At 51.7% G+C, this 214,479-nt stretch overlaps 9 protein-coding genes, 3 long non-coding RNA genes and 1 other non-coding gene across 44 annotated transcripts; 10 read left to right on the top strand and 3 right to left on the bottom strand.

The window, feature by feature from the left end:
* The first annotated feature begins 7,865 nt into the window (after nucleotides 1-7,865).
* Nucleotides 7,866-16,892, top strand: UQCRC1 (ubiquinol-cytochrome c reductase core protein 1). 2 transcript variants are annotated; one of them, XM_001498943.5, is made up of 13 exons: nucleotides 7,866-8,029; nucleotides 8,284-8,424; nucleotides 10,492-10,578; nucleotides 11,669-11,798; nucleotides 12,013-12,211; nucleotides 12,789-12,868; nucleotides 14,432-14,547; nucleotides 14,764-14,907; nucleotides 15,044-15,204; nucleotides 15,312-15,397; nucleotides 15,740-15,828; nucleotides 16,186-16,261; nucleotides 16,706-16,892. In XM_001498943.5, the coding sequence occupies exons 1-13, from the start codon at nucleotides 7,961-7,963 to the stop codon at nucleotides 16,768-16,770; spliced, it is 1,443 nt and encodes a 480-aa protein (XP_001498993.3). In that variant the 5' UTR covers nucleotides 7,866-7,960; the 3' UTR covers nucleotides 16,771-16,892. The 2 variants fall into 2 exon arrangements, with proteins under 2 accessions (XP_001498993.3, XP_005600748.2); XM_005600691.4 differs by having other exon boundaries at nucleotides 7,870-8,029; nucleotides 8,281-8,424.
* Nucleotides 16,893-20,738: 3,846 nt separating this feature from the next.
* On the top strand, nucleotides 20,739-54,823 carry COL7A1 (collagen type VII alpha 1 chain). Of its 2 annotated transcripts, none has more exons than XM_070237713.1 (119): nucleotides 20,739-20,809; nucleotides 20,916-21,001; nucleotides 21,475-21,655; nucleotides 22,313-22,472; nucleotides 22,560-22,653; nucleotides 22,745-22,906; nucleotides 23,154-23,317; nucleotides 23,395-23,524; nucleotides 23,626-23,742; nucleotides 23,846-23,992; nucleotides 24,081-24,197; nucleotides 24,268-24,417; nucleotides 24,499-24,627; nucleotides 25,305-25,448; nucleotides 25,537-25,662; nucleotides 25,765-25,908; nucleotides 26,471-26,590; nucleotides 26,748-26,891; nucleotides 27,236-27,361; nucleotides 27,462-27,608; nucleotides 27,866-27,988; nucleotides 28,357-28,512; nucleotides 28,741-28,875; nucleotides 28,961-29,107; nucleotides 29,189-29,325; nucleotides 29,617-29,743; nucleotides 29,830-29,976; nucleotides 30,063-30,235; nucleotides 30,334-30,369; nucleotides 30,453-30,479; nucleotides 30,573-30,617; nucleotides 30,691-30,753; nucleotides 31,195-31,266; nucleotides 31,353-31,388; nucleotides 31,544-31,579; nucleotides 31,758-31,829; nucleotides 31,936-32,013; nucleotides 32,257-32,283; nucleotides 32,366-32,419; nucleotides 32,564-32,626; nucleotides 32,731-32,790; nucleotides 32,908-32,943; nucleotides 33,144-33,188; nucleotides 33,268-33,303; nucleotides 33,665-33,709; nucleotides 33,794-33,829; nucleotides 33,951-33,986; nucleotides 34,342-34,374; nucleotides 34,547-34,600; nucleotides 34,678-34,737; nucleotides 34,834-34,869; nucleotides 34,968-35,048; nucleotides 35,150-35,185; nucleotides 35,384-35,428; nucleotides 35,676-35,747; nucleotides 35,984-36,028; nucleotides 36,279-36,305; nucleotides 36,517-36,546; nucleotides 36,677-36,757; nucleotides 36,834-36,869; nucleotides 36,944-36,979; nucleotides 37,069-37,149; nucleotides 37,402-37,437; nucleotides 37,846-37,908; nucleotides 37,994-38,038; nucleotides 39,055-39,090; nucleotides 39,164-39,199; nucleotides 39,311-39,406; nucleotides 39,525-39,560; nucleotides 39,649-39,684; nucleotides 39,790-39,837; nucleotides 40,179-40,214; nucleotides 40,347-40,469; nucleotides 40,552-40,752; nucleotides 40,834-40,869; nucleotides 40,953-41,006; nucleotides 41,188-41,256; nucleotides 41,333-41,377; nucleotides 41,490-41,552; nucleotides 41,702-41,746; nucleotides 42,092-42,127; nucleotides 42,256-42,291; nucleotides 42,434-42,478; nucleotides 42,697-42,729; nucleotides 42,809-42,871; nucleotides 42,976-43,011; nucleotides 43,090-43,170; nucleotides 43,311-43,379; nucleotides 43,516-43,551; nucleotides 43,634-43,675; nucleotides 43,833-43,877; nucleotides 43,967-44,011; nucleotides 44,720-44,755; nucleotides 44,839-44,898; nucleotides 45,038-45,145; nucleotides 45,326-45,397; nucleotides 45,554-45,589; nucleotides 45,746-45,805; nucleotides 45,928-45,972; nucleotides 46,199-46,234; nucleotides 46,346-46,381; nucleotides 46,462-46,518; nucleotides 46,658-46,729; nucleotides 47,262-47,333; nucleotides 47,579-47,614; nucleotides 47,934-48,014; nucleotides 48,243-48,296; nucleotides 48,379-48,432; nucleotides 48,507-48,569; nucleotides 49,037-49,099; nucleotides 49,204-49,320; nucleotides 49,507-49,584; nucleotides 49,682-49,735; nucleotides 49,902-49,950; nucleotides 50,667-50,699; nucleotides 50,836-50,922; nucleotides 51,158-51,247; nucleotides 51,383-51,586; nucleotides 53,471-54,823. In XM_070237713.1, the coding sequence occupies exons 2-119, from the start codon at nucleotides 20,917-20,919 to the stop codon at nucleotides 53,473-53,475; spliced, it is 8,817 nt and encodes a 2,938-aa protein (XP_070093814.1). In that variant the 5' UTR covers nucleotides 20,739-20,809; nucleotide 20,916; the 3' UTR covers nucleotides 53,476-54,823. The 2 variants fall into 2 exon arrangements, with proteins under 2 accessions (XP_070093814.1, XP_070093813.1); XM_070237712.1 differs by lacking the exon at nucleotides 53,471-54,823 and adding an exon at nucleotides 51,910-52,255.
* Nucleotides 37,383-37,443, top strand: MIR711 (microRNA mir-711). The gene has a single exon (NR_032955.1). It is a non-coding gene; the product is annotated as a microRNA mir-711 (primary transcript).
* Nucleotides 53,483-54,823, top strand: UCN2 (urocortin 2). The gene has a single exon (XM_070237720.1). The coding sequence runs from the start codon at nucleotides 53,483-53,485 to the stop codon at nucleotides 53,819-53,821; it is 339 nt and encodes a 112-aa protein (XP_070093821.1). The 3' UTR covers nucleotides 53,822-54,823.
* Nucleotides 54,824-55,173: 350 nt separating this feature from the next.
* On the top strand, nucleotides 55,174-96,786 carry PFKFB4 (6-phosphofructo-2-kinase/fructose-2,6-biphosphatase 4). 16 transcript variants are annotated; one of them, XM_070237715.1, is made up of 14 exons: nucleotides 55,174-55,196; nucleotides 65,167-65,283; nucleotides 65,444-65,540; nucleotides 68,986-69,052; nucleotides 71,359-71,433; nucleotides 71,812-71,868; nucleotides 72,615-72,736; nucleotides 74,701-74,908; nucleotides 75,518-75,694; nucleotides 90,366-90,470; nucleotides 92,571-92,700; nucleotides 92,798-92,860; nucleotides 93,779-93,843; nucleotides 95,758-96,786. In XM_070237715.1, exons 2-14 carry the CDS (start codon nucleotides 65,172-65,174, stop codon nucleotides 95,815-95,817), a joined length of 1,338 nt encoding a protein of 445 aa, XP_070093816.1. In that variant the 5' UTR covers nucleotides 55,174-55,196; nucleotides 65,167-65,171; the 3' UTR covers nucleotides 95,818-96,786. The 16 variants fall into 16 exon arrangements, 13 of the variants coding, with proteins under 13 accessions (XP_070093816.1, XP_005600751.1, XP_014587188.1 ...); XM_005600694.4 differs by lacking the exon at nucleotides 55,174-55,196 and adding an exon at nucleotides 55,241-55,402; XM_014731702.3 differs by lacking the exon at nucleotides 55,174-55,196 and adding an exon at nucleotides 55,241-55,402 and having other exon boundaries at nucleotides 75,518-75,664.
* A 13,417-nt stretch (nucleotides 96,787-110,203) lies between these two features.
* Nucleotides 110,204-130,485, top strand: SHISA5 (shisa family member 5). Of its 3 annotated transcripts, XM_001494858.5 has the most exons (6): nucleotides 110,204-110,666; nucleotides 113,011-113,167; nucleotides 122,078-122,161; nucleotides 128,675-128,790; nucleotides 128,944-129,156; nucleotides 129,269-130,485. In XM_001494858.5, exons 1-6 carry the CDS (start codon nucleotides 110,597-110,599, stop codon nucleotides 129,346-129,348), a joined length of 720 nt encoding a protein of 239 aa, XP_001494908.1. In that variant the 5' UTR covers nucleotides 110,204-110,596; the 3' UTR covers nucleotides 129,349-130,485. The 3 variants fall into 3 exon arrangements, with proteins under 3 accessions (XP_001494908.1, XP_023476275.1, XP_005600761.1); XM_023620507.2 differs by lacking the exon at nucleotides 122,078-122,161 and having other exon boundaries at nucleotides 110,479-110,666; XM_005600704.4 differs by lacking the exons at nucleotides 110,204-110,666; nucleotides 113,011-113,167; nucleotides 122,078-122,161 and adding an exon at nucleotides 127,407-127,531.
* Nucleotides 122,083-160,519, top strand: CCDC51 (coiled-coil domain containing 51). Of its 6 annotated transcripts, none has more exons than XM_070237724.1 (4): nucleotides 122,083-122,161; nucleotides 157,432-157,751; nucleotides 158,794-158,958; nucleotides 159,522-160,519. In XM_070237724.1, the coding sequence occupies exons 2-4, from the start codon at nucleotides 157,440-157,442 to the stop codon at nucleotides 160,275-160,277; spliced, it is 1,233 nt and encodes a 410-aa protein (XP_070093825.1). In that variant the 5' UTR covers nucleotides 122,083-122,161; nucleotides 157,432-157,439; the 3' UTR covers nucleotides 160,278-160,519. The 6 variants fall into 6 exon arrangements, with proteins under 6 accessions (XP_070093825.1, XP_023476274.1, XP_001494988.1 ...); XM_023620506.2 differs by lacking the exon at nucleotides 122,083-122,161 and adding an exon at nucleotides 147,587-147,673; XM_001494938.6 differs by lacking the exon at nucleotides 122,083-122,161 and adding an exon at nucleotides 152,303-152,443.
* Nucleotides 130,725-132,840, bottom strand: TREX1 (three prime repair exonuclease 1). 2 transcript variants are annotated; one of them, XM_070237726.1, is made up of 2 exons: nucleotides 132,766-132,840; nucleotides 130,725-131,730 (listed from the first exon to the last, which is right to left on the bottom strand). In XM_070237726.1, the coding sequence occupies exon 2, from the start codon at nucleotides 131,707-131,709 to the stop codon at nucleotides 130,765-130,767; it is 945 nt and encodes a 314-aa protein (XP_070093827.1). In that variant the 5' UTR covers nucleotides 131,710-131,730; nucleotides 132,766-132,840; the 3' UTR covers nucleotides 130,725-130,764. The 2 variants fall into 2 exon arrangements, with proteins under 2 accessions (XP_070093827.1, XP_005600757.2); XM_005600700.4 differs by lacking the exon at nucleotides 132,766-132,840 and adding an exon at nucleotides 131,998-132,695.
* On the bottom strand, nucleotides 132,675-147,915 carry ATRIP (ATR interacting protein). 3 transcript variants are annotated; one of them, XM_070237722.1, is made up of 14 exons: nucleotides 147,180-147,912; nucleotides 145,166-145,296; nucleotides 144,300-144,470; nucleotides 142,127-142,245; nucleotides 140,820-140,977; nucleotides 139,450-139,545; nucleotides 138,970-139,099; nucleotides 138,085-138,774; nucleotides 134,517-134,653; nucleotides 134,264-134,355; nucleotides 133,704-133,784; nucleotides 133,248-133,500; nucleotides 132,938-132,974; nucleotides 132,675-132,838 (listed from the first exon to the last, which is right to left on the bottom strand). In XM_070237722.1, coding segments are annotated over exons 1-14 (2,514 nt in total). In that variant the 5' UTR covers nucleotides 147,598-147,912; the 3' UTR covers nucleotides 132,675-132,837. The 3 variants fall into 3 exon arrangements, with proteins under 3 accessions (XP_070093823.1, XP_023476270.2, XP_070093822.1); XM_023620502.2 differs by lacking the exon at nucleotides 132,938-132,974 and having other exon boundaries at nucleotides 139,450-139,551; nucleotides 147,180-147,915; XM_070237721.1 differs by lacking the exon at nucleotides 132,938-132,974.
* LOC100063824 (uncharacterized) lies at nucleotides 150,157-152,371 on the bottom strand. Its single transcript, XR_288541.3, has 4 exons — nucleotides 152,271-152,371; nucleotides 152,131-152,186; nucleotides 151,961-152,048; nucleotides 150,157-150,510 (listed from the first exon to the last, which is right to left on the bottom strand). It is a non-coding gene; the product is annotated as an uncharacterized lncRNA (long non-coding RNA).
* PLXNB1 (plexin B1) lies at nucleotides 159,581-189,171 on the top strand. Of its 5 annotated transcripts, XR_002800602.2 has the most exons (39): nucleotides 163,514-163,623; nucleotides 167,444-167,496; nucleotides 168,180-169,292; nucleotides 170,112-170,294; nucleotides 170,622-170,750; nucleotides 170,874-170,974; nucleotides 171,298-171,430; nucleotides 171,698-171,854; nucleotides 172,155-172,263; nucleotides 172,340-172,448; nucleotides 172,846-173,532; nucleotides 173,675-173,797; nucleotides 173,948-174,070; nucleotides 174,487-174,580; nucleotides 174,655-174,827; nucleotides 174,991-175,142; nucleotides 176,591-176,696; nucleotides 176,876-177,012; nucleotides 177,309-177,485; nucleotides 177,712-177,883; nucleotides 178,067-178,309; nucleotides 179,049-179,225; nucleotides 179,311-179,459; nucleotides 179,951-180,051; nucleotides 180,152-180,369; nucleotides 180,482-180,660; nucleotides 180,816-180,882; nucleotides 181,118-181,264; nucleotides 182,146-182,314; nucleotides 182,622-182,725; nucleotides 182,801-182,885; nucleotides 183,108-183,280; nucleotides 183,478-183,638; nucleotides 183,735-183,882; nucleotides 185,863-185,927; nucleotides 186,070-186,145; nucleotides 186,225-186,377; nucleotides 187,072-187,146; nucleotides 188,425-189,171. XR_002800602.2 is itself a non-coding variant. In XM_023620499.2 (38 exons), exons 3-38 carry the CDS (start codon nucleotides 168,186-168,188, stop codon nucleotides 188,527-188,529), a joined length of 6,414 nt encoding a protein of 2,137 aa, XP_023476267.2. In that variant the 5' UTR covers nucleotides 159,581-159,664; nucleotides 167,444-167,496; nucleotides 168,180-168,185; the 3' UTR covers nucleotides 188,530-189,171. The 5 variants fall into 5 exon arrangements, 4 of the variants coding, with proteins under 4 accessions (XP_023476267.2, XP_014587191.3, XP_023476266.2 ...); XM_023620499.2 differs by lacking the exons at nucleotides 163,514-163,623; nucleotides 186,225-186,377 and adding an exon at nucleotides 159,581-159,664; XM_014731705.3 differs by lacking the exons at nucleotides 163,514-163,623; nucleotides 186,225-186,377 and adding an exon at nucleotides 162,543-162,607.
* A 2,298-nt stretch (nucleotides 189,172-191,469) lies between these two features.
* LOC138918042 (uncharacterized) lies at nucleotides 191,470-195,031 on the top strand. Its single transcript, XR_011426918.1, has 2 exons — nucleotides 191,470-191,856; nucleotides 194,093-195,031. It is a non-coding gene; the product is annotated as an uncharacterized lncRNA (long non-coding RNA).
* Nucleotides 195,032-195,303: 272 nt separating this feature from the next.
* LOC111768338 (uncharacterized) lies at nucleotides 195,304-200,487 on the top strand. Its single transcript, XR_002800603.2, has 2 exons — nucleotides 195,304-195,550; nucleotides 199,075-200,487. It is a non-coding gene; the product is annotated as an uncharacterized lncRNA (long non-coding RNA).
* Nucleotides 200,488-214,479: the final 13,992 nt, after the last annotated feature.

The following is a 214,479-nucleotide window of genomic DNA, read 5'->3' on the forward strand; positions in this document are numbered from 1 at the left end:
GAGAATAGGAAGGCAATTCAGTCTCCCTTCTTACATGGTTGATTGAAATTTGTGTTTTAATTAGTGATAGTTTAGAAAATTTATTTCTCTCGTAACCTGTTATTGATGGTGTCACATAAGTGGTCTGGATTGTTTTCAAATTTAGGAAACTCATCAACTTTCTTTCATATAGTACGCATATGATTTGGAAGAATTTTCCACAGCTAAGCTTCTGGCTCCACACATTTCAAATCTTGTTTTCTCTCCATGGCCCACAATTTTTCCAGCACTGGGCAAGAGGACCTTGCACTTCTATCCTGACCGGAGGTTTCTGGAAGCCATTCCTACACCAGGACAGAAACGATAAGCTAACCATACAGAGGAGTGGAGCAAGCCACATAAATAAGGCCCTCTACACCCAAACCAAGTGTGTCCCTGGGGTACACTTGGAGATATGCTGCCTGGGTTCCCCTTCAAGGAAGGCCTGCTGCTGCCAGCCACCAAGAAGGCAGCCAGCAGATGGGTCTACCTCAGCAGTAAAGAGCCCCGTCACAGCTAGTTTTCTCCCTCAGCCCAACCCTTTCCCTCCCTACCTCAGATGCTGAGCTTAAAAGATTCCCTGGTAAAGATCCTGATCTCCGTCTTGGATTCTGCTTCCCAGAGAAACCAACCTGGGACAGTCCCCAACCTACCTTCCTCTTGGCTGGACCTCAAAAATGTCACAGCTTCTCTGATGTCCCCTGCCTGAGGGGAGGTGGGATGGAGGGGAGTCTGAGTGGGAAAGGACAGAGGTACTCACTGAATACAGTTAGAGTATCTTAGTTTTGCAAGTTTTCCAAAAATACTTGATCCTATGAATACACTTCTGGGGCTCCTCCCAAGGCCTAGAAATGAAGGGTGTTGAAGTTTGAGCTTCATCAGCCCCTTGTTAGGCCTACTTCTACAATCTACAAGTTTCAGTGAACACCTACTGTTTGCTAACCTATTGTTGATGCCAGGATCAGCTGATGTACAGAACAGAACTGGCTCCTCCCTCACCCACTCACAAATAGGAGAGGGTGGTGGTGGTGAAATAGACTCAAAAAGGCCATTGCTCTGCAGAGAGGTGAGCTGACTCGTCCGGGTGGGGCAGGGGTGGGCTGACTGCTGGGACCTGAAGGATGAGTGGGGTGACTACAGAAGGGGGAGAGTGCTCCAGTCAGAAGGACAAGGGTGCGTACATGGGTCTGGTGGGGGGACAGACCTTTACCTGTTCTAGGAACTATAATGTGGTCAGGATTCCAGGGGAAAGAAGGCACTCTGGAGAGCAAGAGGGAGCAGGCTGGTAGGGGCAGGAGTTGGTGCCTCCTAGGGAGGGTGTGGTGGGGAGAATAATGGCCTCTCAAGATGTCCGTGGAATCTGTGAATATGGTACAGTACATGGCAAAAATAACTTTGCAGATAGGATTAAGGTTAAAGAATTTAAGATTATTATGGATTATTTTGGTGGGCCCAATGTAATCGCATGAACTCTTAAAAGTGGATGAGGAGGGCAGAAGAGTTGGTCAGATTCAAAGTGTGAAAGTCACTTGATTCTCTGCTGCTGGCTTTGAAGATGGTGGAAGGGATCTTCCACCATCCAAGGATCCAAGGCATTTTGTTTGCCTCTAGAAGCTAGGAATGACCCTCAGGTGATAGCCAGTGAGAAAACAGGAAACTCACTCCTGCGGCCACTAGGATCTACATTCTGTCAACAGCTGGAATGACCAAGGACATAAATTCTCCCTGAGAGCCTCCAGAAAGGAATACAGCCCTACTGATGTCTTGATTTTAGCTCAGTGAGATCTATGTTGAACCTCGGGCCCAAAGAACTGTGAGAGAATAAATTTATGTTGTTCTAAAATGTTAAGTTTGTGGTGATTTATGATAGCAGCAATGGAAAACTAATACAAATGTTGGTACCAAGAGTGAGGTACTGCTGTAACAAATTCTAAAAGTGTAGAAATGGCTTTGGAATTGGGCAGTGAGCAAAGGCTGGAATAATAAAAAATAATAAATAAAACAGCATAATAGAGAAAGCCAAGATTGCCTTCAACTGTTAGCAGAAAACTGGACTTTAAGAATGCTGCCAGTGAGGGCTCAGAAGAAAATATGGAACATGTTATTGGAAACTGGGAGGAAAAAGAATCCTTGTTAAATAGTTGCAGGAAGATTAGTGGAATTGCATCCCACAGTTGGGTGGAAAGAAGAACTTAGTAAACGATGAACTTGGATATTTAGCAGAAGAGGTTTCTAAGCAAAGTGTTGAAAGTGCAGCCTGGTTTATTGTTGCTACTTATGGCAAAATGCAAGAGGAGGGAGATAGATTGAGAGAAAAACTATTAAACAAAATAGAACCAAGACTTGATATCAGAAATTCTCAGCCAACTGCCCAGAAAAACTTTCCTCCAAAATTATCAGAATTGATACAATTCTAATCAAATTAGGTTTTTCTTTTAGATTGACAAAATATTATTTCACAAATAATGTAAAAAAGAGTGTGACATAACAGAAAATGGCAGGATCAGAAGCTCTAGGATCCCATCACTCCACCAAAACAACTATTGAGCCAGCAGAAACCGTCTATAGCAACTTTTTTGGAACTCTGAAGTCTAGTTGAACACTTGCAGCATCCAGGGGGGAGCTTGATGAAGAATCTGGTGAATTTAAGTAAATTTCTGCTGTTTCAACCCCCACAGACTGAAGCAGCTTCCCAGCTGCAGAGGATTTAAACAGACGATACTCCCCCACCCCTACCCCCACCTCCTTTTTTGGGGGAGAAATCTTTGCCAGGCCACTAGCTGACCATAGAGACAATTGAACAGTAACTCCAGTGACCACACACAACAAGGAATACACACTTTGCAAAGATAGAATGGAAAAGTCATAAATAAATGGCCCCACCCCTCAACAAGCAGAAATCAGCAATCCCTGAAGAGTGGGAGAATTAGGTTTCCAGAATTACTACATGTGATACTCAGAATGTCCAATTCTCAACAAAAAATTATAAAACACACAAAGAAATAGGAAACTATGGCCCACTCACAGAAGAAAAAAAAAAAGAATTTGACAGAAATTGTCCATGAGTAAGCCCAAGCATTGGAATTATTAGTCAAAGGAAACCATAGACAAAGAACTCAAGTAAATCAGGAAAACAATGTCTGAATAAAATTTGGAATTTTTTTAAAGATGGGCCCTGAGCTAACATCTGTTGCCAATCTTTTTTTTCTTTTTCTTCTCCCCAAAGACCCCCCAGTACATAGCTATATATTCTAGTTGTAGATCCTTCTAGTTCTGTTATGTGGGACACCATCTCAGCATGGCATGATAGGCAGTGCTAGGTCTGCACCCAGGATCCAAACTAGCAAAACCCTGGGCCACCAAAGTGGAGCATAAGAACTTAACCACTCGGCTGTGGGGCTGGCCCCTAAAATTAGAATATTAATAAAGAGATAGAAAATTTTAAATGGATCCAAAAATAAATTCTGGAGCTGAAGAGTCTAATACCTGAAATGAAAAACTCAGTAGAAGGGTTCAAAAGCAGATTGGAGCAGGAAGAAGAAAGGATCAGTGAATTGAAGGTAAGACAATTGAAATTATCCAGTCTGAGGAGCAGAAAGAAAAAGAATGAAGAAAATCCTGAGGAATGTATGGAATACTATAAAACAGAACAATATAGGCATTATGGGAGTTCCAAAAAGAGAAGAAAGAGAAAGGAGCAGAAAAAAATATTCAAATAAATAATGACCAAAATCTCCCCAAATCGGTTGAAAGATGTGAATATACACATCTAAGAATCTCAATGAACTCCAAGCAGGATAAACTCAGAGATCCACACAGAAACACATTATCATCAAATTGTCAAAACTAAAAGAGAAGTGACCCCTCATATAAAGGGATCATAAATAAGATTAACATATGATTTCTACTCAGAAGCCATGGAAGCCAGAAGGCAGTGGGATGACATATTTAAAGTCCTGAATTTAAAAAAACCCTGTCAAACAAGAATTCTATATCCAGCAAAACTATCCTTCAAGAATGAAGGAGAAATTAAGACAGTTCCAGGTAAACAAAAGCTCAGAGAGTTCATTATTGGTAGACCTATCCTACAAGAAATGCCCAAGGGAATCCTTCAGACTGAAATAAAAGGACACTAGACAATAACTCAAAGCCATATTAAAAACCAAGAAGACTAGTAAAGGTAGCTTCACAGGTAACTATAAAAACCAGTATTAGTTCACTTTAAGTTTAGTTTTTAACTTCTCTCTTTTTCCAACATGATTTAAAAGGAAAAGCATAAAACAATAATTATAAATCAATGTTAATATTTAAAGAAGAATTAACACCAATTCTTCTCAAACTCTTCCAAAAAATTAAAGAGGAGGGAACATTTCCTAATTTATTCTATGAGGCCAGCATTGTTCTGATACCAAAGCCAGAAAAAGACATTACAAGAAAAGAAAACTACAGATCAATATCTCCTATTAATATCTATGCAAATATCTTCAACAAAATACCAGAAAATCAAATTTAGCAGCATATTAAGAGAGATCCAGTTCAGCCCCAGTGGCCTAGTGGTTAAGTTCAGCGCATTCCACTTCAGTGGCCTCAAACAGATGCATGTATGCCAGTGTTCATTGCAGCATTATTTACAATATACAAAATGTGGAAACAACCCAAGTGTTCATCAACAGATGAATGGACAAATGACATTATGCTAAGTGAAATAATCCAAACATAAAAGGACAGTGTTAAAAGATAAACTAAGGCATATTAAAATTTTTGAGTTTACTTGAGCAAAAATTGATTCAAATTGGGCAGCATCCAATCTAGCAGATAGAAGGGAGCTCCAAGGAACTGCACGAAATGAAAGACTTATAGGCAGAAGGGAGCAGGAACAAAGAAGTTATACTAGCCAAAAAAGTGGTTTGGTTATTGCAAAATTACTTTCCTGGAGGGGACAGCATGGGTCTATGAGGCAGATGGCCTAACTAGTGCTGATCAGGTGGTTCCTGATTAACTGGTTTAAGATTCCATTTCTTAATTAAATCTTGGTCTGATAACCTGGGGCTTAGCATAGCAACACTATTTTGGGCCTGTTGTCTTTTTAACAACAAATATTGTATGATCTCACTTATATGAAGTATCTAGAATAGGCAAGTTCATAAAGACAGAAAGTAGAAGCCAGGTTACCAGGGGAAGGAGGAAGGGGGAAAAATGATGAGTCATTGCTTAACCACACAGAGTTTCTGTTTGGGGTGATGAAAAAGTTTTGGAAATAGTGGCAATGGCTGCACAACATTTTGAATCTAATTAATGCCACTGAATTGTATAGTTAGTAAGAGTTACAGGTTTGCAAATCTCAGGGGGTAAGAAAGGGAGTCTCAGAGATGGATAGAGAAAGGAGGCCTGGTCAAGAGATGCTGTCCCAAAATTCAGTTTGCAATTTAGGGGGGGAAAGGATATTTTGATCCCACCTGACTCTATATGCCAAGTAAATTCCAGAAGATCAATGAGTCACCGAAGACTCTTGCCAAATCATTGCAATGGCCACTGCTTGTACTTGACCTTTTAGTAAGATTTCCTTTTTTGACCAATGTCTTGAAACACATCCTTCCCTGGGCATCTACAGCATCACTCTTCCTTGTCATCTCACTGTCCTTCCCTTCTCATTCCAGGGTAGTAGTGGGGGTGAAGAAGGGGGATAGGTCACTGGACTGAGAAATTATTTGGAACAGAATTTGCTAAAGGATTGGGTGTGGATTTTGAAAGTGAAGAGTCAAGCATGGCTCTTAGACATTTAGCCTGAGCAACTGGGTTAATGGAGGTGTCATTTACTGACATGAAGATAATTATGGGAGGAACAAGTTTGGGACGGAAAGTGAAGAGTTCAGCCTGAATGTTTAACTCAGATGTCTGTTGGTCCTCCAGGGGAGATGATGAGCAAATGATGGGAATATAGGCGTCATTGTATGTATAGACAGCAATGAAGCCTTAAGTCTAGATGAGATGACCAGGCAGTAAGGAAAGGAAGAGGTGTCAGGACTGAGCCCTGGCTATGCAAAAGTCAGAAGGTGAGGAGGAACCAGCAGAATTGCTCAGAAGGAGTGTCCAGAACAAAGAATGGAAGAGCATGGGAACCTGGAGGCAGAGAAAGGATGAGGCTCTAGGAAGGAAGATGTGGCCAATCATCTTAAACGATGATTTCCATTGGCCATTGGATTTAGCAACATGGAGCTCAATGATTACCTTGTCAGGTGTTGTTTTGGAGGAGTGAAGTGGGGCTGGAATGGAGTGGGTTTGGGAGAGAATGGGAGGAGAGGAATTGCAGGCAGTGAGATCTTTGGGGGAGCTCTGCTTGAAGGAAGGTACAGAATGCAGTGGTCACTGTAAGAGGTTCTGTCACAGGCCAGAGGAGCCTAGGGAGACATGACAATGAAATGCAATGTGGTGTGCTGGATGGGATCCTAGAACAGAAAAAGGACATTAGGTAAAAACTAAGGGGATCTCAACAAACTATGGACTTTAATTAAAAATAGTGTACCAATATTGGTTCATTAATTGTAACAAATGTACCATAATAATGTAAGATAATAATAGGGGAAGCTGTGCATGTGTGTATGGGGGAGTATATAAGGGAAACTCTGTATTACTGCTCAACTATTTTGTAAATATAAAACTTCTAAAAACTGAAGTTTAAAAAAGGTGAAAGACAAAGTAATTAGATTCTTGTTTTGTTTGTTTGTTTTGTTTTTAAAGACACCATCTTTCTTTCTTTTCTTTCTTTCTTCTTTTTTTTTGTGAGGAAGATTAGCCCTGAACTAACATCTGCTGCCAATCCTCCTATTTTTGCTGAGGAAGACTGGCCCTGAGCTAACATCCGTGCCCATCTTCCTCTACTTTATATGTGGGATGCCTGCCACAGCATGGCTTGCCAAGCAGTGCCAGTCCGCACCCGGGATCCAAACCCGCGAACCCTGGGCCACCAAAGCGGACTGTGTGCACTTAACTGCTGCGCCACCAGGCTGGCCCTAGAAGATTCTTATTTCATTTCTAAATCATAACATAATTTTAGCTGGCAAAATATTAACACACACTTAAGCACCTTTTGTCTGATTTATACAAAAGGAAATTTTAACTGAGTGACTTTTTGCAAGATCACAAAAATAGAAGCACAATAAATCACGTATACCAGTAAAAGGAAGTAGAGTTCAGAGGCACGCTATTTCAAAAGTCACACTCATTTTTTGTAAAAATTTAAAATGCTGTATTAAAATAGTACAGGAATATAAAAATGGTAGCTTCCTCTCCCTTCCCTTGAATCCATTTTCCGGAAGTCACCTGGCTGAAAGTTTAGAGTGAGTTCCTCCGGATTTTTTTATATGTAGTATATTGGAAGAGGTACGTCGTTTTGTTTTGTGTGTGTGTTTGTGTGTGTGTTTTGTTTTCCCAACAAGGAATCCTTTTCACAAATTGGTCTCTAAGCAATTCCATTTTTCTCAGCAATATATTGTTAAATTCCTTCCATGTCAACCGTCTGAATTTACTTCTTTTTTTAAGAGAAAATTGTGACTTTCAGCAGCTGCCTCGCAGGCTCAGGATTCCACGCAGGTGCTTTTGCCCCAGGGCTGTGATCCGCGGGCACGAGGCCACCTCGAGCACGCGGTGGATTAGGGGCGCCTGCAGTTCGTGAGAAACATGGCGAACTCTGCCTCCCAAGGGTGAAACGGGAAGACGGACCACGGACGGACTCGCGTAGGACGATGAATAGCCAGGTGGACAGATGAGCGTAGGTAAGGGCGGACGCGCTGACAGAACCAGTAAGCAGCCGCGAGTGAATATCCTCGATCCCCGCCAGGGGGCGGGCGAGAGCCAAGTCTGCGGTACTGCGCCTGCGCCTCGGGCGCCACCGCGTCTACTCTACGCATGCGTGGCGCTGCCCAGCGCCGACTGGAGCTTGAAGATGGCGGCTTCCGCGGTTTGCTGGGCGGCCTGCTGCGGGACGCGAGTGCTGCTGCACACCTGCCGCTCGGTGAGATGGCAGCGAGAGGGCAGGGCTACGGAGCGCGGGGCTTCGGGACGCGGACAGGGAGCGAGCTGTTAGCCGCAGCTGGTCGAGATTGAAGAGGTCGGGGGGGTCAGGGCCGTGGGAAGGTCATGGCTCAGGGCGGGCATGGGAGTCTCGCGGCTGGCCGGGGGTCGGGAACGGGGGTCCTGCTGCGGGCTTTGGAGTTGAGGGACGATCCCCCAACCCAGTCCTCAGTTCCGGCTGCCGCTTTCTAGCAGCCCGCCCTGCTGAGGTCGCCTGCCTTGCGGGGCACCGCCACCTTCGCCCAGGCCCTCCAGAGCGTGCCAGAGACGCAGGTCAGCCTGCTGGACAACGGATTGCGAGTGGCTTCGGAGCAGTCCTCCCAGCCTACCTGTACGGTGAGTGGGGGCCGCTGTGGGGAGGGCGCCTCCATATTGGGCCAGGCGTCTTTTCTCAGGTCGAGGTGTGACCTTGGGCTCGAGTCCTCTGGTTTAAGTCAGACTCCTGCTCACTCACCGCTGGATTGACCGTCCTACCCCAGTTCCGACCCTAGCTACGCCCTGATTTCTTGGGGGCAGTCCTTACCGTAGCCAACACTAGTTTAGCATATGATGCCTCTAAGGCAGGAGGCCAAGTTCTTTGCCAGTTTTTTCTTAAGCGGCCCATATGAGAGAAGTGATCCTGTCTTCGTTTTACAATGAGGAAAATGGGGTTGAGAGACATTAGGTGACTGCTGGCCTCACAGCTCAAAGTTATAATCTGCTAGCTAGACCAGGAATGCATTGGGCAAGAAATAGACTTGAAGATTCCAGTGAAATAGATGAGCTTGCAAAAATAAAAAAAAAAATCCTAGAAATTGCCTCAAGGTTGGAAATCTTGGCTAGATATATGAATAGGTGAGAAGATTCTCAAGAAGTAATTCTCCTCCTTCTTCGCATCCCAAACTCCATGGCTAAGTGGTTTTATTGGTAAAGGCTTTCAGTTTTCCAGGAACAAATAACATCTTGTGAGGTGATGGGCAACTTTGTTTTTACACGGCACCTGTATAAACTGACCCAGAGCCTATTAAGAAGGCTTGGTAGAGATTGCTGTATTTCATGGACACTTAAGATGCTCTAGATTGTAAGGAGCATCACTGTGGGCCAGTGCCAGAGAAAGAATGCTGTCAGTTAGAATCAAAGGATACCATGGAGGGGCCGGCCCCATGGCCGAGTGGTTAAGTTCATGGGCTCCACTTGAGCAGCCCAGGGTTTCACCGGTTTGGACCCTGGGCGCAGACATGACACCGCTGATCAAGCCACACTGAGGCAGCGTCCCACATGCCACAACTAGAAGGACCCACAACTAAAATATACAACTGTGTACTGGGGGGCTTTGGAGAGAAAGAAAAAAAAGGATACCATGGATTATAAAATGCATATGGCTTTCCAAGATGTTAGATGTCAAATAGATGTTTATGTAAGAATTTATGACATATGGTATGTATATCAACATCTCTTAGGAAAGTAGATGTGAAAATTTTAAGTCAGCTGTGAACAAATAGTGAATTAAAAGACTAGATCCATGTGACTATGTCAAGTGAGTGGTGTGCTGTGTGTTTCACGGCACACCGGAAGGGTATTAAGAATATTACAAGATTTTCTCATTGTGTGCCAGGGAGACACTTGGCAGTGTTGGGTGTCCAGGTCTGATTAAAAACTTTTTTGGGGGTCTGGCCTGGTGGCTTAGCAGTTAAGTTCCCACCTTCTGCTTCAGCAGCCTGGGGTCCACCAATTCAGATCCCGGGTGTGGACCTATGTACTGCTTGGCAAGCCATGCTGTGGCAGGCATCCCACATATAAAGTAGGGGAAGTTGGGCATGGATGTTAGTTCAGGTCAGTCTTCCTCAGCAAAAAGAGGAGGATTGGTGGTGGTTGTTAGTTCAGGGCTAATCTTCCTCAAAAAAAAAAAAAAAAATTAAAAAAACCCTTTTTTTTAAGTGTGAATGAAGGCTACTACCTTAATAGGATAAAATGGTCAGTATCTAAACCAATAGCCTGCTTCCTTCATGATGGGAGGTTAAAATCACCAGAACAAAAGCAGGGTATAATTTTTACAAAGGAGGAATTCTTCCTAAGTTGTTTGCAAATGATCTGTTGCTTGCCTAGAAAAAAACAAAAAATCAACTGAAAAGCGAGACTCAATTTAAGAACTTCCTATGGTGATGGGACCAGGTGAACATGTACAGTTAGAAACTTCCCAGGGAGTCCTTGATAACCAGTCAGGAAATAGAGCAGGAAGGAGAGGTGATGCAGCCCGGGGCACCGGCTGCACTTCCAAGCACAGGGGCCCTGCCAAGACAGCTCTCCCCAACCCTGGGACCACGAGCCCCCGTGCGTGAGGCTTGTGCTGAGGCACCCAGGGTGGAGTGTGAGTGGAGGCTGGGGTGGTTTGTTTGTTACCTTTGTCGGTGGCTTCTTGTCCAGGTAGGGGTGTGGATTGACGTTGGCAGCCGTTACGAGACTGAGAAGAACAACGGGGCAGGCTACTTTGTGGAGCATCTGGCTTTCAAGGTGAGACTCCTGAAGTCCTGCATCTCCCCTGGGCTTAGAGCTGCCTGTTGTCCCTCCTAAAGATGCAGATCAGAAAAGTCAGCCTCCTCAATTATAGGCTTCAGCTGGGCATGATCGTGGCTGACTTTTCTGGAAGGAGCCACGTGGGCTTAGCCTCTCCTGAGTGAGTACCTATCTGGTGAGACCCTGCACAAGGCCCCCAGAGCCAAAAAACCTGGGGAGCCACAGGAGCTCCAGTATTCACTAGAGAGGGCAGGCCTGTGTTGTGTGTGTGTGTCGATGTGAAATTGTGGAATACACATAGATATACACGTGCATTGTAAGAAACCAACAGACTTGGGTGGGCATACATTCTTGTGAAACACTCTGCTCTGGTGGAATACCTGGGCGTCTCTTATTTGTAGAAGTGACTACTGAGATTTCTTGAGGGTAGGGGCAGTCATCACCACTGTAGGCCGTCACCCAGCACATATTGGTATGGAGTAGAGACTTGAGTTTTTTAAGTGAATGAAAGAAATGGAGGAGGAGATATGGGATGGGTTGGGGTGTGGAACAGGAACAGGCAGCCTAGCCAGCTGCAGCATCACATGTGTATAGATCTTGACATGCATGTATATGTGCCAGTGGACAGCGTCACTGCCACCCACACACACACAGGAATAGGGCTGAGTCCCGCAGAAGTCAGTAGGACACACATAGAGTTGTGTGAATGGTGTGTGGGGAAAGTGGGTAGTTGTAGCATCACCGGAACACAGGTGTGAGCTTACCTGACTTCAGATACGGTGAGGGGGGAATGCTGGTAAGATCTGGCTGTTGTAGGAGCTCTGGATTTCAGGTAATACTTGCTTTGGCCATGCCCTTCTTTCCTGGCCCTTGGCTGTCTCCATTCTATTGGTTAATGATGCTGTGGCCTCTATCAGTTCATGGTCTGCGTAGCTCTTGGTGAGCATAGACTCTGGGCCCTATATCCCCAGAGTCTTTGCTGAGGGAGGTACTTATGAACCAGTCTTACTGGGACTTTAGCCTGTGAGGATGGGGGTCCTGGGCTCCCATGTAGCTCCTGATTGGTCCTGTTGATGTCTGGTTTCAGGGAACAAAGAATCGGCCTGGTAATGCCTTGGAGAAGGAGGTGGAGAGCATGGGGGCCCATCTTAATGCCTATAGCACCCGGGAGCACACGGCTTACTACATCAAGGCGCTATCTAAGGACCTGCCAAAGGGTAATGCCTGGAGGAGGGGCAGGGGCAGAGGGATAGGACTCCAGGGATGCAGAGAACAGGCACCCACGAGCCCCTGGCCTGGCCAAAGAATGGGGTTACCCTTAGAATATGGCCTTGCAGCAGGGCAACCAGGGCTGCCAGGCCTGTGGCTTTTGTGCTGTTATTGGTCTCCTCTGGCCCACCTGGTGCCCAGACCTGTCCTTCTTGTATCCAGCTGTGGAGCTCCTGGCCGACATTGTGCAGAACTGCAGCCTGGAAGACTCACAGATTGAGAAGGAGCGTGATGTGATCCTGCAGGAGCTGCAGGAGAATGATGCGTCCATGCGAGACGTGGTCTTTGACTACCTGCATGCCACGGCATTCCAGGGCACACCTCTAGCCCAGGCTGTGGAGGGGCCCAGTGAGAATGTCAGGTGAGAGTTGGCTGGGCCTGTGGTAGAATTTGTTCCCCCGTTCTGGGCTGGCCGGGCCACATCCACACACATTTGTTTATAGTTGGCTGAATATCTGTACTATTTTCCTAATTCACAGAACTGGAGATGTTTTCTCTGTTGCTGTGTTGTCCCTGTGAGTCTTTAAATGCCTCTCTGGTCTTCACTCAAATTTCAGGCTACATTTCCATGCATGTCATGATACCCTAAGGGAGGAAGCGTCTAGGTATCCCATCAGTGTGGCTTCTTGTCCTCTGGTGGGACCAGCTCTGATGCTGCCCCTGGAGAGCCCCAGAGTGTCAGTTTGCACTCTCCTCAGAGAGGACTATGAGCCTGTCCTGAGGTCAGATGTGAGGTGGGGCCAGGTGAGGACTGCCTTCTGGGCCCCGGAGGAGTGGGTGGCACAGATGGGGAAGAGACTGAGTGGTGTGCTAGGGCTTGCTTTTCAGGGAAGCCATGTTTCTTCTGTCTCTCCTGTCTGTCTCCTCAGCCCTGTTTTGTGTGACCCAAATTACTGGTTTGGGAGAGGTATTGACCCATTGGCCATGTGTCTTGACAGGAAGCTGTCTCGTGCAGACCTGACTGAGTACCTCAGCCGGCATTACAAGGCCCCTCGCATGGTACTGGCAGCAGCCGGAGGTGAGTGATGGGCTCACTGAGGCCCTGTGGTAATGGGTAGGTGGGCACCAGCCTTGGTTATTAGGGTCCAGATCTCCTGGGTCTGACCATAGGGGATCTTACACTTCTGGAGACGTGTTCCCACCCTGTCCTTGAGGAGAGTGACCACTCTCCTCTCTGAGGTGGGGTAGATTCTACCCTGCTGCTACCACTGTGACTGGCCACGCGGGCTGCTACTCCTCCTCTTTAGTATAGGCCTCAGTTGGGCTGCTGGCCCCTCCAGGCCTCAGGGCTTTTTCAGCCCCACCTGTTCCTAGGAGACCCAGTTTGCAGGCTGGTGGAACCTGCAAGCCCCTAAGCTTGTTCCTTGTGGCTTTGCCAGTGGGCAAACCAGACATTGGATGTGTGACGATGTACATTTGATGACAGACTAGGCAGTGTCTTGAAAGGAAGCCACACTGTGGTAGGGGGATTTTAATGGGGGACTCGGTTGGAGGTTAGGGGGATGCTTTTGAAGCACATGTTGTTTGAACAGAGGCCTAAAGAATTGTGAGAATTAGTTAGGGGGATAGTGGGGGATCTGAGTAGAGGGGAAGGGCAGTGTCATGGCCTGATGTGTCTTTTAAGGCTTGCTCTGCTGCCATGCGGGGACCAGAACAGAGGCAGGCAGACCAGGGCAGGGCTGTGGCAAGTACCTGGTGGGACATGGCAGGAGGAGGAGAGAGAAGTGGATGTACTCAACATGGTTTTATAGATGGGAACTTGACGGAGGTCTGGACATGATGGGTAGGGGACGGGAGCAGGGTCAAGGATGCTTCCCCGGCTTATGGTCTTGGCACCTGGGTGAGTTAACTGGACTGATAGGAAGAGCATGATAGGTGGCTTTGAGGCCATTGAACCTGGGGAAGAAGAGCAGTTTGAGCTACTGACACGTTAGACTTGGGTGAGTTCAAGAGAGTCTGAGCTCATGGAAGGAAAGAATAAAAGACTGAAGCACCTGGCAGGCTGACACTCTGGGAAAGGCTGCCCATTGTCACAGCACCCACCAGTCTAGGTGCTAAGGCAGTAGAGGCTTCCTCTCGGAGAGGCCAGGAGGTGAAGTCTAACAGGTCCTGAGGGCATGAATTCATATTACTTGTAAATGTCCCCAGCTCTCAGGGGATCCCAGAACTAGTCACAGCTCTGCACTAGGACCTCTTTATGCCCTCTCACTTGCCACCCCCACAGGAGCAACATCCAGGATCTGCTTGAGGAAGGGCTAGAGGGACAAGGCAGGGCAGGTGGCCTTGTGCCCATCCTTGATGCAGGTGAGACTGCATCACATGGGAACCCATTTTTGGATTCAGCATGCTGCTGCTTTCCTGTGGGTGAGGCGCTGGGAGCTGTTCCACCCTGAGGTGCCTGCCCTGTCCATGAGGCAGAGTCTTCACTGAGGATCCTCTTCCCTCACCCTGTCCTGATGTCATGTCTTCTTTCTGCCATCTCCCACTGAGATAGGACGTGGGTTCCCTGGCTGTGTGTGATTCCCTCTACCCTGTGCCTGGGACCCTGGCTGGCCAGTGACACTGCTGTCTGTCTCGGCAGGGGTGGAGCACCGGCAATTGCTAGACCTCGCCCAGAAGCACTTCAGCAGCATCTCTGGGACATACACAGAGGACGCTGTGCCCACTCTCGCTCCTTGCCGCTTTACTGGCAGCGAGGTAGGCCACCTGGTGGGCAGGGCTACTACTCTCAGCCAGGGCCTCTGGGAGGACCCTTGCATGCGTGGTTATCCTCATGGCTCCAGAGATGCCTCAGGAGGTGGGAAGGGGGCCTCACAAGCACACATGCATGCACACACTCCACCCACACCTGGCACCTTTTCTGGTCACCTGGGCAGTCTATCTGTCCCTCAGCCTCACCATGTACTTTTTCAGATCCGCCATCGTGATGATGCCTTGCCTTTGGCTCATGTGGCTATTGCGGTGGAGGGGCCTGGCTGGGCCAACCCGGACAATGTGGCCCTCCAAGTGGCCAATGCCATCATTGGCCACTATGACTGCACTTATGGTGGTGGCACGGTGAGTACCAGGGCCAGGCATGGAACTTTGGCTTCAAGGAAGAGAGGGTGCTGGGGCTGTGGTCTCCTGTACTGTGGTGTTCAGAGTGTGGGCCATAGACAGGAGGGTGGGTGCTGACGACCCTTGCCTCTGGCAGCACCTGTCTAGCCCACTGGCTTCAGTCGCAGTGGCTAACAAGCTGTGCCAGAGTTTCCAGACCTTCAGCATCTGTTACGCAGAGACTGGGTTGCTGGGTGCACACTTTGTCTGCGACCGCATGAGCATTGATGACATGATGTTCTTCCTGCAAGGCCAGTGGTGAGTGCCAGCCCAGTACTACCAGGGGCGTGGGAGCCTTTGAGCAGGATAGTGGGAGGCTAAGAGACAGCACTCTCTCTCAGAATGAATACCACCCCCTGCTTTAGGATGCGCCTGTGCACCAGTGCTACGGAGAGTGAGGTGGTCCGGGGCAAAAACATCCTCAGAAATGCCCTGGTATCTCATCTGGATGGTGAGTCCTGCAGCCCTGTGGGGAAGGGTGGAGTGCATCCTGGCAGTGACAGTCCCATTGTGGACACCGTTCCTAACTGAGATTGGAAAGGAAAACTTTGAAGGTCATGCCATACCCCACCACCCCACCTGCAGGGGCTTGGAGTTTGGAGTTTCACATACAGGTATGGGTGGGCCAGGTCAACAGCCCATTGCTACAGCAATAGGTTTAGAAGTGAGGGTTGTGATCTGGGGTCAGACCAAGGTCCAGGCGTCAGCCTGAAGCTGGAAGTTGGAGGTTTGGTGTGTACCTGTGGTCCAGGACTAGACTGGATGAATCTGTAAGCTTCCCCTACCCTTGCAGGCACCACTCCTGTGTGTGAGGACATTGGACGTAGTCTCCTGACCTATGGCCGCCGCATCCCCCTGGCTGAGTGGGAAAGCCGGATTGCGGTAACACGGGCCCTGGGAGACGTTCTGGAGTCTTGATATGGCAGGCTCCTAGAGGATGGAGAGTTGAGGCCTGATGGAGCGCAGACAGCTCCTAGAGGCATCCCTGGTGTCCTAGGCAACGAACGTCACCAGCAGAGGTGGCATAATTGGAGGGCAGGGCACAGGGACTCATGGCTGTGGGGATGGGTGGGGCCCATGGAAGTCTGTAGCAGGGAGAGCCCTGCTGCCTTTCCCCTTTTGGGGGAAGGGGCAGCTTCATGGTACATGTGGAAGATTTTGGTTGGCTGGATCATGTTGACTGGCTGAAGTGGTCCCCAGGTGCCTGTGAGTCAATGTGCCTTCTGCTTCACCCTGCAGGAAGTGGATGCCAGTGTGGTACGTGAGGTCTGCTCCAAGTACTTATATGACCAGTGTCCAGCAGTGGCTGGATTTGGTGAGTGGCCTAGAAGGCCTGCTTTTTGTCCTCCTTAGGCCATTCCGTTGGCCTCCCCTTCTGCCTTTGCTCCCCTATCCCCCTCCCTACACTGGGAGCAGCAAGTTGAGGCCCCCAAGAGGCTCTGCCCAATAGCCTGGCTGCCAGGGAGTTGTTGCTCAGAAAACCTGTCCTAGCAGCTCCCTGACTCCCTGCCAAGGTGCCTCCATCAATACCCTACACCCGACAGGTAACGGACACCTCCGCGTGTGGGGTGGGGCTCCAAAGGCCAGAACATGAAGGGACAGGCTCAGCACCCCTGAGGGAATGTTCTCTCCCCTCTTTCCACTCAAAGCCTGTCTTGTGCTGCTCTGGGCAGCTCTGAATCAGGTGTGGCGCACAGCCAGGTGTCCCTGTACAGGCCAAGTACCCCACCCTGACGCCCCGCCCTATCTATCCCCCCAGGCCCCATTGAGCAGCTCCCAGACTACAACCGGATCCGTAGTGGCATGTTCTGGCTGCGCTTCTAGGCAGGAAGCCTATGCAGGCAAGAGGGCCGGGCCAGGGTTCCTGGTCCCCCACCGCAAACACATCACCTCAGTTCTTCAAACCTGTGCTGCAGATTACCACCAATAAAGTCCTGTGTTGAGAACTGTGTTGTCCCTCTCTTGGCATTGGCATGAAGTACGCTGGGCAGTGGGTTGGGGAACAGGGACTTCACCCCCCAGTTCTGCATCCCCTGGATCCTTCCGCCTTCCCACAGGCTGATGTGTCCTCAGCCAGGGGCAAACGTGGGGGCTGCAGCACGGAGGCCGGAAGTCTTTGATGCCTGCAGGGAGCTGAGGCCAGATGTTTCCACTTAGCCACATGGGGGATGCTTCTAGCCAGTCTGTCCCAAGAGCTGGGTGTGGGAGTCCATGAGAACTGCAGACCCAGCCTTTGCCCTGGTAGAGGCCCCAGTCTGGGAACTCGGGGCTCAAGTGGGAAGCCCCTCGCTGTGGGTCCTATGCAATCACCCTCTGGCAGTCCCTGGTCCTTTGGAAGGACTGGGGGGCCCAAGGACTGTCGTTGAGAAGCTTCCTTCATATGTTTACTCTGGATTCTGGGAGGAGGACAGCCTGGGGGCATAGTGTTCCCATTTGGTTTCTAACTGCTGCCTGGACAGGCAGGGCAAGAATCCTTTGCCTCCATTTGCCGCTGACTCAGGCTCCAAGAATATCCCTGAGCTCAGTGGGGCCTGAGCCCCCTCCCTCGACTAGGTCTGTCCCAGGCATGTCCTGAGCTGCTGGCCCAGTGATCCCCTCCCCATCTCCCTGAGGCAGCCAGGACATGGTGGAGCTCTCAGCTGTCTAGTCCTTCCACCTTTGGGCTCTCGTCCCCAAGGCAGGTAGGCCTCTCTTCCTGCACCCCCCCCCCCCTTCCACAGTCAGGTTCCCTGGGAACCTAGGGGGAGTAGAAGTGAGGGGCTTGAGTGTCCTGTGAGGAAGGTGCTGCTTGCAATCATAAGCGGGGTTCTTGGACAAGGGTTGTTGAGAAGAGGACTATTCAAACCCCCTCCAGCATCCCAGCCTTGCGGTAGCCAAAAGAACCCTTGAATCGCTCAAGCCCTGACCCATTGCTTTTCCTTCACCCCTGTTTGTTGCCAGAAGTTGTTAATTAGGAAATAACTGTTAAGTGCCTTCTAGAAGCCAGGGCTGGGGGACTCAGGTCATCCTCCAACTTTGTGACCGGTTGGAGAGAAGCTGCTGGACAGGTGCAGAACCCTGACAGGCCCACCCTTGGGTGCTTACAGATGCAGCACACCAGACTGGGGGAACAGCAAGTGCCAAGTCTCTTGCCCTAAGTTTGAGCTCCTGGAGGATGGGGCTTTATTTCTCTTCTAAACCCAGGCCTGACCCTCAAAGGCTTAAGGGATGCTGGACACATGAGAGCTCGAGCTCCTGGGAATGATCTGGACCTAATGGACTTTGCGGACCAAGCCAGGAGTTTGATCTTCACTCTGGAGGCATGTTAGGGGAGGTGCGTTGGAGGTTACTGGGAGAAAAGTGGCTTGGTCAACCTGAGCTTTAGCATGGGGACTCTCGCTGGATTTCTGTGGCGAGCTAGTGAGCCACACGCAGAGCAGAGGTCACCGACGTAGAAAGAGCTGGAGCGAGCTGTGGGGACACGAGCAGGGCAGCATCCCCAGCAGGGCTTGGGTACCACAGGGGAGAGGTCGGTTGGAGGAGGATGACCTGCATAGTTTTGGCCACAGTTCTGGTGAGAAATTTGGAGGTATCCAGGGCAATGGGATATGTAGGGCTGGAATGCTCAAAAAAGGCCCTAGTTGGAGACAGATATGGTACCACCTGGCAGAGATGGAGACTGAAGCCAGAGCAGGAAATGTCTGAGGGAGTGTGAGAGGGAGAAGGACAGAACTCAGGCCCCACTGCCCTGATGGAAGGAGCTGGCCTCTGGGGCTGTGCCGTAGGCTGTGTGCCTGCCAGGAGGCTTGATCCAGGGGCCTCAGAGGGCCACACACCTGCTCATGAGCCTCCTAGGAGTTCCAGACATGCACTCATCCCCAACCTTGCTTCTACCTCCCCAAGAGCCTCTACCAGAAAACTTTGAGTGACCCCCTCACAGCAGGCAGCCCTTCCTTTTTTGGGGGGACCCCTCATGGTTCTGATGAGGTTTGCCTGAACACCCTCTCAGCTGGGCCTCCAGTCTCCCCTAAAGGCTGGACCCACATGTGTGTGTGTCCATACTGTATGTGCCAGCTCTGCCCTGCTCTCACCCACCCTTGCTATACGAGAGGTGAGGGTCTTGGAGGCAGGGGCTGCCTCTGTAACAAGAGCATGACTGATTCTCTGCTGCCCTCCCTGTAGGACAGCTTCAGGGGATGGGAGGTCCTGGGACATGGCTGAGGAGACCTTGATCTTGGAAAAAGTATCTGGACCCCATGGGTCACAGCACTGTATCCCATGATAATTAGGGGGAGGGTTCAGCAATAAAAGGGGTTGTTCTGTAGCTCCAGCCTTCTGGGCAATTGGAAAACAGGCAGCATGAATGGTCCTCAGTGCCCCTAGCTCTGGCCATCCCAGAGACCTCAGGCCCTGGAGGAGTCTGGGAGAGACAAGTTTATCAGAAATGCCATCCCCATCTCTCCCCACTTAGCCTGGGGATCCCCTGGGGAGGCTGTGGGCATGTTGGAAGGGGCCCAGTGGCAGTGATGAGTATAAATGTACTTTCTGGGCTTTGCAGTTATCCAGGACTGGCAGGGGAAAAAAAACAACGGGCCTGTTCTTCTTGGGAGTGTCTCTCTGCTTTGGTGTCACCCTCTTATCATGAACAGATATGCATATACAAAGACTCACCTCCTCAGGACAGTGTCCCTGACCTAGGGGTATGTTGGGACCGTCCACAGTCACACAAGTCAGTTGAGGGAGACAGGGTTGAGGGAGACAGGGAGATGGCCGGGAAGTCAAGCTGGTTAAGGGGAGAGGAGTGGGGCAAGGGTAATTATGAAGGTGGAAGCTACAGGTGGACCATGAGGACAGTAAGGAAAGGAGGGAAGGGCCCAGGGTGACCTCTGGGCCTGGTGGGGATGATGGGTGGAAGGGGGTCTTCAAGAAGAGTAGATCGAAGGAGGGGACTCTGGCAGGCCAGAATGAGGATGTGTGGTTAGGGGTACCTGGCTTGGGGAAGACAGGCTCACCAGTGGGGAAATAGGCAGGAGGGGGTGGATTCCTGAGAGATGAGCTGTCACTGTGGGTGGTCCCACCCTCCATGTATGGATAGACCCCCCCTGCAGGCACAGCTGGCTGGCATCTGTCTGGGAATGGTTCAGGGCATAGTTGGGGGTGCGTGACACTGGGATGGACACTTAAACATAAGCATGACACAGATTCTCTCCTTCTGGCTTCCCCCTCCAAAGCGGGGGCAGGCATTACTTGGATGCAGCCCAGTGGTGCCTTGCTTTCCTTGGGATGAGCCCAGAACCTCTCATTTGCTGGGGGCTGCTTTGCCTGTCAAGGGGTTTGGGGTGGGGCACAGGAGACCCAACAGACAGGGATGGCTGAATCACAGGAGTGGCCGTCGGGACTCATGGCCTGAGGGCTTGTCTGGGCACCCCCATAGGGTGCAGGGTGAGTCATCTCCAGCTGCAGCCTTCCCCACCCCCCACCATCCTCCTGCCTCTTCGGGCCCCCAGGAACCTATCTGAATTCCAGCCTCCAGCAGTCACTTTACTAATCACTCTGTGCTTGACCTAAAGCAGCCAAGACCTCTGACCCTAGATGGGGTTGGAGGGGACCTTCCTCAGCATCTGTCTGTAGAGAACCTTCTGGGGGATTCCTAGAAGCCACAGGAGGTGGGGGGTTTTACACTTAAGTGGAGACAGATTATCCGTTCGGGGGAGGGGAAGCGGGGGCGGCGACCTCTGGGACGGTGGGTGGGGGCGGGCCTCCTGGGTCCCCGCCCGCCGCTCCGCCCCCCCCGCCCCCCCCCCCCCCCCCAATCAGGGACTTTTCTCTGCTGTGGCTGCGGGACTGCGGCGGCGGCTGGCGGCGGGAGCCGACGGACGGGCAGGCAAGACTGGGACCGGGGGTAGGGGAGCGCTGGGCTCGGACCTGCCAAGGCCGCGGGGGCCGAGGGACAGAGGCGGTGGTCCTGGCTGACCGTTTCCCCCACCCAGGATGAGGCTGCGGCTCCTGGTGGCCGCGCTCTGCGCCGGGATCCTGGCAGGAGCGCTCCGAGTCCGGGCCCAGCACAGGGAGAGAGGTGGGCATGGCAGGGAAGGACCCTGTCCAGGGCGCTGTACCCTGTCACCCGCGGCTCCACCGGGCCTTCATCCTGGATCCCGCTCCCCACGACCCCACGCGCGTTCCTCCTGACTCTCCCCGGACTCCCCAAACCCTCCGCCACCCGCGCTGTGTCCTCCAAACCGCATCCTATCCTATTCGAATCCAAATTCTGGCTCCCTAGATGAGCGCTGGGTCCCCTACCCTATGTCACTCTGCACTGGCCCCCTCAGTCCCAGATCTGCATCTGTGCAGGCGACTCTCCCTCCCCACCTCCTCACCAATCCTCCGGGGAGGAGGCTGCTCCAGGCCCCACCGCGGCTCACTCCAAGGTTTCCAGGCCCAAGACAAGGCCTACTCCCCGTCCCCAGCCCCCAGTTCCAAGGGACCGCAGTGCCCCGAGAGGGGTGGGTGGGTTCCAAGAAGAGGTTGTGATCACTCCTCCCGATTCAGTGACCTGCACGCGCCTTTACGCCGCTGACATCGTGTTCCTGCTCGACGGCTCCTCATCCATTGGCCGCAGCAACTTCCGCGAAGTGCGAGGTTTCCTTGAGGGGCTGGTGCTGCCCTTTTCTGGAGCAGCCAGTGCGCAGGGTGTGCGCTTTGCTGCTGTGCAGTACAGTGACGACCCACGGTGAGTGGTGGCCCCCAGAGCTGGGGACTCAGAGCTCCTACCAGGACCCCACTCCCAGACAGGAGCAGAGAGCCGGAAAACTCCTAGACCAGGCTTTGGGGAACCCAGAGACTCCCCCAGCCACGACCTCCTCTGGAGACAGAAACCGGGATCTGCTAGGTAGAGCCCTTGCACCTGAGACACCTCCAGACCAGTGCCCCGCCAAAGACAGGGGCTGTATTTTCTGATCTGGAGATGGAGAGCCCAGGGGGGCGGCCTGGGGAGCTCAGATGCCCTGTGCCTGTTGGATTCTCCATGTTCTAGCCTCCTGACTCCTTCAGCCTCTCCACTCACCAGAGGGCCTCCCTGTCTGGCTAACGTCCACCTCCCTACAACTGAGCCCTTCCTCCTACAATTATTTAATTAACTAGACCTCCAGTCTCCCTGAGGCTGGGAGCCCCAAGGGCTCCAGGCCTGCCCAGGCCCAGCCACAGGCAGGACATAAAGGGGTACCTGAGAAGTTTGTTAACTTGGGGGCTTCAGAGGTGGACGGCAGGAATCACAGAACCAAGAGGACTATCAAGGGGGCCTGATACAACCCTCACCCAGTGAACTCCTGGAGGCCAGGGCCACAAAAGGTCCTGGCCCCTAGCCTGTTCCTAATCCCCTTCCCCATAGGACGGAGTTTGGCCTGGATGCGCTTGGCTCAGGGGGTGATGTGATCCATGCCATTCGTGAGCTCAGCTACAAGGGGGGCAACACACGCACAGGGGCTGCAATTCTCCATGTGGCTGACCATGTCTTCCTGCCCCAGCTGGCCCGACCTGGTGTCCCCAAGGTGATCTCTCACCCTACCGTGCCTCCCAAAGTGACCGCAAGCTAAGTGTCTGAGGTAGTCCTGACTTGACCCCTGCACCTGCCCCAGGTCTGCATCCTTATCACAGATGGGAAGTCCCAGGACCTGGTGGACACAGCTGCCCAGAGGCTGAAGGGGCAGGGAGTCAAGCTGTTTGCTGTGGGTGAGTACCAAGCTGCGGTGACAGTTAAGTTGGGGCAGGGACCAGTCAGAAGGCATGTTGGCAGCTGAGCCCTGATTGGGTATCACCTCAGGGATCAAGAATGCTGACCATGAGGAGCTGAAGCGAGTGGCCTCACAGCCAACCAGTGATTTCTTCTTCTTCGTCAACGACTTCAGCATCTTAAGGACGCTTCTGCCTCTTGTTTCCCGGAGAGTGTGCACGACTGCTGGTGGTGTGCCTGTGATCCTGCCCCGTGAGTTCCTGCCCACACTGTGTGCCTTGACCTGGAGCTCTGACCCTGACCCTGACCCCGACCCCAACCTGGGAGTGCTGATTCCATCCCATGTGCTCCTGACACCAAGGTGGGGGTGATGTCCTCTGAGCCTGCCCTGGAGGTGCTGACCCTACCCCATGTGCTCCTCACCCTCGACCCCAACACTGCTCCATAAGTGCTGACCCCTGATCCTCCTGCCTGATGGCCTGATTTTCCCCTTTCCCAGCTGATGGTTCGACCTCTGGTCCACGAGACCTGGTGCTGTCTGAGCCAGGGAGTCAATCCTTGAGAGTACAGTGGACGGCGGCCAGTGGCCCTGTGACTGGCTACAAGGTCCAGTACACTCCTCTGACAGGGCTGGGACAGCCCCTGCCAAGCGAGCGGCGGGAGGTAAGGATGTCAGGAGTGGTAGGTGGAGGGCTGGGAACTTGGCTGGGCAAGATGAAGTGACCTCTGACCCTGGGCAGGTGAGCATCCCAGCTGGTGAAACCAGCATACAGCTGCAGGGTCTCCGGCCACTGACTGAGTACCAAGTGACTGTGGTTGCTCTCTACGCCAACAGCATTGGGGAGGCCGTGAGCGCGACAGCTCGGACCAGTGAGCACTTCTGCTAACCTCTGACCCACTTACCTAGCCACCCACCCCCGTAACCCCTTCCACTCCTGACTCCACTAATCCCTGGTGGGATCTTCCCCAAGCTGCCCTGGAGGGGCCAGAGCTGACCATCCAGAACACCACAGCCCGCAGCCTCCTGGTGGCTTGGCAGAGTGTACCAGGTGCCACTGGTTACCGTGTGACGTGGGGAGTCCTCAGTGGTGAGTGAGAGGTGTGGGCTGAGGGGGGGTCCCTGCACCTCAGACAGCATTGCAGAGTCCTGAATCTGCAAGGCCCATTCACTCCTCTGTGCCCCCTGTGTAGGTGGGGCCTTGCAGCAGCAGGAGCTGGGCCCTGGGCGGGGGTCGGTTTTGCTGCATGACTTGGAGCCTGGCACAGACTATGAGGTGACCGTGAGTGCTCTGCTTGGCCATAGTGTGGGATCTGCCACCTCCCTGACTGCCCGAACTGGTGAGAAGACTGGCTGCTTTTTCGGGCTGGGTGGGCAGGCAGGCAGGCAGGGCACAGAGGCCGCTGATGTCCCATGTGCCCTGGGCAGATACTTCTGTTGAGCAGACCCTGCGCCCAGTCATCCTGGGTCCCACATCCATCCTCCTTTCCTGGAACTTGGTGCCTGAGGCCCGTGGCTACCGGCTGGAGTGGCGACGTGAGAGTGGTCAGTGCAGGGGGGAGGAGTGAGCAGGTAGGGGTTTGGCTTCAGCTGGCCTGACCCTGTCATCTTGCAGGCTTGGAGGTGCCAGAGAAGGTGGTACTGCCCTCTGATGTGACCCGCTACCAGTTGGATGGGCTGCAGCCAGGCACTGAGTATCGCCTCACGCTCTACACTCTGCTGGAGGGCCGCGAGGTGGCCACGCCCGCCACTGTGGTCCCCACTGGTGAGGGCTCTGTGGCCCTGGCCAAGTAAAGGGGAAGGTACAGGGGCCCTAGGCTGCCTCTCATGCTATGCTCTCCAACAGGTCCAGAAATGCCTGTGGGCCCTGTGACGGACCTACAGGCAACCGAGCTGCCTGGGCAGCGGGTACGAGTGTCCTGGAGCCCAGTTCCCAGTGCCACTGAGTACCGCATCACCGTGCGCAGCACCCAGGGTGAGGTGGACACAGCCAGCACCTAGACGCACACAAAAGTTCCAGCCCTCGGGGTCTGATTGCATCCTCATCCCATCTCCTTCCACTCTTGGGTCTCTACAGCCTCCTCCTGTCTCCTTGTCCATCCATCTCCCAAGATGGCACTGAGCCCAGACCCATCGCAGGGCCTGTCTGCCCCCTGCTCTGCCCCAGCCTATATCCTCACCTGGGTCTCTCTCCACTCTCTGCCCTGCATCCCTGTTCATGGCTTTCACTCTTCTCCACAACCACAAGCTCAATGACCTGCCCTTCTGTTACCCTAGCTGTGACGACTGTCCCCACTGACCTCTCTCATCCAATGTCCCCGTCCAATACTGACCCCTGTCACCCCACATCCCTGCCTATCAATGACCTGTCGACTCAAATCACTGTCTACTGACTTCTGTCATCCTATATCCCATGTCCCTGTCCACTAACCCTTATCATCCTGTGTCCCATTCCTTACTGGCCTCTGTTATCCCATGTCACTGTCCATCACTCACTCCTTTTTTCCCATGTCCTCATCTCTCACCTTTTTCATCCCATGTCCCATCCCTCACTGACTGTTTTCATCCGTATCCCTGTCTGTCACTGACTGCCATCTCCCACATCCCTGTCTCTCACTGACCCCTGCCCACCTACTCTGCCTTCTCCCTTAGGGGTTGAGCGGACCCTGGTGCTTCCTGGGAGTCAGACAGCCTTTGACTTGGATGACGTCCGGGCTGGGCTGAGCTACACTGTGCGGGTGTCTGCTCGAGTGGGTACCCATGAGGGTAGTGCCAGCATCCTCACTGTCCGCCGGGGTGAGCACTGAAGGAGGGTTGTGAGGGACAGCTGCCTGACTCACCCCAATCCTGATCTTGACCCCTGACCTCTGTCTTTAACCCTCAGAGCCAGAAACTCCACTTGCTATCCAGGGGCTGCGGGTCATGGCGTCAGATGCAACGTGGGTGAGGGTGGCCTGGGGACCTGTTCCTGGAGCCAGTGGATTTCGGATTAGCTGGAGGACAGAGGATGGTCAGTGTGGGGTGTGTGGGAGGGTTGTTGAGGGGAACCATCAAGATATGGGAGACTAAGGGGACAGGCAGGAGCCATGCCAACACTTCCCTCCAACCCTAGGTCCAGAGTCCAGCCGGACATTGCCCCCAGGATCTACTGCCACGGATATCATGGGGCTGCGGCCTGGAACCTCCTACCAGGTGGCTGTGTCGGCACTGCGAGGGAGAGAGGAGGGCCCCCCTGTGGTCATCGTGGCTCGAACTGGTCAGGGCCTGACGCAGCCCCTTGGCTGTCTACCTCCAGAGCCCCTTCTGACCCCCATGCCTCCCATCTCGGACCCTTGCTTCTCCCCAAAACTCCAGTCTCCCCCTTCAGACTCCCACTGCCTCCTGCCTTGGAACCCCTGCTCCCGCTTCAGTCTCCCTTGCCTCCTCTTAAGCCCGCCTTCTTCAGGTTCCTCTGCCTCTCCCCTAAGACCCCGCTGTCTCTGCCCTCGGATTTCTACCATCTCATCTCTCAGACCCCCACTGCCTTTTCTCCTGGACCCGATTCTCCTCTTCAACTTATACTTTCTCCTTTATCAGCCCCCCTCAATGCCTCCTAACACCTCTATCAGAACCCCACTACCTTCTCTGTCAGACCCTCTTGTCTCTCGGATTCCTCTCACCTGCCACCTCAGATCCCCATCTCCTCTCCTTCCCCCATCTGCTCCATTCACTACCTCCCCTGTGAGATCTCTGCCTCCTGTTAGATTCCCATAGCCTTCCCCTATTAGATGGCCCCCCAATGCCTCCCTCACCAGACTCTCCACTGCCTCTCCCCCCAGACCCACTGGGCCCTGTGAGGACAGTCCATGTGACTCAGACCAGCAGCTCATCTGTCACCATTGCCTGGAACAGAGTTCCTGGTGCCACAGGATACAGGATCTCCTGGCACTCAGGCCACGGTGGGGACCTGGGGTTTTGGAAGGGACCAGAGGTTTTGGAGGGTTGTGGGGGGTAGGTCTGTGTGGAATGGAAGCTGGGAGTTTCTTAGGGGTCTAGGTGGGGCATTGGAGGGCAGAATCTGGCTAGTCCCAGAACTGCCTCCATCCTCACTCCCAGGCCCAGAGAAATCCCAGTTGGTTTCCGGGGAGGCCATGGTGGCTGAGCTGGATGGGCTGGAGCCAGATACTGAGTACACAGTGCACGTGTGGCCCCATGTGGCTGGTCTGGAGGGGACCCCCGCCTCTGTGGTTGTGAGGACCAGTGAGTAGACCCTGGCCAGCTGCCAACCACATCCCATTGGCTATCCCACCCTGCTCTGTATTCGTGACTGCTCCAGCTGCCCACTCCATCACTGCTCAATGACTTCTCTTCCCACACTGACCTACCCGACATTGACTAAGTGTCCACCCACAGTGACCTCCTGTCTGCTGTGCACTGCCCACTCCAAGGCACTGACCTCTTCCCTCTCAGGGGTTGCCTACATTGACCTGTCCACACTAACCTCACACTAATCTTCAGACTTGCCTCCATAGACCATACCTGAACTGCCACCCTGTTCTCTGCCAGTCAGTGGCCCCTGACCCTTAACCTGCCTCTGTCCCCAGACCCTGAGCCCGTGGGCAGTGTGTCGAAGCTACAGATCCTCAATGCTTCCAGTGATGTTCTACGGGTCACCTGGGTGGGGGTCACTGGAGCCACAGCCTACAGACTGGCCTGGGGCCGGAGCGAGGGTATGATTCCCTGACATTGCCCTTGTCCCTCCTGACGGGGATTGCCCTCTCTGATCAGCCACTCCCACCCCTGACCGTTGTCCTATGCTCGCCTGGCCAGGTGGCCCCACCAGACAGCAGATACTTCCAGGAAACACGGACTCCGCAGAAATACGCGGCCTCGAAGGAGGCGTCAGCTACTCGGTGCGAGTGACTGCTCTTGTAGGGGACCGTGAGGGCGCGCCTGTCTCCATTGTCGTCACCACGCGTAGGCGGGGCTTGGGTTGGGGCGAGCCTTGGATTGGTGGCCTGGACGGTTTGGGGGCGGGGTTTGTGCTCGGTATTGGAAAAGGGACCAGGATTGGTGGTGAGCCTGGAGGGGCGGGGTCTGAGGGGGGAAGAGGGATGAAGCCTGGGGTAGTCAGAGGGACCAACTGGGGGCGGGGCATGTTCCAGGATTGGTCTGGAATTGGCGCAGGGCCCAGTAGGGGCGGAGCCTCCCTGATTGCCCTGCTTTCTCTCAAGCGCCGGAGGCTCCGCCAGCCCTGGAGACCCTTCATGTAGTGCAGAGAGGGGAGCACTCGCTGAGCCTGCGCTGGCAGCCGGTGCCCGGAGCACAAGGTTTCCGTCTGCGTTGGCGACCCGAGGGTGAGAGGTGCCCCGGTTGGGGGTTAGGGACCAATGGGGGCGGGGCTGTGGGCGGGGTCGGCGAGGTGGGCGAGGTTAGTGGGAGTGGGTAGAGTCTGTCAGTGGGGGTCTGCAGGATCTCCGTAGGGGAGATGAATCGGGTCTGGTGGGTGGGATCAATGAGGGTCAGTCGGGCACGGGCAGTAAAACGGGCAGGATCAGCGAGAACGGGAAAGATCAATCAGAAGGGTCGACTCCGTCAGCAGGGTCAGTCAGTGAGGCTGGCGGGGTCATCGTCAGTAACGTAGGTGGGGGTCAGTAAGGTGGGTGGGTCCATTAATGCTGGTCTGTGGCATCTTCCCATGTGCCTCTTGCCCTCACCCTCCCAGCTGTCCCAGGTGGCCAGGAACAGTCTCGGGTCCTGGGACCGGAGCTCGGTAGCTACGAACTGGACGGGTTGGAGCCAGCGACCCTGTACCGCGTGTGGCTGAGTGTCTTGGGGCCCGCTGGAGAAGGGCCCCCGGTGGAAGTGACTGCATACACTGGTGTGCTCTTCTTCCCGCTGATGACCTACCCTGATTTCCTGCATCCCATGACCCTGAATGACTCCTCCTGTAGCTCCCCTACCACTTCTGACCTTGGGATGATCCCAACTTGACTTCCCATGACACTTTCTTCACTAAGATGAATCTGCCCCAGGATCTCCTTAGATCTCTCCCCTCTGGGTTCTCAGAACACAGACTCTGATCCTTGGTCTTTGGTTCCTCCTTCAGAGTCACCTCGTGTCCCAAGCACTGAACTGCGTGTGGTAGACACCTCAATTGACTCAGTGACTCTGGCCTGGACCCCAGTGCCTGGGGTGTCCAGCTACAGCCTGTCCTGGCGGCCACTCAGAGGCCCTGACCAAGGTGAAGGGGAGGCCAGGGTTGGGGTGGGCTGGCAGTTGAGGCTCCACGGAGGGCCTCTTGTTTAACTGAGTTCTGTCCTCTGCAGAAATGCTTGGGGCCTCACAGACACTTCCAGGGATATCGAGCTCCCAGCGGGTGACAGGACTAGAGCCCGGCATCTCCTATATTTTCTCCCTAACACCCGTCCGGGAGGGTATACAGGGGCCTGAGGCTTCTATCACACAGAGCCCAGGTATGGTGGGCACAGTGGGAGGGGCATAAGGGGGTAGCTAGATGGGCTGACCGCTTCAGTAACTCAGCCCCCTTCCTGCAGTGTGTCCCCATGGCCTGATGGACGTGGTGTTCCTGCTCCATGCCACTCGGGACAATGCTCATCGTGCAGAGGCTGTGAAGCGAGCCCTGGAGCGTCTGGTGTCTGCGCTTGGGCCTCTTGGGCCACAGGCAGTCCAGGTTTGGCCCCAGAGGCAGCCAGAGCCTTACCTGTTCCTGCCCTTCCCCACCCTAGGCTCCACACCAGCTACCATTTCCCTGCCCCACCACCGGTCTCAGCTTTCTCCCAGCCCTTCCCCAGACTCCAGATCTGCTCACCTGCTGGTTGGCTCCCTATCCTACCATCACTGCTGACCACCTAATAGTTCAGGTTTAGTCATACACCCCAGGCTCTGTGTCTTCCCCCAGGCTCTCTGTCCCCCATCCCTGCTCTGTCATCCTCCACAGGCTCTGTGTCCCCCCCTACTCTAGATTGGCCTCCTGTCCTACAGTCACCGGCCCTCTCCACTGTTCCCGCTGAACAGCTCCCATGACCCTGGTGTCATCCTGCAGAAGATCCGCAGCATCCCCTACATGGACCCAAGTGGGAACAACCTGGGTAGGATCTGCAGGGAACATGGACTCTTGGGCCTGACCCCATTGGGAGCTTGGTGCCCCTGGATTCTGACATGTCCTTTCTCCCAGGCATAGCCGTGGTCACAGCTCACAGACACCTGATGGCACCAGATGCTCCTGGACGCCGCCAGCATGTGCCAGGGGTGATGGTTCTGCTAGTAGATGAGCCCTTGAGAGGTGACATCTTCAACCCTGTCCGCGAGGCCCAGGCTGCTGGTGAGGAGCAGGGCTGATGAGGATAAGCCTGGGAATAGGGCTTGCCCCAGCAAGATGGTCATGCAGGCTGCTGGACCCCTCCTTAGGGCTCAAAGTGATGATGCTGGGCTTGGTGGGAGCTGATCCAGAACAGCTGCGTCGCTTGGTGCCAAGCACGGACCCTGTCCAGAACTTCTTCGCAGTGAATGATGGTTCAAGCTTGGACCAAGCAGTCAGTAGTCTGGCAACAGCCCTGTGTCAGACAGCTTTGGCCACCCAGGTTTGAAAGGGGCCTCTGGGGGGCTAAGTGGTATAGAAAAGGGGATTTGGGGATTCTTGATAGAACTGCCTGGCCTCAAGGAGACCTTGTGTCCACAGCCACAGCCAGGGCCTTGCTCGGTGCATTGTCCACAGGTAAGTGTCCAGGGTTGAGAGGGTGGGCGAGGGCACCCCTGGAGCTAGCCACTCTGACCCTCATTTGACATGCCTTTCCCCAGGGCCAGAAAGGGGAGCCTGGAGAGATGGTGAGCGGCCTTAGTGGGGGGTAAAGAATGGGTTGGAAGTCAGTGGGGCAGGGGGAGGTTGGCAACACAGGGCTCACTGATCACCTTTCCTAGGGCCTGAAAGGACAAGCTGGGCCTCCTGGCCCCCCTGGCCTGCCGGTGAGTGCCTCCCCACGCCTGTCCTCTGCGCCCTGACTGACATACAGCCTCCTCACCTGCTCTCTCCTCTCAGGGCAGGATTGGTGCTCCTGGCCCCCAGGGACCCCCTGGAAGTACTATTGCAAAGGGCGAGCGGGTGAGTGTGAAGACCATTGAGGTTCCCCTAAGACACTCCTCGAAGTTTCCTCAGGGTTTTTAGAAGTGAGAAGGAAAAAGCAGAGTTAGAACCACAGGATATTCCTAGAAGCCTAAGTGGACATTATAAACCACACTAGGCTTTGGGGAAGGGTCTGAAGTAGAGGGGCCAGTGGGGTTTTGAGATCCCCTGGAGAGCCTGGATGGAAATTCTAAGTCCTAGAGTCAGGGAGGGCCCTCCGCCTCATCACTGCCCTTGTGCCTGGAGTCAGGCTCCATTCAGCTTGAAGAGGCCACTTCTCTGCCCCACTGCTTCACCCCCAACAACACTCGGGGGCTTATGGTGGTGAGGAGTCCAGATGAAGAATAGTCTGGGCTACTCCAGCAAACCAGGGGCACTGAGGGAAGGTCCCTTCCTGCCCTGACCTCTTTGCCTCCTTAGGGCTTCCCTGGGGCAGATGGGCCTCCAGGCAACCCTGGCCGCCCTGGGATTCCTGGAACCCCTGGCCCAAAGGTGAGCAAGCTTTGCCCTTGCAGGTCATGTGGTGGGGCACTTTGCTTGAGTGGTTGGGGTGGTCTGACTCTGGCTTCCATTTACAGGGCTCCCCAGGGTGGCCCGGCCCTCGTGGAGAACCGGTAAGTTGCTCTTCCTTCTTTACTCTCTCAGCATTTTCCCAAAGTTCTTTCTGCAGGATGGGGACCTGGGATGGTAGGGCAGTGTTGGCCCATGGGGGCCCACCCTGAGATGCGCCTGAGACCAAGCATCACACTTTGCTATGTTTTGTCCTCAGGGAGAACGAGGGCCTCGAGGCCCGAAGGGGGAGCCGGTAGGTGAAGGGGGAAGGGAGGGAGCCAGGATGTCCCAGGGAGGAACAGGGTTATCCCAGGCAAGACACTGTGTAGGGGCTAAGGCGTGATAAGGACTAGCTGGGGCACCTCTAGGGGCTTCTCCCACTTCAAGGCTCCCATACCCTGCATCCTGTCCACTCCTCTCTGTCCCTGCAGGGAGAGCCTGGGCAAGTCAGAGGAGGCGATGGCCCAGGGCTTCCTGGGCAGAAAGGGGACCCTGGACCTCCGGTAAGTTCTGGGGTCTGTGGGGGGCAAGTGATGTGTGATGGGGGAACCAATGTGGGGGGAGTAAGGGTCTATGAGGTTGTACTTTATACTTTGTCTCCTCCACCAGGGCACCCCTGGATCTCGTGGCCCACTGGGGGACCCAGGACCCCGTGGCCCCCCAGGACTTCCTGGAACAGCAGTGAAGGTAATGGCATGACCACCATATGGTCTCATCATCTCCATGTGAACCAGTGACCTGGGGACCCCATTTGAACCCATATAACCCCTATTGGTCACTCTGAGCCTATGTGACCCCTTGACCCTCCATAATTCCTCAGTTCCTCCATGACCTTTGTAATCCAATTTGACCCCATGACCCTCATTCCTCCTGGTATCTTGGGGAGTGGAAGTGTCGTCCAGGGTCATAGGGTCATGATCTGTCTTCTAGGGTGACAAAGGTGATCGTGGGGAACGGGTAAGTGAGGAGCAAGGTATGCTGGGGGTGGCTTGGGATCTGGATCCCACTAGCCATCCCCTGACCTGCTGTTCTCTCCCAGGGTCCCCCTGGACCAGGTGATGGCAGCACTGCTCCAGGGGAGCCCGGGCTGCCGGTGAGGGGGACTTGAGGCTTTGCTGGGGACCCTGGGGGCCATGCTCAGGGGTATAGATGGAGGGGCTGAAGGCTCTGCTGGGGCAGTAGGTGCATGCTAGACCTCACAGTTTGGGGCTCACATTTTTTACTCACTTCCTCCTAGGGTCTTCCTGGAAGCCCTGGACCCCAAGGCCCAGTTGGCCCCTCTGGAGAGAAAGGAGAAAAGGTAGGAGACATGACTTCTTGGTGTCCCAGTTCTGGGGCAGAAGGCTCTGAGTGCTGGGGGGCACGGCCTCCCCTGGGTCTTCCACCCGTCTGTTTCTCCTTCAGGGTGACTGTGAGGATGGAGCCCCAGGTCTCCCAGGACAACCTGGGACCCCCGGTGAGCGGGTGAGTGCAGGGGTCAGGGGTTCTGAATGTAGTGGGCATAGCTCCTGCCCTGACCCTCAGCCGTCAACCCTCTACTCCATTCTTATGCCCAAACTGAAATCTCTGAACCTCTTCCAGGGCCTACAGGGACCTCCTGGAAATGTTGGCCCCAAAGTAAGTGCCATTTTGGAAGGGGTCTGGTATGAGGGGTGGCACATTGTGACCCTTATAGGATTAGGGGAGGTGGGAGAACCAGGAGATAAGGATTCTCTCCAGGTCAGAGGTTGTGGTTTCAGAGGTGGGAGGGCTGGAGTTTGAAGCACCTTGTCTGGGGTTTGACAGTCAAGGCCCCTCTCCTATCTCTCTCCCCTCAGGGTGACCGAGGACTAACAGGGAGTGTGGGTGAGACTGGAGAGAAGGTAAGTGCAGCCCGGGGTGCCCTCAGGGCCTTGGAGGATCTGGGGCCAGACTCAGCACCAACCCATGCTGTTCCATCAGGGTGAACGTGGATCCCCTGGCCCGGTTGGACCCCAGGTGAGCCCACTGACCCCAATGCTAGTGCCAGCTGACCTGGACTCTGTGACCCCTCCTGGTTCTGTCTTCTCACCTTTGACCTCGACTGCCCTGCCCCTCCAACCCTCCTCACATGACTCCTGATCTCTGCTGATGTGGGCTATAACCCTCAACCCCAGGGACTCACTTTTAGCTTTCTGACCTTGCTGAACTGACCTTCACTTCCACACCTGGTCTCTATTCTGCCGAGTTTGACCCCTGCTGACCTAAATCCTGGTCTTCTGTGACCCCTCTCCAGCCCCTACCCCCAACCTCTAGCCCTTGTTTGCCATAACCCCCTGCCCCCACCCACCTGGACCAACATTTCTGCTCCTCTTTCCAGGGGCTGCCTGGAGTTGCTGGACGTCCTGGAGCTGAGGGTCCTGAAGTAAGTCTGTGACTGTGGTGGGACCAGGAGTGGGGCTTTCATGTGTTCTTCCCCGTCCTGGGCTCATGCTTTCTCCACATGCAGGGGCCACCAGGACCCGCTGGCCGCCGAGGAGAGAAGGTGGGTCATGGGCTGGGGGCCAGTCCCCTCTGCTTCCAGGGATGCTGGCAGGTGGGAGACCGAAACCTTGGGTTTCTAGGTGGGTCTCTGACCCATCCCTGTCTCTGTCCTTTCTCTACAGGGGGAGCCTGGTCTCCCTGGGGTGCCTGCTGTAGTGGTGAGTAAAGGGAGAATGGGGTTCTGAGCACTGTGCAGCTCCTTGAACAGTGACCCAGCTGTAAACTGGTGTTCCACGCTGTGACCCCATAACCTTGGGACCCTGGGTAGCCTCAGAGTTCTGTGACTCTCCTTATGCTATAATGCACCTCCTGACTCCTGGCGTGATCCTGTGACCCCATGACCACCATACAGCTCATGAGCTCTGTGTAACCCCTGCCCTGCTTCCAGCGGTGACCCTGTGACCTCTGGACAGACTGAGCTCTGTGACTTCCAGTTTTATATAATCTCAACTCCAATCAAGGCTATATGATCCCCAGGCAAGGCCAAGCTATGTCTGTCCTGTTTGTTTTCAGGGACCTGCTGGTGCTGGACCCAAAGGAGAGAAGGTAAGTCTGTAAGTCTTGCGAGAGTGAAGAGAGGGTGAACAGGGTTGAGGTCAAGACCATAGGGCTTGCCTCTGGGCATGCCTAGAGGCCTCTGGAAGTCATGAGGGTTGTGGCATGATTGCTGGGGGTCATGGAGCCTGGGGCTGGCGCTAATGGTCTTTGTCACCTCCAGGGAGATGTGGGGCCCACCGGGCCCAGAGGAGCCCCCGGAGTCAAAGGGGAGCGGGTGAGTGAAAGGAAAGTGTTTAGGGGGAATACTGGTAAAGGTTGTGCCCCTCTGACTTCTGATCTTTCCACCCACAGGGCCCACCTGGCTTGGTTTTTCCTGGAGACCCTGGCCCCAAAGGAGACCCTGGAGACAGGGTAAATAAATATGGAGATGGGGAGTGTGACAGAAGGAGATGAGATGGTACCTGGGACCCCCAGCTAAGTCCTGTTCCCCTTTCCCATGCCCTGCAGGGTCCCATTGGCCTCACTGGCAGAGCAGGACCCCCAGTAAGTACCTGTGACCTTGGGTAATGTCAAGATTTCTGGGGTTACCTCCCCTCAAGAGCTGGCTGCTATGTGCAGCCTTACTCTTGCCTGCTCCACAGGGTGACTCAGGGCCTCTTGGAGAAAAGGGAGACCCTGGGCGGCCTGGCCCCCCAGGACCTGTTGGCCCCCGAGGACGAGACGTAAGAGGGCTGGATTCCAGGAGTCCCAGGGGTTAGGGGAGTAGGGTGTGGCTGGCATCACTGGACGTCTTGGGACCAGGGCTGATTCTCATGTCTCACAGGGTGAAGTTGGAGAGAAAGGTGACGAGGGCCCCCCGGTGAGTCTCCTTCCCACTGTGGTTTCGATCCTTTACCCTTGAAGTATGATCCCGGTGGGCTGGGGGCTCTACTAGATCCTTCAGTCCATCTCCCTACTTCCTGTCCAGTTGGTGCCCAGGCCCTTTTCTGCCCCCACTCCCTCAGTTACTTTGAGCCTAACTCACCCGCTCAATGTGTGGCTTTCTCTCCATCACAAGGGTGACCCAGGTTTGCCTGGAAAAGCTGGAGAGCGTGGCCTTCGGGTGAGCCTTGGCTGGGAGAAGTAAGGGGTGATGGGAGAATCTATAGGAGGTGGGCATGAAGGTGATAGGAGATTCTGGGGGGGAGAAAGTGTGATAGGAAAGTCTGGAGGGAGGTGATGGGAGATCCTGCAGGGAGGCTTGCAGTGATGGGAAACTCTGGCCTGGTTTTAAGGGTAATGGGGAACCTGGGGCAGTATGAGGCATCTTGGGGGAACCTGCAAAATCTCAGACCACCTGCTCTTCCCAGGGGGCACCTGGAGCTCGGGGGCCTGTGGGTGAGAAGGGAGACCAGGGAGATCCTGGAGAAGATGGACGAAATGTGAGTCCTAACCTCTGACCCCTGACCCTTAACCTCAACCCCCAACATCCAATTCCCACCCCCAATCCTGCCACCCCAACATTGCAATACCAAACCCTCACTATCCTCATTTCCTCTAACCCCTTCATCACAACCCCCAAAGGCCACCAGGGTCCCCATGAGTCCTTAAGGTACTTCTAAAGCTCCCTGAAACTGCCCGCTATCCTCAGTGACCCTGACTCTCTGACTTTCTCCAGGGCAGCCCTGGACCATCTGGATCCAAGGGTGACCGTGGGGAGCCGGTGAGTAGTGCTGGTGTTCCGGGTTTGGGAGGGATGGAGATTTCCACAGCTCGATCTGATTGATGTCCACCTGAGGGGCCTGGACGTCGAGGTGGGGAGCACTGATGGCCACCTCCAGGCCTGTCCTGCCTTCTAGGGATTGGCATTGGGGTGCTGCAGGGAATCTGGGAGCAGAGTTGAGCCCGGGGCAAACCTGTGCCATGCCCTGCGACCAAGGGCTCCTGTTGACTACAATTCTTTTCTTTCCCAGGGTCCCCCAGGACCCCCTGGACAGCTGGTAAGGGTTGAGTTGGGTCTGGTGCTCTTCTCCCTTACCTACTCCTGTTGGCTCCACACTGTGTCCCCTCATCCCTTCCACTGACTCCCACATCCCCCACTGCCCCCTAATATTTCCACTGATCCCATAGCTCCCATTGGCCCCATCTCCCCTCACCAACTCCATTTCCTCTCGTTGGATCATTCTTCTCATTGGTCATTCCCTCCCACAGGTGGACACGGGACTTGGAGCCAGAGAGAAGGTATCAGGGCCTGTGGGTGGAGTGAAGCTGTGAGCATAGGAAGGCATCCCTGTGCCCCCAGCACAGGTTCTGCCTGGGGTGTGCCTGTGGCCCTAGTGCTGTTCCCTCAACAAGCTTGTCTCTGCTACAGGGAGAACCTGGGGACCGTGGACAGGAGGGTCCTCGAGGACCCAAGGGTGACCCCGGTCCCCCTGGAGCCTCTGGGGAGAGGGTGAGTGTGGTTGGTCCCATGGGGATGTGTGGGCCTGGGAAAGCCTGCTCTGATTTCTTCCTCCCTCTCTCCTCAGGGCATTGCTGGACTTCGGGGGCCCCCAGGCCCACAGGTAAGCGATGCACTTTGCCTGATCACACAAACCCCCTTCTTGCCTTCACCTCTCACTGACCTTGTTCCCTCCAGGGGGACCCAGGCATCCGAGGCCCAGCAGGAGAAAAGGTGAGAGGGTACAGAGGTTTTTTGACTATGAGCCTGGGCTCTCAGATCCGTCTCATCCTTTGAGGCCTCTTGCCACTCTGTTTCCTCAGGGTGACCGGGGCCCCCCTGGCCTGGATGGCCGCAGTGGGCTAGATGGGAAACCAGGAACTTCTGGCCCCCCTGGGCTGCATGTGAGTCATGGTGATCACTGCCTTGTTGCGTCCCTTCCCTTGCCCCTTCGCATGACTCCAACCTCACCTGGGTCTTCTTGGTCTTGAGCTCTGGGGCCAGAGGGGTTATCTGTGTCTTCTTCTAGAATCCTGCTGGGTGGGGGATGTTACTGCCTTTAGGCCTTGGGTTCACAGGAACTAGTAACCCTGTCAGCGGGCAGTGCCCCTGACTGATGACCACTGCAGACTCCCTGACTTTAAGTCTCTTTTCAGGGTGCCACAGGCAAAGCTGGGGACCCAGGGAGAGACGTAAGTAAGGGGAGATGTTAGGGTGGAGGACGGCTCAGGGGTCTAGTGTAAACTGCAGCCAGGTTGTCATAGTCACAGCATCAGTGGGAGTAGAAGGAACTGGCCCAGTCCTGTCCTTGGAAGGAGTCCCAGTCCATGACAGGCAGGTTTTAGTAGAGTCCTGCTTTCTGACCTTCTCTGCCTTGGGGGCCTTAATAAGTCCTCAAGTCCTGGGAGTTCTTCCCTTGGGAGTCTCAGCAGGGGTGCTCCTAACCCGTGGGGTCTCTTCCTAAAGGGATCTCAGTGGCACCTCTCAATTCTGGGGGTCTTCACACTGGAGGAGGATTTTAGTGGCATCCTCCCAGTCGATGGATGCATCCCAGGGGATATCTTAGTGGCCCTTTCAATCCTAACAAAGACTTTTTCCAGGGGCTTCCAGGCCTCCGAGGAGAACAGGGCCCCCCTGGCCCCCCTGGTCCCCCTGGAGCACTGGTAAGTCTCGGCTTTCATGTTACCCTTTTGCCCCTTACTGCCCTCACCCCAGCCCTGACTTCTGACTGATGATCTGTTCCCACAGGGAAAGCCAGGCGAGGATGGCAAGCCTGGCCTGAATGGGAAAAATGTGAGTGTCCAGGGCAGACACGGCAAACTGCCGAGAAACACCAGCAAATGTCCACAGCCCAGATGTCCAGATACACATGCGGCACCCATGCAGACATGTGCTGAGACTTGCCAACACCCACGTACCTAGCCCAGACATGCAGATACATCGTGAAACACATGTCCATATGCACCCACAGGCAGCCTCTCAGACAGTGAGTTAGGTGGACATGTTGACTTATGCCAGATGGGCTGACACCTGCTAAAATAACCCACAGCCACAGGCACAGATGAAGAGCCCTGGACACAGATTGAGAGGTGCAGACACGCTGGTGTGAAGCCACATTCGGGGACACTTGGAGACATGTTGACACACAAACTCTTCCACCCAGCCTCAGATATGTGCTAAGACATGGACCCAGGGTCACATGTGGACCTGTGTTGAGTCCTGATGAGACACACATCCAAGGCTCTGACATGTGACACATGCTGGGACACACTGACGCAATCACTCACATACAAATGGCCACACATATTGAGATACACAAAAGATTTGCAGACAGATACCAAGATGCACAGATAATTCTAAAGGCACTAGGGTCATGCAGACATGTGCATCCTGGGTATATATGTATAAGCCAATGCCCACATGCAGACACGAGTCAAGATGTGCAGATGGACGGAGACACCCACCAAGTGCCGCCTACCAGGACACACTGAGCCATGCACAGGTACACGTGCTAATACACACATACCCAGGACATGTGGACACACACAAACCCAGAGATTCTTCAATGTAGAGTTACATCTAGAAAGCCAGAGACAGGAGGACATGTGCAGTCACATGTGGAGGTGAGCGGATGCACACAGGCACACCCTCAGACGTGCAACAGCTCACTCAGACAGTCACAGGGTACACTCCAGGACACACAGAGGCTTGGAGCTACAGGCACATACAGTCCCCTGAGGTCTGCCAAGACAGTCTCTGCAGCCAGACACTGGTGAATGTCTGGGCTGATGTGTGTCCTCTGTCTGCAGGGAGAGCGTGGGGACCCTGGAGAAGACGGGAGGAAGGTAAAGCCTCTCACTGGGAGTCTGCTCTGGCCTTAGATTGGGGCCCTGTCTGAAGCACCCTTGTCTTCCTTAGGGAGAGAAGGGAGATTCGGGTACCCCTGGGAGACATGTGAGTGCTGGAGTCTTCTGCAACCTCTGACCCCTGACCCTGACCCTGTGATATATGGCTCTACTCCTTTCTGGGGTCTCAGAGTCCTGATGCTGGCTACATCCTCCACAGGGTGACGATGGTCCTAAGGGTGAGCGTGGAGCTCCTGGTAGCCCTGGACCCCAGGGCCCTCCGGGCCTCCCAGGGCAGGTCGGCCCTTCTGGCCAGGTAAGTGGCCAGTGTAGTTCTAGGACTTGACAGCAACAGAGGCCAAAATGTTCTCACCAGGTACCCTCCCGGGACACCATGATGCTGTGTGACCCCTTTGTGTTCTGTCATTTCTCAGGGTTTTCCTGGTGTTCCAGGAAGTGTTGGCCCCAAGGTGAGTGTGCTTGTGTTGGGGCGGGGCTGTGACAAGAGGCTGACCATGACTGGGGCATTTCCTCCACCTGATCATTCTTTATTCGCAGGGTGACCGTGGGGAGACTGGATCCAAAGGGGAACAGGTGAGGCCCCCACCTTTTTCCCATGCCCAGGTAGCCACAGCACCCATATATGCACACACATACCCAACAAACTGGGTTCAGCAGCTTTTTTCTTGGTGTCTCCAGGGCCTCCCAGGAGAGCGTGGCCTGAGAGGAGAACCTGGGAGCATGGCAGTGAGTGGAGATTGGGACCTGGTCCTTGACTTTTATTTGCCTGCCTTTGGGGGTCACCCCTCGATCCCCTTCCCCTTGCCATGAGAACTCACGGATTCGGTACTGTGTGCTCGGCCCCCTGCCCTATTGGGATTCCTGTAGCCTACACTCAGAGGAATCTGGGCAATGGGGATATGCCAGGGAGGGGCTCCCAGTGGCCTTGAGCTGCCTCAACTAAGGGCTAAAGGGTCCTCTGGGCATGAGGCCTGGGGAAGAGGGTATGGAGGCTGTTTCTGGGGGCAGTGTGGGGCAGAGGCAGGGCCTTCTCTGTGGGCAGTCCCTTACCCAGCTTGTATCCCCAGAATGTGGAGCGGTTGCTGGAAAATATTGGCATCAAGGTAGGTTGTTTGGGGGCTGGGCATGGGCGCTGGTGGGGGCCCCATGGGGCAAATAGCACCCACAGAGCTGGGCCAGGGCATCTGTGGCTGCAGTGATGGGCCCTCCTCCTCTGACCCCTTGCTCTCACTCAGACATCTGTGCTGCGGGAGATCGTGGAGACCTGGGATGAGAGCTCCAGCGGCTTTCGGCCTGTGCCTGAACGGCACCGCGGCCCCAAGGGGGACCCAGGCGAGCGGGGCCCCCCAGGCAAGGAGGTATGTGTAGCTGCTGAGTGGGAGGTGCCCTGTGGAGGATGTGGCTGTACAGCTACCAGCATTCATTCTTCTGCTCCTCCAGGGACCCATCGGCTTTTCTGGAGATCGCGGACCAAAGGGAGATCGTGGCGATCCCGGACCCCAGGGACCACCTGGCCTGGCCCTTGGAGAAAGGGGTCCCCCTGGACCTCCTGGCCTTGCCGGGGAGCCTGGAAAGCCTGGTATTCCTGGGCTGCCAGGCCCGGCTGGGAGTGTGGGGGAAGCAGGAAGACCAGGAGAGAGGGTGAGCCTGGGGTTTGCTGGGAGGGCCAGGGAAGTGGGGTCAGGAGGAGCTGGACTCCCCACTCTGCTGTTTGCACTTCAGGGAGAACGGGGAGAGAAAGGAGAACGTGGAGAACAGGTGAGCTGGGATGGGGCTGCAAGGGGCAGGCTTGCCTGGGGGCCTTGCTGGGGCAGCCACCTCATTTTCCTTCTTTTCTGCAGGGCAGAGACGGCCCTCCTGGTATCCCTGGACCCCCCGGCCCCCCTGGCCCCAAGGTGATCACCCCAGCCCTGCCCTAGGCCTGTGACTGCTGTCACCAGGAGGCCACTGTTAGCTTGGGCCCCAGAAAATCCATGTGCTGTCTCTGACCCCATAACCCTCTGGGACCCTGTGATTTGGATGACCCTCCATGCCTCTGTGAAGACACATCTCTCCCCTGTGACCTTGTGCTTGTAGGTGGCCATGGACAGACCAGGTCCTGGACTCTCTGGAGAACAAGGACCCCCTGGACTCAAGGGAGCTAAGGTCAGTGTGTGCAATCAAACTGGGGGCTATCCCCTGCCATGGCACCAGGGCCTGGCTTGACATATTTTCCCTACAGGGGGAGCCAGGCGGTGATGGTGAACGAGGCCCCAAAGGAGACAGGGTGAGGCCTCCCACCCTACCATGTTTCCCCTCCTCTGTGGGAGCATATGGGGGTGGTATGTGTGTAGGCACATGGCAGTGATTGGAGGTTCAGGGCATGGCACTTTTTGCAGGGTGTGCCAGGCATCAAGGGAGACCGGGGAGAGCCTGGACAGAGGGGTCCTGATGGCAGCCCGGTGAGTCCTTGCCCTGTGGGCCGCATGTGTGCAAGCACAGGGCTCTTACTTGTGTTGTCTGGACTGGAGTCTGCACTGCCTGGGACTGTCTAGGGGGAAGTTGGGATGGGGGAACAAGAACAGTGTGGACTTAACCCGGTTCTTTCCAGGGTCTGTTGGGAGAGCGTGGTGTGGCTGGGCCTGAAGGGAAGCCGGTGAGTGGTGGCAGGAACAGCCTGGCCTGGGTTCTGGGGGACAGCCACCCTCTGTTGTGTGCTGGCTGCCATATGCACATGTCACCAGTGACCAGTGATGAGGGTATTATGCCTGTGTGCCCGGGTGTGAGTGTAGATGCATTATGTCTGCAAGAGGCAGGCTGTGTGTGTGTGCACACAGGCCCATATGTGTTATCCATGAGGGGCAATTCATTGGTATATGGTGGTCTATGCCCACTGGGGGTGGGGTGTAGAAGTGGGTCCCCCAGGAAAAGGCCTCCAGAGGGCAGGAATAGACCCAAGGGAGGCCCAGATTGAGGCTCAGGATCCCCTTTCTCTGTCTAGGGTCTGCAAGGTCCGAGGGGGACCCCTGGCCCAGAGGTGAGTACTCCCGAATCCTCACCCCTCCTACCCCCATCTGTGCCCAACCCCAAAAATGGGCAGAACTGCCCAGTGTCCCCAGTGTGGTGAGGCTGGCTCCCTCGTCAGACTCTTTCTCTCTTCTACAGGGTGGCCGTGGAGACCCTGGACCACCTGGTGCACCTGTGAGTGATGGGTGGAGCACCGCTTGGTAGGGGTGGAGCAAGCATCAGTCCCCACTGATAAGCCGAGCCTTGTTCATATTAATCCCTGAGCCCAAGTGGATAACTCTGACCCCTGTCCCCTGCCCTTGACACTTTTCTCTAGGGTCTTGCTGGCCCCTCAGGACCCCAGGGACCTTCTGGCCTGAAGGTGAGTATAGTTGTGTGCTGGTGTGTGGCTGCAAGGTAGATGAGGCTCAGAGGAGCCTGTCCACACTAGGAGAACATCTGCCAACCTCCGGGGATGTCATTGCCCTACAATGAAGCTGAGCACTAAGGTGCCCCGTCCACGTGGGCTCTGCTTATGGGCTGGGGCTGAGGAGCCTCTTGTCCATCTGTGGGGTCATGCAATCTCTGGGTTTTTGGCAGGGAGAGCCTGGAGAGACAGGACCACCAGGACGGGTGAGTGGCCCAGCTCATGGGGTAGAGTCACAGGGAGCTGGGTAGGGTTGGCACTGCCCTGAACTTCTTTATCCCCCAGGGCCTGCCTGGACCTACTGGAGCTGTGGGACTTCCTGGCCCCCCTGGCCCTTCAGGCCTTGTGGTGAGTGAGTCCCCTGTGTACCCTGCAGGGACACTATGTCCCTGCTTTCTGGGTCAGTCTCATGTTCTCCCATGTACCACTCACGTCTGATTTGTCTCCCTCAGGGTCCTCAAGGGGCGCCAGGTTTGCCTGGACAAGTGGTGAGTCCTGGGGTCAGGGCTGGGCTCCGGGGGTCAAGAGTCAGTGGGTGGGCCTCTGACAGAGCTCCTCCCTCTCAGGGGGAGACAGGGAAGCCAGGAGCCCCAGGTCGTGATGGTGCCAGTGGAAAAGATGGAGACAGAGGAGCCCCTGGCGTGCCGGTGTGTGTTTCAGGGGGAGCTTGCTGCAGGCCTGTGATGGGGCCCTCTGCCTAGTTGTGTGTCTGGAGGATGAGGAGGGCTGGGGCAGCAGGGTCAGGGTGGTGGAGAGGCACTGAGTTCCTCATGCTGCTCTGCCACAGGGGTCACCAGGTCTGCCCGGCCCTGTTGGACCTAAAGGAGAGCCTGGACCCATGGGGACCCCTGGACAGGTGATCTTTGACCCCATCCTCTGCACCACTTCCTCTGCCCCATGCCCAAGCCTAGTCTGCACTTCCCATCCTAGATGGCAGGGTGGGCGTGGGGAGAAGGCAGGAGGCTAGGTAACTTACCAGGCATTCCCTACAGGCTGTGGTGGGGCCCCCTGGAGCAAAGGGAGAGAAGGTGAGTGTGTGGGAGGCCTGGGAAGAGGGGCTGGGTGGTGGGTGGGGGCTGAGGAATCCCACTGACCCCTCTCCCTCATCAGGGAGCTCCTGGAGGCCTTGCTGGAGACCTGGTGGGAGAGCCGGTGAGTGTGGAGCCTCCAACAGCACATTCACCCACCCTCATGTCCCTCAACTTCCATAATATGCCCCATTTGACCCTGGGCCTCATGCCTCCCTCCTTGAGTCTCATCTGTTTGTAACACTGATGCCCATATTGCCTTCTGATGCCCATCTCTACAGGGAGCCAAGGGTGACCGGGGACTGCCAGGGCCACGGGGTGAGAAGGTGAGATGAGCTTGGCCCCAGGGCCTGAGCACTGGGCAAGTAGGGGTCAGGCTGGGTGGCCAGACCCCCTCACCACTCTTTCTGTGCAGGGTGAAGCTGGCCGTGCAGGGGAGCCTGGAGACCCTGGGGAAGATGTGAGTCTGGGGTCTGGGCCAGTATGAGCCTGGGTGGAGGAGTGCAGTCATGGACATCAGGGACCATTCCTGGGCCTGTGCACGTGTCTGAACCTGAGCCTGGCCATATGTTCCAGCATTACAGGATCCTGCTCCCGGGAGAACACAGGGGTTATGCCTCTTGGCATCCACACTCCCAGAGCTCAGGGCCCCATCTTTGCTTCTATGTGCCTCTCCTAGGTCTTCTGTTTGTCACCATGTCTGAGCACACACATAGCTCCTCTCTGACCTCCCAGGTCTCAGGCCACATTGAAGTTCCTGTGGGCCTCTCCTTTGTCATGTGTTTATGCTGCCCCTCTCCTCTGCCACATCTGTGCTCCATGTATCTGAGTTCATGTCTGTGGTCATGTTTAAGCTCCCTGGGATGCATGTGTCTGAGTTCCTGCTCCTGTCTGAGCTCCCATGGATCTGCACTCGCATCCACAGTCCTATATGTCTGTGCTCATGTGTAAGCTCCACGTATCTGTGGTCATGCCTGAACTCCCATGTATCTGTGATCACATCTGAGCTTCCCTGTCTGTGCCCCCATGAGTCCATGGTCACATCTGAGCTCCAGTGAATCAATCCTTGGTCACATTTGAGCTCCCCTGAGAATATTTTTGGGCTGCATCTAAGCTCTGGGCTCATGTTCACACCCTCTCAAGTGCTGTTTATTTTGATTCTTTTTAGGGTCAGAAAGGGGCTCCAGGACTAAAGGGTAACAAGGTATGTGTGCCCTAAATCATTCCTTCTGAAGATCATGGTCCTGAAACTCCCTGAGCCTGCTCTGACCCCTCGTTCCCTTGAAGGGTGACCCAGGAGTCGGGGTCCAGGGCCCCTCTGGGCCAGTTGGTCCTCCAGGTCTGAAGGTAAGTCAATGCCCCATCACTAGTGGTGGGGGCAGCAGGCAGGGAGGCCCCTGGAGGTGGGAGGAAGAGGGCAGTCTGAGTCTAGTCCTGGGAAGGGGTCCTGCTGGGACCACTCCTCCGTTTGCTATCTCTGTTACAGGGAGACTTGGGCCCCCCTGGACCCCCCGGTGCTCCTGGTATTGTTGGATTCCCTGGTCAGACAGGCCCTCGAGGAGAGATGGGTCAGCCAGGCCCCAGTGGAGAGCGGGTAAGTGTGCTGGGAGCAGCATGTGGGGACGTGGGGACTTTTGGACCTCTGAATCCAGTAGTGGGTGAGGAAGAGAAGGGGGCCCAGGCCCTGCCTCAGGGGCTCCCAATCTTGAGGAGGCAGAGCAGGAGGAAGCTTCCCAAGTCACCCTCTGCCTCTCTTGCCTCATTTTTCCTTTAGGGTCTGGCAGGCCTCCCAGGGAGAGAGGGAGCCCCAGGCCCCTTGGGGCCACCTGGACCACCAGGGTCAGTGGTGAGTAGAGGTGCCCCAACACCCCGTGTGTCTGATTCCTGCGTGTTGGAGTCTGTCCACGTGAGGACTTACGCTGGGGACTATGCCACACTTTGTGGCTGGGTATGTGTGTGTGCCTTTGAGGGGCATGGAACCCTCACCTCACTCTGCCCACAGGGAGCACCCGGGGCCTCTGGACTCAAAGGAGACAAGGTAGATGGGACGATGCTGCTGGCTGTCTTATGTACCCCATCACCCCTCCAACCTCCACTGATCCCTGTCACCCCCTCCAATTTCCACTAACCTCCCATAACCCTGTGTGCCCCACTGATTCCCCTCACTTATCCTGGGTGTCCTGTTGATCTCCAGGGAGACCCTGGAGTAGGGCTGCCCGGGGCCCGCGGCGAGCGTGGGGAGCCAGGCGTCCGGGTACGTACGTCCTGCTCTGCGGCCACGGTCCACTGCAGGGAGCCACATCGGGGCTCCCTTTATTGTGGCTCTTGCCTCTAATTTCCAACTTCTGAGTCAGTGAACTTAATGGTACCTTCCAGGGTGAAGATGGCCATCCCGGCCAGGAGGGACCCCGAGGACTCATGGTGGGTTCCCTTGGGGAAAGTGCCAGTGGTGTGACTTCATTCCTCTGCCTGTGCCCTCTGTGCCCTTGGGACATTGTCTGCAGCCTTCTGGTTCTCCTTGTCTACTCTCTGGTCCTTTGTCTCTCCTATTCCCCTGAGCCCCCGTTGGTCCTCACCTACCTCCTGAGCTGTCTCCCAACTAGTTCCCCCATATTTCCATAGCTCACAGTCTTCTTCTCTCATATAGGGCCCTCCAGGCAGCCGAGGGGAGCGTGGGGAGAAGGTAAGGATGTGGGGAAAAGGCCCCTTGGGTGAGTGGGGGTGCGGATGGCTCTTGTAATTAGGACCTGGGACGACTCCATTTGGGTGAGACTCACAATGTTCCACTCAATAGGGTGATGCTGGAACCACAGGGCTAAAGGGTGATAAGGTGAGTGTGGACATGGGGGAAGGCAGGGGCAGGGGACTAAGAGTGCTCTGACTCCTCTGACTGTCCCTTTGTCTACTCAGGGTGACTCAGCCGTGGCTGTGGGGCCTCCGGGGCCACAGGGTGCCAAGGGGGTCATGGTGAGTGGGTCTGGCCCATGTGTAGACTGGGTCTCCCTTGTGTGATACAGGGGCTCCTATGGGGGCTGGGCTCTCCTATCTGAGAGCTCAAACTCAGGGACCTCCAACACCTGACCCTGACTTCTGACCCCTGACCCAGGGTGAACGAGGTCCTCGGGGCATAGATGGTGACAAAGGACCTCGCGGAGAGAGTGGGAACCCTGGAGAGAAGGTACAGGGGAGAGGGTGGGGTACTCTATATGGGGTGGAGACAGGGTGCTGTGGGCTGTGGGGGTTCTATGGAGGGTCTGTGAGGATAGAAGGGGAGGATGGGGAGGGGGCTTTCTGGAGGTCAGAGAGGATAGCGTTCCGTAGGCTGTAGCAAGTCTATGGGGAGTCTGAGAGGATGGGGGACTCTCCTGGGGCTCAAGGGCCTTGATGTGAGGTCTTGAGGAGACCTCTGGACTGTAGCTCTATGAGAGGTCCTCTGGGACCAGGAAGGGGGCTCCTTGGGTGTTAGGGGTACTCCAGGTAGGTTTAGGGGCCTAGTGGTTAGAGGGAGGGTCAGGAATCTGGGGGAATTGGAGTGAGAAATGAGGCACTCCATAGGGCTGCTATGGTGTGGGCTGGAAGGGATGGGGCCACCAGGGGCGGTGGCGGGGAGCAGCACTGGTGGGCTCTGCCCCTGTTGGCACTTCCAGTCATACTCCAATCCTCCAGGCTGGTCTGTTCCTGATTGTGTCCCTCTCTGGTCACTCCCACAGGGCGCCAAGGGAGAGCCTGGTGACAAGGGCTCAGCCGGGTTGCTGGGAGTGCGTGGACTCACGGGACCCAAGGCAAGCCCTGCCTCAGGCACAGACCCAGAGTCACACATCACACACACCTGTCCCATGGGTGTCCTCTGAGCACTGGGGAGTTTCCAGCCTCCCTCACTGTCAACCATGTGTGTGTTCACATGGGGTCTGTGTGCAGCCTGGGCTCTGGCCACAGAGTCACCGAATAGCCTCATGTGCAGCGGATAGGCCAGCATGGGGGACAGTCACATTGAAGGGCCTCCCTCCGACATCTGTGTTTCCCACAGGGTGAACCTGGTGCTGCAGGGATCCCTGGTGACCCGGTAAGATGCCCCTGCTCCCACAGGGCCCCCATTCCCATTTGGTGACCTTTGACCTTATAGTGACCCAGTACTTTCATGGTGTCCTCATGTTGCCCAGGGGCGCCTACTTTCACAGTAACCCCTATGATGGTTCCACCCACATGGTGACCCCCTGCCCATGGTGACCCTTGTCCCCATGGAAAACCCTGCCCTTCCAGTGACTCTGGGCTCCAATGGTGACTCTTACCCCCATGGTTTTCTCAGTCCATTACATCCAGACTGATTCCCTTTGATCCCTCCCTGAACTCCCCTGACTTCATATTGACGCCTCTCCCCACAGGGATCCCCAGGAAAGGATGGAGCCCCTGGTGTCCGAGGAGACAAAGGAGATGTTGGCTTCATGGGTCCCCGGGGCCTTAAGGTGAGAAGGAGACTGGATATTTTTTCCTGGTCAAGAGGCCTGATGTTGGAGGGTGAGGTATCTGGGGTCAGATGTTGGGGTATCCATGGTTGAATGTGGGGTGTTAGGTTGGAGGTTGGAAGGTCGGAGGTTAGAGTGTCTGAGACCAGTTTGGAGATGGTTTCAGGGTCAAAGGGTTATAGGGTGAGGTATCTGAAAGTCATTTTTCCACTTGCTTTTTTCTCTCAGGGTGAACGAGGAGTTAAGGGAGCCTGTGGCCTTGATGGAGAGAAGGGGGATAAGGTACAGAGGTGAAGGGGGATGTGGGCGGCTGTGGGGCCTGGACCTAAGGCTGACGCCTGACCCCTCCACCTGATGCCTGCAGGGAGAAGCTGGTCCTCTGGGCCGCCCTGGGCTGGCAGGACGGAAGGGAGATACAGTGAGTGTGGGGCACACCCAAAATGAGGAGATGATCGGTTGGCCAGGGCCCAGCTCATGTCTTCTCTTCTCCAGGGGGAGCCAGGTGTGCCAGGCCTGTCGGGGGCCCCTGGGAAGGAGGGCCTGATTGGTCCCAAGGTATGGTGTCTCTCGACAGTGGACATTGAGGGGTCAGGATGGGATAGGGAAGGTCACAGTAGGGCCATGGGGGTTTTGTGTCAAGGAATGTTGTGGAAAGTTGGAATATTGAGGGGTGGAGGGGAGCTGGTCTTGAGGTTTCAGGGTGGGGTCACAGTGGGAATTTAGGATTAAGGGACGGGAGGTGGAGCAGAGGGGACATGCGCATTAGGGCTAAGGGCTTATGGTGAGTGGAGGTCAGTGGGGGAGGTTGGAGTGTCGTTGTAAAGGAAATAGGTAGAGTCAGAGCAAAGGGTGTTCCAGTGAGGTCGGGGTCATGGAGCTTAGGGTAGATTGAGAGTCCCAGGCTGGTAGGGTCACAGTTGCACAGGTCATAGAAGGTTGTGGCCATTGGACCAGGGTGCTCAAGGCAGTTAAGCTAAAGGAGACTAGAGCAGAGGGTCTCTCATGCTTCTTTCCGTTCCCAGGGTGACCGAGGCTTTGATGGGCAGCCAGGACCCAAGGGTGACCAGGGCGAGAAAGGGGAGCGGGTAAGTTCAGGCTAAGGTCATGGTGAACTGAGGGGATCGTGCTCTCTGAAAGTGAGTCCATCTTTGAGGACTCTGATCATTGACCCTGATCTGTCTCTTTCCAGGGGCCCCCAGGAATTGGGGGCTTCCCAGGTCCCAGGGGCAATGACGGCTCTAGTGGTCCCCCGGGGCCACCTGGCGGTGTTGGTCCCAAAGGCCCTGAAGGACTTCAGGGCCAGAAGGTGAGGGGCCCTGGCTCTGACTCCTAACCCTTGAACCCCCCTGACCCTTCTAAACTTTTGACCTCTGACCCTGAAACCCATCCCCCAATATTCCTGCCCCAACCTCTGAACCTGTTATCCCCAACTTGCCCTACTTCTGACCCCCACTGCCTCTGACCTTGCTCACTTGGTCCTTGTGTCTGACAGGGTGAGCGAGGTCCTCCTGGAGAGAGTGTGGTGGGTGCCCCTGGGGCCCCTGGAACACCTGGAGAGAGAGGGGAGCAGGTAAGTGGGGATTCCTGGGCTTGAGGTCAGAGATTGGGGTGACCTCTGGTGTCCCTTATATCAGAGGTCAAAGCCTGGTCCCATCTGTTGCACATAGGGGCGGCCAGGACCTGCTGGCCCCCGTGGTGAGAAGGGAGAAGCCGCACTGACAGTGAGTGTGGGCCTGGGTGGGCTGGGCCCTGCCTCTTGCACCCAACACCCAGACCCGTCTGGGCCCTGGGCCCCTGACTCGATGCTCCCCCTCCATCATCCCTGCACCATGTGCCCTTTGTCCTTCCTGTGATCCATGGGCTCTTCATGTGGTCTTGTGCTCCCAGGAGGATGACATTCGGGCCTTTGTGCGTCAGGAAATGAGTCAACATTGTGGTGAGTAGGGCCCAGCCCAGAGTCTCTTGGGTCCCATCGTCATTCTACCCCAGCACCCCTAGTCAGGGAAAGAAAGGGTCCTCAGAACTTATGGGGGACAAGCAGTCAAGGAGATGAGCAGAGATGGTTGGGTACACACTTATCTCAGAACAGATATGCTGACTGGACATCTCCAAATGGAGACACACACATAGGCAGATGTGGATGGATATGTAGTGTTCCTGGACACCCAGTATGGCCCTGTGTGGAGGGGGTGGAGGTGGGAACAGAGCTGGTCCCTCTGGGCCTGACATGGGGTCAGGGTGCCGGCAGGGGGCGGGAGGCTCTGATGGCCCCGGGGGCATCAGAGAGTAAAGCTGTCTCCTTCCATCTCTCTGTGTCTGCGACTGCTTTTGCTCTGTCTCCACGCCTGCCTGTTTTTGATGGTCTCTGTCTCGCGCTCTCTCTCTTGCCCTTTGTTGACCGGTTCCTAACTTCTCTCGTGTCCTTTGTTTCTCCTCTGCCTTTCTTCCTCTTTCTCTCTCCCTCTGTTTCTCTCTCTGCTTCCCACTGTCTCTCTCTTCCTTTCTTTCCTTCTGTCTTTCTCTCTCTCACTCTCTGCTGCCGTTCCTCTCTGTATATCTCTACCCTTCCGTCTCTCTCTCCCTGCCTCTTTCCATCTTTGTCTCTTGCTCTCTGTCATTGTCTCTCTCTTTGCCTCTCTCTGCCCCTTCCAGCCTGCCAGGGCCAGTTTATCGCATCTGGATCACGTGAGTATTTTCTGCTCCTGGAACTTTCCTCACCCGAGGCCCTGCTCTGCCAATTGCCTGGTCCTCTCAGCAGAGACTTGGCTGGGGTGGCTGCCATGATGACCCCAGAGCCCTGTGCCCCTGCTCCTTGCTCCAGGACCCCTCCCGAGTTATGCTGCAGACACCGCCGGTCCCCGGCTCCACCATGTGCCTGTGCTCCGGGTCTCTCACGCAGAGGAGGAAGGTGAGGACAGCTGAACCCACGGGGCATATGTGGGTGGAGCACAGACACATGCAGGGGTGCTCATGCATGTAGGGCACGTGCCACATGCATAGGGTCCACATGTAGGGCACATGCATGAACACTCATGCACACACAGGAGACCAGTGCTGCCCACCCCACCCCGAGGGCCAGGAGTAAGCAGCACAAACCTAGCCAAGCAGTGTCCCTGCTCACAGCACACCCTTTCTGTGTGCAGGCCAGGTGCCCCCTGAGGACGACGAGTACGAATACTCTGAGTATTCCGTGGAGGAATACCAGGACCCCGAGGCTCCTTGGGAAGGCAATGGTGAGAATGGACGCTGGGCCCAGAGGGATTCTGGTAGGGGGAGGCAGCGCTGCTCCCTGCTGACCTCTCACCGACCCCTAGTCCCTCTCTGACTCCCACTACCTCTGCTGACCTCCTGACCTCCATTGACTTCAGACTCAGACCCCTGCTCACTTCCACTGGACGAGGGCTCTTGTACTGCCTACACCTTGCGCTGGTACCATCGGGCTGTGGCAGGCAGCACAGAAGCCTGTCACCCATTTGTCTACGGTGGCTGCGGAGGGAATGCCAACCGTTTTGGGACCCGTGAGGCCTGTGAGCGCCGTTGCCCACCCCGGGTGGTCCAGAGCCAGGGAACAGGTATTGGCCTATCCCCTGTCCCAGTAGGGGCCTGGGCACTGAGCCTACCCAGACTAGGTCCTGGGTCAGAGTCCAGGTCAGAAGCTCCCTCAGACTGGGGGACCTGGGAGAGACCCCCAGACCAAAAAACTGGTCCCAGTATAGTCCCCCTCCAGCCTCCCTCCTTTAAAGACCTGAGTAAGGATCCCCTCTGAGGTGAGAGCCCCCACTCCCCTGTGCCCCCAGCTGCCTCCCCAACTGACCCTTTGCTCAGTGCTTCTCCGGGGCCTACATGTTGGGTGAGGTCAGATGGCTGAAGACAGCTCCCAACCTGCCCTATGCAGGTGCTGTCCAGAGCTGAGGCCCAGATAATGAGCTGATGTTCAGCATCCCCTGGAGGAGTTGGTGTCTCAGCAGGACCCTGCTGTCCTCCCCTTGGTGCTAGAAGCCTGTGTGCACGTGAGCGTGCATGAGCGTGTCCATTATTTCAGTGACTTGGTCCTGTGGGTCCAGCCTTCCCCCCTGTGAACAAACCCCCATTGTGGCTCCTGCCTCCCTGGCAGATGTCTCAGTGTGGGGGTGGCTGTGGGCAGTGAGCAGATGTGACTGTGTCTGACCTGCCCCTTGACCCAAGCCTGTGATGACATGGTGCTGATTCTGGGGGGCATTAAAGCTGCTGTTTTAAAAGGCCCCTGTTGTGACTGTTTGGGGAGATGGGGGTGTCAGGTTTTCCATGGGAGGTCAGTACTATCCTCCATGGATACAGAGTCCCTCTGTCCAGCCCTGGTCACTGTCCTGTGACCTTCAGTCCCCACAAAGGAGTAGGTAGGGTAGGGGGTGAGGATGTGTCCTCACTGCCCCCCAGGACAGGATGAGTCATAGGTGAGGGGCTGCCTCATGCCAGGAGACATGCCCGAGCTCCCACCCCAGGGGCTAAGGGAGATAAATGGGCCCTGAAGCAGGCAGAGGGTCAGACCACAGCACAGAACTGCCTGGCCCCAGCCCCGGGCAGCCACAGCAGCCCCGACTTACCCCAGAGGAAGCAGCTACTGGTGAGACTGGGGTTGGGCTGGGTTGGGCAGGGCCTGGGAGTTGAGTGGATCCAGGTTTTGGGTTAGTGGAGATCTCTGGACTTGAGGGGGCCCTGGGGTCTCTGCCTGCTTCTCCGTGTGAAGGACCCCCATTCCTGCCCTTCTTTTTCCTCGATCTGCTGTAAACTCTCTTGCTCAGACCTCAGGCTCCCCTTTTGTCCCTCTGTGTTTCTCTGTCTCTTTGCATCCTTATTTCCATTATGCTGTTTGACTCTGGGGTGGTTTCTGTCTCTTTGTCTTCCAGGCTCCCTCTATTTTGTCTGCCTCCATTGCATTCATCTGCATCTCTTTCTCCCTCTGGCTTTCCCCCTCCCTCCTTTTCTCCTCCTCCTACTTCCTCCCCCTCCTTCCTCCTCCTCCTCCTTCCTCCACCCCCTCCATCCTCCTCCCCCTCCTTCCTGCTCCTCCTCTTCCTCTTCTTCTTTTTCCTCCTTTTCTTCTTGTTCTTCTTGTTCTTCTTGTTCTTCTTCTCTCCCTCCATATATAAAAGTATACCTATATATCTATATCTAGATATATCTATGGCTCTCTGTCTCTCGTTTCTTTGTCTCATTATCTCTGTCTCTCTCATTCTCTTTCGCACTCTTTCTGTCTCTTTGACTCCTTCTCTGTCTTCTCTGTCTTGATTTTCTCTGTCTCACTCTGGTTCTCTTCTCGTCCCTTCATTTCTGTCTGCTTCTCTCTGTCCCCGGCCTGGCCTCTCTAATCTCTACCTCTCAGTCTCCCTCTCTGTCTCTCTGTTTACCCCATCTGCCTCTGTCCACGAGTCATAGCTGACCAGAGCCCCTGCCCTGAGCCTGTTTTCTCCTCGCAGCCTGACCACACGATGACCAAGTGGGCTCTGCTGGTGCTGATGGTCCTGACATTGGGCAGGGTCCTGCTTGTCCCAGCGACCCCTATCCCAGCCTTCCAGCTCATCCCTCAGAACTTTCCCCAGGCCACTCCCTGCCCTGTGGCCTCGGAGAGTCCCTCAGCCAGCGCCACAGGCCCCTCTGCTGCTTGGGGCCACCCCAACCCTGACCCCCACCCTGGTCCCCGCATCACCCTCTCCCTGGATGTCCCCGTCGGCCTCCTGCAGATCTTACTGGAGCAGGTCCGGGCCAGGGCTGCGAGGGAGCAGGCTGCTGCCAACGCTCGCATCCTGGCCCATGTTGGCCGCCGCTGAGCCTGAGGGAGGGAGTTACACTGATGGGGCCACCCTGGATGAGGAGACCCGGAGAGCAGCAGCAGAGCTGGAGGGTACCACATCTGGGAGTGCATCTGGACACCGCCGTATGGGTCACTGGCATGTGATGTCATTCATATCTGAGTGCCACACAGAGTCACAGTGTGTTTGGACAGCCTGGACATTGCCATGTCAGATCACTGCCAAGTGAAGTCTTGCCACGCCTGGGAGCCACACAGACTTACAATATGCCTGGACAGCTTGGACACTGCTATGGAAGGTCACTACCTTGTGGAGTCTTGCCATGTCTGAATGCCCCAGTCACAGGGCCTCTGGACACCACCACATGTGGTCACTGTCATGCCACTTTCAGGAACCTCAACACAGGAGCCCATTACTATATCTGAAACCAGTTCACCTAAGACCAGATCTGCAGGTCTGCCCTGCCTGCCACAGGTCACCACAGAGTGAGGTGATGGCTGAGGGTCACATGCATGTTTTGTGCTCCGTGAGACAGCACCCATCCCAGATGGATGGGGCCATTGGGGGCATCTCTAGGCATGGATGGCCATATGTGGGACATCTGCGGCTGTGGCACCCTTGCCTTGTGGGCAGTGTGCATGCATGTGTGACTGCATCCCTATGTATCTGACAGCTGTGAGCGTGTGTGAGCAATGTGAGGGCCGGGAGAAACAGGTGCTTGTCCCCCAAACCTGCTCAACACACAGCCAGGCACTGTCCTACTCACACCCATGCACACGCAGCCTTGGCCCTCTGACACATATGACTGAGGGGAGAGGGAGTTCGGGCTGCCGGGGCTTCGGCCCAGCTCTGCCCCTCCCTCATGGAATGGTCCTGAGCAAAGATGCTCATCTTTCCAATCCTCAGTTTTGTCATCCATAAAGGAAAGTGATGCCACCAAGCTTCTTGTGAACATTGAGTAACATGATGTACATGAAGGTTCTGGCATGCACAAAGTGCTCAATAAATGTAGTGACTGGAGGATGGGATGGATGAGGATCGCACAGTCGCGTGCACCCAGGCAGTGACACATGAGGGCTGAGGCATAGCTGGCTATGCTGCCCCTTGGCCCACTCCCCGCTTCCATTTCACTGACCTGGTCCCTTGTTGTGGAAGGAGTAGGTTTTGCCTTATCTCACTCTCCCAGTGCCAGTGCTGGGCTGGAGCTGGGACTGACCTTCTGGACAGTGTGAACGGTCTTGCCTGCAGAGGGGGCAGGTGCTCTGGGTAGTGTAGACAACTCCAGCTGGAGATGAGGGCAGACACTGGGTGCGATGGACACCTCTGGCTGGTGAGAGGCCATACTGATGCGAGTGTAGCTGCTGGTCTGGGGGCACTGACGTGGATCTCAGTTGTAAGTGGCCCTGGGGGGCGGGCTCAGGGCGGGGCTGAAGAGGCGGGGCCACAGGGCATGCGGCTGCTCTCCAGAGCCCCGAGGGCAGGGTTGCCCCACTCAAAGCTGCCAGGGGTGGTGGCCCAGGACAGTTCATTGCAAGATGGACAGAGACACGGAAGGAGGCAGCTCCCTGATGGACCCCAGGTCATGGAGCGGCAGGCAGGGTAGGCACAGGGCTGCGTGGAGAGGGTGTGGGTGTTGGGAAAAGACCTGGGTACAGTGGGGATGGCGCTGGAAGGGGTGCAAGGGTGTTGGGGGTCTCTCCAGGTGTAGGGGTGCTCCAGGGGGGCATTAGTCTGTCACTGGCATGGAGGAGGGGGAACACTGTCGCCTTGCAGGGGAAGGGGGCAGGGCCACGGGGGAGCTATAAATAGCTTCTTCCTCCAACCCAGGGGGAGGGACAGCCAGCTGGAGCTGCCGGGGGCCCTCCTGCTCTGCCTTTTGCTGGCCTCCAAGGGGTCACGTTTGTCCAGATCCCCCCTCAGGAGGCACACCAGTTTGGGGAGGTCCAGAGACTCATTTGGAAAATTTTTCATATGATGTGACTTTAGCCCTTATGCTAGCAATTCCAGGGCACCTACCGTGTGCCTTGTGCCGGTCGGGCTGCTCTAAGCACCTACTGTGTGCACTGTCCTGGTCATGAACCTCTCTGAGCCCTTACTGTGTGTGCTGGCTGGTCCTGAGTCACTCTGAGCACCTACTGTGTGCCCTGTGCCAGGCTGGAATCAGTAATTGCAGACCAGAGCTCACAGGCTGCTTGGTCACATGGCTGCATACCCCCAAGTAGTAAACTCACACCCTCTGTGAGCTCTGGGCCCATGGAGACACAGGGCATGATCCTTGGCTAGAAATGGCCAGAGGAAGCTGGAATCCTGGAACTCCTCAAACCTCTCAGAGGCAGCAGAGGGGATGGGAATGGGAATAAAGGAGAAGGGAGGCAGGAGACAGCAGCAGGCCCCACTGCAGCCTGCCCATCTCTGCTCAGGCCTGGATGCAGGCTTGTTAGAGTGTGTGCATGTGTGGCTGTGTGCACATGTAGGCTTTCATGCATTAACATGTTGATCTGTGTGGCATTCACTGAGATCCCGGGGACCTTTATGCTGCAAAGGGTGGTTTTTTTTTCTCCCCAAAGCCCCAGTGCATGGTTGTATATCCTAGTTGTAAGTCCTTCTAGTTCTTCTATGTGAACCACCGCTACAGCTACACAGCTACAGCATGGCAACTGACAGTCAGGTGGTGTGCTTCTGCGACTGGGAAATGAACTGGGCTGCCAAAGTGTTGAGAACGCCCAACTTTAACCACTAGGCCATCAGGGCTGGCTCAGGTGGCTTTGCAGATACAGAGACTGGGAAGAGTTTGGACACTGAGAACTGAGGATTGAGGACTCTGGCCACCCTACAGCTTGTAGCCTGGAGGAGGTCCACTGATCAGTGCAGAGGGCACCACGGGAGCCAACTGGGGCCAGGCCAGGCAGGTTGATGGTGGAAAGAGGCTCAGCAGGACACAATCACACACGAAAGCATGCTGACATCCCAGCACACTTCCCACCCCTGGGCCAGGATAGATGGCTCACTTTGGGATGGCCCCAAGAGGGAAAAGCCATGAGGGCTGGTTATTCTTTTGAGCACCTGCTGACATTGAGGGAGCAGAAAGTCAGGAGAACATTTCAATGGGTGGAGTGAACAAGCAAGAGCACAGGTGTGGAGGTGGCAAGTGTAGTGATAGTGCAAGGTGCGAGAGGCAAGGTTCTGAAGGGCTGGGAATTGATCTGAGTCCATCCTGCACTGTGGGCTGGCGCTGACACTGGGCCCTGATCCTCTTCCTCAGTTTGCTACTCTAGAAACGGGGCCAAGGGAGGAGTCATGGGGAATATGCTTGAGCAGATGTAGACCCCGGCCTTGGGGAGCGGCCCCAGGCTTCTCTTGCTGTTGACCTGTGGCCTCTCACTGGATATAGGGACTTGGGAGGGTGTGTCTGGGTCAGCTCAGTGTCAGACTGTTTGGGGAAGAGTGGGAGGTGCAGAGCCACTGCTTTTCCTAGGAAGCCAGACTGTCTGGGTGTGATGATGGCTTCCGGGAGATGGTCCTGGCTTCCTGCCCTGCCCTGCCTGCCCCCTACCCCCAGCATTTGATCACATCCCAGGAGGGCTGAGGAGGAGAATGGGTAGGCCTGAGGAGGGGCTACATATCTGAGGATGTTAGAGGAGACAGTCTTTGTAATGAGTGCTGAGGGTTGAACAGGGTGTGGGTGTGTGGTGACAGATCTCTGAGGCCAGAGTGGCCCCAGAATGGCCTTGGCAGTAGCCAGGAGACAGACTGGAGGGCTGGATGTGTCAGGAACAGAATGAGTGGCTTTGGAGAAGTAGGAAGCATGCGGGAGGTCACAAGGGGCATCCTGCTCATCAGGGGCCGCCCACGGGTATGCTTAGAGCTGCTGGGCATGAGGTGGAGGGAGATGGGGTGTGGACACTGCAGCGGGAGCGTGAAGGAGGAAGTGGTGGACTCTGTCTGGGTCAGGGCATTCCCCGGATAGGCAGTTAGAGCTGGTTTCAGGGAGTGTCTAGGTGGGTTTCCAGCATGTGGACCTCCTGAACCTTCATTTCCTGTGAAGTGGGCAAGACATCTGTATCAGAGTCATCTTAAGTGTCCCTTTTTTTTTTTTAAGGATTGGCACCTGGGCTAACAAGTGTTGCCAATCTTTTTTTTTTTTTTTTATGCTTTATTTCCCAAAACCCCCCGGTACATAGTTGTATATCTTAGTTGCAGGTCCTTCTAGTTGTGGGATGTGGGACGCCGCTCAAAGTGGCCTGATGAGCGGTGCCATGTCCGCGCCCAGGATCCGAACCCGGGGCCGCTGCAGCGGAGCGCGCGAACTTAACCACTCGGCCACGGAGCCGGCCCCTTAAGTGTCCTTACTGGGCTCTGAAGGGCTGGGTGGTGATTTGGAGGACTAACCCAAGGCAGGGGCTGGCAAGGCGGTCGGAGGGAAGGACCACTGCCCCTGTGGTTCACTGGGTTGAGCCTTGTTCTCCATGCCCCCAGCACCTGGCTCCTGACTGGGCACATACTGGGCAGAGAACTTGAGGACTTAGTGATCCTGTAGGGGGTGTGGTGGAGGACATCGCTAGAGGGCAGTGTGACCCAGGTTGGAGGAGTGTCGGTGGGGGCCCCCCCCCCCCCCCGCCAGAAAGTGTACAAAGCTTGGGGAGGAGGTAGGACAGGAGAGAATGTGCCAGGGGTTCCTGAACTTCTGGATCTCTCCCTTGCCTCTTCCCTCCACTGCCTTTTGAGAAACAGGAGGGAGATAATATAATAAATAACACTAACGTCCTATAGAATAGACTTCTCAGACATTGACATATTTAATGTATACCAGAATCTTGTATGATTGATGACGTGTGCATTCCATATTCCTGATGGAGACAGAGGGTCATTAAAAAAATACGTAAACTTACGATTTAAAATTTAATTGGTAAAAATGAAATCCTGGAAGAAGTAAGATCCTGCCAGGCTCAGTGAGTCCCCAGAGAGCTTGGTTACAAGGTCCTGCTCACATGCTCTAGGTGGGCTGGGTTTACCCCAGCAGCCAAGGCAAAGAGAGAAACATGATCAATTTTGAGATTTGTCCCGTGTCCCCGTGCAGGAGATAAAGGAGTTTTTCCAACATGGTTAAGCCGGTCGCTTCTGTGGGAGGGGAAGAGTTCAGGGGCTCGGAGGAGACAAGAGGATCCCAGCGCAAGGCCAGCAGGGAGCGGCGGAGGTGGCAGCGAGACGATTAGAGTTACGCAGGGGCCACCGGGCTGGTTCTGACCAACCAAGCCCTGCTGGTCACGCAGGTCCTGCCCCATTGCATGCAAACTCCTCCCTCCCGGGAGTCTCTGAGGTCTCACGCTGCAGGGAGAGGAATCTCGGGCGCGCTGGGGGAGAAGCCGTGGGTAAGGACTATGCAAATCAGCGCAGTCGGCTTGGGTGTGCTAGGCTCGTGCATCCGGGGCGGGGCCTACACTATCCAGGCCTGGAACATGTAGAGAGGTGGGCATGCGTGTCCGCGATCCTGGCAGGAAGGGTGGGCCCGCTTGATCCAATACGGCTCGTAGGCGAGTTGGGCATGCGTGGTCAGAGGCCAGGCCCTCTTCAGTTGGGGTGGAGCCTACTTGTTCTGGGGCGGGGCCTGCAGGGAGTTGGACCTGCGTCACCGAGGCTTGAAGGGGGGCGGGACCGAGGGGCGGGGCCTCGAGTGGCCCGAGGTGGCCCGGCTGCTGGTTAGCAAGCGGCGCAGTCCGACTCATCCTCGCCCGGGGATGGCGTCCCCACGGGAATTAACCCAGAACCCCCTGAAAAAGATCTGGATGCCGTACAGTAATGGGCGGCCCGCCCTGCACGCCTGCCCGCGCGGTGGTGAGGCGGGGTCGGCGGGGTCGGGGGAGGGCGGTGCCCTGGGATGAGTGGGTAGGGCAGCCTGGGCAGTGGTCTCGCAGGGAGCAGGGGCCGGGAACAGGTGAGGAACCGGGGACAGGTGAGGCTGCCGTGACTCGTGGGAGGGGAGCAGGAACAGGTGAGGGACCGGGGACAGGTGTGGCAGAGCGTGGGGCAGGGACAGGTGTGTGGCGGCGTCTCGGCTTGGCAGGGGCCAGGTCTGGCCGCCATCACCTAGGGGAGGGCGCCAGCCTCTTTGCACCCCACTCTGTCTCGACCGCTGCAGGCCAGTGGAGGACTCGGAGCCTTGGTCCTGCCCTCTCCTGCTGGCCAGAGAGCCTAGGGCGGGTGGTTGGGCCAGGTCTGAGCTGTGTTGGCCCTGGGGGAATCGCTTGGCTTCTCTGAGCCCAGAACTTTCAAAGGCCCAGGGGTGGGCTAGTCCTCTAGTGGGAGAAAGCGAGCCCTTTGACCTTCATCACCCACCTCTGGGCCTAAAACCGAGTTTTGGGATGAATTTCAGGGAAGTGCAGATGTGTTCAGGACAGAGACAGTGAGAACACTGTGCTGTATGGCCCTGTTTGTGTCCCTGGGTGTGTAAGCATCCACGTGGGGTCTGGGTGAATGGTAAAATTGGAGGGTGAAACGTCTAGGAGACATGGTGAAATCCCTGGAATTGTTAAAGGGCTCACCTTTCCTGGGGTCTTGGGTGTTTAATCCACTTCCTTGACTTTCTACTTGCCTTAAATGAGCCTGCAAGCTTTTATTACCAAGAAAAACAAAGATTTGTTTTAGGAGTAACTGAAACATTGTAATGAGTTTGCAAGTTGTCAAGGACCTCAGAGAACATCTAGTCGACTTTTGGTACAGATAGGGAAGTGGAGATGAGGAGATCGTGTTATCTGCTCCATCTCCCTGCACTCCTGACCTCTGTTTGGGGGTGATAAGGAGGGGACAGTGCTGGGAGCTTGTCTTGCTTTGAGGCCAGCCTGGGGGCTTTGGCTTTGGCTTTGACCGTGATGGGAATCCTGGGGGAGGAGTGTATGTATCCCTTACCGCACTGTGGGGCCTGGTAGCGGGTGGCCATGGCTTTGACCAGATGTTCTGGTGGGTCATGGCTCTGACTGTGATGTAGGTCCAGGTAGGGTGTGCGGCCATGATCATGCTCTTGGCCCTGGGGCCATGGCTTTCCAGTCAATACTCTGAGTCCTGAGGGGCTATGGCCATGCCCTATCCAGCCCTCCTTCCAGACTTTTCTGGAGGTGTGGAGGGCAAGGCCCTTCTTCTTGTGCTTCTAGTCAGTGTGTGTTAGGGCTGTGTTATCCTAACTAGTGGGTGGCTGCTGTTATTATGTAAAGGAGAAGGAGGAGAATTTGGACTTGGGAGGCAGAAACACTCAAGCCGCATCCTTGGTGGCTCAGCTGTGCGACCTTGGGCAAGCAGCTAACCCTCTAGGCCCCCGCTCCCTCATCTGTGGGGTGGAGACAGTCGTCGTCCCTACTCCATGAAGCTGCTGTGAGCCTCTTCACGGGTACATATTCCATAAGTAGTAGGTGCTTCGTAAGTGGTAGCAGGTAATTTTGTAATTACATCGCCAGTACTCTTTCTTTGCTCCTCCCTACCTCGAAGTCAGGGATTGAAGCATCAGCTGTGTGCCAACCCCCGTTACAGGTGGAAAGGGAGCTGGGATCCAATGGGGAGGGGACTTTCCCAGGTCTCACAGCCTCTGGAGCATGGCCTGTGTTTCTCCAAGCTCTAAGTATGCTATTAAAATATGTCTCTGCCCTGAGCAGAGAGGGGCTCATGCCATCGCAGTGTCTCTGGGTGTTGCAGTGGGTAGGACTGTGGGGTGGCCCAGCACAGGAGGGCTTCCTGGAGGAGGAGGTGGCATCCAAGAGCTCAAAGATGAGAGACCTGCAGATTGTGTGGGGGTTTGGACCCCAGGCTAGGGTCCCAGAGTTCACAGCAGGGAGTCAGTAAGCAGTGAATGACCATGGAAGCTGCCTGTGCAGCACCTCCAGTTCCCAGAGTCTGCATTTGTACAGCGTTTTACCCTCTGCACGGTGAGTTTATGACTAAGTTGGAGGACAACAAGTGTCCCCGCCTGAGGGAGGTCGTCTGCCCGCTCCAAGACATGCCAGTAGTGGAGAGGCAAGGTGGTAGGAGAGAAAGGGATTTATTACAGCTTGCTAGCAAGAGGGAAGATGGCCAACTAATATCTGAAAGAACCATCTTCCAGAACAAAGACTGCAGGCAAGTTATATAGGGGGCTGATCTCCGGGTGGGGGCAGACATCTGCTCCCAGTTCTTGATAGTCTTTTGTTTTACTGGGTATGCATCAGAGACCTGAGCAACACCCTGTACTCTGATCTTTCAGTGTCATTAATGATGGGTATCAGCATAGGCTCTCTGCCTTTGGGTCATCACGTAACTAAAGAACTGAAAAGAGCAAAGTTATCAACTTATAGCAGCTGGGAGGGGCCATAAAATCTACAGAGCATGTCTGGGTTAGTTAATCAGAGGTCATTCAAAGTTACAATATGGTTTCTTTTCTATAATATGGCTTCCCTTATGGCAGCCTTGTGTTGAGCTGGTATCACAAGGAGAGGTGAGGACCTGAGGGTGGGAAGTGAGTAGAAGTTGACTTGATCACAGGGCTTTAGAAGAGAGGATTTGAGGCCCATGGCTGGTCTGTGCTGTGACGTGGGTTGTCTCTAGGGTCTAGTGCCCTGCTCTTCAGGCACCAGAAGCTGGTTGCCTGAGGGCTGCCCCTCCTCCACCCCCACTCTCCGTTAGCAGTTCTTCCTCCTTTTGATAAAATTCAGAGCCACACATGAGCGGTTACCTTGTCACTGACCCCTCAGCTGGGACCTGGAGGAGCTCTGGGTGCTAGTGTGGCAGGGGATGAAGAGGGGACTCAAGGAGCACGGCAGAAGGGACAGTGTCTGTCTGATGGCTTTTCTTAGCCAAAAGGTGGCAAGACTCTTATTGGGTCAGGTCACGACTGGTGTGTGCACAGGACAGTAAGAGACAATTTCTGTCCCCTCTGAACAGGAAAGTCATGCTAGCTTGCTTTATTTTAAAGAGCTCTTCCTTTCCCAGACTGGCCCGAGGAAGTGGGAGTGGCAGGTACAGTTCAGGAATCAGTTCTGGAACCCACTCCAGGGACTTGTGACTGCCACTGCAGTGTCACCACCAGAAAGTAGTCACTGTCTAGCCCCAGGCTCGTCTCAGGCCTCTCCCTGCTAGGGCTCCTGTGGCTTTGAACACGTTTACAGGAAGAGGAACTAGCGAGAGAAGCTGAGTTGACATGTCTTCGGAGTTCCTTCCACACATGCCCAGTGTTCTGAACGGTGTGTGCGGCTGTCCTGTTGCTCAATCTCGGGGGCCTTAAGGGCGCAGAGCTGCAGTTCCAGCTGCACACCCAGTTCCCCTGGCCCACGCGCTCTCTGTTCAGTTGGTGTGGTGTGTTCCCTTCATGCGGGCTGCAGTTGCAGCTTCTCCATTGCGGGGACTCGCCCAGTGTTTTGCTCTCGTAAGCAGAGCTGCTATGAGTACACTTGTACTTTGTTTGGTTTTCCCTTTGAATCATTTCCTTGGGAGCTTATCTTGAGGAACAGAGGTGATAGGCAATTTATATCTCTTGTTTTGTGCATCTAGCCCTGATTTGCTGCCCTGCCTGCCCACCATGGGTGTGCGTGGGGCAGGGGCGAGGCTGTCACCAAACTCTGTGGGAGGAGGGCAGAGGCATCTCTGGGAAGATAGATGTGAAGAGGGGATGCAGGACCCCAATCCTGAGGTCATGGGCGTGCCCTTCAGGGAGCAGCGGGAAGGGGTGTCCTTGTCAGAGGGAGCAGGGTGGGTGCAGGTTTCCCCTGCGGTTAGTAGCTGATGTACTGCCCTGCCGTTGCTTGAGAGCCCTGGCCGACCGGCCAAGAATTGTGTAAACAGCGCCGTCACTGGCCCTCAGGACGCAGAGCCTTGCCTAACTTGTTTTCCTCTCGCTCACTGTCAGCCTATATTCCATGGGATCCCCTCTCTCCCTCCCCTGGGGCTCACAGTTCGGGTCATGTTTGCCAAAGGCCATGCACAGGAACGATGGGGCCCCCACTGGCAAGCAGAGCCCCTTACTTCTCTGCAGGGCCTGCTTGGGGACGGACAGGGGCCTTTGCACCCGAAGTCCCAAGGGCAGTTGGTGCTGAGGTGCACCTGTGTCCTTAGTCAGGGTGCTGCCAGGGTGGGGCAGAGGGCTCAGCTTCCTGGAAGTGCTCCAACTTTTACATAGAGAAAGTGCCAGATCTCGCCAAGGGATTATCATCCTGTTTTACAGGTGAGGACACTGAGGCTCAGAGTTGCCGTAAGTGTCAGAGTCAAGATAGGAACCCAGGCCTGTGTGACTCCTGACCTCCAGGCTGCCTCTGGGGCCCCTGTTCTCCAGCTCCAGTGAGGGAGACAACTTGAGGGGCAGGGCCCAGCAGTCTGTCTAGGGAGGCCTACCAGATGAAGGCAGGTGAAGGAGGGGCAGTGACAGGTCCCTTCATCTGTCCATCTGTCTGGCTGCTGTGACAGGGCTTCAAGGGCTTTCACCTGGCCCAGGTCCTGAGGACCATGAAAGGGAGACTTCCTCAGGCTTCTGAGGTGAGACCACACTGAAAGCTGTGCTAGGTCACATGAGGCTGGCAGTTCTGCTGCCTTGGTGTCTGTCCTAGTGGGCCAGGGATTGGTGGGGGTGCTGTGTCCAGACCCTTCCCCACTCAGAGCCTCAGCAACGGCTCTGCTCAACACACTGGCCTGGTGGCACCTGGGATGCTGGTGGGTGGGCTGTCAGAGGGACTGTTCTTGTGGGCATTGGCCTGGACCTCTGGTCTCAGTCCCTTGTGGCCCTCACCCTGGTGAGTTTCGAGATGCCTCTCTCCCCACTCCTGCCCATAATTTTTGAGCTCCAACTCTGTGCCACACCTCAGGACCCCAAATGACTCAGCGCTGCTTCTGTTCTGAATGGTCCGTCGATGGGAGCAGACTCGTTAGTGAGGTGCCAGGGATTGAGAGGGAGAGTGTACCAGGTGGGCATGGAGGTGCTTTGGAGGAAGGACTCAGTGAAGAAGCATTTGAAGAGAGGGTAAGCAGTAGGACTGTGTGATTATTGGGGTGGGAGTATGGATTCCTGGGTGACAGGCAGGGTGTTGAATAACCCACTGGGTTTTGGCTCTGTCCTGGATGTCATGGGAACTCCCCAGCAGTGTTTAGCCAGATGTGTGGCAGGTCCAGCTTTTTATCTGGTGATTCACAACAGGATAAGTAAGGGCTGGCTAGATATCTCTGCGTCTGCGAGAGCCCAGATGGGCTTGGGGAATGGAAGCGTACCAGCAGTGGCTGGAGAATAGGGTCTGGGGGTGCTCAGGGAGCTGTCTGATGCCAGTCCTGTGCTCTGAGGCTGAGGCACCATGGGCGGAGAGGGAGCGACACCCTGGGAGGGGTTTCGGCCCTTGTCTGATGCTGTGTTCCTTGCTTTTCAGTTTGCATGACCAACTGCCCGACACTCATTGTCATGGTGGGCCTGCCTGCCAGGGGCAAGACCTACATCTCTAAGAAGCTGACGCGCTACCTGAACTGGATTGGGGTGCCCACACGGGGTGAGCCTTGGCCTCGGCTTTCCAGAGGGGCTTGGAGCTTTGTTGGGGAGGAGGAGGAGAAGAGAGAAGGCTGGACCACGGCAGGGCCTGGGGGTGAGTCAAGATCAGGAGTTGGGGAGGGTTGCTATTGTGTGAAAGCTGAGCCGCTTCTTTCTCCCAGAATTCAACGTTGGCCAGTATCGCCGGGACATGGTCAAGACATACAAATCTTTTGAGTTTTTCCTTCCAGACAACGAAGAGGGCCTGAAAATCAGGAAGTGAGTATGTATGTATGTGTGTGTGCGTGTTCACAGAGAAGGCCCTAGAGCCCAGTTGCTAGTGTTACCTGAGCTGCTCCTGAGCCCTGGCCTTGGCCGGTGCCGATGGGCTATGGCAGGGCTGGTGTCTTGACCTCTCAGCATGTGGTGGGGTTGCGAATGTGATGGTCTTGGGGACAAGGGGAGATGGTATGTGGCCTCTTGGTGGCTGGCCGTGCCCTACCCTGCTATTAATGACCCCTTGGTAATGGTATCCTGTGGGAGGAGAGGATGGGGCTTTAGGGAGACAGAGGAGGCTGAATCAGGGCAGGTGAGGGCTGGGCCACCCCCTCCTTGGGGATGGCCTCTAGTAGGAAAGGGAGCCGAGTGGGTGCAGGGATACAGTCCTCAGGGATGGGGCAGAGTGGGACTAAGACCACTTACTGGCACCTTCTCAAGGCCAGAATGATCAGGCCCTGAACTGGGGCTTTTCCTCCCTTGCCCCAGGATATGCCCCTTCTGTGTATTTGTAGGATGCTTGACATTCTTGACATGTGTCAGCTAGGCCTTGGCTTTGCTTTGAAGTGGCCTCCTGTAGCTGGGTGACTAGTTTACACTCCCAGTCTTATTCATGAGGTGGAAATTTACATATGATACCCTACACTTACCACAATTCAGACTCGAACTGAATGCCTTCTCCAGAGAAACGGCACCAGCTGGTGGTCTGAGGAGCTGTGCTGTGCTCTTCTTGGCAGGTGTCGGCTGAGGGATAAAGAAGCTTCCTTGCCCTTTCTCTGGGCCCAGCCATTGTGGTAGGGCAGTGAGCAGAGGTTGGCCTAGCTCTAATGACCTCCCCAAATCCAGCACAGCCCTGGGACAGAAGCCTTGGGCTGTTGTGGACTTCTGGATACTAGGCTGTCTGCTCCCTCTCTGACCACCAGGGGGCAGGAGCTCCCTCCGACCCACCTCCCCGCCCCCCCACCCACCCCCCCCACTGTCACCGCCCCCCATGGCCCTTCAGTTGGCCTTCGCTCTTGGGTCATTGGGGCTAGGTCAGGCTGCTGCCCCAGAGAAGGGAAGGGGAGTCTGGCATCCAGGCCTCTGTGGCTGAGCTGTGAGTAAAACTTGAGGTTGGACCTTCTGGTGATATCCAGCCAGATGAAACAGTCTGTTGATCCTGGCGATGCTATGAATGAGCGATGTCCACAGTGTGCTGTCCTCAACAGCCCTACGGTACCCCTGTGGCAAAAAGACAAAAGGGATGGGACTGATATTTGAACTCCTACTGTGTGCTGGGTGCATGGTGCCCCTTGTCCCCCCTACCCCCATTTTATAGATGAGGAAACTGAGGTTCAGGAGTCTCACACAAGATCCGTTACTTCACAGAGCCCAGACTTGAATCTAAGCCCACCTACCACTAAAACTGTTCTGCCCGTCATTCCAGTATTACCCAATTAGTAGGTCAAAGGTCGTATCAAATGCAAATTCTACAACAGCCTCAAGTTGTAGGCACTCATGAGCTTGTTTGCTCTTCCCTACGGTGGGTGGTGGTTCCTCACTCCCAGATGCTGAGACGGAGGTCAGAAAGTGATGGTGTTGTCTGGGATCACTCAGGGTTTGAGTCTGAGCCAGGCCTGTCAGTCCAAAGTGTTTGTGGGAAGAGTAAGGGGGCTGGCATTCCCAGAGCCCTCCAGTCATTCCATGCAGGCTGCCCATTGAAGTATTGGGATTAGTTCAAATGGGGAAACACAGATTCAGAGATTGGGGAGCTAGTCCAAGGTCACCCAGCTGAAACAGAGGCCCCCACTGAAGAAGTTGAGGGCAGGTTCACATGTGCCTCTCTGACGGGCACCTCTGACTGTTCTTAGAAACCCTCCCTCCTGTAACCAAGGCGTCGGTCTGGCCACTGGGCCACAGGGCCGTTTCCCATTAACCAAACCAAAATGTCCCAGAGATAATTGGCAAAATGGAATGATCAGACTTTTTAAAAATGGGAGACTGAGAGGAGAAGGCTGCATCTTCTTGGGGACGCTGGCCTCGTGACAGCCCCGACGGCACAGTCCTTTGATGCACTGGGGATTTACACACAAAATCTGAAGATCAAACAAATGGGAGGAGATCTGACTTTACTCTTACATCAAAAAAGTGAAGGTATTAGACAGAAGATCAAAGTGATTTATCTATCTCTGGGCCTTGTAGAAGAAACGGATAAAAATGGAAAGATCCTGGGGGCTGGTCTGGTGGCGTAGTGAGTGGTTAAGTTTGGCACACTCTGCTTATGTGGCCCAGGGTTCACAGGTTCAGATCCTGGGCGCAAACCTATTCTACTCATCAGCCATGCTGAGGCAGTGACCCACATACAAAATAGAGGAAGATTGGCACAGATGTTAGCTCAGGGTGAATCTTCCTCAAAAAAAAAAAAAAGAGAGATCCTTATATAAATGTGTCAATCCATTTTGCAGCACAAAACAAAAAGGGTGAGATGTCTGAAGACAGTGTAGTCACATGTCAGTCATGGTGAGGGTTTCACCTTCCAGAGGGTCTATGGACGTGGGTGCACAGGCGGAGACATGCACCCTCCTCCAGAAGGGATGGTTTGGAGAGTTCTCTCTTCAGGAACGAAAATTGAACATTAGGCTCGTTGTAGCCCTGGGGGCTGGCAAGAGTGTCTCTACTCTCCCCATCACCAGCCCCCAACACTCACACACAAGGAAATGTCTGGTTTTAGTTTTTGTTTATTTATTTACTTTTATTATTTTTTTTTGGTGAGGAAGGTTGGCCCTGAGCTAACATCTTTTGCTAATCTTCCTCTTTTTGTTTGAGAAAGATTGTCTCTGGGTTAACATCCATGCCAGTCTTTCTCTATATTGTATCTGGGATGCTCCCACAACCTGGCTTGATGAGCGGTGTATAGGTCCGCGCCTGGGATCCAAACTCGTGAACCCTGGGCCGCCAAAGCAGAGTGAGCGAACTTAACCACTGTGCCACCGTGCCACTGGCCGGCCTCAAATGTCTGGTTTCAAAAGTGCTTATTTTGGGGGCTGGCCCCATGGCTGAGTGGTTAAGTTCATGCACTCTGCTTCAGCAGCCCAGAGTTTTGCCAGTTTAAATCCTGAGCGTGGACATGGCACTGCTCATCAAGCCATGCTGAGGTGGCGTCCCACATGCCACAATTAGAAGGACCCACAACTAAAAGTACACAACTATGTACTGGGGGGCTTTGGGAGAAAAAGGAAAAAAAAAGTGCTTATTTTGATCATCAGAGAAATTGAATGACAATTAGAAATCATGAATGTGACAAAATGGCAGCCTGGATCTGTACACAATGGGATGAGCAGGGAAAGTATAGACAAGAGAGGGGACCCAAGGGCTGTCCTTTCTCCCATCTGGTAGGATACGTCCCTGACCACGGCCCTCCTGCAGTCAGGGCTGGTGCTACGCTGACCCTGTGTTCTCTCTCTGAAAGGCAGTGTGCCCTGGCAGCCCTCCGTGATGTCCGGCGGTTTCTTAGTGACGAAGGGGGACATGTGGCGGTGAGTGTGCCATCTGGGAGTGCCATGGGAGCCCACATGCATCTACCCCTTTCATCAGGCATCTAGAGGGGAAGGCAGGGTGTGTGTGGCCCTGGATGCCCCTGGGGACCAGCACCTGGGAGGAAGAACCCAGAGGCTGGACGTTGGCCAGGAATTTCCCTCTGGGCTTGTGGTTGCATTTGACCTGCAGGACTTCCTTCTGAATACTCACATTCTTGGCCACCCCACAAGTTAGAGGCATCATGTTACCTACGTCTTTAGCAAGTGTGATTTTTCCTGCTGTGGGGAGAATCCTGCCCAGCATTTAGTGGCTGTTTCAGGAGCCAACTGAATCCTGGGTAAGAGAATTCCATGTGTGCACTGGGCCCTGTATCAGATGAATGGATAGGACAAGCAAGGCTGAGCAAGGGTGTCTGCAGGAAGGGGCCCTACCCCACCGTTATCCATGCATGACCATGCAGTCAAACATGGGAGCTCTTTTTCCTTCCTTTTTCCTCTTGGAGTCTTGCCTCCTGGAGCTCTCTGTCCTCCAGCTCCCTCTGGATCAGTTGCCCTCTAGTCTGTGACTCAGTCATCACCCTGGGAATTCCCCTCTCCTCTCTGAGTTGAATATCCTGCTCTTGGATCCCATGTCTTCTTTTTCCTTGGTTTACTGACTTGTTTTGTTGGAGCACATCCTCTAGTAACTTCCTGAGAAAGATGCTTGGGAAGTAGATTTCCTGAGACCTTGCATGTCTGGAACTGACTTTTTTTTCCCTCACATTTGATGGTTGGATATAGGATTCTAGGTGGGAAGTACTTTTTCCTTAGAATTTCCATGACGTTGCTCCATTATATTATGGCTGTGGCTGTAGAGAAGTCGGATGTCATTCTGATTTGCTGATCTTCCTAAAAGTCTCATCTCTTGGAGGGAGCCAGAGGCTTCTCATGCCCCTTCCCCGGGGGACCCTTTGGGGTCTTCAAAGTGCTGTGCCTTGTGGTGGGTCTTCACCACGCTGGGTCCTGGGGAGGCTCTTCCCATTGAGAAACTCTTCTCCAGCAGGTCAGGGAAGTTGTCATATATTATTACTTCAGTAAACCACCCCCACCACTTTCTGACAGATGATTCCTCACTCCGCTCCCATTTTCTGAATGTGTTTTCCTTAGAGCTCCTGATGGCTGCATACTTGGCTTGATCCCTAATTTTATCTTTTTTTCCTCTTTATTTTCTCTCTCTTTGTCTTTTTGTTCTACTTTCAGGGAGAATTCCTCAATATTAGCTTACAGGTATTCGGTTGAATTTTTTTTAATTTCTGTGATCACATTTTCAATTTCCAAATTTTAAATTTCTTATTCTCGGAATGTTAGGTCTTTTAGAACTCTTGTTTCACGGTTACTACAGCATTTTGTATCTCTTTGTAGATAATAATTGTAAGTGCTTTGACGTTTCTTTCTCTTCCATGCCCTGTCTTCATTTTCTCGAAGTTCGTTTCATTCTGTTTGATTTAGTCTCCATTTTTCATGTTAGAGGTTTTGCTGGAGCATCCAGCGAGCCCTGATTGAATGCCTTTTTAAAAAGTGATGCTCTGAAAGCTCCTTGGACATGCCGGGGAGTGGGCTTTGCCTGTAGGTGCTTGGGCAGGCCCCAGGCACTTCATGAGGACCCTGAGCTGATCAATGCATGGCTGAGTGAGGTGGCGGGGGCCTGGGGCTCCTCCTGCTCTTTGTTGTACCACCAGCCTGTCCTCCCATTTCCTCTGCACTCTTGTCCCTGGTTTCAGAGATGCCTGAGCCCCGTTTCCTGACTACCCCAGTTCTGCATAAGTGGGTGTGTTCTGGTCCACGAGGGCTTGTGTTTGTTTTTCTCCATTTCTGAGTCACCATGTGTCTATCTTAGAAAATTTTGTTGATGTCTCCCGTCTCCTCTCCTCTCCTGTTCTCTTTATCCTTCTGTTCCCATTTTACTGGGATCTCAGGATAGAGTGGAAATAACGTAGGTTCGGATCTCTGCCCCTACCAGTTTAACTGGTTTCCCTGGAAGTCCTGTTGGTCAACCGTGAACTGAGCGCCTGCTATGTGCAGAGCAGTCTAAGAGTTTGCTTCCCTGCTTGGAGCACAGGCTCTCCCTCCTTCCAGCTTCCTTCCAGTGTGCTCCCCAGGCAAGGGGAGGACCTGCCCAGCCCTTGCAGGTCTGAAGGAGCTGGCCAGGTGGGCGGCCCAGGCAGCACCTGCTCCTGGTGAGAAATGCGGTCCCTGGGCTGCACCTGTCAGCTGGCCTCCTCCTTCCTCCAGGGCCAGAGGCCGAGTTAACCCCAGTTTGGTCCTAGGTTTTTGATGCAACAAATACCACCCGAGAACGGAGGGCGACCATCTTTAATTTTGGAGAACAGAACGGCTACAAGGTGAGGCCTCACTGGCTCACCTCTTTGGTTGTGCTATGGTGCATTCGGGCCCTCTGGGGTCCGTTTCACAGCCTCCTGATGCATGCAGGGCTTGGGGCAGGTGGGCTCCCTAGTGGATTTGGGATTAGAGGGGCTGCGCTTTTTTCTCTGCCTGGGATTTTCTTTCCGGGGAGGCAGGGGTCTTGGTGGGAGAGTCCTGGATAGGGTGGCACCTGCTTTGGTTCCATGCTCCTTGACCCTGCCCCAACACCAGAGGGGCTCGGGGGCCTGGCTGTTCAGCATGGCCCTCAGTGGGGTAGGGAGCTCTGTGGGCCAGGTGCAGAGCCCTAAATGTGTCTGTGGTTTCTTTCCTCCTGCCTGTCCTGGTCCTTGCTGCAGACCTTTTTTGTTGAGTCCATATGTGTGGATCCTGAGGTCATAGCTGCCAACATCGTGGTGAGTGGTGCATCTGACCTTGTGGGGGCAGTAATGCAACTCAGGTGGCATGTAACAGTGAGGTCCCTCTCCAGGTTTGTGCTGGTGTCTAGGCTAGCCTTAATTTGGTCTTCCTGAACCTTCTGGGGTTGAGGAAGCAGTAGAACGTTGGGTTGGGTGAACCTGGAGCCCTGAGGAGCACTCAGTGTGGAGGGCATTCATTCATTCATTCATTCATTCATTCATTTATTCTCCTCCCCTTCCCTTCCCTCCCCCTCCCCCTCCCCTTCACAATTCCCTGGACAATAAAAAAGTAACTTCAGCCTCCGGGGGTTGGGTTGAGAGTGGGGTGGGGGGTGATGTTTGTATTTTGAAAGAGAAAGAGACTTTCTCCCCTGCCCTGCCCTCCCATGTTTATCCAAGGAATGAACATCTGGGTTTGGGGAGATAGTTCAGGTGGGGAGGACCTTCCAGGTCCCCTACCCCTCTGGGCTCACCTCCCTCTGTGCTACAAAGATGAGAGGCTCCAATCTCAGGGTGCCCAGTAATAGCCACTTAGTACTAGCGTGGGAACTTGGACCAGGAAGCCTCTTGACTTCCTAATGGGACCAGCCGCCTACGGTTGGCCTCCAGCCTCGCGCCCCCTGCCTTGGCCTGACCTCCAGCCTAGCCTCCCCTGCCCAGCCCTTGCCCAGTATTCTCCTTGGTCTCTGCCCTGCCTGGCCTCCAGCCCTGATGTGCCCTTGCTCTGTGCCTGCCTCCGGCAGCAAGTGAAGCTGGGCAGCCCTGACTATGTCAACCGCGATAGTGACGAGGCCACAGAGGATTTCATGAGGCGCATCGAGTGCTATGAGAATTCGTACGAGTCGCTGGATGAGGACCTGGACAGGTGAGCGAGGAGAGCCCTGTGTCCTGCAGCTATGATGAGTGGGTGGTGGAGGCCCCACTCAGCTGCCTCCTTGTAGCTCCCCATGGAGGTGGCTGAGGGCAGAGATGGTCTGGCTTTTTTTGGTTTTTTCCTTGGGGCAGAAATCGTGGGCTGGAGGTGACTCGCAGAACCCCTGTGACCTTACTGGAGTTCTGCGAGTCAGAATTTTCTCCTATTCCATCATAAAGTCGAGCCTAATTTCTATGTAGAAAGTCTTCCCATAAGGCATTTGCAAACATGACATGCTCTTCTTCAGATGTGTAGTCTGGATTTTGAGAACCCTGCCTATGAACAGCTGGCAGTGGCTGGTGCTTGTGAGCTCCCCCTTGCCTCCCTCTGGAATGGAAGAAGCAGCAGGAGTGAGTGTTGGGTGGGGAGGGGTCTTTAGGCTCATAAGGGCATTTAACTGAGGCTCTTACAGCAGTGGTCAGCAAACTTTTTCTGTAGAAGGTCAGGTAGTAAGAATTTTAGGCTTTGGGGGCATACAGTCTCTGTAGCAAGTACTTAACTCTGCCAGTGTAGTGCAAAAGAAACATAGTATGTAAATAAATGGGCGTGACTGTGTTCCAATAAAACTTTATTCACAAAAACAGGCTGCAGGCTGAATTTGATTTGCTGGCCGTAGTTTGCCAACTCCTGTCTTACAGCATAAGTGGGGGCAGTGGTTAAGTAAATGATAGTGTAACCCCTTGGTAAAGTATTACACAGTCATTATAAATCATACTGGAAAGTCCTGGGAAAGTATATGTTATGTAGTATTAAGCAAAAAGGCTGGAATATAAACTTGTGCTTGGGTCGTTAGAATTACATGAGAATATATAATGCATAAAAACCAAGAAAAACAAGCAAGTGTTGGAGGGATGGTTTCTGGGGGTGTTTACAGACAGTCCCTGGACTGGCTGTAAGTCTCCTCAGCTGGGCTCTTGAGCCAGCCCAGGCGAGTGGGCCTAAGCTGTGCTTGCTGCCCGGGCCTCGCTCTGGTTTTCAGTGTTTCCTCTGGTCCCCCCAGCACAGCATTCCTCCTCATGGTTCTGTGATGTGACTACATTAGAGGGGCTTAATCTAGAGCGGCTCCTGTTGAATTTGTCAGTAAACGTTGCTCCTGTTTTTATTGGTGGTATCAGTATAACAACCTTAAACCTCAACTGAGGTCCCATGGTCCACACAGTGAGAACTCACATGAGAACATCCAACAGGCTCCCAGGCTCAACCAGAACATGATACCTGAGAAACCCTGCCTTTTCCTCCTGCTGCCCGCCCCCGCCCCCAACAAACGTAAATGGAAGCGTGTTCTCCAAGCCGCAGCATTGCACTGGTCCAAAGCAGGGGAAGTGGCAGAGCTGGGTTTGTCAGCTGCTGCCACCAGCACCTTCCTCCTGTACTTCTTGTCTCGTCCACCTGCTGCCTAGTATGGGGTGTGGCAGCCACTCGGATGACCTGGGCTGGGTTCTAGGGGGAGGCTCACTGGGAGAAGGAAAGGCCAGGTCCATGGATGGCTGACCAGGAAGAGTGGAGGGGAGGAGCATTTGCCAGCTACTCCTAGGTCAATCTTGGAAAAAACTGTCTCTTGGTTCATCTTGCAGACAGTGCGTTGAGAGCTCAGAGGTAGGCCAGAAGGGATCTGGGGGTACAGAGCAGCGGTAAAAGTCACAGTGTGGTATGACTGACCCCTCGCTTTGGATGTCACCTCTTGGCAGCATGAGTGTTAAGCACCTCTCACAGGGTTCGTCTGTATATCACGCATGTTGTGTTGCTCCCACCTCACCCCCATCACTCGTCCACCAGCTGACGGTCCTGTGGGTTGTGATGTCAAGCCTGGGGGTCAGAGATGTGAGGCTGTGCAGCCCATTCCTGTGGCTGGCAGGATGTGCCCTTGAGGGCCCTCGTCACACTCACAGGCCTCTCTCTACCTTCTCTCTGGAAAGAGATCTGTCCTACATCAAGATCATGGACGTGGGACAGAGCTACGTAGTGAACCGTGTGGCTGACCACATCCAGAGCCGCATCGTGTATTACCTCATGAACATCCATGTGACCCCCCGCTCCATCTACCTCTGCCGGCACGGGGAGAGCGAGCTCAACCTCAAGGGCCGGATTGGTGGGGACCCAGGACTATCTCCCCGGGGCAGGGAGGTGAGTGTGTGTGTGTGTGTGTGTGTGTGTGTGTGTGTGTGTGTGGCTGTGCATTGGTACCTCTAGGTGGCTAGGTTTGGGTATGTGCCGCGTGTGCTGGGGCTGGGCGTCAGTTCTCATAGCTAATGTGCATTTGAGGTAGATGACCTTCATTCAGTCTAGAATGTTCCCATCATGTAGGGAGGGTCACCAAACAGATACCTGGATCTCTGGCTTCCATGTGAGCTGTCACCAGCTGAACCCCTTTCCTTGGAGAGACATGCCATTCTAGGGGTGACCTGAGTCCCTGCGGTGCAGCGGATAGTTGTGCCACAGTCCAGGGGAAATATTGGGGCCTCAGTGGGGAGGTCATACAGTCTAGGGTGCATAGTGGGAGTACGGGGGGGTGGCAGGGGACATGATGAGCCATGACTGGAACTGCACTCAGGGTCTGGGAAGGAGGCACAAGAACAGCAGTTGTGGGTGTGGGTGTGACTGAGACATTAGTTTGGGTTTTTTACCAAACCTGTGTTCTCTGAGGCTGAGCATGACCCCGTGGACTCTGGCTGTGGGGTCCTTTGAGGGCAGCCCAGGACCTGTGGGTCTGAATTTGCTTGTGATGTGTTTCAGTTTGCCAAGAGCCTGGCCCAGTTCATCAGTGATCAGAACATCAAGGACCTGAAGGTCTGGACGAGCCAGATGAAGAGGACAATCCAGACAGCCGAGGCACTGGGTGTGCCTTACGAGCAGTGGAAGGTCCTCAACGAGATCGATGCGGTAGTCACCATCTCTTCCCTCCCTGCCCAGGTCTCCGGGGCACGGCTGCGCTCAGCTAGGGTGACAGTGTTGAGGGTCAGGAGAGCTTCCCCTTAACTTTTCTTCCTGTTTTGGGGTTTTCATTGTCCCTCCCTCCCTTCCTTCCCTTCTTTTGCATTTAACTGTTTAGATAAACCAGAATTTATTTTGATATTCTGACATAAGCCTTAAATCTCATCTTTCCCCAGTTAACTAACTTATCTGTAACTATCTATCATTTTCCTGTTGATTTGTTTTATCTACTCTTATATTAAGTTATTACGTGAAATTTATTTATCTGTTCATGCACCAATATCACACTGTTTTACCTATGGCAGTTTTTCACTGTGTGTATTGGCCACTTGGATATCTTTTGTGAGGTCTTTTGCACTTTTTTCCCCCTATTGGATTGTCTGCCTTTTACTTATTGATTTTAGGAGTTCTTCATGTACTCTGGATATGATGCATATCTGGTAATTTTTGATTGAATCTGGACATTTTGTGTGAACAGTTATGGAGATAATATGAAGTTCTGCTTAATGTTATCTTTCTCCAGAGGATTAGGTTTTGCTTCTGGCAGGCAGTTGGAGCAGATTACCTTAGTCTCATCAGGGATAGAACTGTTTCAAAGCTGCATGTTTTGTTTTTGTTTTTGTTTTGATGAAGACTGGCCCTGAGCTAACATCTGTTGCCAATCTTCCTCTATTTTATGTGGGATGCTGCCACAGCTTGGCTTGACAAGCGGTGCTGGGTCTGCGCCTGAGATCCCAACCTGTAAACCCTGGGCCACCAAAGTGCAGCACACAAACTTAATCAGTACTATGCCACCCGGCTGCCTCCAGAGCTGTGTTTTAATCCTTATGGAGGCTACTCAATTTTCAGGTCCTTCTGTTTCTAGAGTGTAGCCTTTAAGGTGCTGATGGAAAACCTTGTGGGCCCTAAGCTTCTATTTTTTGTCTCCTCAGCCTAAGATTGCTGACAGCTGTGCCAAGCTTCTGCCCACCCAGCCCCTACTTCCTGCTTGGCTTCTCATCATTTCCCCCCCAGTTTTATTGAGATATGATTGACATATAACTTTGTATCAGTTTTAGGTGTGCAACACGATGATTTCCTATATGTATGTATTGTGAAATGATTAGCACAAGTTTAGTTAACATCCATCACCCCACAGAGTTATACATTTTTTTTCTTGTGATGAGAACTTTTAAGATCTACTCTCAGCAACTTTTAAATATACGATACAGGATTAAGTTTAGTTAGCAGTGTAATGCTGTACATACATCATAGCTCCAGAACTTATTTATCTTATAACTGCAAGTTTGTATTTTTTGACCACCTTCACCCATTACCCCTACCCCCAGCTGCTTATTCTTTTAACTGCCACTTTCCCTCAAAGGGAAAAATGATGCTATATATCAGGTTCACCTCTTTGGTCTTCCCTTTAGTCCAAGATCTTGGCCCCTCAAATCCTCTCTGCCTTGTAGCTCTATGCTGATCTCAAACAGATTTAAATTTTTTTTCTGTCTGACTTTTCTAATTGCTGTCACTGGAGGGTTGGTCTGAAACAAGCTAGTCCACCATTGCCTAAAGTGGAAGTCACTAATGAGATCAGATTTGAATCTTAGAAAGATCACCCCAACTGATGTAGAGAATGGTTCTGTTGGGATGAGGTTGGGGGGACCAAGCTGGAGAAGGGAGACTAGTTAGAGGTGCCTGCAGTGGCCTGGTAAGGTGATGACATCTGTGACTTGGGTGGCAGCAGTGAAAGAGAAAGGAGTGGATGGATTTGAGGGACGTTATTCCCTCATCATGTATTCATGTGAACCTCCCAGTGGTAGGAAGTGGGCCACGTGCTGGGGACTGAGAGCCTGGTGAAGTGATAGAACCTGATGATAACTGGCTGTGGGGGTAAAAAGGAGAGAAATCCAGGATGACTCCACATTTCCAGCCACCGGGAAATGTTCTGGGTCGAGGAAGGTGATGAGCTCACGTGAGGGCAGTAGCTATGTCTGCTTTGTTCACCACGTGGTAGGTGCTCAATAAATATGTACTGAATGAAAGGAGGAAGTTCGTGGGAGATGTTCAAGAGCAGATACCCTGGAGGCAGTCTGATCTCCGAGGAGAAGTCGGGGCTTGGGCATCCTTCCTACAGACGTCGTACTTGAGACTGTGGAATGGATGAGGTGGCTGAGGGAAGAGAAGTGGGACCAGGACAAAGCCCTGGGGAGCCCCAGCATTTAAGGGGCTATGGAGGTGACCATGGAAGTGAAAGCAGAGAGAAGGAGGCAGTGGTCAGTGGGGTGAGATTCCACAGAGAGTGGGGAGTGAGGCCAGGCTCCAAACTGACCATTAGGATGTAATAGCAAGATCATTGGGGTTCTTGGCATGAGCCTGGTGGGGCTGGTGCCCAATGGGAGTGGGTGGGGAAGTGAGTGAGAGGGATTATAACATTGTATTAGTTTTAGGTGTGCAACATGATGATTTAATGTATGTATATACTGTGAAGTGATTACCACAATAAGTTTAGTTAACATCCATCACCTCACATAGTTGCAAATTTTGGAGGGGGCTCAGAGTCAAGGGAGAGAGTGAGCATACAAGGAGTGAGAATACGGGAGGCCCTGACGGGTGGCCAGAGAGATTCTGGGGTATCAGGAGGGGAGAGGGGTGCGGGTGGCCACAGAGAATTATGTCTAGTATCTTTTTCTTCAGAATCTCATGGAGATTTCCCTTAAGAGTGAGAGGAAGGAAAAGTTTCAAATGGAAGTTAACCAATGGGAAGAGTTAGCTGGTCTAGAGACCAGGAATTTTCTGGGATACTTTTGTCTGTGTCCTGGGGGTGGTCCACCAGCTCCCAACAGATGGATGCAGCTGTGTAAAAGGCAGACTGCTTGTTAACTTGTCACCTTGTTCAGTTTTGTCCCTATGGATATGATGGAAGCACAGGGGGACAGAGGAGGTGAGTAGTTGGGAGGAGGGTAGTGAGGACACATGGTATGGAATGCATTCAAGCTGGAAAAGATTTGGGGAGCAGATGGGGGAGTCCACGGCATTATGAGATGGGAGGGGCCCCAGGGGACAGGGTTCATTGGGGCAGGTAGGCCAAGGAGGCTGACAGTAGGGGTGTTAACAAGGGACACAGCTCCAGTGTCCTGTGGGAGGTTGAGCCACTTGGCCACAAGGAGGAAGCCTTATTGTTGTTTCTTGTGAATAAGATCTTGTCCCGACTCTGTCTGGTTGTTGATGGTCCACAGAAAACCCATGACAAAATTCCTTTATTTACTGTAGTAATTTTCCAGTTAATTCTCTTAGGTTTTCTTTCTTTTTTTTATTTTAACTTTTTGTTGTTGTTGTTTTTTGAGGAAGATTAGCCCTGAGCTAACTGCTGCCAATCCTCCTCTTTTTGCTGAGGAAGACCGACCCTGAGCTAACATCCGTGCCCATCTTCCTCTACTTTATATGTAGGATGCCTACCACAGCATGGCTTGCCAAGTGGTGCCATGTCTGCACCCAGGATCCAAACCGGCAAACCCCGGGCTGCCGAAGTGGAAAGTGCGCACTTAACTGCTGTGCCACCGGGCCGGCCCTCTCTTAGGTTTTCTTAAGGAGCTATCAGATCTTCTGAAATAAGGATAATTCAGTTTTCACCTTCACAGACTTTGTGTTTCTGTTTTGTATTATTGCATTGGCAAGAATAAGTGACGGGCAAACTAGATTTCCTTGTTTGCCTCTTAATTTAATGGGCTGATATTATAAAATGAATTTGGTGGATTTTCAGTCTCTTCTGAGCCTTTAGGATTCACTCCTCCTTCAGCAAAGCTCCCTGACCTGGGGCTTTGTATTCTTTGAGTTAATTCTTTGATGACAATTAAAGTGTATTCTTTGGTCTATTTTTTTAAACATATTCTTGAGTCATCTTTTTTGTCCTCTGATGTTTTATTATGAAAAGTTTCAAAGGAACAGAGCACCAGTGAAGTGTGAGAACAATATAAGGCAAACTAATACATGTGTGACTGGAATCCTAGAAAAAGATGGGTGTAGAGAACAGAAAAGAAATATTTGCAGAAATAATGGGTAAAAGTCAGAGAGTTGTTCAGTTGCAAAGGGGAGAAGGCAACTTTTTGGATGATCGAATTTATATCGTGATTGTGGTGGTGGTTATATAACTTTATACATGTGTTAAAACTCATTGAAGGGGCTGGCTCCGTGGCCGAGTGGTTAAGTTCTCGCGCTCCAGCTTGAGCGGCCCAGGGTTTCGCCAGTTTGGATCCTGGGCGCGGACATGGCACTGCTCATCAGGCCATGCTGAGGTGGCATCCCACATTCCACAACTAGAAGGACCCACAACTAAAAAAAAAAAATATATATATATATATATATATATATATATACACACACACAACTATGTCCTGGGGGCTTTGGGGTGAAAAAGGAAAAATAAAATTAAAAAAAATTAAGATTAAAAAAAATAACATTGAATTGTACTTAAAATTGGTAAATTTTATTGTATGTAAATTTTACCTCCATAAAAATGATAATTTCCTCCTTCCCTCAAAAAGTTTCAAACAGATAGCAGAGTTGAAAGATTTTTATAGGAACACCTGTATACCTGCTATATTAGCTTTCTATTGCTGCATAACATATTACCACAGACTTAGTGGCTTCAAACAACACACAATATTATCTCACAGTTTCTGTGGGTCAGGAGTCTGGCAGGGATTGGCTGGGTTCGCTGCTCAGGGTCTTATCAGGCTGCAGTCAAGATGTTGGCCAGGGCTTTGGTCTTATCTGAGGCTTGGGGTCTTCTTCCGAGCTCATGTGGTGTTGGCAGAATTCCTCTCCTTGTGGTTATAGGAGTGAGGTCCTTGGGGCCGGCCTCGTGGCCTCGTGGTTAAGTTCGTGTGCTCCACTTTGGCAGCCCAGGGTTTCACTGGTTCAATCCTGGGCGCTGACATGGTACCGCTCATCAAGTCATGCTGAGGCGGTGTCCCACATGCCACAACTAGAAGGACCCGCAACTAAAAATACACAGCTATGTACTGGGGCCTTTGGGAGAAATAGGAAAAAATAAAATCTAAAAAAAAAGAAGGAGTGAGGTCCTATTCCTATCAGCCAAAGGGGTGCTCTCAACTGCCAGGGGCCATACACAATTCTTGTGATGTGACCCTCATACAATATGGCAGCCTAATTCTTCAAAGCCAGCAAGGAGGAGTCTCTATCTCTCTATAGTCAGCTAAGACGGAGTCTTATGTAATATAACATGGTCGTGGCATTGACGTCCTATCACCTTTGCATAGTCTGGTGGTTGGTTAGAAGCAAGTCACTGACTCTGCCTGTGCTCAAGGGGAGGGGATTATATAAGAGCTTGACTCACTGGGAGTCACCTTAGGGTGTGTCTGCACCTCCACCCTCAAGATTCTACCATCAACCTTTTATTATACCTGCTTTATCATCTCCTATTCATCTTTGCATCCCGAGTCCTCCTAATAGTTTATTTTATTCAAAATTTATTTGTTCATCAGAATGTTAAGTTATTAGTACATATCAGTAGATTATGCTCATGTCATAGTATCAGTATCAGTAGCTGTTACCCTTTTTTCCATCCTTTGATTTTGTGGGTTTATTCTTCTTTCTTCTATTTTCTTTTGTGAGGAAGATTGGCCCTGAGCTAATGCCCATTGCCAATCACCCTCTTTTTACTTGAGGAAGATTGTCCCTAAGCTTACATCTGTGCCAGTCTTTCTCTATTTTTTGTATGTGGGATGCTGCACCTGGGATCTGAACCTGTGAACTCTGGGCCACCGAAGTGGAGCGCATGAACTTAACCACTATGCAACCAGGCCAGCCTCTCTTCTTTCTTAATTAGATTTGCCAGAGATGGCCACTCATTGAATTTTTTCTGAAGAACCAGATCTCAGATTGTATAAATTCTATTGTTTTTTTGTTTTCTAATTAATTAATTTTTTGCTTTTGTTTATATCATTTCCTTTTACTTACTTCCTTTGGTTTTTTAATTTCTAGAGTTTATTGACTAGGACATTTATAATCATTCTTTCTTCTTGAATAATGAAAGCATATAAAGCTATTTTTTGCCTCATTTTATTGAGTTGCAGTCAGAGAATGTGACCTGTAGTTTTAGCCTTTTGGAATTTGTTGAGGCCCTCGCTATTGCCTAGAATATGGTAAATTTTCATAAATATCTCATGGCCATTTGCAAGGAAGGTCTGTTGTCTGTTGATTGGATACAACATCCAATATGTGTTCGTTATCAAATTATATGAAAGAATTACAGAGTTTTTGCACTTGTGGGGGTGTATGTGTGTGTGATGAAGCATTCTCATTTTTAGAATTTTATGTTGAAGTATTTCAGGTGAAATAGAATCATGTCTGGCATTATCTTCAAAGTAATCCTGTTGGTTGGGGAGAGGGAAGCAGGTATAGGTTTAGTTGAAACAAGATTGGTTGTGTTGTTAATATTCAAGGCTAAGAAGTGGGTACATGGGATCATTCATTATACTATTGTCTCTACTTTTCTGTATGGTTGAAAATTTCCATAAGAAAAAGTTTGTATGTGTATCTCCTTAATTTCAACTTCTTAATTATATCCTTTAAATTTTCTGTATCCTTATATTTTTTGGTTTACTTGATCATCATAAGTCAATAGTTGAATGTTAGAGACACTCTATAATTATTATTTTGTTCATTTTTCTTGCATTTTTAACAATTTTGCATTATTTTTACTTTTTCTCTTCTATATGTCAATATTTTGTTATGAAGTAATTTAAAAGTTCATGACTTATGAATTTGTGGGACATAAAATGAAACAGATGGCCACTCCAGTAAGGTTAATTCAGTGAGCATTTATAAAGGGACTATTTGCAAAGACATGGGCAGGGTAGAGGGAAACTACAAGGGGTATTACTTTTTACTGACCTCCTAACAACAGGAACCATTGCTTCACTTGGGCAGAGGAGAGAGGAAAGAGAGAGGATACAGGAATCAGGGGGCAGGGAGCACTGAGGACAGAGCAGCCTGATGGGATGAGACCTTAGGTGAGGACCCAGACCACTGAAAGCAACTCCTGTAGGAGGGAGCCTGGGAATAAACATCTCAGCCTCGCTCTCTTCCCTCCCTATGACCTCCTGTCAGGGTTCTTTATGGACTAGCCCAATAAAAATTAGTGGCCATGCGAGCCTTGTGGATGCAGTCCACAAGGGTCAGCCTTCTGGGGCAGAGAGCAGATGGAGAAGCAGGAGAAGGATCTGGAAGGGCAAATGAGATGAACCAGCACAGCACCTCCTTTTCTTTCCACCTTTAAAAGAAGCTATTCCGTTGTCTTCTGGGTTGCATTGTTTCTAACAGGAAGTTTGTTGTCATTCTCATCTTCATTCTGTACATAACGTATCTTCTTTTTCTCTAACTGCTTTTAATTTTTTTTTTTTTAAAGATTGGCACCTGAGCTAACATCTGTTGCCACTCTTTTTTTTTTTTCTTCTTCGTCTCCCCGAAGCTCCCTGGTACATAGTTGTATATTCTAGTTTTGAGTTGCCACCCTAGCATGACCTGATGAGCAGTGCCACGTCTGCGCCCAGGATCTGAACTGGTGAAACCCTGGGCTGCTGAAGTGGAGCATGCAAACTTAACCACTTGGCCATGGGGCCAGCCCTTACTTTTTTTTAATTTAATTTTTACTGAGTTAATGATAGGTTACAATCTTGTGAAATTTCAGTTGTACATTATTGTTTGTCAGTTGTGTTGTAGGTGCACCCCTTCACCCTTTGTGCCCACCCCCCACCCTACCTTTCCCCTGGTAGCCACTATTCTGTTCTCTTTGTCTACATTTTTAAATTCCTCATATGAGTGGAGTCATACAGAGGTTGTCCTTCTCTATCTGGCTTATTTCACTTAACATAATTCCCTCAAGGTCCATCCATGTTGTTGCAAATGGGATGATTTTGTTCTTTTTTATGGCTGAGTAGTATTCCATTGTATATATATACCACATCTTTATCCATTCATCTGTTGATGGGCACTTAGGTTGCTTCCACGTCTTGGCTATTGTAAATAATGCTGTAAAGAACATTGGGGTGCTTGGGACTTTTGGAATTGCTGACTTCAAGCTCTTTGGATAGATACCCAGTAGTGGGATAGCTGGATCGTATGGTAGTTCTATTTTTAATTTTTTGAGGAATCTCCATACTGTTTTCCATAGTGACCAGCCCCTACTTTTAATTTTTAATTCTCTCCTATCACTGATTTTCAGCAATTTGCTTATGATGCGCCATGGTGTATATTTTCTTTTAATGTTTATCCTGCTTGGAGTTCATTGAGATTCTTTGATTTTGTTTAGATTTTGGAGTTGTTTATGTTGAGGCCAAAGCAAATCTGGTACTAGTTACTCTCTTATGGCTCCGTCTTTGTTTTGGATGGTTCCTGTTTCAATATAAAACACTTTTAGCATGGATTTATACTTTGGCTAATTTGAATGTTACCATATTACTTGCAAGTACAGTATTACCAATATTACTTGCTTTTCTTTTTCCAATTTTGTTTATTGTGGTAAAATACACATAACATAAATTTACCATCTTAACCACCATTTTTAAGTACACAGTTCATTGGTATTAAATACATTCATAATATTGTGCAACCATCACCACCGTCCATCTCCAGAACTCTTTTTGTCTTGTAAAATGGAAACTCTATACTCATTAAACAATAACTCCCCATTCTCTCCTCCCCCCAGCCCCTGGCAACCTCCATTCTACTTTCTATCTCTGTGATTTTGACTACTCCAAGTACCTCACTTAAGTGGAATCATACAGTATTTGTCTTTTTGCAACTGGCTTATTTCACTTAGCATAATGCCCTCAGGGTTCATCCACGTTGTAGCATGTGTCATGATCACCTTCCTTTTTAAGGCTGAATAAGGTTTCATTGTATGGATATTCCACGTTTTGCTTATCCATTCATCTGTCAATGGACACTTGGGTTGCTTCTACCTTTTAGCTGTTGTAAATAATGCTGCTATGAACATGCGTATGCGACTATCTCTTTGAGACCTTGCTTTCATTTCTTTTTTGTTTTTTTGGTTTTTTTTTTAAGATTTAATTTTTCCTTTTTCTCCTCAAAGCCCCCTGGTACATCGTTGTGTATTTTTAGTTGTGGGTCCTCCTAGTTGTGGTACGTGGGATGCCGCCTCAGCATGGCTTGATGAGTGGTGCCATGTCCGCGCCCAGGATGCAGACCAGGGAAACCCTGGGCCGCCGAAGCTGGAGAGTGCCAACTTAACCACTCGGCCACAGGGCCGGCCCCTCATTTCTTTTTAGTATATACCTAGACATGGGATTGCTGGATCATATGGTATTTCTGTTTTAATTTTTTTGAGGAACCACTATAGTACTATTTTCCACAGTGGCTGTACCACTATACATTCCTACCAACAGTGCATAAGGGTTTCAGTTTCTCTACATCTATGCCAACAACACTTGTTGTTTTTCTGTTTTTTTGGGAGTAGCCTTCCTAATGGGTATGAGGTGGTATCTCATTGTGGTTTTAATTTGCCCATCCCTACTTTTTATCTGTATTTTTTGGTTATATTTACTCCCTTTTATTTTTAACCTTTTTGTATCATTTTCTTTAGATGAAAGGAGCACATCTTTGGTTTATTTTCCAGCCTAGCTTGAGAGCTTTTTTCCATTCAGGGATCTAAACCCATTTACATTTATTATTATAATTGCTGTGTTTGATCTTGTTTTAAATACTTTGTAGTTTTCTCTTTATTCCAGTTTTTCTGTATGAAGATCATCTTTTTGTATAAAAAAAAGATGTATAAATATCGCCTTTGGAAGGCAGACAGTGTTTCTATTCCAGTAGTCATTACCTTGAAGCTTTTCAAAGACATTCTTTTTTTTTTTTTTCTTTGAGGAAGGTTAGCCCTGAGCTAACATCTGCCACCAATCTTCCTCTTTTTGCTGAGGAAGCCTGGCCCTGAGCTCACATCTGTGCTCATCTTCCTCTACTTTATATGTGGGACGCCTGCCACAGCATGGCTTGCCAAGCAGTGCCGTATCCGCACCCAGGATCTGAACCCGCGAACCCCAGGCCGCCAAAGCAGAACATGTGCACTTAGCTGCTGTGCCACTGGGCCAGCTCCCTCAAAGACATTCTTAAGCAGGATGCACATAAAGGAATAATTAAAATATACTTGTGAAAGTTATTAACAGGAAAATAATTCTTGGCTCTGTTGGGAAAGATGAGGCTGTGTTATTTCCATCTATTTCCTTTCTTCTCAGTTTTTTCGTTAATGTAGTTGGGCAGAGTTCAGGATCATGATTTTTTAAATCTGTGTTTTTCTCTTCTTCGCAGTTAATGATCTCTTTCAAAAGAGTAAGCACTTTTTGTAGCCTATTTTGTAACTCATTTAACCATTTGTAGGCTCCCATCAGCTGTGGCTGGTGGGAGCTGTGGGAGGTCTCCAGGCTCTGATTTCTTTCTCAGGCAAAGGGCAGCTCCCTGGGACAGGTTAGGGGCCGTGTCTGCCCTGCAGGGACAGGGACGTGGCTCTAGCATTTGGTTTTGCAGAGAAACCTTTGGCTGCCCCAATTTGTTTCCTTTGAAGTTAATCTGATTCTTTTCCTAGATGCTTGTGGATTCCCTTCTTGATCTTTCATATTTGGCATCTACTGGAACTTGTAGGACCTATTAATCATCCATGTTATCTTTGTTCTTTTTCTCTGTTCTGGTAAACAGCCTTGGGCTAGTCTTCTATGTCAACATCCGGATTTTTTTCATAATTTAATCCACAACTTACTGCCTTATTTTTCCTTTTTTTTTAAAAAAAACCAAACGGCTTTATTGAGATATGAATCATGTATCATACAGTTCACCTAAAGTATATAATCCAGTGGTTTTTAATGTATTCAAAGAGTTATACAATCATTGCCACAGTCAATTTTAGAACATTCCATTACTTAAAAAACAACCCTACAGGGGCTGTCCCCATGGCCGAGTGGTTGAGTTCATGCGCTCTGCTCTGGTGGCCCAGGGTTTCGCTGGTTCGGATCCTGAGCTTGGACCTAGCAGGCCATGCTGAGGCGGCGTCCCACAGAGCAGAACTAGAAGGACCTACAACTAGAATATACAACTATGTATATGTACTGGGGGGCTTTGGGGAAAAGGGAAAAAAAAGAATATTGGCAACAGATGTTAGCTCAGGTGACAATCTTTAATAAGAACAACCCCATAGGACCAGCCCATGGCCTAGTGGTTAAGTTCGGTGTGCTCTGCTTTGGCCGCCCCGGTTTAGTTCCCAGGAGTGGACGTACACCACTTGTCTGTGACCATGCTGTGGTGGTAGCCCACATACAAAAAGAGGAAGATTGGCAGCGGATATTAGCTCAGGGCGAATCTTCCTCAGCAAAAAAAAAAGCAACCATATACCCCTTAGCAGTTGCTCCCCATTTCCTTCCAACCCCTCCCACAAGCCTTAGGCTACTACTATTTTGTGTCTCTATAGGTTGTCGTATTTTGAACATTTTATGTAAATGGAATCATATGATAGGTGGTCTTTTATGACTGGCTTCTTTCACTTAGCGTGTTTTCAAGGTTCATCTTTGTGGTACACAGAACTTCATTTCTGTGGTATCAGAACTTCATTTCTTTATATTGCCAAGTACTAAGTAGTCTGTTGTGTGGATAGACCACATATTATTTACTCATTCATCAGTTGGTGGGCATTTGGGTAGTTCCCATTTTTGGGCTTTAGGAATAATGTTGCTGTGAACATTCACGTTCAAGTTTTTGTGTGGACATGTTTTTATTTCTCTGGGGTACATACCTAGGAGTGGAATTGCTAGGTTACATGGACACTTTATGTTTAACCTTTTGAGGACCTGCCAGACTGTTTTCCAAAGCAGCTGCACCATTTCACCTTTCCACCAGCTGTATATGAGAGTTCTGATTTCTCCACATCCTTGCCAACACTTGTTATTATCTGTCTTTTTGATTATACCACACAACTCTGGAACACAATTCAGCCAAGTTCTCTGCCATTTTGTAACAAAGATCGCCTTTTCTCTAGTGTCCAATGACATACACCTCATTTCCTTCTGAGGTCTCACCAGACATACCTTTAATAATCAGATTTTTAGCAACATTCTGTTCATGATGACATATGTATCCTGGAAGACGATGGAAGCTCTGTCTACTGTGCTTCACTTTCTTCTGAGCCTTCACCAGAATCACTTTTAATGTGCATATTTTTACGAAGTTTCTGGTGGTTGCCAGCAGTCCTTGGCATTCCTTGGCCTACAGCTGCATCACTCCAATCCCAGTCTCCATCATCGCATGGCTTCTTCCCTATGCGTCTCTCTGTGTCTTCACTGGCCTTCTTGAAACAATACCAGTCACCCTTAAATGACCTCATCTACTTGGTTACATCTGCAAAGATCCTATTTCCAAATAAGGTCACGTTCACAGGTACCAGTGGTTTAGAATTCATACCTTTTCTAGGGGGACACATTGAACTCACAACAGGTGGTTTGCATCTTTCTAGGAATTTTCCTTTTTCATTTAAGTTATCTAATTTGTTGGTATAAGGTTGTTAACGATAGTCCCTTACAATCCCTTTCATTTCTGTAAGCTTGGTAGCAGTGTCCCTCTTTGATTCCTAATTTTAATAATTTGAGCTTTCTTTTTTCTTGTCAGTCTAGCAAAAGATTTGTGAATTCTCTTGATCTTTTCAAAGCACCAACTTTTGATTTTGTTGCTTTTCTCTGTTTTCTGTTTTCTATTTCATTAATTTCTGCTCTAATCTTTATTATTTCCTTTTTCCTGCTTGCTTTGGGTTTAATTTGCTCTTCTTTTTCCAGTATCTTAAAGTGGAAGATTAGATTGTTGATTGGAAATCTTTTTCAATTATTATATTGAGGTCATATTGCTTTGTAACATTGTATAATTTCAGGTATACGTTGTTATATATCAGTTTCTTTTTTTTTTTTAAAGATTTTATTTTTTTCCTTTTTCTCCCCAAAGCCCCCTGGTACATAGCTGTATATTCTTCGTTGTGGGTCCTTCTAGTTGTGGCATGTGGGATGCTGCCTCAGCGTGGCTTGATGAGCAGTGCCATGTCCGTGCCCAGGATTTGAACCAACAAAACACTGGGTTGCCTGCAGCGGAGCGCATGAACTTAACCACTTGGCCATGGGGCCAGCCCCAGTATATATCAGTTTCTGTATGGACTGCATTGTGCTCACCACCAGTAGTCTAATTTTTATCACCATACATAAGTGCCCCTTTACTCCTTTTGCCCACCCCTTTACCCCGTTCTCCCCTGGTAACAACTAATCTGTTCTTTTTGTCCATGTGTTTATCTTCCACATATGAGTGAAATCATACAGTATTTGTCTTTCTCTGGCTTATTTTGCTTAACATCATACCCTCAAGATCCATCCATGTTGTTGCAAATGGGAGGACTTTGTCTTTTTTTATGGCTGAGTAGTATTCCATTGTATATTATACATACATACATGCTATATATACATACATACATATACGTATACATACATACATACTATACAAAGTGGTAATCTATTGTGTATGTATACCACATCTTCTTTATCCATTCATCAGTTGATGGACACCTAAGTTGCTTCCACATCTTGGCTATTGTGAATAATGCTGCAATGAACATAGGGCTGCATAAATCTCTTTGAATTGTTGGTTTCATGTTCTTTGGATATATACCCAGTAGTGAGATAGCTGGATCATATGGTATTTCTATTTATAATTTTTTGAGAAATGGAAATCTTTTTTGATACAGGCATTTACAGCTATAAATTTTCCTCTTTTATCTTTCCTTTTTAAGAGACAGCTTTGCCCCCAGGGCTTTGTGTAGAAAAAAGCGCTTAGAACAAAGGCAGAGATCAGCAGCTTTTTCTTAAGGGTACTTTATTGCTTCTTCCTCTCGTTGGGCATGTTCTGTGTGCTGGCTCTTGGCTTGAGCCTTGGAAGGACACTGGACAGTTCACTCATCTTCTGGGCTCCTTAGCAGAGGAGTGCTTTGGAGGGAGCTTGTCTCTCCTTGCCGTGTTCCAGGGGAGTGGTCCATAATGCTGCTCATAATGTGGGCTGTCAGGGGTAGTCATGGCTAATGAAGTGATGGCCCAGTGTGCTCTGGGCCTCTCTGGACCCTTACATGACACTTAAGTGTTCTCAACCAGTGTTCTCTCTCTGCTGATTTTTTTTAATGGCCTTTTTAAATGGTAATCTATGCTTTGTGTGTGTGTGTATCCTGAATGACACAAGTGAAATCTTACTTTGTAGCTTGCACAACAGTCCATACTCAGGAGTAGTATTTCCACAGCACAGAAAACAAAAGACACGTTAGAAAAGACACATAGTTAACATTTTTGTGTTTATTTTTATGGCATAAACTGGATGAATGGTTGATGGATGGGTAAAAGTCTATTCTGATAGCTTTTTCTAAATGAGGGGCCACCCCCTGCTCAGTGTCCCCAGAGGACCTGCTCTTCCCAGATGGGTTCTAAGCTCCAGGCTGGGAGGGCCTACATGGCCCAGCAAATGCTCCGTAAACCTGGTCCCCTTTGCCTGCCCTCCCCCCAACACAGGGCTGATCCCGGGGCCTGGCATGGGAGGTGTGATGACTATGGTGTCTCCCTAGGGCGTCTGTGAGGAAATGACTTACGAGGAAATTCAAGATCATTATCCACTGGAGTTTGCCCTGCGGGACCAGGACAAGTACCGGTACCGGTACCCGAAAGGAGAGGTAGGTGGGCTTTGGGGGCTTAGTCCCAGCCGCCTGCTGCCTTCCTAGGAAGACCACCTGTGGCTGAGGACCCTGTGGGGCTCTGCCGAGGCTATGTGGACAGCAGGAGGGCCTGGCCTCAGAGGTAGGCCAGTCCAGGTGTGTGTGTCATCTCCACTGCTTCCCGCCCGTGTGGCCCAGGCTGCAGCCCCCTCCTTGGGTGGTGGATGGACAGTGCTGCACAGGACTCCTAGCCCTGAGTCCCACTGGATCCCCATCACTCCCCATCTTTCCCTTCTTCCTTCCTGGAGGTGTCACAGCGTTATCCTGTCCTCCGCGGCTCCAGGCACCCCCCTAGCCCTAAATCCAGACCTAGGGAGACTTTACCCAGATGGGTCCTGGCCACTACAATCCACCTGCACTCATCACCTTTCGTTACACTGGCTCCTGCCTCTGTCCAGACCCCAGGTCACAAACAGGGTCACCTTTGACTTGGGTTATCTCCCACTTCCAGGAGGTGGTCTGGTGCTTGTCGCCAAATTAAAATACCCCCACAGACACACATGTGTGTACACACATACCCATACACACATAGAAGCCCCCCATCCAGATGCCTGGCTCACAGGCCCCTATGCTATACTGTCCTCAGGAACAGTATAGCTCTGGGTGACATTAATTATTCCCCACATCATATTGTGAGGCCGAGCTCAGATGTGGAACCAACCCAGATAACAGTAAAAAGAAACAAAACAGGGCCGGCCCGGTGGCGCAGCGGTTAAGTTCGCACGTTCCGCTTCTCAGCGGCCCAGGGTTTGCCGGTTTGAATCTCGGGTGTGGACATGGCACCGCTTGCCATGCCATGCTGTGGTAGGCGTCCCACGTATAAAGTAGAGGAAGATGGGCACAATGTTAGGGCCAGGCTTCCTCAGAAAAAAGAGGACTGGCAGTAGCTGGCTCAGGGCTAATCTTCCTCAAAAAAAAAAAAAGAAACAAAACAGGTGCCGCCCCATGGCCTAGTGGTTTAAGTTTGCGTGCTCTGCTTCCGTGGCCCAGGTTTTCACTGGTTCGGATCTTGCGCGTGGACATGGCACTGTTCATCAAGCCGTGCTGAGGCGGCGTCCCACATAGCACAAGCAGAAGGACCTAGAACTACAATATACGACTATGTACTGGGGGCTTTGGGGAAAAGAAGAAGGGGGGAAAAAAAAAGAAGATTGGCAACAGATGTTAGCTCAGGTGCCAGTCTTTTTAAAAACAAGAAAAGAAAAGAAACAAAACAGTTGGCTGTGCAAACTTTAGAATACAGGGGGAAAATTGGTAGGGAAAGTATAGTTACCAAAAGAACCAATCAAGGATTTCCCTAGGACTACCAGAGGCCAGCACAAATCCATATTGGTTTTGTTTCCAATCAAAACATGGGGCAAATTCAGCTCCAAGTACGTGAGGCTTTTTTTGTTTGGAAGGACCGCTCACTGTGTGAAAAGAGGGATGAAACCCCGCAGGGCTTGGTCTGTAGTGAAAATCTCCAAACCTGCCAAGTAGAGGGATTGGTCTAAGGGCCCCCACCGGATACCTCAGGACACCCAGGGTGGTACAGGACAGGCAGACTGCAAGGATCGTTCTTGCAACTTCCGGTGTTTCTGACAGGTCACCCTAGTTTCGGGGGCTTTTTGTGTACTGCGTCTGCTGTGAGCTGGGAGGGAGCAGTGCCTTTTCCACCACTCATCAGTTGCCAGCATGTGAATCCCAGCAGTCGAGGGTTCAGCGAAGGGCCATGTGGGTGGACATGGAGGTTGCCCTTTGGGATGGCAGCCTGAGGCCCAGCCCTGTCCTCTCAGTCCTACTGGGACCTGGCCCTGGAATGGGGACGTGATCCCTTTCCCAGGCTACCAATCCTCACCCCCTCAGCTTCCTTCTCAAATGGACATCTCACTGTCGCAGTCCTGTGGCGGTAAGCTGCCCAGCCCCAGACCCTCAGGAGCCAGGCTGGAGGACACTTAACCACAACCTCCCAGAGTGGTGAGGAGTTCCAGGAGTGAGAAGGTAGCCCACTACCCAGGATGTCTCCCTCTCTGCCCCCTGGAGCTGGGCCTGAGGGACCCTTTCCACTTGCCCTTGCAGTCCTATGAGGACCTGGTCCAGCGACTCGAGCCTGTCATCATGGAGCTGGAGAGGCAAGAGAACGTGCTGGTCATCTGCCACCAGGCTGTGATGCGCTGCCTCCTGGCTTACTTCCTTGACAAGGCCGCAGGTGCGGGCCCTGCCCCGGGGGAGGTGGGGTGTGTGTGAGGGGACGACTGTCACCTGGGCATCCCTGGCATGCCAGCCCTCCCCGTCTGTGTCCACAGAACAGCTTCCCTACCTCAAGTGTCCGCTGCACACGGTCCTGAAGCTGACCCCTGTGGCTTACGGTAAGGAAACTTCCTGTGCACTGACCTTGGCTGCCAGGGTCTGGCTGTCTGCATGCTTCCGTGACTTCCTGCAAACCCCTTATAAATTCTGTTAGGAGCTCACTCCTCCTCCCTCCACCCTACTATCTTTTCCACTTTGCTTTTTAATTTTTTTGGTTTTATTGGTTTTTTATTGGTTTTTTGGTTTTTGGCCACAGAAAGTCTCCCCAGTGATCCTTCCTTAACCATCACCCACCCACATGAGGGCTTTTCTTCTGGTTTTTCCGTCACCCCCATGGCCCCCAGTACCTGAAACTTAAAGTATTCTGGGTACAGGGTGGTTTGCCTCCCACCTCTGCCTTTGGCTACACCAGGGGAGCCCCAGGCAGCTTCCTCAGCTCCTGGGCTCGGCTCCTTCCCTTCAGCATAGGCTGTGGCACCCCCAGGTGGTTGTGCTCTGGGGAGAATGACTGTAAAGCTCAGTGGCAGCTGGTGTCAATCCGTGTGCTCACCCCTCGTCCCCCAATACACTGAGCGCCTGGCACAATGTTGATTCAGCCTTGTGTGTATGACAGGTTTGGGTGGGGGTGGTCTTGGGGCCCTGAAAACTGAGTGTAATGACCCCATGCGGAACCAGGCTTATTGCTCCTCAGACCACCCTCGGCCCCCGAGGTTGGCAGCATAAGTCCTCAGTGTGGCCTGGATGTCTGGGCTCCACTGAAGCTGCACCGGACAGTGGCACATAAGCAAGGGCCTGACAAGGTGCCTTGTCCTTCGTCAGGGGTCCCCCAGAGCTGCCTAAGGTGGGAGGACTAGGGTGAGGCTGAGGCGCCAGCTCTGTCCTGTGTGCCCCACGCCTCCTCCTAAGATAAGTTTCTACCCTCTGTGGCTCCAGCTGCCTTTGAGGAGGGAGAATGGATTTGCATCTTCCCTTGGCAGGTTGTAAAGTGGAGTCCATATTTCTGAACGTGGTGGCTGTGAACACGCACCGGGACAGGCCTCAGGTAGCTATGGGGTCACCACTGGGGTGGTGGGCATGTTCCCGGGTGTGTCTAGACATGGCATCTTCCAGGGCTAGGCCCAGCTGGGGTGCCTGTCAGAGTGAGCTTCAGTTCTCTGCTCAAGGGGGCTGCTGTCTTATCTGCAGGATGAGGTCAGGGCTCTGGGTGTGGCCCTGGGCTAGGTCTTCCCGAGGGTGCTGCCTAGGGGGTGGGAAAGTGCCTGGCGCTGGGCCACCAGGCTTGGAAGCCCCTGAGCCTGGGTGTGGCTGCCTCCCCAGCAGCCCCACCACAGAAGTCTGAGCCAAGGAGGGAGGTCCCAGCTGGGGAAGAGGCTGGAGGCCAGTAAGGGGGCAGATGGGGATTCGTCCATGCTCTCCAACCAGCCCAGGCCTCATGAGCACCCTTTCCAACTCTGGCACTTTTAAAAATTAAAACAGTATTCTGCTTTGTTGAGGAAAGGGCCATGCAGATGCTGAGGGAGTCTTGGGACTGGGCAGAATGTTTCCTGCAGAAGAGCAGTTCACCATCCTGTGTTCCCCCAGTGCCTTGTTTAAGATAGAAGCTCCCTGAAGTGTTGCCCAGAATCACTTTCTATGCCCATATGGGGTCCTTCTGCCATGCTGATTACCTCTCCCTCTCCCACTGAAGCCAAGGGCAGGATTGCCCCTTCTGAACCCTATTCCCAGAGTCTACTGCACCAAGAAGGTTCCTGGGGCTTCAGTCGTGCCTGCTGCCACCCACGATGAGACATGCCAGGCCCTGGGTCCCTGCCGAGGGTGCTGGCCTTGGGCTGCTCACCTGCAGCCCCTTGGCCTTGAGCCCTGCAGGCAGAGATATGTGGATGTGTCTTCCTGCTTTCTAAGGCTGCCTCTCACCAGGAGCAGCTTCTTCCCCATTTGTCCTGAGAGTCTGGTCCAGGCCCAGTCTGGCACCCACAGGTCACAGGAAAAGGCATGTCCTAACAGACATCCTTTGTGCTGAGGAGAACTCAGATGGCATTGGGTCCCCAGCATTGACTGACCAGGTGATGGTGAGAGAGACCCCTGGATCTAGCAGGTGTTGAGGGCTGACCCACCTGGTCCACAGGGCAAGAGCTGGCATGGTCGTGAAGTAGCTGGCAGGCCACCCTGCCCGCCTCTGGGTGGGTGCTTCTAAGAGGCAAACTACTGCTTGTTACAGATTCCGGGATGCTTCCCTTTCAGGTGGGCGGATCCCCAGGTGCTAGCTCATCCTTGGGGGCAGCCTGTGGTGGGAAAGAGGGCCTTCAGACACACTGTCCCCATTGAGATTGTACCTGCCCTTACAATTCTGGTGGCCAGTCCTGTGAACCCGGGGGTGTGACCATGGGTATCATGTCTCCCTCCCTGCAGATCTGGGCATGTCACGTTGCACAGGGCTGCAACCTGGATCATTGGTGACTTGTTCCATTGGGCCACCAGGATTGGGAGTCACACAGGACAGTCTCATAGAGCTGAGGGAAGACTCAGGCCTCCTGTTCCTTAGGCCTGAGTTGCCCTGAGCTCAGCAGGCTGTGGACAAACTGGGCTCTGCAGCAGGGCGGGGACCATCTGTGGCTGAGGGCTTCAGGAGAGCCAGGGGGCCAGTTGACCCAGACCTGAGGCAGGAGGTGGAGATGGCCTTACTCTGGGTGATGCCTGACCTGTCTGCAAGGAGCAAGCGGGAACCAGAGGCATCCTCCAACCCCCCCCCACCCCTTGTTCTTGTGTTCATCCACCCACCGTGTTCAAGAGACTCTTGACCACACTCTTAGGGAAGTTGAGGTCTGGAGTACTGCTACCAGGGCTCCTCAGGGTAAGAATGTGAGGCCAGATGGCCACAGTGATGGGGAAAGCACACAGCAGGTGTCCGTCTATTGTTGCCGTGGGGTGAATGTTGTGTGTTTTTATTTTTGTGCAGAATGTAGACATCTCGAGGCCTCCAGAGGAAGCCCTTGTCACAGTCCCTGCTCACCAGTGACTGCGTCTCGTCCACTGTGACCCCTGGCAGGCATTGATCTCTGCAGCTGAGGTCATTCCAGGACCCCCGTCTGTGTGACAGTCGCCACACAGGAACGCCCTCAAAGCCATGCATGGCTGGTGGCACCCAGAACCCCTGCCCCAGCCCAACCCGCTTCCGTGTTGAGTCAGCAACGGGGTCGTACATGGTGCCTGACCTGCTGCTAAAAATCCTTCAGCCAGACTGTGTCTGCCCCGGGCTGGTGAGAGGTTTCCTGTGCCTGCTGTCTCTGTTGCAGCTTTTAGGTGTTCTCTCTCACTGGTCGGGTTGGCTTTGTGAAGTGTGAAACCCTAAAATGTGAAACAGAAAGCACTTGCTGTGATGGGCCCACCGTGGCCAAGCTGCAGGGTGGACCTGGGGACCCCTGCAGGGGCTCTGCTCTCCTCTCTGTGACCTCTTCTAGGGCCAGAGGCAAGGTCTTCATGGGATCCTGAGCTGCTGCTGCCTCAGGTGAGAGGGAGGGCCCTTCCCATCCTGCCCTGCCAGGAACTGAAGAGCTTCCTCCAAGGCAGACGTGCCCACTGGCCAGGTGCTTGTGTCCCTGCCACCGCATTTGAGGACACTCATGAAAGCAGTGTGCTCACTTCAGCACGTTGTGATGCACAGAAGCATTCAGGGTGCGGAGCACGCGTGGTCACCCCTTCCCAGTTGTGTGTACACTGGAATCCTTGCGGGAGCTGGGGCCCAGGCCGGCCCTTCCCCACTGCTCTGGTGGTGAAACCACGTAAAGCCAGGGCGGTGTGTGAGTTACTCTTCCCAGTTCACACTCCCATGTGCTCAAGGGAGGGGCTGCCGTCCTGTCTGCCCCCTCTGGCTGTGCCGCCAGGCTACCTCCCACTCCTGCTGCCTGTGTCCACATGGGAGTGGACACCAGTGACAGGGACATGCATTTGCTGTGAATGATTCAGAAAAGCTTGTTGTGGTCCTGTACAGCCTGTCCTGTCGTTTGTGACTCCACGTGGGGGGCGGAGCAGGGGAAAGGTCAGAACCCAGAGGCTGCCCCTCTCCAAGGGAAGATTTTCCCAGCGACTTCACGGCTCTTTGTTCACATGCACAGGAGCCTGGTAAAAATGACCTTGGGGAGTCTGCCGTCTGTCACGCCCCTGAGTTCTTTTGGGCCCAGAGAGACAGCCTGGGCAGCGGGTTCCAGCTGTATTTTATAGCTGGGCAAATGGACTGGCCAGCAAGTCATGGGGTTAGGTGAGAAAGTGTCTGATTTGTAGTCAGATGCCCTGCTGCCCACAGGTGGTCCTTGGTGAAGTCAGGCCCCAGGATCCCAAGCCCATTTTGCACCCAGAATCTTTCCTGGGCTGTGCTTGGCAGAGCAGCCACGTTTCCCAGCCCCCCAGAGCTTTGCAGTCCACAGGTGCCACCTGTCCTTGAACGAAGTCATGTTCCTGGCCCCACTGGTATTCTCAGCTTCGTATGCTGCAGTACCTGTGGACAAACACAGGTGGAGAGGTGTCCAGGGTGGGGCTGGGGAAGGATCCTCCTTCTGGACTTGTTTCCTGTCAGACCCCCAAGCCCCTTAGACCCAAAGCCAGAGGAGCTTGCCACTGCCTTTGGGATATAGGGACTGCAGCCTTTGTTTCTGTGTTCCCCAGAATTTGGGTGACTTTTGGTTACCTGGGCACACTCCCTTGTTGGCCATAATGGGTCCCTTCAGTCAGTGGCATGGACATCTGGATGTCCGCACCTCTCTAGAACCTCAGGCCAGCGAGATCAGCAAGGCCTTTTCTCTCTATGTCCAGAAGTCAGTCAAGAGCTGCTTGACCTGAATGTGTTACAAGGATTGGGATAGGGCAGAGGGAAGTCTGGGGTCACATCCTGAGCTGGGGCGGCCCCTCCTTCCCTCTGCCCTGGAGTGGTCTCTGCATGGGCAGCAACCCACCTGGTGGGCTGCCAGGTTTTAGCTGGGATGGTCAATGTGCATGTTTCAGACCTTCTGCTCTCTCTGGAATGGGTAGTGTTGGATCTCAGCCACCCATCAGACTGTGTCCGGCATTCTTTGCAATAAATACTTAAAAAAATAATATTAATCTAAGGTTGTATCTTGTGGCCAGCTCTCCATTTGTCAAGTGTCCTTCCCGGCCAGTGCTGCAGAACCGCATGTTGGGGTCTCTCTCCTAGGTCTGTGTTGGGATCCTTGGTCCAGCTCCCACCCCTATGCCTACCCCTCTCTGGAGAGGAAACTGTCTTGCCCTGGAGTGAGCCCTGGGCCTGGCACACACGGGCAGGGGCAGGGCCCGAGTTTTCTCTGGGCTGACCTGGGAATCTGGGATGGAGCACCATTAAGGGGAGGATTCTGGGGTCCCTAGAAATATGGGTCCCAAATGTTGGCATCCTTGGGGAGGGGAACCAGGGGCTGGATGGAGGATGGAGGGGCTGCATGAGGCCTTGGGTAGGGGCATGTTGTGGCTAGTTATATGGTGTTTGCTTTGTCACCTACTTCCAGGGTAGGGAATATGGTGACAAGGGGCAGGGCTTTCCCTTTCCCATGCCTCAAAATTTCATTGGACTTTCTAAACGTCCTGCCCTGGGCCTGGTCAGGCTGTTGGGAGGGCGGGTTGTAGGTGTTCCACCATGCAGGTGTTCCTCCATGGACGTGGTGGGGCTGAGCATGGCTGGGTGCCCACCTGCGCCTCTCCCAGTGTGTCAGGGCAGAGTGCGGCTATGGCTGGGCGGCTTTCGGGTGGTTCAGGGTTGCCGACAGCTATGGCTCTGCCTTACCCAGCTGTGTCACGGTGGATGACAGAAACCCCTGGGCTTCTTCCCGGCTCAGAGGGCTATCAGCTACAACCATTTTCCTGGCAAGCGAGGTTGGGGGCTGAGTTCCTGGGGTGGACAGCTGACCTCCTTGGAGGCTTCAGTACTTTTCGAAGAAGGTGTTGAAGACTTAGCAAAGCAACAGCAGAAGGAATGAAATAGAACACTATCATAATTTTTCTTCAGTTCCGACGTTCTACCCCAGCCTGGCAAGAATGACTATACATTGTCATGTTGAAGAATTTTGTAGCGTTTTTGGTTGCTAGGAAACAACGGCCATCAGGTAGGATCAGAGGATATTTGGATAGAATAAAATGCTGTTGCAAAGACATAGGTTTCAGCAACATTTGAATTATATTTATAATATAATAATTATATACCATATGTTAATAAAATAAAATATAATCATCACCTGTGAAGAGGAGTATCACCATGTTTGGTTTAGACCAATCATTGTTCATCCCCGGGGGCTGGGCACAGTGTTGTCTGAACAAAGCTATTTTATTGAACGTGAAAAATGGCTTTGTGGTCGACAGACTAGTGCCTGCCACACCCTGGTTAGTGGGCACAGGGCTCTTTGGTAAGGGTTATGGGGAAAGTACCTGCGTGAGCCTGTGCCATTTCACGGGGCTCTCCTTAGAGGGCACCCACCCCACTTCCTTCAGCAGCCCTGGGTTTGTAGACCGATCTGATCTAGAAAATTGGTAAGAAATCCTCTCTGTTACAGTCAGGTCTCTCTTGGGCAGACCTCCAGCTCTTTCGTTATACACATCAAGTAGGACTCTGCCTGCCTCCCCTTCGATTTTGGTCCTGGCAGCCTGGTGATCCTGCGAAAGATCCTTCCAGGTCTGACCATTCAGATTACCTGTAAGTCCTCCTGCATGTCCTGGTCTCCACACCTCTCTCTCCTCGAGCAGCTCAAGGTCCTGGTGTCTGCGATGAAATCAAGGAGCCGTGTCAACTATAGTGTCTCCAGTCAGAATCCCTGACCCATGGAGAACAGTGACTGTGGTGCTTGTTATGGTTGGAATTGTGTTCCCTCCTGAAATTCATATACTGAAGACCTAACCCCTGGTCCCTCAGGATGTGAGCTTATATGGAAGAGGGTCCTTGCAGATGTAATAAGATGAGGTCATACGGGAGTATGGTGGGCCCCTAATCCCAAATTCTCTAGCGCCTTCAGAGAGATCATGGACCTGCTGACACCTTGGTTTCAAGCTTCCAGCCTCCAGAACTGGGAAACAATAAATTGTTGTTTGAGCCTCTCAGTGTACAGACCTTAGATACCACAGCCCCAGCAAATTGAAACTTTTCAAAGATGCTCCCATCAGCAGTGGACTTCCAAAGGCCTTGGTGAAGGGAGTATCTTCTGGGTCCTCTGCAGGCACTCAGGGAAAAGGTGAGTTATCCGTGATTACTTCAGCCCTACAGTTATTTGAGTGAATGAATGAGCCTTCCTGAGGCTTTGGAGTCTCCTCTATACCGGGGAGCTTTTGGCATCTCAGTTGCATCTGGCGGGACCCAGCTTTCATTTCAGCCAACCAAATAGACACGCAGAACAGCCCCAGTCACTTATGCCAGCAAGTGCATCTGTAGTGATAAATTCAGCCCAATGTAAACTTATATTCTAATCTCCTTGGTCTAGGACGTCAATCTTTTCCCACACATATTCTCCATATTTTGGCCAATGTAAAATAATAGAGTCTTAACAATTCTTTTGATATATAAGCCTTCCCCTCTGGGTTTGACTTTGTAATAAGGTCTCCAGACATGCTGGAATCCATCTCTAGTCTAAGGCACTGGAGATACTAAGGAGTTGGGGAAGAGGGGCATGAGGAGACTTGGCTCCCCTTGCAAAGTAACTCCCTCATGAGGTCTCAGAGGAGGACACCATGCTTCGGTGGGCAAGGGAGGTGCAGAAGGGCCAGGGGTTGGTGGTAATTTTGTTCCTCCAAGTTCTTTCATATATCTTCATTCCACTTACTTCATTACCACGTTAAGTACCTACCATGGGCTAAGCAGTGGGGATACAGCAGTCAGTACCACAGGTAAACTCCCTGCTGTCTCAGAGCTGACATTCTTGTTTGTGGTGGGAGACAGAGTAAAGAAATAAAGATGTAGTATATTAGAGGGTGCTGGGACAGAGGGGAGGGCCTCACAGAGGGGCGACCAAAGGTCTGGATGAAGCCTGGAGCATCCACAGCCAGTGCAATACTGTGAAGGCAGGCTGTGCCCAGAGAGTCCCAGGGACATAGAGGAAGCGAGGGGTGGGGGTGGGGGAGCTGCAGAAGAGAGAATGAGGTGAAAGAAGACAAGGTCAGAGGTCATGGGGTACAGATGATGTGGGGCCTTGGAAATGAGAGGCCCATGAAGGGCTTTGAGCTGAGGGACTTGATCTGATGAACATTTTTAAAGGATCCCTCTGGCTGCTGCTGAATCAAGAATAGACTAATGGGGCAGAGTGGAAGCCAGGAGCCCTGTCTGGAGGCTGCTGTGATAGCCCAGGTGAGAGACCAAGATGCTTGTGATGGAGCTGTTGAGAAGCAGTCAGATTCTACTTCAATTTTGAAGGTAGAGCCAGGATTGACTGATGGTTTGGATGAAGGCACATGAGAAAGACAAGATGCCAAGGGATGGGGTTACCACTATGGACATGTGGAAGCCTGCGTGGGAAGCTAGTGGCGCTAGGGGGTCAGCAGCTCAGTTGAAGGCACATTAAGATGAAATGCCAGTTGGATCCAAGTGAAGATGTTGACAGAACAGTTGCATCTTCGAATCTGGAGTTCAAGAGCCCTAGGCTAGAGATAAGAAATGGCATCATCAGTGGGTAGATGACTTTGAGAGTTATGACACTGGATGGAAACTCCAAGGCGGGTGTAAATAGAGAAGAAATGGGGCTTAAGGACTGAGCCCTGGGGACCCCACATTAAGAGCTTGAGATGAGGAAGAGCCAGCAAAGGAGTGTGAGAAGGAGCAGTGTGGGGAGTGTGGGAGGAGGAGGGAGTGGCCCACTGTGTCAGATGACGCAGATGAGTGGTCAAGGAAGTTAAGGACTGAGAACTGCCCACTGGATGTAGGCATGTGGAGTCCTGTTTCCGGGGTCTCTGTGTGCACCCTCTGCTCTGTCCTGATCAGAGCCTAACTTGCACATAACGGCTTAGGGAGGCTGTGAATTCAACCCAGGTTTAGTCTGAAACCCTGAGAATCTACCTTTGGCTTTGATGCTGGGCTCTCTCAGCTCCACGGCTGCAACAATAGGAGACTCCTTTGCAAAGTTGAGAAATTTCTGTTTGTGCCTTGACATGAGTAGCTAAGAACCTGACCCTGTCATTCTTTCTTGAAGCTGTTTGGTGCTGTTAGAAGCAACCACCTAACGACCAGTCCTTCACTTCTCAGGCCCTTCATGCTATTCTAAGGTAATGGGCCTTGGCCTCAATGAGCGCATCACCTGAGTGGCCACCTGTGGTGTCTTGTTTTCTGATGCCACATCAGACACTAAATTGCGTGGGGTTTTCCACACCAACGATCAGTTCTCTGATTCTCCCACGCCAACTGGGGGTCCAACAATTCAATTCAGTTCTGACACTAACTCCAGAGTTAGTGCAGACACCACAGGTTAAGGGCTCAGTCCCTTAAGTCCCACAAGACTGCCCCCGCTTCAGGTGCCATTCCCAAGTCCTGAGAGGGCCACCTGTAACTTCTGACCAGCCGGCTATAGATGGGGGTCCCTACAACACCCTGCTCAGGTTTGATAATTCACTAGAACCACTGACAGAACTCAGGAAAACACTGTATTTCCATTTCCCAGTCTATATAAAGGTTGCAACTCAGGAACAGCCGAATGGAAGAGAGGCCCAGGGCGAGGTGCGCAGGGCGGGGAAGGGTGGTGCGGAGCTTCCAAGCTGCCCAAGGCTGCCGCCTTCCGGGTTCACCACCGTGCTCACCAACCCACGAGCTCCCTGAGGGCCACCGGTTCCGGGGGTTTTATGGCGGTTTCATTACGTAGGCATGCATGATTGATTAAATCCTTGGCCTATGGTGATAGATGTCAATCTCCACCCTCCATGCCCTCAGGTTGGGGGTGGGGCCGAAAGTACCAACCCTCTATTTTTTTTTTTTAGATTGGCACCTGAGCTAACATCTGTTGCCAATCTTCTCTTTTCTTCTCTCCAAAGCCCCCCAGTACATAGTTGTGTATTGTAATTGTGGGTCCTCCTAGTTGTGGCATGTGGGACGCCACCTCAGCATGGCCTGATGAGCGGTGCCATGTCTGCGCCCAGGATTTGAACCGGTGAAACCCTGGGCTGCAGAAGCGGAGCGTGGCCAGCTCTGCGCCGCCGCCCCCCCCCCCCCAACCCTCTGTTCCTGGCTGGGTCTTGTGGTGGCCAGCCCCTACCCTGAAGCTGTCTAGAGGGGAATGACTCCCTCTCACTGCTCCCCCCTCCCCGGCAGCAGTCATCTCATTAGCATACAAAAAAACAATAAATTCCAAGCATTTTAGGACCTCTGATACCAGGAAACAAGGTGAACAACTTTCTGTTTTCTCATTCCACACTGCCAGCAGTGGCTTTACTAGCTCTGTCACTTCAGCCTGTCAGGGTTGCTGGAGCCCTCCCCCAATCCTGGTTGGATTTCCCTGCTTTTAACTTCAACCAGGCAAATGTCCAGTCCGGGCACACCCCCATTTCCCTGGCCACCTGCTGCCATTCCTGGTGACAATTTCTCTATCAGTTGGAGGAAACTGACCCTGCCCAACTTGATCAGAAATGGAATTTATGGAGAGGAACTTGTGTAGCTCGCAGAGCCACCAAGTGGACTGGAGGGCAAGACTCAGAGGCCATACAGCTTCGTCTCCAGCCTGAATCACAGTTCTTGCTTTGGCCTGGTGAGCATGCCTGTTGCCACTGCCACAGGCCCAGCAGGGGACCTTGCAAGGCACAGCACTCACCATAGGCCCAGATGCTGCCTGCTGCTGCCTGGCTGCCATGACCCCACCAAAGCAAGGGGTCTGCTCTCCTGCCTCTGGTCACCAGCCTCACTGAGTTCCCACAGTAGCAGAAGACACCCACATGACCCAGGGTTTGGTGCTGGGCTGGGGGAATCACAAGGGCTGTGGGAACACGGAGGGCAGCCCAAACACAGACTTGGCATCTTGGGAGGCTTCCTGGAGGAGGTAGTGTCTAAATTGGGATCTAAAGAGGGTAGGGTAACGTGAATGGAGGCTGCTGAGAGCAGGAGGAACCCCATTCAGTGCTATGGACTGAACTTGAGACTTTATCTTAAGAGCCACAGGGAGCCACTGCAGGGTTTAGAGTGGGGGTGCTGTTAAAGAGAAATACAAGGGGGACCGCCCGGTGGAGCAGCGGTTAAGTGAGCACGTTCTGCTTTGGCGGCCCGGGGTTTGCCAGTTCGGATCCTGGGTGCGGACATGGCACCGCTCATCAAGCCATGCTGTGGTAGGTGTCCCACATATAAAGTAGAGGAAGATGGGCACGGATGTTAGCTCAGGGCCAGTCTTCCTCAGCAAAAAGAGGAGGATTGACAGATGTTAGCTCAGGGCTGATCTTCCTCAAAAAAAGAGAGAGAGAAAGATCACAGGCCCCAAATGGTGTCACTTATGCTAAAGCCCATGACACCTACCTAGGTTTCATACCTGACCTAACTGTAGTTTTGACCTTCCGCAGGAATATAATCTTTTTTTTTTTGAGGAAGAGTGGCCCTGAGCTAACATCCGTGCCCATCCTCCTCTACTTTATATGTGGGACACCTACCACAGCATGGCTTGCCAAGCGGTGCCATGTCCACACCCGGGATCCCAAGCGGCGAACCCTGGCCGCCAAAGCAGACCATGTGCACTTAACTGCTATGCCACTGGGCCTCAGGGCTATAATCTTAGTGGGTAGTCTAGAATTTCCTGACCAGCACCAGTGAGATAATCAGCATGATAAAACTCCTGCTGTCCCTTCCCCCACGGGAAGACGTCCTGGACTGAAACAATCCTTTCTTTTCTTTTGCTAATACTTTCTTGCCCTGCCCTCCTTCTGCACGTAGGAACCTTCCATTTTGTGTAACTCCTTTGAGTTTCTATCTTCTGGATGGCATGCACACTGATTCATGAGTCCTTGAATAAAGCCAACTAGATCTTCTAATTTACTTGGTTGAATTTTGCTTTTTAACAGGAATGTGACTGGTTTGTTCTTTCGGGAGGTCAGGACTGGAAGCATGGGAGGGAGGTGATGAGGATTTTTAGGCTGCTTAATTTTAAAATGGCTTATGATGAGGATTTTTAGGCTGGTTAGTTTTAAAACTACAGATGAGATTCAGGCTCCAAGGAGTGGAATTTGTTTGCCCCTTTGTTGGGAAACATTTACATTTCTAAGGGAAACCTCTATCTGTGAAGATGCCTCCCTCTCTGTGCCAGGAAGAGGGGGGGATGGTCTTATCTCTAGAGGCTCTTGGTCAATGCCAGAGGCAAGAACTTAAGTTGCTTGCTGTCTGGCAATCTCATGTAACTGATTTAGGGTGGTGGCTTCTGACCTTTACTTAATCCGATTCGATTCTTGTCTAAAAGTCATGGGATCACCCAACAACCAGACCCCACCTGCACTGATACCATTTTAACTTTTTTTTTGTTCTTTCCTTTGTCTTCGTAAAGAGATGACTCACATACCTATGCCTTAAATTTAGCCCTAACCCTCAACTCGGGGCAGCAGCAGGAGCTCTGACTGCCCGTGGGTCCTGTCCCCACGCACCAGCTCTGCCTGCCCATGGGTCCTGTCCCCATGCCAGCGGGGGCAGCAGCAGAAGCTCTGCCTGCCCATGGGCTCTGTCCCCATGCCAGCGGGGGCAGCAGAAGCGGCAGCAGCAGGAGCTCTGACTGCCCGTGGGTCCTGTCCCCACGCACCAGCTCTGCCTGCCCATGGGTCCTGTCCCCATGCCAGCGGGGGCAGCAGCAGTGGCTCTGCCTGCCCATGGGCTCTGTCCCCATGCCAGCGGGGGCAGCAGAAGCGGCAGCAGCGGGAGCTCTGACTGCCCATGGGTCCTGTCCCCATGCTATTCCACACTATTCTCTAAATAAAAGAGCACTACTGCCAGATCTTGAGAGTCTAAGAAATCTTTCTTTCGACTCCTCGGCTCACCGACCCCGCATCAGGAGGGAGGGGGTCCAGAGCTGGGTCAATGGGTGAAAGAAATGTTCTGGAGGTGGCGTGTGGGGAGAGTTGAGCAGCATGCCTGGGTGAACAGGTGGAGATGGGGACACAGATTTGGGGCCAGCGAGTTGCCTGTGGAGGCCCAGGAGATCTTTGGAGACTCAGCTCTGGGAGTCCGCAGGACACGGACAGTGCTGGATGGGCTCAGAATCTCGGAGGCCAAGAGTGCTGTGAGGGAGTTCAGGGTGGGGTCCCACTGTGCCTGGCGATTCTGCTGGGTGGTGAGCATGTGAGCATAGTGAGGAGGGGGCATTGAGGGGGCATCGTGAGGCAGAAATGTGGAGGGAGAGGGTGACAAATAGAAATGGCAAGCAATAGGATATATTGGAGTATATGAGGAAGCCATTTGGTATAAACCTAATTCGGCCTGACTTTGTTTTTTCCAAAAGGGCCTGACTGTGGCTGTTGAGCACGCATTGTCTATCTGCTTAGACATTTCCTATGGCCAGAACAGAGGCCCTTGAGATAAAGGTGCAACTTCCCCCCACATTGGCATTTCCTTAGGGATAAGCATCTTTCCTTAGGCTAGGAACTGATTGCTGCACTCACCTTTGACCACCCAGCTCGAGACAACAGACTGCCACCCTGCTGTGTTCACTGAGACAGAAGACCCACCTGCTGTTTCCATCAATCGCTGTGCTGACAGAGCAGTTTCGCGACTATTGTAAAAGGGACATTTCAATCCTATGTGAAACGTCCTCTCTGGGGGTATATAACCACTCTGTGCACCCCTCTTCTTTGGTGCCCTTAAAGGCCCCGGGTTATAATCCTCAGATTTAAGCTCAGAATAAACTCACCCAAATTTTCATTTATAGATTGGTTATGGATTATTTTCGTCGACAGGGTGAGGACATAGGGGAGTGCCACTGGCCTGGGACAGGGGACAGGAGGTAGGGGGCTGTGCCCTGAGATGATGATGAGGATTTTACGCTGGTTACTTTTAAAACTGCAGATGAGAAGCAGGCTCCGAGGATTGGAATTTTGCTTGCCCTTTTGAGAGACATTTGCATTTGTGCAGGAAGGGGGCATGACCTTGTAGGGACCTGAAATTGGCCACCCCAGGATATGTCTCTTTGGCATCGGGATTGTTTGGGGCTGATTGCTTTTGATAAACTGGGACAGGGAAGGAGGCTCTGAGGAGTGGAACTTGCCCTTGTTGGGACACATTTACATTTGTAAGGTAAATCTCTCTCTGTAAAAGGTGCCTCCCTCTCTGTACCAAGAAGAAGAAGGGAGATGACCTTGTCCCTAGAAACTCTTAATGGGGAAGGCAAGAACTTAAGTTGGTTGCTGTCTGGCAATCTCATGTAACTGATTTAGGGTGGTGGCTTCTAACCTTTCTAACCTTTACTTAATCCGATTTGATTCTTGTCTAAAAGTCATGGGATCACCCAATGACCAGACCCCACCTGCACTGATACCATTTTAACTTTTTTTCATGTTCTTTCCTTTGTCTTGTAAAGAGATGACTCACATACCCATGCCTTATAAAATTAGCCCTAACCCTCAACTCAGGGCAGCAGCAGCGGCTCTGCCTGCCCATAGGCCCTGTCCCCATGCAGCAGCAGCAGCTCTGACTGCCCATGGGCCCTGTCCCCATGCTATTCCACACTATTCTCTAAATAAAAGAGCCCTACTGCCAGATCTTGAGAGTCCAAGAAATCTTTCTTTCTACTCCTCGGCTCACCGACCCCGCATCAATGAGATGTGAGCCCTTTCAGGGAGGCCAGGTGGGGAAGAAGCAGAATTTCAGGTAGGGTCTGCCTCTAAGGAGGGGAGGGCACATGCTGGAATGAAAGGGAGGGGTGGTGGGGAGAGACCTGATAAGAAAGGCTGACTGAGGTGGCGGGGCGGAGTGCAACAGTCCCCAGCTGCCAGCCCCTCCAGCCCACGCCTGTGGCCTGGCCCTTTTTAGCTGAGCTAGTCCAGCTGGTCTGGGTCCTCAGATCATGTGTCCCTGCATGGACTTGAGCCTCTCAATCTTATTGAGACCCCCACATTTGGCACAGGGAGTTTGGTTTCTGCCTTGGACAGGCCCATTTCCTCAGGCAGCTTGTGGGAGTGACCCTTTCCTGGCTTCACAGGCCTGGTTCACAGGGAATCCCACTTCCCGGCACAGGCACATCCCTGTTGGATGCATGACTACAATTTCCAAGCTACTGGTGTTCCTCCTGGAGGCCCCGCCATGCGCCACCTTGAAGGTTTCACACTGTTGTCTGTGAGGTATGGGCAGATGAGGGGCTTTGGGGGAGTCTGCTGCAGAAAAGGTCAGGGAGGATGACGGCAGGAGAGAGGCCCCTGGAGGAAGTGGGATGGGGGTGTCGGAGCAGAGAGGCCGCAGACAGTGACAGGAGGTGAGAAACAACTCTTAGGAGCTTGGCTGGGGGCAGGGACTGGTTTATGAAGAGAAACCAAGTTTGTGGGAGGCAGAGGGCTGGGCATCCAGGGTGTAGAACAGGGATTGGAGGATGGCTGGAGAGGTAGGTGTGGAGGGGAATGCGTGGTGGCCTTTGTGCATGGGGAAGGGGGACCTGGGCTATGTCCAACTTCAGACTGTGGAGCTGAGGGGCAGAGGCAGCTGGGTGGGATGAGGCAGGGCGGGGTCATGGAGGGCCCCTCATCCTGCCTAGGGAGTCATTCCTCTCCCTCCACCTGTGTGTGGAGCATGCTGAGCCTTGTGCCCTTCCCAGCCAGGGGGTGACGGGGACTTAGGGAGGACCCAGGCCCTCCCTTCCGTATTCTCACACTCCAGCCTGGGGAACTGCACCTGGGTTCTCCCCTTCATGCGGGGTCGGTGAGCCGAGGAGTCGAAAGAAAGATTTCTTGGACTCTCAAGGTCTGGCAGTAGTGTTCTTCTATTTAGAGAATAGTATGGAATAGCATGGGGACAGGACCTATGGGCAGTAAGAACTGCTGCAAACATGGGTTGAGAGTAGGGCTAAATTTAAGGCATAGGTATGTGAGTTATCTCTTTACAAGATGAAGGAAAGAATATGTAAAATAAAGTTGTTAAAACGGTATCAGTGCAGGTAGGGTCTGGTTATTGGGTGCTCCTTTAATTTTTAGATAAGAATCAAACCAGATTAAGTAAATGGCAGAAGCCACCACCTAAATATTATTTTTAGCTAAAGACAAAGGAGGATGTTGGGGGTGGAGGGGGAGTCGATCATGGGAGATTACCACACAAGTACAGTAAACAAGATGCAGATTTATGTCCTTGTCTTTGGCATTGATTAAGAGTTTCTAGAGATAAGGTCATCCCCTCTTCCTGGTACAGAGAGGGAGACACCTTTACAGATCCAGATTTCCTTTACAATGTAAATGTCTCTTAACAAAGAGACATTCTATTCCTCAGAGCCTCCTTCCCGTCTACAGTTTTTAAAAGTAACCAGCCTAAAATAATCCTCATCACCCTCAGGTCTCATTCTTTGTCACACTGATGTCCCTGCAGTCACGTGAGAAACGTGTGGCACATAGGGTGTACACACCGGCTCAGGTGCCTAGTTAGTGTGACATTTTGTGTTTACTGTGTTGAGTATAACGTACTGAATGTGCCAGGTGCATGGTAGGTGGCAGGTTGAAATCCTACCACCCAAGGTGATGGTATTAGGAGGTGGGGCCTTTGGGAAGTGATTAGATCATGAGGCTGGAGTCCTCAAGAATGGGACTGGTGCCCTCATAAAAGAGGCCCCAGGGAGGTCCCTCGCATGAGAACACAGGGAAAGGACAGTCATCTATAACCAGGAAGAATCTTCATCAGCTAGAATCTTCTGGCACCTTGATCTTGGACTTCCCAGTCTGAACTGTGAGAATTAAATGTTTGTTGTTTATAAGCCACCAAGTCCATGAAGTTTTGTTATAGCTGCCCAAACGGACTAAGACAGTGCTCCACTCCCTTCCCCGGGCTCTGCCAGACCCCTGCTCTACAGTGAGTGGCAGGGCCACTGTTAGCCACTGCCCCATCTCAGGATGTCTTGTGAGAGCACATGCTAGCGGAGCAGACAAGGGTGGGCCAGCCACACTCCCCTGAGCCAGGAGGTTGCCTGGTGTGCCTGGGAGCTGCCAGTTCCCACCCTCAGACCACACTGTCTGCCTTGAGCCAGGGGTGAGCCTACCTGGACTGGAGGGTAGGATGACCAGGGGGATAGAGGTGTCACAGGGGGCAGGGTGATAGAGTATGCTTAGAGCTGGAGTCCCCGGAAGACTCTGCACTAGGCTTCCAGAAGGAACCCGGCATTTTTGGGGCATCTACTGTGTGCTGAGGTCTGCTGGGGGCACTGTCCCCGCGCCACCTCATCTAGTCCTTAGGTAGGAGTGAGGTCCCCTGGGCAAATGAGGAAGCCGAGGCGCGGGGAGGGGCTGTGTCGGCTTCTCCGCAGCACAAGAGTAGGCGCTTGTGCAAGGATGCAGACTCCGGCGAACAGCCTCTCCGGCCCGAGGGTTGGGCACTGAGGGACGGGGGGCGGGAAGTATCCCAAGAACAGAAGGCAACTCCGCTGATCGCCGGTCGCCCGCCGCTGTCCCAGAACAGGGTCCGAATTTTCGCGCAGGCACCGGACGTGGGTCTAGCCCGGAGGCTGGGAGGGGCGTTCGCTTCCCCTCCCTCGCCTCGCCCTCCTCCTCTCCTCTCCTTCCCGGGCGGGGTTCCGGGAACCGGCCGGGGCGGGGCGAGGAAGCGGGTGGCCGCGCGGGTCGCTGAGGCTGCGGCTGTACCAGGACCCTGGTGCTTCCGTCCGTCTGTCCGTCCGTCCACCCGCCCAGCCATGGCTGCTCCGACCCCCGCGCCACGGATCCTGTTACTGGTGCTGTTGCTGCTACCGCCGCCTCCGGGTGGTGAGCCTTTGGGGGTGGGGGCACTTTGTCCCGGCCAGCGATGGGGGTCAGCCACGTCCTCGCCGACCCTGGAGCGAGCCCAGGCAGCGCCATCCCCACAGTGCCTCCCACCGACCCCTAATAACCCTGAGGCAGTCAGTGACCCCACGACTGACCTCTCCTCCACCCAGCACCCCTCTGTCTGAACTGACACTGTCCAGACCTCAGGCAGCTGCCACCATTGTTTGCCTAGGGCTGTCCTCCCTCTGATGTTCCAAGGGGTTGGTCCCTGGAGTCTGGGGTAGGATTCTCTGCCTGGCCTTAGTGGGGAGGTGTGTGGGGGTGTAGTGGCTGCTGGGAGGGCTGGCCCCTCCATCAGAGGCCTTCCCTCTCAGCCTCTGTTTATTGGCTGGGAGCCCCCACCGCTGCCTCCATGGCACTTGTGTTCCAGGAGATGGCTGAGGCTGGCCTCCAGGGTTGGAGGAAACACAACTATCTGTGTGTGTTGATTGTAGACTGATGATTCACAGGTGGGAGAGGCCAGGCTTGGGGCCTTTTAGGAGTGGGAATTAGAATAGTCTCCCATGCCCCAGCGCTAGGACGCTGAAGATCCTTCTAGGGTGGGTGGCTTCCAGGAGGGGACAGCTTTGTTTCGTGGGGACTGGCATGAATCTGGAGGATCTGGGGGTAGGAAAGTGAGATGGTGGAGCTCTGGTCCCTGGTCCAGTGAGGTCTGGAGAGCCGTGTCCAGAGTGTCAGGGGGTCAGAAGAACATTTGTGTCATGGGTTCTTGGCCCAAACAGAGCCATCGGCATGTCTTCAGCCTCAGCTTAGAGGCTTAGGCTGGACTGTGGCTGTAAAGGCTATGAAGACCCTGCTGGAACTGGGTCACGTGAGCTACCCAGTAGCACGGGCCATGCTGACCATACCTGCTGTCAGGTGGACAGCTGGCTGGGTTGGACCTGTTGGTGGTCCGATTCTCTGCCCCACAGCTTTGCCCAGAGCAGGGTTCTACCAGGAGCTGCCAAGAACAAAACATCCGCCCACCCTCGACCCCATTCCTAGTTCTCTCTTCTCAAGGAGGTCTCTCAATGCCTCTGTCTTTGGGCCTGGCTCTGCCGATGGCCCCAGGGTGGAGGATATAGTGACCAGGCTAGGTCTCCAGAGTCTGAGTGCTGTGCTGTGACTGTTTCCAGGTGACAAAGCCACACCTCAGGGTTTATCATCAGACCTATCCCCAGTCTACCATAGTCATCTGGGCCTTGCTGGACTGGGTGTTCCATTTGGGGTCTGTCTAGGCAGAATCCAGGACTGCCCCCTCCTGCTGATGGACACTAGATCTCTGCTAATGTAGCCTAAAGATGCATGGGAACATTTGGCTGTAGCATCTTCCTGGAAGTTTGCAAACTTTGTGGTCACCTGGAGCCCTGGGTCATTTTCCACACTTGTCAGTCAGGTCTCCTCAGCGTGACCTTATATACTGAGGCTCTGTCCTTACCCCAGCCTGCGGGGATGTCCTTAGATCCCAACTCCGTGGCTGAGAACCTTGTGATGGTTCTGGGGCTTCAAATGGTGCCATTGCCTCGGAGCCCTGGCCACTGAGGGCACAAATATTTCCTAGGCACCTGCTGCAGGCCCAGCTCAGGGCTAAGTGCTGCATGGACACTTACGTGGTGGGTGTGACTGTGGCCGATGGTGAACTATTCAGGAGACCTGCCGTGAAGGTGTGGTCTGTGAGGGCCGGCCCCTGAAGTCGTGGTGTCCAGCGGGGACTGAGGCTGTTGTGGCTGATGGTGGGAGAGGGAATGAGGATTAAGAACTAGCTGACCCAGTGCCTTGTCCTCAGCAGCTGGTCGGAGGTGTTACTGGTCAGTTGTGTGACTCCTGGGCTTGGGTGGCTTCTGGAGGAGGGGGCCGGTAGTAAGGCCTTGAAGGATGAGTAGATCTGAAGGTGGAGGATGGGAAACAGGCACGAATATGGACAGAGTGTGGATAGGGCTGGGATGTTGGGGTGACCCTCAAAGCTCTTTACAATCTGGACCCTGCTTTGTGGCCTCTGGACTTGATCCTGAGGCAGTGGGAACCAGGGATAGTGTGGCCCAGTCAGACTCACATTTAGAAAGTTCGCTCTCCCATCAGGAGGCAAGCGGACTGGTGGGGAGAGAGGGAGCCCTGTTGGGTCCCTCTCCTGTGGCCCAGGGGAAGGGCAAGGCTAATTGGGGTAGTCTCCCAAGGTGGCCAATGACTAGGATGGCTCAGAGACGGTCTAGCATGCTTGTGCCTGCTGGCGGTGCTGGGGAAGGGGCTCTGTTGGCTGGGACATGGCTGAGGCCTGGCCTTGTGAACAAATGTTTCTCTGCTCCAGCCCACGGTGAGGTGTGTACGGCTTCCCGTGGACGCAGCCTTTTCCCCGAGTTCTGTCCTGATTTCTGCTGCGGCACCTGTTATGACCAGTACTGCTGCTCTGACGTGCTGAAGAAATTTGTGTGGAACGAGGAACGGTGTGCTGTTCCTGAGGCCAGGTGGGTACACCAGTGGTCACAGGGTGGGTGGCCCAAGCCTGCCCCCAGCGGGAGCATGCATGGAAGGGAAATAGCCCCACCCCTTTGGCCTCTCAGCCGTCTCAAGATGGTGGTAGAGTGGTGGGCTAGCAGGGTTGGGGGGTACCTGTTCTGGGCTAGACTCCCTAGACCCTGCTTGGTTAGTCCCTTGCCCCTCTCTCCCACACCCTCAAGGGCTCCAGCTCACCAAACCTTGGGCTAAGCAGGTTTCTCAGGGATCAGTGGCCTCAGCTGGCCCTGTGGCTCACTCCTGGGTGTGTACTTGTACAGCATGTCTTCAGGGTGGGTGCCTTGGTGTGAGTGTACCCCACAGGATGTGCATGTACCTGGGGGGGTTGTATGTGCTTTGTGCAGGTACTATCCTGTGGAGATATCCTGTGGCCCCGGAGAGCACAGTGCATGGGTGTGTGCCTCTCTGTGTGCCATGCCTGTGTCCTCTTGGTGTGGCCCATGGATTTACACTGCATCTTGGCTTTAGACTGTTTCATGGGTTGGAACGAGGGTCCCAGGCCCTGGCGTGTGTCTCCCTTTGCCACATTCTGTATTGCTTTTGTTTTGGCCACAGGTGTAGGGTTGAGGTGGTCGTCCTCCTCAGTGCATTGCAGGTGACCATCAGTGGTCTGGGCAAGACCAGCCCCTCCCTCCCCGCCATGTTGATTTTAATCTCCCATGACATTTCCGTTCCCGTCTCACCCCATAAGCAACCAGTCTGCCATATCCGTTTGATTGGGTTCTTGCAAAGTCTGTATTGTTTTGTGGGCACAGTGAACCCCCTTACTTTTTGCATTCAGTGCAGTGTTTGTAAGAACCATCCACATTGCTGTGTGTACATCTGGCCCATGCCCACCACTGATGTGTCATTCTCTGTGCTGTGAGCCCACAACTTGCTATCATAGATACCTGCGGTGGACATCCTCCTATACTTCCTCCTACCTCCTTTTACCAAGCCACGTGAGAATTTCATGGAAGTGTACATGGGAGCAAATTGCCAGATCAGAGAGATGCACCTAGTTACTGACTAAGGACTTCCAAAGTGCTCTTGGGAATGGCAACAGCAGGCTGCATAACTGCCAGCCATACCTGAGGGTTCCTGATGGATCATATCCCACCCTTTTACTTTCATCCTTTTGGTGCCCTTGTATTTTACAACTGTCTTTTTTTGTTTTTTAATCCATTCTGGTAACTTTTTTTTAAAAAAAGAGAATTTATTCCATTTAAATTTGATGTAATTGGTATTCTGGGATTGTATTTGCCATCTTATTTTGTGCTTTTATTTCTCTCTCCTATTCTGTATTTCTTTCTTTTTCACTTACTATATTGTTTTGGTTTGTTTTTATTCCTTTTTTTCTCTCTACTGTTTACTTCTTCTTTTCCATTCTATATGCCTTTATTCCTTTTTCTTGTCTCATTGCACTGGCTAGAACCTCTAGTATCTTGTTGAATTGAAGTGGTGAGAGCAGACATCCCTGTCTTGTTCTCAATTTTAGGTAGAAAGCACTTACCATAAGGTATGATGTTAGCTGTAGCTTTCCACAGGTCCCTTCATCAGGTTGAGAAAGTTCCCTTCTAATCCTAGTTTGCTTGGAGTTTTAATCATGAAGGGATCTTGAATTTTGTCAAATATTTTTCCAGCATTTGTAGAGATGATCAGATGATTTTTCTACTTTTATTCTGTTGATATGATAAATTATGTTGATCTCATTTTTAAAGAATATTTATCTGAACAGAGCTTAAGTTGGTCATTATTTTCCCCTAGCATGTTGTCTTCTGGCTTCCATTATTTCTGTTGAGACATCAGCTCAATAGTTAGTTATCCCTCATTTAAAAGATGTCTTTTTTTTCCTTCTGACAACTTTTTAAGATTTTTTTCTTGTGTTTGGTATTCTTCAGTTATGCTATGATGTATCGAGAGATGGATTTCTTTTTATTTATGCTGCTATGAAGTTTTTGAGCTTCTTAAATCTGTGGTTTAGTGTCTCTCATGAGTTCTAGAAAATTCTCTGCCATTACTTCTTTAAATATTGCCCTTCCTCATTCTCCTTTCCTTCTGGAACTCCAATTAGACATATGCCACATATTTTACTCCAGTGTCCTTGTTCTAGTCTCTCTTCCATATTTTCATGTCTATGCTGCATTCTGGATAATGTCTTCTAACCTCTCAGTTTGCTCAATTATTTCTTGAGCTGTGTCTAATCTGCTGTTCAACTCATCTGTTGAGGTTGTTTTTTATAGTGTTATACTGTATTATCAAATATAATTCACATACAGAAGACTGCACAAAATAAATGTATAACTCCATGATTTATCACAAAGCAAATATCTGCATAACCACCACACAGGTCAAGACATGTGACATTCCCAGTAACTCAGAAGTCACCCTGAGCTCACTCCCAATCGCTGTCTTTTCTCTACCCTACAAAGGTAACTACAATTCTAACTTTTTTTTTTTTTAAAGATTTTGTTTTTCCTTTTTCTCCCAAAGCCCCCCAGTACATAGTTGTGGGTCCTTCTAGTTGTGGCATGTGGGATGCTGCCTCAGCATGGCCTGATGAGCGGTGCCACATCCGTGTCCAGGATTCAAACTGGTGAAACCCTGGGCCGCCAAAGCAGAGCACGTGAACTTAACCACTCGGCCACGGGGCCAGCCCCCCAATTCTAACTTTTAACATTGCTTTTCTTTAAAGTTGTAATACCCAAGTATGCATCCCTAAATTCTATAGTTTAGTTTTTTTTTGAGGGGTGGAGTACATATATTTTCTTAAGTTGATGTATATCATGCATGTATAAAAGTACACAAATCTAGGGGCCGGCCCGGTGGCACAGCGGTTAAGTGCGCACGTTCTGCTTTGGCGGCCTGGGGTTCGCCAGTTCGGATCCTGGGTGCAGACATGGTACTGCTTGGCAAGCCATGCTGTGGTAGGCATCCCACATATAAAGTAGAGGAAGATGGGCACGGATGTTAGCTCAGGGCCAGTCTCCCTCAGCAAAAAGAGGAGGATTGGCAGCAGTTAGGTCAGGGCTAATCTTCCTCAAAAAAAAGAAGTACACAAATCTGAAGTATACAGTTCAGTGCATCATTACAAAGTAAACACGTCCACATAACCACCACCTAAGCAGATCAAGATAGAACATCATAGCACCCCAGAAGCCCCATCATGTTCCTTTCTAATCAGCATCCCCACTGTTATCCCCAGAGGTAACCATTAACCTGTCACACCTGTTATATTTATAGACACACACATGAAATCATACATATATTGCCTATTATTCTGTGTCTGGTTTCTTTCTGTCAACATGTGAATTTCATCCATATTGTGCTGTTTGTTCATTTCCATCTGTGTAAGGTGTTAAGTTTTATACAACACTTTATCCATTCTAATGTTGATGGACATCTGGATTGTTTCCATTTTTTGGCTATTACAAATAATGCTGCTGTGAGCATTCTTGTACGTATCTTTTGATGCACATGTGTATGCATTTCTTTTAAGTATATGTTTAGTAGCAGATGTAAGTAGAAACCAAATTTCATTTTTAAATAGGGATATCCAATTGACCCAGCACCATTTATTGAGAAAGGTATCCTTTTTTATCATTCTGCAGTGCCAATTTTTTATAAATCGAGTGTCCACACATGCGTGGATTTGTCTCTGGGCTCTCTGTTACATTACATTCGTCTATCTTTGAGCTAAAACAGACTTGTAGTTACTGTAACTTTATAGTAAGGTTTGATATTCTTCTTCAAGATTGTCTTAGTTATTTTTAACCATTTGTGTTTCTATATAAATTTTCGAATCAGCTTGTCAATAAAGCCAGCTTAGATTGTGTTGACTTTATAGACTATTTTTGTAGAATTGATGTTTTACTATATTGAATTTTCCAGTTCATCAATACAGCATATCTGTCTATGTATTTAGATTTTCTTTCATTTGCTCTTAATTATGTCTTATAGTTTTCTATGTCAAAGCCTTATGTATCTTTCATTGTAATTTTTCCTAGGTATTTGATTTTTTGGTGGTACTATAAATAGTATAGTTTAAAAATTTCATTTTCTAATTATTGATTTAGAGAAACATTATTATTATTATTATTTTCTGCTTTTTCTCCCCAAATCCCCCTAGTACATAGTTGTATATTTTAGTTGTGGGTCCTTCTAGTTGTGGCATGTGGGATGCTGCCTCAATGTGGCCTGATGAGCAGTGCCATGTCTGCGCCCAGGATCCGAACCGGCGAAACCCTGGGCCGCCAAAGCAGAGCGTGTGAACTTAACCCACTCAGCCACGGGGCTGGCCCATGAGGAACATTATTATTATTATTAAAGCTTCAGGACATGGTTGTGTATCCTAGTTGTTAGTTTTTTAGTTCTCTATATGAGCCGCTGCCACAATATGACACCTGCAGACGAGTGGTGTGGTTCCATGACCAGGAAATGAACCCTGGCTTTTGCGATCAGTGTGCCGAATCTTGACCACTAGACCACCAGGGCTGGCTTTTATAAATCTTTGGTGCCTTTTAAAGGAATATATTTCTTCTGGGTAAATATCTAGGAGTGGAATTGCTGAGACATTGCGTGCATTTGTTCAGCTTTGGCAGATACTTCCAAACATGGTTGTACCATTTACACTCCTACCAGCTGTGTACGACAGCTCCAGTTTATGCTACATCCTCTCCAAAATTTGATATTGTAAATCTTTTTTTAAATTTGAGGTATAATTACATACTGTAAAATGCACAGAACTTAATGTTTCAGTTTGAAGCATATATATACATCATCTATAACACTTCAGTCAAGATACAGATCATTGTTATTTCCTAGAAAATTTTAATTTTAGTAATTTTGGTAGCTGTGTAGTAATATCTCATCGTGTTGTTTTCTTTTAAGATTTCAGTCTTTTGAAGTTTGTCGCGATTTCATTTTATGACCCAGCGTATACTGTACTGTGGTGAATATTTCACAGGTACTTGAAAAGAAGGTGTATTCTGCATTTGTTGAGTGCAGTGTTTTATAAGTGTCAATTAGGTCAAGTTGGTTGATAATAGTGTTTAGATCTTTTCTATCCTTGCTGGGTTTTGTCTGCTTGTTTTATCAATTACTGAGAGACTACAGATATCTGTCAATATTTGCTTTTTGAATTCTGATGCTTTGTTATTAGCTGCATACATATTTAGGATTGTTTTGACTTTCTGATGAATTGCTCATTTTATCATACATAATGTCCCTCTTTCTCTCTTGTAACACTATTGTAAACCCCAAAGACCGTATTTTAATTGTTTTTGACAGTGACTATTTACTTACATTTATCCATATATTGATCTTCTCTGCTGCTGCTTAGTGCTTCCTGCACCTTTCAGCTTCATCTGAGATCACGTTTCTTCTACCTTTAATGCAGGTATGCTGGTGTCAAATTTTCTCGGTTTTTGTTTGTCTGAAAATGTCTTTATTTTGCCTTCCTTCTTGTAGGATAGTTTTCCTGGATATTGATTTCTAGGTTGGCAGTTATAAACTTCTTTCAGCACTTTGAAGCTTTCATTTCCTTGTCTTCTGATACCTGTTGTTTCTGTTGAGAAATCAGCTGACAGTTTTATTACTGCTCCTTTGCAAGCAACATGTCTTTTCCCTGACTGCTTTTAAGCTTTTTCTTTTTGTATTGGGTTTTTGCTGCATGGGGTTCACAGTACTTCTTGAATCATTGTTTGAATCAGCTGTTTTCATCAGTTTTGGAAAATTTGCAGCCATTATCTCTTTAAAGATTACTCCTGCCCCATTCTCTCACTCGACTCTTTTCAGGACTCTAATTACACACAGGGAAGACCTTTTGTAAACTGTATTTTGTATTTCACCTACTGTCTTCTTTATTTACATTTACCATCTTTTTGTGTCTCTGAGTCTCAGTCCATATATATTTGTTTGGACCCATCCTCCAGTTCATTAATTATATCTTTAACTGTGTCTAATAAATTATTAATTTGTTGTATTACTTTTTAGTTGTAGAATTTTTGTTTCTTCTTTTTATATTTCAAGCTTTCTTGACTTGCTCAATCTTTTCTTTAATCTCTTTGAACAGTGCATGTTATGTTATTTTAATGTCAGTGTCTGATAACTTCAACATTTGAAGCCCCTGTGGATATTTCTCTTGTCAGTTGTTTCTGTTGTTTTCTGTTGATGTTGTCTAGTGTCCTAGTGTTCCTGAAATTTTTTGATTGTGTGCCTAACGTTGTATTTGCAAAAGTGATTGTGGAAATTTGGAGTTCAGGATTTCCTCTGGGGAGAATTTAGTTTGCTTTTCCAAGAACAGGAGCACTCTAAGATCACCTTGCCCAGCTGCAGAGACTGAGATGGTTAGAAGCTGTCTGCTCAGCTTCTCCTTTCCTCTTGGGGCACAGCTTTGCAGGTCCCAGCCCAAGTGAGGGGGAGTCATCAGGGCCTCTCCACCTGATGGGCTCTGCATCTGATCTCTATCACCTGGGACTTTCGGCGTTTGGCTCAGCCTCTCAGCTGTCCCCTGAAATTTGCTAATGCCAGAGGAGCAAAAAGCCCTCAGATGCCAGGCTCACCTCCGTGGATCTTTCTTGCCAGCCACCACTGTATCCCAGCTTGGTATTCTTCACTATATCAGCACTTGCCAAAGCCTGCCTACTGATTTTTTTAAAAAAATATTTTCTCCTCAGCTTTACTGGTTGTCCTTCAAATTTATTGGGGTATAGTTGTTCCTAATACTTTTAAATTTTATTTTATGTTACATTTAATTTTGGAAATTTTCAAATAAATACAAAAGTAGAGGGAATAATATAATATCTCCATATATCCATCACCTGCTTCCATAGTTATCAACACTCTGACACTGTTGTTCATATACCTCCCACCACTTTTTTTTCTAGATTACTTTAAAAATAAAACAAATCCCAGACATCATACATATTTCTCCTTAGAAGTTTATTTTTCCTTGGCAAGGAAGATTGGCCCTGAGCTAACATCTGTTGCCAATCTTCCTCTTTTTGCTTGAGGAAGATTGTCGCTGAGCTAACATCTGTGCCAATATTCCTCTATTTTGTATGTGGGGTGCTGCCACAGCATGCCTTGATGAGTGGTGTGGAGGTCCACACCCGAGGTCGGAACCCGCAAACCCCAGGCCGCCAAAGCAGAGTGTGCCAACTTAGCCCCTATGCTACTGGGCTGGCCCCTAAAAGTTAGTTTTTATGAGTACAAGTGAGACCTTTAAAAATAAATATAACCACTATATCCATAGCACATTTGGCACAATTAATAGTAATTCATTAATAGCTTTCAATACTTGTCTGTTTTCAGTTACCTCCACTTGTTTCAAAAATGTCTTTTCATGGGTGGTTTGTTCAAATCAGAATCAGAATATAGGTACTGTTGTACCTATAGTTAGTTCCCTTTTTCTTTTTCTTTGTGTTTTGTTTTTGTTTTTTTGTTTTTTTTTGCTTGAGGAAGATTTGCCATGAGCTAATATCTCTGCTAAGCCTCCTCTATTTTGTATGTGGGTTGCTGCCACAGCATGGCTGCCAACGAGTGGTATAGGTCCACACTGGGAAACCAAACCTGGGTCACCAAAGCAGAGCATGCCAAACTTAACCACTAGGCCATGAGGCAGGCCTCTCCCCTTTTATATTTTGTATTTTTCTCTTTCTGTACCTTTCTCATTTTCTGGCTTAGTCTTGCCAGAGTTCTACTAGCTTTGGTTTTGTTTGTCTTCTCTATTATTTTCTTTCTTTCTTTTTTTTTTTTTTTTAGGAAGATTAGCCCTGAGCTAACATCTCCCACCAATCCTCCTCTTTTTGCTGAGGAAGACTGGCCCTGAGCTAACATCCGTGCCCATCTTCTTCTACTTTATATGTGGGATGCCTACCACAGCATGGCTTGCCAAGTGGTGCCATGTCTGCACCTGGGATCTGAAGCGGTGAACCCCTGGCCACGTTGTCTTTTACTTTTGCACTTACTTCTATTAACTCTTTCCTTGTTTTTTGGGTTTGCCCTATTATTTTTTCCGTCCTCCTGAGTTCAATACCATCTCACTATTAAAGATAATGAATTTCTCTCTATGAACTGCGTTAGCTGTGTTTCACGAATTTTGACCTGTAGTATTTTCATTATCATTCAGTTTTACATATTTCTTAATTTACTTTATGATTTCTTATTTAACCCACAGTTTTTTTTTTTTCCTGGGTTTTTTTGCTGAGAAAGATTTGCCCTGAGCTAATATCTGTTGCCAATCCTCCTCTTTTTTTTTTTTTTTTTGCTTCAGGAAGATTCACTCTGAGCTAATATCTGTGCCAGTCTTCCTCTATTTTGTATGTGGGTCACTGCCACAGCATGGCTAATGAGTAGTGTAGATCTGTGCCCAGGATCTGAACCCGTGAACTCGGGCCACCGAAGCAGAGTGTGCTGAACTTAACCACTACACCACAGGGCTGCTGCACCTACACAGTTTTTCTTTTTAATGCCGTGTTAATTAGTCTCCCAAGGTATGACCTTTTTTCAGCATTTCTTTTTTCTTTTTTAACTTTTGGCATTGTAGTCTTCTGTAACTGCTTTCTGACTTCATCCTATTGTGTTCAGAGAAGATGCTTTGTATGGTAGCTGTCATTTAAAATCTATTGAGAATTGTTTTGTGGCCACACATGTGGCCTGTCCTGGAGAACGTCCCGTGTGCAGTTGAGAAGAATATGTGACACTTTAGCCTGAGATCCTAGTGTCTGTGAACTCCGTCCTGAGGAGGCCATCAGGGCTACCTCTCTGGCGTGTATGGGGTTGGCTTTTGTGCATGTTCTGTGTGTGCGTTAAGGTAGTGTTTGTTCCTGGGGTGCTGGGTGGGGCTTGGGTGTGTTAATCATGAGGTTTCCTCTTTGCAGTGGGCCCACCGACATGGAGCCACTGGAGCAGCTGGGCTCGCCACTGAGGTTTCGCTCCGGCTTGGACAGCGACCCCATGTCAGGGTAAATAAAACCTGCAGGCTGGGTGCATCTTCTTGGCAGAGGTGACAAGAGGGCTCAGGTGGGCTAGGATGAGGCCTGTGGGGACTGGGATGGCACAGAGTTACTGCGGTGGGGCCCCAGAGAAGCTGTCACCATGTCTGACACAAAGACCCTTGATCCATATGTTGGGAAATTGTGTCCTTATCACTGTGCTAGGGATAGGGTGACTGTGGTTGGAGGTTGAGATTTGAAAGGCCGAGAGTGAGGCTCCGTGTTGGCCTAGGTGATGGGATAGGCACAGGTGACTGATGGGTGTAGGTGATGGGGAGGGAGTGACAGTGATGGGGGTGACGGTGGCAAAAGGCAATAGTGATGAGGCAGAGGTGGCAGGGATGGGGTGACGGGGGCTCCAGAGCTGAGTATATGGTGATAGGGCGACGGTGGTGATGGTGATGGGGGCAGTGGTTGTGGGATAGGTTGATGGTGATGCGGCAACGGTGGCGATGGCAACAGTGATGGAGGTGATGGTGGTGCAGGGTGCATGGTGATGGGGTGATAATGGTGGGGCAAAGATGCTGGGACAACTGATGATACACGGTTCTTGTGTCAATGTTTGTGGGTCACAGTTACTGTGTCTGGGCCCTCCTTTCAGGAGGCCAGGGAACAGCCCAATCTCCCAAACTCCAGTCCCTTTGGCTAGGTTCCTGCCCTGTCTTGTTGCCACCATGGCAGATGTCATGGCGAACATTTCATGTGGATGGAATGGGCATGTAGCTGCTTGCATGTGTTTTCCTGGTGGAGTCTGTTCTATGTTCTGTCTGCTCCCTGCCCTGGTGGATCTAGAAGCCCCTCTCAGTAGAAGTTCCACCTTTGCCTGCTTCCCCCTTTGGAGGAAGAGACTTTGGACTCCAGGCCTGTGTCTGGGGCCCGGGTTCTTGTCCTGCCCCATCCTGCCCTGTGGGCCTGGGTGGGTACGGGGCCTCACTCCTGGGCTCCTGTTAGTGGGGGAGGGGAAGAAGTGCAGCCCATGCGCCCTCCTCGGTGCCCGGGGCTGGGCCTCCTCACTCTGCTCTGCTGGCTGACCCTTTCCCCTGGGCTGGTTAGAGACTGAGACCTTGAAGCATCCCTCCCTCCACATCCCGGGAGCACCCCTCCTTTGCTGAGACCCAGAACTGTGGGTTTTCAGATGGCCTCATAGGATATTCTGATGTCTAGTCAGTGTGGGCCTGGAGGTGCCCAGGAGTAGGCCTGGTCCTGAGGACAGTGGACACCGTGGAGGGTTATGGGCAGTGTTGGGGTCTGCTGTTTTAGGAAGAAGACCACTTTGGGTGGTCCATGGAGGATGAAAAGAGCAGGCAGGGAGGGTGTGGCAGGTGGCAACTATAGCATCTTGATCTGTAGTCGGACCAGAGGGAGATCAGAGGGAGACTGGGCTGGGCAGGGTGAGGTGAGGCTGGAGACTGGGCCTTCAGCAGCTGCCTGCCAGGAACGGGGCTGAGGGAGTGACAAGGGCTAGGTGGTGCTCTCGTCTCTGCTCAGGTGACAGTGTCGGAGGTCTAGCCCTGTATAGGGATGCGGAATGGGGAGTGAGTTTGTGGTGAAGGGCTTGGGTTTGGGCGGGATGAGTGTGTTGAGGACCAAATCTAGGGTCAGCAGTGTTTGAAGAATGGGCGCAGGAGGAGCTGAGAGGTTGGGTTCAGAGAGGTGGGAGGAGACAGGAAGCTGGCTTGGTATGTGGGTTCCACACCATGGAGGCCATGGTGCCCTTGGCAGGAGCCGTTCAGTGGAGTGGATTGAAGCGTGAGTTGGAAGTGTGTATGGTGAGATGAGCTCTGTGGAGGTGGTGTGGTGGCAGACAGTTCTGTGCAGAGATTTGCTATGAATGGGTGAGGAGTAAGATGGAAGTTGCAGGAGGAATGAGGGGGAGGAACAGCTTCTTTTGCAATGGTGGAGACGAGCTGGGAGAGCAGAGAGTGGGGACAATGCAGAACAAGGTTCCCCGAGGGGCATAGGAGGAGGAGTGGCTTCCTGGGACTGCAGTGCAGGGAGGTGACTGGGGCCAGCTCAGGAGCACCTCTCCCTCCCTGAGGTGTGCACATAGAACCAGGTCTGGTCAGCTTGACCACATGCTGTGCTGTGCACACCACTGCGCAGTGTGGGCATGCCCTGCTGCCTCCCTGCTCCGGCTCCGTTCCTCATGCCTCCCACCCAGGCTATCCTGCCCACGCACTGGGAAGAACAGATGACTGGAGTAATGCTCCCCTCCCACTTGCCCCCCACCCCTCCCTGCCCCGTCTCTCCCTCTTTGCCCTCTGAGCGGAGCCCCAGCCTCTTGTACCGCACCTGCCTTATACAGGTTGAGGGCTTGAGAAGCAGGTGCTGGGAGGGTAAGGGGACAGGGTCGCCAATGACACTTCTCCTGTGAATGCTCTCAGGTGACCGCCTGTCTGGGCCCCAAGGAGAGGTCTGTATGTGCTGCCCCCTTGGCAAGGGCACTGTTGTTTGTCCACTGGAGTGTTGGCTCCTTGATGGGTGCAGCCCCTGCTGCCTGGGCTGTGTCTGGGAGCTTCAGGGAAGCCCCGACAGGGGAAAGACCCCATGCTCTGGGGACCCACACCAGTTCTGCCCCCAATCCCCCACCACTGACCCCTCCTCCTCTTCATTCTTGGACCCTTGCCCTCAGCTCTCCTGGGTGACTCCTTGGGTTCCCCAGGAACAAGGCACCAGGTCAGAGCACAGGGATTCAGATGAGTCCACATCTGCCTGGCACAACCTGGACAGCTGATGTCTTCCCTCGATGTGGGCACCATGCTCCCCATACTTTGGGCATGTTACCTGTGGGCTCAAAGTTGGCCCAGGTGTTCTGCGCCACACCCCTCACCCCCTCCCCCCTCTGTTTGGCAGGTGAGTCCTGTCCTGCACTGTTGAACGCTCTGTGGCTGTGTTCCCAGAGCTTCTTTGGTTCCCTGTCGTGGTTCTTTTGGATCCTGATTTCATTGTCCCTTCCCAGCTCGTTGCCACTCACGGGATGGTCAGGCAGGACTAGCGTGTTTTTGTTTTTTTTTTTTTTTGAGGGAGATTAGCCCTGAGCCAACATCTGCTGCCAATCCTCTTCCTTTTGCTGAGCAAGACTGACCCTGAGCTAACATCCATGCCCATCTTCCTCTACTTTATATGTGGGACACCTGCCATAGCATGGCTTGACAAACGGTGCCATGTCCGCAGCCAGGATCCGAACTGGCGAACCCCAGGCTGCTGAAGCAGAACATGCGAACCTAACTGCTGCGCCACTGGGCCGGCCCCGGGACTGGCGTGTTTTTAAGCACCTGAGTGGTAGAGTCTCTGGCTGTGGGCCCCAGGCAAGCCACTGCTGACCCTTTGCTCTGACTCTGCTGTGACAGTGCAGGGGAAAGGCAGGGAGGTCCATTAAGTGAGGCGTGGGCTCGGCGAACCTGTGCCTGCTCCAGTCCTCACAGCGTCCTTTCTGCAGCTCTCACACTCACTGTGTCATGAGCGGTAAGCTGCCTTGTCAGCATCATGGTGAGAGTGCTGGTGTCCAGCAGGCGGCCATTTCACCATCCGAACATTGGGAATCTGTGGCCTCCTGAGGGCTGCCCAACTTAGCCCCACCGCAAGCTCCCTGCCTGTCCTCTTGCTCCCCTGGTCTTCTGTCCCCTCCTGCCTGGGCTGACTCTGCTTTCGGAGCTTGGCCTTTGGGCTCCTTGATCTGCAAGGCAGCCCCAGCCTTGGGAAGCTGTAGTCCTTCCCCGCAGAGGCGTCGTCCCACAGGCCCCTGCCACACTGTGCAACCACCCCTCAAAGATTGCACTTCCTCCGAGCGTGATGCCTGGCTGTCCTACTAGGTGTTGCCCACAGGGTCCCTGAGTGAATTTATTCATTCGTCACATACTTATTGAGCACCTACTGGATGCCAGGTGCTGGAGATACAGTGATGGCCCAAAGCAGGTGCAGTCTGTGCCTCCATGAATCCACAGGCTGGAGGCAAGATGCACGTTAATGAAATGCTCACACGAAGGAGTGTGTGTTTACAAACTGAGACAGACAGAAACTTGGTTCTGTAAGAACATTTATCAAGGAGCCTGACCTCATCTGCATGGTCAGGGAAGGAGTCCCTGAGGAAGTGATATTTTGAGCTGAGGTCTGAAGGGTGTACAAGAATTAATTACGTGGGGGTGGAGGAAGGGAATGGTAGACCAGGCAGCAGAAACTGCATGTACAAAGGCTCTCAGGTAGGACACAGCATGGTGCTTTCAAAAGCTGAAAGGAGGGGGCGGCACCGGCCTGGTGGCGCAACGATTCAGTTCGCTGGTTTGCGTCCTGGGTATGGACCTATGCACTGCTTGGCACGTCGTGCTGTGGCAGGCGTCCCACATATAAAGTAGAGGAAGATGGGCACGCATGTTAGCTCAGGGCCAGCCTTCCTCAGCAAAAAGAGGAGGATTGGCAGCAGCTGTTACCTCAGGGCTAATCTTCCTCAAAAAAAAAAAAAAAGCTAAAAGGTAATGTGGCCAGAGCCCCAGACTACACAACTAGTTGTATTTCATGTGGACTTTTAATTAAAGATTAAAATTTGCTTTATTACATACAATGTTTTACTATCTGACGAGAAAAATCCTAGATTTTTTTTTATTGTCAACTATAATATATACACAGAAAAGTACAGACACACACACATACACAAAGAGTTTAACAAGTTAATGATCAAGCATATTCCTGTGTGATCCCAAGGGCTACAGGAGCCATAGTAGGCTTTTGAGCAGGGAGTGACATGATCGCACCTGGCAGGTAGCCAAGGGAACTGGAGGAGGCATCTGCCTGACATTGGAGAGGGAGCTTAGTGGCTTGGAGTGTGTGCTGGTGGGAGAGGAGGAGCTGAGGGGACGGGCTGGCAGGAGCTGTATGTTGTCCAGGGCCCTAGGATCTGCTGGTGGGCCTAGAGAGCTGAAAGTGCCCAGCGGCGGCATGTTGGGCACACTGAGTCACACTGAGGCGGGGACATCTCTCAGACCTGTGGTAGCACTATCCTTGACAGTCGGGTGGACAGGCCACAATGAGGGGCCAGGCCTGGGCAGCCGAGGCTAGGGAGGCAGCTCTGGGAAGACAGCCTGAGTGCCTGGGCCCTCCCCAGTCCTGGCCCCTCTAGGCTGCCAGCCCAGCTGGGAGCAGCTGGGGCCTTGGGTCACGCTGTGTCTTTAAGAGGGCCTGTGTCTGTCTTTCTTGCCACTGACGTCAGGGATAGGGGAGGGCCCAGGAAATTTGCTTTCCTTTTCCTAGAAAGGGGAGGAGATTGAAACTGAGTGGCCCATGGTGGAAAGCGGGGAAGTCCAGGGGTGCAGGAGGCCCCTGAGTGAAGGCAGAGGCTAACATGGGGTGAGCCTGGGCGCCATACTGTGTGTGTTATGTGTGTGTGTGAGAGCAAGAGAGAGAGAGACAGAGAGACAGAGACAGACAGAGATGGACAAAATGAGAGTGAGAGAGAAAAAGAGTGATGGTGATGGCCCTGCAGTCGCGTGTCACTGATTAGGTGCTGGGCTCTGAGGTGGAATCCCCTCCCCCCAGGGCGAGGCCTTGGGAGGCAGATGCCCCACAGCTCACCAGGCTCCTTCCCTGATTTAATGTGCTTGGTGCGGTTACCAAGCATTTACCTTTTATTAGAAAAGAGCCTGGCCTCCGGGAGCAGGCGAGGCCAGCAAGGGGCTCTGCCTGCCCTTGAAAGTCATCTTTGGTGAACTCCCCGCCAGGGCTGCTTTCTCAAAGGGCAGGCCCTCCATTCTGTCGTGGTCCTTGCTGCGGCACCTGCGTCAGGCAGGGAGGCCTCCTCTTCCAGACCATCCGTCTGGCTCTGTCCACCACCTGCCATGCCGGTTGGAGTGTTGAGCCCAGGGAGGGATGTGAGCACCTGGCGCAGTGCACCCGCAGGCTCCTGTCACTTGGGGCCAGCAGCCCTGCCTGGGCTTGAGCCGGCCAGCGCAAGGGCTGTGTTTGCCACGTGCCTCTCCTCGCTGTTCTGGCCCCGCTGTCCTCCGCTCTCCTGGAACTTCTCCCCGTCTTCGTCACCTGTGCTTCCTGAGTCATTTTACCTTCAAAATCTGCTTCCTACAATGGACTGTGGCTTCCAGAAGCCAGGATTTGGTCTGTCCCGCCCACCACTGGTTTTGGCTCAAACCACACAGTGCCTGTCTTGTGGCGTGTTTTCAGTGAACATCTCTCATCAGTTGAGGGGGTGGACAAGATGTGTGTGTGTGTGGGGAGGTACTTGAAGAACTCCCTCCCATGCTCCTGAGGGTGGGACAAGGGGGGCAGACCCTAGGTGCGGTGCTTTATGTAGACTCACAAAGAGCCCATTTTATGCTTGAGGAAACTGAGGCTGAAACAGGTTCAAGCTACTCACCCAGAAGTTGCTGTTTGTGTTGCCAAGTCTCCCGGCAAGAGGAGTGCCCCCTGGGAATGGGGAGTGGACTGCTGGTCCTGGGCAGGGGCAGAGGCCCCGGGTCATGACTGGCTCTTTGGCAGGTTCGGGGCGACTGTAGCTGTTGGCCTGACCATCTTTGTGCTCTCTGTTGTCACCATTATCATCTGCTTCACCTGCTCCTGCTGCTGCTTGTACAAGATGTGCCGCCGACCACGTCGTAAGCATGCCCACCCCCAGCCCACCCCACTCTGACCCCTGTGTGCAGTTTTAGACCCCAGGGTGGCAAAGGGAACTGACCAGGGCCCTGATTCGGCTGAGCTGGAGGGAGGGGTGGCAAGCCCGGAGGTCCTGACTGGGATTCTCTTTGCAGCGGTTGTGACCACCACCACAGCCACCACTGTGGTGCACGCCCCTTACCCGCAGCCCCCAAGTGTGCCACCCAGCTACCCTGGACCGACCTACCAGGGCTACCACCCCATGCCCCCCCAGCCAGGGATGCCTGCAGCACCATACCCGACGCAGTACCCACCACCCTACCCAGCCCAGCCCATGGGCCCTCCGGCCTACCATGAGACGTTGGCTGGTGAGTACCACAGCCCACTCTGACCCTGCTTGACCCCCCAAAGCTCCCGCTTCTGCCCCCTCACACCGCAGGCGCTGTGCCCACAGCCAACCGGTGTCCCCTCTCTTTTCAGGAGGTGCCGCCACACCCTACTCTGCCAGCCAGCCTCCTTACAACCCGGCTTACATGGACCCCCCGAAGGCAGCCCCCTGAGCATGCCCCTGCATCTCTGACTGCCACTTGATATGTCATGTGTGTGCATGGGTATGCAGGCATGGTCCTTCTCTCCCCGTGCGTAGTGTGTGTGTGTCCTGTTTGTACACAAGGCTTCTTTTGATGCCGACGAGGTGGGAAACAATCCTTGCCAGAGTTGCTGGGACCATGTTTTGTTCTCTTCCTCACTTGAAATTATGCTTCCTTGAAATCTCAAGCAAAATTCACAGAATGGGGTGGGAGTTCTTTTCCAGACCACCCCAGGGAGTCCAGGTGGGGCTTGTCACACTAGAGTAGCACAGCTTTTTGTGGGCAAGATGCACACGTGTTCTGGTTTTGGCAGAATGGTTAGCCATTGCTTGAGGCCATAGCTTGTCCCCAGACTGTGGGGTACCCATGGAAGAACCAGAGCCATGATGCAGGTGAGTGGATGAGGCTGGGCACCTGGTTACATTGGGTTTCCGTCCTTTTGGCAGATATTTCATCGCTCCCTGGAGCCTGTGCCATGCCCAGGGGAGGGTGGGCAGCGTCCCAATAGCAAAACAACTCGGGCAGAGCTGCACCCACCCCTAATTGTGTCTTCCCGGACTGCCCTGCCTCCTCCCTGGACCACCTGGAGGGCCACATCCACCCACAGTTCTGGCTTCCCTTGCTGGCCCTGGCCCCCACCTCAGGTGGGCAAGGTGGCCTCAATCCACTTACACACTCAGGTGTCCTTCCTGCAGTGATTTTGTTTACTTTTAGCCAAACATTTTGCCTGTTTTCTGTTTCAAAATGTATGTGATAGTTGCTGTGAGGCTGAGAGCTCTGGGTCCTGGAGGGAAATTGGCCCCCAGAGGAGAGGGGCCATCTGATCTCTGGTAGTCCCTGCTTCCCCTGACACCAGCCTCACGGAATATCCAGCTCCTGTACCCTAGTCAACACTTTGTCCTGGCAGTGGGGACACCTGGGCCAACAGGTGGTCTGGACCAAAGGTGGAGGGGGCCCTGGGTGGCTGCTCTCGCTCAGACACGAATACCTCGGTGTCCCCTGTCCCACTGTTAACGTCTCAGCAGATGTCTTAGCTTTGTACTTGTTGGCGTGTTTTTGAGAGTCTAGGGTCTGCACCTTTGTTTATAATAAATGCAAACATTTGGAGCTGCTGCCTTCTTTCTTCAGAGCCTTGGCTGCTGGGACTAGGCATTAGGCCAGGTACCAACACTTGGATTTCCATGTTTTCCCTCTTACTGAGCTCAGACATCTGACCATCCTGCTAGGCTGGGTGAGGGACAAAGACTGTGTCACTCTCTGGGCCCCCTCCCCAGGTCCCTGAATATGGGCAGAGGTGCAGGAGGCTCTAAGGCTGCTAAGGCGGGTAGAGGCGAGTGACCACTCAATGCTGTGGGGAGCTTTATTAGCCAGACTTTCCTTCTCGGCCTACTGCCCAGGTGTGACCAGAGACAGCCCATACAGTGTGGCTACTGCCAAGGTCAGGAAGGCCAGAAGGCCCAGTGGAGCCAACAGTCCCTCTCCAGGTGGGGCTCCAAGGCCTTTCATTGGAGGAAGGGCCTTGGACCTCCTGCCCCCATCAAGGTTGGGACTGGTGTCCCTGGCTCTGGCCAGGGGTACAGTGGCTGTGGCAGCAGATGGCCTTAGGTTGGTTCCAGTAGAGGCTGTGACCCCATACATCGGCTTGACGGTGCTGAAGGGCCTGGCGTGAGCATCCACCCACTGCAGCAGGGCCCGTGGCCTCCACTGACAGATGCTGAGCAGAGCTAGCACGTCACCCTCGGCTGTGTGTGAGTCCGGGGGGGCCTTCCCGTATAGGCGTGTGTAGATGCTTCCCAGGCTGTAGCTCTTCCTTGGGCCATGCTCCGAGGGGCTGCCCGCTTGCTCTAGGGCCTTCAGGGCAGCAATGCTATCCACACAGAAGGCGCCGTCCAGAGCACTGGTAAGGCCCAGCACAGCCAGCTCTGCCTGGAGCAGGGGGAAGTCATAGCGGTCACCATTGTGTGCCACGAGGCACCAGGGCTTCGGCTGGCGCTGCAGAAAGGCTCGGAGCAGGTTGACCAGGTCGGCATCGAAGCGTTGACGCCCATGCGCTGTCAGCATACCTGTGCTCAGGCCTGTGATGTCACTGGCTGCAGGGCTACAGGCCTTCCCTGGGGCCACGCACAAGGAGAGCTTGTCCACCACACGGGGTGGTGGGGGCACTGTGGGAGGAGGCCCGTGAGGGTTGGGAGAGCTCTCTAGGGCACATCTGTGGACGGCCAGCAGGCAGAGTTCTGTGACCTTGGGCTGGGAGAAGGGCAGGCCAGTGGCTTCCAGGTCCAAGAAGATGAGGGTCTGCACAGGACCTGGGAGTAGGCCCTGTGAGCCCATGGTGGGTACCTGCCGCTGAGCCTGGGAAGGAGCATGGGGTAGGGTCGGTATGTGAGTGCCCCAGTGATAAGATCTAAGGCAGGTGGGGTGGGGTGGGGGGGCCCTTCCCTGCACAGGCAGGCACTGCAACCCATTTTCAGGGCAGGAAGCCAGAGATGGTGGGACTCAGCATGCTCAGCTGTCTGTCTGGGGGAAGGTTTGGCTCCTCCCCTAGTGCCCACTTAGTCTGGCAGGAGTGGGGTGGGGATAAGGGAAGCTACCCTATCCCCTTGGGGGGTCCCCACTTACCGAGTAGCAGGCAGGCAGCAATGGCTCAGGCGGGGCACACACTTTCTGGCTGATTCTTGCTGCTGGCAGCAGTGGCGGGAAGTGAAACCCAGCCTGAGCCCGCCCACGGGCTGGCGTGAGCAAGGCCCGCCCTGCTGTCAGCCTGCCTGGTTTGTCCCTCTCTTGCCAACACCCATCCTTCCCCAGGCACTACCCCCCCCCCCAACCCTCCCACCTCTTGACTCCCCGAAGGCCTTCTCAGATCTTTAGCTGTGGGCCTGCTGGTGGGCACACTGCACCAGAAACCCTCATACCAGTGAGTGAGCCAGCCGGGAGGACAAGGGCAGTGGAGCCCAGGCTATCGAGGAAGACTAGCTCCAGGACTCAGACCTGCCGTGGCCATTTTGCAGCCACCCCTCGGCCCCACTTTCCCAGGCCTCCCTTGTTTAGGCCCGGACTGAGGGCTGCCTCCTAGTGACACAATGGTTTCTTCCCATGGCCTCAGCCCAAAGGGATGACTCAGGACAATTCCACAGGCAGGGCAGGGCTCCTTCCTCAAAGCAGATTTGTTACCATGGGGACCGAGTCCCAGCTCCAGCCAAGGACAGGAAGAAAGATCCAAGCCTTCCCGGGTCCCCCTCCTGCTCTGTCCCTCCCACTCAGCCAACACCGATCGGACTCAGGAAACACAAGGCTGGCCTGTTCTCACACAGTCGGTCACTGCTTTTAATCAGTTGATGAGGTGAGGAAAGTAGTGGTGCTGGTGCCACCATGTGGCTCGATGCTCACCGGCCTCAGCCACAGTCCATCTCAGGGTCATCCACGTCAGGTTCGGCGGCACAGAGGTCATCCAAGGCTGCCTCTGAGCCAAAAAAGAAGAGGGTCCCCTGGTGAGGACCTGAAGTTGCTGGAGACTGGGGGAGGTCCTACCTCTCCGCCCCCCATGCCCGCAGGAACTAACCAGTCCCTTCCACGCCCAGGCCTTGCTCCCTCAGTTACTGCAAGCAAAGTGATACAAAGGCAATTCAGACAGGGATGTTTCTGGAAAAACCGTGGCTCTGCCAGGCCGACGCAACAGATGTAAGCAAAAGGCAGCCTGATATGCTCAGAGAAGAACCAGAGTAGGAAGACAAGAATGACCCCAGTGCTGGCAAAGGCCGTGGTGGATGGAGGACTGCTGACGTAAGGTGGGGAAGTCTGACTTGTCAACAAACTTGAGGAAAAAGCCCACGTGAGGGCTGGGGCAGGGAGGGGTCCTCCTGCCAGCTCACCTTCACAGTCTGTCACGTCAGGAAGCCCTCGAATCAGCATGCTGACCCCTGGCATCACCTGGTCATACTGATGCAGGACCTCCACACAGTGCACACTGAAGAGCTTGTCTTTCTGGGACAGGCTGTGCAGCAGCAGCACTGTGTCCCGCAGACACCGCACTGTCCGCTTCTGCTGGTCAGTCCTTGGAGGCCCCCCTGTCCTCCGCACTGTCAGCCACTGTCTGTGCAGCATCACTGTCAGCGCTCTCACCACCTGGGGGAGGGCACAGACTGAGGTCAGGTTTCGCGGCTCCTGCACCCTAACAACTTGCTCAGCTGGGCAGCACCTTTCCTAGCCACCCCCGGTGAGATGGGTTCTGAATGGTGGCACCAGGGTTAGAAGGAGCATGGGATCCCTGCACCTTACCCCCAACAGAGTGGCCACGCTGTCGGCCCTGCCTGCCCCTAGGCACTCACCTCCACGTTGCACTGGCAGTTGGAGCCAGTGACCGGGGAGGAGGGGCTCTGCACACCAAGCTTAGCCAGGAGCCACACGGCCTAGAACAAGAACAGTCTCTGTTCCATCCGTAGCAGAATAAGACCCTGATCACAGTGAGGGCTGTTTCATGCTTCTCCTACAAGAGCTCCAGTTGCCTTAGCAACTTCTTGTCTGCCCAAATGGGGTCCCAGAGGTGGTGCTGTGGTGCCTTCTTAGGCTAGACTCAGGACCCACACCTGTGTCTCACCAATGACCCACCTGCCTCCAGGCCCACCTCCAGCCGTCAGGGCCCAAAGCTGCGTAGGAACAGTTATTGGGCAACTTTACCAAGTCTCGGGACACCCTGGGGTCCGACTGTATTGCATCTGTGCAGTGTGGAGCCCCCAAACAAGCAAGCCCCCACTTACTTTATTAGTGGCCAAACTCTTGTTACCAAAATGAATTAAGCTCCCTTTCTCCCCAGAGGAAGGAGGAAAAGTGGCTCTTAGAGTAGGATGGGGTGGTAAGCAGTCCACGGAAGGGGCGCTGGTATTTTTACCTCTTGTTCCAGTTGAAGCCACTGTGTCTCCGAAGCCGCTTTGTCAGGCCTTGACGTGATGTACATGTATAGCAGCAGGAGGAGGCAGCCTTCTGAAAAGAACGCCCCACCTCTCACTCAGTGTCCCCGTTCTCACCCAGAGCCCAGGGTACAAGCTGCAGAAGCCCTCAGGAGGCCCCTGACCTGTCTCTGCCTCCACCCTTCCCTCTAGCCTGCAGGAACAGTCCAGACACCTGTGCCCTGCCCTGCTTACCTGAGTGGGAGCAGAGCTGAGGCAAGAGCTTCTCGTGGTCCACCAGGAGGCAGAGGAGCTCAACAGTCAGCAGCACACTAGGCAGGGGTGTCTCTGGGCTGAGGCACTGTGTCAGCACCCGGAACACACACTGGAACCTAAAACACAAGGGTCCAGAGAGACGTGACACTTCCAACCCAGTCCCATAATTCACTCTCACTTTTCACTAGAGGTCACAGGAAACTCAAGCAGGCCAGTACAAAGAGGAGACTTGGTTCAGGTGGGTTCGAATGTTGGCCAACCACCACCTACTTGCTGATACTGGTTTCATGTGAATAAGTAGGTAGTGCCCTTCACTGGAGGACTGCTGTGACTTGGAGATGACAGGCTCTTACCTGGCCCAGCGCCACCCAGTAAATGGGAGATGCCTCCTTGGACCGGGGGTGCCTGGCCTCCACACTGCTCCTGGGCTCTTTCTTGCCTCTGCTCCCAAATAGGAGGGCAGGTCTTAACTTGGGTGTGAGAGAAATGTCCTGTGCCCACCACCAAAGGACTGGCTTGGCTCTAGAAGTGACAAATGTGGACTTGGCTATGGTTGGATCTTAAGAGACCACTCACCGAGCAAGGAAGACCATTTTCTCCACTTGTCAGAAAACAGCAGCTCCTCTGCCACCAAGCATAACGTGCTTACTTGGAGTGTGCATGGGTGACAGGCTCTGGGCACACTCTCCCCCAAGTCTCAGGGACAGCTATTACCAAGGAACCAAGTCCCAAGACAACCACTGTTGTTTGCTCAACCCACACAGCCTTGTGGGTGGGGAGAGGGGCAATTCTATGTGTGTGTTCCCCTTCAAGCATTTGCAGTGTCTTAGCACAATGTATCAAGGGTTAAGAATATTCCTCATAGGGGCTGGTCCGGTGGGCAGCGGTTAAGTGTACACATTTCCACTTCGGCGGCCCAGGGTTCACCGGTTCGGATTCCGGGTGCAGACATGGCACCACTCGGCAAGCTATGCTGTGGTAGGTGTCCCACATATAAAGTAGAGGAAGATGGGCATGGATGTTAGCTCAGGGCCAGTCTTCCTCAGCAAAAAGAGGAAGATGAGCAGCAGATGTTAGCTCAGGGCTAATCTTCCTCAAAAAAAAAAAAAAAATTCCTCATAGTATGCCATTAAGAAGCAAAGTCTCAATATTTGGGGCAAATTCATTTTAGAGAAAATCCTGTACAGTGAACTAGAAACTGAATGTTTTCATTCTCCAGGGAGTATGGGACTTTGTGGGAAACTGGAATTTAACCTGGTTGTTACCCAGTTTCGTTAGTAGGCTAGAAGTGGACCCTAACTAGTCTACTAAAGCCCGTGAAACTATCTGTAAGAAATTCCACCTTTCTACACAACACAGTGGTTTCCGAATTATTTTTTGATAGCATCAGAGCCTTCTTTTTAAGTGAATTTTTTTTTTTGCAGAGCCCCCAAACACACAGTAGATAACAGTCATGCTGTCCTGGTTGAAGTTAGGGGTGAGACCTATTTGCTCGAAAGCCCTTGCCATCCTAGTACCTGAGGAACAACCTGGACCTATGTAGCCTGGACCTATGGCTACAATAGAAGCAGCAGGAAGACTAGGGCCTGAGGGGGTGATCTGCCCGCAAGCCTGGGTGGGCAGGGTGCCCTTCATAGGAGACTGCAGCGTGCTGTTTCAGAGCCTTGGTGGCACCCATCTCTAGCTTCTACTCCAAGGTGATCAGGAGGCTGTGCGGCAGTGGGGTTCAGCTCGCAAGCATGAAGGAATTCTGAAGAGAGGCACTGAGTGGGAGGTGGTGTCAGTGATCAAGGGCAATGGCTCAGGAGACTAACTGTCTTGAAACCCACCCAGCAGACTTCCTCTGGGATTCCTGACTTCAGCACAGGGTTTATTCACTCAACAAATACTGAGTACTTACAGTGAGCCAGGCTCTGTGCTAGGTGTGAGGATGCAGGGCTCTGAGGGTGTCACACAAGCTAGTGAACGGAAGGCACTTGTGTCTGGCCTGTAGTAACCACCCATTAAATAGCTTTTTTTTTTTTTTGAGGAAGATTAGCCCTGACGTAACATCTGCCGCCAATCCTCCTCTTTTTGCTGAGGAAGACTGGCCCTGAGTTAACATCCGTGCCCATCTTCCTCTACTTTATATGTGGGACACCTACCACAGCATGGCATGCCAAGCGGTGCCATGTCTGCACCCGGGATCCGAACCAGCGAACCCTGGGCCGCCAAAGTGGAACATGCACACTTAACTGCTGTGCCACAGGGCCAGCCCCATAAATAGCTTTTTTTTTTTTTTTTTGAGGAAGGTTAGCCCTGAGCTAACTACTGCCAATCCTCCTCTTTTCGCTGAGGAGGACTGGCCCTGAGCTAACATCTGTGCCCACCTTCCTCTACTTTGTATGTGGGACACCTACCACAGCATGGTGTGTCAAGCAGTGCCATGTCCGCACCTGGGATCCGAACTGGAAAACCCCGGGCCGCCGAAGCACAAGGTGCGCACTTAACTGCTGCGCCATGGGGCCGGTATTTTTTGATGTCCTTGTGGACAAGCTCAATGGGTATGGAATGAAAGTGTCTCTACCAAGAGAACTGGTAAAAATGTGGTTCCTGGAACTCATGTAAGAAATATGAAAAAGCAACCAGCCACTATGAGCTGGGTCCCTGCCAGATGCCTGGGTCATGGTCTGCGCCTACCGTGCTGCCCACACTACACTGCAGTACTGTGTCTGGCTTTGAGCACTACATTTACATGGACCAGACCACCAGAATATATTCAGATGGAACCCAGGATCCAGTGTTTTTATGAACCAAGTATGCTAAGCTCAGAGATGAAAAGCCTTTAGAAATGTGCTGCCAGTGGAGTCTTTCCATCATAGTAACTGGCCTCTTGGTGGAGTGCTGAGTGGGAGATGGGATTACTGGACGAGGGGATGGGGCTGGATGGTATTTATAGCTCCTCACAGTCTTAAGGCTCTGGATTGCCAAGTTAGGAATTTATGACAACAGTGTTCATGAGCCAGGTTCACTATAGTTCCCCTTCCAACAAACCTGAAGAGGAGCAAGTAACCTGTGGCTCATGCCAGAGCACAGTGGTCCCAGTGATGGTGGGCAGATTCCAGCAAGGTCAGCTTGTGGACTGCAGACCCTCCCCACACCCTCTGATTCCTTAGGGAACCCCACCAAACTTAAATGTGGTTGATACGTGGTCTTCACCTGATCCATGTCCCAGGTTCAAAGGCCTCTTGGTTCAGCCTTTGTCTGTCCTGGGGGTGGGACACTCTTCCATAGTGGCTAACAGCCTTCTTTTTATCACGTGTCCTTTGCTTACCTACTGTACAGAGGCAGAATTAAGCCAAATAAACCACTTGCTTGGTTTTCCCAACACCTGGCCCCACTTCTCATCACTTCAGAACTCTCTGAACAAAGTCTCAAGCTAAACCAAGGCTTAGAACTGAACAGTATAGATAAGTCAAGATGTGAGCAAAGTGCAAGGGCCACAGGACAGACCTCAAGAGATCAGATAAGACCCACAAAGAAGCATGACTTCCATGCTGCGTTATACCTGGGTAAGAAATCAAAGGAAGCGTTTTCAGCTAATTTCACCAAAACCTTAAGGCACTGGCTGAGGACACTGGCTTGAAGGTGACCTGTTGCTGCAGAAGAGAAAGTCAACAGCTGAAGAAGCATCTTCAACAGTGGATGCTGGCCTTGGTCATCGGCAAGCCCCCTTGGGGCTGAGGTCACATCCTTCTGACCATGTCTATGAACCAGGCTCTGGTTTCCTTCCCTCGCAGTGGAATCCACCCCTGTTCCTGACAGTAATAGGCAGACGACTGCTCCGCTGTGGCACACCAGGTGCTGAAGAATGCTAAGTGAAGCCACAGAGAAGGCTTCTAGGTTGCAAACTGAGTCCTCGGGGCTGGCCTCTACCCCGGAGCTCACGCAGGAGGAATGTGTCGGTGAGTCCCCAGGTGCTCCACTTCTCTTAGTTGCTGCCAAATCCTGCAGAGCCTGGCAGTGTAAGCTGATAAAGAATTGTACCAGGGGGAGGAGATGCACAGCTCCAGGAAGCTGGCAGAGTGGGAAGGCCCTTCTGCCTCCCTCTGCTGGGTCTCCATCACACGAGCCTTCATTCCTGGCAACCAGATTCAGTCCAGTAATGGCCAGATTCTGTGCTTCTCTCAGGGCCGAGAGGGGAAATGACCCATCGCGGGAACCTGTAGTCCTCAGGCTTGACATCCCAGCCAAGGTACTAGCAGCAAACACAAAAGAAAACACACAAGGGTGAGATGGAGATAAGGTCAAGGGCCCCAAAGAACCTGCCTGCCAAATTTTCTAGTTTCTCTGCCCAGCGTGCAGACCTTCCAGGCTGGCTAGGACCAGAAAGGGACTTGCTTCCTGGAAATTCCTTCCTAAACAAGCTTTTTAGGAGTCTTATTATGCTTACCTGCCAAACCCTGGTGGCTGCAACAGAGTGCCACTAGGAGCCTCAGCACAACTGCTCAGGAGATGGCACAGACCTAGGGATGACCCTGGGATCAAAGGCTGCTTCAGGAGAAGGTTTATCAAAATGGAACCTGCAAAAGACAAGGTGACTCTAGAAAGTTCTGATGTGGGAGGCCTTTTCTATGGCCTCAGAAGGAAAAGGTGAGTGTTCCTTGAATGCTGACCATCCTCCAAGCTGCCACTAAGCTCCACTGAGATGCCTGTGGGTGCTGAAGGCACTGGAACATACTTACTCTTGGCCTCTTAAGTTTTATAGTCTTCTGCTTAAGTGACAGACTACTACTTCCCTGGACCCTCTAAAGGACTGTCTGGAGTGCTGGTCCTCAGAGCTCCAGACAGTTCCCTAGGCAATTCTACTGTAGCATTGAGAGGACAACCAGAGTCATGCAGGCCTCCTGCAAAAGGAACAGGGATTCTGTACCTTGAGTGTTTGATGTCTGCATCCAGCTGTCACCAAGGCTTTTCTGGGACTCTTCCTGCTTTATGGGGTCACCTCCCAGACTGTGGGTCTTATTCTCTGTAACTAGATAAAATGTGAATCAAAACTTGAGCACAAAAGCACAGCCATATCAGAAACTCTTAAATGTAATGAGTTTAAAACACAGATTACTCTACTTCTTCAGCCTTGGATCAAAACAAGAGTCAAGGCAACTCAAGAACACTCACATCTTTTGCCTTCCTCACGTAAACAGGAACTCATACAAAGAAAGGAAAGGAAAAGAAAATTAAGTTGTTCGCCCCATTTCAAAATGAGGCAATAACATAAAAGCAGTATTATGTGTCAGATACTGTTCTAAGAGCTTTACACATATTAGCTCATCCATTCCTCACAGAAACCCTACGAGGAGGTGTTATCGTCAGCTCTGTTTTACATATAGGAAAACTCAGGCATAGAGATTAAGCCAGTAAATAGTGTCACTGGGATTCACGGCCAGCCTGGTGGGCTCACTGCTTGCTTATAACACTACCCTATGCTGCTCCTGCAGCTGCTAGATGCCAAAAATGTGAGTGGCTGCAATTCTCAGAGGTGGTGGGATGGCCAATGATTTGAAAGGGCTGACGGTGGTAGGAGAGAGGCAATGTATCTAAATTATAAGACAAATTGGCATAGCACAGCCTCAGAGTGAAAACCCACTGCTCCTAGGTTGTCTCCTTCTGGAGAGTGGCAGCATTCCCTCAGTCTGGACTGAGCTGTACAAGCTCAAGGCTGGGCTATGAAAGGAACAGACGTCCCTGCACACTAGCTGTGTTTCTGGCATGTCAGTGGATGCTGACTGTGGAGGTTTTAAAATATGCCTGCAAATCCTTTGACAGATCTCCCTTCAAAAGGTGCAACCTAGTTTCCTTCCCCTGGAACGTGGCCCAGCCTCAGTGACTGGCTTCTGACAAACAGAATGTGGCAGAAGTGATGCTACATGACTTCTGAAGCTCGGCCATAAAAAGGACAGCTTCCACCTAGCGCTCTCCCTGGGTTTGCCAGCTCTAGAGGAAGCCATCCACCAGGGTGTGAGGTCCCCCAAGCAGCCGAGTGGAGAGGCCCACATGTGGAGAGGAATTCCACTGCTAGCCACATGAGTAAGCCATGTGAGTGAGGATCTATTGAAACAGATCCTGCCGCCCCAGACAAGCCGTCCGTGATTCCAGTCCCTGCAGAGACGAAACATCCCCACTGTGTCCTGTCAGAACTGTGGACCCACAGAAACCAGGAGAAAATAAATACTTATTGTTGTTTTAAGCCACAAATTTGGGTAATCTGTTGTACAGCAATACATGACAGATAGACTGACTTACCCTCTCTGCCCAGCAGGGACTTGTGTCCTGTTTCTGTCTGGCAGGGGCAGGGAAGGGACATGTTAGCACTAAAAGACTCCTTCGTAGGGAAAGATGGTTTTCCAAACTGTGGAGAACATGCTTCTGGCTTTATAACCGTAGAAGGGCTTTTCCTAGGACTGGAAAAGGTAACTATGAAAGCAAAGTAAGGATTCTGCTAAAATCACTTAAAATATCTGGTTATAAAACTTCTAACAAGCTTTAAACTTTTCATGTCTAGGTGATTTGACCAAAGGTTTTACCCATTATACATTTGTCATTCTTTGTCAGGATAGCGTATAAAATTCAAGGCATTTTGATCCAAATTCCTGGAAAAAATCTTGCATTTATTTCCACATTCTTCTAATCACCTAAAAATATTGCCCATAATTCCACTACTATTTCCAATTCCACCAAAACATCTTTTTAATGTGCAACAACCTCTTTTTTAATAGTCTGGGACTGAATTAAAAGATTTTCAGTAGAAAAAGGATCTGTTGAAAGGTGTGTTGTGTCTTGCAACTGAAAACCGAGCCAGTTCCTCAGTGCCAGGGCCTTTACGTTAGAGAAGCAGTCTTAATCCTCTGATTGAATCAGACAATGCCAAGGCCCTTCTGTTACTGGTGTGTGAAGAGATAAAGATGGGCTCCCTCTGCTCGCTTCTCTTATGTGGAGTATGCTAGGCAAGAAGAGTTCCATTCCACACCCTGCCCGCTGTGAGCAAAGGCAGCAGAATGTTCAATACCAGAAAAAGACCTCCTGACCCACACTCTTCACCTATCAAGGCTGATAGTGACAGTGTGCCAGACTTCTCTGGCAGGCAGGGGGCAGGACCCACACCATTACCAAGCTGATCACACCTGCAGCGAAGGCAGGGGCTGTGGGACAAAGGTCTCAGGGCAGCAAATGAGAAAGAATCTTCCAAGTAGTTGGGACTGAAATAAATTCATGCTTGGAGCAAAATCAGTTAATTGAAACAAATTACATAAAACGAAGACTGGCCCACCTCAGAAGCTTGGAGATTATCTTCCCAGCCTTTTCTAGTCTCGAGGAATTGTGTTTATAAGGTCCTATACAGAGGATGCACTTCTCAGGTGTGGGGCCTTTACACTGTGATGCTCCAAACTATTCAAGCCTCATCCAAACCATCTCTGAGGCCTTCAGGAAAAAGGACCTATGCCCAAGCGGCAGAGTCTGATTGGCTTTTATTTAGGACTAGCCTGACAGTGTTATTCAAACTTGTTACTAAACAATGCAAAACTGAACTCTCTGTCCAACACGACCATTACCTGACATAGGAGGTGGAGGGAGCAGCGAGTTTATTTGCTCGCTCACTGCTTTGAAGCTTTGTCCTTAATTCATTCATCTCTGCATCTTTAAACTGGAGTTCAGACTGCAATGATTGGAGCTGGAAGACAAAAGAAACATACTTGTAGGGGCCCTACCATATATACAAAAATATCTCTGGGCTTCAAAATCTCAAGTTAGTAAAGGGCAAACACACAACGAGAAATAAGTATGAAAATCTGCTGTGACACAAATGTCCTAACATCTCAAGCTTTAGCCTTCTTCCTGAAAGACAGATTTTTCTTTTGGCACCTGAGCTAACAACTGTTGCCAATCTTTTTTTTTTTCTTCTGCTTTGTCTTCCCAAATCCCCTCAGTATTCAGTTGTATATATTTCTTTTAGTTGTGGTCGTTCTAGTTGTGGCACATGGGACGCCGCCTCAACATGGCCTAATGAGCGGTGCCATGTCCGCACCCAGGATCGGAACCCTGGGCCGCCGAAGTGGAGCATGCGAACTTAACCACTTGGCCATGGGGCCGGCCCCCAGAAAGATATTTTGACCTGAATTATTGTGAGGTAGTTTGTGAAGGTTCAAATACCATTTACTCAGCCTCTCTGAACTTCAGCTTATCTCTCACATGAATACCTGTCTTCATGGTTGGGGGGATTAAAGAAGAATGATGAAGGTAAAATGCTCAGCATAGAGCTTGGTAGGGTGCCATATCTCACTGTACCATGCTAACCTTTTTTTTTTAAGATTTTATTTTTCCTTTTTCTCCCCAGAGCCGCCTGGTACATAGCTGTGTATTTTTAGTTGTGGGTCCTTCTAGCTGTGGCATGTGGGATGCCGCCTCAGCATGGCTTGATGAGTTCTGCCATGTCCGCGCCCAGGATCTGAAGGGGCAAAACCCTGGGCCACCAAAGCGGAGCGGGCGAACTTAACCACTCAGCCACGGGGCCGGCCCCTACATGCTGACCTTTTAATGAATGTAGTGGTGCACAATTCCAGGGCTTCTTGAAAGTCTGGGCAGAGTATTTGGAAAAGTTTTACCAAAACCTTGTGCAGTATGGGGAGACCTGTTTCTCTGGCCTGCATGGCCTGTAGCCCACAGTAACTGCTGTCATTCCCTGAAGGACACTCCGTGCCAGGTGCAGCACCAGACACAAGTGTAGGACCATTTAAGTCTCACAACAACTCTTCTGGTTATTTTCTGAACAAATAAGGGAAATGAGTATGGAGCTTAAGCCATTACCCTGAGGTCACCACTTGATAAAGCCTGGATTCAAACTCTGGATTTTGACTGCAAATCCCTTGCTCTTCATCATGCATATGGAAAGGCAACTACTGCTGTTAGTGCTGGACACGTTAGTATTTCTTTAAAGTTTGCTAAGTTTGCTAAATGAAGTAATGGGAGAATAAAACCCCATGTCCTTGCAATAGAAGCACTGGGAAGTGCTAAAGGAAAGTGATGGACACCCACTGTTTTTCTTCCCAGAATAGCATCTCCCTCCCCTAAGAAACATCATTTCCCTACCTCTGACTATGTGATTTGAATGGGAGCTAGCATCTCTTTGGTTAGTGCCTGGTTCACGGATAGGCACCTGACTCAGGTTAGATCAATTAGAGCCTTCCCCAGAATTTTAAAACTTGAGATGAGGGAGCCCAAGTTTTCAGTCTGCTCTGGAGCCATGAAATATGAGCCCAGGAGCTTCTAGCGAACATATTCTCTACCATAAGGATGGAGCCTACCTATAGCATAGAGGATAAAGATAAGTCCTGGCACAGCTTGAGTCATTTGAGGCCCCAGCACACCTGTTTTTCCCAGACTTAGTTATGGAAGCCAGTTTATTTCCTTTTGACCTAAGCTAGGGCAATTGAATTTCTGATCTGCCCCAAAGCCCTAATTTAAGCCTGTTTCTGGAAAGTCTAAGCTAGTGATTTATTCATGCCAAGACCTGCAAAGCAGAGTTTCATCTAAGTCCTTTTCCAAACCACATGCAGAGCCTGGAAGAAAAGTCCATGCAATTAGCTGATAGCAGAAAGTCTTTAAGACAAACAACTGTTGAAATCTTCCTTAAATATTTATAGGCAACTTTGGTCATTGCTTCTAAAGGACCTCAGTGAGCAGGCAAAGCTGATGTCCATAAGAAGCAAAACAAACGCTCTGGGTCACCTTTTTGGAGAATTCCTTTTCTTTATCACTGAGTGCTTGAGTTTTTTCTTGCTCAAGAAGGAAATGGGATCTTCTCTGTTCCTCTAGAATGGATTCTGTTTGATGCAGTGAGTCCCGCAAAATTTTAATTTCTCCATTTTTAATGAGGACTTCATCTTCCATTGCCTTCATCTGTAAATCCCAAATCAACCTTGTGAAAAGTTTGTAAGGGAAAATGATATATGTACTTGTTTAACATGTAGCTGGGGAGATGGAGAAAGCACATGTAAAGCATGTCCTACAGACCAATGAGTGCTCAAAATATATCTGTACCAACCAGATGTCATCATGATCTGCTAGGCCCATTCATGGGACAGCTAATATTCAGCAAGATAGCTTAAGACACACTTGTCATTTATGAAGGCAGATTATGTAAGTTCTAATAGGTATTAAAAAATCTTGGTCACACACTTCACAGAACTAAAATTCAACATTATGTTGTTAGTTTTCCTAGGGACCTATAGATGGTCATATGAAGGATGTCTGCTTTTCTGCAAAACTGCTAATGAAAATAGCAACCACTATGATGTTGTGTTCCTTATATAAGGCAAATGCTATAAATTTATCTAGTGCTAAAACAGAAAGTTTGTGTCTCCTCTTTTTGGATCTGGTGTACAGTTTCCTTTCTTGCCTTGGCTGTTAGGAATCTCAGGATTTAGTGTCTTTCAGCCTCAATTTTCTGCCTTTCTTTCCCCAGCCTTCCCCCATTTCATGGGGGTGAATCTGAACTCTTGTTTCAAAATATTTACATATTTTATTGAACAATGCTTTATAACCCGTGCGTAAGTGAATGAATTAACTACAAAACCACAAATTAAGTCACTTACCTTTTCTTTAAGTTCTTTGTATTGTGCCTGAAGTACCTCTAATTCAAAATTATCTTTAACTGGAACACTTTCTCTGTTTTTCCCTGCAGGATTTTTTGACATCCCATCTAATCTGGGGACCTTATGAACATCTGTAAAAAACAGTTCCCATATACTTTTCAGGACCCATCATTTTTCCACTTTTGCCAGACAATGCTGAAAAAAATCACTCTTGAAAGCAAATTAGAGAAAGATCTAGTAAGCAATGTACATTTTTCCAACCTAAGAACATGGTTTAAACTCATAAATGATCTTTATGAAATAACAGATCCTGCCACCCTCACCCCATCCCCCACCCAATTTTAAGAGTCTCATGTAAAGGGTGAAAGGAGCTGTGGGGGTCTCACTGGTTAGAACTCCGTGATCTACTATTCAACAATATTTACTGAGTACCTACAATATGCCAGGCACAATTTAGTCTCTAAAGGTACAATAGTGAGCAAAATGGGTACAGTCCCTACATTCATGGAACTTACAGGACATTCAAAAATAATCATATGAATAAATGTAAAATTACAACTGTGATAAGAGCTGCAGAGGAGAACAAATATAGGAAAGGCTATAATAGGGGGATTTGACCCAAGTGAATGATTGGAAAGCTTCCTTAAGGAAGTGATGACTGAGTTGAGAGCTAAAGAACAAGTAGGAATTAATCAGATGAATGGGGATGGGGAATGGATGGAAAGAACACTCAAGGTACAAGAAACAGCAATGTGCAACGTTTCTGTCTTGTAAGAAAGCAGAGAAAATTCAAAGGATGAATGAAGGTCAGTGTGGCTAGAACTCAGAGAGGGAATGGGAAACGGGTAGACCATGCTAGGCCTCACAGGCCACGTTAAGGTTTTTGATCTTTATAGTAGAAGCAGTGGGAAGTCCTTATAAAGGGCTTTTAGTTGGGATGCTTGAGTGTAACTGTGAGGCAGCTAGATTTGAGTTTTGAAAACATCAGTCTGGCTGCGGTGTGAAGTCCAACTTGCAGGGAGTCAAGACTGGAAATAGGGAGACAATTTAGCAGACTGTTGTTGAGAGGAAGGGCGATGGTGACACAGACCAGGGAGATGGTAGAGATGATAGAAAGAGAATGGATTCCAGAGATGGAATAAGAAGGTAAAGTTACAGGATTTGGAAAAGAATTAGATATATAGTCAAGGAAATGGAGCCATTGCCTTGTGCCACCTGATGGAGAGTGGGCTAGTCATTGTTGTGTGGAACATTTGGTCATCAATGAGTGTTTTCTGAATGTCTGCTTTGCCAGGCACAGTGCTGGAGATGCTGGATTTCCAGGAAATTATTGTGCGGAATTTAAGATGCATGTGAGACATCCAAGTAGAGATGCAAGGTGCTCTCAAAACTTTTCTCTTTCTGGGAGCCCCACAAGACTTTACTCATTCCCCAACTAGAGTGTAAGCTCCATGAAGGAAGGGCTTTTTGTCTTTTGTTCATTACTAGGTGTGCTGCAGTCCCTAAGATTTGGGCACCTAGTACAATTTATTGGTTGCATAAAAGAATAAGTCTCTCTCATTTCTTGACTCTGCTAGGCCCTTCTTATGCTCATGCGGCCCAAGGGGAAACAGTGATCTTTATTAGATCTAAAGCCTTCCAAATCTGTCACAAGAATGGGTCCCCATGCGCAGGGAGTTATGGTTCTGATGGCGGTGGTAGTCGTGTTTCAAGGAACTCTGCTTAGAACCAAGAACCTAGTAGCCCAAACTTTAGAAACTAAAGTAAAATGTTAACCTGGTTTTCTATATTTCAAATCGGCTGTTTGACATTCCTGACATATTTCTCCCCCAAATCAAAGGACCTTTTTGGACACAACCGCTGCTTAAATCAAGCTGTTCTTATATTGTGAAGGGGCAGTGTGGGTGCAAGACACTGTGGCAGCGGTCGCCGTGGGGTTCCGAAGCCACAGCCATCAAGAGCGTCTGGCAGGTCTGCACCACCCTCCGGGGAAAAGGCCCCGAGGCGCACTCACTGAACACGTCCCGAGCCGCGGCCGGGCATTGGCTCAGGGCCTGTGACGCGAGGGTGTCGAGCTCCTCCAGATCGTCGGCGGTGAAATCCCCGTGCGCGCCGAACGGGTCTTCGGGGTCTGGGGCGGCAGCCGCGGGGAAGCCCCGGGCCCGCTTACTTGGAGGGTGCCCGGTGCTGGGCGGCGGGCCGGGGCTAGGCGCCGGGGGCCCGCTCCGCCTCCTGCTGCCCGGCGCGGGGGTTCCAGCCATGCCCACCACCAGGCAGTCTCCGAAAGCACCGAGCACGGCCTGGTCGCCGCGAGGCCGGAGAGCAGGACCAACCGCCCGCGCGCCTCCGCTCGCCTCAGCCGCTAGGGCCACGCCCCCGAGCTCACGGCCCAATGAGCTGCCAGCCGGCGGGCGCGGAGGAATGACACACATTCTAGCGCGCCGCCGTGCTCTGCCGCATGCTTGCCCTTCTCGGTGGTGTCCAGCCTCCTTGGGTTCCGCCGCTCAGGTACCGGCACCTGGGACTCAGTAGGTCTGCGGCGGGGGCTCTGTGCGGCGCGATCCGAGTTACCAGGGCTGCAGGTCTGAGGCTCACCAGCCCCACTGCGGAGGTGGCTCAACCCTTGCAGCTTGACTTCCTGTGGTGTACACTGCCGCGCTGGAGCAGTTCGCCCTGACGTTCAAACGTGCGCGTGTGAACCCGGGCGGGGAGCATGCAGGGCTCTGGTCTCTGCGACTCCTTTGTCTTCCTCCCACCGGACCCGCCTCTCACTCGAGGCCCTCTTGGAGAGGAGTCTGGGAGAATGGGGTTGGGCGAGGATTATGACTAGAGCTGTTGTGAGCAGACGTCTTTGAGAACAGTAAATGGTTTGAATGTGTACATTTGAGGTAGGTCTGGGGAAGAAAGGTCAAAGGAGAAGGGACGATCCTGAGAAGGGTGTTCCTGTGTTGGAGGAGGGTGGGAACTAACTGCTCAGGCTGTTAACATTCATTCACTTATTTCTCTGAGAGTCCTTGAGTGTTTTTGTCCCAAGCGCTGGTCATACGCAGATCAAGAAAATCCCCTGGAAGTGACACCTGCACTGTCCTACAGGTTGAGTATGGGAATTATCAAGAGTTAGCAAGGGAGCTGGCACAGACTACTCAGACAAGAATACACCACCAAAATGGAGGCCACACAAGTGCTAGATAGGAGTTATCTATGGCGAATAGAGATGATAAAGCTTCAAAAACGAGCACGGATTCAAGCTGGGCCTGGGCCCCCGACAGGATTTTATTGGGCAGCAGTGGTGTGGAGGGCAGTTAGCAGGAACAGGGTGTTGGAGAGTAACAGGGGCAAGACTCTTCATCCTTGCATGCTCAGTGCCAAGCTTAGCTTGTGCGTGTCCTATGAATATTTGTGAAAGCAGTAGATGAAAGGGAGATCGCTGTCAGGACCTAGAGGGTCTTGAATACTTTAGTTTTGAGGCAACTGGTAGGTTCCCTTAGATAGCTGTGCAAATGTTGAATGCTTAAGTCTTAATTGTTGCAGGTCTCTGGTCCTGTAGAGACAGGATTGTACTTCATTTGTCAGGAGAGATTAGGTTCCACCAAATAGAAAAGTAGGAGCTTACTCTCAGGGGCAGTGTGCTGGCACTGGCTCTTAGAAGGGTTGTTCTCAGTAGCTCAGGGCTGGGTGCCAGCTGGCAAGGCTTCACAGGGAGTGCCTAAAGTCCAAAGGAGGTGCTGCTGGCTTTGCAACTTTCCAGGAGAGGACCAAAGCAGGCTATTTTTTTTCCCCTGTTGATATCAAGTATATTAGTCATAAAACGTCATAAAACATAAAAAACCTATCAAAACCTTTCCAGTTGTGACTTAGCAAAATCTCAGACTAGTTCTAGGGCCCTTTTTGAAAACACATTCTGACGAAGCTTAGCATTATTCCCATAATTTTATCAAGAGCCTGGAGGGGAAATCCAAAGACTTGTGCCTCTGAATTAAGTGTTTCAATATATATGCATTTAGCACACATTATGGCTGGTCTGTTTTCCAGGAATTTACTCCTTCTGGAGTCAAGGGTGGTAGATAATCAACAGATGTCAGGAGACAAAAATGAAACAGGGTGAGAGATACTGGGACTGCCACTTTATATAGAGTGGTCAGAGAACAGCTCACTACTGTGATGTTTCAGTTCTCTAAAGGGGGGAATCTCCAGTTACCAGAAGAGTGACAGGCAAAAGGAAGAGTTGCTGAAAACACAGTGAGGCAGGAGCTTGCTTGGAATATAGGCCATTGTCGCTCAAGATGGATGAGGGGGATGAAGATATCAGAGGGTAGGGAGCAGCAACCTGAGCCCTTAGGACTTCAGTGGTCATTGTAGGGATGCTGGCTTGTACTCCAAGAAGCCAGTGAAGAATTCTGAGCCAAGGAGAGAGTATGACTTTATGGTTTAGTGAGATCACTCTGGGTCCTGAGAGATTAGACTGTAGGGAAGAAAGGGTAGGAGCAGGAAGACAAATATGAATGTGATTGCAATAATCTAGCTGAGGGATTTTAGGGGTAGAATGGGGGGGGGGGGTGGCTGGAGGAAGTATAAAGGAGCCAGAGTTAATTTTGCTGACGGGTTGAATATGGGGTATGACATGGGAACCTAGCAAGGACCTTTCTGAAGCCCTAGTAGAAACGCAGACCTGGGGGCTTCAGAGTAAGCTTTGTTCTTAGAGACTTTCAGGAATCTCTCCTTTCCCCAGTTTTCTTCCCTTCATAACGCGAATGTATTTGTCCTGCTCCTCTCCCACAATAGAAGCTCCTTGACAGCAGGAATTGGTCACTGGTACATGCTCAGCCTGCACATAGCAGACTCCTTACATGAACAGATGAACAATCCCATTAAAAGAAATGGCAACATGGATGTTGTAACAGAGAAAGATGGGTTTTCTTTCCAAAGTACAAGTTCTTCCACTAACCTCATGTAATGTATTCTGTTGAGTATACAACCAGACAAAAACAATAGCCATTTTAAACAAGCTGGTTTAATTCCAAGTGGTACAGAATTCGGGATAGAACAAAGACTGAAGAACACTGGCAGGATTCTGGGCTGGTTTACTCTGACCTCACAGATAACACAGAAATGGCCGAGTGAGCAGAACTAAAGAGATGAGTCACTATGATTTTTATTTTTTTTACAAAAGTTTATTCTTAAATGTACAACAGGCTCTAAGACAACACTTCATTCTAACTATAGGTGGCAACACATGTTATGGAAGAGAATCCAGATGTTTAAATAGGAATGGAATTAAGGATCATCATTGCCTCAGGCACAAGGAACAGCTTACTTTTTCCCAGATTTCTTAATTCCACCTGTGGCTGGAAAAAGAAAAGAAAAGTCTCAGCTAGGGAAAAATACAGTTCTTATGGTAGAAACCCAAGAGGCCTGATATGAATCCCAGTAAGGCTCAGCTCTTATACTGGGCATTCTTTTTTTTTTTGAGGAAGATTAGCCCTGAGCTAATTGCTGCCAATCCTCCTCTTTTTGCTGAGGAAGACTTGCCCTGAGCTAACATCTGTGCCCATCTTCCTATACTTTCTATATGGGATGCCTACCACAGCATGGTGTGCCAAGCAGTGCTATGTCTGCACCCGGGATCCGGTGAACCCTGGGCCGCCGAAGCGGAAAGTGCGCACTTAACTGCTGCGCCACTGGGCTGGCCCCTGAAGTCCATATTCTTAACCACCACATCACACTATACTACCTTCCATATTATAATCTGGGTTCTGGTTTACTCAATACCTTTATTTTACCCAATTTACAAATTACATAATTACAAATTACAATTAAGTATGCTTAATACAAGAATAAAGATCCTAAAGGGCTGTGACAAAATAAACCTTAAAAAATTAATGATGCTCAATGAGAATCTAGTAGTATAGGATTTCACCAAGGATTGACCTTTTCCCTATACACAATCAAAGATTAAGGAAAGGTACAAACTACTTCACATCATTCCAAAAAAAGAATCTCAATTGCTAGAATCTCAGCGCTGTGTGGGTAAACAATAATGAATCAGATGCACTGGGATAGAGGTCTTGGGAAGCCCTGGATGACAGTCCCACCATCCCAGCCTCCACTGTCCCTAGTGTGGCTCACAGTGATCCAATAGGGCATAGACAACTGTGGAGGAAATCCTAGTTTGAAGAATGTAAACAGGATTTAAGAAGCACAGAAAGTACTGCGATTCTTGGGCCTAAAAAATCTTTTGATGTGTAATCGATTCCTCTTACATAAAGAAAAGAAGAGGCAGAATTGTGGGGAATTAGGTTAAAAAATTATATAGCGCAGTAGCACGCCAAGGTGCCTGGACTTGAACCTTTAGGTGCATCAAGAAGTGCAAAGACTCAGGATGCAAAAGTATTTACTAGAGTTAACAATATGATTAGTAAACCACGAGATGTTAAAGCAATAAAGAAGCAGTAAAATACTAATTTGGGACAAGAAATCGTGGAGATATTTGGAAACTCAACTATGAACGTGTCTAAGATACGTGAATTTTTGAGTTTCCATTTCTGTCGCTTCCTTAAGCAAGGGAAGCCCAGACTGCTTGGGAGGCAGGAAACTTCCTTTCCCGACCCGGTCTGGCTCCCGCCCCTTTCCGCTGCTGAGAATCCAAGCGTGGCTAGGGCCGTCCACCGCAGCGGACACGAGGACCGGGGACCGCGCAACTCACCAACGAGGCAGGAAACCAACCTGCCCGGGCCAGCGTCCAGACTGATGCTCAGAACGTTTGTCCGGCTTGAGCTCTACCCGGCCCTCACTTACCGAGCGGGCCCTTTCCCGCCGCTTTCGCTTTTAGCTCCTCCAGTTTCTTCTGCTCCTCCTTCTGTTTCTGCTTGAACGCCTTATCCTCCTAGGGAGAGGCAGAGCGGGTTCACTCCAGGCGGCTTTCCCAGTCCCTCCGCACCCGCCCATGCCTCCGCGCGCGCCCTCACCTCGTCCATCTCCTTGGCCTGCTTCTTAGGCTGCTTCAGGGGCTTCTTCTTGCCACCTGTGGGCGATACGAGCACGCTGAGCCCTGCCCCCGCCGGGTCCCGTTCCTCTTTGCCCCGCCCCGTCGGTCCCACATACTCACCTTCGCGGCCGGACATGGCGCCTGCCGCCCCTTCCCCAGACTCTGCCACCCGAAGCGGAGCTCCGCGTCCCACCCCCGAGCCTGTACCTCCACGGGGGCCCGCTGATTGGGTCCTAGTCCGGAAGTTGCGCTTCCGCTGCCGGAAGCGGCCCTCCGGAGGCGGGCGCTAAAAGGTGAGAGACCAAGTGAGTGGCGGGCGCTCGGTTGGGGTTGCGGCTCCGGCGCTAGGCGCGCCAGGTACCAGGGGGAGGGTCGTCCTGCCCGGGATTGGGGGTGGCGGGGGAGGCCGGAAGCCGAGAGGGGTGCTTAACCGGAAGCCGCCGGGCCTGGGACTGCGCACGGGGAAGGCAGTGTGGCTAGAGGAAAGGGCCGGTGTAAAGGCCTTGAAGCGCAGCGCCTTCCTGGAACGGAGGAAAGCACAGCATGGCTGGAGGGAGATGCGAGGGAGGTGGCAGAAGTGGGTGGAGGCCAGGTCACCTGGTCCTAGAGCTTTGGAGGCCACTGGAAGGAGTTGGGTTTTGTAGTATAGTCCGGAGTGCGACTTTTTGCAAATTCTGTTTATTCATTCAGTACATTTTTGTTGAGTATGTTCTATGTGCAGATGGTATTCTAGGCACTGAGGATGCAGCAGTGAACAAACCAGTGCCGGCTCTGGCAGAGCGGACATAGTGGGTGAGACAGACTAGAAGCAAGTAAATAAGTGAAATACATATTGTAGGTCATGTGATATGTACGAGGAGAAAAATAAAACAGGCAAAGTGGGTAAGGAGTGCTGGGATGGATGGCAGTGACACTTGAGCAGGACTTGAAATCAAAGGGAGGGAGCAAGCAGTACAGATAGCCAACAGCTGGTGTGAAGGCCCTGAGGTGGGGGTAGCCTAGTGTGTTCCAGCAACATCAAGAAGGTCCATGCATGGCAATTATGTGAGAAGAAGGATGTGTTAGCTAACCTTACAGTGGTAAACATTTAGCAATATATACGTGTCAAATCACATTGTACACCTTAAACTTACACAATGGTGTATGTCAATTATTTGTCAGTAAAGCTGGGGAAAAAAAGGTCGATGTGACTGGAGCAGAGTGAAGAAAGAGAGACTAGTGGGACAAGAGGAGAGAGAACAATGAGAACCAGGACGTGGATGCCCTGTAGGCCAAGGGAAGGATTTTAGCTTTTACCTTGAGAGAAATGGGGAACCACTGCAAGGTTTGAGCAGAGAGAAACATAGTCTGATCTGTGTTTTGAAAGGCCCGCTGGCTGCTCTGTTGACACTAGACTGTAGGGCCCAGAGTAGAAGCAGAGAGACCTGTCAGGAGGCTCTTAGGATAATCCAGCCAAAGATGTTGGTCGTTGGGACCAGGTAGTAGCAGTGGCAGGGGCAAGAGGAAGAGGGGTTCTGGATTTAGGAAAGAAGTAGCATTTGCTAATGGATTAAATATGAAGAGGGAGAGAAAGCAAAGAGTCAGGGATGATGTGAGATTTTTGGCCTGATTGAGACTTGTGGTTTTCATTAACCAAGATGGGGAAGGCTGCGGGAAAGGCAAAGTAGGGAAGGAAAGGGAAGATCCCCAAGAGCCTTCTAAGCAGAGGTGTGGATTGGGCAGTTTAATAATGAGCCTAGAATCCAGAGGAGAGGTCTGGGCTGGAGAAGTCAGAGTATAGTTTTTTTTTTTTTTTTAAGTAACAGCTTTATTGAGATATAATTTACATGCCATACAATTCATCTATTTAATGTGTACAATTCAGTGGTTTTAGTATATTTACAGTGCTATGCAATCATCACTACAATCAATTTTAGAACATTTTGTAGATGGTTTTTAAAGCCACCAGACTGGATGAGAGAGAAGTCTAAGGGTTGAGCCCTGGGGCACTCTGTGGAGAGGCTGGGGACTGGAAGCCAAGGGTAGAAGGCATTTCAAGGAGGAGGGAGCTATCACGAGGCACAGGCTGCTGACAGGGCAAGTGAGATGAGGACAGAACTGACCATTGGACTTAACAGTGCTGAGGTGACCTGGACAAGAGCAGTTCCAGTTACATGGTGGGAGTGAAGGCCAGATCAGAGAGGGTTTAAGAGAGAACAGGAGTAGAGGAACTGGAGACAGCTAGTGCAGATGATCTGTCAAGGAGTTTGGCTGTAAAGAGGAGCAGAGAAGTGGGGCAGTTGCTGGAGGGAGTGTCAGATCAATTACTGAGCAGTGTCTGAGGAGGGGACATGGGACCTGGGGCACAGCTTGGGCTTCCCTAGAGCATGAATTCTTCATCCTGAGGAACAAGAGAGAAGGTGGAAATGGCACAGACACTAGTAGGTGGGAAGGTATGGTGGGAGTTTATGGAAGTTCTCTTCTAATTTTTAAATATTTTCTTGGTGATAAATGAAGCAAGCTGTCAGCTATAAGTCAGGATGAGGGCCAGATGATGGAAGTTTGAGGAAAGAGCAGTTGGGAGAGGAAGGAAGACAGTCATCTGGAGGGAGTGGGATAATGGATCTGGAGGGGCAAGATTCTGAACTTGGCCCTAAAGGCCCTCCTTAATTTGGCCTCTGTCCACCTGTCCAGCCTCTCCTCTGTCCACGCTCCTCTGCTGCTTTCCAGCTGCACTGGCCACCTTTTAGGTTTTAGACGACCTCAAGCGTTTTCCATTTTTGTCCTCTGCCAGGAACATCTTCCCTTTGCTGGTTGAGGGGCCTGTGAGACATCTAAGTTGGCAGGAGCTGAGAGACAGGCTAGGGTGGGAGAGTGGGAGGCTGAGAAGAGGGATGAGTGGAGGGACAACTTGGGAGTCATTGGTGCATTCCCTCATAAAGCAGAGTCCCTGCTTGTGTTCTAGTGAGGGGCTAGGCAACACGTAGACAAGGCAGTATGTGTCTGATGGAGAAAAATAAAGCAGGTAATGGTGGGAGTAGTCAAGGAAGGCCTTACCAAGAGGTGATATTTGAGCAAAGATGTAGAAGTCAGGGTGAGCTGACTGGATTTGTGGAGAACAGTGGACCAGGCGAAGGAAGTGGCAGGGCACAGACTCTGTGGCAGGGTTGTGCTTAGCATGTTAGGGTGGCTGGAGTGGAGTACAGGGATGTAGAGAAGGAAGGGATAAGAGGACCAGGGCTTGTTGGCCTCTAGCAGGACTGGTGTTCATGCCAGGTGAGATGGGAGCTGTTGGTGAGTTTTGAACTGAGGGATGTGATCTCACTTAGAGTTAACAGAGCCTCTGGTTGCCATGTGAAGAACAGCTGTGAGGGGCCGGGGAGGAAGCCAAGTCTGCATAGGAAGCTGTAGCTGTCATCTCTGTTAGGGATGGCTGACTTTCCTGGGGTCCAAGAGTGGGAAGCTGGTAGAGAAAGAGCCAGGAAAGGGGGTGGAGAAGAAAGGAAGGAAGGAAGCCAAGAGGGGGCAGGGATTTAAAAAAGAGAGGGTGTTGAAAGCTGCAGAGATATTGGAGAAGAAATCTGAGAAGCACCTGCTGGATCTGACAAGGTGGAAGTTTGGCAGGGCCTCCAGGAGAGCAACCTTGGTAGTGGAGTGGGGTCAGGAGAGAAGGGGGCTGAGGAAGTAGGGACAGCCAAGGTGGACACCTTTCTGCTGAGTGTTGCTGAGGAGAGTGGGTTCTACGGTTGGCGGTGCTGTAAGGCTGCATGCTTTGCTTTGATGAGGGGTACACCTGCAGGATTCTTGTGAGGTCACAGCTTGTGTGCAGTGGGTGCTGGCATTGAGCCCTAGGAGGCCTGCCCGACCACTGCAGCATGGATAGTGTGCACTCCCTTGGGCCTTATGAATGAGGTCCAGGGGTTCGGGTACGGCACCAGCTTGGAACCACTGTTACAGGGATGTCCCCTTCTGTGGCTCTTAGCTTAAGCCCACTTTGGCCCAGAGGCATTTCCTTACCCAACCAACTTTGTTTTCAAGAGGGCTTGAGCTTCTCCAGGCATGGCACGATAGGGAGGAGGCTGGGGTGCTCTGAGTGGGTCTCTGTTCCACATTACCTTACATCAGGAAGCTCCTTTCTTTGTAACTGGAGCTCCTCCAATCTGTCTTCCTGTTCCCAGCTCCCTGTGCTTTTCTCTCTCTGGCCTGGTCGTTTGACCACTAGGTGTCACTCTGACAGCCAGAGTCAGTACTTGGGGACGGGGGTGGTTTGGCCAGAGAAGGGTGCTGCTGGCTCAGGTTTGCCTGGGAGCATGGGTCACCTGGCCCTCTCTTTGGGGTCCTCACTGCTGCTCTTAGGTTCAGGCAAGGCCTGACTGCATAATGGGACACTCTGTGTGCTGTTTCGGTAAATGAGAAATAGGTATTGTTGGGGCCCAAACATCAAAGCAGGATTGAAAAGGGAAAGGTTAAGGAAACCCAACCTGTTGAGCAGTGAGTAAGATTGGAGAGGAGGAAGAAAACTTATGGAAAGTGAGAGACGAGACACTGGGAGTTGGTAGCTTGGAAGGTCTGGGCTTGGAGGGCGGAAGGAGAAGGGCTGGTGTGAACCTAAGAAAAGTTGTCCTTTATGAAGAAACCCAAGTTATTTTGTTTTGTTTTTTGAAGAAATCTAGGGTTTTTTGTTTTATTTATTTCCCCCTGGAATTGTCTTCTTAGAGGAGAGCTGAGGAGGGAGTTTTCTGCCTGGTGACACGAATGACCTGTGTTCTCCAACGAAAATGAAACTCTGCTTCCCCAGTGCTGAGGCAACCCTTAGGGAGTCTGGGAAGTTGGTTTCAACGGTCTTTTACAGAAATCTTTCCCTGAAATCCCCTCAGTTCCACAGTTTCCCTGGGAGGCTTTGTGCATCTTTGTGGGGCTTTGTCAGCATGGTTGCAACTCAGGTTTGAGAATTTTCTTTGACGTTATCAGAAAACTAGGCACCAGGATTCTCATCCAAGTCAGAGACCTGAGGGTTGCGGGAAGGTGGGTGGATTGGGAAGGTCTGGTTCATGTGGCGTTATGGAGGGAGGTGGATGGCATGATTTCCTGCACACGTTCTTCCGTACGGTGTTTTGTTGTCTGGGAGCACCCAAGGGGAACCGTCACCACAGTGGCTGCCTTCTCTGGGCCAACAGAGTAGTGCTTAGTTTGGACTTTTTAGTGGAAATTACTTGTTTCAGAACTGTCCCTAGGCCTTGAAACCTGACTTCTGCCCAGCCTTTCTCAGCCGTGAGCTGATCTGTCTGGCATCCCCCCACAGATCTCCCGATGACAGGGCACAGCCCTGTGTTTGCCATGCAGCACATCGTGGGTGTGTCCCCTGTATTGGTGCGGAGAAGCCTCCTTGGAAAGGACCTCTTTATGACCAGGACTCTCTGCAGCCCAGGCCCCAGCCAGCCCAGAGAGAAAAGACCTGAGGAGGTGGCCCTTGGGCTGTACCACCGCCTCATAGTGCTGGGAAGAGCCCTGGGACATGGCATTCGGCAACGAGCGTCCTCCACAGCCAAGACTTGGTGGGACAGATATGAACAGTTTGTTGGACTCAGTGAAGTTCGAGAGGCCCAGGGAAACGTGACTGAGGTGAGGAGGGGAGCGGGGGTGGTTAACCCTGCCCTCTGACTCAGGAAATAGGGCCTGGATGTTCCTGCCAAACAAGTCACCATCCACATGGTGCTGAGAAGCCACATCCAGATTTGCCTTTTCTTGGACCAATACCACTATAAGAGGGATTTGACTAGTTTCTCACATGACAGCCTGGGTTTGATACTACTGGGGTGAAGATCTCTGTGTAACTGTGCCCTCCCTCCCCCCAAAACAAGTTACTGTGTACCAGTGAGCCCCTGGCCATTAATGTCCATTCTGTTAGGCCAGCAACCACTTCTTTCATTGACTCTTTGGGGGTTGATAGTGAGAGTTGCCTGCAGGGTTGCTATGTTACAGTGTCCTCAAAGCCCTGTGTGTAATTAAAACTTCCCTTGTGAAGGTAGGAACATCTGGGAAACATCATACTGTGAGGTGGAAAGAGCTGCCTGTGGTTGTTAAGTCCATTGAGGCAGCAGAAACACATCCTGCCGTCTTTGTTCCCACTCCTGCCTTGGCACAGACCAGTAGAGCGAGGTGGGAAGAACCCAGGGTTCGGCTGGAGGTTTTGAGGTACACTGCTGTCTCTCCCCTTGGAGGTCACGATCTCAGCTGAGCCAAGGTTTCTGGGTCTGTAAAATGGAGGCGATAGCAATGCCTCTCATGGCGTTGTTTTGAGGCATAAATATAGTAGTACACATGAAACAGCTTAGGAACTAGGTTCCTTTCTGTGGTAGTGTCAGACTAGAGTTGGCTGGGTTTGGTGAACACAGATTGTGTGCATTGTTAACTATTTTCAAATTTCTCAGGGGCATGTTACTTCTACTCAAATGGGTAATCCGGTGAGTCTGATGGGCATGGCCCGGGGCTGCACTTTGAGGACCACTGGGTGAGCCAGGATTATGTGTCTGAGGGATTCTTTTTCCACCTTTGCACTGACACCCCACTGACCTCTTCTCAGCCGCAGCCTTGTTAGGAATAGAGCTGAGCACATGTGGGTGTGGAGGGAAGGGGCACATGGCCTCTCTTGTTCTCTCTTCAGGCAGAGAAAGTGTTCATGGTGGCTCGAGGGCTTGTTCGAGAGGCTCGGGAAGACTTGGAAGTTCAGCAGGCCAAGCTGAAGGAGGTGAGGGACCGCTTGGACCGCATCTCCAGAGAGGATAACCAGTACCTGGAACTGGCTACTCTGGAGCACAGGATGCTGCAGGTAGGCACCTCGGGAGGCAGCCCTTCTTCACCTAGAAGGGAAGCTAGCCTGGTAGGTCATGGAGGGATGAGGTGGGAACTCTGACTGGTCTGGTGGTCAGAGACCTGGGTGAGGAGGGAAACCAGAAGCTCCTATGGAGGGACTGGTCCCCAGGCTTCCAGAGCCTATTCACCCACTTCCTCCTGGAGTACTGGCAGCAGTCCAGGGCAGTATAATCTGGGCCCAAGATTGCTGAGGAGGGAGCACCATGGAGGGGAGTGGCCCAGAGAGTGCCAGGCACTCCCCTCCTGATAGACATGGTCTGTAGACATTAGTGCATGTCTGGTCAAACCCAAGACTGCTTGGGTGGGAGGACAGTGCAGCTCATCTCGACCACCCCCCATTCTTTTGCTCCCCTCATGCGACCAGGCTTATGCTGCCTTCTTGCATTCAGCGTGTTTATAGAGCATGTAATCTGTGCCAGGCGTGAGCCTGAGCCCTAGGGACATGGTAGTGGGACATCTGCGGGCAGCTACAGCTGCAGGGCCACACTACTGCTGTATAACACAACTTTGCTTTGGCAGGAGGAGAAGAGGCTTCGCACGGACTATCTGCGTGCCGAGGACTCTGAGCGAGAGAAGTTCTCCCTCTTCTCTGCGGCTGTGCGGGAAAGTCATGAGAAGGAACGCACTCGGGCCGAGAGGACCAAGAACTGGTCCCTCATCGGGTCAGTCCTGGGGGCCCTGATTGGTGTGGCTGGCTCCACCTATGTGAACCGTGTGCGGCTACAGGAGCTGAAGGCCTTGCTCTTGGAGGCACAGAAGGGGCCTGTGAGCCTCCAGGAGGCCATCCGAGAACAGGCATCCAGCTACTCCCTCCAGCAGAGGGACCTCCATGACCTCATGGCGGACTTAAGGGGCCTGGTGCAAGCTGGGCCAGGGCAGAGCTCTGGATCCCAGGCAGGTACTTCCCCCACACAAGACAGAGACACAGATGTTCTTTCAGCTGCCTTGAAAGAGCAGCTCAGCCATTCCAGGCAGGTCCATTCATGTCTAGAGGGTTTACAAGAGCAGCTTGATTCCCTGGAAAAGACTTTCAGCCGGACAGCTAGGGTGGTTCAGCTTGCAAAGGCTGCAGCACACCCAGGCCTGATGGAGCCAGCAGACGAGGCTCTGCATGGCTCCTTGCTGGAGCAGGAGAGCATGATTTTGGTGCTGTCGGACATGGAGCAGAGGCTAGAAGCCCAGGTCAACAGGAACACTATCTATAGCACGCTGGTTACCTGCGTGACATTTGTGGCCACCCTACCTGTGCTCTACGTGCTGTTCAGGGCCAGCTAGTCCCTGGACCCTCCTCCAGATGGTCTGAGAGGATAGGTGTGGATGTGGATTTAGTTAGAGAATTCTAGAAATGAAGTGAGCCTTTGTGGGTGCACACAACCTCAGCCAGAGTCTAAACACCGTCTCTGTGGCTCACCAGCAGACATACTTTGCTTTTTAGGCAACGCTCATTTACATTAATTATCAAACCTTTGTGCTAATGTCCAATTAAAATGTTGTTGAGTTTGTATTATTTAAAGTAATTTATATCAGACTGAGTTTTGTCCATTAAAAATTGAGATTGGGGACTTGAGGGTTGGGCCTGGAATTATGGTCATCACCCCCTCTCTCATGTCCTCTTGGTCTTGTTCTTAGTTTGGGGCCAGTTTTAGATGCACTTACCCTTGAGGCCTGGATTTTTGTTTTGTATTTCCTGGCCTGCCCTCTGCTTGCCTGACCCTCCTGTGTCAGATAACCTAGGGGTTGCATTGAGTAGAACCTAGCCTGCTGTCCACCCATTGGTGACCATGGTTTCTACCCCTCTTCTGGATCACTTTCTCAGCCATGGTGGGGAGACCCTCCTGGTTATAATGCTGGAGAAATGGTCAGAGGAGAGCAGGGAAGAGGGATTGGGGGAATGGCTGATAAATATTACTGGGGACATAATTACGGGGATTGGTGGCCAATCTGGGTCCCTGGTGCAGAGAGTGCTTTGGGCAGCACTGGTGTGCCACTAGGGCTGAGTGTCCTCCCACACACAGCCTAGGGATGGCCTCTATAGGCATGGGCAGAGGTCAGCCCACCAGCAGTGTGAACAGAGAGGCAATGATGGGGAGGGGCCTCCCAGACGTGGGAGGTGCAGTGGGGAGGCATGGAGGCAGCTGCCCTGAGAACCCGTGACCTCTCCCTTTTCAGAGGGGAACAGCAACCTTTGACCTCCTGGGCTAAATGGCCATGGGTGGCCTTGTGGGTCCTTGAGCAAACAGGGGCAGTGGGGAGGCACTCTGTCCTCGCGTTAGAGTATTGGAGAACGCACCCTCCTTGCAGAGTGTACCGAGCTTGTATGCAGGGTCTGGGTAGGGGCTTCTGCAGGCTGGGGCTTGCTTGCCTGTGCCTGTGCAGAGCCGACTCTCACAGGCAGAGGCCAGTGGAGCCAGAAGTGTTTCCTATGAGGTGCCCTTTTCATGGAGCTGGTGCTCAGGCCTGGGCAGTGAGCATGGCCCAAGTGGCCCCATGGGTGCTATGAACCTCTTAGCTCCTGGTCCCTTGGTCATTTGGTCATTCCATCCTTGGCCTTGTTTTCTTTGTGTAATGGTTCCCCCTGGATGGCATAGGATGAAATGACCTCTGCATTTGTCATGTTCCCCATTCCAGTGGGGTAGAGGGTACCATATCTGTATACCAGTGAGGGATGCTATGGGGACCCTTCTAGGGTGAAGTAGGTCCTGAAGAGTGTGCACTTGAGTGAATGAATTTGAGGAGGGGAGGATTCCAAGTATGTGGAAGGGCCCCCTACAAGCCACACAGGCAGGAAAGGTAAGGTGGGTGAAGGACTTGGGGCAGACTGACCTGGCTGAAGTGGTGATGGGTGTGGGGGCGTTGTGGAACATAAGGTCAGAGAATGAGGTGGAGGACCTGGAGTGCCAGATAGGCAGGTACCTGGGGTCTCTGATGTCAGAGGCCAGGGATGAGGGAACTGGGGAGGGGTGCCATGCTGGTGCAGGTGATGTGCTGAGTGCCTGGACCCAGGTGCTGGAAGAGGGGGTGGAGGAAAGGGAGTGACCCAAGGAGTTGGCAGGGAGAATTTGAAAGGCAGAGTTGGGTAGATGAGAGTGAAGACAGACTCTTGATGGGGGTGGCAGGTGGGAAGAGGGTGCCTGTGATATTAGCTCTTTGGACAGTGGCCAGTGTGGATGACCTGAACCTTCTGGTTGAGGCTTCCCCTAGCCTGTGGAAGCTCTGGGGCCTTCCAGGGTGATGTGTGTGTGACAAGTTTTGTCTCCCAAGAGGCTATCCCAATGGCTTTGAGCCAGAGTCCTTCAAAAGTGCTAATAGGATGGGCCAGGTCCTGGCTCCTGCGTTTGCAGTGGGCAGGCCAGGGTGTGAAGGGCCCGGCAGAGGGCACAACTGGGCCTCGGGAGAGAACCTTTCTGCCCAGTGGTTCTTCCCTCAGAAGGCCCAGGTATTTGCCAGCGATGGAGTCCAGACTTGCCCAAGGCTTCTCAGCTTAGGGTGGGTCCAGGTACAGGCCTGGGAGGAAAGGAAGGAAATGTGCCCTTGCTTGTGTGCTTCTCCAGCCGTGTGCCCTCCTTTACCAGCGGGACTAGGTGTGGTGTCACCCCGACTTGCCGGTGAGCAAATAGGCTTGTGTGTGTGTGTGTTTGGTGGTGGGGGGGTCAGGTTACTAGGCTTAGTGATGGCGCAAACCCAGGCCCAACCCCAAAGCCTGCGCTCTTCCCGCACGGCCAGAGGTGGGGGCCGGAAGGAGGGGTTGGCTGTTTGGGAGTCCTGGGAGTAGGGGCGGTGGGCAGGACCGGTGCAGAGGGGAGAAACAAGGCGCCTAGTAGTTCAGGTAAAGAAAGTTGGAGGAGGACGAGCACAGGAGCCAGGTACTGGAAGGGAAAGAGGGAGCTCGCAGCGCTGCAGAGCGGGGGCGGTGGCTAGCGAACGGGCGGAGCAGGTGAGGGGCGCGGGTTCCACCCAGCGCTGGCGCGGTAGGAAGAGGCCCTGGCGCCGTACCACCACACCTGGGGGCGCGCAGCGCGACCCCCGCCCCGGCCCCTCCCAGGCCAGGAGGGCTCCGAATTCCGTTTCCAGCCCGGGCGCGCAGGTGAGGCCCGGCGGGGGCGGGGCGGGGCGGGGCGGGGTGGGGCCGCCCGCGGTCTGGGCTCTACTCCTCACCCTCCTCTCGCGGCGACCCGCGTTGCCGGGGCTACCGCTGCGGTGCAGCCAGCCCCCACGAGGGAGGGGTCGAGTTCCCCTCCCTCGGCAAGTGCGGAGCCCGCCGGGCCGGAATGCGGGGTCCCGGGCGGCTCGGGGCCGCGCGCCCGGCTTTCCCGGCTGCTTCCGGCCTGGCCTGGGCGGCGGGCGGGGGGAGGGCGGCCCGGCGGGCGAGGGGGGAAGGAGCGGAGCCGGCCCGGCCGACGCAGCTTTGTCTTCTTTGTTCCCGGCGGTGGCAGTGCCGCGGCGGGAGGGGCGGGCAGCGGGCGCAGTTTTCCGCCCCTCGGTCTCCGGGTAACAGCTGCGGCTCTGCCAGACCCACCTCCGGGGGGCGGGCGGGGGGAGCGAGGCCGCCTCGCGCAGATCCCGAGCCCAGAGCGGCCGGCGCCCGCCTCGTTGCGCTCGTCCCGCGGGGCCCGGCCGGGTGGTGAGTGCGGGGCCCAGGGCCGGGCGGTGGGGACCGGGGCGAGGCGGCGCGCCTCCGGGGTGGAAGGGCCTGAGGCCACGATCCCGCCGGGCAGGGGTAGCCCGGGCAACTGGTGGGCAGCTTCGGTCCTGAGAGTTGGGACCACACTTCTCCGCGCGAAGGGAAACTCTGGCGGCTCCGCCTGAAACGCGATTGGGAGACAGAGGAGGTGGAGCTGCTCCTCCGCGCCCCCTCCTCGCCGCCGCCCGCCTCAGCCGGACCGGCCGGCCCCTTCCCCGCCCTCCCAAGGCCACTGGTGGGGTCCTTGCCTCGCCGCCTGGCGAGGAGGGAGGGTCGGGGAAGAGCCTCTGGGGAGGTTGAGGCTTCTCCTCTGTAGTAACAGCCCTTGCAGGCTGCGCTCGGTGCCACTGACAAAGGTGGATTGTGAGCCTTCTGCCAGGCGCCCCTGTACCCCCGCTCCACCCTCCCGCCCCCGACTTGGTACACTGACATAGACGGTGGGTGATTGATGAGCGCTCCTTCAGTCCTCACGGGTGCCCAGTAAATGCTGGATCCCCCACCCAACCTCAACACACGGACAGCAGGACGAGCAGTGTGCACCACTGTACTGTCAATGAGTAACTTTTCTCCTGGGTGGACCCTGGGAGCCGAGCAGGAGGGCCGATAGGAAAGGCCAGTTTGCCACTAATCCCAGTGACTCTGTAAATGAGGGCTGGGGTATGACCCCTCTCTGGGTGTGGAAGGGCAGAGTTTGTGAGCCCCTTTGGTTGGTGAGGACAGCCCCAGGACGGCCTGGGGGGGGTGGTGCTTGATCTTTGCAGACAGAAGTTAGGCAGTTTTAGGCCCTGCTGAGGAGATCCAGAGAAAGGTGGGCTCAGAAAACCTCTCGGAGCAGGCCTGGGCACAGGCAGAGTCAGGCTTTGGCTGTGAGCCTCGAGGAGGCCTGAGATCTGGGGAGTGGGCAGGAGATCCTGGCTGTGCAAGCTGGGGACATGAGGCCTGGCTCCAAACCAGCCTTTTCAGCCTGTTCTGGCCTGGTCATTAATAAAAGTGGGGCTGACACCTAGTCCTTTGAGAGGCCAAGTGACTGGGAGAGAAGCCTGGGCTATCTCCCCTACTGGCTGGGTGTCCCTGGCTGTGAAATGGGTGTTGTTTCAACGGGCAAGGAGCACCTGCCCTGTGCTAATGTCCATCCTAGTTGCTGGGACCTCTGGATCAAAAGCCACGCTCCTTGCCTTCAAGGAGATTCAAGTCCAGAGTGGGAGGGTGGAACAGAGAGAAAAGTGGCCTTGATTGGTGCTACTAATGCCAGGCACACAACATAACACTTTTAAGGGGCAGAGCAGCCCTGCCTCCCATTCTACAAATGGGAAATCTGAGGCTCAAAAAGCCCAAGCAGAGCTGCAGTACACACCGGTGTAGTGACTGGGTATGTCCATTCCATCCACCACAGGGAGTGGGCTCCTCAGGAGCCTGGGGGGACAGGGAAGGCTCCCCTAGGAGCTAATGATTGGGATAGGGAGGGAGTGGGCATTCCAGGCAGTGGGAACAGACCTTGTGACAGCAGGGAGGGGTGTGGGACAGCCTGCAGTTCAGGCGGGCAAGAACGAAGAGCATGTGTGGGGGAGCACTGATCTCACGGGAGAGGGCGTGGACTGGAGGGTTTGACCTTTATCCTTCAGGCCCTCGGGTGCCCCAGAGACTCTAGGGGGGTGGGATGTGCTCTGATTCTGCTTGAAGATCCTGTGAGGTAGGAGGGGGTAGCTTGGAGGGGCTAGGGCTGCTCCGTGGCCTGTGGCAGAGGTTAAGTGAAATGTGTGTGGCCTATAAGGAGGAGAAAATGTCACTGCCCTTTTTTTTCTCCTCTCCACCCATGGTATGTGGGGAAGGGGGTGGGGGATGCTAGGCCCTGCTTCAATGATTGAAGACTGACGCTTTTCCTGGCATGGGTCAGCCTCCAGCCTCCTATGTGGGCTGGCCAGGAGCTGTTCTGATCCCACCCATTCTCTTCTTGGGGGCCACTCAACTGGCTTGTGATTTTACATTTGGGCAGTGTCTTGGTGGCTGCCCCTTGAGGGCTAGAGAACCTTGGCAGGAAGTAGGCTCTGAGCAAATGTTTGTAAGCAAATGAAGCAGTGAATGTTGGTCTAACCGCGGGACCCTCTGCCCAAGGCACAGCCCTGGTCATGAGGTGGCAGGAGGGAGTAAGCAATAGCTGAGTTCAGGAACTCAGGCAAACCCTGTCTTCCCAGAGAAAGAAACTTTCTTCCCCTATCCCATGGAAAGAAGGTGGGGGGCTCCTGGGAAGCCTGGCCTCGCCACAGTCCTGGGCTTCTCGCCGGGTTCACGGCTCTCCCTGCCACCCCCTTCCCCCCACCCCCTTGGGTGGCAAACAGACGCAGCCTTGTTCCCGCTCCCATAGAGCTGCCCTGTTCTCTGCACACTAAAAATGGAAACCCCCAAGCTATTTTGGGAGCAGTGCCCAGCCAGGCTGTGGCCATGGCTCCCCTGCTCCCACCGGGCTGCTAGACCCTCCTCCGAGCCTAGTGCCCAGCCTGGCTCACTCTGGGGCAGCCTCAGGAGCATCCCACTGGGGACTTGGCTGGGAAGAACTGACCTGAGCCCCAGGAAGCTCTTTGGACATTCTGCACAGGCACACTGGCAGCTGGGTGGCAGGAGGGGCTGGGCAATGTGGCCTGGGCACAGGCTCGCAGAGGAAGTGTCTCCTGGCCAGGGAGGCATGGCCTGTCACAGTACTTCACCAACCTTGGTGTTCCTGGCTGGCAACCACTGAGATCTGGAAAGGGTGGTGTTGCCATGGCTTCCTGGTCCAAGGAGGCCTCGGCTGGGGCCTGCAAAGAGGAGTCTGAAGCGAGCAGGCACCCAAGGTCTGGTGAGGTCCTGGGGATGGGGGCACAGCTCAGCATGGTGACTTCCTCTAGGACAACCCTTCCCCCACCCCAGGCCCTGGCTCTTCTCTGACCTGCAGGAGAGGAAATAGCAAGAGATGGCCTGGCTTCTGCAGCCCTCTAGGACTTATGGCTTGAACCAGGGAAGTGTGCACGAGTCTGTGTGTGTGGGTGTCTGAATGTGGGTGGTGGTGTGTATGTCTTGTTGGGTGGGTGTGATGTGTCTGTATGGAGTGCGTGTTTGTGTGATGTGTGTGTTTCTGTGTGTAAGGAGTTGTCTATGTGGATGTGTCTTTGTGCAGGTATCTAAGTGTGGGTAGTGTGTCTGTGTGGTGTGTCTGCCTGCATTTCTGTGTATGTTTCTCTATGCCGTGTGTACAGATTGTATCTGCATGCATCTGTGTGTGCGAGCACAGTGGGTGGTGTGTGCATGCAGGGTGGGTGGTATGTATGCTTTTTGGTGTGTGCAAGCATGTGTCTGCTTTTGTGCTGGTAGTGGTTTGGGCTAGGTTAGCCCCTTGCCTGTGTGGAGGGTGTGTACCTGGGTACCTTGGTAGGGCAGAGGATGAGAATGGGAGAGTGCTGAGAAGAAGGGAGAAGGGGCTGCAGAGAGACAGGGCCAAGCTGGGGGCTTGGCTGGGCCCTGTGAGCCATGGGGCTCCTTCCTAGCTGCCCTTTCCCAGGCCCCAAGGGTGCCTGGTTCTGCTGCCCTCCCCCTTCCTATGTGGGCTCTGAGGAGGCGTCCCTTGTGGAATGTGTTTGGTGGCCGAGGGCCAGGCTGGGCCCAGCTCCACTGGCTGGCTAGGCGGCAGGGAGGGGTACCTTTGTGCTGCCTCCACGGTGGGGAGTCGGGGCTCTCACATGCCTGCAGCCCAGCCCCCAGCTTCATGCTCTGCTTTCTCCCTGGCTAGGTGACTCCCACACAGGTCATGCTGTTGTCTCCTGATCCAGCCGGCCCTGCTAGGTGAGCCTGACCTCACACTTAGGCATCTGGGAGAAGTGTGACTCCCACCTCTGCTGAGGGCTCTCCAAGGTGGGGTCCGGCCTTTCAGGCCCCGCCTCTGGCAGTGATAACCTCCCTCTTCTCTCTGGCCAGTTGGCTCTGTGATTATTGCCCTTCTGGATTCCTGGCCTGAAAGGCCCTTCATCAAATTCTTGCCCTGCTCTAGTATGCAGGTGGCCCATGGGACCTCGCCCTCCTTGCTTCTGCTCAGGAAACTGACATCCCTGAAGAGGGGCCCTCTCCCTCCTTGAGATTCTGGCCCCTTCCTTCCCATCACCTGCTCTCCTGCCCCTTCCAGGCACTCCTCCCTGGGGATGGGATGTTTCCCATATCTCTGCCCCTCTAGCCCCTCACCCTCGGACCCTGTGATGACACAGGGCACTGCAGGTGAGGGTAGGGTGGGGTGGGGTGCAGGTCTCCTGAGAGAACAGTACTGGCTGAGAACGGGGCAGTGTGTACCTTTCTAAGAATGTGTATGGTCCTGGGGTCATCCTGCACCACAGTGTCTATCTAAGCCTGGTCCTCCTCTGCTCACCCCCTAGGTTAGAAGGGGCATCTTGGCAATGTCACAGCCCTATCCCTCACTGGTAGCCCCACATTGCTCAGGTAGCCACGTGACCCCACACAACCTCTCTCCCTGCCAGGTGACCATGCCTGCTCTCGGCCCAGCTCTTCTCCAGGCACTCTGGGCCGGGTGGGTCCTCACCCTCCAGCCCCCTCCACCGGCTGCTTTCACTCCCAATGGCACACAGCTGCAGCATATGGCACGGGATCCCACCTCAGGCACCCTCTACCTAGGTGCCACCAACTTCCTGTTCCAGCTGAGCCCTGGGCTGCAGCTGGAGGCCACCGTCTCCACTGGCCCTGTGCTAGACAGCAGGGACTGCCTGCCACCTGTGATGCCTGATGAGTGCCCCCAGGCCCAGCCTACCAATAACCTGAACCAGCTGCTCCTGGTGAGCCCGGGGGCCCTGCTGGTGTGTGGGAGTGTGCACCAGGGGGTCTGTGAGCAGCGGCGCCTGGGGCAGCTTGGGCAGCTGCTGCTGAGGCCAGAGCGGCCGGGGGACACCCAGTATGTGGCTGCCAATGACCCTGCAGTCAGCACGGTGGGATTGGTGGCCCAGGGCTTGGCTGGGGAGCCCCTCCTGTTTGTGGGGCGGGGATACACCAGCAGGGGTGTGGGAGGTGGCATCCCTCCCATCACAACCCGGGCTTTGCGGCCACTGGACCCCCAGGCCGCCTTCTCCTATGAGGAGACAGCCAAGCTGGCTGTGGGCCGCCTCTCTGAGTACAGCCATCACTTTGTGAGCGCTTTTGCACACGGGGCCAGCGCCTACTTCCTGTTCCTGCGGCGGGACCTGCAGGCTCAGTCTAGAGCCTTTCGTGCTTATGTGTCCCGAGTGTGCCTCCGGGACCAGCACTACTACTCCTATGTTGAGTTGCCTCTGGCCTGCCAGGGGGGCCGCTATGGGCTGATCCAGGCCGCGGCTGTGGCCACATCCGGGGAGGTGGCCCGGAGGGAGGTGCTCTTTGCAGCCTTCTCCTCGGCTTCTCCCCCGGCTGTGGGCCGGCCCCCATCGGCAGCTGCTGGGGCATCCGGAGCCTCTGCCCTCTGTGCCTTCCCCCTGGACGAGGTGGACCACCTTGCCAATCGCACACGTGATGCCTGCTACACTCGGGAGGGCCGTGCCGAGGATGGGGCTGAGGTGGCCTACATCGAGTATGATGTCAATTCTGACTGTGCACAGCTGCCTGTGGTGAGTCCTGGCACCACCCCAACCCTTCCCCCTCTCTGAGGCCACTGGCCAGGTATTCATTGCTAAGCAGCTGCCCGGGGAGTCTGAAGGGAACCTGGTAATGGTGTGGGGGCTGATCAGATCAACGGATATTAAGTGCTTCCTTTGTGTCTGGGTGATGGAGGGGTACCTTATTGTAAGTGTGGATTCAGGGGGACAGAGAGCCATGAAGAGGTGGGCTTGGACCGGGCATTGAAGGGGTGGCATTTGCATACGTGGACTGAGAAGGTGTCTGAGAAGGCAGGGACCCAGAATGTGGGAGGAGATGGGACCTATTGTTTTAGATTCTTGAGCAAGAGAGGCAGGTAAGGTTGAGACTTGTTTGGCTCTGGCCTCAGGATGGATTAAAAAGGAAAGAAGCTGCACACAGAGGGCCTGAGTCAGTGAGAGGTGGGAGGGGGCCTGAGAAGTGGTCCCAGAGAAGGCTGAGCACATAAATTGGAGGAAGCAACTCCCAGGCCAGGGATGGGAGAAAGTAGGGCCTCAGACAGCGAGGGGTCAAAAGAGGGGGAAGGAGTCTCTGGAGACTGTCCGAGGCAGCTGGAGATAAGCCACTGAGGCATTGGGCTAAGGATGTGGCTGTGGGAGATGCTGTCAGAGAGGGCCAGCAGAGAGACTGGGGGTGGGGATGAGGTTGTCCCAGGAGGCCCAGCAGAGAAGTCAGAACTGTTCAGGGAGAGTTGGCAGAGAGCCTGGAGGAGGGGATGGGCTTGTCCAAAGAGGATGGGACAGGGGAGGGTATCCAGGGAGGGCCTTACTGGTGCTTTTTACGGTTTGCAGGATACCCTGGATGCTTATCCCTGTGGCTCAGACCACACACCCAGCCCCATGGCCAGTCGTGTCCCACTGGAAGCCACACCAGTTCTGGAGTGGCCAGGAGTTCAGCTAACAGCTGTGGCGGTCACCATGGAGGATGGACACACCATTGCTTTCCTGGGTGACAGTCAAGGGCAGCTGCATAGGGTGGGTCCACAGGAAGTACTGGGCCCTGCCTCAGGGTCTGGAGGAGACAGACTGCTGGGGACCCAGCCTGGGCAGAGCTACCCCTGTGACTCCTGGGGATGGGATGTGGGATCAGTGACATGCCCCCAGCCCGAGGCTGGGAGAGGTTACCTGGGCTCCTCTTCCCAGTGCTGAGTGGTATTTACCTGTGACCCCCTCCCCCAGGGTTGAGTGGTGTGACCTGTATTGCCTCGGAGGAAATTCTACTGCACATTGCTTCACTGGGGAGAGAGAGGAGGGCCTTGGGCATGTGGCCGTCCCAGACCCGGTGTGGTTCTCTGATCTTAGGTCTTCTTGGGCCCGGGAAGTGATGGCCACCCATACTCCACACAGAGCATCCAGCAGGGGTCTGCAGTGAGCAGAGACCTCACCTTTGATGGGGCCTTCGAGCACCTGTATGTCATGACCCAGAGCACAGTGAGTGCCAGGCGTGAGCCAGGGCCTGGCTGCTGGGAGGGGCCTTGGGCAGGGCCAGGAACCCATATGGGATGAGCTACTGGTGTTTGGATTTCTGGCCTTAAGTCCTCTTTGCTGTCACAGCTTCTCAAGGTTCCTGTGGCCTCCTGTGCTCAGCACCTGGATTGTGCATCTTGCCTTGCTCACAGGGACCCATACTGTGGGTGGTGTGTGCTCCTCGGCCGGTCAGTGCTCCACTGACTCCTGTCCCCTTCCCCAACCCTGCCCCTAACCCCTTCAGTGCCCTCAATGCTCCTGCATAATTGCCCTGTCCAAGATTTCTGGTCCTTTGCCCTTGACTCTCAACCTCTGATCCCTGGATGCCCCAATTTCCTACCCTACCCCTGTCCTCCACCCTGACATTAGTGCCTTGCCAGGGCACATACAGCCTCATGTCCTGGTTCACTTGAGGATCCTACCCACTGCCCAGGATTGTAGGTGTCCCTGCCCTATGAACTCCTAGGAGCTCTGTGAGGGTCACAGGTGGACGCTGGTCATTCTCTCCCAGGTGCAGTCGCCGTTCTGAGTGCTCCCGGGGCCAGGGCCCAGAGCGATGGCTGTGGAGCTTCCAGCCTGAGCTGGGCTGTCTGCAAGTGGCAGACATGAGTCCTGCCAACATGAGCCGAGAAGAGAGGAGGGAGGTGAATGACCAGAGAAGGCGGGGCCCTGGTGGGGAGGGCCCTGGTGGTGATGGGTTGACACCTTGGATTTTGCTGTCAGATACACCAAATACCACATGGCCTTGCTTAAGTCACTTCTCTTGGGGCCTTGCTTTCTCTATCTAATACTAACCCAGGCCAGAGGGTGTTTCTGAAGGCTCAGGGGCTTGGGGGTTGGGTGCTTTGCAAATGTGAGCCCTAATCTGCTGCCCAGTGGCTCCAACAGTGTGTCCTGGCCTCTCTTGGCAGGTTTTCCTGTCGGTGCCTGACCTGCCACCCCTGTGGCCAGGGGAGTCATATTCCTGCCACTTTGGGGAACACCAGAGTCCTGCCCTACTGACCAGTTCTGGTGTGATGTGCCCCTCCCCAGACCCTAGTGAGGCCCCAGTGCTACCAAGAGGAGACGGTGGGTGAGAGAAGGGGCCAGCCCCCCGGGCCTGGGAGCCTCACCCTCCCCCCATCTTCCTCCAAGGGGTGTGGTCGGGGTGAGGTGTGAATGCAGGCCAAGAGCCCTGAAGTGATGCTTTTCTCTGAGTCCCCTACTAGTCCCCACTGCCCTAAAGTACCCATTTTGTTCCCCTGACCCTGGGTGTCCCACTTTCCCCAATTTGAGTGCTAACCCCGCTCCGTGTGGTCTTGGAATGTTGGCTCGGGGTCTAAGTGCTCCTCCCCACTCCTCAGCCTGGCCCTCTTTATCCCTTTGCAGACCACGTCTCCGTGAGCGTGGAGCTCAGGTTTGGCACCGTCATGATTGCCAAAGCTTCCCTGTCCTTCTATGACTGTGTGGCGGTCACTAAGCTCCGCCCGTCTGCACAGTGAGTTCCTTACCCTGACCCCTAGCCCCTGGGCTGCCCCGTGGCGACCCCTGCCCCATGGCTGTGCTCTGTGCAGGTGCCAGGCCTGTGTGAGCAGCCGTTGGGGGTGTAACTGGTGTGTCTGGCAGCACCTGTGTACGCACAAGGCCTCATGTGATGCCGGGCCAATGGTGGTTAGCCAACAGGTGAGTGTGAATCCCGGCTGGGCCACACGGGGGGTTTTGGGGTCCCCATTGTGAGGGTTTCTCTGATGGCCTGGGGTCTGTGTGCCTGCCTGCCCATGTGAGGCTCTGTCGTGAGCACCTGAGCTGCTGTGTGTGACAGACTCACTGGAGAACGGCTGCCTTGGGAGAGGACATTTGTAGCTGAGAGGCAGGGGAGGTCTGGGCCTTGGGCCCATCTCGGCACAGACGCCCCTGGAGCCTGCCCTCCCCTCTCCTCCTTTGGAGAATTAATGGGCTGTTTTTGTTTCTCTTTTCCTTGGTCTCCTTTCCTCTTAATACGCCTTTTGCCTGCCTGCCGCCTGCTCCCACGCCTGCCTGCTGAGTGGCCCCTCCTGTCTTTCTCTGCCTCCCCCTTCAGAGCCTGCTTCTCTCCCCAGCCCCTCCTGCAGGAGTTGCACCCACTCCCCTCCCACCTGCAGCCCCTAAGGCCACAGTCATCCCTGCTCCTGACACCCTTCCTGTGGAGCGTGATGCTCCCTCCACAGCCACAGCCTCGGACATCCCACCTAGGGCCAGGCCTTCGCTGCTTAGCCCGTGGGGTCCATGGGCAGGTCCTGGCCCCATACCTGCCTCGGCCTCCACAGAGTCACCTCTCCATGAGGAACTTCCCCCTCCTAGTCCCCCCAATAGACCTGGAACCACTGTCACTGTACCCACTGACTTTGGACCCATGGCCACACCTGAGGACCTCTTGGCTTCTCACCTGACACCCTCAGATGCAGCAGCACTGCCCCCTGCCCCTGCAGACCCTGGCCCTGAGGCCCTCCCCTCTGTGATACCCCTGGATCAGCACCCTGGCACTGCTCCTGCCACTACTTTCCCAGGGGCCACTGGCTCCACGAAGCCCGCTCTGGACTGGCTCATGAGAGAAGTCGGCGAGCTGCCCGAGGCGGACGAGTGGACGGGGGGTGACACGCCCGCCTTCTCCACTTCCACCCTCCTCTCAGGTGATGGAGACTCGGCCGAGCACGAGGGCCCTCCCGCCCCCCTCATCCTCCTGTCCAGCCTCGACTACCAGTACGACACCCCCGGGCTCTGGGAGCTGGTGAGGCCCAGCCCAGGAAGAAGGCCTCAGGGGAGGGTGTGTGGGGCAGACCCAGCCTCTCGCCTGCCTTGTGATTCTGCATTGGGAGGGACTGAGGTGGCAGGGTAGGCTCCATAGACTACTTTGCTCTTGGTGCCTGCAGGAAGAGGTGACCTGGGGGGCAAGCTCCTGCCCTTGTGTGGAGAGCATTCAGGGCTCCATGCTGATGCCGGTCCATGTGGAGCGAGAAGTCCGGCTGCTGGGCAGGAACCTGCACCTCTTCCAGGTGAATGTGTCCTGCTTGCAGGAAGGGGAGCAGGAAGAGGACATGGCCCCAGGTCTCACTACCCGCCCCAGGGGCTGTGCTGGGGGCCCTGCAGGGCTCACTGGACCCAACTCCTGAAGCTGCCCCAACAGCTGTGTCCTCTGCCCCCAGGACAGCCCAGGAGACAATGAGTGTGTGATGGAGCTGGAGGGCCACGAGGTGGTGGTTGAGGCCCAGGTCAAATGTGAGCCGCCTCCAGATACCCGGTGTCACGTCACATGCCAGCAGCACCAGGTGCAGATCATGAGTGCCTGGGTTGACGAGGGTACACTGGCCTTAGCCTAGCTACCAACCTCAGCTGGCTGCACCACACTCATCTGAGCACAAGCTCTGACCTTGTGACCCCAAGGGGTCTTGGTACCCCATCTCTGACCCTGTGCTCTATGCGGTCCCTGCATGCCAGCTCTGACCTCTGACCCTATAGCTCTATGGGGTCCCTACACTCCAGTCTGCCTCTGACCCTGTGTCCCCATGGGGTCTTGGTAGCTCTAACCTCTGACCTTGTGGCCTCATGGGGGTCCCTGCACCCTAACTGATCTCTGACCTTGTGTTTCTACAACTAGTCATTTTGGTCCTTTCGCTAACCATCCCCTCCCCAGGCCTGATGCCTCCCCCAGCTCCTGGCTCTGACCCCACTCCCATTTCTCCAGCTCAGCTATGAAGCTCTGCAGCCAGAGCTCCGTGTGGGGCTGTTTCTGCGTCGGGCCGGCCATCTGCGTGTGGACAGTGCTGATGGGCTGCATGGTGAGCAACCTGGGCCACTGGGGCCACAGGGCTCCTCCAGGCCTCCCTCTCACATTCATCTCTGCCACCCCCAGTGGTACTGTATGATTGTTCCGTGGGACATGAGGACTGCAGCCGCTGCCAAACTGCCATGCCCCAGTATGGCTGTGTGTGGTGCAAGGGGGAACGTCCACGTTGTGTGGCCCAGGAGGCCTGTGCTGAGGCTGAGGCTGTGGCCACTAAGTGCCCTGCGCCCCTCATCCACTCAGTATGTTGAAATGCTGGTGTGTCCCTTCCTCACTGCTGCCCTTGGAGGGAGGGTAGGGGTGCTGTGGGTCCAGGGAACCCAAAGGTGGGAGGCTGGGGCTGTCTCTCTGGGCTGCCAAGTGTCAACTGGTGGGTGGAGGTGAGCAGCCCTTGTCTTGGAACAGGTCGAACCACTGACTGGGCCTATCGATGGAGGCACCCGTGTCACCATCAGGGGCTCCAATCTGGGCCAACATGTGCAGGACGTACAGGACACGGTCAGGGTAGCTGGAATCCCCTGTGCTGTGGATGCTCGGGAGTACGAGGTCTCCAGCAGGTGAGCTGGCTGGACCAACAGGAGCAGGGCACACCCTGTGGGCTCCATGGTTGGCTTTCCTGCTCAGGGCCACCCACCCACTACACATCTGCCCTCCCCTCTCCCCTTTTCTTTTGGTCTGGTCACAATACCTCAGTGCTGGGGTTGCCATTGAGGCCCTAGAGCACCCACCTTGGCTTCATCCACAGATCTGTGGGTTCCTGGCCTGAGCTGCTGGGTGATCATTCCTGGTCCTAGGACCTAGTCACTGCTCAGAGCTGACAGGTGGCTCTGTCTAGGAGTTCTCACTTGGCTTTCTGAGTGACTATGGATGTAGTTGTGGTAGCAGGGTCCTCAGATCCCAGACAGCTGTGCCCAGTTCCTGGCCTTCCCACCAGCTACCCCTCAGGAGGGTAGACTTGGGGCCCATCTGCTGAGTGCCAGGCTGCTCTGTCCAGTCCCAGGGATAACCTGCTGCCTTCCCAGGGCTCGTGGCTTATGGAGGTTCTGGGTCATGGTAACCTGGCTGGGAGTTGCAGGGGCCCAAAAGTGCACCCAGGAGACATTCCCAAGGGGATATCCACAAGCAGCAAGTCCCAAACCTGGCTGAATATCAGGGTTCCCTGAAGACCCTGTCCCAAACCACCACAGAGCAGATCCTGAGACCCCACCCTTAGATCTGGGTTCTGTAGGCCTGTGTTGAGGCCCTGTAATCTGTATTTTAAGCAAGACTTTGCCTAGAGCATGTAGTTTCCCCCCTAAATGTGTTATTCCTGAGAACTTTAGGTGCCTGTTTACACTGTTAATGATTCTAGAACCATGTGACTAAAGTAGTTTATGAAGTGATTTATAAAGTGATTAAAGTATATTCTGGCTGATGTCTCTCCTGGGTAGTTCACACACCACTTGTTCTGTTTTCTCAGGGTGTTCGAGGTGACTGTGACAATGTCACTAAGTTGAGCCACCACAGGCTTTACATTCTGGAAATTAATTTGCCCCAAGCTTCTGTTTTCTGGCTAAGGACCAGCATTTTCTTAGATTGCTTACTTTCCTTTCACGGCTATCCCCAGACCTGACTAGAGGCTTGAGGGACATTTTTTTGTGAGGAAATCAGAGTTCCACCACTTTGCATGTTGTGCTCTGCACATGGTGATGGCGGCCATTTAGGCCTACTCATTAGTGCAGCCACTCGCCCCCAGAGCCAGCTTTCCAGGGATCCTGGTAAATTTGTGCCACAGAGAGAGATAAATTCCTCTTTGTTAGGGGGTTCAGGGGTTGGACTTGAATGATTGAAACCAGAAATATTCTCAGATGCCAAAGCCTCCCAGTGTGCCATAGGAATTCCCTCTTTGGATCTCTGTTAATTTTGTGGGGAGCAGGGAGACCATCTGATTTAGTGGGGCAGGGGGTGCAGCTGGGTCAGTTTGGGGCCCAGCGGCCCAGCACCCCAGCTTGTCCTGTGCCCACAGCCTCGTGTGTATTACTGAGGCCAGTGGGGAGGAGGTGGCAGATGCTGTGACGGTGGAGGTGCCAGGAAGAGGACGTGGCATCTCAGAACATGACTTTGCCTACCAGGTGCCTGACTGCTGAACTCCCACAGCTGCCGATGGGCCACCCACTCTGGTGGCTCCTCCTGGCCCATCTGGTTTCACCTTCCTGGGGCTCCCCACCCCAGGGCTTTCTTGTCTGCGTCGGTCTCCCCTTGCCTCTGTTTCTGGCCTGAAGCCTGTCTCTCCCTATCTCCCTTCCCACAGGACCCGAAAGTGCATTCCATCTTCCCAGCCCGAGGCCCCAGAGCCGGGGGGACCCGCCTCACCCTGCATGGCTCCAAGCTCCTGACTGGGCGGCTGGAGGACATCCGAGTGGTAGTTGGAGACCAGCCTTGTCACCTGTGAGGGCTGCTTCCCCATTCTGCAAAAATCCATAGGAGAAGATGGAGGGGTGGGATGCTGGGGAGAGCAGAAGGGAAGAGGGTCAAGTCCGCTCCTCAGAGAGTGGCCAGACCCTCTCAAAGCTGGGATGTTGTGGAGTGCAGCCTCCAGGGTCACCCATGGAGACTGCAGTCAGCCCTGAAGGGAAGTGAGCTGAGGCCTGAGTGGGTCCTGTGTCCTAGAATCATCTTTTTCCCCTTCCTCTGCCCTCTCCGGCCAGCCTGGCCTGGCTTCCACTTCTCCCTCCCTTCCCTAGGCTGCTGGAGCAGCAGGCAGAGCAGCTGCAGTGTGAGACCAGCCCACACCCCGCGCCTGCCATGCTCCCTGTGGCTGTGTGGTTTGGGGCCACTGAGCGGAGGCTTCAACACAGCCAGTTTGAGTACACATCAGACCCCAACATCACCTCTGCTGGCCCCACCAAGAGCTTCCTCAGGTGCTGGGCCCTGGGCATGGTTGCATGGCATGTGGCAGGGAGGTCTTTGCAGCTCCAGGGCATGGGGGTCTGTAAGGCTTTATGTGGAGGGCTGTACCTCCCATGTTGCTGCTGGGGAGAGGGGCTGTGTGGCTTTGGGACGGGGCTGAGCTAACCTAGCTGGGCCTGGGCTTTGTTTTAAAGCCTGGTTCTCATAACCATGAGTGGCTCACGGCCTGTGTTTCAGTGGAGGACGTGAAATATGGGTCCATGGCCAGAATTTGGATGTGGTACAGACGCCAAGAATCCGAGTGACTGTGGCCTTAAGAGCATTGCAGCTTAGCCAGGGGCTTGGGCGGAGGCGCCGCGTGATCCCAGAGACACCATGCTCCCCGGGAGCCTCCTGTGGCAGTCATCACGTAGGACACCCTTGGGCATCCCCTGCCTGCCCTAGGCTAGCGGTCACTCACCTCACCCCACATCCCACCCTCTAGACAGCCATGGGGGGCGGGTACCAAAGGAAGCTATCTTCTTATCTTCACTGGGCCCCCTTTGCATGCCTCCTCAGCTGGCCTCCCTTGTTTTCTGTCCCTCTGCCCCAGTTTGAGGAGCCATGCCATGTGAACTCCTCCCAGCTTATCACGTGCCGCACGCCTGCTCTCCCAGTCCTGCCCGAGGACCCCTGGGTCCGGGTGGAATTTATCCTCGACAGCCTAGTCTTTGACTTTGCAACACTGAACCCCACACCCTTCTCCTATGAGGCTGACCCCACTCTGCAGCCCCTCAACCCAGAAGACCCCACCACACCGTTCCGGCACAAGCCCGGGAGTGTGCTCTCTGTGGAGGTACTGTTCCTACTCGGTTGAGACAGGGACCCAAGACCCTTGTGTGTGGTGGAGGGAGCATGACAGCAGAGCAAGGGCCAGTAGATGGACCTGGCTCCTTACCCTTAATGTGGCAAGGGCTGAGGGGGCTGATGGTGGGGTGCCTAGCCTGATGTACCTGGCAGGGGTTTGACCAGTCAGCTTGTCGCCTGGGTCCTGGGTCCTGACACACTCCATGGCAGGTGTCTGAATGACAGCCTGTAAATGGTTTGACACACGTGGTAGCTGGGCGGCATGGGATACAGTAGGTGCTTGGGCTGATGCCCATTTGGCAGCCTGACTCCTGCGGACACATACTTGGCACGTGTTCTAGGTGGGTACTCTGAAAGACCATAGGTAGAGCACCCATCATCACCCACCTGGTGGGCCAGCAGACACAGTAGGGGCTCTGGCTTTCTTAGGTAACTGGGCAGGATTGGGGGCAACTTTATAGTCTCCAGATTTTTAGTTCTGGAGAAGTTAAGACTCAGGAGGAAGGGTAGTGAAGGGCAGAGAAGTAGGGGCGGGCAGGTCAGAAGACATCTATGGGACTGTTGTCCCACGTGCAGGGGAAGAGGTGCTGAGGCACCATCAGCCCTGCTCCTGGGGATGGGTCTCAGGACCATCCTTCCCACATCTGGGGAGATAGGATCTGAGTGACCACCAGCTCTTCCCCTTAGGGAAGAGTTCTGAGTGATCTATCAGTGATCTTGTGTTCCAGGGGGAGAATCTGGACCTTGCGATGTCCAAAGAGGAGGTAGTGGCCATGATAGGGGATGGCCCCTGCGTGGTGAAGACCCTGACCCGGCACCACCTGTACTGTGAGCCCCCCGTGGACCAGCCCCTGCCCCGGCATCATGCCCTCCGGGAGGCACCTGACACTTTGCCTGAGTTCACGGTCAGTGGACAGGCCGTGGCTGAGCTGGGCAGGGCATCGGGCATGTGCCGAACCCTTGCTCACAGGTGGCTGGCTCCCCATGCAGGTGCAGATGGGGAACCTGCGCTTTTCCCTGGGCCATGTGCAGTATGATGGCGAGAGCCCCATGGCTTTTCCCATGGCAGCCCAGGTGGGCTTAGGGGTGGGCACCTCTCTTCTGGCTCTGGGTGTCGTCATCATTGTCCTCATGTACAGGTGAGTGCAGCCGGATGTGGCTGGGTTGGGGGCAGTTAGCAGGTGTGGCTGGGTTGGAAAGGAGCACACTACACCAGGGGTCAGCAAACATTTTCTACAAAGGGCCAGAGAGTAACTTTTAGGCTTTATGGGCCAGGTGGTCTCAGTTGCAGTGGCTCAACTCTGCCATTACAGTGGAAAGGAAGCCATGTGCAAACACACGAGCATGGCTGTGTTCCAACAGATCTTCATTTACAAAAACAGATCATGGGCTGGATTTGGCCTGGTTGTAGCTTGCTGATCCCTGGGCTCCACTGTGCTGGGCTCCACAGGACATGGTTGGGTGTGACTTGCCTGGGGTGGGACAGGCTAAAATATTCTGGACTAGGCCATGGCTTGGCTGGGCGTGGACGGGTTAGACTGTCCTGGCTTAGGCAGGCCTGGGCCAGGGGGACCCAGCAAGGCCTCTGGCCTCCTGTGGCCCACCCCATCCTGACCTGGGTGCTGAGCAGGAGGAAGAGCAAGCAGGCCCTGAGGGACTATAAGAAGGTCCAGATCCAGCTGGAGAATCTGGAGAGCAGTGTGCGGGACCGCTGCAAGAAGGAGTTCACAGGTGAGGCTGCAGAGAACAGGCCCCACGCCCCGGGGCTCTGCCCAAGCCTGCTACCATCACACGGGATCCGCACCCAAACCCGGCCTCTTCTGCTCAACAGACCTTATGACTGAGATGACTGATCTCACCAGTGACCTTCTGGGCAGCGGCATCCCCTTCCTTGACTACAAGGTGTATGCTGAGAGGGTCTTCTTCCCCGGGCACCAGGAGTCGCCCTTGCACCGGGACCTGGGTGTGCCTGAGAGCAGGCGACCTACTGTGGAACAAGGGCTGGGGCAGCTCTCCAACCTGCTCAACAGCAAGCTATTCCTCACCAAGGTGCTGGCCCCGCCCCTCGCCCTGCCCTGCATTGGGACCCTCCTCGCCTCTCTATCCCTCCATTTCTGAATTGGCCCCTCCCTCCCCACCTATCCCTTCTTCCTGGTCCCAGTTCATCCACACCCTGGAGAGCCAGCGCACCTTCTCTGCTCGGGACCGGGCCTATGTGGCATCTCTGCTCACCGTGGCACTGCATGGGAAACTTGAGTACTTTACCGACATCCTCCGCACTCTGCTCAGTGACCTGGTGGCTCAGTATGTGGCCAAGAACCCCAAGCTGATGCTGCGCAGGTCTGTGTGGCTGTTGGAAGCAATGGGGGCCTGGTAGCTGTGGACAGCTGGAGCCAGGAGCTGAGTCAGGCCCTCTGGGGCCTCGGGGTCTACAGAACAGAGAGCCCCGTGGCCCCACCTGCTGACCTGGCCCCTCCCCTTTTCTGTCATCCCAGGACAGAGACCGTGGTGGAGAAGCTGCTCACCAACTGGATGTCCATCTGCCTCTACACCTTCGTGAGGGTGAGGGAGGCAGAGGTGGCTGGGGCTCCCCTCTAGGGAGGGTCAGGACTCTTTAAATCATGCAGCCTCCAGCCCCCACGCAGCTTGCACACTCCTGCCCAGCATGTCCTCAGTCACCTTATGCTTTCGGCAGCCTGTATCCTGTCCCATTCTTCAGTGTGGGTCATGTCCCATATACCTCTGCCCCATGTCTCTCACCTGCCCCTGGGACCCTAACTGCCTGCCACTCCCCCAGGACTCAGTAGGAGAACCTCTGTACATGCTCTTCCGTGGAATTAAGCATCAAGTGGACAAGGGGCCAGTGGACAGTGTGACTGGGAAAGCCAAATACACCCTGAATGACAACCGCCTGCTCAGAGAGGATGTGGAATACCGTCCCCTGGTAAGAGGGAGAGAGAGAGAGTGTGTGTGTATGTGTGTGGGTGTGGGTGTGTGCACGCACGCGTGCGCATGTGCTGGAATCTCTGTCTCTGGTGAGGGTGAGGAGGGTGAGCCTGTGTGATTGTGTGTGGGTGTCTGCATCTGGGGATAGAGCTAGCCTGACCTCTGGCTGGATGCAGGACAGAGGCCTTTAGACTAGTTTAGTAGGACAGAGGCTTGAGGGCCAGACCTTGAAGAACAGGCCTCAGAGGGTCCCCAGGCGTGGGATGGGGTCAGGGTGGCCACAGCCAGGGTCTCGGGAGCAGCCAGCTCTTCCTGGGACCAGTCCACATTCTTGCCGTGCCAGGGCCTGAGTGTTGGCCCAACTGTGATCTCAGTGTCCTGCCAGGGATGTGGTGTGCCCACCAGACCGGGAGCCACCCTGGCAGACCTGCCCATTGCTTCCCTCTGAATTGCTTTCCTCTTAGTGACCCACACAGAGTTCCTTCGGGAAAACCCCATTGAGGCTCTACCAAACCTGCTCCTTTGTCAGGCTGGTGGGGACTCCTTGCTCTTATGCAGGCTTCTCTTAGGGGCCCCAGTCTGACTGCTGAGCCAGGAACCTGGGGACCCGAGTTAAGAGGGACTTGTGCTCACTCATTTTTTCTGCCATTCACCATATAGACATTTACTAGTGCACTATGCTAGGTGCTGGTGTCACAGTGGAGGAAGCCTCTATCCTTGGGGGAGGCAGACAGGTGAGGAGACAAGAATTAGGGACTGTTTGGTGCTTGGAGATCAGAGGCAGTAGCGTCCTTATGGGTTGTCCCTGTCCTTGGCCTTGTGTCTTGGTCATCCCCACATGTGGCATGAGCCCTGACTGCTCCCATGTGTCCTGTGTAGACCTTGAATGCACTGCTGGCTGTGGGCCCTGGGGCGGGAGAGGCCCAAGGTGTGCCTGTGAAGGTCCTGGACTGTGACACCATCTCCCAGGCTAAGGAGAAGATGCTGGATCAGCTTTATAAGGGAATGCCTCTTGCCCAGCGGCCAGACCCTCGCACCCTGGATGTCGGTGAGGGTGGAGGGGAAGGGTGGCCTGGGGGCCTGAGCCAGAGCTAAGCCTGGGCTGGCTCTTGACCAGCTCCGCAGAGGCATTGCCCAGTGGGAGTGGGATGTTGGGAGTGGGGCTGAGGTAGGCTGTGGAACACCTCTACAGGGATGACCTCTCACGTGGTGAGGGGCCTCTGCTCTTGGTCTTTGGAGAGGTTGGGTGAGGCTGCCCCCAGTGGAGAGGCTGGTGTCCCTGTGGAGGAGAAGACAGGCTCCTGAGGGAAGGGTGTCCTGGAAGCCCTGGACCTAGTCCCACCTTGCCTTTGCAGAGTGGCGGTCTGGGGTGGCCGGGCACCTCATTCTTTCTGACGAGGATGTGACTTCTGAGGTCCAGGGTCTTTGGAGGCGCCTAAACACCCTGCAGCATTACAAGGTGGGAGGGGTAGGAGCTGGAGGGAGGGTGTGGTGGGGTGGGGCTGGTGGAGGGATCACCAGCTGTGGTCAGCAGGTTCCAGATGGAGCAACTGTGGCCCTGGTCCCCTGCCTCACCAAGCATGTTCTCCGGGAAAACCAGGATTATGTCCCTGGAGAGAGTGAGTACCCCTACCCCCATCATGGTCCTCTGCCCTGGCTTTGCCCAGTCCCCAGTAATGGAGGAGGGTCCCCTAGACCTCGCGGTGGGTTTATGTCTACTTCCCTTCCACCCAGAGAAGCCCTCAACCAGGTGCCCCAACTCCTGGGAATTGGCAGGAGCTTGGGGGTCCAGGGAAGGTGGCACCTGATGATGGGTGACAAGCTGTGGGGTCTTGGCACAGGGACCCCAATGCTGGAGGATATAGATGAGGGGGGCATCCGGCCCTGGCACCTGGTGAAGCCAAGTGAGGAGCCAGAGCCGCCCAGGCCTCGGAGGGGCAGCCTTCGGGGTGGGGAGCGCGAGCGAGCCAAGGCCATTCCTGAGATCTACCTTACCCGCCTGCTGTCCATGAAGGTGGGCCAAGGAGGACAAGTCAAGGCTCGGGGCAGGGACAGGACAGGCGGTGGGGTCTGGGCTGGCGGGAGAAGAACCACTTGTGGGATTTGGGGGGGTGGTGCCCACACAGGCCTAGTGCCCTGAGGTGTTTGAGGCTGGGCTGGTACCAAGGCGCCCTTGCTGACCGCAACTCTTGTGTTTCCTCTCCTCTGCAGGGCACCCTGCAGAAGTTTGTGGATGACCTGTTCCAAGTGATTCTCAGCACCAGCCGCCCCGTGCCCCTTGCTGTTAAATACTTCTTTGACCTGCTGGACGAGCAGGCCCAGCAGCATGGCATCTCTGACCAGGATACTGTCCATATCTGGAAGACCAACAGGTGGGGGTGGGGGTAGGGTCAGGTGGGCCAAGCGTGTGTGGGATTTTCTCCCTTGCCTCCCAGCACACTCATTGGCCACACCTGCCCCACCCGCAGCTTGCCACTGAGGTTCTGGATCAATATAATAAAAAATCCACAGTTTGTGTTCGACGTACAGACATCTGATAACATGGATGCCGTCCTCCTGGTCATTGCACAGACCTTCATGGATGCCTGCACCCTGGCTGACCACAAGCTGGGCCGGGTAAGCGGGTCTGCGTGGATACAGAGGGCATGGGTGGAGTGGGGCAGTGTGGGCTGGGGGTGGTCAGTGCTGAGCATGCACACAGATTCCAGGCTTTCCTGAGAATGTCAAGGAGGAGGGCCAGGGAAGGCTGGGCTTTGTCCCTGGGCTCCCTAGGAACTGGTGCTGCCCCAGTCTTCAGGGATGAGCAAAGGCAGGGGACACTGTACTGTGTGACAGGGTTAAGACGTGGCAGCTGTGGCTAGGGTGTAGCATGCTGGTGAGGGTGGCAGGAGGCCAGGGTCTCTTGGCAAGGACTCACCCTGATGGCAATGGGGAGCCACTGAAGGCCTGGGAATGGGGGGTGTGTGGTCAGACCTAAGAGAGGCGGACCCTCCTGGCAGTTGTGCCATGGATGGATTGGAGCCTGGAGTCCAGAGAGGAAGCTGTGCTGTCCTTGGGTCAAGCAGTGGCCAGGTTCAAACTGGGACAAGAGGGTACAGGGTGGGCAGAAGCTGTGGGTTGGATGTGGGGGATGAGGAAGAAGGAGGGGTCACTTATGATCCCTGGGCCTCTGGCCATGGTGAGTTGGGACTTAGAAGAGGTGAGCCTGAGGTGGCGGTGGCCTGCCAGGTGGTTTCCAGGTGGAGATGTGAGCTCTACATTCGCAGAGCGGCTCCAGGCTGCCTGGTGGATTTGATTCCTGAGGGCGGTGGGGGGGCCGTGCCTGCCAGTGCAGTATGGAGAGGAGAGTCCAGAGGAGTGCCACGCATGGAGGGAATGCTGACGAGGGGAGCTAGAAAGCAGAGAGAAGTGGTCAGGGCTGTCTGGTGGCACAGCAGAGGGTGGGGGTGTGCTGCCACAGTAGTCAGAGCCCAGAGAGTCCCATGACAGATATGGGGTCACCGCTGTGACTGCTCAGGCACCCGGTGGGCGGGGCACTGGTGGCTCCGCAGGTCCATGAATGGGGCTCTGCTTAGCCCAGTCCCCTGGGCCACAGTTGGCTTGTGACCTCTTGAGAGATATATCCCTAGACCTCTGTGAAGAAACAAAATGGAAAGTTCCACGCTGTAGTGCGGTCTCTTGGAAGCCACTTTTGCTTTGCGTGCTCTCATCACTCTGCCTACGATGAGCTGAGAACCACAGGGCCGCACCAGGACCCAGGGCCACCTCCAGGGGTGGATGCTATATGGTGGCTGGGTTTTTTGCTCCATCTTCACACTGCCTCCCCTTTCCAGCAAAACTGCAAGTGCTTTTTGGGTAGCTCAAGAATAGTCCAAATCAGGAATGCCGGGGGTCCCATGGAGAGATGGTGAGAGGGCATGCATCCTGCCTCAGGCGCAGGGCTTGCGTCCCTGCTTACGGAGTGGGGAGCAATCTTGCCTCACTCTCCCAGCAGCTTAAGGATGAGGCAGCAGGTCCAGAGGATGGAAGTATGCTGCCCAGAGCCCACAGCCGCCGGGGCAGAGTGGGATTGGAACCCAATTCGGTGGTAGAGGATGTGTCTGGGTGTATTTCAAAGTCCTGTTTCAAATCCCAGCTTGGCCATTCAGGAGTGAGGTGGTCTGGGACAATTTACTTAATTTTCTGGGTCCGTTTCCTGATTCTTAAAATGATTTCATGGGGATAAAGACCACGTGGAGAAGCAGCATTAGGGCTCCATGTGGCTCTGCACCCTTCCGCCCTGCGTGCTAGTTCCTTGCTGGATCCAGGAGCTGAGAGTAATGGATCCAGGAGCTTGGAGTAATATGGGGAGAAACTTGAGTGACAACACCAGAGATTGGCCGTGGGTGGAGGGGAGGGAGCTGAGGCGGTCCTTGCAGAAGGAAATGGGCTAGGGTGACCATCCATCCCAGTTTGCCTGGGACTGAAGTGGTTCCTGGGGTTTGGGACTTTTGGTTTTAAAACTGAAACGGTGCTGGGAAGATTGGGACAGATGGTCACCCTCATAGGGGCTCTCATCCTTCTCTTCCCTTTCACTCCTTGCCTGCTGGTGCCCAGGACTCCCCCATCAACAAACTTCTGTATGCTCGGGATATTCCCCGTTACAAACGAATGGTGGAAAGGTACGAGGGCAGGAGAGTGGGCCTGGGGAGGATGAGTGGACAGCATGGTGGGTCTTTACAACTGAGGCCCCAGTGTGGGCCCTGCTGGGGTGAGGAATGGGTTTGTTTTCCTAGCGGCTGCCGTACCTCTGATCTCTGGCAGATACTACGCAGACATCAGACAGACCATCCCCGCCAGTGATCAAGAGATGAACTCCATCCTGGCTGAGCTGTCCCGGGTACGGCCCTCTGCTTTTTGGGTTGGGCACAGGCCTCCTGCCATGAGGGTCCTGCCCCCTTCACACTGCTCCTTTGCAGGGAAGCCCTCGGGACCTCAGCAGAATGTTCCAGTTGCCACTGTAAAAGACCAGGGCTCCCAACATCTCATCACAGATAAGCAGGGTCTTGTCCTGGCAGCTGCCACCTAACCTGACTCAGCCAGGCACTTTGGGTGCCTGCAGCCTTGTTGGGGTCTGTGGACAATGGCTCCAAGGTGGCGAGGTGGCTGGGGTCAGCCCGAGGACTGCCTGACTCCGCCTGCCCTTGTCTTCCTGCTGCTCTGCTTTCCTCAGTGGTGCAGACATGCCCCAACCTGCTCCTGAAACAGCCCCCAGACATACACTCCAGGGAACTAGAAACAATGTTTCTGAAACAACAATGATGATGGTGGTGTCCACAATAATAGCAGCCATGATTTTAGGTGTTGCTGGGTGTGGGGTGCCTTGATTATCTTCTCATTTGATCCCCAGAAAAGCTCCATAAGTTAGGTGATGTCAACTCCACAGTCCTGACAAGGCTCAGATGTCCCTATGGAGAGGTCTGGATGTGACCCAGGAAAGACTTGAGGGAGATCAGAGCAGAACTACCCTGGGTCGCAGCCTATGAACAGCATCTGTCGTGCTTGGCTCTGCAGTCACCTGGGATGACAGAGGGTCCCACCTGGAGCCTCGAAGGGGAGAGAGGCAGGGCCCCAGTGGAAACCTCAGGCCCTGCTAAAACTGCAGACCTGGGACCCTGGTCTGTAGAGGGCTCTGCTTCCTACTGCAGGCCCGTCCCTTCCTCCACCTCCCAGAACCCCTCTCCCACTCCCCTTTCCCTGGGTCCTGGGCCTCCTCAGGTGTCTGGCAGCACCCCTCATCTGTCACCTCTCCTCTGTCCTCCCTAGAACTACTCTGGAGACCTTGGGGCGCGAGTGGCCCTGCACGAACTCTACAAGTATATCAACAAATACTACGACCAGGTGGGCAGAACCCTAGGGTGGCCAGGGAGATGGGTGTGAGAGGGCACCTGGCCCTGTAACTGGAGTGGGGCCTTCAGGTTTCCCCGGGCACAGAGTAGGGGGGGGGCTGGGCCCTGGGCTCCGGTGGCCTTTTCCAGGCGTGCTTCCAGGTACTAGCTGTGCTCTTACCTGTCCCCACCCTCCCCATCCAGGCTTCTCAGCAGGGCTCCCTGGCACGATGGTGGGGGCAGCTGGGGATCTGCCAGGGCCTGGAGATGGTGTACAGGAAGTGCTGGGGGGGGACACACAACTGCCATCTCTGCCCAACCTTGCCCTGGCTCAGATCCCTACCTGAGTTCCTGGGTGGTAGTGTGCTGTGCATGGCCATGTCTGTGGGTGCTGGTCCAGAGGAGAGTCCAGGCACAGGGCCAGGGGTAGCTGAGGGCACAACGGAGCCAGTGAGGGGGCTTTCTAGGAGATATCTGGGCTGGGCCTCAAGAACAGAGCACCCACTGGTCAACCTCCTGAATGCCTGCCACATCAGACATTTGCTTCCACCTGCCACGTGGCTGCTGCTCTTTAGAGATGAGGAGCCTGCCTGTGGCACAGGCCTGGAGTGAGGACAGTCATTTAACAAACGAGTGATGCACAAGTGTGAGGTCCAGGCTCTGCGGCCTTGCCCTGAATGCCGTGGGCCTGGCAGGGGTGTGTGATGCATTGCATCCCCTCTGGAGACATGGCGGGCGATCCCCTCCCGGTTCCCAACCGTTCCCTCTGTGGCAGCCCCCATTTGTGGTTATGTAGTTGTTCATGTTTAGTTAGAATATGTCCGCTACCAGTGAGCCCCACGAGGGGCTCACGTCTGACCTGTCATTGTTGGGTTCTTGCTCCTTGCCCAGCCCCTGGCATATAGGAATTCAGGAAATGCTTGTTGCCTGTGGGTGGGGGAGCCCGGATGCTGGAGCAGAGCTTCTAGGGGGTTTGTGGGGAGAAGGCCAGCATGGTGGGTGAGGCTGGCCTCTACTCAAAACAGTCTTGCCAGGGGAGGTGGATGTTTGTTACCATGAATGCTAGGACTGAGTAAAGTACTTCATTCCCTACCTCACTAATCCTTACAACCCCATGGCAGCTTTGCTATTGTTATTCCCTCCCCTGGCAAGGCCCTGGGGTCACACAGGAAGTAAGCGAGGTGGTACCCCCAATTGTGCTGCGGTATCTGAGGAGGCCTGTTGAGTCTGCATAAAGGCAGACATGTCAGCTGGCCATTTCTCCCTGACGATGTGGGGTTCTGTGTTTCAGATCATTACTGCCCTAGAGGAGGACGGCACTGCCCAGAAGATGCAGCTGGGCTATCGGCTCCAGCAGATCGCAGCTGCTGTGGAAAACAAGGTCACGGATCTGTAGGGACTTGGCAAGCCCCGGCCTGCTGTTGCCTCAACCCTCCCTGGGCAGCCCTGGAACCGCGAGGGAGAGACCACCTTCTTAGATGCCTGTAGTGCCTGACAAGCAGAGTTAGTGGAAGGTGGCTCCCAGCCTCCTGGTGGCTCTGGCCTGGGCCCTGCTGGACCCACCTCGTGGGTCTGGGGCCTTGAGGCTGATGGGGTGGTGCCCAGCCTGCTCCCCGAGCCCAGTGACCTTGTGGGCTATTTTCTGTGTGACGTCAGTCTGCGGGGAGTCAGGGACTAAGGGCTTCCAGAGAGTGGCTGGAAGAGCCTCCAGCCCCTGGGGAGACTGTACTGCTCTTGAACACTGGCCTTTCTCCCACTGGGATTCAGAGAGGAAGGAGGGCCCCTACCTCCTGACCTGTCCTCCTCCATCATCCCTGACCTCATGTTAGCTGCCTCTGGCCTTGCTGCTGCCACGTTCCTAGGTCCGAGAGATGAACGCCTTTCCTAGGCCACTGCAAACTGACCCCTCAGCAGGGCTGGGTGCCTCAGGACCACCTTGCCTCAGAGGCAGCAGTGGTGAGGGGCATCTGGTGCAGGGGGGCCGTGGGGAGAGTGGTGGCCCCACTGACCCAGCTCTTCATTAAAGGATAACACACTGCATGGCGTCTGGTATGTGGACTCGGCTCAGTCCCTCCCTTAGTGTAAGGGTGGCAGCTGTGCCTGGCAGGCACCAGGAGGAGGTGGGATCTGCACCCTTGGGACGTCTCCTGGCCCCCATGTAATGCCCTAGACTGCAGGGCTGGCTGGGCTCTCCTTGGCTCCTGGGCCCGGCTTGCTGGGGTCAGAGCTTTTGTGAAGGAAGCAAGAACCCCATCCAGGACAGGGCTGGAGGTCTCAGCCGAGGTAGAGGGGTCTACTGTCTCTTCAAGGGGCCTGCCTTATCTGCAGCTTGAGGGTTCTGACTTCTCCATTTGTTTTGGAAGGAACTTCTGGGATGGGATGGCATTGCAGTCAACTCTAGGCAGTGTGGATCTTGGGACCATTTTCCAGTCCTCTTTCTGGACTCCCTAGACCCCTCTAGCCTGGGATGTTCTAAGAGGCTTCTGGTTACTGAGTTGTTTTCTAAGTCAAGACATCTTGGGTGGGGACTCCCAGCCCAACTGTCTGCCCATGTGAAGGCCACCTTGTGTGGTTTTCCTGATTTCTGGCTGGAGATGAGATTTGAGACTGTCTTAGCTGGTTCTCATGTTACTGGCTGGCTCTGTAGGGCTGGGGATTGATGCCCCCTTGACTGAGACCACCCATGGCCTCAGCAGGAGGCCAGCCTGCCAAACAGAGGTGAGCCCAGGCCCCTTCAGGGTCTTCACAAGGCTCACCCCCTTGGCTCTCTGCTTACTCCCCATAGCCCAGAGACCCCCACAGCCTCCCTTCCCCTCTGACACAGAGGCCCTGCCCCCTACTGAGGGATCTCATTGAGGCTTTGAAGAGACAGAGGCTGATATGATTCCAGGCAGAATGATTCCTCTTCCCTCCCTCTTATTGGCCCTAAATAAAGCCATCCCAAAGTCCTTGTCCCTAAGACAGCAGGAGCCCTGTTGGTCTGTTCATGCTTGCTGTAGTCACAGCTGCTATTCCTTGCTCTAATGTCCCTCCCTCCCCATTTCTGCCTGATGTCTGGGCCACAGTCAGAGAAAGATCAGCAGTCAGGTGCCATCCTTTGGGAGCACGTGAGCTTTAGTCCTGCAAATGGATGCTCCACTCAAGTTTCTATGTGACCAGAGTGGTTCAGACTCTCTCCTTGGCTGCTCAAGCCAAACCACGGAGTCAGTCCCCCATCGTGACAGTCTCAGGGAGCAGAGCTGATGGGGAACTCAGTCTGGAGTGGACTTCAAGCAGGCACAGAGAGGGAGGCAGACTTGGTCAACACCACAGGGCTCATGACAGGCCCATGACTCTGGTCCAGGCTCAGGCCACTGCTGGTTCGAGGAGGCCTGTAACGGGGTAGGTGAGGGCTCCGGGGAGAGGGAAATGACGTACCTGCATGCCTGAGAGGGCTGAGCATTGAACGTGCTCCGAGTCATTCATGTTCACATCTCAGCCTCCCAGAACATTGTTCTAATAAAGGATATGGAGAATGAAAACCTACCGTGATGACTAGGAACCTCTAAGTCCTCACTCCGACACCACAGCTGAGGATGGAGAGCCACCACTGGCAGGACTTTGGGGGTGCTCACGGGCTCTTGGCCACAATGAGTGTAGGACATTTGTCATTCAGTTTGATCAATCTCTTCCTAATTTTTCTGCTTGAGATTGCAAAAGTGTGCCCTCATTGCTGTGTTTCCCTCAAACATGTTAGTATGCAAAGGACTTTGTTTCTCATTATCACTGGGGCTGCCTTAAGGGGTTTAGGGAGTGAAGTGCTTTATTAAAAGAACTTTCACCAGTTTAAATATTGGAGTAACTTCAGACAGAATTTCTGAGAGTTCTGTATTTTTATTAATATTTTTGATATTTAAAGAATCGCACTAATGAATGTAACAGCTGAATTTGTGGTGATAAATGTTGGGATCATCCTGGAAGCCACTCGAAACCTTGGGAACGGGCAGGACTCCATTCCTACTGGCCAGTGTAGTGCTGACAGATGGCTGTCAGCTGTGCTGGGGGCCACGGGCTGGGCCTGGCTGCCCCAGGCTTCTCTGTTGGGCGCCGCTCACTGCTGACACTTGTGCCTCACGTACCTTTTCACCGCCCCCCCCCCATCCCAGGCTTTCCTTAGGATAACACATTCAAGAACAAATTCAGACCTAGACCATCTGGTTTAGCTGACTGGCGATGCTTCATGGGTCTCTATTTAAAAGTGTTCTGTCCTGAGGCTGGGCCCGTGGCTGAGTGGTTAAGTTCGTGCCCTCCTCTTTGGCGGCCCAGGGTTTTGCCGGTTTGGATCCTGGGAGCAGACGTGGCACCGCTTGTCAGGCCATGTTGAGGCGGCGTCCCACATGCCACAACTAGAAGGACCCACAACTAAAATATACAACTATGTACTGGGGGGGATTTGGGGACAAAAAAAAAAAGCAAAAAAAAAAGAAGTGTTCTATCCTAATTAAGGATGATAGTTTATCCAATTCCAAATGTCTATCAGAAATCTAAGACAAGAATGTCGTTATGTTTTGAAAGGAATTTATTCCTTGACTGCAATTTTGGGGTTTTATTTATAAGTGTTTGGATTACCTGGCTGGTATGTGCACTTGAAACGGAATCATCTGTGGACTGTCCAGGGCAAGCCGTAAAGAAAACCCTGCTGGTCCAGGAGTGTAAAGCTCCCGGCCAGCCACCTGGACTGCAGGTGAGTTGGGATGGTGGCGTACTGCCATCTTCTGGCCACAGTGTGGAATTTATCAGAAGCAGCTGTTGATGTTTCTATGGCTGGAGCTCTTGAGGACGTGAAAACAATGAGGAATGATTTGAAATTCAGTGGTCCTCGGGCTTAGTGGGTAATCTTACCTTGTCTCTAACCTGAGTTCTGGTTTTAGATGTGAGATATGTCTAAGGAGGTAGTCGAGGTGGTGTAACGGTGAGTGACCAGTCAGGGGTGGGGGAGTATCAGCTCCTGAGTGCGGAACAGGGTGGGACAGCAGGCGGGAGGGGCCTGGCGGGCAAACAGCACACCCAGCACAACCACCTACTGCCCTGGGAAGCACATGACAGGTGCTTTGTCATTCAAGGCCACAGGGTTACTGCCATAAGCAGGGCTTGGTTCCGGGTCTCCCAGTTCCCAGGGATTTTCCACCACACCCCATGCCCTGGTGCCCCTTGGGAGATGCTGCGTAGTCTACCTGGACCTCAGAAACCTCAACTCCTTGGGGTTGATTAGACTTCCTGGCCTTCTCTCCAGGCTGGGTGGGATGCTGGCTGTGCAAATAAGGACCCAAGAAAGACACCAAGCTTCAGGCTGTGGAAGACGTGTTCCGTGTCTACGGCTCCATCTTAGGCAGAATTCAGCTAGGGCGGGGCACAGAACCACCCCAGAGATGCAGGAGGCCAGGCCATCCGCATTCCTCCCACCCACTGAAATGTGTGCGGCACTTCCAAACCCCCCAGGCAGAGAGGGCCCCTCTCACCTGCTCCCAGCTCAGGTTGCTGACCTGGACTCCAGGCAGCAGAGCTCATTGTATTTGTGTGCGTTTGTGTGTTTGCACTTGTGTGTGTGTGTATGTGTGTATTTGGGGGGTATGTGTATGTGGGGCTCGGGGCAGGCAGAAGCTCTGACCCTGAGGAAAGATGCCCTGGTGGAAAGCGCCATGGACTTGGAGGTCGAGAACTAGCCTGTGGTCTGGCCCTGGCACTGACCACCTTGGGACAGTCGTCTCTTTCCTGAGTCTCAGATTGCTCTTCTATAAGATATGAGTCCCTGAGCACCTTTCCAGAGGTGGCATCCTGTGAAAACTGTCACTGGAGAAGGCAGGCCCCTGGAAACCCTCAGGGCTACAGGAGCCTTTGGGGCAAGAGCTGGCCCTCCATGCTCCAGGGGCCAGGCCCGGCCCAGTGGAGGCCTCGGTGGAGGAGGGCAGGAAGGAGGAGAGGGTGAACCGCAGCAGGGCGCCCAGCTTGCCTTGGCTTCTCCTGGGAAGAGGCAGTGTGAGCCCCTGGAGGGGCACAGATGAGGAGCCAGCAGTCCCGGGTCCCCTGGGCCCCGGCGCTTCGCCGTGTACGGCACAGGGAAGTGTTCCATCACAAGGGCCTCTTCACCCTGACTCAAGTTTGTGAATCCAACGGGACAGCGAGTCCCTGTCCTACCACCTGCCTATCCCTGGGCAACTGCAGCCTGAGAGGTTTCTCCCCACCTCCCCTCAGGCCCGGGGTCACTGCCTGGATTTTCCCTGCTGCAGAGGGAGGTGCAGGCTCCAAGTGGTGGGGAAGGCCCTGGCTTTGCCCTCTGGCTTGCTGGCACCCCACCTCTACCCCTGCAAGTGAAAGGTGCTGCTCTGGCATTGTCCAGCGGTAGGGGCCAGGCTGGGGGAGGGCAGAGAGGATGCCTCTTCCCTGGGGGAGGTTGAACCTGTCAACACAAATAATAACCAATCGACAGAAAGAAAGATAGAGTGATATTTATAGAGCCAGTGCTGAGGACTAGCCCAGGAGTGCTAGCTCCACCAGGAAAAAGGGCGCTCCAGAGAAGCGCTTGGTTATGTATAGTTTCAGGACAAAGAACATACAGCAAGCATGACAGGAATACAGTTTTTTCCCAAAGTCGCGAGGAGATGTTTTGCTGCAGGTTAGCACGTGCACGGCAGATCAGCTTGCCCTCGGTTCCCTGGGAGGAAAAGCTGATCTTCAAACATGCGCTGGTATTGATGGCAGAGAGAGGGAGATATTCATCCCTATCTTTAAAGAGTGTATTCTTTGCTTTGGGAAAATGTTTGAAGCAGATGTACGACACGTGTTTGGTGGGCCACAAGTCAGGCCGCTCTGGGAAAAACAAGTTCTAGGCCAAATCAGATTTAAACTAGAATGGCTTTCCCATATACCTCAATATATGAAAACTTCTCATTGTTCTTATTCTTTTCATCAAACCAATCCAGAGGGAGTGACTTGCTCAAGATCACACAGCAAGTGGCACTAGAACCCAGGTCTCCTGACTCCCAGATGGACCCTTGGGCTCCTGCTGCTCCATGCTACCCAGGTCTGACCTCCCGCTCCGGCCCCTTTCCTCGAGGTGGCGTTCAACCTCCTGGGCCCCTCTGTGTCCTTGGCTCCATTATTGGACCAGGCCCCTGGGTCCCTTGGGGTCCCAGCCACACTCGGGTCCTTCTTTGCTTCTTGCTCCCTCCTGCCCCAGTCTCCCTGTACCTCATTCAGTCCTTTGGTTTCCTGTCTGCTCCCCATCTCGAAAAGCCATTGGAGAATGGCTTTGCTCATTTCTCCTTTTAATTCTGTCAACTGTTGGTTCCTATATTTGAAGTGAGTCATAAATATTTAGGATTCTTATATCTTTGTGTTTTGATCCTTTTATCATTATGAAAATTTCCTTTTTATTCCTAGTAATACGTCTTGCCTTAAAAGTCTATATGAATATTTTTCAATATCCATTGTGTAAATTCTTAAGTGATAATTTCCTTTAAGAAATTATTGAATTGTAGTAAAAAGCTGGGCTTCTGATTGAACGAGTGTGCGTCCCTTCTATCAGGGCGTGCAGTATCTTCTCCAGTTTCCTTTTTGCCTCAGAAATCATTGTAACCCAAGTAAACATTTTAGTTTCCAGATTAACATATTTTACTGCCTTTAAAATGATAATTTTAAATATTTCATTTTACCTTCAGTATTAAGTTTCTGTCAGTTAATCCAAGAAATCCCTAATCTTCTGAATTAGAGATTTCCAGCAGTCATAAAGGAAAATATTAATTCTCCTGAAAGCAGGGTTCTAGTATTATATACATTTATTTGAATTAATTTATGTATCTCCATTATTTCTTTTAATTAAAAATACAGTATCATTAAAGAAAAATTTTAAGTGGACAAAATTATGGATTGCCTACAGAAATATGACTCTCTTTTTTACATTTTTCTCAGTGATTATCCTCATACGCGAATATTCTCTTAAATAATTGTGGCAGAAATCTAAATGCCATTTTAGAATCTACTTTATTTCATTTGCTTTAAATAGTTCATACATTTTTGTAACTTAGCTAATCATTCTTTAAAATTTTACATTGTATTTCATCAAGTTGACTTGTAACTTATTGCTTCAACAGAATAGAGTTAAATCCTGAGTTTATGTCACAGAGCTTTCATTAACACAACATCCACATCTAGAACAGTTGGTGTCCCCAGGGTGTGCTTTGCTTCTATGTATAATTGTCACAATGCACTCAGTAGGCTGATTCTTGGAGACTCCACCCTGATCTGCTCAGATCTGGTTTGGGTGACACGATAATCACATCCCATGTGGGACAAGGTCACCCACCTGTTCCCTGTAACTCTGGAGCCTGCATCACCCCCCACAACCTGTCAGTCAGTATCATCGCTGCAACACCAGCCAGGTGAGTCCCTTGTGTCAGATCCGAGCTGGGAGCAACGGGGACATACTTCTGGGGAAGCCCCTTTTCTCATTTGTCTTCCAACAGCTTTTGAAAAGTGTCTCTTCATTTTTTTTTCTATTTGAGTATTCTCTGTCATCTTTCTCATTTGTCATCTTGCTATTTTTCTCATTAGTCTCTTTTCATTTCTTTCTCTTCTTTACCCATTTCTGTTTTTATTCTCTCATACTTCCTTTTCTTACTCATTCTTTTTTCCTATTAAGTCCATTGCATGCATATATATATATATATTTATTTATTTATTATTATTATTTATTTTTTTTTTTGGTGAGGAAGATTTGCCCTGAGCTAACATCTGTGCCAGTCTTCCTCTATTTTGTATGGGGGATGCTGCCACAGCGTGGCTTCGAGTGGGATGTAGGTCTGTGACTAGGATCTGAACCTGAGAACTGCAAGCCACTGAAGTGGGGTGTGTGAACTTAACCACTATGCCACCAGGCCAGCCCCCTAAGTCCATTGCATTTTTTATTCTCTTTCCTTCCTGTCCTCTTTTTTAAAAGGCATTTTACCCTCAAAATTTTATAAACTGTTCCATTTTTGTTCTCTGACCTCTATTTATTCCAATTTTTCTAGTCTGTTTTTGAGGGATTGTATAGCCATTTGGTCACTGTTGCCAGTGCCAGCCTCCCCAAGTCAACCTGCTCTGTCTCGGACCAGGTGCTGACCCTGGGCAGGCGGCCCCTTAGCCTCTCCTCTGCAAGACTGCCTCTGAAGGGCGGAGTCACCCAATGCCTGCAAATTGCCTGAGCAGCGCCTGCGACAGCCCGCTCGCAGTGCAGTTGCCCCTACTGCCTCTGCCGGACATTGTTCCTTATGGCTCAGCTCCCTTCTGTCTTCCACTCCTCTGTCCTTCCCTTCAGCCTGCTCTCTGTCCTCCCGTATTCTCATCATTGTGGCTTTTCACTTATGTTATCTTATGCTCTATACTCATGTTACTCTGTCCTCTCATTTCCAGCTTTTTCTATGCTTAGAGGTTATGGAGCTACAATTTCATGTTCCTCTTCTCACTTCTCGTCTCCTCTCTTTAATGTCATTTAGGTCCATTTAATCCATTACTGCCGTGCCAGCTGGTGCACATCTCTCTCTTCTTTAAAGTTTCTTTTCCTTGCTCTGCTGCCCATCCGTTCATCCCTCCCTCCATCTACGGGCCTGGTTTCCTTACTACTGCCTCGCTCTCCTCTGCTGTCTTTGTGGGTCCCAGACGCTCCCACTTAACAACCTGCTTCCTCTCACATTTCTTTTCTGATGCTGTTCTAGTGTTTTAATTTCCTTTCTCTTCTCTCATCTTATCATAGCACATTTTCTATTGCAGAATTCATTTCCCACCTCTATTTCTTTGAATTAACTCCTCCTTCTTATTTACCTTTTACTCCTGCTTTGCTTTAATTTTTATTTATTTTTTATGCATAATCATCTTTATTATAATTCATAAATACATTAGAAACTTTTGAATTAACTCCTCCTTCTTATTTACCTTTTACTCCTGCTTTGCTTTAATTTTTATTTATTTTTTATGCATAATCATCTTTATTATAATTCATAAATACATTAGAAACTGACTCGGATTTCTTCAATAAAAGACACCTAAGTTCTCATGAGCTTCTGCTTTCCATTCAGTTATGAAGTTAGAAAATCCACTGTTTACTTGAGAAAGGTAAAAAAGGCCAAGTAATATCTTAGTGTCATTATAACAAGTTTTCACCTCATCGGCCCTCTAAATGGGTCTTAGGGTCTCTGGGCCCCCTAGGTCAGAGGACCCTACTGTCTTAACAGACCTGCCCATACTCACTGTCTTCTGGAATTCTTATAAATTTCAATGGGCACCCAGCCAATGGAACATACCGTTACTATCCGTTGTTAAGGTTTGGTTCTGGGGCTACACATTCGAATTTGCATTTTTAACCTCCTGTTCCCCTTTGATTTACTCTAAAGGGCAGTTTTTAAAAGGAGTCAAATGCATCCAAACTTAAAAGATTCTCATATTGTCCATGCTTATCCTCCAAAAATAGTATATTAATCACGTTACCAACTCTGCCAAATAAACGATCTAAAAGCATTAAACATCAACTGCCAAAAAAAGATTGGTGAGGTTCTTCTCTCCCCAAATCAAGTTATTTGGAATCTTGAGCAGACACGAACAGTGCCAAAGCAGAACGATAGTCCTCTCGGAAAAGCAGAAGCTGCTTTGCTTTTACGCTTGGCCACAGTTGCCTCACTCCCTGTCGCCTTTCCTCTCCGCTGTGTAGAAATCAGTTCCTCTGGGACGCCTATGTTTGCTCTCCTCACACACGCCCCTAGCTTCCCTTCCTTAGCCATCTCTCCACTCTGGATGCTCCCTGTGCCACGCGTCCCCCTTTTCTGGCTCGTTTTCTGACATTTGACTTTGCGCGCTCTCTCTCTGTGACTCTGCTGCTAACTGCTCCAGTTATCCTTCCACTCTCTCACTTACTCGTTTGACAAGAGTGCGTTGAGCTCTTCCTATGAGACAGACCCTGCAGGCTCAGAAACAGCTCTGCTTCACAGGGCTTCCACCTGAGTGGCCAGAGCTGGAGAGTAAATAGCAAATCTCAACATAGTGTGGAAGGTGCCAAGGCAGGCGAGGGCACAGACGCTCAAGATTACAAAGCTTTATGTGAACCAGCGCCTGTGTCTTGTGTATCTACTTTTCTCTACCCGCTTCATTTTTATACTTGGCCCTTCTCAAAGTTTTCTCTTTCCTCGTTTCTTTTTTTCCTTTGCTATTTTACCCTATTTAATATTTCCTTATTCTTAACAGAAAATGTTCAAAATGTACAAGAGAAAACTTATAGTACTATGGAAATTTGTATTAGTGAAGTTTTATATAAATAGAGATATGTACTCTGTAAAGATCATTTACTCTTACATTAATTTATAAGTTTTATGAATTACAGTTGTAATCACAAATATTATATATTGGTAGAGAGAAACTTATAAATGTTCTAAAATTCATGTCATCTGAAATAATATTGTTATAGAGATATTGAAAATAAGTAATTCTGCCAGATATTTAAACATATCTTAAGACAATAATAAATAAAGTTGTATGATATTGGCTCACTAAGAGATTATTCAGTAGCTGAGAACTGAGAGCTCAAAAACAGACCAAACAATAACAATGATAGCAATTAATAGAGAGTAAATGTAGTATTCATAATTTGGAAGGAAGGAAATGAATATCCTCTAAATAGTGACAGGACACATCACAAAACAGATTTGTCCTATCTTTTGTGGACAGTACTTCCTACCCGTCCCCCCACCCCGGTCTTCCAGGAGGACATGTGAATACCTGTGAGGACAGGCCTGTGGGTCACTGTACCTCCCAGCCCTCATTCCTCTCTTGTAATATGCAATATTTTATGCTGTGGTCTGATGTTTTCACTTAGGGTTATGCTCTTGAGATCTTTATAATTAAGGTACGTAGCTGTACAATGCCCCTCTTTTCACAGGTCCCGCTTTACTTGCCCCTGGTGTCTGATGTACACCCTCACACGTCTTCCTGCTGTGCTGTGTGCGCGTCTCTCTGAGCACACGGCCCCCAGTGGGACTGGTGAGTCAGACGGCGTGTGCTCACTGCTAAATTTCACCAAGACCTCTCAACTGCCCCCTGGAATCCACGCATCACTTACAGGCCTTCAGCAGAGTGTGGCCGTTCCCCACACCTCATCAGTCCTTGATTCTATCTGGCGCTATGGTTTTTGCCAACATCATGTGCATATAGTAGTATCTCACTCTTTATTTTTTCATGTATTTTCTGATTACTAGTGAAGCTGGGCATTTCTTCATGGGCATACCTAAAAAATGGGCATTTTTACACCAAGGAATTTCCTCATGTGAACAACCCACCCCAAATCAGTCTGTCTCTCTTTCAGATTTCCTATCTATTACCTAAAGGCTTGTAGTAATTCCTTAAATACTCCAGCTATCAATACATTCTCAGTTGTATGCGCTACAAATATTTTCCCCATTCTGGCCCCATCTGTCATTTTTATATGGTGTAACCAAATTGATATGGGGGTGGGATAGGTGTTATCTCTGTAAACTGCTTACCTCACACAGGATTTCAAGGTACATTCCAGAAATAATAGGTAAACAATGACCAGTGAAGCAAATAGCAGTTAGAGAATCTCCTTCTCATCTTGTATAATGAGAGACACTTTCTTACCTTAAAAGGAAAAAAGGAAAAAATGCCAAAGGACAAAGTAAACTGTCTACAGTAAATTAGAATTATCAGCAAATTACAAGATGAAGAACTCAAAAATAGTTAATCGATGAATATCGCTCCAAGTCTTTCTGCTCGTCTAAGGATTCTGTGGGGGGGAGACTCCTCCTGCAAAGCAAGCTCCTGCTCAAGGATATTTTAATGGACAAAGTCTCTCTCAATATCCTGATTCCTTAATTCCATAGAGCCTTGTTTTCTTTCTTTCTTTCTTTCCTTCTTTCTTTTTTTCTGAGGAAGATTAGCCCTGAGCTAACATCTGCCAATCCTCCTCTTTTTGCTGAGGAAGACTGGCCCTGAGCTAACATCCGTGCCCATCTTCCTCTACTTTATACGTGGGATGCCTACCACAGCATAGCATGCCAAGCGGTGCTGTGTCCACACCCGGGATCCGAACCAGTGAACCCTGGGCCACCCAGAATCGGAATGCGCGCACTTAACTGCTGTACCACTGGGCCAGCCCCAGAGCTGTGTTTTCTAAGACTGCTTGAAGGTAGAAGATTGTGCTTTTACTCATCAATAGAAGTAAAATTAAAATTTGAAGACACAATAAATATTACTTGATATAAATTCTTTGAAGAATAAGACATCTAAATGTGCTATTTTGTAATTCAGTATATTATTAAATAGATTGATGATTAAATCTGAGTTTTGTTGCATTACATAAAGAACCAGGGGTCTCTTCCCCTCTCTTAATACCTGCAGCAGCACCAGAGCAGACAGGAAAAACTTAGCTCTTGTTAAATTAACAAGACAGCTTAGCTGACAATTCAAATTAACTTTCACTTAGAGCAAATAAATTATAGCTGGGATTTCCCAATTTTTTTAAGTTCCCCATTATAAAAGAAATACATATAAATGACAAAGATCCCAATCTTAATAAAGAATATGAAATGAGTTTACAACATAATTATCAAAAATAAGAGAGATTTCTAATTCTTTACTTATTTAGGCATTCTTGTTACAGGGAAATATAACATATGGGGTGTTCTGGAATTTAAGATTTGATGATTAATCAGAGAGTCTGACTTGTTCCACTTTTTCTATGACTAACTGGGCTTGGTAGCTTCAAACCATGATGTGGGCAATAATTATCGTTCCAGTCTGAAATAACAATGATTTCGGTTTAAATTTACTTAACTTTGGTTAAATGACTCATTCTATCTGAAGCTAAAATGGACCAGTCACTTATTGCATAAGTTCCTGAGTAACAATAAAATAAATAAATAAAAATCCTGACCAAACCCAGCAACTCCACTCCTAGGCATGTAGCAACACTTCATGATAGCCAAAAGGTGAAACAATCCAAACATCTGGTAATGGATGAATGGATATCTCCAAACAGGGGAATATTACTCGGCCATAAACAGGAATGAAGTCCTGCTACATGCTACTATGTGGATGAACCTCAAAAACATTATGTTCATTGAAAGAAGCCAAACACAAAAGTCGCATATCGTGTGATTCCACTTTTATGAAATATCCAGAATAGGTAAATCCATAAAGATAGAAAGAAGATTGCTGGTGACTAGGGGCTGGGAGGAGGGGGAAACAGGGAGTAAGTGCTCAATGGGTATGGAGTTTTCTTTTGGGGCTATGAAAAAGTTTTGGAACTAGAAAGAATTGGTGGTCACACAACATTGTGAATGTACTAAATGCATCTGAACTGTACACTTTAAAATGTCTAATTTTATGTTATCTGAATTTCACCAATAAGAACATCTTGTCCTATGGTTAGCTCTCTGTTCACACCAGAGCCTCTGTTCAAAGTTAGGCTTTGCTTGGAGAGCGATTAGAGGGTGTTGGTAAAGAAAGCAAATCACAGCTGAATGCTTCCTTGCCAGTCGCCCTTCACGTATGGCTCCTGAATTCTGTGCACACATAAGAAAATGAGCAAAGGGAGACTGGTCTCCACCCCGCTGTGAGCCAGGCTGGTGCTCAGTACCTTAAGCCAGACTTCTTTGCTCTGCCCCCACTTTGGGCATGTCTCCAGTAATGTTAAGGTGGTTAGAGCCCCAGACTAAAGGACCCACGAGGAGCCTGTCATCCTAGAACAGAAATCTGGCTCCCACCGCTACATAGTCCTGATTGGTGGGCTCCCCAGGCTCGTGTGAAACAAATGAGAGGTGAGGAGAGCCAGCAAGGCTGCTCTGGGCCTGTCCCTCCAGCTTCTCCTCTCTGGGACTGTCAGCAGGGAACCCACGAGGGGGCTGTTCCAGGTATTGGGTCATTAAGCAAACCATCACTCCCCTGTTAGCAAACGTGGCCAAGTCAGCATCATAGAAGGGGACAAAACATGTTAGAGTCTCTTCATGTTTGCAGAGGGAAGAGGAACTGTGGAGCTGGGGAGGGTTGAGGGGCCAGGAGCTTCTGCCCTCTCCTACAGCATTTTATCTTATCCTTTATATTTCAGTTTTCAAAGAATTATTTACTTATAATTGAGGTCACAATAGAAATATCAAAGAATTTAATATTTCATGAAGAAGCTCCAAGGAGACAATGATGCTTCTCCTACCTTGTGTCATTTTAAGCTTCCAAATTTATCCCTTACTTTTTCTCCCCAGTGGAAATTCTGATCTTCATAACCTATGTAATCTTCCAAGCCTAGAAAGGGTGGAAATCATAGTAACTCTTCATTTGCTTAACTTTCTCCCTTTCTCTTCACCATTATGTGCTCATCTATTTGTCCAGCCCTGTCCACAAACCTGGATTGGTTGGTTCTCTTTTCCCTCTGCCCTAGGCTCCTTTTGCATTTGTTCCTCTCTCTAGAGGCAATTCTACCTCTAGAATTCTACCTTTCTGGTCATCCATCTCCACATCTCTTCAAAGATCTTGCCTAGTCTCTCACTTTAATCAGGCTTTGACCATCAACTTCATATTTTAGTAAAATCTGGCCACTGCTTTAACTGTTCTCCTTGCTCTGCTCCTTTACTGTCACTCATGAGTACTGGTGATTGGGAGGGTGCGCTTGTATTCCTTCCATGTGGTCGGAGCCCCACTGTCTGTCGTTCTTCTGGACTCCCTCCAGCTCATCACCCATGGGAATATTGACATGACTGGCAAGTTCAGAGGGAAAAACCAGCACACACACAGCCCACCCCTTCCTCTTTTTCTTATGGGTCAGGCTGACACACAGAACACCAATTTTCTAGCTCTGAAACCTATAGGAATACCCCCACTGGAGGCAGTCTGTCCCCTGCCCCAGAGTCTGCTGGACTGAAGGGTGAATCTCTTGTTCTGGACTTCCATGTTAGGAAGCACCTGCCAATATAAGCTTTGTCTTCTATCCTGGCTTTTTCTTTGTGTTCATAGAGGCCTTTTCTCATCATGCCGTTTCTCTCTTATTTTATCAGGCAACACAAGAAGCATTGGACACCCAATAACTCCCCATTTCCCAGATTTTAATCCACATAGGGTCATGTTTATGTTTTCTTACTCCATCTTCCACCCTCTTCAACTCCTAAAACCCTTGCATTATGCCCTCTTGGATCATGGTCAGTCAGCAGCATGATCTCTGTGTTTGCACCTGACCTTGGAAATTTCTCTTTACACCTGGCTCTCCTGAGGTTACCATTTTCCTTGTAACCTGCCCAGGGGTGCCTGTGTTCTATCTTATATCCCTGGAGGGGAGAATTTTCATCGGACAGATGGAAACTAAAATAAAGAGTCAAACGGAAATGTTAGAAACAAAAATGGTAGCAGAGATGAAGAATACCTTTAATGGATTTATCAGTAGACTTTTCACAGCTGAGCATAGAATCAGTGAATTTGAAGATAGTCAATAGAAATTACCTGAAGTTAAAACACAAAGAGAGAATAAAGCAGAACAGAGCATCAGAAAACTGTGGGACAATATCAAATAAGTACATAAGATTAGTATAGAGGTATAAAAGATTTCATGGAGAAGAACCAGATTTGCTACAAAAATATTAAAAACTGCCTAAAGGATTAATCTCAGAAACTACAGTCATGTATCACTTAACGATGGGGATACGTTTTGAGAAATGTGCTGTTAGGTGACTTTGGCGTTGTGCAAACATCATAGAGTGTACTTATGCAAACCTAGATGGCATAGCCCACTACACAGGTAGGCTATATGCGACTAATATTATGGGACCACTGTCATAAATGCGGCCCGTTGTTGACCAAAATGTCATTATGCAGTGCATGACTGCCTAGATACTCAATGACAATGTAGTCATGTCTCTAGATTTTTTAGGGAAAGTATGTCTTGATAATTCCATATCCAGCTTAGTGGTCTGGTTATGAGTATAGGTAATACAAAGACCATATTATAGAGAATCCAAAAGCCAGAAAACATACTACCCTAGAAAACCTACCTCAAGATACAATATAGGTAAACATCTGAACAGTCACATGAGAGTGTGACTCTGCCAGTGGTTTCATAGGACTTAATGGCAATACATTCATTCCAACATAGATTAGGTCTAAATTTCTGTGGGCACTGTGGTTATAAATCAACGATAAATATTATAATTCTTGAAAATCCATGTTTTTAGTGTGGAGAGGACTGGTACTGACTCATAACTACATTTGAGAATTAGAGATGAAAGCATATTATTAAATGACTCCAAAGTAGCTGGTGCAATTTTAAAACATCATATCCTTCAAAAACACCAGAAGGGAAAGAAAACACTAATATTTAAGGAAAAAAAGCACAAAAGAATTATTAAAAAGTATTTAAAAAGGAAAAAACGGCGGAAGTAAGATCAACTATATGTGTGATGACTATTAAAAGGATAAAAAAAATTACTTATTAACATTAGTCTCCTCTGGAGCCAGCCCTGATGGCCTAGTGGTTAAAGATCGTCATGCTCTGCTTCAGCAGCCTGGGTTCTGTTCCTGGGTGCAGAACCACACCGCGCATCCTGTCAGTAGCCAGGCTGTGATGGCGGCTCCCACTGAAGAACTAGAAGGACTTAGAGGACAACTCTAAGGACAACTAGAATATGCAACTGTACTGGGGCTTTGGGGAGGAAAGAAAAAGAAAAGAGGAAGACTGGCAGCAGATGTTAGCTCAGGGCGAATCTTTGGTAGCAAAAAAAAAGAGATAAGTCTCTTATGGGTTAGAAAACAAAACTACTTATTTTTTTTTTATATATCACTTAGGAAATTACAAGGATTTAGGAGCTATTTGCCAGGAACCAGGGCAGAGACCAATATATGTATTTTCTATGATTTCACATAAATATTTTCTCCCATTCTGTAGGTCGTATTTTAACTTTCTTGATAGTGTCCTTTCATGCACAAAAGTTTTTAAGTTTGATGCAATCTAATTCATCTTTTTTTTAATCATTTGTTGCTTGTGCTTTTGGTGTCATATTTAAGAATCCATTGCCAGATCTAAGATTTACCCCTATGTTTTCTTCTAAGGTTTTTGACTTTCCGAGGAGTGTACTTCGATATTATTAAAATAATAACACATGAAATTAAAGAAACACTCAAAGAAAAATTTTTCAGGAATCTCAAGTAATAATTTCTTGAAACCATATACCTCCTCTTTCCATGGTCCAGCAAATAGGTCTGATCAACCACAGCTAACAATTGATGCTACCGCAGACCACGTATGTTCTTTATATGCATCCTCTTATTTTACCCTTGTAAAAACCCTTTACCTTTGATCCTATGGCTTGATATTGATTGACAGACATGCATCAAAAACTCAAAGTTAGTATTTTGTTGTTGGTCCTCTTCTATTCCTCAAGGTAAATCCAGAACACTGTGCTTCCCCGCCTTGAGGACCCCAACTCACTGAGGCTCATCTTCCTATCTTACACCTATAAATGTTTACACCAACATACACCCCGAAAACCTTCCCCATGCCTGCCTGACATTTAACATTATGCTCCTCCTCTTTACAAACACATGGCTTGTCATCATCAGAGTGATTTGATGTCCTTAAACATAATCAATCCAGCAACAACTTCCTGTGGCAAAGGTTTTAAAATTCATTTGAATAAAGGAGATCAGTATATTACAGGTTTTAAATTCTGCTCAATTTGTAGGATGAACCTTATCATTTCCTAATATAAGAACACAAGTAACTTCTCTATTGTTTCTATAATCAGCCTTTCCCAAGTCTGGGCTCTTCAGCAAATTTTTCAAATAAATTTGACTTATTATCTCATTAATTTATGTTCTTACCTGTTTTATACTTTCTACTTTCTTCAGGATTATTTTGTTCTTTTTTTCTAATCTCTTGACCAAAAAGCTTAGCTTACCATTTTCCATCTTTTCTTTCTTTCCAAATGCAATCATTTAAATCTACACATTTTCTCACACAAAGTATTAGCTATATCCAACAATTTTAAGGTAATACTTTCATTATTATTCAATTTTAAGTGCAATTCAATTGTCATTATAACTTACCATTTGACCTATGTGTTATTGAGAAGTTTAGAATCTTAAACATACTTTTTCTTTTCTTTTTTGATTTCTAGCCTAATTATATTGTGGTTACAGAATATGGGATGTATGACTCTGAATTTTTGTGATTTGAGTTGACCTACAGCTAAAATATTCCCAACATTTAGAAATATTCATTTGTACTTAAAATGTGTGTATTTTAACTTTGGGATTCAGAGTTTATTATCTGTCTATTACGCAAAGCTTAGGAGGTGTATATGTCTGTTCCTCTATATCAGGAGTTGGAAAACTTTTCTGTGAAGGGCTAGATTTTAAATATTTTAAGCTTAATGGACCAAGAGTCAATTTCAAGAATGTTATGTAAGTACTTATATAACAAAAGAGAAAACAAAATTTTTACTGATGGAATTCAAAATATAATAATTATTGAGTGCAATTTTTTGTAATGAAGGACTAATAATGAAAAGAATGGAATTCTTTTTAGGGGAGGGAAATAACATTTCACTTATTTGGGGCTCAAAGTTAGTGTCCCCTATCATTGAAATTGATTGCAAATCTTACCTGCTAATGTTGGTCTGTGGTAGCTTTTACATATTTTGTCTTTGAAAATGTCTTTTAACACAGATAAGTACTGCCAAATACTGATTTCAGTCCACAAGCATATGATTTTGATCGAGCATATTCATCACTTGGAAGGCACTTATAGAATTCTATTTGATTTTTATATTTATCTTCCTGCACGTCCTTACATTGCGGATTAATCACTTCCTATTGAAGGCTTCATGGAACCCGCTCAATTGCATAGTTAAATGTTCCTCTGCACTTGCATTGAGGTCCAAAAAATGCTGTTGGTACTGTGGTTTGAGCTCAGAAAATATATCTGCCCCAAAGTTATGTGGGAATGGGGATCTCACTTGTTTTGACTTTTGCCAGCATTGGAAGTGGTGTGTAAAGCTGCTTGACATTACTTGTGACTAAACAACATTGTCATTGAAATAACTTTATTGCAACATAATGTTTACATATAAGCACTATTTGGTCTTTTAATTTTAGGTTGAATTCATTAGAAATATTATCAAGACTGCAGCAAAAGCTAATTTCCAAAGCCCTTCAGTATTCATTAATAGTGGTTGAGAGCACTTCTTCTCATTCAGAGAAGTCTTGGCTCTGAGCTCCAAAAATTGCAATAAAACTTTACTATTGCTAAGCCGTCAAACTGATGTGTGCTGGTCAAGTCAGGCTACTCATCTTTTATTTCTGACAAAAATTTAGGGAGCTGACCATGGCTAAATTCACGAGAGCAAATGAAGTTCACCATTGACACTACTGGTTCAATAATGGATGATGGATGTAAATATTTTCTTCAAATACATGCTGATAAATAATACAATGAATAACTATAGGTTCTAAACACTTAAATTTTCACAGACTTTGTAAATTTGTCCAAGTAAGTCTTTTTCTTCTCCACATATATATATTTTTCTTTTTTAAAGATTGGCACCTGAGCTAACATCTGTTGCCAATCTTTTCTTCTTCTTCTTCTCTCCAAAGCCCCCAGTACATAGTTGTATATTCTAGTTGTGCGTGCCTCTGGTTGTGGCATGTGGGACGCCACCTCAGCATGTCTGAGGTGAGCAGTGCCATGTCCGTGCCCAGGATCCGAACCGGTGAAACCCTGGGCTGCCAAAGCGGAGTGCATGAACTTAACCACTCGGCCACAGGGCCGGCCCCTCCACATATATTTTTTATTACCGTCGGTTGTGACATATATTAGCAGGCTCCACTTCAGGCTGTGCTCAATTAGTGTTTTTTCAACCTGTTTGAAAATACTCTCACCTGCAGTTGTTCCAGGCAGGCTATTCATAGGGGCTAATTCTTCAGCCACCTCAAATTCAGCATTGACTGCTTGCATAAACAATAACTGGACAGTGTTGGTAGTATCTGTCAACTCATCAAGTGCCAAGGAAAACCACTGGAAATCATTTGCCTTGTTTTTAATTGACTATTGATGTCATTCTCAATGTGCTCAACTTTGAGCAACTGTTCTTTCCCAAGGCTAACAGCTTTAAATAAGTTTCATTTCTCTGGGCCCCTTAGTTTGGCTGCTGCAATCAAGCATGTTTCAATTTCCCATTGGTAAATGGCTTCCCTTGCTCAGCTGCCAAATAAGACACTGAGAAACTTAACTTCGGTTGCATTCTCTTTCATTTTTAATTCAGAAATTCTGCTGTGATGAGATTGTTCAACTTTTACATTTTTCTGACTGTTGCTTTCCCGTGAGCTGGGAATGGTGTAACCAACGCTTCATCTGGCAAAATTGACTATTGTATACTTTTAACATAGCTATAATGTCATTGCATAGTAAACAATGCTTTGCCATCTAATTGAATAACAAAATAATCCACAGTCCACTGCTTTAGAAGGACAACATTCAGAGTCCATTTTTCTCTTCTTGTTTTGACTTGATGGCTATGCACTGGTAATTTTAAACAATGTCTGAGCCGGCTGGTGGCCTAGTGGTTAAGTTTGGTGTTCTCCGTTTCAGTGGCCTGGCAGGTCCCGGATGTGGACCTACACCACTGTTGTTGGCGACCCACATGCAAAAATAGAGGAAGATTGGCACGGATGTGAGCTCAAGGCAAATCTTCCTCAATCAAAAAGAGGAAGATTGGCAACAGATATTAGGGTGACTCTTCTTCAGCAAAAAAAGAAAAAGAAAAAAAACTGACAGTGTGGTGATGGGCTGTGGAGTTGTCACTGCATTGCTGTGATTTGTAGTGCACTGAACAGCAGTGCGAAGCAATGAAGGCGTCATGTATGGTCTCTGTCACACCTACTCAACTCCGCCAGTGTAGGCAACAGCAGCGCAGACGGTAGGTAATGAGCAGGCATAGCGGGGTTCCAATGAAGCTTTGTTTATGGGCACTGAAATTTGAATTTCATGTAATTACCACATGTCATGAAATATTCTTCTGATCTCCCCCACTAACTATTTAAAAATATAAACACAATTTGCCATTTGCAGGATATCCAAAAACAAGTGGTAGGTTGGATCTGGCCCGTGGGCCGTAGCTTGCTGACTCCTGTTCTCTGGCCTCACTAATTTTAGTTTCTTTCTGCTTTAACTGTTAATTACGGAGAGAAGTTTATTAATTTCCCATATAAGGATAGCTTTTTCTTTCTCCTTGAAAACATCTCAAGTGTTTGCTTTATATAGTTTGTGGTAATTTGATAAGATGCAGGCACAGAACTTGTTTCTTTGGTGAACTCTATATGTAGTAGCCCTATTTATTTTTAACAAATTATTTTGCCTTAAAACCTAAATTGTCTGATGTAAGTATAAATGAACGAACTTCCCTTTGGGTAGTTTTGCCTAGTAAACCTTTTCTCTGTACATGTGTTTTAGGTGTGGGGCAAGGGCAGACCCTGCCGTTTGCCTGCCCTGAAGCCGTTGTCACGTTATCTCATACTTACTCCTGTTGGGACACAATCCCCCGCCCTGCCCGCTCCCCACCCCCCCAGATACTGAGTATGCAGCAACATGCTCATGGAAGCAGAATCCTCCTTGTCTGCCAGGTGATGAATCATGTTTTATCTTGCCCAATCCTGACAATTTCTTTCCCTTTTGCCATTAATTCATTGCCTTGGGCTCTGGTGCATCTAAAGGTGGCCACAGACACCAGAGCTCAGCAGCCTGGGGCATGTAACCACAAGGCTCTAGTTTATCAATGGGTAATAGCTGTTGGGTGAGGTTTCACTGGGGGCATGAAAAGCAGGCAGATTCTAAATGGCTAAAACTCTGCTTGTTTGTGCTATTTTAAAAATAATTGGATGTGTAAAAATTTGAATTTGGCACCAGTGGGCTTTTGCGGTAATGGGTCTCAGCCTGCATGGAAGAAATCAACCACCTAGACACCAATGCTCAGAGGCCGTCTTAGGCTCATCTATACAACAATCCATCCCCTGGCTCTGGGCTGTTTAAAGTCTACATTGTATGTTAGCCTATAATGCCTGGGTGATTGGAGCCAGTGATAAAGCATCTTTAGGATTCAGAAGCCTATAAAAGAACATGCTAGGATTTCAAACCCTTTCTTCAGTCAGCCTGCTCATTTAGTAGGGGAGAGCTAGAAGAATAGATCCGAAAAGAAGATTCTGATTTGTTTTATCTGTTTAGTGAGCAGAGTGATATTATGGCGCCGGTGGTGTGTGTCTCTCACTCTCTGTAAACTTGGTGAGTGTTATTTACCCATGGGCAGCAGGATGTGTTAACAAGTACCCCCTTGTTAGTGGCCAATAAGTCCTGTAGGGCCAGGGCGACACACCAGCGGATGTGCAGTTGCACTGGTGAGGGTAGGAACTTCTCAGGGAAGAAAAAGGCACAGCAACAGAGTAGGGGTGGAAGTTGGAGGTCACCTGCAGGAGTCTGTCTCCTGGGAATCTTCCCAATGGTGCTGCCCGGTTCAGGGGCGATTGGTTCTACGTCCTGGATGGCAGGAGCAAGCGCAGGTTTGTTCGTTCCAGAGTGCCTTTAGTGGAGCAAAGTTCATGGGTGATAGATGAGGATGCCTCTCTCTCTCATGAAATTTTTACTAAATAGAATGTGTTAGTCAAATCTGTAACTTTAAACCATTTACTTATGTTATTTTCAATGTCACCCAGTGATGGCATCTGACAGAGGTGCTCTAACAAAGGAAATAGCCTTGCTTAATTCTCTAAGTTCTGTCCATAGTTAACCCCCACTCACTAGTAGTGGTTTTAAGCACAGGCCATACCAGGGTGAGACGGTAGGAATGAGTAGCCCTTCTTTAACTAAATCAGCTGTGATAGGCCATTATCTCTCAGTGTCTTGCTGGTAGGTGAAGGTTAACTAGTTCCCACCAGATGATGCCCACCAATAGAGCTTCCTGTGCCTGGGGCAGAGCAAAACCTGTCCTGGATGAGTGAGCACACGTCAGAAGTGGGCTGCCGTGGTCTCGTACGGAGTCCGCAAAAAGGAGGGGCTAAAATAACACTAGGTTTATTATTTTTGTGGTTTCTCTAATTCTTTTCATCCCACATCCAAATTATATAGTCTCTTTATTAAACTTTCCTCAAATTACCTTAATTTGTATGTGACATCTATATCGTCCTGGGACCTTGACTGATACAAACTCCAACTCCAAGGAGAGTATCGTTTGGGTAAGAATTCTCTGGAGAGAACGGTTTCTCTGTTATTTCACCTGTAGCAGAGGCTGACTGAGGTGGCTATCACCATCATCTCCAAAGGGTAGATTATCCTTCAGTTTATTCACCAGGACTGTTACTTTTCTGAGGGTCCTGGATCTTGCAGATCTCTCTGAACTGACCTCCAATTTGGCAGCGACCCTGTATTCCATCATGTAGTCCTTTAAAATTCTATGAATAAAGCATAGAGCATTTGTTGACTTTTCTGGTTTACATTTTTTTTTTTTTTTTGAGGAAGATTAGCCCTGAGCTAACTGCTGCCAATCCTCCTCTTTTTGCTGAGGAAGGCTGGTCTTGAGCTAACATCCATGCCCATCTTCCTTTACTTTATATGTGGGACGCCTACCGCAGCATGGTGTGCCAAGTGGTGCCATGTCCGCACCCGGGATCTGAATTGGTGAATCCTGGGTGGCCGAAGCGAATGTGTGCACTTAACTGCTGGGCCACCGGGCCGGCCCCTCTGGTTTACATTTTTTTTCATTCCCCATCTTAGAAGGTTTCTTTTCTATTCCAACCACCTTAACCATGGATTTTAAAGTTTTATTTTGCATTTGCAATTTTGAACAATGTTTAGGTGCTGTGTGCGGAAAGTTTTCTCTGCATGTCTCGACCACCTATTTCTGGAAAATGAAAGCCCGATACCAATTCAATGTTATCTCCCTTTAACTTAAGTTATTCAGAAATCACAGACCTTGTGGGAACCTATTTATTCCCATTTCCTTTGACAAATTACATTCTTTGTGCTCATGCACGTATATTGCTCATATTTCTTCCTCTATCTCATCTCCTACCTTGGTCTCCACGGCCACTTATTACCTTTATCTGTAACAGAGATAACAGACTTTAATCAAGAAAATGGCTTCACTGGCTCTCCTCAGTCACTATGGCTACTTTTAAATCAATTTTCTAAATGGCAATGAAAAGGATCTTTAAAATCATAAGTCTAAAAAACATAGGTCTTTTTTTCTCCTTTGCTAAAAACTAAACAAAACACAAAAACCAAATAATCAATTTTACCATTGCACTTAATATGTATTAAATATTTGAGTTACATCCTTCAAATGTCTGTATAATGTGGCCCATTCTGACTGTCCGCCCTAGTCTTAGTAGATACTCCTCTTCACTGACGTCAGCCACATAGACTTTCTTTGATTCTGAACTAAGCCAAACACACAGCTGTCTCAGAGCTTTCCTAGGTGCTATTTATAATGCATCTTATGTCATCTTCTCCACCCAACTTTGTCCTTCTCCATAGACTCTTCTTTGGGCTTCCCTTCCTTTGTCATCCTGGTCACAGCTTCAAGTTTCTTTCTACAGAGAGGGGATGGTGGGCACTGTAACAGCCTGGGAACCCACACTGCTCTTTGGAGAAATCTCACATGGAGATTACATTCCCACTAGAGTACTATCTATCCCCTCAGATCATCTTTCTTCCAATCCTGCCCTCCTCCCACAGCCAGGAGAGTAGATCCATGTGTGTTTGACTTGATTTATCAGTACTCTCTCCCAGAACTCTGAATCCTGAGCTAGTGATACAGGGATAGGGGCTAGATCTTTGTCATATCCATCACAGGGGCTATGGTAACATGCAAATCAAAATGTTCATGGGATTTAGCCTTTGATGTATTTTCTGTTTCCTAGTCCCCTGGAACATATTTTTATTTCCGTCTATATTCTGAGTCTATTCTAGCTACTTTTAGATACCAACCTCTGTTTTTCTAATACATTTCTTTTCTGCTTAAATTTACAGCGTTTATTTTTAGTTGCTTACAGGCAAGAACACTGACTGATTGATACAAATGCCTTCACTTTTAAACCAGCCTCAATCTAAATTCACACTTTCCCTTTTAATGTGCTCCCCTTGAATTGTTTGGAATTGTTTATTTGTGTGACCATTAGTATTAGTATACCTTAGTATTCTATACTCTCCCTGATTGCAGATATGTTGCTCCACACTGTAGGTGTATAGTGCCTGATTTGTAGTATCAGATTCTGCAGACATTAAAAGGCCTGAAACAAACAAATCTACATACATAAATTGACAAGTTACATGAAATGACTAATTATTGGAAAATCACAAACTACCAAAACCACTTATCATAAAAGAGATAATTTGAATGGTGCTATAACTATTAAAGAGTTTGTAGATTTAACCTTCCAAAAAATTAATCTCCAGGCCCAGAAGGTCCTACTGGACAATTCCATTAAATATTTAGGAAAGAAGCAACACCAATTTTACACAATCTTTTCCAGAAAATAGAAGATGAGGAAACATTTCCCACTTATTTTATGGGACCAGCATTATCCTATTACCAAAAGGAGACAAAGATAGTAGAAAAGACTGCAGATCAATATCCCCCATGAACACAGATGCAAAAATCATTGACAAAATACTAACAAATTGAATCCAGAAATTTATAGAAATAAAAATACAGCATGACCCAGTGGGGTTTATTCCAGGAATGTAAGGCTGGTTCAATATTCAGAAATCAATCAATGTAATTTGCCTAACAATCTAAAGAAGAAAAATCACATGCTTTTATTAATTGTTGCAGGAAAAGTGTTTGACAAGATCAAACATCTATTCATGATAAAAACGCTCAGCAAAGTAAGACTAGAAGGGAATTTCCTCAACCTAATAAAGGGTATCTACAAAAACATATGGTGAATATCATAACAGTGAAAGACTCAACACTTCCCATGTAAGGCAAGGATGTCTACTCTCCACTCCAATGTTGTACTGAAGGTTATATCCACTGCAATAAGGCAAGAGCAAGGAGTAAAGACATACAGATTGGAAATAAAGGCATAAAATTGTCTCTACTAACAGATATCATGATTTTGTACATAGAAAAATCACAAAATATCTACAAACCCGTTAATAAAATCTATTTGAATAAGTTACTTTAGCAAGGCTGCAGCATACAAGGTCAATATACAAAAGTCAATCATGTTTCCACATAATACTAATGAAGAACTGAAATAAATAAGACACTACTGTTTATAATAGCACCAAAACCACTAA

Source organism: Equus caballus, chromosome 16, assembly GCF_041296265.1.
Source record: "Equus caballus isolate H_3958 breed thoroughbred chromosome 16, TB-T2T, whole genome shotgun sequence".
NCBI classification, from domain to species: Eukaryota; Metazoa; Chordata; class Mammalia; order Perissodactyla; family Equidae; genus Equus; species Equus caballus.

Coding starts and splice junctions, on each gene's coding strand:
- UQCRC1 (XM_005600691.4), top strand. CDS start 7,961: ATGGCGGCTTCCGCGGTTTGCTGGGCGGCCTGCTGCGGGACGCGAGTG. Junction 10,579..11,668: donor TGGAGCATCTGGCTTTCAAG/GTGAGACTCCTG, acceptor GTCTGGTTTCAG/GGAACAAAGAATCGGCCTGG. Junction 15,398..15,739: donor CCTGGTATCTCATCTGGATG/GTGAGTCCTGCA, acceptor CTACCCTTGCAG/GCACCACTCCTGTGTGTGAG.
- COL7A1 (XM_070237712.1), top strand. CDS start 20,917: ATGAGGCTGCGGCTCCTGGTGGCCGCGCTCTGCGCCGGGATCCTGGCA. Junction 30,370..30,452: donor GCTCGGTGCATTGTCCACAG/GTAAGTGTCCAG, acceptor GCCTTTCCCCAG/GGCCAGAAAGGGGAGCCTGG. Junction 31,830..31,935: donor AAGGGGACCCTGGACCTCCG/GTAAGTTCTGGG, acceptor CTCCTCCACCAG/GGCACCCCTGGATCTCGTGG.
- UCN2 (XM_070237720.1), top strand. CDS start 53,483: ATGACCAAGTGGGCTCTGCTGGTGCTGATGGTCCTGACATTGGGCAGG.
- PFKFB4 (XM_005600693.4), top strand. CDS start 59,539: ATGGCGTCCCCACGGGAATTAACCCAGAACCCCCTGAAAAAGATCTGG. Junction 90,471..92,570: donor ACCGGTACCCGAAAGGAGAG/GTAGGTGGGCTT, acceptor TTGCCCTTGCAG/TCCTATGAGGACCTGGTCCA. Junction 92,861..93,778: donor GCTGACCCCTGTGGCTTACG/GTAAGGAAACTT, acceptor TTCCCTTGGCAG/GTTGTAAAGTGGAGTCCATA.
- SHISA5 (XM_001494858.5), top strand. CDS start 110,597: ATGGCTGCTCCGACCCCCGCGCCACGGATCCTGTTACTGGTGCTGTTG. Junction 122,162..128,674: donor GACAGCGACCCCATGTCAGG/GTAAATAAAACC, acceptor GCTCTTTGGCAG/GTTCGGGGCGACTGTAGCTG. Junction 129,157..129,268: donor CTACCATGAGACGTTGGCTG/GTGAGTACCACA, acceptor CTCTCTTTTCAG/GAGGTGCCGCCACACCCTAC.
- TREX1 (XM_070237726.1), bottom strand. CDS start 131,709: ATGGGCTCACAGGGCCTACTCCCAGGTCCTGTGCAGACCCTCATCTTC.
- ATRIP (XM_023620502.2), bottom strand. CDS start 147,597: ATGTGTGTCATTCCTCCGCGCCCGCCGGCTGGCAGCTCATTGGGCCGT. Junction 139,552..140,819: donor GTCCCTGCTGGGCAGAGAGG/GTAAGTCAGTCT, acceptor CATTTTATCTAG/TTACAGAGAATAAGACCCAC. Junction 134,654..138,084: donor TCCTTTGATTTCTTACCCAG/GTATAACGCAGC, acceptor CTTGTGTTTTAG/GTTCCAGTGTGTGTTCCGGG.
- CCDC51 (XM_070237724.1), top strand. CDS start 157,440: ATGACAGGGCACAGCCCTGTGTTTGCCATGCAGCACATCGTGGGTGTG. Junction 157,752..158,793: donor CCCAGGGAAACGTGACTGAG/GTGAGGAGGGGA, acceptor TTCTCTCTTCAG/GCAGAGAAAGTGTTCATGGT. Junction 158,959..159,521: donor TGGAGCACAGGATGCTGCAG/GTAGGCACCTCG, acceptor TTGCTTTGGCAG/GAGGAGAAGAGGCTTCGCAC.
- PLXNB1 (XM_023620499.2), top strand. CDS start 168,186: ATGCCTGCTCTCGGCCCAGCTCTTCTCCAGGCACTCTGGGCCGGGTGG. Junction 171,431..171,697: donor GCCGAGAAGAGAGGAGGGAG/GTGAATGACCAG, acceptor CTCTCTTGGCAG/GTTTTCCTGTCGGTGCCTGA. Junction 177,013..177,308: donor GGAGACCAGCCTTGTCACCT/GTGAGGGCTGCT, acceptor TCCCTTCCCTAG/GCTGCTGGAGCAGCAGGCAG.